The 288358-nt window shown below is 38.1% G+C and overlaps 1 protein-coding gene across 12 annotated transcripts; it reads right to left on the bottom strand.

Annotated features, from left to right (window-relative positions):
- Positions 1 to 57768: 57768 nt before the first annotated feature.
- Chl1 (cell adhesion molecule L1 like) lies at positions 57769 to 267812 on the bottom strand. 12 transcript variants are annotated; one of them, XM_021639370.2, is made up of 29 exons: positions 267382 to 267810; positions 218106 to 218166; positions 155832 to 155896; positions 151780 to 151898; positions 146279 to 146384; positions 145195 to 145382; positions 123684 to 123806; positions 122465 to 122635; positions 121430 to 121477; positions 118313 to 118433; positions 113005 to 113189; positions 107780 to 107911; positions 101934 to 102074; positions 101195 to 101306; positions 99726 to 99892; positions 98237 to 98402; positions 94457 to 94581; positions 90652 to 90753; positions 89277 to 89474; positions 87999 to 88069; positions 82804 to 83026; positions 80815 to 80930; positions 80445 to 80649; positions 80115 to 80237; positions 74426 to 74605; positions 71159 to 71320; positions 70406 to 70537; positions 68691 to 68763; positions 57769 to 61551 (listed from the first exon to the last, which is right to left on the bottom strand). In XM_021639370.2, exons 4-29 carry the CDS (start codon positions 151865 to 151867, stop codon positions 61335 to 61337), a joined length of 3675 nt encoding a protein of 1224 aa, XP_021495045.1. In that variant the 5' UTR covers positions 151868 to 151898; positions 155832 to 155896; positions 218106 to 218166; positions 267382 to 267810; the 3' UTR covers positions 57769 to 61334. The 12 variants fall into 12 exon arrangements, with proteins under 12 accessions (XP_021495045.1, XP_021495043.1, XP_060239844.1 ...); XM_021639368.2 differs by having other exon boundaries at positions 151780 to 151947; positions 267382 to 267809; XM_060383861.1 differs by lacking the exon at positions 267382 to 267810 and adding an exon at positions 267060 to 267170 and having other exon boundaries at positions 151780 to 151947.
- Positions 267813 to 288358: the final 20546 nt, after the last annotated feature.

The following is a 288358-nucleotide window of genomic DNA, read 5'->3' as shown; positions in this document are numbered from 1 at the left end:
GAATCACAGACTTGCTCAAGGAACTTAGGGAAGAATAATTTTGTTCATAAATGGAATTCTATAGTGAATAAACAAAGCAGGGGGCTTTGTATTCAAAAAGGTCATGCATGGAAATAGATAGGAATATGTTCACTCATTTCCAAGCCTCCAATTTTCTCATAAACTCTTGGTAATACCCTTACAATGCAGATAAAGTCACAACTTCTTGTTTCTTTTCCATAAACCATCTTCTCATGCTCTCCTACCTTCTCTGGGATGCTTTAGATATCACTATGGCACTGGATTACATTATGCGATCACAACTAGAAATCGGTGTCATGCTTATTCTAATTTAGAGATAATGGTTTAAAAAAATCTTTGATTTCAAATAAGACTCACTTAAAAAGGGAGTAGAGCATCAATATCTCAGGAAGACAAATGCCTCTCTTGTGTACGGATGAGTGGGAGACTTCTAGCAAGATGTGTGGGAGGTTGTTGTGGTCCTCACAGTACAGTGGCTCTTGGCTATTTCAACATCATCTCTGAAAAAGGGTAGACACAGGTATGTATCCTCATCACTAAGGAGGTTGAGAAAGGAGGATCTTGGATTTGAAGCTAAACTTAGTGGAAGATTAAGATCCATACTTCAAAGGGGAAAAAAGAAGGAAGAAAAGAAAAAAAACTGCATTTAACATGGACAATTAGAAAAAATGCTGAACATACCACTATCTCATATATATATATATATAATATATATGTAATATATCATATGTAGTATATACAATTTATCATATGTCATATGTCCTATATATACTATATATCTTATATATCATGTCATATATCACATAACATATCACCAAGCATATATATCATACACTATATCCTGGTAACAGTTTTCTCTCTTTTTATTCCTCCCAGATGCTTCCAACCTCATTCTCTCCTAGATCTGCTCTCCTTTCATCTCCACTTCAGAAAAGAGAAAGCCTCCAAAAGTTGACGGCCAAACAGAACAAAACATTATACAATAGGACAAGATAGGAGCTCTCATATTGAGGACAAACAAGGCAACCTTAATAGGATTAAGCAACTCCCAAGAACAGGCAAAAGAGTCAGAGATACACCCACTCCCACTTTTAAGAGTCCCACAAAAGCACCAAGCTGACAGCCATAACATGTACATCCAGAGGACCTGGTGTACACCCATGCAGCTCCCATGCTTGCTCATTAGTCTCCGGGAGCCAATGTGAACTCTGCTTAGTTGATTCCTTGGTCCGTGACCGCCTGTCATCCTCTACCCCTTCTGTCTCCTACACTCTTTCCTCTCCCTTTCCTTCAGGTTTCCCCTATCTCTGAGGAGAGGGGCCCAATGGAGACAAATGTAGATTCTCTGTGTAATGCCTGGCTGTGAGTGTCTGTACTCAGCTACTCTCATATGTTACCAGAGGGATCCTCTCTGAGCATGACTGGACAAGGTGTCAATCTATGAATATAGCAGAACATATTTAGGAAGTATTTCATTGATTTCTTTCTCAAGTCATGTTTAATTCTACCCTTGATCTCCAGGCTATCCAGTCTCTCTGGTTCCTGGCCATCCAGGCAGTGTTAAGCATGGGATTCTTCTCATGGCCTGGGCCTCGAGTTAAAGCAGACATTGGTTGGACACTCCCATAAGTTCTATACCACCATTGCCTGAGCGCATCTTTCAAAAAGGACAGATTATAGGCTGAAAGTTTTGTGGCTACATATTTTCGGTTATTCTACAGAGCTACACTGATAAAATGAGCATGATACACTGATAAAATGGCATAAAAACAGCACCATGCACTCTGCCCAACAGTTGCCCATCAGGCTCAGCATCTGCTTTGATAGTCTGAAGGGCAGAGGCTTTCAGAGGCCCTACTGGGAAATAGTAAGAGCTGGAGAGGACAGGGTCTCCACAAAGAGAGCAACAGAACAAGAAAATTTGAACACAGGGAACTTCCCAGAGACTCATACTCCAACCAAGGACTATTCATGGAGATAACCCAGAACCCCTGCACAGATGTAGCCCAGGGCAGTTCAGAGTCCAATTGGGTTACATAGTAATGTGAAGAGGGACTGCCTCTGACATAATCTGATTGGCCTGCTCTTTGATCACCTCCCCCTGAGGGGGGAGCAGCCTTATCAAGCCACAGAATAAGAGAATGCAGCCAGTCCTGATGAGACCTAACAGACTACAATCAGACTCTCTTCAGACAGAAAAGGGATCTTGGAACTACAGCCACCATTGTTACTACCATCTCATTGGCGGCTGTTGGAGCTACCACCAGGGCATTAGCCATGAGTCATACTGGGCAGACTGCTCAGACCCTGAATAATCATTTAGCCAATGTAGCTCATGCCTTAGTTGTACATAAAGGAATTAATGCTCAACTAAAAGGAAGCTTGATGGTGTTCAATCAGAGGATTGACCTCTTGCAGGAGCAAATTGATACCCTATGGCAAATCGCTCAACCTGGCTGTCAATGAAAGTATGCTGGACTTTGTGTCACTAGCATACAACATGAGAATTTTTCCTGTGCTGCAAATCTGTCTAAACAATTGTCGAGCTATATTTTAGGTAATTGGACTGGAGAATTCGATACTACGATGGAGCAGCTGAGAGTGGCCATTGTCACAGTAAATTCTACCAGAGTGGACGCAGGACTAGCCACAGGATTATCAACATGGATTGCTGCAGCCATGAATCATCTGAAGGAATGGGCGGGCATGGGAGCATTAGCAGGCCTTCTGGTGTTGGTCTCCTTGGTTTGCCTGTGGTATATATGCAAGATTAGAGTCTCACAACAGTGTGATGCAGCCATGATCATTCAGGCCTTTACAGCCATTGAAGCAGGACATTCTCCCCAAGCATGGTTGGATACCATAAAAGCTAAAATGATACCCTCAGGATGCGAGGGTAAGCACTGCACTCAGGGTCAGCCACTTTGGACCCAGAGAAGAGCATGTCTGATTGCATGCGGGTTGATGCCCCAGGTCCCGCCTCTGAGAAAAAGGTATCAGGCGGGTCTGATGCTCTTTGGGTGGATGACACCTAAATGAACATCGGTACAAAGTTCCAATTTATTTCTAATATCAGAGATCAGACCTCTACTCTTGCCGGATGCGTCTAAAACAAAAAGGGGGAACTGTAGAGAGCTGCGGAATGCTATGCCTTAAAGATGGAGCTGGTTTCTGCCTTCCACCTTCCCGATGGTGAGTGCTCTCTGTCACGAACAATTCCACATTTGGCTAAGGCTGAGGATCTGGCTTGCTTCCATGTATGTGGACCTATCTGCATTGCCCACGTGGCACGCCTGGGTTGGCTACCCAGAGGCTATTTAAGCTGTGGGCTGGCTTTCCCCAGGGTCCGAGGACTGTTCAAGGTTCCTGAATAAACTGCATTGAAAAAAAAAAAAAAGTTAAATAAAAAATTAAAAAAAAAATTTAAAAAAATAAATAATTAAATAAATAATGAATAAATATGCTTTTGATTTAAAAAAAAAAAAACAGCACCATGCAATAGAATCGAGGAGCTACAATAAGCCCATGCTCTTACAGCCACCTAATTTTATTTTTACATTGTTATCAGAAAATTTAAATACCCTCATGCTGATGCTTCAAAATCTGAATTTGAGTCTCATATTTGAATATGTATTGCTTCCTCACTAGCTTCATAGATGTAAGGTGGATTGTGTGGATTACAGTTGTGTGAATAACCAGTTCCAGTGTATCCTCCCACAAATAAGCAGATATTGGGCACGGTAATACATACAAGAACTGGCTACATTCAATCAGAAACTTTATCTAATAGGAACTCGAGTGTGCCGTGCTCACACATGGAAGATACACATGGGTATTGACAATTGTACAGATTAAGGTTAAAAGTATAGTTTTTATACATACATACATACATACATACAACATGAATATATAGTAAAAGAAGGAATATATTGTAAAGAAGGAAGCATGCTTCTAAGATGCAATGGGCTAGGACAGAGGAGAAGTTGAAGAAGAAAGAAGGAGAAGTGAAAATGACATTAATCCCATGCTCGTCTATGAAATTCTGCATGCAATCTTATGTAAGATGTGGGAAATAGCAAGACCTGGAGAGGACGGAAACCCCACAAGGAGAGCAACAGAACTAGAAAACCTGAACACAGGGGACTTCCCAGAAACTCATACTCTAACCAAGGACTATTCATGGAGATAACCTAGAACCCCTGCACAGACATAGCACATGACAATTCAGTATCCAAGTGGGTTCCATAGTAATGGGAAGAGGGACTGCCTCTGACATAATCTGATTGGCCTGCTCTTTGATCACCTCCCCCTGACGGGGGAGCAGCCTTACCAGGCCACAGAAGATGACAATGCAGCACTCCTGATGTGATCTTATAGACTAAGATCAGAAGGAAGGAGAAGAGGACCTCCCCTATCAGTGGACTTGGGGAGGGACATGTGTGAAGAGGGGGGAGAGAAGGTGGGATCAGGAGGGGAGGAGGGAGGAGCTTATGGGGGATAGAAAGTGAATAAAATGTAACTAATAAAAAAATAAAATTAAAAAAAATAAAATTTTAATGAAAAATGGAGGATTTTGTTTGGTTGTTTCTATATTTTGTTTCTAATATTTGAGCTAATAGATTTTTTTTCTAGATGTAGGTCCCAAACAAAGATACAGTGTTCTAAAACTTTATATCCGATTGCTGTAGTGATACAGAAAAAAAAATGATGAAAAAAAAAACCTCAATAAAACCTAGCTACATAGAGTAAACATCTTCAAAGCTTCAACAGAACTGTTAGGAAGTGAACATTCAGTCCTATTGGTTCTTTTACTATGGTGAGAAGCTAACTTCAAGCTCACTTCAAAAGGGAAGACGATAGTTGGGACAATAGTTTAGAGGCTCAGTGTCTCATGGTGTCAGTGGTGGCCTTCGTGTTGGCAGCACCTTGAAATGACACAGGTCATTTTATGACGGGTGATCAGGGATACATATGTCTCTCTGTCTAGTTGCTGGTTCTTCTTCATATAAAGCTGTCAAGGTTTAGTTATGGGACTCCTCTGTAAAAATCAAAGCCTAATCACACTGCCAGGCCTTGTCCCTAAATACTGGATGGATTTTTCCCCCATAAGTTTATTACCATTCACACATGCTTTGTGGGATTAAACTCCCGAATGAGTTAATTTGGTGAACTGGAAAGCCAGATTCCACAAATTATATTACATTGTTTAAAATGAACCCTTATATGAGAAAAAGTAATCAAATCACATTCTTCTTTAACTAAGGTAAATAGCTTATATTGGAGTTAATGGTAGCTGCTAATACTGTCATTTCAATATATAGTTTGAAGCCAGGTCCAGGTGGTTGGATATGGGATATGTTCACAGAGAAGAGATGGTCTAGAATGTAACACCCAAGCCATGGTAACATTAGTCTTCAGATTTTAATACTTAGAGTATTGTGGAGGCCAAAAGTTGCCAGGAAGAGATCATAAATCCTAACAGAAATAGTGCTTCTTTAACAAGCATCATGTCTGCAGTAGGTATATATTTATGCTATTTCTCCTTCCTTTGTGGTTATTGAGAGTGTAAATAGCTACAGATAATCTCAATAGTCATTAGATATGTTAAAGAACTTAGAGGATCAGACCAATATGAGAAAAGTATATAGCAGAACACCCATGGGACCAAATAATGAACCCTTGGCTTCCCATTAGATTGGATAACCCTATCTCAGAACAAATGTCAGCAGATACACTGTGAGATGGCTGCTTATCAGAACCACAAAAAAGGTATCATTCTGGTTTAAAGCCATGGCCTGTGGGTTGAGAGGATAGCTCACTAGATAAGAATCCTGGCTCTGCAATCATGAGGATTTGAGTTTAAATCCTCAGTGTCAATGTAAAAAGCCATATGTGGCTGTGAGTGCCTATAACCTAGGTTTGATGGGACTAAGATAGGCAGAAGTCTAGACCTTGCTGACTCCACTATGTTATCTGACAATTTGAACTTCTGTTTCAGTGTCAGTGCAGTAAGGCAGAGCGCAATAAAGAAAGACACACAGTGATAACAAATACACACCCACACAGGGCACATACAGATGTGTATGTGTACACACACAATATTATGATATGTGTGTTTGTGTATGTAAATATGTGAGGTACAGAGAGACAGACACAGAAACAGTAAAATCCTCAATGGCAGGAGGTGAGCAGAAACTGTATGAAGTCTGAACATGCTTAGTTCCGTTTAAGATGTTATTTTCACAACACTATTGAAATCAATTGTCATCATGGTCGTCTAGGCACTAGGAGATTTATCAATGGCCACTCTAGGCTCTATTTCCTCAAAGAGATTGCATATTATGCATTGCGGATATTTTATTGCCTATTATTGCAAGCCTAGACAGCCCAGAACTTGGTGATTTAATGCCATTACTGCTTGTTGACTTATAATTCCACAATTTGTGCCAAGCTGGGAGGGGATGGATCATCTCTGTGAATCATGGAACTGAATTAGGTGATGTCCTTTACCTGGAAAAGTGATGACGGTGGCTGAAACACATAAAGTTGTTGATAGTCTGCTCATACCTGGCTGAGGAGGCTCCTATAATCTTATTAGCTCTCTGTTCCTCCTTTGTCTCTTATTTTTTGTTTCCTTTTATTCTTCTCCCTCTCCTATTCCTCCCTCCCTTTCTGTCTATAACAAATCTCTGCACACCTCATGATGGCTGGATCCCAAGAAATTAAAACCTCAAGGTTGTTTAAAACCAATGATTGAACTGACCATCTCTTGTCACCAAAAAAGGCTTCTAGTATCAGGACTGGCTGCCTTTGACTGACTTGTTGTCCAAGGAGTTTCCATGGCAATGATTCCCCAAGCAATCAAGGCAGTTGCTTACACAATGAGTTTCTCTCCACAATTGGAACTGGGGTCCAACTGCAGAGGAAAGTACCCATACAACTTATAGAGAAGTTGAAGTGCCTACATGGAGCCTTCAGCCCTACATTTTAGTGTCTGATATAGGAAGGTACTCTGCAAGCTATGAAAAGGGAACTGTAAACTTCAACCCAGCCACAAAAGACTTGACCTACTATCTGTTTTGCTTGCAAGATATTCTAGGGCAATGGTTGCACAGAATTTGTGGTAGTAGCCAACCAATCTCTGATTTGACTCAAGGCCCACTCCATGAAACAGAATATAAGTTTGGTATTACCTGGGTGACCGATAACCAGAAACAAGATGGTTCAGAGTCCTAGGGAAAAACTCAACACTGCACTATTGGTGTAAAAAAAAAAGTATCAATAAAATAAAATGACTCCTAATCATATGCTGCTATACTCATAGATCAGTGCCTTATTCGTTCATCATCAGAGAAGCTTCCTTCTGTATAAGATAGGAATGGATGCCAGAGAAAGAGAGAGAGAGAGAGAGAGAGAGAGAGAGAGAGAGAGAGAGAGAGAGAGAGAGAGATTTATTTCTTGGAACACATAATTCTAAATGGGATGTCTTCATCAAATCCCTCATTTCAGATTCCAGTGAACCAATGGAAGAGGAAGCAGAAAGTGTATAAGAGCCAGTGGGAATTGAGGACATCAGAAGAACAAGGTCCTAGGAATCAAGTAAGAAAGGCTCACATGAACTCACAGAGACTCAGGCAGCAAGCACAGGGCCTAAACACCTGCAGCAAGTCCTTGACCTACATGTTATAGCTTTCAGATTGCTTTTTTTGTTTTGTTTAGGTTTTTGGTTTTGTTTTGTTTTGGTTTTGTTCTTTTGAGACCGAGTTTCTCTGTGTAACCTTGGTTGTGATGAACTCACTTTGTAGACCAGGCTGATCTTGAACTCAACTCACTAAGATCTGTCTGCCTCCCTGTTAGAATTACAGGTGTATGCAATCACCCCCGGCTCAGTTTGATATTTTTATGGGACTCCTGAGTATGCGAATATATGGGTTTCTGCTCTTGGAACTCTTTTCCTTCTATTGGGTTGATTTGTGCAACCTTGATGTGATGGTTTTTGTTTACCTTATATTTACTTTTTTCATGTTTGGTTGTTATCTTTTTTTTTTTCCTAATAAGAGACAAAAACGAATCTAGAGGGAAAGAGGAGGTAAAGAGGAACTAGGAGAAGTAGAGCGAGGGGAAACGGTAATCAGGATATATTATATGAAAAAGAATCTATTATAAATAAAAGGGAAATAAAACTATGCCTGTATTGCAAGCCCCACAGCACAACTAAAGCATCATTGTAATGGCCAAAGTAAATGCACAGATGTGAGGAATGAAAAACAGACCGCACCGCTTGATGGAGGAATGCTGGGACATTCAGGAATGAGAGGAAATGCTAGCAGCTATCTCTCCAAACAAACTAACACAGTGCACAGGACAGAAATGAATCTAAAATATATTGTGTAAAATAAAAGATGAAAGAAAACAAAACATATAGTATCTATTGGTACTCATTTTGTCTAGAAAATAACTCTACATCAGTGTTATATGAAATTCCAGGAAATAAAAATGATTCAGATATTAATAGAGTCTTTGTGAAGGAGCCCATGTTTCATACAGAGATAAAAAGATTTAGAGTTTAAACAGATGGGGGAAAGAGGAAGTTTATTCCAAACTAACAAATATAATAAAAAGTTAAATTGTAAACTTTTAGGAAGAAGCTTAAATAGTAGTGTAAAGGTATGCACATTCGTGTGTGTGCTGTTTTTATGTGCATGTATTAACATATGTGCATGCATATGTGTGTGTACATTCATGTGTATGTACTTGTTTAACAAGTGTTACATAAAGCAAAATCGTGCATCCAAGAGTTAGTCCTGAGAAATGTGGCTGGGGGAAAAAAAATGTGTAGAAGCTGATTACATTACCAATAGGCCTACATGACCAGTGATTATGACCAGAATTTTCTTATTTTCCTGGGGGGATAACTTTGTGCTAGCATCTTCATCATTGAGTCATCATCAGCAACTAGGGTTAATTTAATTTACTTAATTAAAGGAAGTACACCCAAGCTTCCATTAATGTCCTTTAACTTTAATCAGTGACGCTATGTTATTGGTAGGTGTGTAAAAGAACCCCTCATGTAGCGCCGTCAAAACCTTGGCCTGATCAACACTGACAGAGGCAATGAAGATTCAGACTCTGCCTTGGTGACACACTGCTGATCACTTGCTGAGGCACTGATGAGCTGCCTCCCTTGTGAATCAGCATCCTCTCCCACGGACTGTAACTCATTTCTGTGCCAAATGAGAGTACCTGAGGGGTTCCATAATTGGTCTAGTCATCCCCTAGAAGGCAACTTAATATGTCTAAATGCCTCCAGTCAGTGTTTGACAGGATACAGACATCATAAAGCACAGACAGAGATGCTTCAAATACAGAAATATTTCTGCAACTCACTGGCACCTGGGAAGGTGAACGCCGTTTTGGAAATCCTCTTTAAGGGTGTAAGTGGTTTGGCAGGGTGCTGCTCTACTGATCGCATCAAATGTGAAGATTCCTATCCCAGCTATCACATATAGCTGTTTCTGTCTTATATTAAGATAGAGTGGCGAAATAAAATAAAGGCACAGTACATTGGCTTGCCTGGACACAGTCTAGTGAGCCATTCCTGACCCAGCAGGAACAATTCAAGAGCAAACTTCCTAAACAAGGAAATTTATTGGAGATATCTGTATTACTTACCCTCCTTGGTACTATGACGAATACCTGACAAGGAGGAACTGGAAGGAAGGGCCTGTTTGGGCTCACAGTTCAAGGAGATTTAGTGGTAGAAAAGGCATGATGGCAGGAGCTTGAATGGGAAGATCACATAGCACCAACACTCAAAGGTGAAGAGAAAACAGATAGTGGGCTTTGCCGATCAAATCTCAGGGTTCATCCCTGGTGGCCCACTCCATCTAACAAGGCTCAGAGCATCTTTAAGCAGAATCAAAACAATGACGAACCAAGAATGTAAACACATAAGCCAATGTGGGACACCTCAGACTTAAACTCAACAATGTATTGGAAAACAGTGAAATCTGCTGGCTAGAGTATTGTCCTGGGTATTAAAAAACGAATGTACATTATATTTACCAGTTTAGGTTACAACCCCACGTTTTTGCAAAGGACAATTTTAGTTCAGTCTCTGCTTGTCTCAGAGGAACCACTCTGAGTTCAAACCTATGGTTATGTGTTTCTCTTTACATACTCTGTGTGGCATATCAACCTCCAGCTTAAAGACACTCTCCTTGAAGGAATCAGAGTGTACTTCTAAAATAAAATGGTACAGCAATAATTGGAAAAATTGGAAACATATGTTAGGTTTACCTAACATACTTCTTTGCTTAGTATTTTTATGAAATTTCATGTAGATTCACACAGAGAGGGAAATTGGAAATGAGAGAATTGAAAGCTAGGAAAGCTGAAGTTTGTTAATGGTTAGACATCATCTCCTAGTGCAATACTCATGTTTCATTTCTAAAACTATTACTGAATTTTGAAGTAACTTAAAACTAATTATGTCTAAAAATGACAACTTTAGCTATAGCACAGAAATATCTAAACTGTCTGTCATGTAGTTAAAAACTGATTATAACAAAATTTTTGAGTAGGTAAAAATGAGTTAATTCTGGCATTCAGTGATATCATCGGTGGCACTGTTTCTGTAATTCATTTGGGTTTTACCTTGGCCCATCTTCATACCTGCCATAGCTCCAGCATCATGTCATATCGTAACATTGAAAGATGAAACGTGGTGTTTCTGTCTTGCATCCTTCTTCAAGAATAAGGACAATATTCAAGTTCCACTCAGAGAATTTCCAGGTAACTTATTTGTCAGTATTATATCTAGTGTCTGGCTATTACCAGTAAATAGCAATAATATTTACAACACGGTTGTTGGCTTAAAACAATTAGCGTCTTTTTGATACTAGAGAGAACTCGGTAAAGCTAAAGTTACCTTTCTAAAGACCATTGCACTATTTTTCAATATTGGTAACAAGAAAGATAAAAGGAATAGTCATCAAATATGCAGCCAGTCATGTGGGGAGATAGTTCAGTTGGTGTCTAGTTAGGGTTTCTGATGCTGTGAAAAGACACCATGACCATGCCAACTCATACATAAAAACTTTTCATTGGGGCTGGCTTACAGTTCAGAAGTTTAGTCCATTAGCATAATCAAAAGAAACAAGGTGCCACACAGGCAGACATGGTGCTGGAGAGGTGGATGAGCATGCTACATCTGGAGCCACAGGTATCCAGGAAATAGCTGTGAGATTTAAGGCATGGTTTAAGCTTCTGAGACCTCAAAGCCTATCCCCTAGTGACTCACTAACTCCAACAAGGCCGTACCTCCTAACACTGCTACTCCCTATGGTCCCATGTGAGCTATTTTTATTCAGATCATCACAGTTGGTGATGTACTTGCTGTGAAAGCATGAGGACCTGAGTTTAGATCTCCAGCCCCCACTTAAAAGGTAGGCACAAAATCATGCTTCTGTAACACCAGCGCTGGGAGGGAGGTGTAAAGAGGGAGGTTCTTGGAGCTCTCTGCTCAGCCAGTGTAGCTAAGTTAGTGATCTTTAGGGTGAATGAGAGACTGTATCTCAGAAATAAGTTAGAGAGAAGTGAGAAGGCTCCTGATGTTGACTTCCGGTATCCAAACACTTTAGCATTCACATGCATGTGTGTATATGCACACACCTACACACACATGGGCATCGTCCACATACACACAGAAATAAAGGCAAGTAAGAATAAGAAACATACACTCTTTTTTGTAAGTGTAGTCAAGTAGAACTATTTTTTTATCAGCATAACAATACACGTGAAAACATAATAGATTAAAGCAGTAAGCATTTATCACTTGACACTGTGAGTCAGATATTTGAGCTGAACTCATATGGGTTATTTTTAGCTTGCCATGACAATCTTCACGTATATTATCAATCATGTTTTCATTATGTTGGGAAGTGATTAGTTTAGGAAATCCTGGGCTAGACAGATCTTTAGCTATAAGAGCTTTGTTCTACTCTGTTTTCCTTTTTATCTCCATGAAGGCTGGTAGAACCTGGTTGACAAGGTGGTGGAGCGGTTTCTTGAACTAAAGAAGTTAATTTCTAACATGCAAATACTTCCTACAATTATGTATTTATTGTATTTTTTAAGTGACCAAAGAAAGTGAAAAAAAAGACTTAATTTTCTTTATTTTTCAAATTTTTCCTGTGATTTCTTTGTTTCTCTCCATCTCTTTCTCTCTCTGTGTGTCTGTCTTTCTCTCAGTGACTATCTCTCTGTGTCTCTGTCTCTCTATGTATCTCTGAGTCTCTGTGTTTAGGTCAGAAGAAACCTTTGAATGTCAGCTCTCTCCTGCCTTGCCTTGGAGACAGGTTCTCCTGTTGTTTATCACTATGTGCCCCCAGACTAGTTGACCATCCAGCTTTCAGGAATTCTCCTGTCTCTGCCTCCTCTTTCATTCCAGGAATGCTGAAATTTCAGGTACATACTTACTTGTCCCACTTTATGTATATATTGGAGATCTGAACTCAAATCTTCACATTTATATAAAAGATACTTCACTGAGTGAGCTTCTCCCCAGCCCTGCATTCTACCTCTCAAGGAAAAGGCAATCAGTGTGACACTACAAATGCATAGTTTTGGTTGAAGAAGAAATTAGTGCTGTTAGTGCACAGATTTAATAGAAGCTATGATGCTGAGATAATTCCTGAATTTCTTAGAGTTTATCAACAATGGCAACAGTCAGAGGAATAATAGCTTTTGAACAACATTTCAAAGTTCCATGCATTATTCTAAATCTCTCTGCTCTCAATTTGTTATTTACTGTTACAAAAACTCTATGTCTATCAAAAAGCATTCAGGATATAGTATAAAGAATGTATTCTTGAAGTCAGAAAAATATATGCATAATCTGGCGTTTGCCTTTTATTTGCAATATGAAAGTAACCTAAGGAAAGTTAAGTTATTCAGTTTCTCTATCAACCAATTCCCAACCCTACAAAATGGGAAGATGTCAGGTTTTGCCCTTTAAGAACAGCTAGCATAGCATGGTCCAATGTCAAGGAAAGAGCAGCACAAGAAAAAGTGATGAAGGAAGAGTGTGCAGAACATTCCACAGGTCTGGCACTGTGAAAGGCAAAAAAGCTAACCCTTGACTTTCTTACTGATGGGTTGTGAGCATGCATACTCCCTGGCACGTGAGACAAATTACAGGCTTTCATTGTGCAGGCATTTATCTTCATTGTCAACTTAAATGGGTTGAGAATTACTTGAGTAACAAACATCTGGATATGTCTGTGAGGATATTTTCAGAGAAGTGTATCAGCTGAAGAAAGAAGACTGTACTTTGAATGTAAGTGACAGAACCCAATGATAGGGGTTTTTAGGGAAAACTAACAATGAAAGAGGGTGTAACACCAGCAAACATTTCTCTCTGCTTCCTGGCTCACGAGCTGCCTTAATCTCCTGCTCCCAAGACTTGTCCACCATGATAGGCTCTATCCTCAAGCCATGAATCATAGCAAATCCTTGCTTCCTTAACCTGCTTTCATCAAATATTTTCCTAGAACAATGAGAAACCTAGCTTAATATATATCCCAACTACGAAATGTACAACTTGACTCAAATTTCAGTACAAAAATCATGCCCAATACTGAACACAATATATATGCCGTACTGACTAGTTTTTATGTCAGTTCAGCACAAGCTAGAGTCACTCTGAAACAGGGAAACAAATTTGAGAAAATGCTTCCACCAGACTGTCCTGGGAAAGCCTAGGGTGCTTGTTCTTGATTGATAACTAATGTGGGAAGACCCATGTCAGCGTGAGTGGTGCTACCCTTCTGCGTGAAAAAAGCTGGACTTTTTTCATAGTGTTTATCACTGCAATAGAAACCCTAACTAAGACATATGCTTGGTACAATAGTGTTTCATATCTACCAGCTACAGTAAACATCTATTATCTTGTTAACAATTCCACTTCGCTGTCCCTATTGTGCTCTGTGGCCTGTCTCCTTTATACAGTGTTGGCACAGCTGAAGCAATCAGGTGTATATAATTCATTTCTACTGTATCAGATGCATTGTTTTCACTTGGAGTGGGCAGGTGACTCAAAATGACCTCATGACATCTCTTCCCTGGGCATTGAAACATGAAAAAAAAAAAAAAAAAGCCAATCCAGTAACTCTCCAGATGGTTAGAGTATTAACAGGAGAACTGAGGATGTTACCTTAAATATAGAATGTCAGACTATCAAAAGGAAGAAAAATGAGGCAAATTCAATTAAAAAAAAAAAGAAAACAGGGAGAAAGGATAAAATAATCAGTCCTTTTAGACTGAAGCCTTTTGTATGTCAAAAAAAATGCCTGACACATTCACCTGTTGCAAATAAATATATTGTATACCATATTTCAACTTACCGTCTTTAGATTGGATCATGGGCTTTGGTAAGTAAGTCTCCCAAGAGATATTTAAACGAATACAACTGTGGACTTAAAATTAAACATCAAAGTTCTCAGTCATTCTGGAGTTGTGGCCAAAACAGCAAATAATATAAATTAAAAAAGGAAGAGGGCATCTACCCAACAATCTTACTTGTGAACAAATAAATGCTTCCTAAACAGGAGTTCTTGCTGGCTTCCTAGTTACAATAAAAATATTAAACATACAAATTGAAAATACACTGGAAATATATTTAAACTATATGAAGAAAACAAATTGCTTGGAAAAGCTTACCAGAGTGTAATTATGAAAATGAATAGAAGGGTTTTAAACATGGGGAATTACTAAATAGAGAAACACAATTTGCAAGGCTATTTCTTCATAGCTTAGAATTCTTCAGTATTAAAAGACATTCATGAGGTGTTAGCAGAAATTACTTAATTGAAAGTATTTAAGTAGATGGTGGATGATGGTTCTCATGTGGGTATGCAAAAATTGATTCCATTCTGTACAGCAGACTGAACCAGATTCCAATTAACTCCATCAATTCTGATTTTAAAAATATCTTCCTTTATAATATTGTATATGAAGCATCAAAGAAACTGAAAAGATTCCAATTAACATAATATTGTATATGAAGCATCAAAGAAACTGAAAAGATTCCAATTAACATATTCTTCTCACAATAAAAAATGGACACTAGAACACTCAACTTGATAAGCTGAAAGTTAAAACATCTTATAATATGTAGCATTGGCAAGAATAGGTAAGATTAGTTCTCACACTCCACAAGAAGTTCTTTTCAATGTTCTTATGTTAATAAATATGCTTACACATGGAAACTGTTAATGTATGTACACCCCAATGTAATAATTCCAAATCTAGATTTATACATAATATTTTCATATGAAACAATAAACTGTGTGCACGTGTTAATTTATACTCGTTTTTACAAAATAGAATTGAAACAAACAGGCAAAGGCAATGGCTTAGTTGGGAAAATGCTTGCAGCATAGACATGCAGACGTGAGTTGAGATCCCCAAATAAAAATTGGGCTTAGTGACACTTGCCAGTAATTTCACCATTCCTACAGAAAGACGGGAGAATCCACAGAAGCTTGTGAGGCAGTAACCCTTGCCTGAAACAAGATGAAGATCAACACCCGAGATTGTGTTATGATCTCCATGTCACACTGTGCCATGCAAGTACCTTCCAAAGCAAATACACACAAAAATTTTGAATACAGTTAAGTCATTTCAATATCATCTATCATCAAATACGTGATATATGATACAGTCATAAAACTAAGTCCTAAGGTAGGAGATTCAGGTCAGTCGGAAGAGTTCTTTGTAACTAGCATGTGCAAAGCCCAAAGTTCTATCCCCAGCACTGAATAAGCTGTGTGTATCCTTTAATTCCGTCACTTTAGAGATAGACCCAGGAAGGTCTTAAGTTCAAGATTATCTTTGGCTATATTGCAGTTGGAGATCAGCCTAGGATACAGATATTCTTAGCTGAACACAAAGAAAGGAAGGGAGGGAGTTGGGGAAGAAGGCAGTAAAGTAGGCTGACTTCTAAATCCCACATAGCAATTCAAAAGAGACTTTTAGAGCTATACAAAACTAGTTAAGTAGCCAAATATTGTTTCAAAAATTATGTAAGTTGGTGTAGGAGTCATACACTCTGCGATCATTTCAGAATTTCTTTGTTTTGCCAGGTATAATTACCATGCATATATATGCGGGCAAGACTTATTAGTAGAAATGTGTGCATGGCAGGAACTAGGAAAGCAGCTAGGAAAAGCAGGAAAAGTCTCCAGTTACAAGGAGTAACTGGGTCAGAATTATTAGTCCTTTAAAAAATATATTTATTCACTTTACATTCCAATCCTAGCTCCCTTCCTCTTCTCCTCTCAGTCTCACCCTCCCTTCCACTTCTACCTGTCCTTCCTCCCCTGCCCCTTAGAAAAGAAGAGCCACCTCCAACCCACCTACCCCAATAAATCAGGACTGAGTTCATCCTCTTCCATGGTAGCCTGGCAAGGCAACCCTGCAGTAAAAAAGTGATCGAAAAGCAGGAAACAGAGTCTATGTTGGAGATAGCTCTTCTAAGTTGGGCTTTTGAAGGCTCTCTTTAAATATTTTACTAACTGGGGTCCTATTAAGGGGACCAGAGACATTCTCTGGCATGAATTTAGTGGCAGGCTCTCTGATCACCTCCCCCTGGGAGGTACAGCCTTGCCAGACCTGATAGGTAAGAGTCAGATAGAAGGGGAGGAGGTCCTCCCCTATCAGTGGACTAGGGAAGGAACATAGGGGAAGAAAAGGGAGGGAGGGTAGGTTTGGGAGGACAAGAGAGTAGGCCACAGTCAGGATAAAAATTGAATAAATTGTAATAAATGATAATAATAAAATATTAAGTGAGAAAAATAATAATTTTACTAGCAATATGAGTCATAAACACATGGATTTCAGCAACTGGTATTTATAAGAAATATAGAAGAAGCTGTGAAAAAGGAGGCTCAAGGAGACTGGAAAGGATTAACACCTGCAAAAGAATGTTTTCATTTTAATAATTTCATTTCATGCTATACCTTGCCACTACATTCCTTGGGACATAAACTGTCCAGTTTGGTGTCTTTATTGTCTTTTTGGAAAGGGAGCATTATTATATTTGTGTCAAACTCCAATGTAGCCAAGAATGATCTTGAAGTTTAGAAGTCCCTCTCTCTACCTTCAAAATGCTGGGATTAAAGGCTACATACAGTTTATGCAAATAGAGATGGGGATGTTGTATAATTGCTGGAGATGGAATTTAGAGCACAAATGTTTTTTACTAACCAAGCTAAGCCTCCAGCTCTAGACTTTAGTCTTATGACTGTATCATATTTTATATATACATCTATTGGTGAGTATATTATTTAAATATAAACACAATTGGTGTGTGTGCATTTGTGAGTGTGGGAAGTACATGCATGCCATTATGTATATGAGGAGATCAGCACACAGCTTCAAAAGGTAGAGATAGGATTCCTAGAGAACGGTGGCTAGCCAAACTAGGCAAATCAGTCAGTTCTGGGTTTGATTGACAGGCACTGTCTCAATGAAAGAGGTGAAAGAGTAATTGAGGATGATTTCCAAAATCAACTTAATGGTTCCATATACATTTTCACTCATATGCACATTCTCTCTCTCTCTCTCAAATTCATGTACACACATATACACACATGCAAATGCTCATACATGCATACAGACAGTTACATATAACAAGACCCACAAATGCACATCCAAAGGGCAAATAAATAAATAAATTATAACTTCGATTAAGAAATTTTTCCTTATTCTTTTTTAAATTATTTTTTTATTTTTTATTACAATTTTTTCACTTTGTATCCCAGCTGTAGGCCTACCCTCATCCCTGCCCAATCCTGCCTTCCCTCCCTCCCTAATCTCCTCCCACGCCCTTTCCCCAGTCCACTGATAGAGGAGGTTCTCCTCCCCCTTCATTTGACCCTAGCCTATCAGGGTCTCATCAGGACTGGCTGCATTGTCTTCCCCTGTGGTCTGGTAAGGCTCTCCCCTCCCTCGACACACTCAGAAGGAGGTGATTAGAGAGCCAGCCACTGAGTACATGCCAGAGACAGTCCCTGTTCCCCTTACTAGGGTACCCACTTGGAGACTGAGCTGTCATGGGCTACATTTGTCAGGGGTTCTAGGTTATCTCCATGTATGGCCCTTGGTTGGGGTATCAGTCTCAGAAAAGACCCCTGGGACCAGAGTTTTTGGTTGTGTTGTTCTCCTTGTGAAGCTCCAGACTCTTCCAGGTCTTTCTATCTCCCCCTTCTTTCTAAGGTTCTGCGAGTATATACAGTTTCACAACACACTATTGAAAAACTTAAATTCACCAACACAGACAAATTTTATTCCAATGTAAGGTCAATTTAAAATATGCAGTCAAAGGGTGGTTCAACATACAGAAATCCATCAATGTAATCCAAGACATAAACAAACTGAAGGAGAAAAAACCACATGATCATCTCCTTAGACGCCGAAAAAGCATTTGACAAAGTCCAACACCCATTCATGTTTAAAGTCTTGGAGAGATCAGGGATACAAGGCACATACCTAAACATAGTAAAGGCAATATATAGCAAGCCTATAGCTAACATCAAACTCAATGGAGAGAAACTTAAATCAATTCCACTGAAATCAGGGACAAGACAAGGCTGTCCATTGTCCCCATATCGCTTCAACATAGTACTTGAAGTCCTAGCCAGAGCAATAAGACAACTAAAGGAGATCAAGGGGATACAAATCGGAAAGGAAGAGGTCAAAGTGTCACTATTTGCAGATGATATGATAGTATACGTGAGCGACCCCAAAAATTCAACCAGAGAACTCCTTCAGCTGATAAACACCTTCAGCAAAGTGGCAGGATACAAAATCAACTCAAAAAAATCAGAAGCCCTCCTATATACCAAAGACAAAAAGGCTGAGAAAGAAATTAGGGAAACAACACCCTTCACAATAGCCACTAATAACATAAAGTACCTTGGTGTGACCCTAACCAAGCAAGTGAAAGACCTGTTTGAGAAAAACTTCAAATCTCTGAAGAAAGAAATTGAAGAAGATATCAGAAGATGGAAAGATCTCCCGTGCTCATGGATTGGTAGGATTAACATTGTGAAAATGGCCATACTGCCAAAAGCAATCTACAGATTCAATGCAATTCCCATCAAAATACCATCTCAATTCTTTACAGACCTTGAAAAAAAGATTCTCAGCTTCATATGGAGAAACAAAAAACCCAGAATCTCCAAAACGATCCTGTACAACAACAGATCATCTGGAGGTATCTCCATTCCTGATCTCAAGCTGTACTACAGGGCAACAGTAATAAAAACTGCATGGTACTGGCATAGAAACAGAAAGGAGGATCAATGGAACCGCATAGAAGACCCAGAAATAAATCCACACACCTATGAATACTCAATATTCGACAAAGAAGCCAATTCCATTCAATGGAAAAAAGACAGCATCTTCAACAAATGGTGCTGGACCAACTGGATGTCTACATGCAGAAAAATGAAAATAGATCCATATTTATCACCCTGCACAAAACTAAAGTCAAAGTGGATCAAGGACCTCAACATAAAACCAGATACCCTAAATCAATTGGAAAAAAAAGTGGGGAACAGCCTAGAACTCATTGGCACAGGAGACAACTTCCTGAACAGAACACCAACAGCACAGGCTCTAAGAGCAACAATCAATAAATGGGACCTCATGAAACTGAAAAGTTTCTGTAAAGCAAAGGATACCGTCATCAAAACAAAACGACTGCCTACAGATTGGGAAAGAATCTTCACTAACCCTTTATCTGACAGAGGACTAATATCCAGTATATACAAAGAACTAAAGAAGCTGAAAAGCAGCAATCCAAGTAATCCAATTAAAAAATGGGGAACAGAGCTAAACAGAGAATTCTCGACAGAGGAATATCGAATGGCAGAAAAACACTTAAAGAAATGCTCATCCTCATTAGCAATCAGGGTAATGCAAATCAAAACGACCCTGAGATATCACCTTACACCCATCAGAATGGCCAAGATGAAAAACTCAAGCGATAACACATGCTGGAGAGGTTGTGGAGAAAGGGGAACCCTGCTCCGCTGCTGGTGGGAATGTAAACTGGTACAACCACTCTGGAAAGCTATCTGGCGCTTTCTAAGACAAATAGGAATAGTGCTTCCTCCAGACCCAGCTATACCACTGCTAGGTATATACCCAAAGTTTGTTCAAGTACACAAAAAGGACACTTGCTCAACCATGTTTATAGCAGCTCTATTTGTAATAGCCAGAACCTGGAAACAACCCAGATGTCCATCAACGGTGGAATGGGTACAGAAATTGTGGTATTTTTATACAATGGAATACTACTCAGCAATCAAAAAGGAGGATATCATGAAATTTGCAGGCAAATGGTGGGATCTAGAAAAGATCATTCTGAGTGAAATATCCCAGAAGGAGAAAGACAAACATGGGATATACTCACTTATATAGACCTATAAGATATGATAAACATAATGAAATCTATACACCTAAAAAAGATAATCAATTGAGCGGACATGGGGTAAGATGATCAATCCTCATTTAGAAAGACAGATGGGATGTGCATTGAACGTATGACAGGAGTCTACTGAGCGCATCTGAAAGACTCTAACTAGCAGTGTTTTCAAAGCAAAGACTCATGACCAAACCTTTGGCAGAGTACAGGGAATCATAAGAAAGAAGGGGAGTTAGTCTGATGGGGAAAGGATAGGAGCTCCACAAGGACCAAATATATCTGGGCACAGGGTCTTTTCTGAGACTGACATTCAACCAAGGACCATGTATGGACATAACCTAGAACCTCCACTCAGATGTAGCCTATGGTAGCTCAGTAACCAATTGGTTTCCCAAAGTGAGGGGAACAGGGACTATTGCTAACAGGAACTCGATGACTGGCTCTTTGGTCTCCCCACCCCCGAAGGGAGGAGCAGTCCTGTTAGGCCACAGAGGAGGGCTTTGCAGCCAGTCCTGAAGATACCTGATAAAACAGGATCAGATGAATGGGGAGGAGGTCCCCCCCCGTCAGTGGACTTGGAAAGGGGCACGGTGGAGATGAGGGAGGGAGGGAGGGAGGGACTGGGAGGGAATGAGGGATCGGGACACGGCTGGGATACAGAGTTAATAAAATGTATAAAAAAATTAATAAATAAAATAAAAAAAATAAATAAAATATGCAGTCAATTACACAAACTTTCATTAATGTTCTTAATGTAATAATTTATAAATGTCAGATGTCTAGAAGCCACTAAAAAACTGAAACAAGCTCCTTTTTGCATCAAGTACAGTGTGAGATGCAGGGACAAGGGCAGAATAACGCTGCCAGATAAAAACATGTTTCGATCCCATGCAGATCACTAGTAACAAGAGATCATTGTGACACTTCCATCCAAAACACGTGTTGACATCTCTTGAGGAAACTGCTCTCCTCTACCAGCCACTTCTGTGAAATCCAGTGATTCGTGAATCAAATCACACTTCCAATCCCTCCATCCTCATCAGTTTCACAGAGCACAGTGCAGTCTATTATGTCACTTAATTTCATTCCACTTTAAGGCAGAGTGCAGTGCCGCATTCATGTAGTGATTACAAATACCAGCTCCCTTGATGAAGAACATTTGTTCTTTGAAGATTCCATAAGAGGGAATACTGAACTTAAGTGGTCTATTCTCCTGTGTGTTATTAATTGGCAGATAACAAGTAAATGAAATCAAGGGAATGGAGCAGACAGTCAACAGAGAGATGAATTTGTGAAATTCCAATTTTCAATCCTTCAGGAAGGATTTTACCAGAACCATAAATTTTCTTATATGATAGCCTTATGTACTAATGTCAATCATTTCACACATGGAAATTATTCTCCTCCATTTCTGAATGTCACTAATGTGAAAAATAACAGTAGAATTATGATTGGTATAGAGAAGGGTCCTTGTAATGCCCCTTTATCATTCTGCACTCATCTCTCTCCAACAACACGTATGTTGTTATTTTTTAAAATTATAATAAATCAAGAATACAAATTGATATAATTTATATTTAGGTGAAACTTGAGCAATTCCCACTGTGAAAAATATTCACCAAGAAATGCATATTTGAAATAGTATTGTTAGAAGTAGACATTTCAAAATGCCACCTGACACAGTAAAACACTAAATTAGCAGTAAAGAGGTTAAAACACATGATGTGATTACATTTTGATTGGTATTATTTTAGTTTTGCAATATTTCAAATGTCAATAGACTATTTCCACTTCACAACTTGCATAGAACTCATATGTGGAGCTGGAGATTATGGTGTAAATATGGGTAGGAGTAAACTACAGCATTTATGAACTAGATGGTTTGGTGGTAGAATTTATAGGTAATAAGGGTCCCAGTTTTGGGAAGATGATCATGTCAAATAATAAATTATGAACAGATGATAATTAAGACTTTCTTTAGTTCAGATAGGTTTATCATGATCTTTCCTTTTCATACAGCTAGAGTCACTGGCCTATCTGACTTTACGTGTGTATTACTTTCCATATTTGTGTTGTCTCATGAGCTCATTTTATAAACATTGTTAAGAACATGGGAATTTACATAGATTTTTTGTGTCATTTCACAAGCCATTTACATCTGATTGTGAAGCATCTGCTTTCTCATTTTTATCACACATAAATGTGTTTCAAACTAACCTAAGCTGAAAGAGAAAAAAACAACATTTAGAAATATGAAGAACATACATATATGCAGCCACACATTTAATATACATACGTATTCTTTTCTATTCAAACAAAGAGGGAACATCCCAGGATTACCATTCATTTCTGGGATGTACAATCTTTCAAATACAAGTCACATGTGTTAGCCATGTATTTGATGATTGCTGTGTTTAAGAAAGACAGCTGCTGTGTCAACACAATAATCACAACCTCATGTGGCTATTGAATTTATTTTTTTTTCATTAATTATTTTTTCATTGTTTCTAATACAGGTAGATACTACAAAAATACAATACTGAGAAAATAATGACCAGAAATGTTCAAGTGCAGTTCAGATACAATTAAAACTTAAATTTAAATGCAGACTCTTAGTTGTATTCAAGTTTTTTTATTTTAATTTTTATATTATTTACAGTTTATTTACTTTGTATCCCAGCTGTAACCTTCTCCATAATTTCCTCCCAATACCACCCTTTCTCCCTCATTTCCTCCCATGCCCCTCTCCAAGGGGAGGTCCTCCTCCCCTTCCATCTGACCCTAGCTTATCAGGTCTCATCAAGACTGGCTGCATTGTTTTCCTCCGTGACCTGGTAATGCTTCTCCCCACTCAGAGGAAGGTGATCAAAGAGCCAGACACTGAGTTCATGTCAGAGACAGTCCCTGTTCACCTTACTAGGGAACCCACTTGTATACTGAGCTGCCATGGGCTATATCTTTGCAGGGGTTCTAGCTTATCTCCATGCATGGACCTTGGTTGGAGTATTAGTCTCAGAAATCTGGAACCAGATTTCTTGGTTCTGTTGCTCTCCTTGTGGAGCTCCTGTCCCTTCCGGTTCTTTCTATCTCCCCATTCTTTCTCAACATTCCTTGTATTCTGCCCAATGTCCAGATGTAGCTTGCATAATACAGGTATAGAATAGATAAAGCAGTTATATACTCAATGAAAAATTACACAAAAGGGAAAAAGGCCTATAATAAACATTTCTACCACTATAGACTATTCTGGGAACTGGCCTTAGTATAAAGAAATCATATCCCACATTTCTAAAGAAATTAAGCCTCATGTGTGGCATATGCTTTAGTGTTTAGTAATTTTCCATTTTGAAAATTTGTGTTGTTCTCATTATAGAAATGGCTTCATTTGTTTCTCCAAGGCAGTGGGAAATAGAACTATCAGCAAATGGCTTTCCTAGAGAAAAAAAAATCAATGAGAAAGAGTTCAAAATAGCAGTGAGGAAAAGTATAGGCAGAAATATTCTTCTAGGTTCAAATAATGTGCCAGGTGTGGAGTTGCATGCCTGTCTTAGTGCTTAGGAAGCTTGCACAGGGAGACAGTTGTTAAATAAGGCCAGCCTGAGCTGGTGAGTGACAGGACAAGCAGGAGTCTACAAAAGGCACTATCTTCAACAAAATCACAGAAAACAAAAATAAACAATCTATAAAGGGTGAAGTGTTATGTAGATCTACTCCTTTACAAAATGTTGCCTAGTAAGTTACTTTTGACCTTTTTTCACCTGGTGAATTATGTCCTCATAAGCTGAAAGTCTCAGACAGAGCAAGAAGCTAAGGGAATAAATTAGATAACCAGTGGAGGGAGAATGTGTGCTCTTTGTCTTTCTGAGCCTGCGTTATCTCTCTCAATACATTTTCCAGTTCTGTTCTTTTGACTACAAATTTATACTAAGATTTTCATTTTTCTTTGTGGCAGAATAAAATTCCATCCATAAGTATGTACATATATATCACATTTTCATTATCCATCAACCAACTGATGGGCACTTAGGCTCATTACATTCCCCAGTGTGTATGAATATAACAAATTGAACACATTATCTGTGGTAGAATATACAGTCCTTTGTTTATAAGCGCTGGAGTGCTAGAGCTGGATCAGGAGATGGCTCTGTTTTGAGGATTTTGTTTGTTTTGTTTGAATGACTTCCACATGGATTCACAATTTACATTTCCAATAATATAAATAAAGGTTATCCTTTCCCCTCATTGTCAGCAGCATTTGTTGTAATTTGTTTTCTTCACGAGAGTCCTTCTGATTGACTGAGATAGAATCACAGGGCTCTGGGTGTGGTGGCACATGCCTTTAATCCCAGCACTCAGGGAGGCCGAGGCAGGTGGATTGCAGTGAGTTTGAGGCCAGCCTGGTCTACAAGACAATAAGCCAAGATTTATTAAAACAAAACAAACAAACGGAAAGAATCCAACGCAGTTTGAATTTGTATTTGTATTTGATGAGTAAGGATGCTGGAAACTTTACGGTATTTCTTGTCCATTTGTATTTTAAGTCTATTTGTATTTTTTTGTTGTTATTAAACACTAAAGTCTCTGTCATCACCGGTGACCATCACTAAAAAAGCATCTGTGAGCAAAGCTTACAGAATTATTATTCTATAGACATAAACATAGTTAGAAAGTAGTTTGACAGAGAAATCCTATGCAGTTAGCAAAGCACATTAGTAGCTTCCCCATGAGAGCATCTTTAGCCATGAGCTTTTGACTTGATTGACAGTACCTGACAAAAACACTCTCCCAAGGAATGTGGACATGAACTCCTATCAGAAAGCAGTTGATTACCTTGACAACAGACTTGCCATCATATACCAATGACTTCAACGTACCTGGCAAAGCAGTATTGTTCCACTATGGTACAGAACTGAGTTGATATCTGTTGGTAATTATCCTCCATCAGCCTACAGAGAACCTTCAGGCACAATGAAGGTTAGCCATTAGAGAGAATGTTTTCATCCCTGTTCCAGGTTCATTTTTCATTGTTTTCAACCAAGACAAGTAGCATCCTCAGCAACAGGCTCCTACCAACTATTTCAGGTACATAATCAGCTAACAGTGTTGGCAATGGCTCTATTGTTCAGGCAGCCTGGGGCCCTTTTGACCAAGAACCTATGTTTGGTATCCAGTCTTTGGAAAATCCATGTGATAAGAAAGTAGAAAAGGAGATTCTAGGTATGAACAGTCTAAGGTGAGAAGGAACAAGGGGATTAGGAGGGAGAGTGGAAAGGGAGTGTCAAGTACAACAGGGACAAAAACTAACAATGTATGAAATAATTAGCTCATGAAATAATAGCTCAAAATAAAATTATGCACTTTGCACTACAATCAGCCTGAGTTAATAATTGCTATTGCTGTGATGAAATGCTATGGTTAAAGAAACTTGGTGAGGAAAGGGTTTATTTTTCTCATAGTTCCACATAGCATTTCTTAATCAAAAGTTAATGGCAGGAACTTTAAGATAAGAGCTGATGAAGGGGCCATGGAGGGATGCTGCTACTTGCTTGCTCAACCTGTTTATTTTTTTAACATTTTTTTCATTTTATTTTATTTTTAATTACACTTTATTTACTTTGTATCCCCCCTCTAGTTCCCTCCCTCTTCCCCTCCCAAATCCTCCCCCCCCTTCTCCACACATGCCCCTCCCCAAGTCCACTGGTAGGGGAGGGTTTCTTTTTCTTTCTTCTGATTGTAGTCTGTTAGGTCTCATCAGGACTGGCTGCATTCTCTTATTCTGTGGCTTGATAAGGCTGCTCCCCCCTCAGGGGGAGGTGATGAAAGAGCAGGTCAATCATTTCATGTCAGAGACAGTCCCTGTTCCCGTTACTATGGAACCCACTTGGACACTGAACTGCCATGGGCTACATCTGTGCAGGGGTTCTAGGTTATCTCCATGCATGGTACTTGGTTGGAGTATGAGTCTCAAGAAAGATCCCTGTGTTCAATTTTTTTTGGTTCTGTTGCTCTTCTTGTGGACTTTCTGTCCTCTCCAGATCTTACTATTTCCCACTTCTTTCATAACAAGTTAGGAGCCTCCCACAGAGGGCCTCTGAAAGGCTCTGCCCTGCAGACTATTAGAGCAGATGTTGAGACTTATGGCCAAACATTGGGCAGAAAGAATGCAGGAAATCAACTGTTTCTTATAGAACCTAGGACCAAGGACAGCACCCTCCCAATGGCCTTGACCCTACTGCATTAAGGACTTTATTAAGGAAATGTCACCAAGTCCACTGATACAGGAGGGCCTCCTCCTCTTCACTCTAGCCCTAGCCTATCAAGTCTTATCAGGACTGGCTGCATTGTTTTCCTCTGTGGCCTGCTAAGGCTGCTTCCCCATTAGGGGAAGGTGATCAAAGAGCCAGCCCCTGAGTTCATGTCAGAGACAGTTCCTATTCCTATTAATATGTAACCCACTTGGACAGGGCTACAAGGCGTATACAGGAGGAACTGTAATTTATAAAAACATAAATAAATTTTAAAAAAGAAAAAATATCCTACAGGCTTGCCTAAGCCCAATCTTAAGGAAGCATTTTCTTAACTCAGGTTCCCTACTCTCAGATGACATTAGCTTGTGTCTTTTTGACAAGAAAACCATCCAGCTCACAATAAAAAAAATAAAATTAAATGAACTGTTTAAAAAAGTTTGAATGGTGGTATCCCTTGTGCATAAATGAGACTGCTTCCAGAAACCAAGTGTTAAGACATGATTTGTGTTTAAATATTTTTTCTTCATGTCCTCAAGCCTTAGATTCCTTTCATGTAAAGTATAACAAAAGTGTCATACTCAAAAATTTAATGTGAGAATTAAATTAGATAATGCTATTAAAACACATTGCAATATCTGAAAATTTCAAGCTTGATATGTGTTATAAAAATATATTTACAAAGATAAAATACATCTTTAGAACTCATCAACGAGCTTCAAAATTTATAGCCCTCAGTTGCCACTGGGAGCAATAGCATTCAGAACAAAAATTGGATAGATATAACTGTAGCTGGGCCAATGGCCAGCCATCTGGTAGTAGGGCCTAGCCAGGTCTTTCTCTGCAAAAGCTGGCACAACTACCCATCTAAGGTGCTCAGCTGCAATCAGCAGAGTGTGTGAACCTCCTGGCCCTCTCCCACAGGGAACCTGAGCAGGAGACATGCACAGAGCTTCAGCTGTCAAAGAGTCTGGCACATCTGGTCCTACTAAGCACCAATAGCTTACTACTGACAAGAAATTCATGATATTCAGTAGGGGTGGGGCAGAAGAGAAAAGGACATATAAGCTTCATTTGCCAAGTCTTATAAGTTACAAAAAAAATAAAAGGTGAATCTTCTTAACTCATTTCCTCTTTGATATAGAGTTATAATTACTTCTAATGCAATTCAGTAATACTTGCTCAATAAATGCTCAGTGAGCATTCATAGATATGGAATTAAAAATATCAACCTCAATAAAAATGTATACACTTTTATTTTAAAAGCATTTACTGGGTGCCTACAATATGCGAAACACTTGTATTTATAAGAGATGGATACATAAAAACTAGAAGCAAGAAAGTACTTATTACTATTTGTTCACATTAATGGAGTTATCATAACAGGAAAAGGAAATAACTAAACTGGAAGCAAGCAGACTCTAGTAACTATAACTGACTTAAATGTATGCAGGCTTGAATTCAAAAACCAGAAACTCATGATCATAATGTGTTAAACAAAGATAGTTTTTATTTTTTCTTCTGTCTGATTCTAGGTAGTTGCTTCACAGGTGTTTTTTGACTCAGATCTATGAAGCCCAATTTCTTCCCATTCTCTGATCTACTGTTCTCACATGGAAGCCTCATCTTTTGGGTCCAACGTGGATCTATAGCTACTGTCATATCCACAGTACAAGGGATAAAATAGTGTCGTGTGTCTCAGAAGTAAAACATACATTGTTCCCTTAAGCCCATTATCTGGAAATATACATAAAGAACAGGACACACTACTCAGGAAGCTAGGCATTACAGATTTTTTTTCCACTGAGCAAGCATACGTTCAGCAGTACTGTAAGTGAGAAAGCAAGAGAGAAGAATCTAGCAATTTTGACATAATATAGCAGTAAATTATGAAGAACGCAAATTGACAGATACATTAGTGCAGGTTGGGCAGCAAATTCACAGTGAGGTTTCAAGGCAAGCATTTCTAGTAATCTGAAATGTAAAGTCGTGTATCCTTGAGAAAAACCTAGCTATGCTAGTTATCTAAGCTGAGTAATATGTTACTACCACCATTTAGTGAACAATGCTGAACAATAATTATTCCATCCTAAACCTCCATGCCTGCATAGTTTCCTACCATTTAGATTTTACCCATTACTCTTTCTTTTAGTCATATCTTAGGTCCAGTTCATCTTCCTCCTGGTTCCAAGTCCTGTCCAGCCAATCTTTGCTCCCCTACCCTCTCCCACTTGCTTCCTTATCCTCCCCTCTCGGCCAGCATATCCCACCCTCTTCTCTCCTTTGATCAGCATTGTGACTGGTTGTTTTATTGACAATACAGAGAACAAATGGTGACATGTTTACACAAACTTGAGACAGGTGATGCTTAACAATGTCCCTATTGAAACCTGATAGTATGGTAGAGAAATCAACACTTGAATGAACAATGTATATATTACAAAAGAACATTATCCCAGCAATGATTGTAGTAAAAGTAGAGATACAAAGGAATTTAAATATGGTTGTTTAAACAAGGTTGGTCACTTTTGTTCCTAAACTCTGAACATCAGAACAGAAAGAAAAATTTAAAAAAAAGAGAGCTTAAAAAGAAATCATGAAAAGACAGGTGAGCTACAGTGACATAGTGCTGTCTGATTGTCAGATTTATTCTCCTTCCCCTCAAATCACAGAGGCAAGAGCAAGCTTGAGATAGAGGCTCATAGGAGTGAAAGATCAGGGAGGAAAGGAGTCACATTCTTTCTGCTTTAGTATCTGCCAAGAAAGGCATTGTGATTCTGTCTTCGGGTGAACTACGAAGAAAGAAATAAAACACAATTCCTTGATCAAATTTCTCCACTGAGTTCATCCCTAAAGTGAACTAAGTGAACTAACACAGGAGGCCTTAGCTTATCAATGACGTCTTCAACATCTTATCATTTTAAAGACTCCCCCTAACTTCTGTTTCGCATTGCAAATGAGAAGAGGTGGAGCAAAGAAAATGAAATAGGCTTTAAGTTAGAGACTCCCTAGCTTAAGGACAGAACACTTGGCAAGTTCACTGGATAATGCAGCTTGACTAAAACCAGTATTAACATTCTTATTCCTGTGAAAAATACTTTTCATCTTTAAAGAAAAATGTAGCATAGTGGCTTTATTGAGAAAATTATCTAAATTAAGCACTAAACTGTATTCCTTTCATTGCAGAAATATTAGCACATGCAAACACATACAAACTGGCATCTATGTGCTTATAGGTGCATGCATGTATATTCACACAGAGAGAAAGAGAGAGGGAGAGATGTGAACCCTTTCATCCCTCTGGTCAAGTCACAGATACACATTTGAGCGCTTCACAAATTAAACTCTCCCTCACATTCAGCATATTGCGACCTTAGCAGTTGTAGACACAGTCAGTTTATTATGTTGTTGTTTTTAATAAACTCTTCCATATTTACAATTTGCCCTGCAATCAGTGCCTTTAATTGCCATCAGGGAGATGATTGTGGCTTAACATTGTGAACATTTCTCTTTCACTGTAGACTAATTTTTATTTCCCCTTGGGAGTCATTTAGGATTTCAGAACCACAAAAAGCTGATGGTGTTTTATTGAGGTTGATCATACAGAACTAAAGGTCGGGAAACTTTTCCTGAAAAGTGCTTGACAGTAAACATTTTAAAGTCTGTGGGTTACACACTCTATCACAACTCCTCGAAACCAGTGTTAAAATATAAAAAATGACCAAAGACAGTAGCTTAACTGTTGTAGCTTTGTTTCACAAAACTTTATGAAAACAGCATGTATATGGGGGCTATCATTCTCACAGTGCTTATAAAAATCTGTAGATATTGGAAGCCTTAAGTATCTAGCCAGGCCTTCATTATTGTGACAATATATTACAAAGTGTAAATTTGCAGCAATATACAGTCAGCTTACGTTAAGTGCAGATTTTTTTCAATTTAATATGCCTTGTATTATACTATATTACTAAATTGATGGTAATGTGGCATAAACATGGAAATTTTAAAATTGCTTATTTTATGGTGGAAATAATGAAGAACGCATAATTCTGACTGCACTCTTTGTCTCCCCCCAAAACTAAATTCAATTATGAACTCAACTGCATAGACAGACATGTTAAGCACATCTGTTCAATAAGTACCATGTGCTAACCGATTGTGCCACTGGAGCATCTGCTGTTAAGCACATTCGTGAGGGTTATTATTTTCTCTAGCTGATAGCTGCCAAGCCTGATTCTTCAGGACAAGCCTCCAAGGCTGTGAGTGAGTTCTGAGTTAAGAAAGGCCCTTAAAGAACAAACATCTGGGAAAGGGGAAAGCCCTGGAAAGCAGAGTGACCTCATTATATTTGCTTTCTGAAACTAAGGTCATGTGTTGGTATAATGTTCTTTTAAAATGTATACACCTTACCCTTGTTCATTCAAATGCTGATTTCTCCCTCCTCCCACACACACTCTGGTTTCCATCTGGATATTGCTTTGTGATACTCATTCTAAGTATCCTGTCTCAACTCTTGTGCAAACAGGCCAAAATAAAGCAACTAGACACAATGTTGAGCTGGGAGGAGCCAGAGGACAGGAAAAAGGGGAGGAGCTAAAGGGCAGGAAAAGAGTGGGAGGAGAAGGGGCAAGAAGGGGAGAGAGAAGGGGCAAGAAGGGGAGAGAGGAGAGCTAGGAGAGAGAGCTGGAGGAGAGATCTTGGAAATACATGGAGAAATGGATTGGACCTAAGATATCACAAAAAGCAAGTATAATGTGGAAAATCTAAATGTTAGGAAACTATGAGGGCTTGGAGGGTTGGATGGAGTAGCTATTACCCAGCACTGTGTTCTAGGTTAACTAAATAATCCCAGTGTCTGTGTGGTGATTTGGTTATACAGCTGCTTAGAATTAACAGCAGCGTTACCAGAAGATAAATCAATTGTAAATATTAATCACGGCTTACAACAGTCATGTGAAATCTGAAGAGGCAGGAAAAAAACTATTCGCTACATAAAACTTCTGAGCCCAAAGGGACTAGGGTAATGATGGATACATCTAGAGCATTGACCAATCTCCTGAATCCTCCCTAAGTACCTAGATAAAGTAAAATATCACTGAAGGAAAGACCCACTCATCACTTGCTAATTGGCCAAATCTTCAACCTTCAACATCCACAACCATGCACTCACTAAATTGCAGTGAGGAGCAGACAGAACATAATGATGAGTAGCGACTGGCTAAGAAGATCTGATTAGGGCAAACATTAATGTGTCTTTTCTATCACAGATAATATAACAATTAGTATTTATTTTATTATCTCAAATATGAGAACAAAAGAGGCAACTGGCCCTGTCAAACTTTCCATGATATGAAAACGGAAGTCATGTGTAGGGCAGAGAGAGCCTCTTTTGTCTAATCCACAGTTTAAAGTCAGCTCCAATTTTCATTGCTTCGTCTATTTTATCTGGAATAAATATCATTTTTGTTTTCACAGAATTCTTCAGCTTAGCTACTTGACAGTCATTTTGACCTTCTCTGCCTTTACAGTTTGGGAATCACTTGACCAACTATTTTCATCTACATTTCTTTCTGCAGGCAGAAATGACTTCTAGCTCCAAGTTTGACCATGTACAACAAATGATTCTGTGAGTATATGGGTTTCATTGCTTGTTTACTTTTCATAAGTTGTCTTTCCATTGAGAATATATTTCCTTCTTTTGTTCTTCCTTCCCTTCCTCCTCCCTTCTTCATTTCTTTTTGTCTCTCTGTTTTTGTCTCTCTTTGTCTCTGTGTCTCTGTCTGTCTGTCTCTGACTCTTTGTCTGTCCATCTGTCTTTCTCCATTTCTTTAACAGTGTCTCAAACTGTAGTCCATGCAATCATCCTGCCTCAGCATCATGAATGCTTAAACTACAAGTGTGAGCCACTATGCCCAGCTAAATAGTATCTCTCACAAAGTAGGGAAAGTATTCTAAATGAGAAAGAAAGAATAATTGCTTCAGAGACTGCTGGATATTGATCCTTCAGGAACTGTTACCACATAGAAACAGAATTCTGTTACAGGAATGTAGATGAAACAGAATTATTCCTGAAATCCACAGGTACACAAAACATTCTGGAGTTTTTCACCCAGCTTCTGTCATGTGTAGATCCAAAAAAAGGAAGTTTACTAAAAGGTAAGAAGTAACCTGAACAGCCACCAATCATCTTTTTCATGTGAAATGAAAGCCACCAGTGCTTTCATCTCAGACTAACCAGACTCCAGAAGCATAGGAAATACTCCTCGATTGTTAAGTCACCCAGCCTGTGGCATTCAGTTATAGAAACCCTAGCCAATAAAGGCACTGTTTCATAGTATAAGAGGATGACAAGATAAAGATTACCCACCTTCTGTGTGTAGACACAGAAGTCCGTGCTATATTTTAAACACCAACTGCTCTGTGGGAACTTCAGCCTCTTTAGGTTTAATTTTCTGTATGTGAAAATTGTTCTGATCACAGTACCTGAAATGCTATGAAGCTGGGGAGATGAAAGAGTGTAGATGGGCAGCTCTGATGATGCTATGCATAAGCAGCTCTCTAAATTGAAATTACTATTTTGAAAGTATCTCTTACTGTCCAGAGGAGACGAGTAAATAAATTACTGTGGGTGCTGTCAAACATCAATATTACTGAATTGTAGAATTAAATAAAGTGGATGCCTTAAAGACTTTGGACAGTTCATAGTAGATTGTTTCTAAAGTGGAACCGTGTTTGATAAATAATATACATTAGCACGTAGCCGAGTTCACAATCCAAGTGATTCTTCATATCCTGGTAAAGGGACCAACTTATCGCAAGAACCATGGAAAAAGAAATGAGACCCATGGCCTCACCTTGGTTATCTATAACCTCGACCCTCCACATTTCCATTTTCTGCCCTGTGAATCACAGGCTGAGCTGCCCTGTCCCCGTTATTATGAAACAAAATGTTTCTTAGTCAAACTTGGTTCATTTTCTTGTGAGTGCAATCCACTGCCACAGTGGACACACAGCCCCTCTTCAGCAGTACTTCTAGGGTACTGAGTGAAATCAGAGGAAAACATGTTTTTCTACTCTCTGTAACCACCAAACCCTCATTCATCACACTTGAACACAACTGTGTATCTTTGTTTCCTTCCAAAAAAAAAAAAAAGTTTATCTAACCTTTCAGACAGTTTCTGTCAGCCAGCTCCTGATCACTATAGCAAACACATGAGATGGTTTAATAAAGGGCTTATTTGCCTTATTGTATTCAAGGTTACTTTCAGTGAGTCTTAGCTCCTCCTGCTTTATGTCTGTGGTAGGGCCAACTTCTAACGTCTGACATTCTGTCAGAGCAGAGCTGTTCACTTCCTGTATTCAAAGTGGGAAGGAGAAAGAGAAAGCCACTGCTGCCACCCTCCTTGAGGGCATGCTGTCAAGCCTGGAGCTCCTCATTAAGCTCCAACTCCCAATGGTACCACCATCTCTGATAGCACGAATTTACAGACTGCGGCTGCAACATGTGAACATTTGCAGGATTCTGAGGATGGGAATTGAAGCCCTTGCTGATCTTGTGTTCATCTCAGCCATCCCTTTTCATAATAGCTTTGAATAATATTTTTCTACCCAAGTCTAGATTCATTTGTAAGCCTACAAAGGAAACCTGAAAGAAGTATTTGTCACACGCCTCTGGGAGTCTTAGATTAATTGGCTGCTAGGATTGTTCACCTCTTTTCCCCATGACTGCCACTATGTCAGATATTCCTACTGTAATTGAAAATTGATGGGCAAAATAAAATAATACATAATCAAACCAGAGACATGTTACTGCTTTGCAGGAAGATTTTTCTCAAGGGTATTTTCTGTCTAATCCAATTTGAAGCATTCTAATAAAATTTCTTGTTATTCAGAATCTTTTGTACAACTGGAAACAGAACTATATTGCCAAATTAGTTTTAGGATGACATTAGAAGGTATCTATGAAAGTTAACTCATCTTTACTCTAGGGGGTCAGGGATTATGATTGCAGAGTCTCAGAGCTGTCTAATCAAAAGGTTCCCATATTAAAATGATGAGGGTTCTCACCAGAGATATATTTTGTGCTTAGAAGCTAGGTACCATTTTGGATATCCTGGAGAAAACTAATTTAGAGTCATGGAGTGGAGGACTGCTGCTTTGTTTTTCTTTTTTCTATATTATAACAGCTGGAAGACATACAATGCTAAGCGTTTCACCTAAACTCCAGGCAATGTAACTTTGCCTTGATGGTGAAAAGAGCTAAAGGTGGGCAAAGTTCTTACCTAACCAGGGTGAGCAGATACCATTAGTAATAACATCCATCCTCTGTCCCAGGAAACCAAATTCTCCATCCCACGTACTTCTACTCCCTCACAATGCATATCAGGCTCACAGAAGCCTGATAATTACCCATACTTTCACGGTTCTAGCACACTATTAGCCATCTGGTGCCCTCTGAAATTTTCAGATCAGAGTCAAACACCAGTCTACTGTGTCATCCCAAGGTCTGGGTACCCCTTTCAAAATTCTCTCCCCATCCCCATTGTGTATGTGTGTGTGTGTGTGTGTGTGTGTGTTTGAACCCAGAGTTTTGTACCTGCTAGCCACGGTCTGTATCCCTAAGCTACAACTCAGCAATTGAAATCCCTTTACAATTAATCATAAAGGTTTGTTGTTGTTTGTTTTAGAAGAAATGGATAACTTTTTCCAGCTCTTATCGTTGAGAAGGAAGAGGGGACAGGAGACGCATAAGTTTATGTTACAAACTTTCCCCATTTTTTTTTTTTTTTTTTTTTTTCAATGCAGTTTATTCAGGAACATTGAACAATCCTCGGACCCCGGGGAAAGCCAGCCCACAGCTTAAATAGCCTCTGGGTAGCCAACCCAGGCATGCCACGGGGGCAATGCAGATAGGTCCACATACATGGAAGCAAGCCAGATCCTCGGCCTTAGCCAAATGTGGAGTTGTTCCTGACAGAGAGCACTCACCATCGGGAAGGTGGAAGGCAGAAACCAGCTCCATCTTTAAGGCATAGCATTCTGCAGCTCTCTACAGTTCCCCCTTTTTGTTTTCAAGATTAGAGTCTCACAACAGTGTGATGCAGCCATGATCATTCAGGCCTTTACAGCCATTGAAGCAAGACATTCTCCCCAAGCATGGTTGGATACCATAAAAAGCTAAAATGATACGCTCAGGATGCGAGGCTAAGCACTGCACTCAGGGTCAGCCGCTTTGGACCCAGAGAAGAGCATGTCTGATTGCATGCGGGTTGATGCCCCAGGTCCCGCCTCTGAGAAAAAGGTATCGGACGGGTCCGATGCTCTTTGGGTGGATGACACCTAAATGAACATCTGTACAAAGTCCCAATTTATTTCTAATATCAGAGATCAGACCTCTACTCTTGCCTGATGCGTCTAAAACTTTCCCCATTTTTAACCCAATCTTAATGTGGTTGAGCTGCTTTTGAGGGCTTATGTCGGGGTTTTGGCTACCCCAAATCTGCAAGATGTTTTTTTACCGTATTGCTATTTATGTATGTGCTGGTGACTTCTTATTAACACCATGTTGAACTACTAATTATATTATTTATAACAATCAGTTTAAAAAAAAGGGAAGTAATAGTGATCAATGTTATCTTCACAATTAGCACTAACTCACCGATGCAAAGCATTGCTTCCCGTGACCTAAAGGTACCCAAAAGACCTATAATGGAAGGAAATATGTAGAAAGTAAAGGATACGTGTTTGTGTTCAACACAAATTTCAGAATTTTGGGCTCAAATGAAGTGACTCATGTCAGTTACAATGGAAATTTAAGCTTTCTTATCAAATAATATTTCCACTAGCTGAATAAATAAATAAATAAAAATAACAAGCAAGTAATGACAAAGACAAAACAACTATACTTTGGTCTTCTTTACTTAGAGGCATTGTCATAAACACCTTACTATTTATGATCTCACTTGCAGGTCAGAGCCCTTCATGGAATAAGGGCTGTTTGAAGCTCTTATTATGCTGAACAGCAAGATTCACAGAGAAGTGACACCCTCCAAGGCATAGAACACAATTCTAAAGCTTCCAGAGCCATAAAAATCCGTGCCACCAGGTAAATAGCAAACATTCAAAATGTCAGGGATGTTTCACTCAAACCTTAATATTCTGAACCAAAATGCATCTTAGGAAGTAAAATGCATTTAGTTCATCACCTATGGCCTCTTAATGTCTTAATGTTTCCATCATTATCTGAAAGCCTAAGTTCAAAGTCCAAAGTCAAAGACAAAGCAAAGTCTTATTTGCAAGCTACTGTAAAATAAAAAGACAACTTACATACCTCCGTGATATACACTGCATATACAGAGTTAGTGTGCCCGTTCCAAGGGAAAAAGAAAGAAAAATAGCAAGGAAGCACTGAATCAAAGAAATATTGGAGGCAAGACAATCAATCCTGTAGCTTCACTTGAGCATCTAAGGTGCAAGGAGTCATTCATGTATTTAAGTACTTGAGTACCCCTACCACTCTCTGGGGATGATTGTATTTTAATACATGTAGCTTTCCCTGCATGACAACCCGCGTTCTGAATCGTAACACCCTGAACTATCTATTTTGGAGGGGGTTTAACCTTCACATCTTCTCCTATCACCCTTTCAGAAACTATAACTCTATCACACATTGCCTGGCCTGCCAGACTTCCTTTTGAAAAGTGCTTGGAGGTCTCTATGATCCTAAATGTCCTGCATTGTACATGCATGCAAAATTGGCATTACGTGGACAAAGCCAAGGTATGCAGCCAACCTGAGTAGCAGCTGGGATTTTCTTGAACCATGACCAAATTATCTTCTGAATGCCTGGGTAGCTAAATACAGTGAAAAAAAATTCTGCAGAAACATCTTTGTAGGCAGCCCTACTGAGCAGAGATGCACTCTTTTATCCGAGGATAATATTTGAAATTAGTCTTAACTTTTTGTTAGTGTTGTTGTTTCTTTTATTTTATTTTTAAGACTGGGTTTTTCTCTTTATCTTTGGCTCTCCTGGACTTGCTTTGTAGACCAGGATAGCCTTGAACTCACAGAGATCTTCCCGCCTCTGCCTCCTTAGGTTCTAGGATTACAGGTGTGCACCACCTCACCTGGCTAGTCTTGATTTTTAAACCTGGGATCCTAAGATGGTTCTGCTCTGACTAGTGACTGTAATGCCCTTGAGGTATCTTGTCCTGCTGTAAAACACTTCTAGGATTGATTTTTAATGATGCTGATCTCTTCAGAAACATTGTCTTCCTTTGTCCAAGTTTGAAACATTTTCTACACTGACAAAGATGTGTATTTTAAAAACATATTTATAGTCTGCTCTCGTCTTTTAATTCTAACTGTAATCTTGTATAAAACAGGTAGTACTAACAGTGTCACAGCCAGAATGATAGCCTGCTGTGAAAATTTTCTCACTATTTTGACTAGGCTGTCACAAGTAAGACTTTCACAAAAATCTCAAGACTTTAATAAATGATAGCCGCAGTCATTCCAGAATGGAACTTGAATGGCCTCTTGTTCAATTTCCAATAAAGTCTTTCCGGCCATCTGAATCTTCCTTACTGTGTATGTTTATACTGATATCCTGTCTCTCTAAAACTCCACACTAATCTCTGATTACAGCTTTTAAGAACTGTATTTCCTGTGATCCAGCTCCAAAGACTGCTGAAGCACAAGGAGCCACAGCAATAAACCCACTTCAACTGAAAGCTTCCTGTTTGTGAGACTTTTATTGCCTTGACTAAATATTTGAGACAATGTGAAGTGGGAAGAATTTACTTTTCTTACATTTTGGAGGTTTTTAGTTGGTCAGAGAAGGAAGGTATGTATAGTGAGTCACATCATGACAAACACAAAGCAGAATGGAGTAGGCGTATGAAGGGATCAAGAGAGGTCATGGCTCTCAAGAACATGCTTCTAGTGATCTTTCCTACAACCAGAACCTACCTTCTTAAAATTCCACCATACCTCAAAGGTATGGCAACTGCTCAGTATCAGTTTTTCTACACATGATCTAATGGAAGACACATTTATATTCAAAGTATAACACTAAGGTATGTTGAAAACTTGACCAGTGTTAGTATTTCACACATGCCAGGATGGAATGTATAATATATTGATAAGCTGACATGAGCTGTTTGTGCTTACTGAGAAGTTGATACTGCAAGGAAGGTTGACCCTTCTCCATTTCAGACCTGAGGGCTTGATTGTCTCAGAGTGTCTTCCAAGGTCTCTGCCTGGGGAAATGGGTGGGATTGTCCCCCAACTCAATGACAGGGATATAGAACAAGAATACAGCACAAGAACTAAAGACATAATGTCCTTGAGAATATCTAGAAGATACTTATTTCCAACAGAAGCTACTTTCACTTATTCATAATATAAATGTGCCTGCAGGAAACAGCTAGAAGCTCAACCATAATGACAAGCCTCTTCTGGGCACAATCTTTGAGTGACTCAACTTCCCCAGCCAGTTTCTACCGGATGTTTTGAGCATCCAAGAAGATAATGTTTTGCTATCTTTCTGTCTGTCTCATGCTAAGTGCTCTTTTTCCTACCTGGCTTGCTATATACTTAGTAAACTCACTCATTCAAAATTGAGTATGTAGGTGTCATAGCTCATTATATAAATAGTACAAAGCATGAGAGAATAACTAATTGGTAGGAAGTACAAACACACAATATGCGTTCTTCAATTTGGCTTAATAACTAAAGTTTCCACATGATTCATCAAAGACACTAAGACATACTCTGGCTTTAAAAGTTTTTTTTTAACAGAAATAAAGGAATTTTTTGTTTGTTTTTGTTTTCATCTTTGAGGAAAAACAAAGAGCCACCCTTAAGTAAAGGGCCAGAGGTTGCATAATAAATGCTTTTAGATACCCAAACTAAAGTTCATCATTGATTGGCAGAGAAAGAGAGCAAACATCAAATTAAGAGGTAGAGAAGTGGCTATGATGATGATCAGTGTGCACCAAACTGCACACACCCACTGGCCCCACACACTTTCTGGGTGTGCAAGGAAGAAAACAGCAATTCTAAGACCAAGTACATTTGTAGAACAAGAGATTAACTAGACTTAAATCCTCTTCCTTTGAAGTCTTCCCGATACAATTGACATTCTAAGGAAAGACACTTTCAGTTCAGCTCCTCACTCCTTTCATCTCAGAAGTCTTTTGTTCCCTTATCTACTCAGTAGGCCAAAGGACCAGGTTCCCAAAGTGGAGTGCCATAGTCTGGGGAAAGAGTCTTTGAGAAATGGCCACAGGGCAGAAGTTACTGTTCTGATAAGTCTGTTTTAACTGTGTTTATTGGAAGGGAAAGAGCAAGGGTTGGGGGTGGGGTCTTCTCATCCACAGAAGAATCATCAAAGCGCGTGTCTGGAGAGAGGCAAAGCATCAGAGTCAGATGTTTGATCAGCGGGATTGCTGCATAATGAGGTTGCACATTCAACCCCCGATTCTGATGTGTGTAGCTGGAGACTGACGGTAAGGCTTTGGCTTCTTTTTGAAAAAATTTAGTGATAAATGTTTACTTTGGGGCATTGAAAGTTGCAATCTTTTTTTTTTCCTCCAATTTTTTTTAAGCTAATAATAGCTCCTCATCATGATAAGCACAAAATGTGTACTACAGACAACTTCCTCTGCCATCTGCAAAAGGAGCACACACAGTAGGGGGGCATGACCGCTACAATATGCCTCACCACTTAATAAAAAACCAGCTAAGAACAGCTGTTAGCGAGAGGAGTGCTCCAGTCCCTTCTAATTTATTTATTATTTTACATGCCAAAGTGTTATCGGAGTCCTATCATTTTTCACTTTATATTACAGGAATTTCACATAAGCTCTCCTGAGAGAAGCAAGCTCCTTGGGTTACCTTGCAAAAGAGCCCAATTAAGATCTCTTTCATAGAAGCTGGCTTTCCAGGATGCCGAGACTGAGTTGGCTCTTAGACCCTCCCATCACATGGCTGAGTGCAGCAAAACTGCTGTGGAGGTCAGGCACAGATTGACAGCTCAAAGGCCGAATGTGCCTGTGCTATTCACCTAATAAACCTACTCTCAACTCTCTCAACTCATTTGACCTCTCCTGGTCTTCCTAGATGGCTTCACCATCTCTGCTGTAATCAGCATCTTTTGAAACTGTTCTTAATTCTAGATGAAATTGGTTCCCAGAATGTCTTCAAAGAGTGGATTCATTACTTCCAAATCCAAAAGACTAGAAACACACTGAACATGTGCTCTAATTACAAAATACTTACTATACTCTGAAATAGGAAAAGGAACCAACAGCAACTGTTGTGTCTCCTCTTGAGGGTCCAGTCCATGGGTGAGGGTAGGGGGTGATCGAGGGGGTGAGCTGTGCTGAGTCACCACACAGACAGCAGGAGTCAAGAGAATGTAGCTCATGCCTTAGATGTACAAAAAGGAATTAATGCTCAACTAAAAGGAGGCTTGATGGTGTTCAATCAGAGGATTGACCTCGTGCAGGAGCAAATTGATACCCTATGGCAAATCGCTCAACTTGGCTGTCAATGAAAGTATGCTGGACTTTGAGCCACTAGCATACAACATGAGAATTTTCCCTGTGCTGCAAATCTGTCTAAACAATTGTCGAGCTATATTTTAGGTAATTGGACTGGAGAATTCGATACTACGATGGAGCAGCTGAGAGTGGCCATTGTCACAGTAAATTCTACCAGAGTGGACGCAGGACTAGCCACAGGATTATCATCATGGATTGCTGCAGCCATGAATCATCTGAAGAAATGGGCGGGCATGGGAGCATTAGCAGGCCTTCTGGTGTTGGTCTCCTTGGTTTGCCTGTGGTATATATGCAAGATTAGAGTCTCACAACAGCATAATGCAGCCATGATCATTCAGGCATTTACAGCCATTGAAGAAGGACATTCTCCCCAAGCATGGTTGGCTACCATAAAAAGCTAAAATGTTATGCTCAGGATGCGAGGCTAAGCACTGCACTCAGGGTCAGCCGCTTTCGACCCAGAGAAGAGCATGTCTGTTTGCATGCAGTTGATGCCTCTGAGAAAAAGGTATTGGACGGGTCTGATGCTCTTTGGGTGGATGACACCTAAATGAACATCAGTACAAAGTCCCAATTTATTTCTAATATCAGAGATCAGACCTCTACTCTTGCCTGATGCGTCTAAAACAAAAAGGGGGAACTGTAGAGAGCTGCGTAATGCCGCGCCTTAAAGATGGAGCTGGTTTCCGCCTTCCACCTTCCCGATGGTGAGTGCTCTCTGTCACAAACAACTCCATATTTGGCTAAGGCTGAGAATCTGGCTTGCTTCCTTGTATGTGGACCTATCTGCATTGCCCACGTGGCATGCTGGGGTTGGCTACCCAGAGGCTATTTAAGCTGTGGGCTGGCTTTCCCCAGGGTCAGATGATTGTTCAAGGTTCCTGAATAAACTGCATTGAAAAAAAAAAAAACTTATAGAAAGAATTAAAATAATTAAAAATAAAAATTGTAGCAGAAAAAATATTAAAAAGGAAGCACAAACATTTTCCATGTGCTCTTTTGTGCAATATTCACAGCTAACCCCCATAAACAATCTGCAGGATAGGAGAATAATAGTTCAATGAGAACCAAAGCTGAGATGTCGTTATTAACCCAAGTTCCTAGCTTTGTCTGAGGATATATTCTTGGTACTGTCATTTTTAAGGGCTTTTGACTTGTATAATGACCTGTACCCATTGTTATGGTAAGATGAAGAATAACTTTATTATTTAGCCTCCCCCCACTATTCCATCTCCCATCTCCCACACTATTCCATCTCCCATCCCCCCCCCACTATTCCATCTCCCATCTATTCATCTTTCTCAACTCTGGGAAACTGTGTAATGTATGTATCTATGCCTTTGTCTTTTCCAGAATAGTTAGGAGTTGCATTTTGTGTATCCTTTTTATTTTGGCTTCTTTGATGTGGTAGCATGAGCTTTAATGTTTTCCCAAAGCTTAACAGTTTATTTCTTCTCAGTGTTGAATAATATTTCATTGCTTGGACATCTTATAGTTTATTCATCTTCCTTCTAGAGGAATTCTTGGTTGCTGCCAAGCTTTGGTAATTATGAAGTACTATAACCATTTGTGCATAGTCTTTGTGTAGAAATAAATTCTCATTTTGTTTGGATAAAAGCTAACAAAGATGAAAAAAAAAAAAGAGAGAGAGAAAGCCAACTGAGGGTGAGCAGTGGCTACAGACTCCTTTATTCCAAAAGAGACAGCAAGTTACATGGCTTTGGGTGACCAATCAAGGACCTCCACACTATCTCCAAGCCTGCCATTGGTTGTTAGTCTCTCCAAGTCAGCTCATGTTGTAATTTCAGTCCTACTACTTCCATAGTCATTTCTGTGGAAGCTCCCGAGGCCATGAGCCCTAATAGCCCTTTCCCAGAAATGCCCAGAAGTGACTTTCTCAGGCATTTGGCTAATAGTGAATTACACTTTAAGGTTTCAGAAGTATTAAATAACATTAAATCATCTATATTCTTACCTGTGTAAAAATAATACCTTCTATTGTAGAAGTTGGGTTTGTCATTGTGATAAACTAGTGAGAGATGAGGTAATTAGTTTGAAGTCCAGGACTGTGTTTGGTTCAAGACAACTTAGCTTAAATGAAATAGCAGGTGAGCCTTTTGATATCAGGATGTTTCATAGTTTCACTATGCATTTCTTCATTCCAAAGCCACCTGCTTCAAAATTTATGTTTGTAGGCATTGATGTTTGGATCTGCTTGAAAGAAAAGATTTTTGGGGGAAGAATGTACAAGGGACTGCTATGGATTTCTTTTTTTATAATTTATTTATTTTATTTTATGTGCATTGGTCTTTTGTCTGCACATATGTCTGTGTGATGGTGTCAGACCCCCTAGAGCAGGAGTTACAGACAGTTGTAAGCTGCCATGTGGTGCTGAGAATTGAATACATGTACTCTGAAAGAGCAGCTAGTACTCTTAAACACTGAGCCATCTCTCCAGCCCCTTCTATGAATTCTTTTGTTGTTGCTTGTTTCTTCTGAGACAAGGTTTCTGTGTGTAACCCTGGCTGTCCTGGATTCTCTGTGTAGACCAGGCTGGCTTTGAACTCAGAGATATTTTTGCCTCTGCCTCTCTAAGCACTGGGATTAAAGGTGTGCACATACCACCACACCTGACTTGTTATGAATTCTTAATATTTCTATCAACAAACTACTTCTTTCAGAGGCCTTCCTATCCTGCTTCTCGTTTTCTCCTACGTCCTCTGAACTACTCTACATAGCAGTGTATCACAGCAGATGCTGAGACTCATGGGCAAACTTTGGGCAGAGTTCAGTGAATCATATGAAAAAAAAAGAGAGTTAGTAAGACCTGGAGGGAACAGGAGCTCCACAAGGACCAAATATATCTGGGCACAGGGGCCTCTCTGAGACTGATTCTCCAACCAGGGACCATGCATAGATATAACCTAGAACCCCTGCTCGGATGTAGCCCAAGGCAGCTCAGTATCCAAGTGGATACTATGCCTGCTACACCAGGAACATCCAGCCCAAGGCTGCCCACCAGAAGCTTGCTGCACTAGAAACATCTAGGTTCAGCCTGCTTTTCTATTACCGGCTCCACCAGAAACAGCCAGGGACAACCAGATGGCTAAAACCAAGCTTAAGTACTCAATCAACAGGAGCCAAAGTAATATGGCACCTTAAGAGCAAAGTCTATCATACCTCAACAAGCTCTGGATAACCTAACACAACCAAAGCACAAGAAAATGACCTAAAATCTAGTCTTATAAAGATGATAGAGGGCTTTAAAGAGGAAATTAATAAATCCCTTAAAGAAATACTGAAAAACACAATCAAACAGGCTTTAAAAAGAAACAATTAAAACATCCCTTAAAAATACAGAAAAATATAATTAAAGAGGTGAAGGAAATGAATAAAACTGTTCAAAACCTGAAAATGGAAGGAGAAGCATTAAAATAAAACACAAACTGGAAATCCTGGAGATGGGAAAACTTGGTAAAATAACAGGAACAAGAGACACAGGCAAAACGAACAGGATTCACACACAGTTAGTATCATGCTTCACTTTGTCTTGACTGGGTAGAGTGCCAAAGATCTGTTAAGAATTCTGTCTACTTCTCAACAAGGGCGTTTCTTGAAGAGTTTCATTTTGGAATTGGAGATAAAATGTTTACTAAAGTAAATTTCCCTCTCCCACATATGTGATTCTTATCCAAAGTGTTGAAGGCTTCAATAGATAGCATGGCCAAGTAAGGAAAGATTATTTATCAGACGGACCTTCTAGCTGAGCCTGCATCAGCCTGAGACTCACACTGTGTCTTTCACAGTTGGCTTCTCTGGTTTTCACAGTTTCAGATACAAATTATCACTATACAATTATTACTCCTGAGTCTTAGCTTGCTTACAGAAGATCTTAAACTTCTTGTTTCTATAATTACATTAGCAAATTGATGAATGCAAATTAAAGGTATAGCACAGGAAAATTGTGCATATGTATATATGTGACTTTCTGCATGTATATCCTATTTTCTCTGTTTTCTGTAGAGGAAGAAGATTAACGCAATAGTGATAATATCTTCTGCATCTTTCATTTCTTTTACAATGTTAATTCATCTTTTGTTAAAAGCCTGTATTATTTCTTGGCATTTTAATTGTAATTTTATCATTCCCTTCTCCTCACAAGCCTGAAACCTAGATATTATTGCAATAAATAACACTGTTTAAAATCTTGAGTAGTTCACTGGGCACTTGGTAATTGGGAGAGTCAGAGATTTGAATCTGACATACCAAATACATCATCAGATCAGCTATATTACCACCCACAGGGCCTAAGGAACATCATAGTAGAGGGAGAAGAGTGAATATAAGAGCCAGAGGATGGGAAAAGTGCTATGAAACAGGGCATGGTTGTTGCAGTCATAAACACACAGCAGCTATGGATACCTGCACACGATTGAGCTCTTCAGATTCCATCATGGATGAAGAGGGTCCTCACAAAGCTTCATCACTCCCCGAAGAACAATTGGGCATTAATGGTTGCTGTCAGGGGTATCGTTTTCTTTAGAGATGTAGTCACTGGTAAGTTGCTTATGCCCCAGGTAACATCTCCCTCTCCAGACTCACCCAAGAAGTCTTAATTCACTTCAGCGGGTTAAAGATTAAAAAAAGACAGGAAATTATAAGGAGACCCCGTTGAGAAGAAGTTCAGTGTTAAATTGTCAATAAATAACTAAGAAAAATTAGAGAATTCCTTTTGGCCTTCATCACTATATAAAAGAAATATGACCATGTCCAATTCCAACGAACCATGATGGTTCGTTCTTTAAAATAAAATAACAATAGTATGATAGTTTCAACCCTATTGTTCTAACAAGGATTCTCATTCCTCAACAGTAATAATAGAGTAAATGCAAAAAAATGAGATTTCAGGTTTCCAAACGGTAGAGAGACACCGTAGGATCTGCAGTTATTGTACAGAGTTATGAGACAGTATAGTGCCTTGGAAAACAAAATTGTTTCAGACCTTAGCTTCATAGATTGAATGCAGAATTGAATAGATAAGGCATTTATTTGTATGGTGAGCAAAATTGGCTTCAGTAAATTCCCAAGCCTTGGCTATTTGATGTAACAATACTCAAAGGGACACCTTTGAGAATCTCATAAAGGTTTTCATAGAAAATACACATATGCACATAAATGCAAGGTTTATACATAATGTCATAATATTGATTTATGTACTAACAAAAAACCATGGTCTTTTTTTCCCCTGACAGTTTATCACTATAAAAAAATGCCATCTCCAGAATAAGCCTTCCTTTAAAATAACTATGCAAAATGACATCATTATAATGTGTACTCATTCCTACGCTTTAACTTATAGGAAAAATGGAAAGTTCATAAAATGGAAAGTCTTCCTGGGTTTATCTTGAAAGTTATCACACACTGGGATTCCCATGGTCAAATGGCTTCCATTAGTCACTCCAGTTATTATTACAAGCAGGAGATATGGGCAATCAGGTGACTGTTCACTTACTGCTGCATTATCACTATTGTGCTCACATTCTATTAGTGCATTATTGCTATTGTGATGACTGACGTGTCTTCAATTTGAACTTAGCACATCTACAACCAGGACCACTTATTCAAATCATACAGCAAACCCTCGGAAGTAAGAAGGAGAAAGTACTAATGCAGGTACCTTTGTCTCAAGAACCACACTGTCTTGCACAGAGTTCTGCCCTGGCATACTCTTCCTGACAAGAGGTTGCCCGTTTCAGGGCGTGCACTAGGTGTCCCCATAGCTCCACACTTCCTACATTTCCGTACAACGGAGAGTGTGGAAGATCCTGGGGGAAAGTAATTTATGAGGGATTTATAGTAATCTGCTGTGGGCTTGCACTTTAAAAGCTGCAAGCAATATAGGAAATAGCAGACAGGTGTGACTTGGGGACCAAGCCAGGGTACTGGAGGACTGAGGAAAGTTCTATGTTGTTTCTTCTGGTTCAGTGGGACTCTCTTCTGGCCTTTGGAGGGAACCATAAGCAAAAATTAGCTTCCTCTGCTTCAAGCCTAAATGGATGCTGAGTGATTTTTAAACTACTGCACTGCTCCGCAGATATCCCAAGGCTATCTCTAGTGCATTGGCCAAAGATTAAAGGAATCAGCTAATGCAATAGATTAAATTTTTTTTTTTTTACCTATCATTTTGGGGAGGATAAAAACATAAAAAATAAATATCTAGCAAATATTGATAATTTCTGTTACTGTGGATTCTAAAGCACATGTTTGATTCCAGGACTTAGGGGTTGCTGAAAGTGCTCAGCTATCTTTAGGTAAGCATGGGACCCTGTCTCAGGAGAAAAAAAAAATGAAAATTGGCATCGTTCTTTGATAAGATGTTTACCCAAGAAATTATAAAATTATAAAACTTTCCTAAGTGTTTTTATTCTGAATGTTAACTTGATACTTCTTTTCCAAAAGAAAAAAAATTATCAAGGTATCAATGAAAGACCATTATACTTAATACTTATTCCCACTCTTTTGTAATTTTCTCAGCTTTAGCTGTTTTGTTGTTGTTGTTGTTATTTTTGTTTTGGTTTTTAGTTTGTTTGTTTGTTTTACACAGATGCATTTTCACTGGTTATTGAGTTCTCAGGTGTATTTTCCTGGTCAGTTGCAGCAGATAGAAGTTTATTACAATGCAACTCCTCATTATGTCCCTTAGTTCTTCACAGGGTACGGGACCCACAATGTATCTTAACGAGCTTCCTAGACAATAAGGCTGCTTGGTGCTGTTTCATAATGTTAAGACAGGTGGAAGCATTCACATAAAATTGTTTCATGTTTAGATATGGTAGTGACAGTTCAACTAGATTTTAAAAGCAAAGATTTATCTGTAACCCTGTTTCGCACTGGGTTCTCTAGAAGAACAGAACCCAGAAAGTGAACCCTTCTCGACCTCCCCACAAATACATACATCAGAATTTATTACGTGAGCTTTAAGATAGCAATAATGGCCAAATCTCCCCTGAGATGCTAAGAACTTGGTCGTTACTCAGTCCCCGAGGCTGGATTCCTCAACAATTGTAGTAGCCGAGTAGCTGTCTTTCATTAGGGCATCATGACCCCTAGTTACTCAATCCACAAGGCAGGTATCCTAGTAGTCCCAGTCTGGTGCCAGGAGCCCAGGAAGTAAGTTTCCCGCAAGCCTCCTGTCCCTATTGCATGACGGAAGCTTGAAAACACTGGTTCTCCTGTCAGTGACGGTATCAACAACTGCAGCAATAATGGGTAAATCCACTCCAGCTGCCAGAAGAAAAGGCAAGAGAGCAAAGAGCAGAATAAATGTCCTCCTTATAAGGCTGCTACCCAAAATTGATCTGGGCTTTCCCACATAAATCGTCAATGAAGAATATATTCCACAAGCTTCCCCACAGACTAACCTGTAGGGAGCACTTTCTTAATTGAGGTTCCTTCTTCCTAAATGATTCTAGCTCATGTAAAGTTGTCAAAATGCACATATTTCAGGTCAGATTTCGCCTAGTCACTTATTAAATTGCCCTATTCTTCAGTGTAGAATTAATAAAAATCACCAGTTTTGATATGCTCAGTTTGTAGCTTATGAAAATTTTTCTGAATTTCCCTTTATTTGTATAGGAGGCACCTACTGTTGGTATATGCCTTTCATCACCTTTCCAGAGTGGAGGGAAATATTTGAGATAAAAGGAAGAAGATGTTTACTTTAGGTCACCATTTCAGAAGCTTCAGTCCATCACAACGTGGATCCTTGCTTTTGGGCCTTTGCAAAGGTAGAACCTGATGAGGAGGAGGTTGCAGATGAGCCAGGCTACTTGTACCACATTAGTGGGCAGCGAAGAGGACAAGAGAAGTGAACCCATGGACCCTTTAAAGAAGCATTTCCAATAGTCTCCCCTTCTTTCACTACCCGTCAGTGAGGTGCTGTTAAAATTCTAAGGTCACCTCAGGACTACAACCAAGCTTTGAGTATATAGAGACACTTAACATCCAAAGAATAGGTGCTGGAGAGATGGCTCAGTGGTTAAGAGCACTTTTTACTCTTTCAGGGGATGGGAGTTTCATTCCCAGATTAAAACCACCTACAACTCCAGTTCCAAAGGATCCAGTGTCATCTTCTGGCCTCCATGGACAAGAGATACAAATGTGGTACAGAGAAATATGTGCAGGCAAAACACACATACAGGAGAAAAAAATAAAAGATTCAAATCATAACAGGATACCATGATTTTTAAAGTGTGCATCTGCACGTTGAAATTGTGTTATTACTGTATCTAAGTTATTTATGCATATTTAAAAGGACCTAAGACATCTCGGTTTGTTTAGAAAATTGTGGTAATTTTAATAATTCAGAATCACTTCTATATATTTCTATGGGAACTTAGAAAGGTAAATTGTGAGGCTTTTAATTCATGTCATTGATGTTAAGAAAATACAGTTTTATCACACTTTGTAACATTTAGAAAACACCTTTCAAGATTAGAAATGACCATAAAATTCCAAATTTGCATTGAATAAGGACCATTGTAATTACAGTGAGGAAATACTTTAGAAATGAAAGAAGAGTAAACAAACCCCACTACAAGAGAGGAAATAAACAACCACTGGCGATTGAGAGACTAAGTATACAGTCAGTTTTTATGCTTTGAAACACTCCCATCTAGTGGCTCCATCTCCTAACTACATCCTTTAATAAAATAATTTTTTTTTTTATTAGTGGGAGACTTTCATTGCTAAAAAAATCAACATGGGCATAAACTGTAAATTCTAAATTTCACTTAAAACAGTTGAATCCCATATCCTATGCAAGAATGTTTTGTGCTATGAACACTTTACCCATCAACTCACATCACATACTACAATATTACAGATCTGCAAGGATCACCCAGCTGTTCAACATGTTCTGCCGCTAACCTTGCTGTGGGAATCTTCGTGATACACTAATCCACAGATAACTGACTGTTGTAACTACAGTGACTAAGTTGTGCGTTACTGGGTCATCTCAGAAAATATTCAGCTTTCTCTCCACAGAGGATTTTTAAAAGACAAAATAAATGCCGTGAAAGTGCGTCATTGTCATGAACTCAGAAATGAAAACACCACACGGTTAGATTAAGGCGGCTGCCCACGCTCCAGTGAAGTGATTCTGTTAAATCTGACTTTGATTTTATTTTGTTTCTTTTTCATGTTGATGGATGTTTTGCTTGCATGCATGTCTGCACCACGTGTGTGCCTTGTGTCCTCAAAGCCCTGAAGACATCAAATCCCCTGGAACTGGAGTTACAGACAGTTGTAAGATGCCATGTGGTTTCTCTTCCTCTGGAAGAGATGACAGTGTTCTTAACTGCTGAACCATCTCTCCTACCCTTAAATGTACTTTTTTTTTTTTTTGAAAAAGGTAAAATACTAGAGACAAAAAGGCCATCCTTCTATGGTAATCAGACCTGCTTGCAATGACTGTAGGTTTGTGTTTGTGAATTGTACATGGTTTCTGATTGGAGACATTATAACCTAAACTACAGGAAAAACAAAAGAAAAACAACAACTACAACATGAGGCAACAGGTTTTGAAAAGATTATATTCTTCTTATTATTAATAGTTGTGCTTTTTTCTCATGATAACAAGAGTAACAGTTGTTGCTCTTAGGGAATTTAGTCTGTATTGAAAACAAGAAGAATAAAACCATATAAAAACTAAAAGAACTACAGTAATGGCTGCTGTCAAGAAATGAGATGGTCATGATGAGGATGAGGATGAGGAGGGGATTATTTTATCCTAGGGTCTGCCTGACAATCAAAAAGCTCTTTTATGAAAAATGACATTAAGAAATAAGTACCTTGACAGGAACTGATTGGCCTGATCTTTGATCACCTCCCCCTGAGGGGGTATCAGCCTTGCCAGGCCACAGAAGAAGACAATGCAGCCACTCCTGATGAGACCTGATAGACTAGGAGCAAAGGGAAGGGGAGGTGGACTTCCCTTATCAGTGGACTGGGAGAGGGACACGGGTGAGGAAGAGGGAGGGTGGGATTGGGAGGGGCGGAGGGAGGGAGGTACAGGGAGGATACAAAGGGAATAAACTGTAATTAATAAAAATTAAAAAATAAGTGTCAATAGATTAGTTAACACAAGGTTTGAAAATGTAATTTGAAACATTAAAAACAATAACTGCAAATAGAACAGTTTTGGAGAGTTAACAAAGAGCAGAGGAACACAAGCGTTGCTTCTGTACAGACCATCACAATGTTACCAGATGCCAACTTGTTTAGGGTCCTGTGGTTAGAATTCAGGTTTGGGGCCAAAAAAAAAAATAACTAAAATTATTCATAAGCCAGTCTTACACTCTGACTGTTTGCTGCTGACAGACATGGCTTTACATGCTGAAGAAGGTGATAAGGAAAAAAGCAAAATCACAGTGTCAGGGACGAAGTGATTGCCTTGACCTAAGGAGGACAGTAGCGTTGGCAGTAAAGAACGTTAACTGATTTAAAATACGTTTTGGGTGTGCGGCTGTGCAGAGCGATGGCGTGGAGGGATTACATGTAGGACAGAAAGTGAGAGTGTTCCAGGAAGAAAGAGTTTGTTTTAAATTTTTAATTTACTCCTTGAAATTTTTATGCACGTATGCATTGTATCTTAGCTGTATTCACCCATCACTCCCCCCCTTCAACTCCCACAAAATCACATCTTTCTCCCAACTTCACATCTTCTTGTTTATTTATTTACTAGTTTGTGACCCACTGATTCCCATTATTATGCCTATATGTACACGGAAGTATTGTCATCACCTGAAGCAAGGGACCTTAATTGTAGCTACATTCCTAAAGAAAGATGACTCAGTCTTCACCAGCAACCATGGACTGCCAACAGCTCCTCAGCTAGGGGTGGGATGTTGGGAGCTCCTCCTCTTTCTCTGCTGAAACTTTTAACTGGCTTGGTTTTATATAAGTCTGTGAAAAGTTGTTATGGGTTCATGTGTTCACCAGTTATGCCATTTCCAGAGACAAGCCTCACAGACAGACTAATCTTTCCCATCTTCTGGCCCTTACATTCTTAAATTTGTGTTGCCTGAGTCATATGACTTGAGTTCCTGGGTGAGAGATGGAATATTGCACATAGCTTGTGTCCATGCAACTATTTAAAATTCTCTCACATAGTTTGTAAGTATCACCTCTGCCTCTTCAGATTCCATTTAATCTACCAATCTATTAGTCTATTTATCTGGTATCTGGCTATCTATTTACTTATTTATTTGTTGTTTTTGAGACAGAGTTACTTTGTGTAGCCCTGGCTATCCTGGAACTCTCTTTGTAGACCAGGCTGGCATTGAACTCACAGATTTCTACCTGCTGCTGCCTCCTGGATGCTAGGGTTAAAGACATAAGCCACCCCTGCCTGGCTCAGACATGTTTTATTTAGCAGCTATTTAATGACTGTCCATCAAATAAGGAGCATTGTGCTAAATGGTGTTTCCAGTGAAAAGGAGGTGAAATTCCTGGCTCTGTGGAGCCTCTAAACTTACAAAAGAAAAATATCAGAGACAGTAATCAAATACTAATAAAACTAAAACTATGAAATGGTGAATGGTAAATAATGGAGGAATGTATATGCATGCCCTAAAATAATATTTGGCATCATTTTGAAAGTCTTAGAATTCTTCCCTAAAGAAATTATATTGAGCTTAAACACAAATTAGTGAATTTGTTGAAGGAAGATGTGAATAATCATGGTCTTTGGACAGGAACAATTTTGGTAGACTGATAAATGAATAAAGGTTTGCCCTGGGGTCCTAACAGCAGAACATGCAGCCACTGCTCCAGGAAATGCTTATTTGCTAGGGAGTGTGCACCTACACAACCAGCACGAGGAGGAAAGAGGGATGGGAAAGGCACAGATTCCCTTCCCCTCAAAAAGCTCATGACTGAGTTGGCCACCAGTAAGGACTATGTCCCTTTTCACAGTAGGTAAACGTATGTTCCATGAGGTATTAACATCTTCAAGTTCCTGGGCTGAGCATCAGTGGTCTTTGTTCAGCCTCACAGCATCTTCTGCCATCACACTGAAAAATAAAATAAAATAAAAAAATCCCCAGCAATGTAAGTCCTACACACTGTGCATCTGTGCATCTCAGTCTATTCACAGTTCCTTGCTTCAGTAAAGACTGATACAAGGTTGATGGAGGACTAGAGATTCCAAAGCAAAAATAAATGAATAAATAAATAAATAAATAAATAAATAAATAAAAGGAAGTGGTAGAATTTGATACAATTCTAACAACTAGAATGAAGAAAGCAAAGAAGATGGAAAAGATGGAACCTAAGAATTATGTTCAGACTTTGAAAGTTAATGGTAAGGCTGCTTCCCCCTCAGGGAGAGGTGATGAAAGAGCAGGCCAATCAGTTCATGTCAGAGACAGTCCCTGTTCCTATGACAATGGATCCCACTTGGATACTGAGCTGCCATGGGCTACATCTGTGCAGGAGTCTTAGGTTATCTCCATGCATAGTCCTTGGTTGGAATATCAGTCTCAGGATTACCGGGCCACAGAAGACAATGCAGCCACTCTTGATGATCCTAATTGACTAGGATCAGAAGGAAGGAAAAGAAGTCCTCCCCTACCAGTGGACTTGGGGAGGGGCATGCATGCAGAGGGTGTGGGAAGGGAGGGATTGGGACTGGAGGAGGGAGAGAACCACAGGGGGGACACAAAGTGAATAAAGTGTAATTAATAAAGAAAAAATGTAAAATAAAACATAAGACATATACAATAAAAAAGAAAGTTAATAGAATATTTCTTTTTATTTTTAAATAATAAATAGCCATTTTTCTTCCCTTATGTTCACAGTAGAGAAATTTTGTGAGTAGATTTGCACCTTTGAAATTATCACCTTCTGCCAGGCTATGGTGGCCTGCCTCTGTAATCTCAGCACTTGGGAGGCACAGGCAGGTAGATCTCTGTGAGATCAGGGCCAGCCTGCTCTACAGAGTGAGTTCCAGGGCAGCAAAGTTCTCTTACCCAAAGAAATTCTGTCTTGAAAAACCAATAAATAATAATAATAATGACAAAAAACAAAACAAAACAAAACAAAAAAAAAAAAAAAAACACAGTCTGAGCTGGAGAGAAGGTTCAGTGGCTAAGAATGCTTTCTGCTCTTCAGGAAGATTGACTTTGGTTCCCAGCACCCATGTTGGTAGCTCATAAATGTCTTTACATACAGCTCCAGGGGATCAAGCACCCTCTTATGATCCTATGAGCACCCAAACACATGTACCATTCCCTCACACAACCACCAACATCAATATACACATAAAAAAAAAGTCTTTAAACAAAAATTACTTTCTGTGGATGGTGGTCAGCAAGTAAGGAGGGGACCCAGAGTAGACACAAACATTTCATTAGCAAAGAATGGTCCAGGTAAGGTGATCAAGGTGTGGAGAAGGGTGAAGATGCGGGAGACGCATGGAGAAAACAGCAACAGAGCCTGGTGATGCATGTGTTGAGGGACAGCTTTCTGTGAGCTGTCATGTCAGAAGTTTTAGCTTGACAATATTCATCAAACAGTAGAGTGCAGTGTGAAATTTCTTTCCGATGGAAAAAGTCACAGCTAAAAACTTCACAATTCAAAAAGAGTGCAAGACAAAAAAGTAAGTTGAAATTATCTGTCTGCAAATGGTGATCAGACTTTTGGATAGACAAGGTATTTTTGGCAGACAAAAGAATGAGAAAAAAAAAAAACAACCTATGATTGAATCTGCAAAATAAATCTTGGATCCCATATGTTTGAAACTATGTTCCTTCAGCCATTCGCAATGTACAAAATTCATCAATTTTGTTATTTTTTATCTGCATTTCCAAAATATTTTTGATGAAATTATTTTCTACAGAATCAGTGATTTACGATTCTTTGTTTTATAATATATATTATAAATATGTATTTATTATATATATATATTTATATATATATATATTCACCATGTCAAACTTTAAATTTTTCATTCTGTTGTGCACAGGCTAACCAATAAACATTACACCCCCCTGTAAATGGACATTATATAATTTAATTGCAGTATAAACAAATAAAACATTATTTGTTTTCAAGTGTTTTTTTCGGGAAACATATTTGGGTTTTCTCAGCTTATGTGTGTCTTGCAAGGAGGATTCGATACTAAATGCACAGCAACATAGCAAACTGAATGTCCTTAAGACATTGTACTTCTGTGACTTAAATCCAGTCTGTCTTTGCCATAAGGGCTCTCTATAAATGGGATACCAACATGGATCCAACAACATTCTGTTTAACAATCTCTGTATGGTATTTTACAGGAAAGCAAGATGAGAATGACAGAGGAAGGAAGAGCCTCACTTGTTGAATTTGCTTCTAATAGGACAACACAGTATCAACTTAAAATACTCAGGAAGGCTACTGTGAAAGTCAGTCTTGGGAAGAGCTTCTGGTCTTTTTCGGTTTCTCAGAAGTGTCAGTGGAATCTGATATTTCTGGTTCTCTTATAAACAACTGGATTTGTGAATGCCCACTACTTCCTAGGATACCCACATTCACTTATTTGACAGAATAAAGTATTGGGATTTCCCCCTCTCTTCCAAGTCTTCACAAAACATTTAAAAACCAAGTCATTTGTCAGCACATTCAGTAGGGTCCCATTAAGTTCAACACACGTTTCTTCAGAATTTCTAAGAGAATTTAAAAGAAGGAGGCTATTAAAACACAGAGAAGTGTATAAAATCTAAGGTGTTTACAACCCAAATCACTCTAGGTGTAATCTCTTGGCCTGGATGACTCTGTAACATTAACTCACTTAACTAAATTCCTTGTTCTCTAATTATGCAAATTAAAGAAAGACATTTCCAGGTCAAAAGTGATAAAATATCCAAGGTATTTAGCAAATTATCTTAAAAATCAAATTATTTAGTAAATAAGGCATCTCATAATTAAAAGAACATGTGAAAATTATTTTCTAACCATTTTGAATGTATAGGATATTGTATATGTTATTAAAAGACACATTGATAAGGTTTATTTTTATGTTATTGCTCCAAGCACAGAGCTCCCTGCTCTGTTTTTTAAACTCTTACAAGGAGTTTATTTTTTTCTTTACATTTGTTTTATTAATTACGGTTTATTCACTTTGTATCCCAGCTGTCACTCCCTCTCTCATCCCTTCCCAATCCCACACTCCCTCCCTCATCTCCTCCCATATCCCTTCCCAAGTCCATTGATAGGGAAGGTCTTCCTCCCCTTTGCTCTGACTCTAGCCTATCAGGTCTCATCAGGAGTGGCTGCATTGTCTTCCTCTGTGGCCTGACAAGGCTGTTCCCCCTTCAGGGGAAGATGATCAAAGAGCCAGCCACTGAGTTCATGTCAGTTACAGCCTCTGATCCCATTATTAAGGAACTTACTGAGACTGAGCTGCCATGGGCTACATCTGAGCAGGGGCTCTAAGTTATATCCATGCATGGTCCTTGGTTGGAGTATCAGTCTCAGAAAAGACCCTTATGCCCAGATTTTTTTATTCCATTGCGCTCCTTGTGGAGCTCCTTTTTAACTCCCCTTCTTTCACAAGATTCTCTGTGCTCTGCCCAAAATTTTGCTATAATTCTCAGCATTTGCTTTGATACCTTGCTGGGTGGAGTCTTTCAGAGGCCCTCAAGATCCAGCTATAATATGCCTAGGCATATATCCAAAATATGCTCAAGTATACAACAAGGACATTGGCTCAACCATGTTTGTAGCAGCTTTATTCATAATAGCCAGAATCTAGAAACAACTTAGATGTCCCTCAATGGAGGAATGGATACAGAAATTGTGGTACATTTACACAATGGAATACTCCTCAACAATTAAAAACAAGGAAATCATGAAATTTGTAGGCAAATGGTGGGAACTAGAAAAGATCATCCTAGTGGGGTATCCCAGTAGCAGAAAGATACACAGGGTATATACTCACTCATAAGTGGGTATTAGACATATAATATAGGATAAACATACGAATCTGTACACCTAAAGAAGCTAAGCAAGAAGGAGGGCCCTGGGTAAGATGATCAATCCTCACTCAGAAAGGCAAATGGTATGGACATCTGAATTGGGAGAAAGCAGGGAACAGGACAGGAGCTACGGTTTATTTTTATTTATTATTTTTACTTTTTTTCTGAGAAGTAAGCCAGATGAAAATATATAAAGGTTACATTTGTATTTATTGTGACTGTGAACCTGATCAGTGTGTTTAATAGGCCTTGATGACATCAAATAGTCTGTAAACACAGTGACATGGATAAAATGTTTTACTTATACTGCTGCAAACTTAACTAATTTATGCTTCATGTATAGTTTCAGAAACAGCAGAAACCAAGATTAAGCTTGAAATGTAAATTCTGTTTTTAACTGGATAGAAAGGGACACGGACGTCTTTAGAGTACATGAAGTCAAACTTTTATTTGAAAGCTGAATTCCATGTGTAATGAAAATAGTTTTGAACCGTACATATCCATAGGCATAATACAAACACCATCTACAACACAAACACACTTGAATAAAGATCTACTATGAACATTAATCTAAGTGAAAACAGAAAAGCTAATCAGGTGAACCTGCTTTCCATACCTTTTTTTCCCCTCTTTGACGATGCAGTCAGTTTAATATACAAAACACAGTAAGCTTTGGCTCAACCCTATTTATCTCACTATAGGAACACTAGGATACATCTACCACAGATCACAAACCAGTCCTATTATAACCAATTTAAAGTTGTTACAAGAATTACGCCATCATGGCATGTAAACATATTTAGGGTTTCAATTGGCAAATATGTTTTAAATACTTAGAAAAGCAGCCAAACATCTCTCCTTATTGTCTTTTATCTCTTCCATGAGTATAAAATAGCATAAGTCCATTGTGCTCTACATTTTTTTTATAAACATGGGTACATCTAAAATATCAGATGCCTTTATACCAAGAGAATAAATGCACGGATTTCACATCTTATAAACACGCATGCAGAATTAGTGGAAAACGCTTTTTGTATAGCAAAGACCCTGCTTCATTTTTCTCCTGATTAATAATTTCCAATGGCATGTGCAAATTGTACTCCTCGGTTAACAGCAGATTTAGCTTATTTTCTGTAGATCTGTTTTGTATAAAAATATATTTATGTGCTTGGAGGGGAAAGAAGTTGAGTTGGCGTATGTGGGGGTGACTTTTCCATACGTAATTAGATTTCAGGTTGGGTGATGGAGTTAAAAGGCATCTTAGATTTCGTCACTTGTAAATTTTTCTTCGTACAAAAGAACACCCTGTGGCAGCGATCATTAGCACTTTGTAGCACAGTTTGACATGAAGCAGTTCGGCAACGTGTCTAAGGTTTCTCTTGAAAGTCAGCGCTGGATCCTGGAAGAGAACACGGATTTTTCCTGACCCTCGACCATCTCTCTCTGAAGCTATCCCCATTGACAATCCTTGAGATTATATACAATCACTTACATTAAAATCATATCGTCAGTAGACTACAGAATGTGACTGCAAAACCAACTAAGAACAAAGTCGTATGTGTTAGCAGCTGCCTTATGACTCAGTGGGCATTTTTTTTTCAAACAATTATTGCCCATTTGTAATTGGTATTGCACATCACAGAGTCTGCCAATCATTGTCTGAGGCAGAATAAGAATAAAATCCACTTCAACCTATTGGATATGTTTTCATTTGAACATATTGGATCGTAATAATTGTATAATAAAAGCAACGGAGTCCATGGACATTTTCTGCTTTGCTGAAGATTTACAACAGAATGAAACCAGATACTATATAAAAGTTCACAGAGGCTAGAAAAAGGTGTTATAAACCAATCTTACTTTCCAACAACTAATGAAAGAATGATGAAGTCCATTTTAAATTAATAAAAACATGTAAGTATTTGTGTCACCTTCGGACATAAAGATTATTAAATTCCTAATGCATCAATTCTAACTTTTTGGATATTATTTTCAACCTCTGAGGCCCTTTCAAAGCCACATTTTGACTGATGACAAAGAAGAGGAGGCAGAATAATAGCCCAATTACTGTCAGTCGCATCCTTTATTTTCTGTGGAGCTCAGTGCTCCAGGGAGAGGAGTAATACAGGTCCTCTGACAAAAATTTTCACGTGGTAATGGCTCTTCCATCATCAGTTTGCACAGCTGGGCTTGTGTATCCTTACAGTCACACAGGCCAGAGAACAACAATGTCTGCCCCCATTTTTATTTGGTACTTCTAGGAAAGTAGCCGAATATTGAGATTCATGATTAAAAACACAAAACAAGCTTTTCCTGCCTATGCGTTCTGGAAGATTCATTAGGTTAAAAAAGTATGCTGTATGTTCACTAGTGCATTGCCTATTTTACACGCCCACCATTTTAATCCCCAAGCAACATCATATCAACAAAACATGAAGAATGAAGAGTGTACACTAGTCATTGCACAAACTGAAGTTAGGTCTGTCAACCAGTGTCACTTAATAGTCAATAATTTCATGGAGAGGTTACAAAGTTTCCATTGAATGTAAAAGCAAACACTAATATTTTCTTATGTGTATGCAGAGTCCTCTAAGGCATTTCTGAAACATTCTAAACCTTCTGTGCTACTTTAGATGGACTGGTAACCCACATGCCAGAAACAAAATTTCCTGAATCTGTACCAATAACTTTAACAGAAGGAAAACATTTAAAACAATGATCATACCATTACAAGTACATTTACAATATGATATAATCTAACACGTATATAAGATTTTCTACAGTACATAATTTTCTTTTGGGGGTGCTGGGGTAGAAATCCACTCCTCCAAAACTTACTTTGAAAAATACTTAGTGCATTTCCCTCCATGGTTATGCAATATGTTATTTTGAGACCACGTGATTGAGACAAATATAAGAAGAGAGTCCAATTCTTCATGTAGTCTTGAATCTGGAATCCTGTGCAACTGTGTCTAGCCCCAGAAGAATAAAGATGGTATCTAACTATATATGCTCTAGCTGTACAAACATGCATATTAATGTTCTCTTTCTCACTTCAAAATAAAACACTATGCTTTAAACAGTGTAAATATTAACAAAATTTGTACAATGCATTCATGAAATATACTCAAGGTAACCAGTATATAAACATAAAGGCTGAACATACAAATGAAGATATAAAGTAGAAACAGCAAAGCTTTCGGCTCTTAAAATAACCTCTGACCAGCACTCCCTTTGAAGCTCCAGTTAGAACAAGTTTAAAAAAAAATAGAAAGCAAGAAACAAACAGAGAGAGAAATAAAGATGCAGAATTGCCATAACTGATAGAAAAGAAAGACAGTCATCCAGGCAATGAAAACACTAATTATATGAAAATGGCAGTTTCTGGACAAATAGTTAGGAGCTCAATAAATACGAGTTGTACGATCATCTTAGACTTTTGCTTCTAAAAATTTAAATAATAACTTTAGACTGTATAGATTCCATGAAGTGTTTAATGAGACATTCATATTCCTTTTTACATGTTAAATAACCAGCTTGCTTGCTTACAATCTTTTCAATCTTTTAACCTGTAGTGAATGGAAGTCACTAAAACAGTTCTTAAAGACTAAGTACAATTGTGCATCCAGAGAGAAACCCACACAGTTAGCAACATCAATGCACAAACCGCTCAACAGGCAGGTGTGGAATATGTGAAACAGGAACTTTGGATTAATTCAAAGTGGATCTACATACAGGATTTGTTTTGTGTTCTGCATTTTGAGCACCTGAAAACAACACCAAAAATGAAACACAGACCTGAAGTGCTTGGCATCTGATTTTTCTGATTTTTTTTTTTTTTTTTGGAAGGCAGTGCTACTTTTCTCAGTAAAATTGCAGAGTGTCAGCCTGTGGACATGTGTTTCCACTCCTGTGTAAAAGGCTTTGCTCTCTTGAAAAGAATGGGGAGGTCTGGGCTAGCCAGCCTTGGTGCATAACTATGCTGTGCTTACGCTCGGAGCGGGAACGTGGCTGTTGAACTCCCATTGCTTTCAACAGATCCTTTCTCCTTAGCTCCAGTGTAGGCGCCAATAAATGATCCATCCTCGTTGAATATGGAGTGGTCCCCCTCTCCGTACTCCACTAGACTGTCAGCGCTCTCTGTGGGCTGCATGTTCCTACCCAGAGACCGCAGGCTTCCCTTGAGAGGCTTTTCATCACTGTCACTGGAAAACAAAACAGAGCCGTTCCCCAGGAGCTCAGATTTACAATCACACACACCAAAGACTTCACAGGGTCTAATAGGTTTTATCATTTTCAGGTTATTTATAGTAACACAAATGACAGAGGCATACACCTGAAAAGACACATGCACAAATAAGTATTTTAAAAGCCATAACTGAGGAACACTTTTCAATTTTTTAAATTTTTACTGTTTTTCTACACTTTGGCTTGCTTTCCTTTTAAAACAGACATTCCTTTGGGGTACCAAGATGTAGCACGTTGATTATATTGAGACTGTTGGTTGGGCACCTGTGTGCCCCCTAAACTCACATGCTGAACTGCTAAACCTCACAATGATAGCATTGGGGGTGAGGGTCACTTGACATTACGACTCATAAAACATAGTATTTGTAAAATGGATTTGCTTTGGGGCACCAGAAAGCCACCTTGCTGTTTCCACAGAGTAAAGGGCACACCCACGTGAGACACTAACTCTCAGCACGTATTTCTTCCTGACCTGGGTCTCACTGCCCAGCCTACAGAATTGTGAGAGAAATGTCCTGGTTGTCTCTAAGAAAGACACTTAGTTATGACATTTATAACTGTTACTCAATGGCCAAAGACAGAAGATAAATGTTACTTTCCTTGCCTGTGCACCCTTCTTGCCTCTGGCCTCGTGTTTTAACTTTTATTTCTCATTTTGATCATATCAGTTCCCATATTCTTCCCAACTTTTTGGTCTTGTTCAGTGTAACCGACCAAATTCAATCTGTTGTAGGATTTTTCTTTGATTAAAATTGTTAAAGCACTCTGATTAAATATAGCAGGTGACATGTACACAGGCACAAGCACATACACACGTGTGTGTTTGCGTGACATAGCACATCTAAGTAGACAGAACACTTGTTAGGAAGACTAAGGGCATGGATCTCCAAGGAGAAGATGAGATAGATAATGAGGGGGTACGAACAAAGGAGTGTCTATATGCATGGACTTGTGAGACCTTGATATCAAAAAGACAGGCAAGATGGCGGCACTGGTCGCACACTGGGTCTGATCATTAGGGTAGCAGTGACTGCACATCGACCGACAGACCGAACTGTGGGGGCCAAAACACCAGTGACTGTGTTCCCCAGGTGAGAGGGAAGCCCACTGTGAGGGAAACAGTCAGGTCCTACCTCAGAGCACCCAGTTAACCCCCAGAAGAGTTTCCGGTTCCAGCAGGCACTTGGAATCCAGCACCTAGCCACATGCCTGTGTGCTGTGCTCACCTTCTCAGACTGAACTGTGAGCCACAAAATACCAGAGAATGGGTCTCCCAGTAATGAGGAAACCTCATGGATAGAGAAATAATCAGGTTCAACCTCAGGGTACCCAGCTAATCCCTAGATGTTCCTGGGTTCTTGCAGTCTCGGGGTCTCCAGACTCTAGCCACATGGCCATGTGCTATGCTCACTGGCCCGTGAATACCTTCTCGGTACTAGGGCACAGAGCTCCAACCTCAGATCTACAGATGCCTGGGAGCTATGGGAACAGCCCCAGACACTGCTCCAAAGCTTGACCTCTCTCTCTAAGGAGACCAGCCAAACCTCTGGGCTCACTGGTTCTTCAAAGGGGCTGCACCCAGCAAACATAGTGTCTGAGCACAGTGTCTGAGAAGCTGCAGTTCGTTAACTTCAGAGCAAGAAAGACAGTGGCAGGAAAGCTGTCTCTGGGACTTCCTCTGGTCAGAAGAGAGCCCCTGGGTTCCTTAGGGGTCCATTTAGTCCACAGAATCATTCCCTGAGGAAAGCTGTGGCAATTCCCTGAGAACCACTAGCCATTCAGAGACCAGACCCACCAATCTGAGGAAGGCTCCTGTGGGAACAATCAGCTTCCTGCACAGGGGATTTTCCAAACCACCTCTACCCCACAGGACTCCAGCAGATACCAGAAACTATCAGCCAATGCCTGAGACAACCTGATAGATGGGTAAAGGCCAGCATAAAAACACAATCAACAAAAGCCTAAGGAAAGTGGCATCTCCAGAACACAATTATCCAGGGGAAAGCAGCCCTAGATACCCTAACACAAGTAAAACTCAATAAAATGACCTTAAATCTATGCTTATGAAGGTGATAATGGAGGACATGAATAAAATTCATAAAGAATACAAGGATATACAGGCAAACATATTGTGGCCTTTAGAGAGAAAATAATTAAATCACTGAAAGAAATGAAAAAAAAAAAAAAGAGTAAAGTTCAAACAAACAGGTGAAGGAATAGAATGAAAGGCAGAAAAATATACAAACAGGTGAAAGAAATCAGTATAACGTGTCAAAATCTGAATATGGAAATGGACACATTAAAGAAAACATAAACTGAAGAAGGAAATCATGGGGAGGGGGAACTTGGGGAAGAAACCAGAAATTACAGAGGTAAGCACCTCCAACAAAATACAAGAGATGGAAGAAAGAATCTCAGGTGTAGAAGATAAAATGAAATAAATTGATACATCCATCAAAGAAAATGTTAAATCTAAAAAAATCCCACAACAAACCATCCTAGAAATCAAGGACACCAGGACAAGACAAACCCTGAGAATAATAAGAATAGAGGCAAAGGAAGATTCCTGTCTCCAAGGCCCAGAAAATATTTTCAACAAGATCAAAAAAGAAATTTCCTCAATTTAAAGAAAAAAAAAATGCCTATAAGCATACAAGAGGCCTACAGAACACATAATAGATTAGACCAGAAAAGAAAATCTTCCTGCTACATAATAATCAAAACACTAAATATAGAGAACAAGAAAAAAATACTAAAATATGTTGGGAAAAAAGGCTAAGTAACATATAAATGGAAAAACTATAGTCACACCTGACTTCAACAGAGACTAAGAAAGCTAGAAGGGCCTGGACAGATCTCATGCAGATCCTAAGAGAACACAGGTGTCAGCCCACAGTACTATACCCTGAAAAACTCTCAGTCTTCGTAGATGGAGAAAACAAGATATTCCACAACAAAACCAAATTTAAACAGTACGTACCCACATCTCCAGCCACACAAAAGATACTAGAAGGAAAGGAGCCCAAGAAGGCTAACTACTTGCAAGAAAACACAGAAAAAAAAAAACCTTCAATACAGCAAAACTAAAAGTAGACAAGCACACAAACACACTACCACAACCAACATCAAATAAAAGGAACTAACAGTCACTGGTCAGTAATCTCTCTCAGTATGGACTGTACTCTCCAATAAAAAGACACAGACTAACAGAATGGATGCTTACACAAGACCCAACATTATGCTGCATACAAGGAACACAACTCAGCCACAAAAGTTTTGTAGATGTCTGTTAGGTCCATTTGATTCATGACATCTTTTAGTATTATTGTTTCTCTGTTTAGTTTTTGTTTCATTGACCTGTCCTTTGGTGAGAGTGGGGTGTTGAAGTCTCGCACTATTCATGTCTGGAGATGTATGAGTGGTTTAAGCTTTATTAATACTTCTTTTACAAACATGGGTGCTCTTGTATTTGGGCTGTAGATTTTCAGAATTGAGATCTCTTTTTGGTAGAGTTTTCCTTTGATGAGTATGAAGTGTCCTTCCTTATTGCTTTTGATTAATTTTATTTGAAAGTCTATTTTATTAGCTATTAGAATGGCTACTTACTCCTGCTTTTTTGGATCCATTTGCAGGCAAATGGATGCAGCTAGAAAAGATTATACTGAGTGAGGTATCCAGGAGCAGAAAGACACGCATAGTATATACAAACTTATAAGTATATATTAGCCATGTAATATAGGATAAACATACTAAAATCTACAGATGTAAAGAAGCTAAACAACAAGGATGACCCTAGGGAGGATTCTTAATTCTCATTCAGAATGGAAAACAGGATAGACACCAGCAGAAGTGTAATAGAGGGAACAGGATGGGAGCCTACCATACATGTTATCTGAAAGGCTCCACCCAACAGAGGCTTGAAATAGACACAGAGACTCACAAGCCAAATGTTAGGCAGAGCGAAGGGTATCTTATGGTTGAAGGAGGAGAAATATAAACCTGGAGGGGACAGGAGCTCCACACAGAGACCAAAAAAGCCACATGGAGACTGAGTGGCATATGGGATACATCTGAGCAGGGGGGCTTGATCCTCTCCATGAATGGTCCTTGTTTGTTACATCAGTATCTGCAGGGCCCCCTTGGTCCACACTTTTTGACTTTGTTGGTCTTCTTGTGGAGCTTCTTTCTCTTCCAGGTCTTTCAATCTTGTTTTCCACTCTAAAAGAGAATTAAGTATCCTCCCTAGAATCCTCCTTGTTATTCAGCTTCGTTAGGGCCTGTTTGAACCAGCTCTAGGGTCCCAGCTCTGCCTGAAATCTCAAAGGGGTAGCTATCAGGAACTACCAGAGATGACAGTCATCATGGACTACCATGGACCTCCAAGCCTGAAAATACCAGTGACAACAACCACATGTCTAAAAGATAGCATAAGAACACATTTAACAAAATGAAGGACAATAAGGCACCGCCAGAACCCTGCTAGCCTACTACATCAAGTCCTGGATATCCTAACACACCTGAACCACAGGAAATCAACCTTAAATCTAATATTATAGAGAGGACAGAGGCTTTTAAACAAGAAATAAATAAATCCCTCAAAGAAATACAGGAAAATGCAATCAAATCAGTGAAGGAAATGAGTAAATATTTTAAAGAAACATAGGAAAATACTGTCTTCTGAGAGTCTTCATCCATCAGGGGATGGAAACAGATGCTGAGATCCACAGCCAAACAATAAGCAGAGATCAAGGAGTTTTGTGAAAGAGTTGGGAGAAAGACAGAGGGAGCCAAGGGATAAAGGACACCACAAGAAGACCTACAGAGTAAACCATCTTGGGCCCATGGGGACACACAGAGACTCAAGCATCAACCAAAGAGCATGCATGGCCTAGACCAAGACTCCCTACACATATCTAACAGATGTGCATCTTAGTCAACAGATGGGTCCCCTAACAAGGGGAGTAGAGCCTGTCTTTAACTCTGTTGCCTGTTTTGGATCCCTTTACCCTAGCTGGGATGCCCTCGATTGGAGAGGATGTCCTTAGTTCGGCTGTGATTGGAGGCTCAAGGGTGGGTTGCTGCCCCTTGGGAATCTCCCCTTCTCTGAGAAGAAGGAGAGAAGGTAATGAGGGGAGAGGACTTTGAGGGCACAACTGGGAGGAAAGGATGGAAGGGGCTGGGATCAGCCTGTAAAGTGAAATTTTTAAAAGAAACAAAAACAATGCTTGTGGACAGTTTTCCCAGGACTTTAGTGGTCCCTTCCAAATGAAATTTGAGATATTGTCTGATGCCCTCCCCTTAAATGTTTTGACCCTACTGATTCACCACAGCATAATCAATAAAATATGCTAGAGCAGTGAGATATAAGTTCTTAGATCGGCTCTCAGTCAACTAGAGCTTACAACGTGGGTAATGGCTTTGGTGTTTCTGCTCTGCCTGAAGTTAGGTGTTACAAAGCTAGGTGCACTGGAGACAGGTCCACGCGGTATGGGACTGAGGATGACTCTGGATTACCAAAATCAGAAGTTCTTACTGCACAGGTTTGAGTGGGACCAAGCTTCATCACCATCCATGTAAGGAAGCAGATTCTCTGTCAGCCAAGCTTCCAGGAGAGAGCATAGCGATGGTCAAAAGTCTGTCTCCCAAAGACCATAAGCCAGAGGCCCATCATTTCACATGGAGCTTTAAGATAATGCCCAATTATTTTCCTACATTTCAAGTTTCAGAGATAACTAGGAAGCAAATTCAAATCAGTACAACAGCACTGACTGTAATTTACAACTTTTCCAGGCCAATGTCCTTTTTCTTTTTACTTTCCCTTTTTATTCCCTTCTTCCCCCTCCCCCACCCTCTCTCTTCTTTCTTTCTTCCTTGGGGGTCCCACACATCTTTTGCTCCCTGGTTTTCTTGTTGATAATTATAAAAGCATAAAAGGAAAGCATCTACTCAGTGGAAAAAGAAGTGATGGGCACAGAGCAGAGGCATGGCAATGCTGAAATCTATACTGGTTACTCCAGATCTCAGTTACTCAGAGTACACCATGATCTGGATCATGCAGACAGATTCAGAAATGAACCAGTAAGGGGCAGCCAGATTCCTAATTTGATATGTATTCTTGTATCATATATATTAACATCAATATGAGTCTGAAATTTATAATAACTTTCTTGACCTCAATAGAGAGAGAGAATAGAGGCAATTTGACCAAGGCATGGTGTCAACAAAAGAGAGGAAAGCTAGGAAATGTAATGAAACACAGGGCATGGCAGAGATGTCTACCTGGAGACTTGGGAGTTGCAATCCCTCCTCGAGTGCTGCTTTTGTACTTGGCTTCTTGCTGTGCCTTCCACCCTTACCTGATGCCCATTTTCACACTCAGACATTGAGTCATGCTTTGCCAATCAGTCATCAGTGACTCTATGCTTTGAGTCTTAATTTATCTCATGGATGATGGTTTTCCCAGAATTCTTGTCATGCAGAAATAGTTGTTCATCTTTTAAAATCTTTAATTCTAACTGAATAATCATTTTTATTTTTAATCAAAGTTATTTGAACAGGGCAGGGTTTTGACTGTTTTGTTGTTGTTGTTTTGTTTCGAAGTCTGGGTTCATGTACAGAATTTGGTTTGGAACTTCTTTGCTTTTATAAATGCACATAGCAGAGTGGTTAACTTTAATCAGACCCATAATGTCAATTATTGATTTAAGACATTTTGACTACCTAGTTTAAGGGTCATCATTTATGACATGTGTTTTGCACAGAGCTTCTACTAAGGAATATTTATGTCCCCTGCTACCCAGACCGTGGTCCTCAACACACCACTAGCCATAACAATTCAATTCTTACAAAAATAGATAACAGCAGATGGAAAGTAAAAAAGTAAGAAAGAAAGCAAGAGAAGGAGGAAAGGAGGAAGGATGGAAGGAAGAAAGAAAGGAATGGTGACAGAGAAGTGAGAAGAAAACCTTTGTTAAATTCTCCTTTATAATCATTGTGATGTAGTTCCATTACTTCACGTATAAATATATCACTTTCTGTACTTGACAAAACTGATGAAAGTGTTCCAACTGATCACAAAATAAAAATTTACATTTACCTGTATTCACCAAAAGTTTCATCTTTTGCTGACTGAACTTCTGGATCTGGGTGTAAGTCTTCCTTTTCTTTTACTGAAACGAAAAGTTTGAAGTAGTGTAACATCATCCAAAGACATTATAAAGACCTGTCTGCATGGCTGCTGAATGGAGAATAGTCATAACACACTGCCTTAAACTTGTATGCCAGTGATACTAGTATCCTAAATGTTATGTATAAAATATCAGGTACTTTTCATTTAATCAGAAAAGATAAGGATATTTCTGGGTTCTGTTTTTTTTTTCTGCCATGGTAGAATTTCATGTCATTCCTTAATACAAATTGAGTACTTGCCTTACTGAAAGAGTCCAGCTTAGATCATTCTGTCCATGAACATAAAATACTCGATATTCATTTTTTTTCTCCAAACTATTGAAGATGTAATTGGCTCCTAATGACCTATGTCATGAAAACAGTTTACACCCTTCAAAATATTCTGCATCAATATTTTAATCAAAACTACCTCAATGATAAAAATAATCAGGGCTACCACAGCAGTATAAATATTTAATTATTTGAGGAATGGTGGGGATGGCTCAGTTGGATAAAGTGTATGTCAAGAAAGAGTAAGGACCTATGTTCTATCCTAGCACCCATGTGATAAAGCCAGATTTGATGACAACCAGTTGTAATCCTATCTCTGGGAAGGTGGAGAAACAAGGATCTCCCAGGCTTGCTTGCTAGCTAGTTTAGCCAAATTTGTAATTTTCAGAATCATTAAGAAACCCTGTGTTAAAAACAAACAACACCCCCCCCAAAAAAAACCTACAAAGGTGGGGATGATTGGGAAAGATAATAGATGCTGACCTCTGTCCTCCGCATGCATAAACACACAAGAAAATGTGTATATTCTGAGATTCATAACCAAACTTTGGGCAGAATGCAAGGAATCTTATAAAAGAAGGGGGAGATAGAAAGACCTGGAAGGGACAGGAGTGCCACAAAGAGAACAACAGAACCAAAATATCTGGACCCAGGGGTCTTTTCCGAGACTGATACTCCAACCAAGGACCATGCAGGGAGATAACCTTGAACCCCTGCACAGATGTAGCCAATGGCAGCTCAGTCTCCAAGTGGGTTCCCTAGCAATTGAAACAGGGGCTGTCTCTGACGCGAACTCAGTGGCTTGCTCTTTGATCACCTCCCCTGAGTGGTGAGTAGCCTTACCAGGCCACAGAGGAAGTCAGTGCAGCCAGTCCTGGTGAGAACTGAGGAGGACCTCCCCTGTCAGTAGACTAGGGGAAAGGCATAGGAGGAGAAGAAGGAAGGAAGGAGGGACTGAGAGAAGATGAGGGGGTGGGCCAATGCTGGGATAAAAAGTGAATAAATTGTAATAAATAATTTTTAAAAAGGAAAAGTAACATAAATTTATTTGAAAATGTGAGGCATGAGATGGTTTCTTGATTCTCTTACCTTTAAAAACTCAAGCAAACTAGTCCCCTTCAAGATGTTTTTCACCACTGCTTACTCTTAGCTGTCCTTTAATACGAAAGCTATTTTGCATTAAAGGGCATGAATTGAGAGGATGCTCCAGAACATGTATATTTCTTTTTAGTATATTTTGTAACTACTGTGCTATAAAGTTTTAACTGTATAACTTTTATAAAGTAGTTTCCGTAAAAAGGTCCCCAGTAACAAGACTCACAGTTTAAAAATCACATCAGCCCATGGTTTTACCTGAATACTTTCCACCTCTGTTCCTCTTCACAAAGCAAACAGTTAACAATACCAGTGTGAGAAGAGCAATCGCACACATCAGTCCAATAAACCAGCCTTGAGTGGAGATGTCATCATATAAGCCAGCGTACTCTGTTTTACAGAGAGAAGGCACAGTGTTGACCTCTAGAATCAGGCCATGATACTATGTAACACTGGAGAAAATCTGCTATAGCTTTCAAATAATAAATAAATAATCTTTCTTTTAAGCCCATGGGAAATAAAGTAACCTGAAGGGCATTTTGTTGGGAGACACTAGGAAATCATTCCTCCCTTCCTAAGGAAGAGACACTGTCCAGTTGCATTTAGCTTTGAAGATGGGAATCAGAAAGGATAGTGAAGTTAAATGCAGAAGCAGCAGCAAGCAAGCCACAGCACAAGCCGCCTGGGTTACAAGCAGGTCACCGTGGCGCCTCTGGGAGCTTTGCTTTGCATCGGGTTTTCTTTTAGATTCTGTTATTAACAGGTGTTAATTAGCAGGAAATGTTTTCAGGTGACTCTGGTATACTCAGTAAAGGAAACAGGGCATCATTGTGACATGATTTTCACTTTGGTAATTTTGAAAGGCTATGTATGCCAGTAAAAATTGAAATCATGACCTTTATATCTGGTGTAGTCTAAACTTTTGTCTTTCAATACAATATATATGTAAAATTAAGCCATAGGTCATGGTCAATTGGCTAAAACTACTGCCGATACAATCTCATTTCTCACCTCTCCCTCTTGTCTCAATTACATCTTGAAAAATGCTATCGTTATCACCCCAATTCTTAGTCATTAGGTGAACAATATGTTCCGCTCCGGGCACAAGTACCTCTACGGGGTGACTCTTTTGGGTAAGGTTTACTCCTTCTGTTATCTTCCTGATACCTTTACCTAAGAAAGGTACACAGTTAAATCATATGAATCTCAATTGCTGAAAAGCAGGAGAGAAATGTAAAAAAATATATAAATATCAGTTTTTGATATGAAGAAAAACAGTCATTTTGGCATTTTTATTTTAAAAGGCTCTTGAATTATCAGTGGATCAAGAAAATAACATTTCAAGATGTTTCTCTTAAAATGTTGAGAATGAATGAATGCAATGATGTCAGCTCATGGCCATTTATTGATAAAATGATACTATAAATCTGCCTTGTCATGTCAATGGCTCAGTACCAAACACAGACTCAAGGAATGACAACAACAAAAATTTCCACTAAAATTTTGTATTATTTTAAGTTTTACAAAGCTGAATATAGCTTCTTTGGCTTATGACTACAAATAGCATTAGGATTTTCACTAAATACATAAACATATTGTTTCCTTGGTCTCTTTTTGCTCAGGTAAGATGGCGTCACAATATATCCACATATATAGTACTTTAAGTTAGAATCTTCAGCTACATTAAGTGCAGGTTTATAGGTACATTTAAATGGAATCACTTCACTGAGATTTGAAACATGTGTGAAAAAATCAATTTTTTCAGAAGGAATTATCAATAATATGTTAAGAACTTAAGCATTGAACCTCAGAGTAACAGACGAAAGTGAGCTCAGTTTAATTAATATACATTAATTTCTGATATTGAAACTAAAAGTTTAAAACACTTTGGACATTGAATGAATAATTTTTCTAGGAATCAACTCAACAGAAAAATGTAAATTGGTAAATGTTCACAAATTACACATGGGATGAAATAAGGTCCCTAGCGAGAGTGTAATGGATGATGGATGGTGAAACTGTGCTAAGTGGGCATAGGACACAATATTTGGTTTTAACTTTTTAATCACAGAAAAAAAACTTAGTTGTAGGACTACTGAACAACAAGGGATTTCATTAAAAACAGTGAGATAGAAGAAATAAAGCCAGTTACACAGAGGAACGAAGCCTTCAGAATGAATTACCATAACAGAATGTAATTAATTATTAATTCAAAACCTAGAAATATTAGTATATCACTTAGTGCAAGCTTTTAGAAAACAGAAACGTAAGTGATTTATTCAGACCAGAAGTGACACAAAAGCATATTCTAACTCCATCCTTCTCCCTCTTTAATTAATGAGCTACCTTCATACTGGAGTTATAACCACAAAAAAGTATCAATATGAAATCTCAAACTTTCAATATCACACTATTAAAATGTGCTCCCTAATGAAAGGAAGAAGAAATATTTGCAGCAATAGATTCTAATATTAAGTTACTGTTTTTAGAGCTTATAGTGCAACTGAGGCATATTTCCTCTGTAGAACTGTATATAATATTCAAAGATTATGGTGAAGTTTAGTGGGAAAGCAATTATAATTCACAGTATGGCAAAATATGTCAATAGAAGAGAAATCAGTGTCAACAGGGGGAAAGGGCAGTAGCTGGAATACTGAAAATGCAGATCCCTGGAAAAGAACACAAACACCTTAGTAAGACATTTTTTAACAACCAACACAGGATTGTGAAGAAATTGGCCTTTACACATGGAAGCATGTTGTCTCTAACTTCACTATTCAAGGAAGATGTGGCATCCATTATGAAACCTCCCAGCAAGATTTACCTTCTCCGAAAAAGTTTGTAAAGCATGATTGCAAACAACCCTAGTTTTCCAGGGTATATATAGAATACAAAATAATAGCCTAGGCAATTCTGTTGGTTTTTTCTCATACTTCTGACTGCCAAGAACAGGGCTGATGTTTCTCCTTATTGTTAAGTAGTTTCTATCAATACATCTACCATCTCTATGGCTTGACATCTTGGATGAACAATATAGAATATAAGTATTTAGACCACTGATCTTTGCACTGCTGTGAATTGAACACTTGATGCTTTTTGAACCCTTGAAAAAGAACCTTCTTTAGTGACTAGACCAGTGTCATTATCTTGATGATGTCATCATCTTTTTTACTAGATTAATGAGTTCTTAATTTCGGTTGATGTTTGATTCATCCTTAACTCATGGTTTTGTGAGATATGCTATTTGAAAATGTTCTTCCTATGTAAGCAACTTTAAGGTAGAATAGAAAACACAGATCCAGTTTTGTAAATATGATGGGAACAATAACAGGGAGAAACTGGTAGTAAGGTTCAGTGTTTAAGCATTCTTAGCAGGAATACAATGAATTTTAGTGATTCACACATTTGAGTGAATTATAACTGTGTCATTAATAAATGATACACAATTTGTTTTTTTTTCTGACAGCTCTTCTATTTCCAGTATTTCTCCATCGATTTAATTGTATTCCCAATCAAAAGTTCAGAAAACCATTCAGAACAGAATTACATTTGTCACACACTCTTTGTGAATAAATAATTTTTTTCCTTATTGTCCTATTTCATTTACTCCTTTCTCTTCCCTTAAATTCTCCTGTTCCTGACCACTCTAAACCACACTCAAGTTCTTTTCTTAACTGTTAATGTAAACATCAGTTCTTGAATATAATTTGCTTTACTACTTTACTATTTTAATCTTGATTCACTATGGATATTATATACAGATTAGCAAGAAAAATCCAAAAATTGTCATTGGATATGTAATTTTGCAAGTGAAATTGTTATACAACAGTACTGCTTGTGAGATCACTGACTGATAGATTATTTTCAGTTGTTACTTATCTTGAACCACCAAACAGTAAAGTTAATTTTGACAAATGAATTAATGTACTATGAGTCAAGTCATGGAAGTGGTATATATTAGATTCTTTACTGTACAATATATATCAAAACAAAAGACAAATTTTTAGACAGAAATATTTTGCAAAGAAAAATATCCTTCTTTTAACCTCGTGAGAAACCTTGTGAGCCCATGTCCACTTATTTTAATTAAGTAGATGTATGTCCTTGACCTTTTATACACTAAGCTACCATTTAGTTTTCATTCAGAAATCCGTAATTGAACCAATATGAACTTTACAAATAAGATCAGTAAATTCTGTGTTTGTGTCAGTGGTCCAGAGAGTTGAACAGGTTTGGTCAGTCATTTCTAATTCCTGCACAAGAGCATCATGTACTTACTCCCTTCTCCTAGCGTGGCGCTTTCCTCACTTATTGGCTTCCCACAGCCTTTTGAGGTGCATGCCCTCAAGTAGAATTTATATTTGGTTGTTGCATTGAGGTTTGAGAGATGCCAGCTGGATTTCGATGGAGAGGTGACATTAATTTCATTTAATTCTCCAATTTCGTAGGTGTCGTTTACTGAAGGAATAAGCAAGAATATTAGTACTTTAAAATTCTTCACAAAGGAAGTTACAGTGTTTTGTATTTTTGTTTCTATTTACTGAAAAAGTTGCCATCATAACTCACCACTATTAAATCCTTTCAGGTACATAGAATGATTATCACTATGTCATCTAAGAGAAGAATGCATTATGGGAATAGTAAAACTCCTCCCAGAATGAGACTTGGTGACTTGTAAGCTAGGACTTATCTAAAGGATAGCCATTAGACTCTGAATCTCCACACAACAGTGCAGGCAACCACCTTCACAACTGGTGATTTATGTTAAACATTTTTCCATTGCTGAAAGTTCACTGTATCCTTGACAGAATGTTTTCATTTTTATTGCTGTTTGAGATAATAAACAATAGAACACAATGATTGTTTTATGTTTTCTAGGGTGTCTCATTTAAAATGTGGCTCCAAGTGAGCAAAGATGTTCCTAGATTGGTGAGAAAATTACTCCTCACCCTTAGTGCATTGTGGATATAAATAAAAGGACATTTAATATTCCAAGTCTCCCGAACAGATCTTAGCAATGCAATATGCTATGGAGGTTTGGTCGCTGATTCTCATTCTCATTTGATTGACTAGATGCTGTAATGTGCTGTCACTGCCAAGCCCCATCAGAAAGTATAGGACTGCATATGGGTATCCCAGGAAAAGATCAAACTAAAAAAGTGTGGGGTCTCATCACCAATACAGGCTCTTACCATTTCTCTTAGATGTACACCAGGAATTGTTGGTAAGATTCTATTGTTGAAGATATCACCAACTTTGGTCACAAAGCATGGAAAATAAAACAAGCTGGATGTGATCCAGAAGCTTACTCCCTGACAGTGAGCTTTCATAGTACCAGAAAGAACTATACCAGATGCTCGAGGAGAAAATTCATCAGTATTCTTACTAAGTTGTGAACCTTGAAAACTATAATAATGGGCTACCTATCGACATATACCATCGCTGCAATAATATTAAGAATATTGTGGCCTTCAGTTGAGGAATGGATGCACAAATTGTGGTAAATCTATACAATGGAATACTACTCAACAATAAAAAACAAAGATACGTGACATTTACAGGTAAATGGTGGGAATTGGAAAAGATCATCCCGAGTGAGCTATCCCAGAAGCAGAAAGACACACATGGTATATACTCACTCATATAGACATGTAATATAGGATAAACCTACTAAAAACTGTACACCTAAAGAAACTAATCAAGAGGGAGGACTCTGGCTAAAATGTTCAATCCCCATCCAGAAAGGCAAAGAGGATGGACATCAGAAGAAGGAGTAAACAGGCAACAGTACAGGAGCCTGCCATAGAGGGCCTCTGAAAGGCTGACCCTGAAGCATATCAAAGCAGATGTTGAGACATATGGCCAACCTTTGGGCAGAATGCAGGGAACCTTATGAAAGAAGTGGAAAACAGTAAGATCTGTAGAGGACAGGAGCTCTACAAGGAGAGCATCAGAACCAAAAAATCTGAGCACAGGGTTCTTCCCTGAGACTGATAATCTAACCAAATAGCATACATGGGGATAACCTAGAACCCTTGCACAGATGTAGCCCATGACAGTTCAGTCTCCAAGTAGGTTCCATAGTAATGGGAACAAGGACTGTCTCTGGCATGAACTGATTGACCTGCTCTTCGATCACCTCCCCCTGAGATGGGAGCACCCTTACCAGGCCACAGAGGAAGACAATGCAGCCACCCCTGATGAGACCTAATAGACTAGGATCAGAAGGAAGGAAAAGAAGACTTCCCCTACCAGTGGAATTGGGGAGGGGCATGCATGTAAAAGAGGGAGGAAAGGAGAGATTGGAAGGGGAGGAGGGAGGGAGCTACAGGGGGGATACAAAGTGAATAAAATGTAATTAATAAAAAAATTCAAAAAATATTGTGGAATAATCAACTTATTTTTTTTTAATTGAGGCCTACTCCACAGCTTTTTGTTGCAAACCTGGCCAAGAATTCTTTGTTATGGAGGGCATAGACCTTAGGGAAGAATGTACCAGTATTTTGCTAAATAAGCATGCTATCAAACTGTCTTCTAAATATTTATTTTTTACACCCATAGATTAGTACAGTTCTCAACCCTCATTAGAGATGATTCCTTTTGAATGGAAGGCTGTTAATACAGAACTCAAAACTAGTTAAAATGCAGAAAATGAGTGACTTTATAGTGATCAGTTTAAATGGAACATCAAATCATACTATCTCCTCAAAAAGAGTAAGTGAATTTTGGAGAAGAACTCTAACCCTATAAGCCAGAGGTTGAAGAAGACTGCTCTAAAATTGTGTTTTGTTGGATAATGTAACATGGTCCAGTGCATTGATGAACTCACTGGAGCAACCTTTACCTGCTCAGAATGGAAAGGAAGACTCATGTGTTCCCACTTCGCCTTGAGGGGATATTGACAGTCACTGGTGACTGGGAGAAGGAGGCATCTTTTACTTAAATGGTAAAAATCACAGGTAAGTTGCCCACTCTCTGCAAACAACTCTGTCCTCCTCCCACCCGCTCATGCTCATGCAAGAAACCTTAATTAAATGTAGTGATTCGTGCACACAAAAGAAGACATTGGAAGTCTTTCTATCTGCCCCTTTCTTCATAAGATTCCCTGCACTCTGCCCAGAGTTTGGCTATGAGTCTCAGCATTTGCTGTGATACCCTGCTGGGTAGAGTTTTTCAGAGGCCTTCTGTGGTAGGCTCCTGTCCTCTTCCCTGTTTTCTCCCCCTTCCTATGTCTGTCCCATTTGCTTTTCTGAATGAGGATTGATCATCTTACCCAGGGTCCTCCTTCTTGCTTAGCTTCTTTAGGTACACAGATTTTAGTATGTTTATCCTATATTATATGTCTAATATCCACTTAAAAGTGAGTATCGGGAGGGGACTGGAACTCCACAAGGAAAGCAAGAGAACCAAAAAATCTGGGCCCAGGGGTCTTTTCTGAGACTGATACTCCAACCAAGGACCGTGCATGGAGATAACCTAGAACCCTTGCGCAGATGTAGCCCATGGCGACTTAGTCTCCATGTAGGTTCCCTAATAAGAGAAACAGGGGCTGTCTCTGACATGAACTCAGTGGCTGGCTCTCTTATCACCACTCTTTGTTGGGGGAGCAGTCTTACTATGCCACAGAGGAAGACAATGCAGTCAGTCCAGATAAGATCTGATAGGCTAGGTCAGATGGAAGGGGAGGAGGACCTCCCCTATCAGTGGACTTGGGGAAGAGGATAGGAGGAGGCAGGGTGGGATTGGAAGGGGACCAGGGAGGGGGCTACAGCTAGGATACAAAGTGAATAAGTTGTAATTAATAAAAAATAAATAAATTATTTTAAAAAAGAAAAAAAGACATGGGAGGAAGTAGATTTGCTGGAAAGAAGAGATTCAGTGGAAGAAGAAAGGGGGATGACAAACGATAATGAGTGATATGGACTAAATGTTATTATAAACATACCCGAACTGATAAAAGTATAACAACACATTTAAAATTTTAAATTGTGCTGTTTACTGAATGTGCATCATGTTTGTATCCACATAACCTGCAGTTAATTCATGGACAGTCAGAGGCTCTTTGAGCTCAGCATATAGAGAATCAATGAAACACTGACCTGATGAATGAATTAAGAGTTTTAAAATATCCACTGTACCATGAACTCTGTGTAAAATTCAAAAAAGAAAAAGCTAAATGATGTAGAGACATATTTAAGGTCTGAAAATGCTAATGCCAAAGAAGCTACTAGAAAAAAAAATTCCTCTCTGCACTCATAAAAAAAACCCACATTTATTATTTACATAAAATACCTTTCTTGTTCTGAATAATACAATGACATCAAGAATCCAAGTGGCAATCTAAACACTGTAATGATGGAAATATATTGGTCAGCTCATCATCGTTAAACACTACAAAGTCAATTAAGATAATTGCTAACATCAATAGAAGGACTGGGGGAAGCATATACCAGTATAATAGCTACAAACAGCAGTTAATTACAATAGAGAAGAGTAGGGAAAAAAACACACTACATAAAATACACCCACCACTTAATAATAATAGGTAAATTAATAATTTAAATTTAGTGAATTTTTAAGTACAACTATTATAAATATTAATATTTCAACTACTCCTATGTTATGAGAAGTAGTTTTTAAATCAAATTTAAAACTTACAGACTAATCAAAAAATTGAATTCAAAGAAATTCATAGGTATGACTCAGCTTCACCAAACCAAATGAAAAATTAAAACTCCTAAACTATTTCAGTTCTGTCCACAGTTTTAAAAAGTGGTCCTTGGAAGAGCATGGCTTAAGAAGTCAGAATGTAGACATGTTTGACTTAAGTTTGCATCCTAACCAGGAACTTCACATTGTTGTAAAAATAGAAGTGAGAGTAGTCTACGTGTTTCAATCCCTTCATCCAAAAAAAAAAAAAAAAAAAAAAAAAAAAAAAAAAAACAGTACTGATATCCACTTTTTAATGTATTTACAGGTTGCATGCGACAACAAGAGAACGCTCTTACTACCAAGCAAACACCCAGAAAAACAATGAAAGACTACTTTTCTTGGACTTCATTTTTGTTTACTTAATCAGGGGTGCTCAGCAGGGGTCAATGGAACCTAAAGCTCCTATGTGACCCAGACATGACAGTTCAAGAGACATCAGAGTAATATGCCAGCGCCATGATGAGGTTGGGTTTTTTGAGAAGGGTAGAATGAAGTGCTATAGTCCTGGTTTATGGGCTACTTAACAATTAACCATAAAGTCCTTTCGTTGAGCTATGATTGAAGCTGCAATTTCTGACTTTGAAATGATGCTTATATTTGAAGACTGTTAACAGATAGGAGATGTAATGACTTTTAAAACATTCTAAATTTGTTTAACAGTTTTCAGTGCAATGACACAGAAGTATGCAGAGGAGATTATTCTGAGTCTCTAAACATGACCTGCCTGACAAGCAAGCTATGGACTGAAGGTTCTTCACAGATAAACATACTTTGGCTTGAGGTTGGAGTCATTCAGTCACCATGGAAAAGTCAGTCTTCTTAGAGAGCTACATGTGCTTTGAATTTCCATTACATTATTTACTAACTCTGCCCTCTGGCATGAATTGCCCTCAGCAATTCTCAAAGCTACTTACAGACACATGGTAAATACACACTCCTTGGAGTCCACTGTTTTAGTTACAAAATAGGGGTCCACAGACCTTTTGTAAATATAAATTGTGAACACTTAATATCAAGAGAAACATGAAGTCTCCACTACCCTAACTCACAGATATCGGTCATAAGTAAAAGGGTGGTCATAGCCATGTTCCAGTAAAATAAAAGTTTATTGTTGAAACACACAGAGGCTGCGGTTTATCTTCAAGACACTTTACTGATCCTTGTGCTGTGGGGAGTGTTCATTATGTAGCAAACTAATTCCTCAAACAAAAAATGAGTCATTGGTAGGTTAATGCCAGTCCAAGTCTGTACTTACTTATCTGGTACTGTAAGAGATAACCAGTTAAATTTCCATTCAGTTTCGGAGGAAGGCCCCAGGATAAAGTGGCGGTGTCCTTATCAACTTTGATGACCTTGAGAAAACTTGGCTGTTCAGGCACTAGAAAACACAAGATCGTAAGTGGACACTCGTAAGCTAACAGGTTTCTAGAGAAGCAAACAAAAGTTCCCCACGAGATCATACATTTACGGAAGCTGAGAGGTAAGCTCCTACGAGCTGCACATTAACTACCAAAAATGAAGGCAATGTTTAATATGGCCACTAGGTAATTTGCATACGTGGCACCTTCCCTACTTTTCCTCTCACCTCCTTCTGGTGTCTGAAATATATAAGGCTCGCTCTCTGGACCAGCACCTTTGGAATTATAGGCTAGCACTGTTAAGTGAAATTCACTAAAGGCATCGAGGGAAGGAACCATTCCAGAGTTTCGCTGTCCTGAAAATCTTAGAATGTTCACTTCTTTTGGATGAGTCCTTCCATCCAATAGACTTTTTGTTTTCCACCAATTTATCTGCAATGAAAATGAAAATCTTTTAACATGGCAACTGTAGTAGCAGTGGACCTCTTGAAATCTGTTTAAAATCTCAGGCAAAAAAACAAATTCTATGGCATCAATTAGGAAGTAAAAACATTACAAAAATTATTATTATTATTATTAAAATCAACTGGTACCAACCTGGTACCCTCTCAGAAGTCCGTGTACTGTTTCCTTTGGGATTGATGACCAGGTAACCTTAACTAATGTACTGTTCAAAACATCCACACGATGGATCACAGGAGCCGTACTAGGATCTGTAAAGCATTTAAGACTGATTAGCATCCAATGACTTGCACGCATGATTGACACAGTCTCTTTCCAAAAGTGATCTTCAGAATATTTAGCCTGGGGAAAGCACAAATGACACCAGCAGTTTGTTGTTGCAGAGGACTTTCTTGGCCCACAGGAATTACCGTATCCCATTGAGAAATGATGGCAGTGATAAGGACAAAAGCAAATGAAAAATTAAAGCCATATCCACTAGAATGTTCTTTGAGGAAAAGAAAAAAAGCTCCAGTAACATAATGAAATTATTTCAGAATTAGCTTAATATTAATAAAAACAGTTGTTCTGATCAGATGTTAGTTAATTAATTAATAAGTTAATTATTTTGGTCTACTTGACACAGGCCAGTGTCAGCAGGGTAAACTTCAAACTGAGAAAATATCTCCATTACATTGCCTTTATGCAAGTCTGTGGGACACGTTCTTGATCCATTTTTTGTTTGTGTGCTGGGAGGCAGGGCTAACCCACTGTGGGTGCTATCTTGCCTGTGTTGTACAAGGAAGCAGGCTGAGTGAGCCAAGAGAGCAAGCCAGTAGGCAACAATCCTCCATGGCCTCTACAAAAAATCCTGCCTCCAAGTTTTAGTCCTGAGGTCCTGCCTTGACATTCCTCAGTGATGATAGAGTTTGTGACATCAGAGTTTGTAAGCTGAAGTAAACCCTTTCTTACCCACTTTGCTTTTGGCCATAGTGTTTACCCACCAAAAGAAATAAAACTAAGAGAACAGCCAACATCAATTGAGCATGTGCTATGCTTCAGATATTTAGAAACTCTACAGATACCAACTCATCTAAACTTTATCAGCTCCTTTTTAGATCAGTATTGTCATTCTGATCTACAGAACTGAGATTGCTAAAAAGGAGCCATCAAGTCAAACTGTTCACGAATGATGTTGTTGTGTCTTTTTATTTGAGAGCAATAATTTGAAGACTGGTAGAATAAGAGATTCCTTATAATTCTTGACCTTGATTCAATACACGACTCCAGATGTCAGGAGAAAATAAGAACATTTCTTAATGTGCAGAGTTGATCAATGCAGCCTTTGATTTTTTTTGGAAGTATAACTTAGCAGTTATTATGTTATTAATATTTAATACTATGACCTAGTGACAGATCCTTTAAATTGAGCATATGGTTAGAATTCCATATTCAAATCTGAGTATTTATCTCATCTGTGTTTGGAAGTCTCCAGGCATGCAAGTGAGGCCCAAGGAACTGTAATAGGTTGTTACTAAGAAGACCGGAAAGGGTAAATCTAACAAAACCTTGAAAACCCCATGGCCATTATGTTCCTTTACTGAGTCTCCTGATGATGATTTTCAAAATGTGAAGAACTTTTAACAGGTTCTTGATAAAGCTGAAACTTTCAAGTTACTACTTTTGTTGTTAGGATTTGAGGTTGTTTTTTATTTCTTTTTTCCTTTTGTTTTTAAAACTTTAGTTTTTGACCCTGTTTCATGTGCCCCAGAGCCTCAGATTTGTTCTGTAGCTAAGGATGACCTTAGGTTTCTGATCCCCCAGCCCCCAGCCTTACCTTTTTAGTAGCAGAATGATAAGCATTTGCCATCACATCTAGTGTTGTGCCATGCTGATGCCTCAACACACAGCTTTGTGCATACCGGGCCAACACTCTATGAGCAAGCTACATTCCCAGCCAAAGTACATTGATAGCATTCTATCCTGACCAAGCTCAACCCTAACTGCCAGGCACACAAGTTTTTACTTTCCTGTCTCACAGGTAATACATTCTCCTTGCAAGCAGTAGGTACTCGACAGTGTCCACGTAAATGTGGTAACTTGAAAATATTCTTAATGTGTTGGATTTACGGATGAACCACTTACAGTCTTCCCCTGAATAGAGTGTCACTGTCTGAGGCTCAGGCCCAGAGCCGAGTTGATTGATGGCTTGGACTTGGACATCATAAGGAGCATAGACAGTAGGTGTCATCACGCGCAGTGTGTGGTTTGTAACTGTTTCTTCTTCCCACTCCTCAGGGGCACCCTGGGGCTTCCAGCTCACTCTGTACTCCAGTCCTGGTCCATTCTGCTCCATGGATTTCAAAGGCTAAAACAGAAATCAAAGCTCTTTTGATGTACTTGTAGATACACTGACCTAAAAACAGCAATGACTCACCATAAAGAGTGTAGGAGTAAATGAAAAAAAAATAAAATAAAAGGTTAGAGATCTTTATGATGCTCCTTTGAGTCAGAAATATTTTTTTTTTATTTTATTAGGTTAACTTTTACACTTAAGTCTTCCATCATCCCAATACATGGGATACCAATACTTTGGGAGCCCAAATTATACACATATGGTAAAATATAAATGTTTATGTGTAAACTAAATTACAAATAAATTGCAAATAGTGTTTTAGGTTTTCTCAGGCATCTGGTATATTGTACAATTTTTACGCCAAAGAAATGGAAACTACTTGGCCATGAACTCCTGGGCCATGGCTTCTTAGGCAAAACAGTTTCCTCTACAAGGTTCTATCCCATCACCCATGGAAAGAGAGAGATGGGGCCGTATTTAATTCTGGAAAATGTACATGTTTATTGAGAAGACCCAGAAGGTGTAATTCCTCTTTTTAATGAACATTTTACAGCTGCTGGACAGAAAATGCCAATTTCACTTTATTTTATTTTATTTGTATAGGAAGGTTTTGTGGAAGAGTTTTTGACTTTTTAATATTAGAAATTGGTTACTTTCACATTAGGTTTCACTTAAGGAAACTTTAAAGAAAAATAGTGTGGATATAAGGACCAATTTAATTTTACAAATGGATGTTTCATGTAAATGATGCAGCTATGTAGAAAATGTAGTTTTCATCCCAGATTATAAGTTCGTTTATATTAAGAGCAATTCTGTCTGTGTATGTGGGAGAGTAAATGTCATATAAAATGTTCTTGTAACATTTACTATGTTTCTTCATTCAGTACAACTGGCAAAAATACTTACTAGAAACATTGCCTGGAATTACACTAAAAACATCATGCTTTATAAACAAATAGTTTTAGTTTTATATTTATTCCAAAGTAACTACTTACAGTAACTAGGAGGAAAATATTCATGACGAAATATGACTCATAATTTCCAGAGCAAATATGTTTTTAGATTTGCTCATCCTAGAACGTGCCACTCAGAATATTTCAGTATAATATGGGTTTAAATCCTTAGATTCAATGGGGGCCTAAACATTATCCAAATAAATAAGAGTATGAGCACGGTTTAAAGATTTTTTTTTTACTTTTAATATATGTTTTCAGTATGTCTGTATGTGGGTATGTGTAAGTGGTTGAAGGTGCACATGAACTCCAAAGAAGGCATTGGGTTGGGTCAGTGCTGAGGTTACAGAAGGTCATGGGGCACCCATCAAGGATGCTGGGTAAAAAACTCTCAATCTTCTATAAAACAGTATGTGTCCTTAACCACCAAAACAACATTCTAGTCATTGACACAAGCTTTTAGCTACAAATTGCAATAAGAATTATATTTCAATCCTTGCTGACAATAAATATGTAAAATTAATATTATTCAATTTGCTCATATTTAGTTCAAAGAAAAAACATAAATTTAATGTTCTCCAACAAATTATAAACTATGCCAGTGTTAGGAAATTGCTTAGCTGTTTTGTCAAGTTTTTGGTTCCTGGGTCCCTGAAGAAATTTTGTATTTTGCTTTGAAGCAATGATTAATAAGAGTTCAATAATTCTCAAATAACATAACAAAAGCTCAGGCTCTGAAGAGCAAAGATGAATCTGATCTGGAGAGGCCACTAGCCTTCCCTTTCTCTGGCAACCCTGTCCCCAAGGAAGAGGTTGGCAGAAAGATGTTATAACGTTCAAAATCTAGGAATCCACAAATGTCCTTTGAAGCACTTGAGAAGCCTGTGATACTGTTAACAAGGTGTTTTATGTGTAACATTCTGGAAAAATTTGTCTATGCATCTGACATGTTTTCAGAGAGAGCTAAGAATGAGGCAAGGTTATATATATATATATAAAACCTTGCCTCATTCATATATATATATATATATATATATAACCATATATATATATATATATATATATATATATATCAATTTAGACACTTATGAGACTGCCACTGTGCCTTAATTATATTTTTAAAAACTATTAAACTTATTCATTAATTTTTTAAATTTTATTTTATATGCATTGGTGTGAGGGTGTCAGATCAGCTGGAACTGGAGTTACAGAGAGTTATGAGCTGCCATGTGGGTGCTGGGATTTGAACCTCTGTCCTTTGGAAGAGCAAACAGTGCTCTTAACCACTGAGCCATCTCTCCAGCCCTTATTTACTAACTTTAATGAGAGAAATTTTATGTACTTATTGTAGAGTACATGTAATTTTGAATATGTTTACATGGCAAAATATAAAAAGGTAAAAATCATGTAAATATATACTGTGTCATACATATGCATCTTTTTGTGGTGAGAATAATTAAAATTTACCCTTCTACCAATTTCTTTTTTTAGGTATGATTTTTATTTTTTTATTACAACATTTCAAAAATTAATTAGTTCATTAATTACAATTTATTTTCTTTGTATCCCAGGTGTAGCCCTCTCCCTCATTTCCTCTCAGTCCCACCCACCTTCCCTCTTCTCCCCCTATGCCCCTCCCCTAGTCCACTGATAAGTTAGGACCTCCTCCTCTTCCATCAGACCCTAGCTTACCAGGCCTCATGAAAGCTGGTTGCATCATCTTCCTCTGCAGCCTGACAAGGCTGCATCCCCGATCCCAGCCACTGAACAGGCCACTGAGTTCATGTCAGAGACAGCCCCTCTTCCCCTTACTAGGGAACCCATTTGGACACTGAGCAATTTATGGAAGAAGAGGGAGATAGACAGACCTGGAGAGGACAGGAACTCCACAGGGAGAACAACAGAGCCAAAATACCTGGGCCCAGGGGTCCCTCCTGAGACCCCCAAGGACCAAGCATGGAGAGGACCTACACCCCTTGCACAGAGAAAGCCCTTTTACCAATTTCTAAGAATACAGTTCATTTTCTAAACAATGTTCACTATGCTGTTTCCATAATTTTCCATTTAATCCTTCTCAGTTTCATTTTAAATGTAGATGGATTCTTTTTCTGGGGTAACATTCAATGCATATAATTAAACCTTAGCACTTAAGAGTTGAATGTCCAGGTTATTGCCATTTAAGATGGTAACTTAATAACTTTCTATTTCCCTACTTTAACTTGGTGTTTGGGTGAACTTATTAACTTGTCTGTTGTTTAGATGTTATTCATACATTTTCTTCGAAGTTAGTTATGTTATTGAAATCAATTTTTAAAATCATTTAAATCTTGGACAAGAGACAGAAACTATCAAGGACGAAGTATTTTTTAAGTCCTTAGACTTAGATTAGATTAAGACTAGATCTAAATCCACACTGTACTATGATAACTTTTTAAGTAAAATAGAATGACATTGTTTTTACTTTCTTCTCTCCATCCTCCCCTGTGGACTTCTACCTTGCTTCTTCTAAATGTCATAGCCTCTTTTTCTTTATTTGCTATTATTACGCACATGCACAGTGTGCATAAATATAGAAATACAAACTTCTCAGTCCATTTAGATCTACTTGTATGAATGGTTTCAGGACTGACCTCTGAGTATTAAAGAACAGCTTAGGGTTTTCATCCATGTGGAAGACTGTTTCTTCCACTCTCGGCATCCCTTAAGTACCTGTAGTCATTTGTCTAGGTGGAACCTAAGGCCCATTTAGCAGGAGAGAATCATGACTGGGACTGAAAATCTAGCCAGTCACTTGGGGCTAGTAAGTCATAGATCTTAGTGGAGAACCTACTACCACCAATTGATTAAACAAGAATAATTCCTATATTATCCTTGCATTCTTAATATCTATCCATACAGCTGTAAATAAGTGTGTCTCTCACCCTTTATCAAATAAACTTCTTTTTAATTTAATTAAATTAATTAATTTATTTATTTATTACAACTAATTCACTTTGTATCCCTGCTGAAGCCCTCTCCCTCATCTCCTCCCAGTCCTACCCACCCTCCATCTTCTCTCCCTATGCCCTTTCCCTAGTCCCCTGATAGGGGAGGACCTCCTCACCCTCTATCTGACCCTAGCTTATCAGGTTTTATCAAAGCTGGCTGCATTGTCTTCTTCTGTGGCCTGGCCAGAAGTGATCTGAGAGCCTGCCACTGAAAATAAACTTCTTCTTGCAACAGAAGAACATTTAAGAGAATGGCTACTAGCCAAAATGAAGAGAACAAACAGCTGGGGTGCCCAGGACCCATTAAAACACACCTCCTGGTTCCAGAAAAAAAATGTGGGAATTAGATAATGAAATAATAGAGTAATGGAAGTTATCTCAGCAGATGTAAACTGTTTTGCAAAGTTCAAAGAGTAGTTTATTTAGTGACATTTTCAGGTGATGTATTTCTATAGTGTGAGGAAGGGAAGAATCTCAGTGTCTGAGTCTAAAGCAGAGAAATTGTGAGGCTGCATCAGAATCACAAGTAAATGTCTATAAGACCTATGATCCCTATTTGGTGGAGTGGTATTTGTTTAATATTCATTATATATGATGACCTATATTGAGAGATTTTCTTTTACTATATTTTAATTGTGAAAGCACCTAAAATACTAGAAGTAAAATACTAGAAATTTGAAAATCCCTATAGCAGATTCCATCCAGATAAATTTGTTTACTTATCACTAAATAAATTTCCAGGATTAGATTCCATGCTATGCTCATTCTTTTTGTTGGTTTTCATTTCTTGGAATGGAGTTCAAGCTCTCATTCATTCTAGCCAAGGGACTCTACCAGAGAGCCAAACCTCTAACCCTATTTACAGCAAATCCAATCATTGTGGTCTTAAAACAATGACAATAACTCAAAATGTAGCATTATTCCCCAATCTTATTTCATTGTTCCTAAAAAACACTGTATGTATTAGAGTTATCAAGCCTACTTGAAGTGAATAAACAAATTGCAAAAAGAAGAAGATTAACTAACCCCTGAGGGAATACACACCTCCCATTTTATAATCATCTCCTTGGGTTGAGACGCTTGCACCCTGATGTTCTGTGGATTCTTGTCTGGAGCTGAGAAATGACAAGCATTAAAATTACCTTTTCATAATAACCAGCTAGTTAAACATCATATTAACTCTAGTTAAACATCATATTAACTCTACCTAACTCATCAAAAATCAAATAGCTAAATATGGCATATTTATTTAATTTCAATAAATCTAGTTTCTAAGAAGATTTAAGACAGTTTTGTGGAATACATCTTATTAAAAGGAGTAAAATAGCGTTTTGAGAGATCTACATTGGCTATGGAGTAGATACTACATGATTTCCTACATGTATCTTAAATTTAAGCCTGGTAGTTGACACTCTAAGCCTGCTTTAAAAAAAAAAAAAAACATGTTTTCATTTTCAAACTATACATTTCTGTCAGAATTATTGAAAACAATATATGCTGTGTATCTATGCCTCAAGCATAATGGAACTGATGTTCATGTATCAACATCAACAACTGACTTATCTAGATCTGGAGGGAGGGTAGGACTGGGAGGAGGCAAGGGAAGGGCTGCAGCAGGGATACAGAGTGATGCATGCATGGATCACATTCAGGCAGGCACATTTTATTAGACACATCCTAACAAGGATTTTTAACACTGAGTCCAGCATAAACTAAAATCATACAAGCCTCAGATTCAAGTTGTAATTCACCTTGCTTTTTCATTAGTCAAAAAAGTAGATTATATCCCAGCATGGCTGTGCTACTCAGGGAAAAACAAACACCATAATATGACCACAATACTACCCAGTGCCAAACCTGTAATATATATTGTTTCTGCACTGTTTCTATTGGTGGTTCATAAAATTAAGTATGGAAATACAAAAATGTTTAATGCATAAGACATCACAGTTTTATATTTTCAAAGGATTTTGTATGAGCTAAAATTATTTTCATGGCGTCCTTTATCTATTGAACATGATGAAATCTGCTTCAATCATGATATTGAAAGATGCTCAGAGTAGTATTTTCTCACACACCATGTCCCAATTCCAATTTCCTGCTCACTACCAAACAACTATAGAACTCAAAAATTAAAAAAAAATATATACATATATATATGCATCTAACACTGTATATTGTTAATTCATAAAATTTTTCAAATTATTTAGAGGAATCTAAAATTCTACATTACATGCTTGATCTTTGTTTAATGTGTTCAAAAACAAAAATTGAGCCCATGTAAAATATTCTGTTAGAACCCTGATGTTAGACGGCTCATACCTGCTGGTGGAGTTTCATGATGGTCCGAAGGCTGGCTGGGATGACTTCTCCCGACTTCGTTCACAGCTGTGACCCTGAACTGATAACTCACATATGGAGCCAATGATAGCACAACCTCTGTTTCTTCTCCTGGGACTCTGGTTAGCTCCTCCCACCTTCCAGGATCCTCTCTGTTCCCTTCAAATTCTACAATGTACTCTGAAGTAAGAACATGGACAAATGATTAGAGCCTACTGAATATGCTGAACACATGTTAGGATTTATTTGCAATATTAAAAGCTTGAAATAGAAAAGCAAACTATATTGGGGCTGGCAGAAGTACTCTGTACTGACGGAACACTGACACAAGTGTTTTTTTCTTGAAGGCTTGAAACCCTGGGTTCATTTCCCAGAACCTACGTAAAAAGCTGGTAGTATGCATTTGTAGTACTAGTACAAAAAAAGCTGGACACAAAAGAATTCCTAAGGTTCTTAGGCGGCTAGCGTAGTCTATTTGAAAAGTCAAGGAGACATCCTGTTGAAAAACAAACAATCAGACTAAAAGGTAGACACTGCTTAAAAAAAAATGACACTCAAGTTTGAAGCTGACTTCTTATGTATATACACCCGAAACACACACACACACACAGACACACACACACACACACACACACACACACGTGTTCACATGTACACACCCATATCTGTATACACAGCAACTTGTACACAGTAAAACATACAACAACAGCAAAGTTGAAGAATGAAGTCATGCCATTTTCAGGAAAATAAGTAAAACTGGAGAAAATCATCTTAAGTATATTAAGGCAATCCCAGGAAGACAAAATTATCTGTCCTTTTTCATTAGCGGTTCTCACATTTTATATAAACACATAAAATCACGCAAGTGTGTATTATATGGAAGTAGAGTTAAGACTGTCAAGCTGGATAGTTGGTAAAGTGCGCTAACAGGAGATGGGCAGTGGGAGGGAAGATAGAAAAGTATAAGAGGGGAGTATGTTCAAGGTACAGCACCTATTTGTGAAGACTTAAATATAGAACTAACTGAGTGCAGTGTGTAGGTGTTTTGAGATGGTTATTTCAGGGGCTGGGGAGATAGCACAATAGCTAAGAGCCCTTGCTGCTCTCGTGGAAACCCCAGGTGCAGTTTTCAGCACTCACACCGTAGCCCATAGCCATCTCTGACTCTAGTTCCAGGACATACAGTGTCCTCTTCTGGCCTCTACAGATACTGCATTCATGTGCTGTACAGATATACAAGCAGATAAACATATACACATAAAATAATAAGACATAAACCTAGCTTATTATGTAATCTACCAATGCTAAGTAAAATAGCTATATTATTAAAGATAAAGGTCACTTCACGCCTTCCTACCGCTGATATTGCTGTTGTGGTCGTCTCCAGCTTCCCAGGACAGTCGGACACTCCTGTTTTGTCTTTCTGACAAGAGAAGGTTTCCTGGAGGATCTGGAACACCTAATAAGTAATAAATGATAGCTGAAACGTGACAGTGAACAGCTGACAGGCGCATTAAGGATGTTGGGGCAAAGATGGTTCCATGTGACCATGTTTTTCAATGGATTTCAAGATCAAGTTCCGCTTCTTGCAATGAACTAATACTCAAAACTTTCAGTGTGTCTATAAATCCTCTTCTCTGAGGATGCAGGAGGCTGATGGCAATAATGGTCTTTTTATACACTTTTTATTCTTTAATGTTCACAAAGCACTTTTATCTGTGCTCTTTTACTTTGTGAGAGTGTTTACCTCTCCTGGGCACTGATTGAAAGGGAAACCAAGCCTTGGAAATCCTTGACTTTTGTCAGTGATGCATGAAAATAACAATAACAATAAAATATCCAGAAACTATCTGAGAATGTGTCTAAGCTCAGCTGTGCCAGCCCTATTTGCCACTGTGTTTCTTTCTAGATAAACATAATGGTAATACTCGGGTGAGAAGAAAAGTCAGCTGTAATGAAAGTGCAGGCTGAAGCTCAGAGACCTCTGCAGGTTCCCTTCCTTTTTCAGACCACTCTGAGCGGTACACATTTCAGCATCCCTAGAGCTTCTGTTTAAAATCCAGTCTTCTCTGCACCTATTTCCCTATTGGCCACAGCAGTTCTCAAAAGACCACGCTTGCCTGAGAGGGCATTAGAATTGTCTGGAGAACAGCATTGAACAATAAATGTCACCTGTTCCTCATCCCTGGTTTACTGAAGGGGCAATGCATAGAATGGACACTTGCAAACTTATTGCTGATTACACATGGTCAATTTTAGGAGGTATGATGGGTCTCTCATGGGTCCAGGATTTCTCCAGATTATCCTGAGCTATGTGCCAGGTTCTTCTACTCTGTGGGACGAAATTATTTTTAAGAGAAAGGATGTCTTACTAATATGTGAATTGTTCTTGGTGCCTTGCACATAAGTGTTTTGTGATTAAATGAGATAGTAAAAAAATATAGTCACTTCATTCATGCATATAATTGTTCTATTAAATCAATAAAAGTTATGTCCTATGGCTATAAATAAATAAGACGGGACCATGAGCTTTGCATGGGTCTTCTGCAATTGGCTTTAATTTTATTATAATTAGTGACAGTTCTACATACATTATCACAGCTTTCATAGAATGCTAGCCTGGTGTGTGCAAAATGTGGAAAATAATTTTGTCATAGCAGATGCATATCAGCAACTGGTAAATGTAACAGAACTTTGGAAATAAAAGGCAGTAACACCTACTTGAGTCTTAAGACACGTGGATATTTCTGGTAAAAAAAATGTGTACCTCTATATACATATGTACATACATATTGTAAATAGGTACATATGTATATAGTTGTACATATTTATATGTATATGTACATGTGTATGTATTTATGTACATATATGTGTATATACATATATATATGTATATATATATATATATACACATTTATACATATATAGGTGGAGAGAGAGAACACCATGATATAAAGGAAATTTTTTCCCAAGTAAACTTTACTTTCAAAATTTTCTCCAATATTCTTAAGTATTTAAGGACATTTGCTTAGCTTAGAGGAGACAATAAATACATTGTCCACGCTGGCCTTTAAGATTTCCCAAGTTTTTGTACGTGTTCATTGACAAAAGCACCGTTTACAGCTTAAGATGCAACATGCTTACTTTTAAAGTTTGGTATATGTTTGTTTTCACATGTCAGGGACTTAAAAAAGAAAGCATGTCCTCGGAGCTGGTGGTACGGTTTCATGATCAGACTGCTTGCCAGGTGTGCATAAAACCCAGTCAAGTCCTCTATCCCCACAAAATGAATTTCTTCAATAGCAGTCTATATTTCCAAGCTGGGAGAGTTTGCTTTACTCTTTGGGATTTACTAAGAATTTTCAAAGCCCATCCCAGTCACCATGCTTCCTTTGAGATGAAAATCTGTTTTTCTGGAACATGATCACATGGAACCAGAAGAACACAGAAAGGCTCAATATATATATATATATATATATATATATATATATATATATATAATGTCAGACTTCTGGTAATAACTTCTGAGCAAATTTGTTTACATCTAAGCTTTTAAACTATTGTTTTCTAGGATAAAATATTTTTACAAACTGCATGTGTTGGTTCAAAATCATTTCATGGCCAATTATTGATAGGTTTTAATCAGATAATAAAAATAAAAAAAATAGATAATTTAAAATGAAGGAAGCAGTTTTAAAAATTTATCCTATCTTATCTAACATTCTCCAAACATTACTAAATATTTTAGCAGATTAACATGTATATAAATGTTATGTATGAGCACAGCCACTGTTTATTTAAACTTACCGAAATGTCATGGTGCTAAGAAAAAATGAAAGCCTAATCAGAAGGGTGAGTTTTAATTTTTCAAGGAAATACAGAAGGAGAGTGCCAAAGAGCAAAAGGCAAATCTTTTGTTGCTGCCATCACTCAAAATACTGAGGGAGAAAGCCCGTGTGTCCCAGTGCTGCCTGAGATGCAGCCTAGCTTTCCTGATGTTCAGCTTCTTTGTGTGGCAAATGCCGCTGGAATAGTTAGTAGAGGATTAGATAGTTCCACTTGCAGAGTGCAGAAGAAGCTCCCTTACCTAGAGATAAACATCTCTCCCCATTTAGACAAGTTTATGCCTGTACAAGGTAGGATGTACTTGGCTGAACTCCACTTGGTAGCTATTGGCTTCATATGACGGACTCCAACACAGCTTGCTTACTTCCTATAGGTGGAAATTGTTAGGATCTGTGTCGTGGGTGAGATCTCAGAAAGAGTTTAGCCCACTACATTAGGAAATATCAATAGATATCAGCAGGAGCCCCTCCTTGAATGCATGTGGGAAGTGTCCAGAGTCTGCCTTTGCAGTTGACCTAAAACGCTAGTGGTAGGTGAATACCTTCAAACAGAATTGCGGAATTGCGTAGGAAACAGCTTCCTGGAGGAGGTGTGACTTTGGCAGGGGATTCAGCAAGCCTACATACAGGGAGAGGAGGCGTGTGAACACTGTCCACAGTTCTCAGGATGCTATATCGGCAGCATCAGCTGAAAGTTATAGTTTACACAGTTTACTGGTGTTTTCCTTACAGGCTGTAGGCTCGCGGCGGGTCAATAGAGAGAAAGAGAGAGAATTGGAAAACAGCCAGCAGGTGGTCTGAGACTTATAAAAAGTGATAACTTCAGGGCCAATTGAGATAACTTCAGAGTGAAGTACACAGTGTGAAGAATACTTGATGTAAACGCTCAACTTCATGGGGCCATCAGAGCTCAGACAAGTTTCTGGTGTAAAACACGAACTCCAAGCATCTGCAACTGCATACCCCCATTCCCCAGAACCCCACAGAACCCACTTTTATTCTCAGCCCTACTTCTCTGAACAGTAGGGATGGGTGGGATTGGGACTTTAGTTTTCCTCCACTGCCCTCATCGTTTATCGCCTGTTGCTACTGGCAAACTTCCCATGGAGGGAAAATGAATTAAGCATTAATGTGAAAAGAGTAGAAATAATTGGAAAGCGATGTTTCACCAAAACAGCAGCAACAACAGCAAACACTTAACTTTCACTACGTAAGCAGAGGCTCAAGTAATCCTTGACTTTAATACCTAAAGCCAAGAGAAGTCAAGCACCTACAGGAAGCAGAGGCAGAGATTTCTATCTGTTTACTGTCACTTACCAAGGACTGTGACTTGAGTTTTCTCAGAAGTGCTATCAAGAGCAGTTTGAGCAGAACAGGAGTAAATGCCCTGATCCTCCACTGAGATGTTCGATATGGTCAGATTCGCTCCATCAATCACTATTCTGTTTGGGGGTGCGGGTGGGGAGGCAAACACAAAGTACGTGATGAGGGTAAGAGCAGTTGCAACAGCAGAAACAGTCTATTAACAACCAGTGATGCAATCTCCTTCCTCGAAAATGATTCAAGGGAGTGATGAGACCCGTTCATCAATGCAAATGTTAAAAGAGAAGGCAACAGATGAACACTGGGAGTAAAGTCTTACAGTATACACACATGACTGCACAGTATTAAATTGGATCGCAATTTCACAAATTACAAAATCCAACCCATCTGTGACCCATGGGTTGAGACAGAACTCTGGGCTGGCTGCCACATCTAAGAAGCAGACTAACAGAGCGAGGACGTGTTTACAGAATTCTGACGATATTATAAGCAGGCAGCCTTACACAGAATCAAGGAGGGTGCTGCTGGAAGAAAGAGATTCTAGAATCCCACCCAATTCCACAGGACCGTAATATTACAAGGGAATCTGACAAGATCTTTTCTTGATATTTCCTTTTCCTCTAAGAGTTAGCTTCCAAGATGAAATAATTACAGCGTTTAATGTGTATGAACACTAGGTGGCAGACCTGTACTTCTTTCTGAAAATTATTTCAATTACTTTTTAAAATTCAGTTCTTTTTTTTTTTTAGTTCAGTATTCTTTTTTTTATTATTTTTTTTATTACATTTGTTTTTTTTTATCAGTTACATTTTATTAACTCTGTATCCCAGCCGTGTCCCGATCCCTCATTCCCTCCCAGTCCCTCCCTCCCTCCCTCCCTCCCTCTCTCCCTCCCTCCCTCCCTCATCTCCACCATGCCCCTTTCCAAGTCCACTGATGGGGGGACCTCCTCCCCATTCATCTGATCCTGTTTTATCAGGTATCTTCAGGACTGGCTGCAAAGCCCTCCTCTGTGGCCTAACAGGACTGCTCCTCCCTTCGGGGGTGGGGAGACCAAAGAGCCAGTCATTGAGTTCCTGTTAGAAATAGTCCCTGTTCCCCTCACTTTGGGAAACCAATTGGTTACTGAGCTACCACAGGCTACATCTGAGTGGAGGTTCTAGGTTATATCCATACATGGTCCTTGGTTGAATGTCAGTCTCAGAAAAGACCCTGTGCCCAGATATATTTGGTCCTTGTGGAGCTCCTATCCTTTCCCCATCAGACTAACTCCCCTTCTTTCTTATGATTCCCTGTACTCTGCCAAAGGTTTGGTCATGAGTCTTTGCTTTGAACACACTGCTAGTTAATAGTGGACTTGGAGATAGGCTTGGGAGAAGATGAGGGAGGGAGGGTGAAATTCGGAGGGAATGAGGGAGAGGGCTACAGCTGTGATACAAAGTGAATAAATTGTAATTAATATAAAAATAAAAATTTAATTAAAAAATCAGTTCTATATATTTTGCCACTTTGCAATAGTTTGCCACACAAAACTCACTTCTTTATCAATTTTATCTTCAACTCTATACTTATATACATATTATCAACACAAATTCTCACATTTTTTACATAAAGTTCCATTAGATTTAAAATATATTCACTGTAATAGCTATTTGGGTGAAAAATATTGCAAGCAATGCCTTCTTTGTGGAAAGTCTTACATATTCAAAATTTTGAAGCTAGGTTAATAAGCTGAAAAAATTTAAGAACAGAAAACAAGGCTCAATCATATGTGACTGCCTTTTGACTGGAGGTAGTGTTCCTCACTTTTTTCAAGAGTGATTGACTGACTGATTTAATGTATGAGTAAGCTATTTGAATGTACCCTCCATGCCAGAAGAGGGCATCGGATCACATTGTTGATGGCTGTGAGCCACCACATAGTTTCTGGGAATTGAACTCAGAACCTCTGGAAAAGCAGACAGTGCTCTTAACTGCAAGCCATCTCTCCAGCCTGTGCTGCTCACTCTTACATCCATTTTTATAATGAAAATTTGTCAGCCAGTACTACTAGTTGTTGATGGGCAAATCACAGTATAATAACCTAGGGGCCTCAGCTGAGACTAATACCTTTGCATGAGAAGTGGCTTATGTATACATACATAGACATTAACAATGAGGCCCATGAAATAACAGTCATGAAAGGGACCGACTAGAGATATGATGACTGAATGATGCAAAAAAAAAAAATAGTGATCAATGATTTGTTAATTGTATTTTCTAAGATCATCTGATCATAATTCACAATAACCTTATGCTCCAGCTTTTTTTTCTCCTTTTCATCAGGCCATGTTATAAAAAGTGGAGGAAGAGAAACATCAAGCAGATGGTGTGAGAGTACCAGTCTGTTGAGTGCCAACATTTGGGATTTGAGCATTGCTGAGTTTGAGTTTATTCTTTTAACCAAGGCTTTGCTGTGGGCTCATCTAAGGAGAGTGTGTGCCATCTCCAGACCTTCAGAGATACTGTGTAATTTCAGGTGAGATTTGACTTCAGAATGATATCTCTCTAGCTCTCAATCAAAGACAATATATATTTAAAAAAAAAGCAGGCTTTCTGACTCTTTTGATTCTACTGGTTTCTGTTGATCCTTTCTCTTTTTGATACACTTAAACACCAGTGATTCCCAAACCTCACTCAAACTTCCTTATTTCTTCTATCATATGCATTTCTCCTGTTTGGAATACTCAGAAATGCATCTTCAACCTTTGTCTACATAAGTATCACATTCACAGATTCAACTGATTGTGGATGGACAGTGTCTTATCAACTTGCATCTGAACAGGTACTGGACAGGTACATTTTTTTTCTTTTCATTTCCCCCTGAATCACACTGTATAATGGCTATTTCCTGTGTTAGGTATTAAGAATACCTAACATATAACCTATTAGGTAATAAGAATGGCTATTCAGACTGTATTGAGTATTAATAATAATGTAAATGTAACTTACATTATAAATAAAAGCATGAGATTTAGATAGAACATCCTCTTGTAGAATACACATAACTACACAGATTTAGGTATCTGTCGAGGATTCTGCAAGCTACTCTTAGAGACAGAAGGACCAGCTATTGCTGGCAATACTTTGTAACATGATGACTAGCATGTATGATTAGGGGCTTATGGGTGGGAAGGACTTATGTGAGATTTGCAGGTAGAAGAAGGGAATGGACACTGCCTTTATAAAAGGAGTGTGAACTGTGGTTCTGCCAGCCAGGGTACCAGCAGCTGGTCTCTCCTGTAGTGTCATGAAAGCATGGTGTCTGAGGAGTAAGCAGTAGTTTGCAGATACCTGTGTCACACAGACCCATGAGAAAGAGCCCAAAACAACAGTTAGCAATAGCATTTACATCTTGCTCTTCTGCTCTTCCCAATGGCTCAGGAGACTCCTAAGCCTATACAGTTAATATGTATCTCACACCTGTCTTCTGTTTCCTGCACTGAGGGGGACAAACATGTCTTACAGAAAATAAAGGGCAAAACCAAGAAGGAAAACCTATAAAAGAAACAGAACTAGTATGTCAAGGCCTTCTGACTATTGACTTGAAGAATCAAACACACGAATAAGTTGTATGTGTGTGTGTATGTGTGTGTGTGTGTGTGTGTGTGTGTGTGTGTATTTTATGAATAATTTTAGGACTATTTTTTTCTAATGTGTGGTGTTAAACACATACGTGCACACGCACACACGGATGCACACACAGAAAGTATCCTTTTATTACAGTGTACTTACCTGCCATCTTCGGTGCCATTAATTTCAAAAACCTTTCCGTTTTTACTCCAGGACAGTTTCAAACTGTGCTTCAAATGTGAGTCACATTGGCTTTCACAGTGTAGCTCAAGGACATGTGATTTAGGAATGCGAGGATTCTTGGGAGACACTTTGAGCTTTGTAGCATCTATATGTTTGTCAGTCAAACAATGATGTTAGTCAGAACTACAGAGCACATCTCTCTTTTTTATTAAATGCTGCAACCTAAGCAGCCAAAATTGTCATGATACTATCACATTTACATGCAATGTATCCTATGATAATTTTCTAACACTGAAACTGAGAATATTTAGATGCAAGCATCAATTAATAAGTTAGCAAATTTTCTTACTAGTCTTTGCTAAAGTAAACAAGAGTGTGAGCTAATGAATGTCTCTAGAAGTCAAAAATAATATAATTTCTCATTCTCTAGTGCCCAGTTTTATAATCATGTTATAAGAAAAACTGGCAAGGTAGTTGATTTCCTAATCACACACTTATTAAGTTAGAAATCTGAAATGGTGAGGCCCTGGCATAAATGTACTGTCCACATTAACATGGGGAACTCGAGAGTAAGCCCTGCAAAAGGGAGGCCTGCACCTCTTTTCTTACTCAGGAATATCACCAGAGCTTAGGAGGAATGACAATGTAAACATTTTATATTCATTTGTAGAGTTTCTTGCTGAAAGAATCAGAGCATAATGATTCAAGACAAAAGCAATTGCTGCTATCAGAATCATGAAGCTCAAAAACAAACACATACTAAAATAAGTGTTAGTGAAGCCTGCATCTATCAGCAACATTCTAGGATTTCACTGAAGAGGGAAGGCTGTTTGAAAGAGGCGATTCTGGTTTAAGGAGAACAAAAAAAGCCCATCCAAGCTGTCAAGCTGCTTTTGTTCTGAGATCAGATTTCTATGATTTTTGTTAAATGATCAGACAGAAACTGATACTTGGTAATACCTCAAGTTTTCTACTGGAATAAAACACAAATCCAAATATACACCAAGACAGATCTTTCTTAAAATATTTATGGCCCGACTGTCTGCCATCTTCCTGGCAGCCTGCGCATTACATCTGGAAGTACAATGGCTTTGAGAAGTGCCACAAAAACAATGTCTGTGCACCTGTCCCCCTGCTTCAGGGATTACAGATGGGAGGCACTGTCACCGTGGGAGAGTGCAGGCCTTTGAGCAAGACCTTGCCAGTCAACGAACCAAGGTCACCAAGGCTGCTGGCACCAAGACACACTTTCAGAAGTTCTGAGGAGACTCTGGCCTACTCCTTAGAACAAATAAAGTTATTTTCCATCTTAAAAAGAAAAGAAAGAAGAAAAGACATTTATGGCCATCTACCACTAATGACACACATCCACCTGCTAAGATGGCTCAAATCCATGCAGTGTTTCATCTGAGAAAACAAGCAGAACCCAGTGTGAGAAGTCATGAGAGCAAAAGCAAAATAACAATACTTCTGATATCCAAGTTGGCTGTGATGACGGCTTTCCCCATTGCGTTGTCTACCCAACAGGAGTAAGATCCGGCGTCTTCCTCGGTAGTTCTGTAGATCTCCAGTGTGCCATTTTCGTAGGTATGGTACCGACTACCTTCAAGGGGATGGGCTTCATCAGCCACCTCCCTGTGGAGATGTAGACATGAGTCATTTTGGATTGGGACACAATTTTTTTTTTTATTCTTCAGATGTTGTTTGTTGATATCATTCAGACTTATATCTTCTTTGTGTGCTTAGAAGACCTTCTGAAATACTCTTGTGGAGACCAGTTTCTCTCTTAGAACTGTCCAGGGTGCATATCAGAGCTGACCAACAGACTATAGTTAAAGGAATCCTAATTCCCTCCTTGTACTATTGCCTCCGTCTGCCTCATGGCTGTTATACTGGTTTACATGTGTCCTCCAAGCTTAATAAATATTTTCTGGCTTATTTATGGTGAACTCTTTAGTTAATGATTGCTCCAGGCTGGCAAATGGGAAATCCAGTAATTGAAACAGATAATGAACCTTCCCAGTCTCCTGCTGTCCTAGGAGAACATTGGTCATTCAGAAATATGATAAGCCAGGAAGTCCTGCCTGTCCGGTGGACATGCATTACACTTACCCTATCAACCTCAAGCTCATTTTCTCCCACATTCATCCATTCTCCAACCATTTCTTGTCACAGCCTGATTAACCCCGTACATTTTATAGTAAGTGATTGCTTGTGCTTAGTTTCAGAGGACAAATGGGCCGCTGGCACAGGCTTCTACAAAGTGGGGACTAGGCTGAGAAAGGCATGGGGCTTTCCTGAGATGCAAAATTTGAAAGCATTTCAGAAATCAAGATAAACAGCATTTTAATCCAGCATATTTAAAGGTCAAAATCAAAACCACACAAAGGACAAAACCTCACCATTTGATTAGACTAGTGACTTTGAACTTTCATGGCCTGACCTCATTGTTTTTCTCCCTGCTCCAAGCCTGTGGAGCAACAGCACAATGATGTCAGAGTAAACTAACCAAATGTTATCGTCAACTGACACAGGATATGCTTATGGTGTTGTGTTTAGATTCAAACAGTAAAATTATTAAAATCAAAACGAAACTTGGCAAAGTCTTAAGTGTGTTTGCTGTATGATAAACAGCTCAGAAAGAATAACAAACCTTAGATAGACTCATCAGACAGAACAGCGCAATCTTAAAAGCTGTCTCAGTAACCGTTTTAATTCTTCCTTTTCTTTATGAACACAAAAGGCTCTGCAAAATCCTTCATGTGAAAAAAAATGCCCCAGAATTCTGACCGATGTTTTCAGGAAAAAGAGTAATTAAATTTCTTTCCTTATTTCTCAGAGGTGTTGGCTCTCGGTAGAAACACGAAGCACAGGCTGCCAAGCGATGACTCAAGAATCCTCCAATCTATTCCCTTAAGGGAAGAGAAAGCATCTTACCAGCTCACTGTGGCCTTGGGTGAAGCGAAGTACTCGCAATGTAAAAAAGCACTGTATCCAACCACCGTTGCATAATTTTCTTCATTCTTGGTTTTTATCAGTGGGACAACATCTAGTCAAAGATAATACAAGTTTAACGCTTTCTGCAAGCATTTGGTACAAAGGACATGTTTTTAGAAGACTGCTGAACATTTCAGTACATATTCCTGAATTTGACTATTATCCAAAATCAGCATATTCTGAAAGCACAATTTCAGTAAGAGATCCAATGCCTATACATAAAGTGAATGATGCTTTGATATTTTTTTTCCTGATGTTTTATGTGTCAAATATTCAGTTGGTACTTTGGACTGGAGAGCGAGCTCAGTGAAGAATTTTATATACAAGCATCACTTTATTCCCCAAACCCTGTGGGGAAAGAAAATGGCACAATCTTTTAACCCAGCCAATGGGGATTAACAGACACGTAGATCCCCGGGGCTCACTGGCAAGCAATCCCAGGCCACTTGATACGGTCCCGACCTGTGAGAGACACTCTCTCAAAAATGAAGGTACACTGCCCTTGAGGAATTCTACCCAAAGTTTTCCTCGGCCCTCTGCATAAACAGAAACACGTGCATTCCAACACTGGATCTGACATCCACTTCCCTATTCTCCTGAAAGCAAGTACTTTTGACTAGAACTTCAAGCATGTTCCTTCAGAGAACAGCAGGAGAGGCTCGGACCCAGGTCTGCTCACCTACAACATCAATATTGGCGTTGGCAAGGATGGTTCCGTGACTATTTGACGCTTCGCACTGGTATACAGCAGAATGGTTGGGTTGTAGGTTTGTAAAACTGATTTCCCTGGGGAACATAACGTCACCAGGAAATGGATGATCTGAAAGAGAAGAGAAAATGCCAGTATGATAAAGAACAGAATATAAAATATTTATGAACCATTTATTAAATGTGTCACACAGTATCTATATTTTAAGACCAATTTAGGGTGAAAAATAGTTCACCGAAGTCAAGTCTTTGTGCTTTGCTCAGATCAACACGGCTGCTTTTCCAGATGCTTTTGCATTTGCGACATCTTTTCTAATTAGGCTATGAAATAAATATCAGGGAAACCCATGTTGCCCTACTACTCACTGCCTCTCTGTATCCCTTTTCCTGATAAGGTCAGAGGTGACCTGATTGACATCTGAGTGCTACTCTCAGTTGACTTACCATCTGCATGTAGATGTTAACCAGTGGGTAGCAACACAATAGATCCTATCAGGCCCTGATTTCTCTTTCTTCAGCTTTTTTTCCTGACTCAATTTCCCCCCTTTCTATTATTTTTTGGATTTATGCCATTATTTTGTGTGCTTTACATTATCATTTAGCAATTTCAAATATATGACTCACAAGACTTGATCCTTCTCTTTCTGTCTCTCTTGTTTCTCTTTTTATTCCTTCATTCCTTCCTCTCCCCTCCTTATCCTTGTCCTCCTCCTGCTTCTTTAGAGTAATTGTCAAGTTTTTGACATTTTAACAATAAAATCTAGCTTATTTTCTATAATGATCTCCTTTTCACCCTATGGTGTCTGAAATTACCCCAGGGTATTTTTATACACATCTAAAGATTTGGAACTAGCAACTGCAGATGAGAGAGAACACACGCGGTTTGTCTTTCTATGTCTGGGTTACTTCACTAAATATTTTTTTCCTAGTTACGTCTATCTACCCACAAATCTCATATTTGAATTTCACTTAAAGATGGATAGTATTCCAGGGTACGTATGCATATGCATCGCATTTACACCGTTCCTTTGTCAGCTGAAGCACGTTTAGCTTGTTTCCATTTCCTACCCTATTTAGGACTAGAGGTCAATCCTAGAAACATTTCCATGCATGGAACACTGAATAGATTCCACAGCTTGTACTCAAGTGCTTAGTGTGTGTGTTTGTGTGTGAGACTCTGTGTGAGTGTGTGTGTCACACTAGTGTGTAACACTAGTGACTAAAGTACACTAATGGATAAAACAGCTATGAATTCACAAGTGGGAGTCCAACAAATAATTATAGGGAAATTATGTAATTATGTTTTAAATATTTTTATAATATTTAAAATACTATTGTTGATACTGGAATTATCTTTTGGAAATTAGAGCATCTAAAAATTTTGTGCACTTATTAGAAGCCAGCGAATTCCACTGGGTACGGTCCACACATTTATCATTAACTCTGACCATGACTTGCTAGATCAGCATTAACAAGGCTGATTATACATAAGTTTCAAAGAAAGAGAATATCCTACAGTGTCTGGCTCTAAATCCCAAACTACTCCCATGACACAACCAAAAGGCAGTAGAAAAAAAAAATGGGGCTAGAATTATTGACTGGAGGACAGTGATTCAAGAAATTTTAGTTTACATGATATCAATAATATATTTTCTTTACCCTCATATTTCCATTATACAAAATAACAATTACATTAAACTTTGTGTTTCAGAAAAGATACTACATGTTGGGAGACCTTTTGTGCATTCTTTTTTTTCTCACTAGAACCATAATGTGCGCATTCCTTCACTCAGCTGTGATGTCTTTTTCTGGACAGATGTGTACTGTGTTTTCAGCTTCTAAAAAACCAGGCATCACCAAAGAGTGAGTAAATATTTGTGAAAACATCGGAAATAAGTCCAATGGATGATGTTTTATTCATGAATATTCCCTGTCAGTAGGCAGAAAAATAGGTTCTGATGCTCACCCAACAAAACTATGACTATGAGCCTCACCTAGGAAAGAAACCACCCAGATGTGGATAAGCCTCAAGACTTTGAGATAAAGAAACTATGTTGTCATCTAGCTTGGCCCCATGTAACTACACTTTTTCTTGAAAATCAGAAATTATTTTTCTGGTTATAGAAACAGAAAAGTGTGACTATGAGAAATCGTCCATTGCTACAATGATATCACTTTTAAATATGGAGGAAGAGGGTCATGGGCGAAGAATGTGGGCAGCCTGTAATATCTGAAAAGATCGTGGAGAAGAAATAAAAGAGAAGGGTAAAGAGGGAGAGGGAAAGTGAAAGAATTACTTTGATTTCCTTCCAGTGAGTCTTGCGTTGACCTTCCAACTTACGGAATTATAAAACAGTGAAATTGAATAGGCTCAAGCCACCAAATTTCTGATAATTTGTTATAACAACATCAGAAAGCTAATATGAATCTTGGAGATAATTTATCAGCTATCTTTTAAGGATTAGACAAAAGAATAGTCCTTGAAAAGTTCTCTATGCAAGAAATTGTAAAGGACATTATGAGGGACTGAGTCACTGATATCATCATTTATTCCTCTGCTATTGGACAGATGCATAAGGTTGGCAGAGTTAGCCTTGTCATCCCTGTGCTTCAACTTGTACCACAGGCTGCAAGAGAAGCTTTGACTCAACACAGCATTGCAGAAGAAGAATTAAGACCATGTTTAGATGAAAGCAACTAACCCTTACTCAGCTCTCCTTCTTGGAAAGGGGAATGGAAATTGCACAATGTATTACATACTGTCAAAGGTAATTTTTCTAAAGTCTCAAGAAAAAACAACTTTTAATAGTATCTACCAAAAGACACTTGTCCTGACATAATTCCAAAATTTTTTCTATATGTTTTCCTTTTATAAGATCAATGAGAATAAGACAATTTGGTCAGAGAACACTCTACTTAAATTTGCTTTTTTTAAGGTTCCATTCTAGTGATGAATTTACGTGTGTTGTGTCCTCAAGTAAACACTGTAATTCCAGAGAGCCCCTGTCATTGCATCTGAAAAGTGATGAATAAAAAGATTTGTTTTCCAAGGACCTCTCAGAAATACTGGATGCCATCTCTGTGAAAAAAATTTATATGGATAATCTACCACTGTATTAACTTTGGCTTAATTTTGAAATAAGATTCATGAAGAACAGGATTTTCTAAAAAGATAAGTCCAAAGAGTTTTCTAATCCTCTGTCAGCTAAACTCTCAGTCAACACACTGTGGCCTTGTTGCAAGTAAGAAAAAAAAGCTGCGCTCAAGAGCTGTGCAAACAGCAGGGCTTGTTCTCCACCAGCCTGTCTGGTTTCAGTCCTTCCTACAGCACCTGTGAGCATAGCTATGCCTATATCATCCTCCACCAAACGGTTGGCTCTACTTTGGAAATATCCATTACCTGAGCCCGTTGACATGCCTAAATGGAGACCTCAGTGTCTTTCAGTCACCCTTTTGCAGCCATACAGTTAAAGGTCACATTCAAGGAGCAGATATTTTCTTTAACATATAAATATAAAGGGCTAGGGATATATCTCAGTAGGAAAGCACTTGCCTGGCATGTGGGAAGAACCTCAGTTCAAACTTTAGTACTTTGCAAACAAACAAACAAACAAACAAAGTGTAACATGTCTAACTCATGTTCTCCCATAAAAACCATTTATGACTGCCCATCTATCATCAATAAAATCCCCAAACCTTAATCGTGCCTTGTCAGTTTCTATGCGATGATACCTTAATCTACTGAATAATTCCACCAGCTACCCGCCCCTTCCTCATATCTTGAGCTTAAGCCACACTGGATTGTTTTCTTCTCCTTCTCTAGAGGCACATGCATGGAGAGTCTTTTCAGTTCCTCTCCTCTCCACCCCAGAAGCACTCACAGACAGCCTACGGCAGCTGACTTCCTTACTGTCTCCATCTCTCGTACTGTGTACTTTCATAACCACAAAGTTGAAACTTAACACTGTCCACAGGATCTAACTACTGCCTATGCACAAATTTCTCAACAACACTACCCCTTCCAACTTTATGTCTTGGTGGGAGCTATCCACCGGAGCACCGACAACCTACCACTGGCCATCCACCAAAGGAAAAATGTCATCTCTTCTTCAGTACCCATCAAATACCAGTGACTCCTCAGCTAGGGGTGGTGCCTCATGAATTCCTCTCACCCACCAATCTGGAGTTTTGACAGACAGAGCTTATGCAGTTAAAATATCGTGCTGGGAGTTCAAGGATGTGATGGCCACTTCATGTCCATTAGATGACATTTCTTAACACCCCTCACCATCCCCAGCTCTTACATTACTTCAGCTCCTTCTTCTGTAATATTTGCTGAAACTCAGAGGAGTATATAGATGTCCCATTTTACAGCTGAGGACTCACTGTCAATTATTCCCAGTATTCTGTTTATGTATAAGTCTCTATATTAGCCACCCTCTACTACAAACGAAACTTCTGTGACCAAGCCAGATAGCAGCCCTAATCTAGAGCTTTCATAAGCTGGTTGCCGGGGCTCACCCTTAAGGCTCTTTTGTAACAGCTCAGGCATCCAGGCAGCAAGGACTGAACTCTTCACCCTCCTGTATCTACCCTCCAGGGTTCATGTTTTGTGACAGATATTGGGCAAAACATAATTTGAATGGTGTTTTCTTCAAGCCACTGAACATATCCACAAGTCACTCCTATTTTCCTCTCTGTTTTTCTTCTGAGGAAGCAGGTTTTAAGAGGGTCGGTCACATTTTCAGTCACACAGCTAGTAAATGTTAGGATGGAAATGTAAACACAGGCAGTGTGGCTCCAGAGCCCATAAACCATCAGAGAACGCTACAGATGAATCATGGCTTTAGGTGGCTGACTAATTTATCTCATTCAAACTGTGCCAACTAGCACTGCTTCCATTCTGTAGCTTGAGAAACCGAAGCTTAGGGGATTCCGTGGCCAGCTCAAGGCCACAGAGCCGAGAAAAGTCACATCCCAGAGAAGACTTTGGCCTGTGAACCACAAGAAAGCCTGTCTAATGTGGGGAATCAGGACAAAGGACTAATTGGGAGCCACATTCCAGTACTTAATATTCATGTTCTCCATGGAGCTACTTACCCAGCACATAACACATAACTCATAACATAGGTTCTGTCCTCTTGCCTGAACAAATACCTTTAGGATAGCCTCAGCTCTCTGTCCAAATAAAAGCTTAGGGGTTTGGAGACTGGGGCAGTGAGGATATTGGCCCTCAGTCCTGGTCCGTTTCTGTCTTTCCATGGCCACCCAATGTGGACAAAACTCAAGAGGATTTTCTTGTGTTGTCAACAGCAGCCTGGGTGCTCTTGTGTCATGTAGAGTTCCAACTTCACATATCTCCTGACCACAACATAGAGGTAATGTGTGACCGACAGTGATTCATGGCAGAGGCAGAGTCCAGGATCCGTGGATGTTGCATGGGTACAATAAGTTTTAACTTTCAACTGATGCTTTCATCTACTAGGCTATTACACTTGTTCTCATGGACAGAATCAAGGGTTGTTTGTATTAATCCTTTTGCTAATTCAGTCATTAGGTCATTATTTACTGCATTAAATAATGAAGTGTATGTAATATAATATTATACATATGTGATTAAGTTAGTAGATGCAAAATTACTATCCGTGGCTTGTCATCAATCAATTTGCCCAGAAAGAAGCACTTGTTGATTTCCTGGCACTGTATTATGCTACTACATCCCAACTAGTCTGCTTCATATATCACCAACCTGTCTGATCACATACTATCCCATTCAATTGCTGTCAGGTTTTTCTTGTTCATTTGTGTTCAACTCACTTTCAATTGGCAAGCCATTGACTCTCCATTTGATCGTGGGTTGAGGTTCTCCTTCTGCCTCACACAACAAGATGCCATTGCTACCCGTGCTGTACACGGCACTCTGAGGCTTCTTTTTCCAGCTCGGAGGCTCTGGAAACAAAACAAAGACATTTTCAGAAAGTGTCTTCCATAAGCAAAAGATTCAACCACTGTAACAAGACTGCATTTCTACCACACACCAGCAGAGGGCAGACAATACAAAGTATTCCGTATGGTCAGGTTCTACACAGGAAGGTGGGTATATTAAGGGTGTGTGGGGTGTGTGTGTGTGTGTGTGTGTGTGTGTGTGTGTGTGTGTGTGTGTGTGTGTGTGCTTACATTACACTCAGAACATGTATATAAATCAACATACTAAAAATATACAGCTGCTTTAGCTACTAAAGTATACATTTCACTAGCAGAAACATGAGGAGGGACCAAGCAGATGGTAACTCCTGTTGTGCTGGCTACTGTTTCTACTCAAGCTGCAAGGAAGTAGCTGCAATGTGGATATGCAAGAGATAGACTCGGAGAGCTTTTTAAATATCAGTAAAATTTGCAAAAACTTGTTCTTTGATTATTGAATATAGGGTTTAAACATCATATCTGTAACAAATTGCGTAAGTTATCAACTTGGGAAATGTAATTTGCTAGCGATGTTCTCGCTGTAAAGGGGAAGAAAAAGAAGCTGAGATCATTTGATTTTTTTTTTTTTTTTTTTTTTTTTTTGCTTTTGAATCAAAGCAGGGTAAAAAACAGAAATAAATTATCTTCAACTTTTGATGCATATCTCTTCAAATGTGTGACTCTAATTGGAGTCTCACAACAAAAGAAGGGTCTTCAGTTCAAGAAGTACTGTCATATTTTGTTACTGCCGGGGTAGCACTGTACCAACACTGAATACAGGACTACAAGTGTGCATGGATACTATAACTATTATTATTGTTGTTGTTGTTGATGATGATGCTTTGGCTGCATGTATGGCTATGTGACACTTTCTTGGATGCCTGGTACCTATAGATTCCACAAGAAGGTGTCAGACCCCTAGATTGGAGGTACAGACAGTTGTGAGCTACCCTGTGGATGCAGTAACCAAGTCAGGGCCCTCTGAAAGAGCAGCCAGTGCTTTCAATCACTGAGCCATTTTTCCAGAGCCGCTGCATGGCTGATGATTAATCTCAGAAATGGCTTAATAAAGCCTTAAAGTAGTAATTACCATCAACTTTAGCTTGGACATTTCCTCCCCCCGCCCCCACCCAAGAACTATGGACTTCGGTCTTGATTCAAAAAGGAAACTTTTAAAAGATATGAACTTGCACAAAGTGACAATATCTTTTAAATCATTCTAGAAAAGGAAGAAAAGGGAATTACACTGGAAAAACCAAGCCCACCAAAGAAAAATAAGTATATACAAGTTGTTCTTGTAAATCTGTGCGAGCAAGAGGCATGCCTGTGTCTTTAGAATCTCCCGATGGGGTGTGACTCAATTGTTAATTTTCATGTTAAACGCCCACGTTCAGAATAGATTAGTCTAAAACTATAGACAACTTTACCATACATTAAAGTTCAATGGACTAAATCAGAGATTGTGGATCACTTTCCGAAGTGAAAGGTGCCCTTATGGCATTGTTTTTTAAAAGTTTATTTTTATTTGTGTGTGGGGTATTCTATGTATCCGTAGGTGCCTATTCAACATGTGTGTTGGGAACCAAGCTCTGGTCCCCTGGAAGAAGGTCACATGCGCCTAAACATGGAAATACCTCTCTATGCCCTTTCCTTTTAAATTATTTTCTTGGTCTTGTTATATAACCACAAAAAAAATCAACATGTGCAAGTTAGAGGGGAAAGGCAATGAACGTGTTCATAGTAGAAACTGTGACTGTTCCTTTCCAAGTATGTAAAGATAAAAATCCTGCAATGAAAACATTCTTTCATTTCTCCTGTGTAATAAATACAATTTTCCAATCACTACCCCCAGTCTAAGAATTTAATTAACATTCGTTAGGAGTATATCTTTGCTCCTGTATATTAAAGATGTATTCCTGTTAGGATCAAATGAAAAGGTGAGGTATCATTTCATCTAACCTTTGACCTTATTGAAATAATACTGAGCTTTGGAGAATTCATCTACTTTTTTCAGGATCCTCACTGAAAGAATCCTCCTTCCCTGTCCTTGCCGCTCCATGGATCTCAGAAGAGAGAGGAAATGACAGGGAGATGCAAAGCTGTGGAGCCAGTTCCTCATCCACTGCCATCTTATGCATGAAAACTGGGAATCAAGGTCAGGGCAGCTGTCCAGTGGAGAGCTTAAATTTCTACCTAACCCACTTGTCAACTGACTCAAGAAGTTTCAAACATTTTGTAGTTGATAGGTATCATCCCTATAAATTAGCTTGGCCCTTCTTCCTAAGTTTTAAAAGCACCTCTGAATTCATGTAGATGTTTCCCTCCTTTTTTTTTTTTTTTTTTCACTTACACCTCTGGTCTTGAACAGATGTAGACATTGTCACGAAATGATAGAGAGACTTAAAACCTGGCTCTAACTGTATGAAATGCAGCCCCGGCTGAGATTCCCACTGTTGACTTCACTAGCTGAATATTCAGTAGTTCAATATTGACATCAGCACTGAGAGTCCATAGATTAGTGATTTCTAGAGAGCCAGGGCTGAAGCCCACTGTCCTGTTTCTCCATAATTTGGCACAATGTCTGGCTCAAAAGAGACCTACATACAGGGCAGGCCTTTAAGTAGAACCTAATAACTATCCAAAGACTTCAGTGGACTAGACATACGAGTAAAAACCTAAAGCACCATGAAAGGGAAGTAATCCTTGCTGTATAGTGACTCGCTTTCCTACTACATAGATTTAATGAGAATAGTATTTGACTGCTACTTGGGTCGTAAAAGATACTGTGGTGAGCCTGATTACAAATTTAGGCTGTTATAGTTTAATGTGGAAAGTTCATGAAATTTGAATTTCAGAACAGGAAAGAAAAATGACAGACAGACTAGGATGCACACAGGATATTTTCGCAATGGACTAATATCTCAAGATATATGACAGTGCTGCTTTGTCCTCACATGGCAGTCCTTATTTAATTTGGGTTTCTAAATAAAAGGATGAAAATAAAGAGGAAGATACAAGGAGACAAAAAAATGTAATAAAGACCAACTCTTGTCTTCTGATGATTAGTAAAGTTTATAGCTGCTGCTTTCTCCCTTTAAGAAAGAGAATGTTTCTTGAAGACAGTCAACTGTTCCCATGCAGGTTTGAGGAGAAGCTGAAACATACTTCTGAATGTATGTTTAGTATGTTCTCACAAAAGCAAAACGACTCAGTATTCTTCATACGAACACTATTTATATCTCAGCAACAGTAATAACTGTCTTACGAATAGTGAAGATAATTTGTTCAGGGAACCTATATCCCTTTGGAATCCTACAGTCAACATTTTAAGTTGCATAATTAATTTTACTTGTATAATATTTTTTGCAACATTTGCAATTCTTTTGAAAGCTTTGGTCTTAATAGTCAAGAAAACCCAGGCCAGATTGTTAAAATATTCAGCTACCGTAGCAACGCGGCAGCCATCTGGAAGGATTCCCAATAGTCAGCAACTTGGAGTAGAAGCAGCTAATAATTATGTATGTTCGCTTGTGTGTGTGTGTGTGTGTGTGTGTGTGTATGTGTGTGTGTGTCTGTGTGCTTGAAAGGTGTAAGGACTAGGGACAGTACCCCCATTATAGGAAAGTGTCAAACAATGTCTAAAATAATAGACACGACTTTCAAACTTCTTCTCTGAATGTCTTTTTGAATAATTTATTGTCAGAGGAATATATTATTATTGCCAGATGCTGATGTTAATGTCTGACATTTTGTTCTCTCCTATACAGGTTTTGCTTTGGTGATCCAATGAAAATGAATTCTCCTATTTTTATTTTCCTGTTCTCTACTCAAATAAGAGAACAGAATAGAAGTGTTGTAGTTGTTATTCCAAACAGGGACACAGATAAGTCAATTACTGTAATATTTACTTTTGAGTGAAATTTGTTTCTGGGTCTCTTTTCTTTTCCACTAATTAAAACAAAAAGGCTGTTGGTGAAGTGCTCCTTGCACAAACTGAAGCTTTAAAGGTGAACTTTATCAAAATATTAACAGAGACCTTCCAGGTCTTTTTCGTGAAGCCACAGCCTGGGAGAGATGATTCTCTTTCACAGTTTAGCCAATGCAGCACTGACTAAGCACAAAGGTACAAGGTAGCAACCACTCCATTCATCTGACTGATACAGTTTAAGTAAACCACAGAGAGAAAGCCTAAGTGTTACCTGACCATCAGAAACAGACTGTCAATCAAATTCACAGCAAGATCAGGCAACCTCCACTCCTGAACCACAGCCACAGCCCGGATATCTAATATCTGTGGCTGCTATTTCATGAGAGTAATGTCACGATCACCCACTTTCTCATTTAAAAAGAAAAAGGCAGAAAATCTCAGTTGATCAAAAAAGTTAAGTTTTTGTGGCAGAAGATGAAAGTAATGTCTTTTGGTACTTTTGATGAAAAAATTTAATATTTGCACCATAGGTCTCTTCGTATTTCACTGTGAGCAATATGTTGAACACCAGGTACAGAACACAAAATGTTGGAATGAGGATAAAGTAAGAGTATTTCTCCGACTCTCTCATTTCTTACACACACACACACACACACACACAAAAAAAAAAAAAAAACCCAAAAAACAAAAACAAAAGAACAACTAAAGAATAGAAAAATGAAGCTGAGCGCTATAGACAGAGCAGCTGAGTGACAAACACTTCAAATCTCCTTCCAGGGTCTTTGCATAGTGCTTGATTTCATAATCATGACCACATTTATGAGAGTCACGTGTGCATTATAATTAAAATCATGTCATGCAATAAAACCTTACGGGAGGGTAGGTTTACTGACCATTTAAACTTACCCTCGAAGTGGTATATGTTCAGTCCCTGACATGAGCGCTCTTCCTGACATTTGTGCCTTCCATATGGCTTGGGGAGCTTAATTAGAAGCCTGATTAATTTAGTGTTGCTCAGTGCCCACACTATAACTGAAACCCCAAATTAATGATCAGCTTTGACATACACACTGTTGAGTCAAGGGACTGTGAACTGTATGCACTTGTCTTACTCTCTGAAGTAGAAACTTAAGTCCTAGTGGGGACATACCTTCTACTGTCACATGAAAATCATGACTGGTTTTTCCTAACGAGTTGTTGGCTATACAACGATAATTTCCTTTGTCGTGGTAGGAGATGTTCTCTATCTTCAATGCGTTTTTACATTTTTCTTCTGTTTCACTTGACTTTGGTAATTCACTACCCAATTTTCTCCACTCAACCTGTGGGGTTGGTCTGCAAGAAATATAATGAATCATAAATAAGTAAATATCAATTATAAATACTCTCTCATGGCACACCTATTACCATGTTGACTTTTATATACACCGAGTTTCATCGTCCTTACCAATGGACATACCATCATGGGAAGGATCGGAGTTGAACAAGCATGTTTCATCATAAGCTGCTCTAATGGTCTATTCCCTAGGCATCTTGTTCCCTCTATTCAATGAGCTAACTCTACATGAGTGCTGAATCAATGAAGCTGTATACAAGATGAATAATTGAAGTCCAGAGAAATAACATTACAAGGCATTTGTCAAGTGTGAAATTCTCCTGTGGCCAGAGATCAACAGCTCATATCCCTGTGTGACTTTCAACAACATGGCACAGTAGGCTCCCCAGACCAGCAGGGGTAAGCAACAATTTCCTGTTGCATCCTAATGAGGGAGGCCAATTTTGGCTAAAGTGGCTGCGGACTGGAGCCAAGTGAACGGGCTGCATGTAGGAGCAGCTCTTTCGTTCTGGGTCAGCTTGGTGCCCCCAACACTGACCCTGCTTTCCTGCTCTGTGGGGAACAGAAGGAAAGAGACAAGAACCTGGAATCTCCCCTAATTCTGGAGCATTGGGGGGATGGGCTCACCAGATCAAAACAAACGCAAAACCAAAGGCAGGGAAAACCTCGCCATGTGCCATGTGTGTTACAATGAAGGGAAATCAGGAGTGAGGGCCAAGACAAACAGTTGGATGAAAAATCCCTTCCCATAAAAATGAGGGTGGAAAAGTGACAACTTATGACTACTGTGATAAACAACTTTAAGTTGGGGGCAACTTGGTTGTTTCCTCCTACAAGACTGGAAAACACATGTATTTTATTTACCATATTACTGGTTACTTAATGCTCCAAGAAGCTAAGTAGATTACACTTATCAGACTCAAAACTTACTGTTTTTTTTTTTTCTTAGTGGGTTCTATTTGATTCTGCTTTACATAAGAAACTAGTGTCCTAGCTGTATGGTCTTATGCTTCTGGTCAAACTTTCCATTAGGCACCAAGTAAATATTAATTTTTTGAAATTTATTTATGATTGTGTTATACTTATGAGCGTTTGGTCTGCATTTACATATGTGCACCACATGTTTATGTGATGACTATGGGGTCCAGAAGAGGGCTTCAGATCCCCTAGAACTGGAGTTCCAAATGGCTGTGTACCACCATGTGGGTGCTTGAAATTGAATCAGGTCAACTGGAAGAGCAGCATGTGCTCTGTCCAGCCCCAGTAATTAAATTATTGTCTCAAGCCGTTACACTTATTTCAAATTAATTTGTTACTACTGAAATTAGATAGAATAGCACCATTATTAGGAAACAATTATATTGGAGGCAAAGGTGAAGTTCTTTTTATAAACATTTTTTTCTCTCAAGTCCAAAAGAATTAACTGCACAGATTTGTAATGGCAAACTGCTTTTTGACCAAGCACAGCTCACACAGCAGATGTCCTCAGGAAATGGTCACTGAAGACAGACACACACATGTGGGAGTGTGATGATTAGCTGTTGCATTCTAGGGAACATGCCACCAAGCAGTACCCGGAGTCCCAATCTCCTACCTGCTTGCTTTTTATGCCTTCTGTCAAAGTGGCAATCTGCCAAGTGACAGGCTGCCCTGGACTTCAGTTCCTCCCAAGCAGATTTTCAGGAGTCTGTACTTTAGCAATGCAAGCATCTTACTATCCCCAAATTCATCTTTTACTTCTGTTCTTGAAAGTAATCATTTGGCTAACTCTCCTTACTTCTTATAATCAAATGACATGACTCAAGTCAGATTAACATGACGTCACATGTAGGCATGGTTTATTAAGGGAGGCTGATTTCCATTCTATCCTGGTCAGTTCTGTTTTGTTTGCTTGCTTACTTTATTTTTAAGGAGCACTTGCTTATACAATATGCAATGACGGGTTGAGGATAAAAGTGTTGTTTAGTGTTTTGTTTTTGTTTTGAACATATACACATTATTTCATAACTTCTAATATTAATTCCAGTTCTTATGTGGGTAATTTTCTTATGATTCTTGGTTAAAAATGTAGGATCCAAAGAAAGCATACATCCTTAAATTCATGATGAGTCTGCTTTCATTTCACACAATGGGAGTGTGGATTATTAAAACAGCATGTTCTCACTGACACTAAGATGGCAGCAATAAACACCTTTCTCTCCTATTAAGAGTCAAAATATCATTTAACTCTCCTCCATCTCCAGGGAATCTATAAACTCTAAGCTTTGCAACATGTGTGTCTCTCTGGAAGCTTCCCTAGCTTAATTAATATTATGAATGTTAGTGTGTGTGTGTGTGTGTGTGTGTGTGTGTATATATGTGTGTGTGTGTGTTGTATATGCCAGTACACATGCCTATACATAAAATCACAGGCCAGAGGAGCACTTCTGGTGTCTTGCTCTCTCACTTGTCACCTTATCTACCTTCCCCCACTGCTAGGGTAACATGGTTGCAGGCATGCCTGCCTTTTTAGGTGAATGCTGAGAACTCGAACTCAGAAATGTACATTTTAACCAGCAGCCCAGACATTTTTTTTTTTTTTACTATCATTATTTACTTAAAGGTGTAATTTATGTAACTACCTCAGAGAAGACACAGTGCTGCTCACTGTTTTCCCTGTTTAAGCCGAAAGGGTTCCTTTGGTTAAAGAGATATATTGATGTGAGTCACACTTGGATGAACTTAAGGTTTGGGGACAAATACGGTTGAATGAACTTCAGGTTCCATTCACCCTGGAAAAGTGCTTTGGCTTCAGTGTAAGCTCTGTGGGCTGTATTTGTCTAACCTGCAAGTGGGAAAAATTAAGCCAGGGAATGTTGGGAGGCAACATGAGTTAAGGTTGTAGAGGACAAAATACCACTATGATGGTTAGTGATTGTTACTTTTTTTGTTACTCTAGAAGGCCTGTGATTTTAAACTTCCTTGATATATATGAAAAGTCTTTTCAAAATTCTTTTTGATAGTATTGTCTCCACTCAAAGGAAGACCAGACAGATCAAAAAGCTCAACTCAAACCAATTATGAAGGGATAAAATGCTTCTTCTGACAGAGCATCAGGAATATTCCTGTTACAAAGAAAAACAACTCTCATGGATATACATTTTCTTTTTCCTGTGTGCTTTCCCAACATCCCAGTCTCTACAAGGCACACCGGGGGAATTTCTGCAAGTGGAGGACAATTCTGAACAGATGCCAATCACTTCAGGAAGTAAATGATAGCATTGGCAGGAAATGAGGAGAGAAAGTCCCTAAAAGGTTTGGCTGACTCAAAGAGTTAACCTGAACAACGACAAAGCCTGGAAGACTTTGACTTCCATTGCTATAAATACACGCTAACACCAGGTGGTTAGCCATGAGTTACAGCAGATGGCAAGGCTTCTTCGATCTTCTCACAAGGCTAGAGAGAAGGCTTAGCAGGTAAGAGCTCTAGTTATTTCGGCAGATGACCCGTCCAATTTCCAGCATCCTTGTAGTGGCTCAAAATCCTCTGAAATTCTATTTCCTCCTCCTGCCTCTGTGATCACTACAGACATGTAGCACACAGACATACTAGCAGTCAAAATACTCAAGTACATAAAAATAGAATGAATCTTAAAAAATAACACAGACACCACACTATCTTCATAGAGGTCATATGCCAAAATATTGAAATAATTTATCACTGAACATCAGTGACTTCAGGCCAATAAGCAACCTGGCTGAAAAAAGAAATGTGCAAACTATAGAAGTTGCGCAATAATTTAAAGTCATTCACTTTCTTCTCTACCTAATTTAAAGCAAGTCATTTAAACTTTTCACTGAATTATGAACAAGAGTGGATTTTATTTCTTATTTCTACTCTTAATTACTATTTAATGTAACGCAGTTTAATTCATTTCAAATCCTAGCTGAGGGTTCCATTATTTGCAAAATGATTTCATCTCAAATCCATAAACTGGAAGATGGAGTGCCTTTCTCCACCCCATTTCTGATGGGAAACTGTCAAGTCAGTGGGGATACTTGTAGAAACAGGTGAGCTCCTATGACCACAGCCCCGGGTACATAAATGTACAGTAGGCACTCGGCTAAGGCTGGAATTTTAGAGGATGACAAATGTCAACCCTTAAGGCTTTGGTGGAAGAAACGAAACATTGCTGTAGGAGATGTCCCTGGATCAGCTTGTGAAGTGTTTTCCCTAAAGGTCATGATTGGAACCCATTTTTGCACAAAACACAGGAAGGGTAATAAAAAATAAGTAAAAGGCTTTTGGAAATTAAAAAGAGAATCTAAAATGGTGATCAGGACACTGAAACCCCAAATAAAAGGAAATTTATTCAGGAACCTCATGTTGGGAAGATAAGAGGCCATTCAGAGGGGAATTGTGTCCCCTGGAAAGAGATTTCACAAAGTTCTAACAACTCTTTGTACCATCTAATAAGATGATAATGAAATTTGGACAAGATTGGTGAAGCAACGGTAATGTAGGAACACACATTGCTGGAATTCCTTCAATGTGCACATTCTTGGACCTCCACTTAAAATTTAATCTCACTTCAGTGCTGAAAGACAGACCTGAGGAGGGGTCTCGAGTTCTTTTTATCCCTCTGCCCAAATATGGGCATATTGAACATTTTTTTGCCTGTTTGTTTGTTTTCCTTTATTAATTTGACTCTTTTAATTGGCTTATTGATAATAGGTGGTTGGACATGGCTTGGGGCACAGGTCATGACCTTCTATTGTATAACAGTGGCAATAGCTCCTTATAAACTAGGGTTGAAAATTAGAATAGAGAGAAAAAAAGTATGGCTTTACAAAAGCAAATGCACATGCACAAAAGGACAGCATTAGACCGTCTTAATTCACTAAGGCTTGCTTTGATCCCTGCATTTCTGATAGCTCAATAAAGACAGGTACCTATAAGTTAGTTTCAGTTGTAGCCCTAATTACATGTAAGGAAGCACAAATATGTCTCTCCAGAGTAGCATGAACAGAGATTATACTTTTAAAAATGGTAACTTAAGAGCGTGTATTCAGCAAAGTTTTGATTTCTCAGTATATGAAACATTAGATGGGAAAAGGGATGAGCAGAGGCCAGGGTACTCACAGGCCCTCTGCAAAGCACTCCAGTATCAGGGTTTCCCCCTTGAGGACAGTTATTTCGGTTGAACTGCCACTTTGAGCAGGAGGCAACAGAAGTTTGGGTTTCCTTTGCTTGATGGAATTTGCTGGAAAAGAAAAAAAGAAGAGTCAATAACGTCCCAGTAAAGACTATAAAATTTCTGTGGTACCAGATCATTCTTACAGCATGACTTCACATCCTTTTATGTATACATTTGGCTGTGCTTCTTCTTAAACAGACTTCTCTCATCCTAAGAAGTGGGTGCTTTTCTGTTTCTTTACCAACTTTTACAAATGTCACAGTGCATACTACTTGTCCCCTTTCATAAAGTGAAGCCTTATTCAAGACAACTTCTTGAAGACACCCAGCCCTATATTTGACAATCTGACTTTGTATTTTATAGGTGTGACCAGACCTTTGTATTTTGATGATTACATATATCTATTTAGCTTATTGATCTAAGTACTCTATAAGATTCCTTCTGGGGAGGGAGACACAGCTTCCTGGGGTACTTCATGGAGAATTCAGACTAAAGAAGCTTACAGTAGACTGCAGGCATCCATACATTTATTTAGCTCTTCAGTAAATTCCTTCTAGTCTCAGATCCTCAAGGATACAAACTGTTTAGAAAATGATTGATTAGTCTCCCCACTAACTACAGAGTAGAAAGGCTCATTTCTTCTTTTCTTTGTAATTTTAAAATATAATAGGAAATTAAGACACTTTATTCACACTACAATTTGATTTCATTTCCAAGGGTGAACATAATTTTTTTCTTGTTTTTTAAATTTTTTAATTATTACAATTTGTTCAATTTGTATCCCAGCTGTACCCCTTCCTCATCCCTTCCAATCCCGACCTCCTTCCCTCTTCTCCTCCCATGACACTCTCCCAAGTCCAAACACAGGGAGGTTCTCCTCCCTTACCATCTGATCCTAGTCTATCAGGCCTCATCAGGACTGGCTGCACTGCCTTCCTCTGTGGCCTGGTAAGGCTCCCCCCCACACACACCTTAGGGGGAGGTGACCAAAGAGCAGCCGCCTTAGAGCAATAAGGCAATTAAAGGAGATTAGGGGAATTCAAATTGGAAAGGAAGAAGTGAAAGTATCACTCTTTGCAGATGATATGATAGTATAAATGAATGAGCCCAAAAGTTCTACCAGGGAATTCTTACAGCTGATAAATACTTTCAGCAAAATGGCTGGAAGTATTTATTAACAAAATTAACTCAAAAAATCAGTAGCTCTCCTGTATACAAAAGGCAAATGGGCTGAGAAAGAAATTAAGAAACCAATACCCTTCATAGTAGTCACAAAAGACATAAAGTACATTGATGCAACTCTTATCCAAGTATGTCAAAGCATTGTATGAAAAAATCTTCAAGTCTCTGAAAAAAGAAATTGAAAAAGATGGAAAGATCTCCCATGCTCATGGCTTGGCAGGATTAACATAGCAAAAATGGCCATCTTACTAAAAGCAATCTATAGATTCAATGTAGTTCCCATCAAATTACCAACACAATTCTTTACATAGCTTGAAGGAAAAATTTTCATCTTCATATGCAATAACAAGAAACCCAGAATAGCTACAACAATCCTCTACAATAAAATATCTTCTGAAGGTATCTCCATCCCTGATCTCAAGCTGTACTATACAGTAACAGTAATAAAAACTGCATGGTACTGGCATAGAAACAGACTGGTGGATAAATGGAACCGAACAGAGGACCCAGAATCAAACCCACACACCTATGGACACCTGATTTTTTTACAAAGAGGCCAAAACAATACAATGGGAAAAAAGATAACATCTTCAATAAATGGTGCTGGTCTAACTAGATGTCTACATGTAAAAAATGCAAATAGATCCATACTTATCACTCTGTATAAAACTAAAGTCCAAGTGGATTAAAGACTTCAACATAACACTAGACACACTAAACATTTTAGAAGAAAACTGTGAGGAAGAGCCTTGAACCCATAAATTGCTTTTTCACATCCAATGCCAATGTGACTTTATCTTTGGTGGAAAGAAAATAAATAGCTGACCTTCTACTATCTGAAGAGAAGGTTGTAAACTAAAGGAAGCCATGTGCAGTCTGCTTTGCATTTTCTTTAATGTATTTATATGTTAGAAATGGCTTTTGAATATATACTATATGCAAGATTTTTGTATGTGAAGATGTATAGGTAGATAATAACCTTAAAGAAAATGATGTTGGGGATGAGTCAGCTTACATGAAATGGTATCCCAAGAGGAACCCTCATGTGCTTCTGGGGACCTCCCCTGTATATTTGAACTGACCACATATTATGTTTGATATTTATTTCATTCATGTATATAGCTTGAAATATAGAAAATAAGTCCACTATATAATTCAGATTATAACTAAAGAATCTTAGATAAAATACAAGTTGTAATAGATGTTTTGCAAAAAAGTGAATAAAATTTCAAAAGTCAAAAAAAATTGGAATTATATTGAAATGAAAACTGCATAGTAATTTATCAACTGTTCTGACAAGTCTTGTAAGTAAAAATGACTCACTTAACTTTCTTAAAGCCAGTGTTGCTCTACTTTTCTTGATATTAACCACTTATTTTCTCTTACCTTTTGTTAGGCTATTAACCTTCTGTCATTTGTGTGAGCTATTAGAAAAGTCAGAGTAATACACCATTACATAAGAACCCTTATAGCTATACCTAAAACCACAGTTATATTTTATATGTTAATTATATGTTACCTGTATATATGTTAACTACATAATATTATATAATATGTAAAGATTACCACAAATTTTTGTGTAGGTATGTAATAGTATATATATATATATATATATATATATATATATATATAAAAGCAATCTATAGATTCAATGTATATATATATATACATATATATATATATATATATATATATCCCTTTGTATATATTTTAAAGGATTGTGATCATAGAACCTTCTAGGATAAAAGGTTAATTGACAGAAATCTTGGCATTCTTTCTAATAAAATCTTCGACTAAATCAAAGAAAGATTCAAACAGAGATGACAATGAGTGACTAAAGGTAAATACACATGCCCAAAGTCTATATATGGCCAACTTACCCTTGGAACTAATTTCTGTGGATGAACTTGAATCATTAGCATGCTTTACTGAAATAAAAAAGATGGAAGAAACTAATACAAACATAATGGTAGATGCTGACATCAGTAAAGTATGAAAGTCATGTGTTTATTTGAGGAAAATTACAAAATGAAGTACAGCCATGCCCATTTCCGTACTGTCTATGGGAATACAGTTTTACATTATATACATGTGTGTTATACATGTATAATATACATGTATATAATCTGTAATGTATGGACATATATAATATACATATGTATGTATATATGGAGCTTAAATTTGAAGTTGTAAAGAAACAAGGATTAACTTTAATACAAAGATTTCAAGCTACTGAAAGGCTTCATAGAGAAGACACCACACATCATATGAACAGAAAATGGAACAATCATGGACCAAATTAGACAATGAAATGGTCATGCCAACTTTCTGCTCTACTAGGGCCAATTATTCAACCAGAAAGCTGCTGGGATTATCCTTTGCTTTTGAATCTTACCACTTTGCCTCTCACTAATTATTTCTTCCCTTTTGGGAACTCAGACATGAATTACCGAATCAAGTAGGAAACAGAAAATCAATTCAGATAACTTTGACAATTTGGAAGGACAAAGAAAAAGCTTGATGTGATAAAAAAATTATATATATATATATATAGTGATTTTTCTTTTGATTCTATTTTTGTCTCCTTCATTTTCAGCCTGCTGATTTATCCAAGGTCACGATGAGCTTGTGCCCGAGATGTGCTTTATTAAGCTCACTGAAAATGAGAAGATCCTGCAGACATCAAATGAAACACATTTGTATTGTGAATTGAGATTTGATTTTCTGGCTGCCAGAGACAGAGCTACTGCGAATCTGCAGCTGCAGATGTCTAGATCATCTGTATGAAGTCTCTAGAGTTAAACAAAACAATGACAGAAATAGCAACCGGCTTTAAGTGGCTTCAGCAAGAAGAATGAAATTATGCATATTTGCATTCAGTGTGAGTGAAGAAAGAATAAATTATTTGGACTTACAACTGTTCACAGTTAGTTTCATTGGCATTTTTTGTACAATCGTCCTTAATTTTGGAAATGCAGCGAAGCAACAGTAATCATTGCGACTGTCTTTTTCTTCCACATTTGCAAAGTACAGATCTCCCTTTTGACTCATGTACACCCTTTCATCTTGTTTAATGTGTTCTAATTCTGCAAGGAGAAAAAAAAAAGCAACTTGTCACTGAAATGGGCTGCCACTCCTCACGATGTTGCATTAAACCTTGACATTGCTATTTCTTTCATATGATTTGTATTGTGATGTTTTTTGTCTGCTCTTCCTACTTTTTGACAGTCTGCTCTTAATACAAGAGCAGCGAGAAGGCAAACAGTGAAAAGTAAGCAACTATGAAATCTTGGAAGGCTGAGCATCTCACAGACAGACTCAGTCTGGGTGTCCCATCTCTCCTCACCTGTTGACCTTTACCTTTTCTTTGGCTTATCTAAAAACTGTTCAGTTCAAATGACAATCAGTTATCACCCTTATTTTCGAGAGAGGCTATTTCTCTGACACTGTGATCCTCAAAAGTGATGTCTGCACCATTAATCATCAGGCACTGGGTGCAGCTGTATAATTCTAGGATGAGTGAAAGCTACATATTTTGGCCGCAGCTAAGAGCAGCTTCACCCATTCTCCTCTCGTTGCAGTACAAGTAAGAATTTTTCTATGTCATGCAACGAGGAAAACACCCAGCGGGCAGCGAGAAAGCATGAGGCAGAACAGGGTTTGCAGGAAGAGGGTTTGTGTCAGGAATCACCAAAGCATTTTGGAAGAGTAAACACAAACGTTGATACTGAATAATTTGTTGGTGATTGTTTTTAGCAGGTAGAACTAAGCTGAAACAGTAATACTGGACCAACAATGCAATGCAAGTCACTGCAACTCTGGGCTATGCTCCAAAGAGAAGGACTGTGGGGCAGGTTTTTCACAGGAGGCATGTCCTATCTTATGAATACTACTTGCCCATTTCAAATATAATAAAATCAAGAGACATAATGATTTTCTAGTACCTTCACCTACACACTGTAGTTTACACTTAGGAGTAAAAATGGAATTCCTAATGTATCTAATCTTGAAATTTATTTGGTTCTAAGGATAGTCAGCCACATATGGAGGATTGCTCTCATTGGCTTTGTTGTGTTATATACATAGTTCATGGAATTAAAGTGACCTCAGTTGCTGGAACAGAACACCACTTACCAATATTCATCCAGTAGATGTGCAAAGGTGGGAGGCCTTTGGGAGGGTTGCAGGGCAGGACAATGGAATCCCCTTCTTCTACATCCATGGGTTCAATTTTTTCCTTTGGAAATTTTGGAACACCTGATAAAATGATCACCATGAACCATTTACTTTTAGTGTAATTTAATATTTTCTATGTTATTCATCACCAATGACATTCTTCTTGCTATATAAAAAAGAAAAACTAGGAAATTCAGTGCCCAATCCTTGTTCTCATATTTACCACACAGAGGTAAATATTCAGCATCTGGTGTGATGAGGCTGCCTGCAGACCTTTTCTTCTCTCCCTGTTTCTCCAGTGCCAATACCCAGTTCTACAGCAGAACACCCTCCTTAGCTTCACATTACAAAGTCAAAAGAAGGTAAGCACACACACACATATACCCTCTCAATAGCAATAGTTTTAGTTTCCTAATAAAAAGACAGAGATGAGCAGAATAGATGTAAAAACAGGATCTGTCCTTCTGCTGCATCCAAGAAACACACCTCAACATCAAGGATAGCGCTAACCTCAGGAGAAAGGGTTTGAAAAATTATTCCAAGCAAACAGGCCTAAGGAGCAGGCTTTTACAGTCATTTCAATATCTAGCAAAATAAACTTCAAAACAAAACTAATCAAAAGAGATAGGGAATGATAGTACATAGTCATCAAAGGAAAAATGCACTGGGATGGCTTTTTTTTTTTCTTTTTGCTTTTCAGTTCATAACAACTATGCCCTGAACACAAGGGAAAAGCAAAACAAAAACAAAAAACTCAAATGAACAAACAAACAAAACACTACTACAATTTAAATCACGTGCCAACTTTCAGACACTGATAGTGGGAGACATCAATACCCAACTCTCATCAATGGGCAGGTCACACAGATAAAACTAAACAGGAAAATGCTGAACCTAAACATGCCTCATAAACCAAATGGAACTAACAGATAGTTATAGAATATTTCATTCAATGATTTAAAAAAAGATACCTTCTTTTATGCATCTCATGGAACTTTCACAAAAGTTGACCACATAATTAGATTCAAAGTAAGTCTTAACAGATACAATAAAATTGAAATAACTTCCTACAGCCTATCAGACCATCAAGAATTAAAGCTGTATATCAACAACAAAAAAAGAAGCAACAGAAAGCTTACAAACTCACAGAAACTGAACATCTCTCTCACGAATGAACAGTAGGTCAAGACAGAAACAATAAAGAAATGAAAGACTTCCTAGAATTTGATAGAAAAAGAATATGCAGAATTCAGGAGCAAATTGATACCCTATGGCAAATCGCCCAACTTGGCTGTCAATGAAAGTATGCTGGACTTTGTGTCACTAGCATACAACATGAGAATTTTTCCTGTGCTGCAAATCTGTCTAAACAATTGTCTAGCTATATTTTAGGTAATTGGACTGGAGAATTCGATACTACGCTGGAGCAGCTGAGAGTGGCCATTATCACGGTAAATTCTACCAGAGTGGATGCAGGACTAGCCACAGGATTATCAACATGGATTGCTGCAGCCATGAATCATCTGAAGGAATGGGCGGGCATGGGAGCATTAGCAGGCCTTCTGGTGTTGGTCTCCTTGGTTTGCCTGTGGTGTATATGCAAGATTAGAGTCTCACAACAGCGTAATGCAGCCATGACCATTCAGGCCTTTACAGCCATTGAAGCAGGACAGTTTCCCCAAGCATGGTTGGCTACCATAAAAAGCTAAAATGTTACGCTCAGGATGCGAGGCTAAGCACTGCACTCAGGGTCAGCCGCTTTCAACCCAGAGAAGAGCAAGTCTGATTAAATGCGGGTTGATGCCCCAGGTCCCGCCTCTGAGAAAAAGGTATTGGATGGGTCTGATGCTCTTTGGGTGGATGACACCTAAATGAACATCGGTACAAAGTCCCAACTTATTTCTTTTTTTTTTTTTTTTTTTGTATTTTTTTTTATTTTTTTTTTATCAGTTACATTTTATTAACTCTGTATCCCAGCCGTGTCCCGATCCCTCATTCCCTCCCAGTCCCTCCCTCCCTCCCTCCCTCATCTCCACCGTGCCCCTTTCCAAGTCCACTGATAGGGGGGACCTCCTCCCCATTCATCTGATCCTGTTTTATCAGGTATCTTCAGGACTGGCTGCAAAGCCCTCCTCTGTGGCCTAACAGGACTGCTCCTCCCTTCGGGGGTGGGGAGACCAAAGAGCCAGTCATCGAGTTCCTGTTAGAAATAGTCCCTGTTCCCCTCACTTTGGGAAACCAATTGGTTACTGAGCTACCACAGGCTACATCTGAGTGGAGGTTCTAGGTTATATCCATACATGGTCCTTGGTTGAATGTCAGTCTCAGAAAAGACCCTGTGCCCAGATATATTTGGTCCTTGTGGAGCTCCTATCCTTTCCCCATCAGACTAACTCCCCTTCTTTCTTATGATTCCCTGTACTCTGCCAAAGGTTTGGTCATGAGTCTTTGCTTTGAAAACACTGCTAGTTAGAGTCTTTCAGATGCGCTCAGTAGACTCCTGTCATACATTCAATGCATATCCCATCTGTCTTTCTATACGAGGATTGATCATCTTACCCCATGTCCGCTCAATTGATTATCTTTTTTAGGTGTATAGATTTCATTCAGAATGGCCAAGATGAAAAACTCAAGCGATAACACATGCTGGAGAGGTTGTGGAGAAAGGGGAACCCTGCTCCACTGCTGGTGGGAATGTAAACTGGTACAACCACTCTGGAAAGCTATCTGGCGCTTTCTAAGACAAATAGGAATAGTGCTTCCTCCAGACCCAGCTATACCACTGCTAGGTATATACCCAAAGTTTGTTCAAGTACACAAAAAGGACACTTGCTCAACCATGTTTATAGCAGCTCTATTTGTAATAGCCAGAACCTGGAAACAACCCAGATGTCCATCAACGGTGGAATGGGTACAGAAATTGTGGTATTTTTATACAATGGAATACTACTCAGCAATCAAAAAGGAGGAAATCATGAAATTTGCAGGCAAATGGTGGGATCTAGAAAAGATCATTCTGAGTGAAATATCCCAGAAGGAGAAAGACAAACATGGGATATACTCACTTATATAGACCTATAAGATATGATAAACTTATTTCTAATATCAGAGATCAGACCTCTACTCTTGCCTGATGCGTCTAAAACAAAAAGGGGGAACTGTAGAGAGCTGCGTAATGCCGCGCCTTAAAGATGGAGCTGGTTTCCGCCTTCCACCTTCCCGATGGTAAGTGCTCTCTGTCACAAACAACTCCACATTTGGCTAAGGCTGAGGATCTGGCTTGCTTCCATGTATGTGGACCTATCTGCATTGCCCACGTGGCACCCTGGGGTTGGCTACCCAGAGGCTATTTAAGCTGTGGGCTGGCTTTCCCCAGGGTCAGATGATTGTTCAAGGTTCCTGAATAAACTGCATTGAAAAAAAAAAAAGAAAAGAAATATAATTAAGTGGACTGGGAAAGGGGCACAGGAGAAAGAGAGGGAGGGAAGGTGAGATTGGGATGGGATGAGGGAGGGGGCTATCGCTGCTCTGATACAAAGTGAATAAACTGTAATAAATAAATAAATAAATAAATAAATTTTAAAGACAACAAAAAATAATGATTATTATTACTTCAATATCATTGCTTATTATAGACTTATTAAGGTTATTTCTACCCACTTAACTTCACTTTTGTATGTTTCAAATTTCTAAAAATGTATCTATTTTTATATTTAAAAAATAAAAGAAATATAGTGAAATCAGTAGTAAGAGGAAAGTTCGTAGCTCTAAGTGCCCAAAAGCAAACAAAGAAATGAAAAAACACAACTGGAAAGATCTCACACTAGTAACTTACCAGTGCGCGTGAAAGCTCTAGGACAAAAGAAGTTAGAAGATTCAGTAGAAATATCAAACTGAAGGCTAAAATCAATTAAATAGATACAATGAGAACCATACAAAGAATCAATGAAACAAAGTTTTCTTTTTGAGAAAATCAACAAAATAATCAAACCCATATTCAAGCTTATTAACAGCACAGCACAGAAAGCAAATAAATTAACAAAATCAGAAAGAGACAACTAAACCAAATAAGAGATGAGAGAGATAACACAGACATCAAGGAAATCCAGAGAATCGTAAGGACATAATCTAAAAACTTAAACTCCACCAAATTTAAAAATAAAATCTAAAAGAAATGTAATTTTTCTGGATTTTTTTTGAAAGGTACCACTTTCAAAGGTTAAATCAGGATCAGACAAGCAATTAACTAGAAGTACAACTGCTAGTGAAATAGAAGTAGTTATTAAAAAGTCTTCAACCAAAAAAAAAAAAAAACAAAAACAAAAAAAAATTCCAGGACCAGATAATTTTAGTGCAGAATTCTTCCAGCTTTTCAAAAAAGAGTTAATGAAAATACTCTTCAAATTATTCCACAAAAAAGAAACAGAGGAATATTACCCAATTCCTTTTAAGAGACCACAGTTCCCTTGATACCCAAATCACATAAAGAAAGGCCCAGCAAAAAAGAATTATGGACTAATTTTACTGGGGAACATAGATGTAAAAAATACTCAATAAAATACTTGCAGACCAAATCCAAGAACACATCAAAAAGATCATTCACCATGATCAAGTAGACTTAATCCCAGAGATACAGGGATATTCAACACACAAATGCCAGTAAATGTAATTAACCATATAAATGAACTGAAAGAAAAACACATACCATCTCATTAGCTTCAGAAAAATCATTTGACAAAATCCAATACCATTAATGATAAAAGTTTTGAGGAGATTAGGGATACGTGAGACGTAACTAAGAATGGTAAAATAGTTTACAGCAAGCTTATAGAAAACATCAAATTAAATGGAAAGAAATTCAAACCAATTCTACTAAAATTATTTCTAAGTCTATACCTATTCAATACACTGCTTGAAATCTTAGCTTGAGCAATAAGACAACTGACACAGATCAAGAGTATATAAATTAGAAAGAATTAAAAGTATTATTATTTACAGATGGTATGAAAATATACATAAGTGAACCTAAAAATTCCACTGGGGAACTCCTACAGCTGATAAACACCTTCAGCAAAGTTGCTGAGTGCAATATTAATTCACAATAATCAGCCCTATGAAACCAGGGAAACAACACTTTCACAATAGCTTCAAGTAATACAAAATAACTTGGGACTCTATAACCAAGAAAGTTAAAGACTTGATAATAAAAACTTCAAGTCTTTGAAGAAAGAAACTGAAGAAGATACAAGAATATGGAAAGATCTCCCATGCTCATGGATTGTTAGGATTAACATAGTAAAAATGGTCATCCTACCCAAAGGCAATCAACAGATTCAATGTAGTCCCCATGAAAATTCTAACTAAATACTTTACAGACCTTGAAAGGACAATTTTCAACTTCATATCAGAAAAACAAAAAGCCCAGGATAGCTAACACAACCCTGAATAGTACAAGAAGTGCTGGGGGTTATGTTCTAGAGGTACAATAGTAAAAACTGCGTTGTATTTACACATAACTGACACATTGATCAATGAAATTGGATTGAAGGTGAAGACACAAATCAACATACCTATGGGCACCTGATTTTTAATAACAATGGCAGAAATACTCCGTGGAACAAAGTCAGCATTTTTGACAAATGGTTATGGTCAAACAGGATGTCAACCTGTGGAAAAATGCTAATTGAACCATACTTCTCACCCTGTACCAAACATATATATATATATATACATACACATATGTATATAGAGAGATTTATATATATACAAACAGGTCAAGAAAAAGAAGAGGAAAGGCTCAAAAGTCTGAGTTCAGAGCACCTAGCTTATGCTCAGATATATATAAATTATGTATATATACATATATATATACATTATATATATATATATATTTCCCTCAAGAAACTAGATATAGAAAACCAAACAACCCAACTAAAAATGGGCTAAAGATCTAAATTGAGAATTCTCAATAGAGGAAACTCAAATGACTGAGAAGCACTTAAAGAAATGTTCAGTATTCTTATACATCAAAGAACAACAAATCAAAATTCCTTTGAGATTTCATCTTACACCTGTCATAATGGCTAAGATCAAAACCACAAGTGACAGCTCATGCTGGCAAAGATATTGAGCAAGGAGAACACTCCTCCACTCCTGGTGGGAATGCAAACTTGTACAACCACTGTAGAAATCAATATGGCAGTTCCTCAGAAAATTGGAAATCAATCTACCTCGAAATCCAGCTCTATCACTCTCTGGCATATATCCAAAGGATGCTCCATCCTACCCCAGGAACACATGCTCAACCATATTCGTTGCAGCTTTATTCATAATGGCCAGAAATGGGAAACAGACTAGATGTTTCTCAACTGAAGAGTGAATAAAGAAAATGTGGTACATTTACAGAATGGAGTATTAATCAGCTGATGAAAAATAACGTCATGAAATGTGTAGGCAAATAGATAAAACTAGGAAAAAAAACCCAGACCTAGAAAGATAAATACAGTCTGTATTAACTTATAAGGGAATATTTGTTATTAACCCAATGATAACTAAGCTATAATCTATAAGAAACAGAAAGGTTAGTTGAGGAGGAGGAGGACTCTAGGAAAGATGCAAGGATCAACATGGGAGAGGAAATGGAATAGGTTTTATGGGAAAACTGAAAGTGGGTGGGGACTGGAATAGAGGAGCAGGTTGGACAGGAGCTTGGGTGGAGGGAGATAGTGTGGGGAGAGATGGCTGGGATTGGTGGGGGGCCATTTGGGAGGTGGAATGCAATCCTAGTGTACCAGAAACCTCCTAGAATCCATGAAGGTAATCTTAATAAAGACTCTTAGAAATGGCAGATGCAGTCTCAACTGACCATTTCTTGTAGCCAGGCAAGGCTTCCAGTGGTGGGATCGGTTGCTTTGAGTTGTTGGACAAGTGGTTACCATGAAAACCCAAACGACCCAGGATGTTATTAAAATAAAATGTTGCTATCAAAAAAAAAAAAAATGACAGTGAGGCCCCATTGCCAAGAACAACACTCACACAATTCAATTAACTTGGAAAAGATGAGCTGGTGCCTACATGGAAAGCTCACACCTATGTGCTAGTCTCTTGGATGTGAGAAGGTACTCTGCAGGCTACCAAGAGAGAAGTATGGTCACCAACCAAGAGACGAAACCTTTGACCTATACAAAGGTTTTGTATACAGAATACACTAGAGCAATAGTGGCACAGAACTTGTAAGAAAAACAAAAAGCCAAACAATGTCTGATTTTATCAAAGGCTCCCTCCTGAAGAAGGAATCCACATCCAATTACTTGGGTGAGAAACTGGACAGCCTAGAGTTCTTTTGTAAAAACAAACAATGCTGATCTAAATAAAATTTACCAAAAAAAAAAAAGATTTCTAATGATTCAAATGATATTCTGCTATACTCATAGATCAATACCCCTTCCAGTCATTAATAGAAAGGCTTCTTCCACCAGGAGATGGGAACAGATGTAGGGACCCCTAGCTGAAAAATATCTGGAGAGAACATCTTAATGGGAGGTCCCCATCAAATCCCTCCCCTCAGAGATTGTGGAATCCTGTGGAAGAGGAGGCAGAAAAATTGGAAGGGCCAGAGGGGATGGAGAACACCTGGAGAACAGGGTCCCCTGAATCAACTAACCAATGTAAATATGAGCTCAAAGAGACTTCAGCAGGAAGCACAGGTCCTGCATGGGTCTGACATGGTCCTCTGTACATACACAAACACAAACACACACACATACAATAGCTATTAGCTTAGTATTTTTACGAGACTCCTGACTGTGAGATGATTGGATTTCTGACTCTTGTGCCTGCTCAATGGACTCTTTCTCCTACTGTATTGCTGTGTCCAATGTCAGTATGGTAGTTTTTCCTTCGTCTTATTATATGTAATTTTCTTATGTTTGGTTGTTATCTCTTAGTAGCCTGTTCTTTTCTAATGAGAGACAGAAAGAGAGTGGACCCGGAAGGGAAGGGAATTTGGAGAAGAACTGGGAGGAGTAGAAGGAGATGAAACTGTCATCAGGATGTACTGTATGAAAAAAGGATCTGTTTTCAATGAAAGGAAAAACTAAATCTGGTATGAGTTTTTGTATACTTTCAAGATATTTCGTGGATGCCACTAGATGTTTCATTGGGTAAGCCTGAGAACCTGAGTTCATTCCCCGGAGCACATCAGGTAGAAGGAGAAACTGAATCCTCAAGGTGTCCTATGACCTCCAGATATGAGCTCTGAATCAGCCACACACGTGTGCACACACACACACACACACACACACACACACTCAAATACAGGTAAAAAACATAACATTGAAAGATACTCCTGCACAGCAAAATTCTGAAACAAAATATTTTGCTGTGTACTTTGAATCAGCCATGAAAACACTTTTTCTTAGATGCAGTGGAAACCACAGGATTTACCCATTTTAGTTCCCATAAACATGGAATCATCTTTCTCCAAACACTGCTCTTTTTTCTGTCAGTTTTATGTTGCCTATCTCTGGCTTTATTGCAAAGTCAGTAAACATGATTGGCAAACGCCATTTTCAGGTCACTAGCTATACTAAACAAACAAAAAATCAAAAGCACACAAGGCAATGGGAAACAGACAATTAACAAACTCGATCATTCTAAGCTGCAAAGAGCGAGCCATCCACCATAAGATCACTCCATTCGGTACAATATTAAATGAAATGGAAATGATGTTTCCAATATTTCATTCTAGTATTTCTTTCTTGTGCTGGAATCAAGATTCCAAAGAGCAAGTATAGAAAGAATGCAAGTCAGAACTGCATAGGACAGGAAGCCAATGCCAACACTCCAAGTTCATGTAAAATATTTGCACATATATAACTATTTAAAATATATTCTTTTGTGAGAGTCTCTGCAGTCTGCCCAAAGTTTGGCTGAGTCTCAGCATCTGCTTCAATACCCTGCTGGGAAGAGTCTTTCACAGGCCCTTCTGTCCTGTTCCCTGTTTTCTCCCTCTTCCGATGTCCATCCCATTTGCCTTTCCGAATGATGGTTGATCATCTTACCCAGGCTCCTCCTTCTTGCTTAGCTTCTTTAGGTGTACAGATTTTAGTATGTTTATCCTATATTATATGTATAATATCCACTTGTGAGTATATACCATGTGTGTCTTTCTGCTTCTGGGATAACTCACTAGGATGATGTTTTTTAGTTCCCACCATTTGCCTGCAATTTCATGATTTCTTTGCTTTTAATTGCTAAATAATATTACATTGTGTAAATGTACCACACTTTTTTTCTGTATGCATTCCTAAGTTGAGGGACATCTAGGTTGTTTCCAGGTTCTTGCTATTACGAATAAAGCTGCTACAAATGTGGTTGAGCCAATCTCCTTGTTGTATACTTGAGCATATTTTGGATAAATGCCTAGAAATGGTACACTTGGATCTTGAGGTAGTACTATTCCTAATTTTCTGAGAAAGCACTAGATTGATTTCCAAAGTGGCTGTACAAGTTTTTACATTCCCACCCGCAATGAAGGAGAGTTCTCTTTTCTCCACATCCTCTCCAGCATTTATTGTCACTTAAGTTTTGATCTTACTCATTCTGATGGGTGTAATATGAAATCTCAGTGTTGTTTTGATTTGCATTTCCCTGATGAATAAGGATGTTGAACATTTCTCTAAGTGTTTCTCTGCCATTCAATATTTCTTTATTGAGAATTCTCTGTTTAGCTCTGTACCCCATTTTTTAATTGGATTACTTGATTTGTTATGAAAGAACGAGGAGATAGAAAGACCTCAAGGGGACAGGAGCTCCACAAGGAGAGCAACAGAACCAAAAAATTTGGGCCCAGGGGGCTTTTCTGAGACTGATATTCCAACCAAGGACCATGCATGGAGATAACCTAGAACCCCTGCACAGATGTAGCCCATGGCAGCTCAGTCTCCTAGTGGGTTCCATAGTAAAGGGAACAGGAACTGTCTCTGACATGAACTCAGTGGCTGGCTCTTTGATCACCTCCCCCTGAGGGAGCAGCCTTACCAGTCCACAGAGGAAGACAATGTAGCCAGTCCTGATGAGACCTAATAGGCTGAGGTTAGATGGAAGAGGAGGCAGACCTCCTCTATCAGTGGACTGGGGGAGAGGCATGTGATGAGAAAAGGCAAGGAGGGTGAGATTGGGAGGGGATGAGGGAGGAGGCTACAGCTGGGATACAACGTGAATAAACTATAATAAATAAAAAAATAAAAATTTAAAAATAAAATGAAATGTATTCTTCCTGAATACTATGTAGCTACCTTCCAATTTTGCTGAGAAATTTGTAAATTTGCACTGTGGAATCACACAGGCTCTGATGCAGGATGATGGTTATAGGAAGACATCTACAAACATTCCTGGCCTGATAGGATTTTTTAGTGTGTTTTCTATAACTGTATGCTTCTTTTTTAAATCTCCGTTTTGTACATCTAGCCAGTCCCTACAAAATGTATCTTGAGAACTTCTGTCCATTTCCTCTGTATTTATCATGTATCCCTTTGGAAACCATCCCACCCTCAGTTGTCTGGGCACTTTGCTGCTGTTTTGTGTGTCCAGGTAGGAGCTCTTCACAATGAATTGCTTTTTGTCTAAATTCTAGGACTTTCCCAAACTGAGCATTGAACCTGTTATAGCACCATGGCAACATGGGTAATGAAGTTTCAATGCCCTTACATATTCATCCATGTATGGTGTTTCCCTCTTGGTCATCATGTTTATGCCAGATTTTTCTTGTGGATCTTGGCCAGATATGTGACTTATAGTCATTCTTGTACCATGCATGTGCTATAGGTACCATGAAATTCTTCCTAAAGATAGGAAGGTTGTTCAGCTCCTTCACTGTAAGCATGGCAAGGGTAAAATAACATGCCAGGCAATGTCTTGGCATGATTTACAGTAACACACCTTACTCATATACAGAATTAATAAATGTATTAAATACTCAAACATTCAAATTGAATCTATTCTTTTCATTTTACATACTGTGGTCTAATATACATTGGTATGGAAGTTAGCGGTAGAGTTGGGGTTTGATGAATCCGTTTACAATCAGAACCAAAGAAAAGCATGGAAAGAGAAATACACATATGAGAAATGAAGTGATATATGATTCTCTGTCTAATATTCATACAATCCAGTGCTTAGCATTGGCTTGCTGGAAAGTAGAAAATTAATAAGATATATGAATCACTAGTTGGAAATCTGCTCCCTCAAAGTATGCAGAAATGTCTAATGATTCGACAGATAAAGCAGCCAGTGAACTACTGGCATCCTTACATTGATTAAGTTCAGATTATGAGATTCCAGTTCACAAATTGTAAACATGTGGTTAATTCAGTGGGCATCTAATCCATCCACTATAAGCAGGAAGAGAAAAGACAATTTATAAGTCTACCAAAACAGTTTTTTAACGGAAAATGAAATTAGTATCAAGAAATAGAGAAGAAAACATATTCCTAATTTAAGGTCTCAGAAGAAATATTAGAGGAGAAATGAATTAATCTGGACTCTTTCATTACTATTTGCTGACCTTGAAACGTCTAGTCTTCACTAGGGGAGATCAAGAACATTTTACATTTACAGTAAATGCTGCCTTTTGCTTTATGTTGCTGTGATAAACAGCATGAACTAAAGCAAATTCGGGAGGAGAGGGTTTATTAGGCTTTATTGGATTGCAGGTCACAATCAAATATAGCTAACCTTCAAACACAAACTCTCTTGCTGCCTTACAACTTTTGATGTATCAGTAAGGTTAGAAACACATCAATTTCCTCAATATTCAGAAAAAAAAAAAACCTCTTTTTACTTAGTAGAGTATTGCCAGGTAAGCAAATACTTAGTAAGTAAGCAAAAAATTGTATGTCTAGAGCAGTGGGTCTCAACCTGTGGGTCCAGGAGTGTTATATATCAGATATTTCTGTTATAATTCATAGCAGTAGCAAAACTTGAGTTATGAAGTAGCAACAAACGTTTTATGGTTGGAGGTCACCATAGCATGAAGAACTCTATGAAAGGGTTGCATTGTTAGGACAGTTGACAACCGTCGGTCTAAAGGTCCTCTAGGATAAAGTGGGGAATATTGGAATTATTTTAATATTAGACTAAGATTTATTTTTTACTTAAAATAACTGAAAGATATTTAAATTATAGCCTAAAAACTCAAAAGAAAACAGAGCAGAAAATTTAGTGATGTCTAGGATGAATCAGGAAAGCAAATGCTGAAAGTTGATCTGAAATCTGAAGTGTTTGGTATTAGAAAGCCAAAGTGTAGGCATTTATATCATCCATTTAAACTTCAATGATGAAAAAAAGAAAAGAGTTTCCATCTCAACAAAGACCCTAGACCCAGCCACAGGCTGTTCTTGTTTCTCTATGGTATACCAAATCACTCAAGCTAAGGTGCTTAGGTAAGTATCACCAAAATGCCAAAGTATTCAATGGTGAGTCTCCATGGACTCTACAGAAAGATGCCAGAACTTTTTGACAGGTAAGGCCTAGTGTAAATCATCAGGTTATTGGGAAAGTGATCTTGAAGTGAAATGTGGAACTGTGGTCCTTGCTCTTTTTCTTTGCTTTCTAAATCACAAAGTGGGCAGAATTTACTCTGGCACATGCTCCCATCACAATGTGCTTCCATAATTCTAGCCCACGGCAATAATGTCAACCCATCATGGCCTGGACAGCACCAAATTAACATTTTTCCTCTTTATAAATTTATTATCTCGGGGTGGGGGGGTTGTTATAGTGGTGGAAAGCTGAGGAATACAACTACGAAAATAGCTAGCACAGGTAGAAGGCCTAATAATGACTTGTTGGCTATTTCCCTCACTAACCAAGACTCTATGCCATCAATATTCCACTTAGCTAGCGGGTTTGTCATGCATGTGTCACTGATGCAATCATTCTATCTGTAGGATTTTTTTTCTCCTATCCGTTCCCAACCAAACTCAACTACAATGGTATAAAACTACAAATCTAAGCAGTGTTCTAAACAACAACTTGATAACCAAGAGATTAAAAAAAACTCTAAAACTAGAATCACCAACTTTCCATCAATACAAAAATAAAAACAATTCTCTGCAGTCTAAGAGAAAATCCATGAGAAAGCTTGAAATGGTCTTAATCATGAACTTGAGTGGATCAGAGTGGAGGTCAGGTGATGAAGTATTTTCAGGAGAGCTTGGAAACGATGTATAAGAAATCTAATTCATTTTACTCCTTTCTCCAGCAGCCCAGAAAGAGAGCAATTACTTTTTTTAAAGCCCTGATCTTTGATCCACTGCCCCTTAACAGCAACACTGTCATATTCTGGCCAGAATTATCCTCATAGCAACATCATCCCACTGATAACGCTTAGGTAATGAGAGAATATATTTTAAAATCCTGTTAATTGCTGTATCTTATAGGCAACTGCCCCACTTCTTTCCCTGCAGTGGGTCTAGCTACTGCCTTTTCCTTTGTTTCCATAGCAACCACTTGATTTCAGGTTAAGGACCACCCCTACACCTTGTCTTTTACAATGTGCACTTAATCTCTCTTTCATCCTGTGTTTTATAACCTCATTTCAGTTAAAAATATGCATAGTAGAGACATAGATATGTGAAAACACACAGCAGTCATTAGGCAATGAAATATCAGTATATTGGAAAAATGCAAATGTAAATTTTAATTCCAAATAAATTCTGTCTGAGGTTTGCTGTATCCTTCGAAGGAGAAGCCAATATTAGAGGAGGGTGACTATACATTAGGTGGTTTCGTGACTCTCAGTCACAATGTTGAGGGCAATACTTTCTGGTCCAAAACTGACAGACAACTCTAGCTGAATGTCATTCCAAATTTTAACACCTAAATACAGTTTCAAAGTCTAGACATCCAGCTCTGCCCAGCACTTTTACTAGATTGTCTCCAACCAGGGTATCCAGGTCAGTGGGATAGCCATGACATATGCAGACTTGTTTTGAATATATAAAGAGGCGATTAATGAAACTCAGATGTCGCAAAGGAAGACAAAAACACATTGGAAACCCTTTTACACTCTGTCCACCCCAACACGACTTTACTGTCTTCCACCTGATACTGACCCCAGCTCCTCCCTTCTCCCGTATGGTAATTAGTATCCTAAATATTATGTTTAATAGTCTATTGTTTTTCATTAAAATTTTCCTAAGTAAAATTATATTCTTAGTCAATATTTCATGTGGGTTTTACAAACTTTAAACTGAAATAAAATCGAACCATACACATAAGATTTGCTTTTGTAACTCTAAGTATTCTTGATTGGCTATACTACTGAAAAAATATTTTCTGCATGATTATGTGACTATTTATTTATGTTACACACCGAATCTTACCCTCAAAAAAAGTTAAGCTTGTGTTAAAGATTCTACAAGTGCTGAACATCACACTAACTCGACCTTCAGTTAATTTGGAGAGTGGAGAATTTGCGAGTCTAGAACTAAATCAGCTTTAGCCTCCTTAGTAGCCACTCATTGACCAACTCTGTGTTTCTTCTAGCACCTTGTGACTATTTAGAAACTTCTTGTAAGATATACAAGAAGGTTCTTATCACTCTTCAAACCAGACTATGAATGCCATCAGACAGCTTTGCCCGTAGCAGAGATTTCCTCACTGCACTGTATCCTAACTGCCAGATGTGCCCACCACTCCATTTAAATTTTGATTTTACTCGTGACCTTCTTTTTTCGATGACTATAAAAAATGTCATGAGTTTTGCCAGACTAGAATGTGGAAATTGGGGAAATCTGGTTATGTTTTGTCAGGCCACTTGCTCTAAAACAAATGATCTCTCCCTGTGATGTGAAAGCCAAGTCTTTGCAACGCTATATTCCACTATAAGTGAATTGTTAAATTTTCCATGTAAGCACGTTTCTCATGTGCATAAATAAGTAAACGCATTTGAAGAAAACATACAAATGCTGGTGCTCCCAAATACCCATTGTGTGGGGGGAAAAAGTGCAAGAAAATAAAACAATAATGTGGGATGTTAGGTGAATATATCTTTAAGGAAGAGGGGAAAAACATCCAAAGGTAAAGGACTAAAATATTCCCCTGAGGTACCTATATCTTATGATGAAACTCTAACAAGAAATAGAAAACACTAAAAAGAGACACTTGTACCCTTCGCTTTGGCTGTTACACTACTGTCTTTTTCCACTTGTAAACTTACTGTGCTGTTGAACAGGAAAACAGAACTCTGAACTGAAGCTAAACACGATAAAAATAAATGAAGAGAAGAGAAGGATGGAAGGAAAGAAGGCAGAAAGAAAGAATGAAAGAAACAAGCAAAAAGGAAGGAAGGAAGCTATGTCATTCTATACACTTATTACAGCAATGAAGTTGGAAACAGAGGTATTTTTATACGATTTTATTTATTTATTTTTATTATTAGTTACATTTTATTAACTCTGTATCCCAGCTGTATCCCACTCCCTCCTTCCATCCCAGTCCCTCCCTCCCTCCCTCCCTCATCTCCTCCCTGTCCCTTTCCAAGTCCACTGATTGGGGAGAACCTCCTCCCCTTTCATCTGACCCTGTTTTATCAGGTGTCTTCAGGACTGACTACAAAGTCCTCCTCTGAGGCCTAGCAGGACTCCTCCTCCCTTGGGGGGTGGGGAGGTCAATGAGCCTGCCATTGAGTTCCTGTAGGAAATAGTCCCTGTTCCCCTCACTATGGAAATTCAATTGGTTACTGAAACAGAGATCTTAGCCAGACACAGAATGGTAGATGCTTTTCTCCACAAAACTAAGTCATTTTATTTTCTCTTAAAAAATTGGGCAGCTTGAAAACCTAGGTGTCATTATCTCAGACTGAATAAAAGTTATTGATAAAAGTTCTGAATAAATTGCAACAAGATCCTTACTAAAGTAATCATTACACGACACCTCCTAATTTCTAAAATTTCTTTCTCATTTTAGAAAATATTAAGATATTTTCTTTTTTATTGATTACAGTTTATTTACTTTGTATCCCAGTTGTAGACACCACCACACCCATTCCCTCCAAATCCCACCCTCTCTCCCTTGTCTCCTCTCTGCCCCTCTCTAGGCCCACTGGTAGGGGAGATCCTCCTCCCCTTCCATCTGACCCTAGCTTATCAGGTCTTACCAGGACTGTAATTAATTTTTAAAAAAGCATATAAAAAGACACACTCAAGAGAGAAGTATTCCCCAATTCTTGAATGTATATGTATATACTAAATTGAGTTAAATTCTCAATTGTCTAGCAACTATGTGAATCTACAAAGATATTCCAAGTGAAATAATTCAGGAAAAGTATTGATTCACATAACATATTTCTGAAGCATCACATAATATAGTTTCTAAGAATCACATATTCCTCCCATGTGCTATTCTTAAAAGAAAGCTAGTAAGTAAATAATTAATGTGAGAAAGGTGTTAAAATAATAGTAGGAAAGGTTATATATTTTGAAAAGTTAATTTTAGGAATGAGCTGTATAATAAATACAAAAAGTTATAGATTTTCTTTATTTTCAAGTACTGGATAATAAACTCAAGACCTTTATATTGAAAGAAAAAAAGATATTTTCGCCATTACTGGTTAAATCATGAGTGCACCTTGAACACTTAGAGTGAGTTAAGTTACACAATAAGGAAGAATGCCAAAAGTAGTTAGTACTGCAGTGAGGATGGGAGGAAGAAAGGGAAGGAGAGGGAAAGGAGGATGAGAACAAGGGAAAACAAAGGGGTGGAGGAAGGAATGGACAGAAGAAATAGGGGAAGGGAGGGAGATAGAGAAAGAAAGAAGAGAGAAGAGTGATGGAGGAGTGAGGGTAAAACTTAGGCAGAAACTCAACTTCTCCCTCATTGCTTTCACTTGTGTAAGTAGGATTTGTCTCTGGGCTTAGAAGACTTTCATATGGTCATTTCAGCTTGTCTAACCCTATATGGAACCACACTAATCCAATTATTCATGTATAGGTTGAGGCTTGATATCCAATAAGCCAAGTCTTTACCGTATTTCAGCGTTTAGAATTTTCAGATTGTGCTTTCTAGTCTGTCTATTTCTCATTCATCTGGTCATATTCCATAAACATAAAAGCAAATAAAACTCATGTGATAATACATGCTGGAGAGGATGTGGAGAAAGGGAAACCCTCCTCCATTACTTGTGGGAATGAAAACTTGTACAACCACTTTGGAAATCAATCTGGAGCTTTCTCAAATAATTAGGAATAGTGTTTCCTCAAGATCCAGCTATACCACTCCTAGGCACATATCCAAATGATGCTTAAGTATTCAACAAGGACAGTTGCTTAACCATGTTTATAGCAGTTTTATTCATAATAACCAGAATCTGGAAACAACCCAGATGTCCCCCAGTTGAAGAATGGATACAGAAATATTACACAATGGAATGCTACTCAGCAATTAAAAACAAGGAAATCATGAAATTTGCAGGCAAATGGTGGGACCTAGAATCAATCATTCTGAGTGAGGTATCCCAAAAGCAGAAAGACACACATGGTATATACTCACTTATATAGACCTATAAGACAGGATAAACATACTGAAATCAAAACACCTAAGGAAGATAAACAAGAAAGAGGACTCTGGGTAAGATGACCAATCCTCACTTAGAAAGACACATGGGATGGACATTAGATGTAGAAGAAAACAAGTAACAGGACAGGAGCCTACCACAGAGGGCCTCTGAAAGATTTTACCTAGCAATGTATCAAAGCAGATACTAAGACTCATAACCAAACCTCCGGCAGAGTGCAGGGAATCATATGAAAGAAGCGGGAATTAGTAAGACCTGGAGAGGACAGGAGCTCCACAAGGACCAAATATATCAGGGCACAGGGGTCTTTCATGAGACTGTTTCTCCAACCAAGGACCATGTATGGATATAACCTAGAACCCCTGGTCGGATATAGCCAATGGTAGTTCAGTATCCAAATGGATTCTCTAATAAGGGAAACAGGGACTATTTCTGACATGAACTCAATGGTGAGCTCTCCAGGTCCCCCTGCCCCCCGAGGGAGGACCATCCTTGCTAGGCCACAGAAGAGGACATTGCAGCCAGTCATGAAGAGTCCTGATAAGCTAGGGTCAGATGGAAGGGGAGGAGGTCCTCCCCTATTAGTAGACTTGGGAAGGGGCAAGGAGAAGATGAGGGAGGGAGGGTGCTACTGGGAGGGAATGAGGGAGGGGTTTACAGCTGGGATACAAAGCAAATAACCTATGATTAATATAAAAAAATAAATAAATTAAAAAAAGAAAAAGAAAAGAATTCAGATTATAATTACTCTCTGTCACTAACGACGAATAGACTTTTAAAATCTGTTGAATTGTCTGACCCACAAAAATTGTTTATTTGGTTTCTGTTTATCTAGACCATTTCACAAGTTTTGTGCATCTGTGTGTGTGTGTGTGTGTGTGTGTGTGCCAAAGATTATTAAATGCTATTAAGTGTCTTCCTTAATTTCTTTCCACTATGCTTTTGGAAGCAGGCTGTATCCCTGAACTAGAGTGGCTGGCCCATGAGCTCCAGGGATCTGTCTTGTCTTTTCCTCCCAGCTATAACACTGACATTACAGGCCCTAGGCACTGTGATGGTAGTTTTCTATATGCTGAGGCTCAAACATAAGTTCTCATATTTTCATGACAAGCATTTACTGACTGAGCCATTTCTTCAGCCCCTCTTTTTATCCTCCTTGATTAAACATTTATTCTCTCATACATTAATACATTACATCTGGACCTCAGTATCCTTTCTTTCCACTCCTCCCAGAAAGCCTACAATTAACTTCTCCTAGAGAGAGAGAGAAAGAGAGAGAGATAGAGAGAGAGAGAGAGAAAGAGAGAGAGAGAGCAGTCTTCCCAGGGATAACCCCAGAACGTGGCCTAACAAAATATAATAAGACTGGGCACAAGTATCTTGGGATTATGGATGGAAGGTAGCCCACATAGGAATGATTAAGATGGATTGCACTGGGTGGGGGCTGGGAGATGGATGGTGAGGTTATTGAGATAGCATAGGTAGAAATATCTACCCAGTCCAAGGCAATAAGGCAATTATAAAATTTAACAGTTGTCTGTGTCTTATTATTTGTGATAGCAGGTTAAATAATAATTTAGGGCTAATAATAAATAACATTATTTAGCACAACAGTCCATTTTATTTACAACAACACTTCCCACATACATGAGATTATTCATTCCACAGTTTAGGTATGATATTCAATAACGTTCACTAGCCGCAGCTTATACTTGGGTGACTCAAGTCTTCTGTATCGTAGGTAATGCTCTTTCCTGCTCCAGTTACCACATGATGATATTATTATGACATGTTTATCTATTCCTCTTTGCAGGTCTATAATTATTTTTTCTGTCATCTATTATTATTCTTTCAAATTCATATACTATCAAGTACCTAATTTATAGAAAATTAAAGGGAGTTTTGACTGTAGTTAACCCACGTTCAATCAAAAACTTATCTGTGATAGTTCTTCAGCTTTTTGTGTTGTTTAACAACTTAGAGGTTTTATGGTTTATATATTTTATCGCATCATAAAACTACTCATTTTATTTACTTTTATCTATAACTTGGGATGTATTTAGATTTAGTTTTCTCATTTATGCTGTCTTACTTCACTTCTTCTTTTCCATATCTTTCCTTTCTCACTGTTTCTTTTTCCGCATGCCACACAGTCTGATAACTATTAATTTCAGATGTACTTTCAATGTTGTTATAAATTAAAATGTCCATAACTTAATTATAGGAGTCCAAATTTGCTCACTATTTACTGTCCTAGAATTTTATAATGAACAAACAACAACTTATACAAAACTTACATACAGTACTCTCTCAACTTTCATGAAAAATAACGTTTCTTTAACATTTGTGTATATTCTGTCCCTCCTTTTAGTTTTAGGAAGGCTGCATATTCTACCAAGTGTAAGACATCCCTTGAATTCCTCATATTTATAATATTCTACAATAAGAAATTGTCCAATAGAGGCTGACTGATATTTTTACATGTAATAATGTACCCTATAAAGTTTTGGATTAGAGCTGTGTGAAATTAAAAACCATAGAACAGGTTTAAAAAATGAATGGATATTTAACGCATATAGGTAAACTATGTTAAATGATTATATAATCAGAAACCGGTGATAATTTCAGAAAATGACAGTCTTAACTTCAAAGGGTTCACAGTGTGTCACAATTTCAAATTATTGTCTACACTGCAGGTGGCTGGTTCTAACCTCCTTCAGGGAAATGACTTTGTTTAACTGGAATGATCCAGCAAGCTAGCTATCATTTCTCTATGTGGCAGTAGGTGAAGAAATTACCCAGATACTCTTTCTCAAGGCATGTAAGGACCTATACACAAAAATGTTCACTGTCATAGACTCTTTGATTGAAGTGGCCTATTTTATCATCCTGGAGACACAGAAGGTTACATGAAGAACACAGGTATGAAAAGCTGGCAAAATTGGACTAAACTGAACTTTCAAGAAGAGTTTGTGTTGCTGTAGATATGTTGAGATCATCTGTTACTGAGACTGAGCTAAATTTAGCTAATACAAGATTTAATCGTCATCACATATGGAACCTAATTACACTTCCCCAGGTTAGACAGAAAGCTACTGAAACACAACATGATTCCGCTGCCTTCTCACAAAATATAACTGTAATTATCAAGACTCTAAAGAGAATTTTCCTAAAGAAATGAAATATACATCTTATACTGATTAAATTCATAGCGATTTCTTTCTTTAGATGCCACCATGTCTACTTAACACTTCACTTAGACCAACTATCTTTTTTTTATTATTATTATTATTTTTATCAGTTACATTTTATTAACTCTGTATCCCAGCCATGTCCTGATCCCTCATTCCCTCCCAGTCCCTCCCTCCCTCCCTCCCTCCCTCCGTCCCTCCCTCCCTCCCTCCCTCCCTCATCTCCACCGTGCCCCTTTCCAAGTCCACTGATAGGGGGGACCTCCTCCCCATTCATCTGATCCTGTTTTATCAGGTATCTTTAGGACTGGCTACAAAGCCCTCCTCTGTGGCCTAACAGTACTGCTCCTCCCTTTGGGAGTGGGGAGAACAAAGAGCCAGTCTTTGAGTTCCTGTTAGAAATAGTCCTGTTTCCCCTCACTTTGGGAAACCAATTGGTTACTGAGCTACCACAGGCTACATCTGAGTGGAGGTTCTAGGTTATATCCATACGTGGTCCTTGGTTGAATGTCAGTCTCAGAAAAGACCCTGTGCCCAGATATATTTGGTCCTTGTGGAGCTCCTATCCTTTCCCCATCAGACTAACTCCCCTTCTTTCTTATGATTCTCTGTACTCTGCCAAAGGTTTGGTCATGAGTCTTTGCTTTGAAAACACTGCTAGTAGACCAACTATCAATGAAATCTCTACCGGAATACTTACTTGGAACTATGAACTCTATTTCTTCTGATATCGCAGTTCCAAGTCTGTTAGATGCAAAACAGCGGTATTTTCCTTGAAAGTGAGAGATATGTCCCTCATTAGGGATTTTGAATGTGCCTGAATTGTTAGATACGATTATCCGAGGGTCAGAGAGATCAAAAGGCTTGTCATCTTTAGTCCATGAAAATCTAGAAGATAAAGTAAGGTTCACCCTGAGTATTGGTGACATTTCTTATTTTTAAAAAGGTTTTGATAAACAAATGTTCAAATGATAAAAACCAAGACAGTTTATGAGCTTTAAATATACACAGAAGATATTAACAGTGTATGGAGAGAAACTCAAGTATCTTAGAAGCAAGGAAAATATAGTGAAAAGTGAGAGAAGAGACTGAAGGCAGTTCTATTATCTTTTAAATTGAAGTTATTTTAAAAATGTTTCCCACTAGAGATACCATTCTGGACCTTTGGTATATTTTAGCATATTAAGTAAATAAATAATGTGCTTCTCTGTGTGTACGTCTCTGTGTAGAAAAAAAAATAAAAACACACCAAAGTACACACTCACCCCCCCCACACACACATACAAGCAAATCCCATTCATCTCTCTTCAAGTGATTTCAAGTTGATTGATATATTTGTACATGTAAAATGAATATTTTTTTCCAGTTAAAGATGGTCAGTTTTATTATAGCATTGGTGTGATAAGAAACTCTATAGATTTTCCCTTTGGTGAATTTATCTTCCATTATATTCATAGAGCAATACTTAATAAACAATGAGAGTAGATTAGCAGGGGTATATGGTTATAGATATATGGTTTTAGAAAATATTCTATAATTGTATTCAAGGAAAAGTTCACAGGTAAGTTCTACTAAAGTATGAATAGTTGCATAGATAATAATGTAAACAGGCTTGTATGAGAGTACACAAAATAAATAAACTTTAATTTTGTAGACTTAACTCTCATTTACTTAGAAATTCAGTGCTTAAGTCATGTGTAGATTTGCATTTTACATTACCATCATCATACTAAAATAGGATATAATCAATACTATCCAATTTATATTTACTAATATGTACTTACTTTGGTTCTGGGTTTCCTTTAGCTTCACATTCAATTTGAAAATACTCATCAAAGGGAAAAGCAACTTGCACATATGACTGCTTTATGATTGTTGGAACCTGTTGAACTGAATCAAAAAGCAATATACTTGAAGAATGAGGTTTTCAAACAGGGGCAAGATTAAACAATGTAGAACAACGTGTGTTCCGTATCGTTAAGTGAGATGGTTTGATGGTTTATCTCCAGTGTCAACTTGACGGCATTTGGGTTCACCTGGGAGAAGACACATGACAGAGTACAGCTCTCTGAGTGTTTCCAAAAAGGTTTAACGTAGAAGGGGAGAGCCATCATAAATGCGAAATGTGAACACCACCATCCAATGGAGTGGAGATCTGGATGGACGAATATTGAGAAAGCAATTGAACACCATTCGTCCCTCTTTACTTCCTGACTATGGATGATGAGAACTGATCAGCTATATCAGTCTCTCATTACCTCCCCTGTCACCATGGAACTCATCCCATCAAACCATGAACCAGAACAAATCCTCCTTTACATAGGTGCTTTTATATATATATATATATATATATATATATATATATATATATATATATACATAATCTTAATTTTATTGATTTATTGTTTCAAAATCATCTTACAGAGTAATGGGTTTTCCTACAGCACTTTTTTTTATGTTTTATTTATTTTTTTATTTTATTTTTTTTATCAGTTACATTTTATTAACTCTGTATCCCAGCCATGTCCCGATCCCTCATTCCCTCCCAGTCCCTCCCTCCCTCCCTCCCTCATCTCCACCGTGCCCCTTTCCAAGTCCACTGATGGGGGGGACCTCCTCCCCATTCATCTGATCCTGTTTTATCAGGTATCTTCAGGACTGGCTGCAAAGCCCTCCTCTGTGGCCTAACAGGACTGCTCCTCCCTTCGGGGGTGGGGAGACCAAAGAGCCAGTCATCAAGTTCCTGTTAGAAATAGTCCCTGTTCCCCTCACTTTGGGAAACCAATTGGTTACTGAGCTACCACAGGCTACATCTGAGTGGAGGTTCTAGGTTCGAGGCCAGCCTGGGCTACACAGCACTTTTTTTTATGTATGCTTTGTTTTGGTTGCTCCTCTTTCTCTTTTCCTGGCTCTATGATCCCCCAGCACCGTCTGTCTTTCCACTTTAGTAGCCCATGACCTTAACTATTTGGCCACTCATCCACAGGAAAATCTTCTCTCCCTTCCTCTGTAACATCTCCGGTGTTCTCTACTATCCTCTACAGAGTCCTTGAGCTTTAAAGCCTCCCCCTTCTCCCCAGGCTCCACTCTAGTTTCTGGGCCTTTATTCACGCTTACTCCCACCTGAATACACATATATAACAATTAGATCTAAGATCCACCTGAAAATAGAATGTGTGGTATTTGTCTTACTGCACCTGTGTTACCTTGAGATGACGCAGTGGTTAAGAGCACTGGCTGCTCTTCTGGAAGAACTAGGTTCAATGCCCAGCACCCACCACACAGTCTGAAACTCCAGTCCCAAAAGGTCCAATGCCCTCTTCTGACTTCCTTGGACAATGCACAGACATACATGCAGGCAAAAGCAATATCCTTTTACGTCTAGAGAAAATGCTTCCTTGCCATTACTTTATATTACACCACATATAACTGACATACAAATTATACACCTTTCAATTAGCCACAGAAATATGTGACATATTTTAAAACTGAGGAAAAGCATCTTATTGAAACCTTAAAACATCTATGTTAAAAGCAATATTGGCAGTCCATTTATGCTGGCATGTGTACCCATTTTTACATATTTCTGTCATTGGGAAAGTTTTCTTTGTCTTTCTTCCTGTTTCTATTTATCAATCACAATTAACTAACTTAGCATTTCTCATCTTACTGACATCCCGTGTCTTTTTTGACAGTTCTTCTATTATAGGACATGTTTGTTTTCCATCTCTCTTTCCACTTAATATGAATTTCATTAGATATCCTAGGCATTACTGGATTCTCAATGTATGATAAGTTTACTGATATGGAGATAATGGAGCTGACTCTGGGAGAAAATGCCAAAACCATTTCACAAACAATGCTTCATTAGAGTGGTCTTCATAGCCTGAGACCATGATTAATGACTCATTAGAAACTGCTAAAAATATCCATATTTATTGCAAAACGTTTTTCTTTATTTGATTTCTATTTACTGTTTTTGTCGATAAAAAAACCTTTCTATAATGTTCTTTGGGATTTGATACTCCTCATTTATGAATGTATTTTTATGTAACTTCCCTGCTTGAATTGTTAGTCCCCCTTCTAAAGTCAGTTTCAAGTAAGAGTACAAAACAATGCATGGATGCCGAAGACAGAAACTTGGGTTACATTTTGAAATAGGCCACAGATAACAATGTACATAGTGCTATACTGCAGGGGAGTTGAGACAGTCTTTAGTACAACCTGGCAACCATTAATTTATATTATTGATCTATATGAAAATACAAAGGAGTAAGTAGTAGGAACTGACTTTGGCATATGTATTTTTGAGAAATGCAATTTGTAGTGAAGCAACTGATTACTGAGTATTACACAACAGGGAAGGTACAGATAGGACCTTCCACCCTGTGACACTAGGCCAAGTCTTGACTTCTTTGCCTTTTTTTTTCCTGTAATTTTAATTTTTTCTTCACAATTTCTTCATTGTATATCCTGATTCAAACCCCCTCCCTCAACTCCCCTAGTCCCACCCTCCATCCTTCTTCCCATCCTCCCCTTCCCTTCTCACTGAAAGGGGGAGCTTTCCATTGCGAGGTACCAAAGTGCTCCTGTTCAACTAAATTATAAGTAATGAGGCTGACTACATCAAAAGTTAAAACTGAACATGTTTCCTTATAAATTCTTTAAAATTAATTCCATAATATGTTAAAATAAACATCATTTTATGAAAAACACTGAGTATCAGGAGAAGACTTGCATTATTTTACATGACCACACATCCATATCTTTAAAGAGATGGCAATGGGATGCTCATGTTTGTGTCTGCATTCTTTCTATTATAATGGACTGATATGACAAAATATGTACAAATTCAGTTTCCCATAAACATGGAAATAAAAATAAAAGAAATATTCCAGTCGGATGATTCGGGTAATTTTTTTCTTAAATATCTATTACAATATGAAATCTAAAACTTAATATGTTTCTTGTTTCTTCTTATTTTATCACTGTACAGATTTGCCTAATTGCTTTACCCATGAGTGATGCTTTGGACCAACCCACAGTAGTCTTTAGCAAAAGTATGGGTTTGCTGAGCTATGTAGATATGACAAACATTTGTACCTTTTGTAATAGTCTATGAAATTCTCTACTTAACCTCACTGACTTAATAGGGAATGTCACTGACATTTGAAAGCTTTTGGGCTCAGGCTTATGGTAGTGTACACACGTCTTCTACGAATCTACTTTTTGCTTGAACACTCAAATTTGATTGTTGGCAGTTACCATTTATATGGCCAGTTTATCTTGACGTGTGAGAATGATTGGGCTCATTTTGAGGGGAAAGATCTGCCTATAAATATCTGACCAACCATAATTTGTCTGGCAATCACGCTCTCAAAAGTTGCGCATGTGCAGAAGCAATGATCTAAATGAAAAGTAAGAGAAACCTTTTGCTTTGGTGCAGCAGAATTATTCTATGTCTTTATTACAGTGCATCTCTGTGGTGTTTAGAGGTAGACAGTTAGCAAATTAATATTATTCCATGGGTTTAACAATTTTAATCTCAGGCCGAACTGTTTTGGATTAGGAGTACATGGACATAAGTGCATGACTCTGAAATACAGCTTGTCTGTTGGACAGCTCAGTGCTCATGCCATCATTCATGTTAGGGAAACAGGAATTTTCCTACTACAGATGCCAAAAAATCAGTACAGATGAAAATGACACCAGAAAGACACATGTACTGGGGAATTATGTTCAAAATACTTGGATCTCAAAGACCACTTAAATGTATCATTGAGATCCTCGACACCACAAACCATCATTTAATCATAAAGACCCAGCTTAGACTTGATAACCCAAAACCATTCTCAGTTTTGAAATAACATTCATTTTCATTTTTTTCTAATGAATGAACTAAGTCACTGTCACCATGTTGCACATAATGACTTAAATTCAGGCTTTATCTAGTGGATGCAGATTATCGCTTTAGTATTTCCTAAAAGCATCCATGTACTCTTGGCAGTGGTCTCATTTCCGATTAATACAATTTCTAGGCAGAATGGGTATTGAGCTTCTTGCAAGTCGATCCTGTTTCAATTCTATTGCAGTTACAAATGGTGAGAGAGACACACAACAGCAGCAGTCTCAAAGATATCAGCTAATACCTTAAGAACAACTTGTTTATTACAACATTATTCTTTCTTAAATTTGCTAAGGTTGTAAAGGCTCTGTAATAACTAATTATTCAGGGAAAGGAGCTAATAACCTTTGGGTGTTTGTATGAATATATATATTCCATATTACAAATCCTTTCCTCTATAATTAGGCCAATTACAGAGACACCAGACTCGTTGACATTCAAATTGGATACCTGCCTTGGTTGCATTTACTAGTGAGTGCTCTAGAGTGCCAAAATAAATGGGCAATATTCACTTGCTCTGAAAACATGCTATTAATATTTTATGACAATTGTCTGAGGACATTACAGCATGAGCACTTATAAGTAACTGAGACTATCAGAGTAATAATAAGTGACATGAGCTAATACAGCATTTCACATCTGTCATTACTGAAGAATAAGTGAAAAATAAGTAAATTCAGAAATTTGAATCTGGAATACCACATGCATCCTTGCTCCCCTTTACTTGGCCCTGCACCACTCCTACGGACACACACATACACACACACACACACACACCACACACACACACACACAGTGAGAGAGAGAGGAGCTGGAGAGTTGACTCAGCAACACCACATTCAGGCTTGAAATGTTAATTTTCAATGTTGATATCCTAATAAGCAGCACATGCGTCTTACATCATTCAACCAAATACACAATAAAAACAAGAAATTCCAGTAGAAACACACATTAAAAATATCTGAATCACATCTCAAATATTTTATAGCTAGAAAAATTCCCTAATTGTCTACATTACACCCTTTATAAACCATCACATAAAGTATGCTAGTAATTTCTAAATCATAATTATCATTAAAATAAGCATATGAAAGTAAAAGCTTCGTGTAATATTCCCGGTAATCCCTGACATATTACAAATATCATCTGATGTGTTGGTTATAGTTCTTGTAATAAACCAAAGTTGTATAAAAAGCAAAACAACTAAGTTAAAAAGTCATGAGAGCAGCTAAATATCCTAACCCAAGCTTAAAAACTATGGTCATGAATTGCATGATTATTCAGAAATAGGATGGAAAAGTTACCTGCTCAATGCACATTTGGTCTACTTAAAACACAGACATAAACTTCCATAGCAGGGATCAGACTCTGTGCTTTTACCTGAGAGTGGTATTTCAGCTGTTGACAATCTTAAGAGAACAAGAATCAGACTCAGGATCAGTCCTCTTCCACATAATGGCAAGCCCATAGCTCTTCCGAAAGGAGACAGCACACAAAGACTGAAAAAAAAAAAGTCTCCAGTAGTTTCTGTTCACAAATGTTTGGAACCTGGAAAAGACCCCCAGACAAACAGTATATTAGTTAATTGAGTTTAAATGTGAATACAGCAAAAGGTAAACACATTTTGGTATTAACAAGAAGTGAATGAACCTATTATCTAATAACACTACAAAATGAGTTTTCCTCTTTATATTCAAGACAAAAGATAGTTAATATATGGTATATTTTAAACCACGAGCCATTCTGATGAATCCTATTTCTAAGTCAGAGTAAGATTTACATGGAGAGCTGTTTTTATAGCTGTCATGAGTCTGAGGCTATGAGTATAATTTCATCAGTTTTATTTAGAAAGTAGTGATTTCTCAATCAGTTCCATATTCTTGGACTCTTCTTATAAGGTACATTTCATCTTCAAATTTCACAACATAAAATGTTTTGTCTCTGTCACGAACAATTCCACATTTGGCTAAGGCTGAGGATCTGGCTTGCTTCCATGTATGTGGACCTATCTGCATTGCCCACATGGCACGCCTGGGTTGACTACCCAGAGGCTATTTAAGCTGTGGGCTGGCTTTCCCCAGGGTCCCAGGATTGTTCAAGGTTTCTGAATAAACTGCATTGAAAAAAAAAAAAAAGAAAAAAAATGTTTTGTTTTTTTTTAAGAAAAAAAAACAGAAAAAATAAGGAAATAATGGAGTGGGTCAGGGAGGTGCCATCTGTCAGGGAAGCAGTAATCATGCAAGCATGAAGGTTTGAGTTCGAAACTCAAGATGCTAAGCAAAAAGCCAGGTGTGGCTGGGCCTGGCTACAAAACCAATTGGGGAGGCAGATACAGGAGGATCCCTGGAACGCTTTTACTAGCTAATCCTGATGATTAGCCACCTATGGGTTCTATGAGAGACTCCTTCTTGAAAAGTAACAAGATTGGGAACATCCCGATGGGGTGAAAAGATGGCAACTCATTGTATTCATGCATCAAAGTCTCAAAGCGCGAAAAGTAAAATTATAACAGTAGAGAGTGATGAAGGAAGACGTCCAGTGTTGATCCTTGGGCTTACATACGCACACACACACATGCATTCACTCGTGAACATGTACAAACTTCCACCTCCACAGATGCACACACACGCACATGCATGCACACATACAATGGAGAAAAGCAATATATATTTAAGTAAAATTTACAAATATGTTTTTTCAAGAAGAATAAAAGCCATCAGTTGATTTTAATTTTAATATAAACTGATTAATTTTTGTCTCTCCTTCCTTCTGTTACTCAATTTTTCTTCCTGAAATGTTATGGTACCATCTTTACATTATTCATAATGTATTCCTAGGATGGTAACACAACAGTTTTCTCCAGAATGTTATTCTTTTCAAGAATATATTCCTCTAAAAATCAATTACTTTATTTGTTCATTAACTATTACCGAAACAGACAGATCATTACATTTAAATTTACTTCCAAGTATGTAGGCTTCTGAGTTTCACTTCAAAATGCAACTTAAGAGAGTATAGGAGCAGAGCAGAAAGCTCAGTGGTAGGTCCTTGAATTCAATTGTCAGCACTGCAAAACCAAAAGAAAGTAAGAGGAGGCAGAGCCTACAGGATCAGGTCCTTTTCCTGCTGCTATGGTGTAAATACTGTAACAACTTAAGGGATAAAATGTTTATTTTAGCTCAGATTTCAAGGTACAGTCTGTTTTGATGGGGAAATCAAGGCAGCAAGAGCTTGAAGAACTTGGTGACTTGCTTTCAAATCCAGAAACTAACATGAATGCATATCTGTGATTGTTCTTTTCCCTTTTATACATATAGCGTCCGAGATCCTAGCCAGGGATTGGGGCCATCCACAATAGATGGGCTTTCCCACCTCAACTAGAACAGTCAAGGCAACACCCCAAAACGCTGGACATAGACCTATTTCCTAAGAGATTCAGATTCTGTCAAGTTGACAATACTAACATCACACGTATCTTCCATAGACATGCATGAGTAGGTCATGTTTAAAGTAAGAACAAGAAACAAGCAAACCAAAACAGCAAACAATAACAATAAATTTTGATTCTGTTTTTTAAGATTTGAGGAATATTCATTGACAATTTCTTTTGTATTTTGATCTTGAGAAATTTTACAATGATTATGAAGGACAGGACTCCCTTCTATTACACTCCCCTCAGAAGATATGAATTATGAAAACATTTTATTTTATGCGTTATCTTGCTCTGTCCTTATGGGAATTTAAAAACCAAAGTTATCCTAGCTTTCTTAAGAATATTTACAAGTATAATTACTTATAGAACTAATTTAATCTATTTTCATCACTTGGATGATTGACAGCTCATTTTCTTTTTAAAATTACTTATTCTAATCAACAAAAGAAAATGCATAAGAACATCTTTATCAGAAAAACATCTGGATTCTACACATTAGCATAAAGTTGCAAGACACTCCATCTACTTCAAAAATGAAATGTCCAAAGAAAATATTAACATCTTCACTTTGAATTTTCATTTCCTCTTTCTTTTAGACAGTGGATAATAATCATCTGAATTTACTACCTATAATGACATGCCATTCCTAGACTATATTGTTTAATATTCATTACATTAATATTTAATACTGATGGCTTCAATGGCATCTCACATGTGTTGCTAATGAATTGGTCTGTATTTGTAAGGAGTAGAGCCTTTTAAACCATGATGGTAAGAGGCCACATTTCCAGATTAGTATCTAACATATCATCTTAGCCCAAAATGAGGACAGCCAACTAAGTCAGAACTCCTTTATTAATTCTCCTGATTTAGACTAATGAATAAAATGGTTTCTAATTGTCATAGTAGAGTAGCTCATAAAAGCCTGTTGCTTAAGTGACATCCACCTGACTTAGAATTTTAATGGTTTTACTTCCAAGTAAAAGCATGGTCAACCACAACATCCCATGCCACAATAGAACATGGAAGAGTTATGGTAGTATATACTTGTAATCCTGGATTCTGGAGGTAGAGGCAGGAGGATCATAGTCCAATTTTGTATGCATAGTAAGTTCCAGCGCAGCCAAGCCTACATAGACACCATCACAAAACAAACAAACATGGTATTACAATGACTCCCAGCCTTACAATAAAGGTACATGTTTAAATACATATAAAATTCCAGAATATGTCACTTTTCTTAGAAATAACCATCCATTTACTTGAAATTTGCATACTCCCAAGGTTTGACATTAAATTATTAAAAGGTAACAAATGAGACCACTTCTAAGCAAGCCTCCAAAACCAGACAGAAGCACTGAATAGCTCCCAGACTGAGAAAGAAAGTAAGTGTTAATTTCATTGTTGCAAACATAAAGGGTGCATTGTTAGGTAAGTCTACTATGAAACAGAAAATGGCAATAAAATTATAATCCTATTTATATTTCTCAAAAGAATTTGAATTTCATGACTCATGCCAGAGCTCAAAGATAAAAGCAATTATTGGAGCACAGGATAAAGCTGACTCATAAGACAATTGTAGGATGTACAAAGGTGTTTGGAGATCCAGTTACAGCGAGACAGTTTCTTAGCTTTATGGCATTGAATATAATGCAAGAAAAAAAAAATCAATTCAATTTTATGAGTCTCAAATCCGGATAAAACTCTGTTATTATTTTAGGACATTGTTGCATTGTTGTAAATAGATGCATTTCTGTTATATGACAGATTAGAAGAAAACAGACATCTAGATGCATCATCCATTTGGCCCTTGCAGTTGGCTAAGATGCTCGGGAACAGTTAGTTGCATAAGAATTGATAACAGGTTAATTTAGAGGCATTAGCTGAAACTAGAACAAACAGACACTCGTCAAAGTGCTTCTTCCAATGAACCAACTACTTGGCTTGAAGTTGGTGAATCCATTTCTAGTCCAGACCTTTGAGGTGGGAAGACACATACCTTTGATATGTTTTCTAAGGCAGGAAGACACACCTTTAATCTGAGCCACACTTTCTGCTGGAAACCTGTATAAGGACATTGAAGACATAAGTTTTTGCCCTTTGCCTGCTTCCCCTCACCTTATTAGCATATCCATTCCTTCACTGGCATTGGAACCTACTTTTTATGGATTCCCACATACACTGAAGACCAGCTCAGACATCCAGCCTTGTTGAACAATTAGTTACTGGATTCTTGGGTTTTTCATTCACAGCCAGCTATTATTGGACCAGCTGGTCTGCAGTCTCTGAGTCATCCAATAAATCCCCCTTTTATAGATGGAAAATCAATCTATAAATTCTTTTTCTCTAAATAACCCTGATTAATACATTAGCCAACACCCAGTCAACTAGTAAGAGGAAAGCCAGACCTAGAGCAGCCAGGTCTAAATCACTGACCAAATGAACACATATTTGAGAAAGAGCTCTGTAATTATCAGTTATGTCAACCAAAGGACAGGGGAGTCTTCTAAAGAAACAGTAGACTATGAATCAATAGGATACTATTCTTTTTTAATTTTAATTTTTTATATTAATTATAGTTTATTCACTTTGTACCCTAGCAGTAGCCTCCTCCTTCATTCCCTCTTAATCCCAACCTCCCTCTCCCACCCCCTCCCTTGTCCCTCTCCAAGTCCACTAATAAGGGAGGTCCTCCTCCCCTTCTATCTGACCCTACCCTATCAGGTCTCATGAGGACAGGCTGCATTGTCTTCCTCTGTGGCCTGATAAAGCTGCTCTCCTCTCAGGGGGAGGTGATCAAAGAGCCCCCCCTACTGAGTTCATGCCAGAGACAGTACCTGTTCCCCTTACTAGGTATTCCCACTTGAGACTGAGCTGCCATAGGCTAAATCTGTGCAGGGGTTCTAGGTTATCTCCACGAATTGGAGATACTGATACTCTTAGTTGGAGTATCAGTCTCAGAAAAGAACCCTGGGCCCAGATTTCTTGGTTCTGTTGCTCTCCTTGTGGAGCTCCTGTCCCCTCCAGGTCTTTCTATCTCCCCCTTCTTTCATAAGATTCCCTGCACTCTGCTATTCGTGAAGATAACCCAGTTGTTTTTAGGCTGGCTTACCATGTAGCAATAGCTATCACATCTTATCCAGATTAAAAAAAAAAAAAAACAGAAAAGATTTGGTCTTTTAGGGTATGCATTGGTTTTCTGTAACAAAGACATTTTTATTGTTTCTGGGTTTGATTAACAATGATCATTTCTGGCCCAAGATCGTGGCTTGCACCTTTAATCCCAGCATTCAGGGAGGTAGAGGCAGGCAGATGTGTGTGAGTTTGAGGCTAGCCTTGTTTACACAGTGAGTCCAGGACAGCTAAGGCTAAATAGAGATACCCTGTCTCAAAAACCAACAAAAAATAACATAAAATAAAAAAAAAAAATGATCATCTCCCAACATTCACTCATTCCTTGCATATTCAAAACTAGACTGAAATATTTCAGCAGTAGTAAGTCAATATTCTTAGATACAAGGTAGCCAAATTTGTTATTCTGAAGGCCTAGTGACCTTATTTAAAAAACAAGAAGAAGAAGAGGGAGAGGAAGGGGAAGGGGAAGAGGAAGGGGAAAGAGAAGAAGGAGAAGGAGAAGGAGAAGGAGAAGGAGAAGGAGAAGGAGAAGGAGAAGGAGAAGGAGAAGGAGAAGGAGAAGGAGAAGGAGAAGGAGAAGGAGAAGGAGAAGGAGAAGAAACCAAAAAGCAGAAAGACAGGTTGCTGAGTCTGGCATGAAATACACCTCTTATTTAGTCCCTTTGGACGTCAAGGTACACATTTGGTATCATCTATGAAACCAGTAAATACTATGATTCAATGAATATTTTTATTGGTTTTTGATGTTGGAAAGCCACAGAGTAAATAAAAATAAGTTCAATTCACAGTCATTTAATCCCTGACAGCTTTGAATATACTCAGGTTCCACATTCATCTTTATTTTGTATAAAATTAATGATGAGTCATTAATTCACAAATGTTTGCTATTAGAGATTGCTCTAAGTTCTATAACAAAATATAAACAGGCAAAGATGAGCTTAAAGAGTTAAGACTTTTCACTTTGCACAAACACACACGTTTTAGCCTTATAAATTGAGCATAAGAAAAAAGCATTTCCGAATTAGCTCAGTCTTTGGCTTTGATGTATTCTGAATAATGACCATTCGCAAATTGTCATTGTTTTTCTACACTTAACAATAACAGTGTCATGTTTACTAAGCACCCTTGACCTGATGGTTCACTAATGCTCCTCATGAATTGTAAATACATTCATTTTCCACTTAGAAAATAGAAGCTATTAAAATTTGTAAGCTGGAATTTAAAAGACAAGAGGTTTCTGCTTCTTCATGAAGAGGGCAGAAATCTGAACAGTACCGAGAAGAAAAACCAGCAGCCGTAGAAAGGAAGCAAGTCTGTGACAATACATTTTGCCTCGGTGATACTTTATTTATGTCCTTGGCATTATCTATTTGCAATTATTCACAAACCTATTCAGAACAAATTTCTAAAGAGAGAATAGAATAAGGCATATCAAAAGAAATAAAAAACTATTATGATTACTCTTTGAAAAAGAGATGTGTGGCTACTGCTAAAAGGGCTGGAACACAAAGCAGAAATGTTAAAGACACTCCATCTGCCCTTTAACTCAAAGACACTAATATATACAACCAAAAGGAAAAGAAAAAGAAAAAAGAAAAAAAGACTATGTGACATTCCTTTCCTCCAAGGACCAGTGGAAAGTTATCGAAGCCAGTATGAATTCCAGAGACTGGAAATGATTTTGTATATTCTAAATCATTAAATATTTTTCTACTCAGGGTGTTTAAAATACAACACATTTTTTTTCAAACAGAAACCCACACAATATGGCACTGATATCCAAGTACAGAACACAATGGAATTGCATAACACTGTGAGCCACTGCTAGAACTTGAAATTGGTGAATTTCTCTCCCCTGCACAGGAAAAGGGCTTAAAATTCACCACGTTGTATCCAGCACGGTTTTTTCTACAAAACCATTTGACACTTTCATGATAGGAGGGACATCACCTTCACTTCCCTCTGACCTCAAACGCGCCCTTATGAAATTCCTTTTTATGCAACTGTCAGTCTACAGTAAAAGATTCCACTGATTTGAAATTAGGTCATAGTTGGGGTAGGAGGTCCGGTAATTTCCATAAGCCTGACGTGTGATTGGAATCATTCAACACCTTGAAAGTGAGGAAGGATAAACACACAGAAAATTAAAAGGTTTTTGTTCAATCACCTGCTTGGCTCATATCATGAATCAATTTACACATGCCATAAACTGAAATAATCCAGAAATAACTGTTAATGGCTTTTCACTCTGAAGACAAAGGAAATACTGTACATTATAGCCATCTCCTTTTAGACCGTGTTTCATGTCACTGAAGTGACAAGACAAAAGAATTGCCTGAAGTGTTAATTCCTCCTTCCAGCAGAAGTGGCATATTTTCATACAATGGATCAAAGAAATGAAGGTTATATTACAAACCAATTGATTTTTATTGAGAAAATGTCAGTTTTAGTTAATAATTTTTGTGGGATCCATTAATATCTTTTCTTTAAGTAGCAAAATAATGTGGTTTAGCATTTATAGGCATACTGCAGAATATAATATACAAAACCCAATACACACAAGTTTCCCTCTTTGTTAGACTATTCATCTAACAAAGAGTGTTCTGTAAAGCTGCTTAATTGTATTTTATTTGATGGGGTATTGGAAAGAAAACTACCCAAAGCCAAAGTCATACAGGAAGAGAGAAAATCATTTTACTTCCCAACATGAAACTTAACTTCTGAGTATTTTTTCACAAAATATTTTGTGTAGAGTTGATAATTGTCTACAGGATATTTTTAATATGCAAGCAAAGCTGCATAGAATTTAACTGTGCAGCTAGTAAATGTTTCCATACGTGCAAACCTAGGTAACGTCTCATATCTCCTAGTTAAAGCATTCCATTACCTCTCTTATTAGCAGAATCCAGGTGGACCTCATCCCATAGCAGAGTCTACAAGAGGATAAAGCACTCATTGTTCCCCAGTCTTGTCTTACTGGATCCCAAACAAGATAGTGTCGCTGTTTCCAGTTGATATTTGTTTTACATATGGACCATTTTAACACCCACCAGGACTAGAGTGTTCTATTGCTATTTAGCGAGCAAGAACTATGGATCTTAGTAATTTTACAGTGTGTAGCACCTGCAAATTGATCACTGCAATGTCAAACACACTAGTGCTCTAATTTCCTTGGTTACATAGTTGTGAAGTAAATAATGATGTTGTATTGAATTGCTGCTGAAATATGTATTTTGGAAGACATTTAGGGATTCCTACAAAACTCAAATCTGACTAAACAATCTAGACTTTGGACTCCTTAATTTGCACTAAAGAAGATTGAAAACATCAAACCTACATAAAGCCCTGTACATGCATGTTTACAGCAGCCTTATGCATAAAACTTGTTACGAGGAAGCAATTGGCATAGCAATCTGACAATAGATGTTCTAAGTTGTTTTATGTTACTGTAACAAATAACATGATGAAAAGCAATTCAGAAAAAACCGGTTTTGTTGTGGATGTAAACACGTTTTTGTTTTGATCCCAGGTATCGGATATGGAACTGATTCAGACTGTCCAGTGCAGCAAACTAGTTGCCTGGTGCAGGCTCTGAAAGGGGCCCCTTGCTAGCTGTGGATAGTTTAAATCTGAGGACTCTGAGAGGGAATAAATGCCAGAGTCCAGAGAGTGCGGAGGCTCAAAGAAAGAACAAAGCTACTCCTGATTCTCTCTTGTTGCTCCTGATTGCTGTTGTCAGACAAGAAGTTGGAGATCTCCTGAAAGGGGATTAGACTGGCTCTAAGTCCCAAGGACCCTAACCAGCTGGAAGAAGCTAAGAAAGAAGTCCACCCCCTCCCACTAACCCTTTGTTTCTCCTACCAGGTGTTGGGATGTTGGAAGGGATTGGGGTGAAGGGAGAAAAAGATAAATAAGAGTTTTAAAAACTAATGCCAACAGAGCTTATTTAACATACAAGTCTTAATTAAGTTGACAATTAAGTCTTAACAGTTGATAATTAAGGAATATCAGGGCAGGAACTGAAGCAGGACTAAAGGTAGGAACTATGGACAAAAGCTGCTCAATAGCTTGCTCTTCATGCTCCCTCTGCTTGTTTTTGTGTTTAGTGTTTTGTTTGTTTGTTTGTTTGTTTTAAATATGACCAGGACTATCAGCCCAGAAGTGGCACATTGGGTTGTCCCACATCAATCACTAACAAAAAAACTATCCACAGAACTGTCGTAGACCAATCAGATTGAAGCATTTTTTTTTTCTCAATCCAAGGTGACTAGATGACTGCAGCTTCTGTGAAGTTGTCAAAGGCTAATCAGTGCAGTAAATAGACACATAAATGCACTGGGGTGCGCCCATGTGTATAATATTGTTGCTATAAGGAAATACATGAGCACGCTGTGAGAAATAGCAACATATGAAAAAAAAAACTTAAGGGCATTTTGTTTAGTGAATGAAGCTAATTTGAGGTGAAGGGTCTCGTTAATTGTGGGAAACTCTGGAAGAGAGTCACGCCATCATTGATGGCAGAGACTAGGAGTTAAAGAGGCAAAAGAAGGGCAGAGAAAAGGCTCTCTGTGAGGCATGGTGGTGAACACGTGCCGAGGACACCGAGAGCACAGCTCACGCCTGTGTATGGGGTTCAGTTATGATGGTTAAGGTAAGCTCTTCAACCATAACACGTGTATTACTCTGGTAGGGCAACTAATAACTTGGTGCTATGCATGTGTGGACACCAGTAATTTTCATTCTACCTCTTGTTCAATTCTGCTATGAATTCAAAAGCTTCTCTAAAGGGAGATACGTTTCAAATTCTCTGTGACACATAGGAAAAGGCAATCATGACAATAACATCATATTTCTAACATGTCACATATAAGTATACTTTAGGAAATATTTTTTTATGTTTTATATTTTTTTCAAATTAAATTTTTATTTTTTATATTAATTACAGTTTATTCGCTTTGTATCCCAGCTGTAGTCCCCTCCCTTCTTCCCTCCCAATCCCACTTTCCCTCCCTCATCTCTAGTGTATCAAAGCAGATGCTGAGACTCATAACCAAACTTTGGGCAGAGTTCAGGGAATCATATGAAAGAAAAGGGAGACAGTAAGAGCTGGAGAGGACAGGAGTTACACAAGAAGAGCAACAGAACCAAAATATCTGGGCACAGGGGTCTTTTATGAGACTGATAATCCAACCAAGGACCATGCATGGAGATAACCTAGAGCCCCTGCTCAGATGTTACCCATGGCAGTTCAGTATCTAAGTGGGTACCCTAGTAAGGGGAACAGGGACTGTCTCTAGTATGAACTCAGTGGGGGGCTGTTTGACCACTCCCCCACGAAGGGGAGAGCAGCCTTACTAGGCCACAGAGCAGGACAACACAGCCAGTCCTGATGAGACTTGATAAGCTAGGGTCAGATAGAAGGGGAAGAGGACCTCCCTATTAGTGGTCTTGGGGAGGGGCATGGGAGGAGAAAAAATTTAAATTACAGAAACCATCCTTACAACCTCTCCTTCGGTGTTCTATATTTCAGTTCATACCAAAATGAAGAAATCACAGAAAACTTGAATGAATTCTTAACACAGAAATATTGGTGCTCATCTGGTAGTTCAAAATTTCTTCATGTTTAATTTTTTTTAATGTTCTCATCATCTAGTCTTTTCTACCCTTTCTCTATTTTATTTCCCCCTCCTTCCTTATTTTTGAACTTTGCATGGCATCATGCAAGAAACTTAATAAAATACTGCTATATAAGATGAAAACTGTTTTCATTATTGATAAACATTTCAATATTTTATTGCGTCTAAAAATTAATGATGCAAAACTAAGCACAAACAAGAAATGTGAAAGTTGAAAAGTATAAATTACATAAAATGATTGGTTGTAACTTAGTATTGCATATAATTGGAAAGTTATTAGAGAAAAAAATGCATTTAAATTATGAACAGTTTTAATGTGTTTCCGTGTCCCTGCATTAGCCAAATATTTATAGTAAATACACAGGACTCGTAAAACTAAAATTTAGATGAAAATGTAGCTCACCGAGAGAATTCTGGCCTACTTTGTGCAATGTTCTGAGACAATTCCTAACACTACAAAAAGATGAATAAAAACATTCAACTTAAACAATTTCTGAAGGATATATTTGCATGTAATTAATTCACACATTTGTTAAAAACAGTACATTTTCTGAGGCTGGTGTCATGTTCTACCCATCATTATTGGACCTGATAAGGTGTGACATTTAGTAGATCTTTCAGAAAAAATTAAATAGATTTAGTACACATTTCACATATTCTACATTCAGAACATCAATTAAATTTTAAGTATTTTTTTCTGCACTCACACAAAGATAACTTAAAAATCGTATTTCCTAAAATACCTGTTAAAGTAAATACGGCTTTGAATATTTAAAACATTTGAGCTACGCATTGCTTGGTTTGCAGCAATAATTTTATAAAGGCTACCAGAAATAGATGCTTCAGTGAATCTCATTAATTTTATCAGTATCTAGTTAAGGTTAACTATATTCATAGAATTTAGTGGTTCTGACAAGTGCCAACAAACTCAAAGTATTAAATTTTCATAGGTTTGCTTTCAAATGCTTAATCACAGATGAAGTTTTTATGAGGGTGCCACTGTATTTTAATCTACCTCATAAGTAGGATGATATAAAATCTAAAAGGAATAAGTTAAAACTTTTATAATCTTTCAATTATATCAAAATCAGCTATTATATTTATTTTAGGTAGCTGATTTATTTTTAAAAGTATGGGTGGCTGGTTAGTTATCATAATTAGTATTAGAAGAGGGTTTCAGAGTAGAATAAAAATGTTTAATATATATAGAACCACAAAAAAATGAGTATACAGATTGAATAGAATTTAGTTCTATTGATGATAGTCAGTCCATCAGTGAATACTTCATTTTCTGACTCTGATTAGTAAGTAGTTGATCAAAGCCATTATCTGGTCTACTTCTAAGGAAATGGTCTTGCAAAGGCCTGACACAATGTCACAAAGATTTAACAGCTGGTATCCACTGAGTTACAGGATATACAGTTTGATGGGCATATGTGTCTCCCAAGCACATATGCACATATGATGGCTAATACATGTTTCTTTGTCTGGAAAACCTTAAGGGTAGCCACGCAAAACCTGGTAGACAGCTGATAAGATAAATTAACATCATTCTTAAGACACAGGAATGACTAACCTGCAAAAAGATGACTAACCCAAGCAAAAAGAACTTAAGTGCAAAAATAAAAAGTCATATTAGGTCAAGATACACACATGAAGAAATCATGATGTTCTATGATATCTGTATGAAAGAATCAGTTATCAAACAAACCCAAAACATATAAGCCTGCAAAAACTATACAACATTGTCTTACTTACTTCCCTATTGCAATGAAAAGACACCATGAACAAGGCAACTTACAGAAGAGAGAGTTTATTAGAACTTAGAAATTCAGAGAGTGAGTTCATGAACATCATGGCATGATGCTTGGCAGCAGGCAGGCATGGAGCTGAAGTAGTAGCAGAAAGCTTATCTGTGTGTGTGTGTGTGTGTGTGTGTGTGTGTGTGTGTGTGTGTAAGAGAGAAAAAGACAGGGAACTAATGAGGATGGTGTAGTTTTTTGAAAGCGTAAACTACAGGCTTCCTCCAACCTAGAGACATTATAAACCCTTCTCAAACTGTTCCACAAAATGCAGACCAAGGTTTTAAGTATAAGCCTATGAAGAGTAGTTTCATTCAAACCATTACAACTATTAATCCTAACCTAAGGCCATCCACAAAGTTTTAATGAGCAATTTTAAACCTAGATAAGAGAATTTATTTGTTTAAATATATATAATTGAAAGGTACTTATGGATCATTCAGTGACCAGAGAGGACATAATTATCAACTGCTAAACTGCTAGAGAACGTTAAGCACTACAAAGTAATGTTAGTACATTTGGGTGAGCATTACAATAATATCACATGGTTGGGTATCTCTAACTTCTGTTTACTTATGTCTATGAGTTTTTATAGCCAGAGTGCTGTTGAAATCACTTTTGTTTTGAATTCACATTTTTTTTATTTTGCTTTCCCCAAAGCAAAAGTAAGAAGAGCAATTTATTGTCTTAAAACTCTGGCATCCACATGACAATATGAAACCTTTTATTTTCCCTTATAACTGACAGTTCATGAATCTGACAATCCAAAGATGTAAAATAAGTTGAATAAGGAAGTATGAATGATAACCAGGAAGTAAAATATGTTGATACCAGTAATAACCAGGAAGATGAGATCAAAACCACAGGAGGTATTTGTGAAATATTTTTCTCATACCAGTCAGAGTGCTATTATGAAAAACAAAACAAAACAAAACAAAACAACAAAGAATAAAACTGTGGTAAGAATTTAGAGAAAGGAAACTCTTAGTTTCCTTATTTATTTTCCTCTTAGTTTCCTTATTTATTTTCCTCTTAGTTTCCTTATATTAAAGGGTGATTGTAATTAGCAGTGCTGTATCATAAACATAAAAAATAAACAAAAGAACAATTTTCAATGTTTGCATTACAATAAGATACCAAATGATAATTGTTGGAGCTGATGGCAGACTTCAGTTGATCATCATGCTATATAACATATCACTATATACTCCACAAATATGGAGAGTTGCTACTTACCAGTTAAACATAAGTTAATTAAAATTTAAAAGTTATAATCTATAAATATATTCCTCTTGTCAATTCAGAACCTTCAGAATACTCATGGTGAAGTAAATCAACTGTGATCAAGTCGATTAGGGCACACTACATAAAGAACATTTATGAATAACCACATGCCAGAGGTGTCTGAATACGATTCATTTATGCAAATTAATACAGAAGCTGTAAGTTTTTGTTTCAAATACTTTATTCATTGTTCAAACGCTACAATTTTTTTCTAGTAACTTTAATCCTGTCATTCTACAAATGGTAAAGGATTGTCCATCCTGCCCAAGCCACATGCTACAAAGTATTATTTTCAGGCACTTATGAGAAATTTATAAGGACCTTATGATTCCTGTTGGCTCATCTTCTTCTCAGTTGATGACACTAGAGATGACAAATTAATAGATCATCCTGAGGTACTTTATGAGAAGAATTAATGCAGAATCCTGGGCAAATGACCTAGATCCTCAAACCATCTATATCTTGAGCTTACTTCCCATGAATAAGAAATAAGAATGGGAAAGCAATATCAGCTCATACATCTTAATATCAACACCTTCTTTTGTTTGAGTGACAATAATACAAGATCCAGGCCTAGAACTACAGCGTTTCTGTAACTGTTTATTTCTAGAGATCACTGACTTTTGATTCTAATACTAATATATTGCTTTTATATCGTACGCAATTTTAATCTGTTTTTTTAAAAACATTAAAATTTTTAAAAGCAGAATATTGTAAAAAATATGTTAAAAGAAGTTATAAAACAAGAAAGTGAAATAAAACATATCTTTGCTCTTCCTATTTCTAAAAGGAAATATGTAAAGAGTGACAAACACTAATATTTATTTAGTGTATATATTATATAATGTGTAGTATATTCTATAGTAAATTATATATATACATATATATACGTATCTATCTATCTATCTAGATATAGATATCTATATATGTAGATATATATATATATATATATATATATATATATATATATATACACATATGGTCTTTAAGTGAGAAAAGCCAGCTGTGGATACAGAACAAGCAGATAATGATTGAGGGGCTTTTCTTAGGAAATTCATAGTTATGTTTGAAAAAGAGAAAAACGCTGTCAAGAATCTTAGCTGTATCGTTATATAGCTTCTACATTTAAAACATAATTAATGCAGTGGTCACCGAAATGCTGCAATTTCTCTTAAGTTTATCTACATTTGCCAACATAATTCATTCACTCATTTGATGTTTATGAACAAAGAGCAATCAACCTTATTGTTGGGGGATTTCTCTTTTATCTTTGTGAATCGGAGGAGAATATTATAGCCACTGAACTATCCTCTGAGATTAGATAGTGACAGCGCACAAAGAGCTCCAGAAATCTTTTGATGAGACCTGCAGTGAACTGAAATAACTTGTACCCAGGTAATTCTGTCTCTGAAATTGGGATCTTCCCCTTGAATGCAACAATTCAAATTATCATTCTTTGCTACTAACATACCATTAGCACTAATAAATTATAGTACTAGAGAGCTGATGTGTCCATGAGTATTGTGGTGTGTCATGTAATTTAAATTCAATGAAGCTAACACAGTCAAAAAAGAAAGAAAGAAATTTTATCCATGACCACACAAGACTAAGGTATAATTTACTAAGGGATAAGTGACAAAAGAAAAGCTCTTGGGCACTTAAAGCATAACTTCTGTTTGAAAGAGGAGATATAGATTGGGGGGGCGGTTTCCTTATATTTAATTGCACAATAGCAACAACCATGCCACGACTGAGCACCTTCTTTTGAAGAAGTGACTCTCCCAGTAAGAATTCCACACTTGTCCTCATGCTTTCAGCCAGACAGTGCAGAATCTCAGCAAGAAGGAACGTAATTGTAAAAGGAATTTGTTTTCTCAACAACCAAAAGTCACTTTCACTGATGGGTTCATTTATTAAATAAAGGCTAACGTTGTTAGAACAGGAGCTGCTGACTAAAGCAAATCTCCGTTGGTTGTCTGGGGCTTTGCAATGAATTACATTAAGCAGAAAAGAATGGTGGGCTTTTGTTGTTGTTGTTTTCCACTATATTGATTTTTTTTTCTTCATTGTGGCCAGAGATATCTAGTTGACCCCCCTCCCCACACACACAGAGATGTGTTAGCTACCATTTTAAGTTTTAAGTGTCCTAAAATTGTGTCTGTAGACTATGTTTCTTTGCCTGAAGAAACTATTAAGGAAAAGGCTGGTGAGGGTCAGTCTATTGTTATCCAGACCCCCATGGAGGTGATGGATCCTTTTTTACTTTTCACAAATTCATTTACTACTCCATTTCTGGGCTGTTACCATGTACATAAAGATCTGGTTAAATAATCGTTTTAAAATAACAATGTACATTTGGGCAGAGTGCAGGGAATCCTATGAAAGAATGGGGAGATAGTGGAACCTGGAGAGCGCCACAAGGAGGGCAAAAGAAACAAAATATCTGGGCACAAGAGTCTTTTCTGAGACTGATACTCCAACCAAGGACCATTCATGAAGATAACCTAGAACCCCTGCTCACATGTAGCCCATGGAGGCTCAGTATCCAAGTTTGTTCCCTAGTAAGGGGAACAGGGATTGTCTCTGACATGAACCCAGTGGCTGACTCTTTGATCCCCCCCCCGAGTGGGGAGCAGCCTTGCCAGGCCACAGAGGATGACAATGCAGCCACTCCTGATGAGACCTGATAAGCTAGGGTCAGATGGAATGGGAGGGGGACCTCCCCTCTCAGTGGACTTGGAGAGGGGCATGAGAGAAGATGTAGAAGGGAGGGTGGGATTAGGAGGAATTGAGGGAGAGGGCTACCACTGGGATACAAAGCAAATAAGCTGTAATTAATATAAAAAATAAAAATTTAATTAAAATATAACACTGTCCAACATCATCCCATTTCTAATAAGAACATCCATCAGAATTCTTACTGCGCTCCAGAAGTTCAGAGAACACATCTCTAACTTCCTTATCCCATACCCGGGAGCTCCAACTGCACATCCAAGCAACGTGCTGTCATATGCCTTGTCCCATCATTTCTGTGACCCTCTGTCTAGTGACAACTTGATAATAACTCCTTATCCTTTAGGTCTCTACTTGGCTCCACTTCTTTGCACTGTCTATCAACCTCAGCATGCTTTCCACCTAAAAGAAGACTTGCCTTGTGTGAGCAATTGCCTGCAGTGGGCATTATAAATGCCTTAATACCTACCCATCTTTCTTTTTGAACTATACACCCATGAGAGCAAGTGCTAGTTAGATGCCCCTTACCCCAGTATGTACTCATGACGATGGCCATGAGTACATACCTAATCAATGTGTGAACTGAACAACAGTTTAGTATCCCTTACAGAGAAACCATGAATATTTCAGGATTCAATGATTTTAGACACTGACTTAATGTCACAAGTAAAAAATTCCACACCTGACCTCAGTTGAAGTTTTGTAAACTATAAACACATCAAAGTAGCTCAAGATTATGAATAAAAGATGGAAACAAAGAAGAAAGTATTTTTTTTAATTAGAATGAGTGTGAAAAGTATGCTACCATGTGTATGATATTTCAAAATTGGGAAAATTTAAAATCTGCAGGCAGAGCATGGAAAGTGTTAGCATCCCTGCACATACCCAGCATCTATGTGAGAAGAATGTGTTTAAAGAGTAACGGAGACACTTGAAAAGCATTGTGTCCTATGTCCTTGTAAAGTCCTTGTTATTTAGCATGGTCTCCAACCCAGATTCATAAAATTAACTAGTCCCAAATCCATGTCTTTTGTCCAAAACTCCACGGAATCAGATGAATCCTTGTCTGCTTACCTGCTAAACTAATCTGAAAATAAACATCAGCAGTCAAGCCCTTTAACTCAGAAGGACCAAGATTATGTTAGCGTTTCCTCCTGTGTTGGTTCCCCAGTTTATAGTCTCACTCACTATCTGTCCTAGGGATCCCAGAGCAAAGCTCCAGTGTTCATTAAATAAGCAAAGCAGAGGGCTTGCTAGTACAGTATTACACTGGAGTCTCTCCCATAACACAAGCCTGTTATTTTATCTATAAATCATTAGGTATTTTATTATAGTAATGGAAAACTAACACAAATCCAGCATCCATATGCTGACATACTATCACTTTCCTGAGGACAGCATGGAGCAGAATGAGTATTTGCTGTTTATACTGAGGTGGGAGTGGCAGTCTGCTTGGAAGTACATCAGCACAGTCTGTACACTCTAGCCCTGGACCTGACAGGCACACAAAACTTACGCAATTGTTTGGCTATAGGCAGTCTAATACATTTCTGTAATCACTTGCCCACTGAGATGGCCCAGATAACATTCCCCGTATCAGAGTAAAGAATTCACAATATTAAAATCAATTTGGCTTCCTGTTGTTAACCAAGGGTCTGTTTCTTCAGTCCCACAGAGAGGAGGCAGAAAACGGAGCTCTCTTTGAAGTTAACAAAAGCTTAAGGTCAGATCATCTCCATGGGATACAAAGCAAACCCAGGCAGAAGTAGCGGCTAAATAGTATTTGAAGTGCTGGAGCGGAGAAGCACTTCTGTAGTCCACAATGTTCATTCATTATTCGATAGAGCTTTGTTCTGTCCACCGTGCTTGAAGCACTGTATGATTATGAAACATAATATGTTCCTTCTGCCATTGATTAGAATAGCACTATTGTTTGAGAATTGTTATTCTATTGGCTCAGACCGTACAGAAAGCCATTTTAAGCCAGGCATCCATTTTACCCATGACTTTCATTATACCTGATGGCTCCTAATAATTCTCAACTATCCTAACTGTTCAGAAAGATTGAATGCAAAGATAACAATATTGGCACTTTTATTTTCTCTTATGTTAAAAACTTCCACATTTTGGTCCATATTTTTCCCTATTCTTTTATCTGTATTGATTATCACCCTTTGTCATAATATCTTTGTCTCTTTCCATGTGTGCTTCTGTGTGAGTGTGCGCGCGCATGTGTGTGTATGTATGTGTTCATGTGTCTGGATTGTTACAGGGATTTGAGTTTCATCATGCTAGGCTAGTGTTCTTCCTTTGGACTGCACCTCAAGTCACTTTCATATAGGACTCTCTATCTCCTACTTTGTAGGAGATATGGTAGATATTATCTACCATATCTCTCTATCTCCTACTTTGTAGGAGATATGGTAGATATTATCTACCATATCTCTCTATCTCCTACTTTGTAGGAGATATGGTAGATATTATCTGTATTATCCTCAAATACTAACTTCACAAATTCTCCACACCATCTCTTTTCCTGACATTTATTGCTCACCATTCCTATACCTTATCCATATCATCCTGATTTCCCTATGTACCTTGCTAACCCAATTATGTAGTCACATATTTAAAAAAAAAAACTAAAAGCATATAATTACCAGTTATCTGGTCTTCAATTTAAACAGATATTTCTCTGTTATTTTGTTTATACATATGTAGACAATGATACAATGTATAACTGCTTCTTCTCTCATCCCCTCCTCCACCCTCTTTCATTTTCTTTCTTTCTCTCTAACTTCCTTTCTTCTTATTCCCATGTACTTTATTCCAGATATAGGTTTATGATTCAAGTTATGTATTCCTTATGTCTTTGCTTTACTGGAAACTCTGATGAGTTTAACAGATGAGCCTGTGGCCCTAATGGACAGTCACAGTCACTCTCTGAGAATTTTCAAAGCCTCTTTTCCTCTGTTTTTAAGAAATTATAAAATCATGAGTCAGAAATTTGCAATATCTCTGACTCTAACTCCTGGAACAGTAGGTGAAGAATAGGCTGATGCAGACACAAAGAAAAACAAAGAAATATGAGAGAATAAGGGAATAAGGGAGGGAGAGAGGGAGGGAAAGAGAGAGAGGAAGAGAGCAATGGGGAGAGAGAGAGAGATGAAATGCAGGCAACATATTTTAACAGCATCTTTAAAGCTAGAAATACACACGGTTTACACAATTTTCGTGTAAGAAATGGTATATCCTATTTTATTAAACAAGTTGATTTACCTTATGTCACTTAAAATCAAAGTCTTCACTTTATAAAAGATACAAAACTAAGTATATTACACTGAAGTAAAGATAGAAGACTAATTACATACTAGGACAGGAAGAAATATCAATTAAGAATCAACTAATTAATAAGCAAGTCCATCATAGGATGAGGGAACAGTTAAGGCACAAATTACCCCCAAGCAGCACCTTGGTGCCATGAACATGGTACATGAATCACAACTCTTATTAAGGAGCCTGAAGTCCTCTCACATACTTTAGAACATTAATGGATAAGTAGTTAAGGTGGAAGTTACAAGAATATCATTTTGAGAAGGAATTGTAGTTTTTAACTTTATTTATTTATTTACTTTGTTTCTCCACTGTAGCCCCCTCCCTCATCTCCTCCCAGTCTCACCCACCCTCCCTATTCTCCCCCTATGCCCTTTCTCCATGAATGGTCCTTGGTTGGAGTATCTGTCCTTGCAGGCCCCCCTGGGTCCTGGGCCCAGGTTTTTGGCTCTGTTATTCTCCTTCTAGAGTTCCTGTCCACTCCATGTCTTTCTGTCTCCATCTTCTTCCATTAGATTCCATGTACTCTGCTCAAAGTTTTGGCTATGAGTCTCGGCATCTCCTTCAATACCCTGGTGGGTAGAGTCTTTCAGAGGCCCTCTGTGGCAAGTTCATGTTCGGTTCCTTGTCTTCTCCTACTTCTAATGTCTATCCTTTTGCCTTTCAGAATGAGTTTTCAGCCTCTTCCCTAGGGTCCTCTTGTTCTTTTGCTCTTTTAAGACTATATATTTTAGTATATTTATCCTATACGGTATGGCTAATATCCATTGATAAGTTAGTATATGCCATATGTGTCTTTCTGCTCCTGGGTTACCTCACTCAAGATGACCTTTTCTAGTTCCTACCATTTTTCCTGCAAATTTCATGATTCCCTTGTTTTTAACAGCTGAGTTGTAGTCCATTGTGTAAATATACGACAATTTCTGTAGCCATTCCTCCATTGAGGGACATCAAGGTTGTTTGCAGATTCTGATTATAATAAATAAAGCTACATAGGAGAAGAGGGAGGGAGGGTGGGATTGAGAGGAGATGGGGAGGGTGCTACAGCTGGGATAAAAAGTGAATAAACTGTAATTAATAAAAAAATAAAAATTAAAAAAACTAGTAAAGTTGTTATGAACATAGTTGAGAAAATGTCCTTATTGAATGGTAGCCCACTTTTTGGGTATATGCCTAGGAGTGCTATAGCTGGATCTTGAAGTAATACTATTCCTAATTTTCTGAGAAAGCACCAGATTAATTTCCAAAGTGGTTGTACAAGGTTACATTCCCACCAGCAATGGAGGAGGGTTCCTCCTTTCTCCACAACCTCTCCAGAATGCATCATCCCCTGAGTTTGATCTTAGCCATTCTGATGGATTGTATTATGGCTCCGCAGTCTTCCAAAATCTGACTCCTAAACACAAACAAAATGTCATAGATATAGTCTGAATGCTTTACAGTATAGATGCACAGAAAAGCATCATCCTGGACTGTGTAAACTGCAGCATCACACTTTCCTACAAAAGCACCAACCAACCAGGGTGAGGAGCAAAGAATTAATAAAAAATGAAGTACAGAAGAAAAGTGAGTTTTGTTTGACTTCCTCAGCCTTTTTCTTCTTTGAAAATAATGTTTAATTCACACCTTGGTGCTTAAGATTCGAAATATCCAAAAGCACAGAGTTGACCTTTCAGCATTTCAGTGGTGATACCACTTGCTTTTATGTATATTCCTTAGGGCAACTATGTTAAAGATTGACGATTATGCCCTAATGTGAACTGCTTACAACGAATAAAACATTACCAGTTTTGCATCTAAGACCTCTTCCTTAACATAACTCCTTCCTTCTTTTTAATGTACACTTCGTGGTAGTTTCTCTAATAACGGTTTGGCTTTCATTTACGTATTACACTTTAATCTCCGTTTGTCTTCCCAGTCAGTGTTTTTACCCATTAGTTAAAGGGCAAGCCGTGTTTAAGCAGCTGTTCCTTCTGTGCCACGGGGACACATAGTTAAATATTGCATGCTCTCCAGCTCGGTGCTCAGCTTTGGGGTAATGGGGACTATTTAAGAAACACAATCTTGTATAGACCTTCACTCCTTCATCGTTTCTTTCTCAAGAACTGCCAGGTCAGCTCCCTTCCTATACCCTGTTGGATTTGAGGTGCATGAATTGAAGGGGGTAGGATTAGAAGACAAAGCATGTCTTTTAAACTTACACAAGTGGTGGAAACATACTTGCTACTCTGCAAGTAGTAGCAAGCTCCGTCTTGGGATGAGAATGAGTCAAAGTCAGCAGTTATGCTGCCTATTTCATTTTCATCTTGCTCACATACATATCATAGCCAACAGACTTATTTATTTATTTTACTATACAGAGAGGATGGTGGCTAGGGAGATGGTTCAGAGGATGAAGTGCTCTCTGTACAAGCACAAGAAGGTCACTGGACATCCTCAGCACCTGTGTCAGTGTCACGTGCAAAGGCACATATTAATAACTATAGCTCCGGGGAGACAGACAGAAGGAGAATCCCTGGACTTGGACAGCCCAGTCAGGTTCAAAGGTGCCAGAGATACAGTGAAAAACTCCAATCTCAAAAATAGATAGATAGATAGATAGATAGATAGATAGATAGATAGATAAGGTAGAGAACAACAGAAGAAAATATCTTATGCCTTACAGACAGACCCACACGTACTGACATACAAGAACATGTGCAGGGAAACACGCCACACATGCATAAACATGTGCTTTCACACACACAAAAAAAAAGAAAAGAAACTAAAAACAACACTTGACACAAGATAGAGTAATCTAAGAAGAGGGAAAGTGTGCTGAAGAGAACTCCTCCATCAGACTGGCCTGTAGGCAACTATGTTGACTAATGATTGATGTGGGAGGGTGCAGGCCACTGTAGATCATGCTACTGCTGGGTAGTGTATAAAAACTAAAACTAAAACTGAAAAAAAAAAGGCAAACTGAGAAGCATCCCAGTAAGCAACACTCTCCCACAGCCTCTGCTTCTATTTCTGCCTCCCCGTTCCTACGTTGAGATCCTGACTGATTTTCCTTCAACAAATGCTGTGAAATGCAAGGTAAAATAAGCTCTTTTCTCGTCAGTTTGCTTTTAGTTGTGGTGTTTAGTACAGCAATAGAATCTAGTGCTAGATCTAAATAAAAGTAAAACTTACAGGAGGGAATAGAAAATTGCCCATGTGCTAACTATACATTTTGCTCCTTGATTTTTTTTTTAATACAGAATATCCATTACTTGCACAGAATTTTCAATGTTCCAGATAGCGTGAGGAACTTAGACATTGTTAACATTATAGAAAATGGGGATAGATTGAATGTAAATGCTTTGCCATTGTATAAGTGTTTTGTTTATTCATGGGTGCCTGAAACAAATCTTATATGGATAGTAAAGGAATGACTATATTTTCAATATGATTTAGTACATGTCTACCTTCTACAACTAGTAAAACTGGTGAATATGAAAATAGGGTAGAAAAATTCATTGTGATTAATTTGAGAATCAGAGTCACAATGTAATTAGAGTAGTTTTTAAAGCTCACATAATTAAACACTGCCATCCCTCATATATCTATTGGGAATTGGTTCCAAGACCCCAATGAATTTCTTATGCAAATTTACATAATGCATCTATATAACCTCTGTGTTTCCTCCTCTATTGCAAGGTCTCTCTTTATTACTTATAATCCACAATGTAATGTAAATGCTGCACAGTTACTAATCATACTTTATATTCTATATATCTAAGAAATAACATAAAACAGTATTGCATGAGGTTTTTCAATCCTGTAAAAAAAATTCCTTAGAAAACATCTCAGAGGAGGTAGAATTATTTCGACACAGTGTATCAGCAGTCACAATCCACGATGGCAAAAAGACACAGCGGAGTACAGTAACTCATTGCAGCACTTTTAATCAAAACAGTAAAGGTTCACTGTCACAAATCATTCACTAACATTATGGAGCACAATATACTATACAATACATATTCATTAATATCTCCAAGTTCTAGTGGCTCAGAATCCTCATGTGTATTCTCTGATAGGAAAAGAGAAATGAAGGTAACAGATATTGGACAGAAGCTCAACAAACTAGCATTTATAAAACTGGTTCTTTGATTTATGAGTGCATATTCCAATGTATTTTTGTTTGCTATTATTTTCATAAAACAGAAAATTCATATAGTCTTGAATTCAAGGCATTCATCTTCCAACTAAAAAAGTTTTATTAGCTTGTAAGAGCATCTTGAAACTTTAATATGTGCATAAAACCATCATTATTTTATAAAACACTATTCATTGTACTACCTAACCATAAATACTGATACATCTATGCATATATCCAAACAACCAATCAATAGACATTTATTGAATTTTACTGCAAACCCATGTGTCAGGTTGATTAAAAATTATTGGCAATAAGCACTGAAATTTAACTTGGGTAAAACATCAATTCTCTCTCCCAATCATCAATTCTACCTCCCAGGATGTGGTGAATCAAATTTACTGATTGTGTGTTACATGTTAATTTCTTATAAACACTATTTCTGATAAAATATTCTTTATTATAACAAAATTATTTATTTTTAGGGAGACTTAATGAATGCCTGACCCTCATTTTTTCACAAATAAAACAGCATCAAGCAAATATATGGCAAAGCCAAGCAGAACTTCTTGATTAAATAAAAAACAGATACTGTATATAGCCCCTCAGTGCCTACAAAGATCAACCCTCATTCAAGCAAGGATCCCTCCTTTGCAGTAACAACACAGGTGCTGACAGTCCTGACTTAAGTATCTTTAATGGAAACCATGTATCTGTCACTTGGGTATTTTTACAGGATTTAAAACCAAGAGTCAGCATTTCTAGAGTGTCAGTTTGTCAGTAGCACTTTTATGATTTCCAGAGCATGTGCACAGGCAGAAAATGCAATAAAGTATGAGACAGAAATAATAGACATTTCTAACTCTTGAAAAAGTGAAAGATGAATCATTTTTGCCTTATCTTTTTCTTGCTCAGCAGTGGGACCAAAATGATCATTTGGATTCAAGGATGAACTTAAGCCCTATCTCAGAAAGGGCATTTCCAAAAACGCAAAGGTTACATTTACAGGATGAGCTGAAAGAGACAGTTTTCCAGCTGTGAATCTCTGATGAACCAGCCAAGTCAGCAAGATGCTTAAAAAATCCTCCTGCAAGAAAATGACCCAAAATATCCCAGACTGGTTCAAGCCTCATTACATCCACTGACAATCATTTTGAAAAGCTACAGACCACATACTTCTCTAAGGGACAGTTCAAGTATGTACCAGCTAAGATTTGCTTTAAAAAGAGAGCAGAAAATAAGACCTCTATACTACTTTATTTGTAAAGCAACACTGATTTTAACTTAAAGTATTAGAACGCAGAAATTTTCATTACTTTTACGTTGAAGGTAAACTAACTGTGTCATTTGGATGGTTAAGTCAACGGTATTTAAAATATTGTCATGACGAAGCTAAGTGTATATTTACATGGACAAATTTTATTTCTGCTAAATATTTTATTTACTCTTTAGTAAGAAAAGATGACGCTAAAACTAAAACCAACACAAGGGATCCAGGGACTTTATTTATGCACTTTGTCTTCTAGATGACCACAACAATAAAACATAAGTAAAATATTTTATAATAGTAAGAAAAGTACATACATCCAATGTATGTAAAAACATTTTGTGTATACATTGTGGATTCCTAGGTATTACTACTAAATTTTTCAATTTAATAATTACAAAACTAATAACAATTTATTGTGATAACCCATCTCTTCCTCATACCCTTGAATTTAAAAAAAAGTGCTATTTTATTATTTATATTTAAATACACACATAAACACATATATACAATGAATGTGCACACATATGCACACACATTTATATATACATCTATGTAGACATGCAAACACAGATATGCATACACACACTCATTTTGTAGTAACAAGGTCTATATTAATCTGTTAAGCTCTAGAGAGTCATTCATAATGTCAGTTATATTAGTAATAATCACTAAAGGCACCATCAGAGTTCCTTACATGTGATTACAGCTATGTTCATTTTTGTGGCAGCTGATATTCACGACAATTTTAAAAACTAACAGTTGAGTGAAAAGCTTACTCACTCCCTTGCAAAAGCCTTTAACCCAATGCTTACTCCAGGAACAGAATGAGAGGTAAGAAATGGAGAAAGATGAAGACATGACCCTTTCCTAAATTAGACTAGTCAGGCATAACTAATTAGAATTTGTCACTCAATTAAACAAATAAGAAGCCAAGACATGAAAGGAAATGCAAAACCAAGGTCATCCATTGGCTTCCTGAGTGACATCAGGAGTATGTTTCCTTTTTCCCAACCTGAAATGCAGAGAGAGAGAGGGTCCTCATTATTAACAGGTTATTTACAGACCTTGAAAGAACAAATCTCAAATTCATATGGAAAAACAAAACAAAACAAAACAAAAAAACCTAGAATAGCTAAAAATAATCCTGTACAATAACAGATCTTCTGGAGGTATCTCCATCCCTGATCTCAAGCTGTACTATACAGCAACAGTAACAAAAACTACATGGTACTGGCATAGAAACAAACTGGTGGATTAACATGTTCCCTAAAACAAAATGTTTACAGTCATTTCCAGATACCTACAGTGTCAAAACTTTACGTTGTGTAAGAAACATCTCTCATCTCTCATAAGGTTGAAGAAGACTATGATTGCTTCTCATTCCAGCTCTTGGACTGTAAGCAATTGCCTTTGAACAGTCTATTCAGTTTATTTATAAATTTTATGTTTTTTCTTGGTGATTGCACTATCTTTGATTACCTCTCCCTGAGGGAGGGGGCAGCCTTACCAGGCAACAGAGGAAGACAATGCAGCCAGTCCTGATGAGACCTGATAGGCTAAGGTCAGATGGAAGAGGAGGAGGACCTCCCCTATCAGTGGACTGTCAGAGGGGCTTGGGAGGAGAACAAGGAGGAAAGGAAGGATTAGGAAGGCATGAGAGAGAGGGCTAAGGCTGGGATACAAAGTGAATAAATTGTAATAAATTAAAAATATATTTAAAAAATTAATTGACATTTACTAGTGTTGTGTTGGAGCGCCACTGTTCCTGAGAAGGCTGTGCTATGCTGATCTAGACAGTTTTAGTGTATATGAGTATCGTGCTATTGAAAAAAAGAATTTTTCTAAAAGAATGTTTCATTATACAGAAACATATAAAGCATAACTAATATTTGTGTTGATCACGTGATAAAAGAGAAACATGAAGTTCCTAGGAAGCGGCCTCCATGTTCCACGCAGGAGCAACCTTCTGTTCCCAAATTCAGTGTTTGCTCCTGATGTTAGAAAACACTACTGTGAATAATGAAACATGACAAAAGCTTGTGCTTTTGTTTTCATCAATATTTCACATTTCCCCTTAATAATGAATCAGAATAAAAATCACTTATTATAATCTACAAGAGGGATGAGGAATGGGGATTTGAAAGAAACTATTTCAAAGTAATGCTAAAATGAAAAAAAATGTCAAGTTTAATGTCTCTAAAGTTAAAGAAAATACACAAAAGTTTTAGTTAGCACTTTGTAGCAACTCCATTTGTAACTCTATTTGGAAACAACCTAGATGTCCCTCAGTGGAAGAATGGATACAGAAATTGTCCTACATTTATACAATAAAGTACTACTCAGCTATTAAAAACAAGGAAATCATGAAATTTGCAGGCAAATGGTGGGAACTAGAAAAGATATCTTGAGTGAGGCAACCCAGAAGCAGAAAGACACACACGGTATATACTCACTTATAAGTGGTTATTAGACATATAATACAGGATAAATGTACTAAAATCTATACTCCTGAAGAAGCTAAACAACAAGGAAGACCCTAGGGAAGATGTTTAATCCACATTCCGAAGGGCAAACATGATGGACATCAGAAGCAAAAGAAGACAGAACAGGACAACAGCCTACCACAGAAGGTCTCTGAAAGACTACTGATCAAGGTATTGAAGCAGAGGCTGAGACTCATAGCTAAACTTTGGGCAGAATTCATGAAATTTTATGAAGGAAGGGGGAGATAGAAGGACCTGGGGAAGACAGGAGGTCCAAAAGGAAACCAACTGAACCAAAAAATTCTGGGCTCAAGTGTCCTTTCTGAGACTGATACTCCAAACAAGGACCATGCATAGAGATAACTTAGAACCCCTGCACAGATGTAGCTGAGTAGTACTTTATTGTATAAATGTAGGACAATTTCTGTATCCATTCTTCCACTGAGGGACATCTAGGTTGTTTCCAATTCTGTGTAATAGAGCTGCTTCTTTATATAAGACATGTAAAGATGAGTGCTCTGTTTCTGTGGGTTTGTATCTTTTACTGTGAACCTTTGTGGACAAAACCTGACACACAGAGTGTAAAGACAGATTGCACTCCTCATGTATGACTTGTCAGGAAAATGCTGAGCCTTAACTAATAGACTGGAGTTTGGCAACAAAGCACTTTTTTTTGGTTGTTATTTGTTGTTGTTTTTAATTCTTTTAAAATTATTATTATTATTTACAATTAATTTTTTTATATCCCAATTGTAGTGCCCTCCCTCACCTCCTCCTGGCTCACTCTCCCTTCTTTTTCCTCCTCTATTGTATACTTGTACAATGCTGTGACAAACAGCATTTGAGAAATAGCAACCGAGAGGTCCAGGGAGAAACAGAAGCAATGGATCTGAGCCAAAAAACAGACTCAGTGGAACAGTAAATCTGTAACCTTGACCTCATTAGCAGCAAACTGTAACCAATTGCTAATTACCTTATGGCAACACTATAAATTGCATGTGTGTATGTAAATTCTGCATGTGTGCGTGCAAAGTCTTTAGTTGTTTGGCACCTGAATTTTGCAACAATTTTATGCAATGTTGAGAGTTATGGACAGTATAGTCTAGAATGCATAACCTCTAATAGAAAATAAAGATAAAAACCTTAACATAATATCCACAAGGTACCCTTCGGTTGGCTTTTATTCTTTTATGACATGCATTCACTGTTATTTAAATCAATTCCCCGTAGATTGTTGAAGAGTGTAAGCTCAATGCTACACCCACTACCAGAAAAAGCATAAGCTTTCTCTTTAAAGGAGGAGTTCTCAAACAATGGGTTGTGACCATTTTGGGGGTGTCAAATGACCCTTTCATAGGTGTTGACTAAGACTGTTATAAAACACAGATATGTACATTATAATTCACAACAGTAGCAAATTAAGTAGCAACAGAAATAGTTTTTATGGTTTGGGGAGTCACCACAACATGAAGAACTGTACTAAATGTCCCCACTGTTAAACACTGGAGATGAGATGGAAGACACACATGCAAGATTTTTTATTTTTTGTCAAATGAATACTGACAGCGAGAAGATTATCACAAGGTGGGTCTGCATATCTACCTGTGCTAGTGTCTATATCCATGGTGATGAACTTGGCATACACCAGCACTGACCCACTGGAATTTTCCAATGTGATGATGGAAAGAAAATAAGTAAATAAAACAACTACTGGTTGTGAAGAATGCCAAGCATCAGACAAACTGTGAACTGCTGTCTAGAGCAGGGTTCACAAGTGTATCTCAGCCAGGGGCTAAGCCAAAGATATACTTTAGGAGGACATATGTAAGTTGAATCAGGATTATGGACATTGAAGAATGCACTTCAATGTATTTTAGTATTAATGACAACAGTTTATTCCTCACTAGTATAATGTATAGTAATGAGAGGGGAAGTTGGCCAGAGAGAAGCATGATGCAGAAAATTGAATAAATCATCATAATACTAGAAACATCCCTCTCCTTTTCTTTTAATTTTCAAGTGCCAGGTTACACACCCAAGTTGTTCATCATTAGCAGTGACAACACAAATAAGAAAATCCTGGATTTTTTATGTAAAATACCTTCTAGGATAAGTAATCATTTTTAAATAAAGATGTTATTATATTGATTATTGGCCTTGCTGAGCTCATTTTCTTAAACATATTATTATTACCATTTTATAAATGAGTAAACAGAATCAGCATGTAAATCATTTACTCCAAGTCAAAAAGCTGCAGAGCAATCCATTTTCTGTCCAGAACACAAAGAGAGTTGTGAATCTTGACTCTTCGAATTCCTATAAACAATACTAAGGAAAACTGGAAACTGTTATCTACTCTTAGCTTCCTTTTATCCCTTTAATCACCATTTGAATTCAGTGTACTGGATTTTGTACTCAGTTATTTAAATGCAGTTTTAAAGTATACGTTGGCTTCTCTCTGGTGATACAACATTTACTACTACTGCTACTATTATTATTATTTACAATTTATTTGCTTTGTACTCCAGTTGTAGTCTCCTCCCTCATCTCTTCCCAGTCCCACTCTCCTTCCCTTTTCCTACCCTTTCTCTCTCTTCTAGTCCACTGACAGGGGAAGACCTCCTCCCCTACTATCTGACACTAGCCTATCAGGTCCCAACAGGATTGCCTGGATCCTCTTATGTGGGCTGGCTAGGTTGCCCCATCAGAGAGAAGTGATCAAGGAGCAGGCAACCAAGTTCATGCCAAAGACTGTCTCTTCTCCCATTACAAGGGGATCCGTATGGAAACTGAGGTGTTTCTGGGCTACATCTGAGCAGGGTGTGTAGGTCCTCTCTATGCATGGTCTTTGGTTGATGCATCAGTCTCTGCAGTCCCCCCTGGGCCCTGTTTTTTTGCTTTGTTGGTCTCCATGTGGGGCTGCTGTCCCCTCTGGGTCCTTCTATATCCCATTTCTTCCTTAAGACTCCCTGTACTCTGTCCAAATTTTGGCTGCGAGTCTCTGTATCTGCTTTGATTGCCTGCTGATCGGAGTCTGTTAAATGACACCTGTGGTAGGCTCCCATTCTGCTCCCTCTCTTCTATCACTTCCAGTGTCTATCCTCTTTATCCTTCTGAACAGTATTTGCAGAGAAAAGGGTGGAAGGACTTCCCCATATCTAATTAAAACACCCAGTCACTCAACTATCACACTGCCTTCCTTAAGAATAAACTGTCTCCAGTTCCCAGCATCTGTCCCAATTCAGGGCTCTCTGGAGCCTCCCAGACTACAATCAAGTTAGGCTCCTGTCTGCAAGCGCAATAAAGTATCATCATTAGTGTCAGAGGCTGTCTCTAGACTGTGGAGTGGGTCTCAGATTGGGCCAATTTTTGGTTGGACTTTCCCTCAATCTTTGTTGCCTCATTATCCTTGCACTTCTTGTGGGCAGGGTAATTTTTGGATCACAGGTTTTGACAGTGGGTTGTTGTTCTCATCCTTCCATAAGTCCTGCCTGGTTAGGAAGTGGTCACTTCAGTTTTCATGTCTCCCCCTGTTAGGAGTCTCAGCTAGAGTCACACCCATGCCCTTCCAGAAGCCTACCCTGTTGCAGGTCTCCAGCTTGACAAAGAGATAGCCTCTCTCAGTTTCCTTTTCAGTCCCTAGCCCTCTCACATCCACCGTATTCTCCCCACATCTAATGCCCACCTTTGTTTCCCTCCCTATTCTATGTCCTGTCCAGACCAACAGAGGCAACTAATCCAGTCCCATGGGGGCTTTCAGTGACTGAGACATCAACTAAGAAGCATAGATGATCTGGACCTAGGTCACCTGTGCACATTTGGCAGATGGACTGCTTGGTCTTCATATGGGTTGCCTGACCAGTAAAGGAGGGGTCAAGGATGTTTCTAAAATGGACTCTATCACCTGCTTTTGGATGACTTTCCCTTGACAGAGATGCCTTGCCTGTCCTCGATGAATTAAGATATGCTCAGTCCTGATCTGATATGATGTGCTAGGGAAGTTTGGTATGGATGTGGGGGAGGACTCTAATTTTCTTAGGGAGGGATAGGGGAAGGGAGATGATGGAATGGGGGGCTGGGATGAGAGGAGGAAGGGAAACCCTTGAAGTGTAAAGTAATAATAATAATAATAGTAAATTTTTAAAAAGAATGAGCTATGTGATTTCTTAAAATCCTTCTCCTCATTGAGATGGTTGGCTTCCAACTCCAGTTTTGATTTTTTCCATCATGTACCATAAAAGGTGAAGCTGTATTCAGTCCATTATTTGCGTTAATATTTCAATCATGATTCAAACAGCCTCTTATTTTCAAAAGGTAAAACTGCTTTGAAAAGACCATAAAGAGGTTCTTTATTTACACTAGAAATATTCCCAAACATAAAAATCTGTAATGCTTTATTTGATTAATCAAAAAAAGGACAGAAGGGATACTGTGGTGCTGTACACTTAATGCTATTAACTATTTCAAATCAGATTTTAAATGAGTAGAGTACTCAAAAGATTTTAGTTTTCTATTTCTACAGCATGTAATCATCTAAGATACAATCCAGTTCACTCAGCCTTGACATGCTGAAAGAGAATCTTGCCCCAATTTAAATTATTGAGAAATTGAGGCATCCTGAGCGATGTCCCTGCATCCACTGTGACTGGAAAAGAAAATAAAGACAAACATTGCTACTCTGTCTTCTTCCAATTCATCAGGCTAGAGTTGTTCTAAGAGTTTTCTCTAGTCACTGTCATTTCTCCAAATGACATACATTGCCGTGAAAACTGAAATCGTGTTTACCTTGTCCTCTGAACACCTCCTCTACCCTGTCATAGAAGATTCCTTAAGTCAAACATATTTCATATTTGATTTTTGGGGATTTCTCAGATTTTGTCCCTGGTCCAGGGACCTATATGCTGTAAAGATCCCAGAGCCTCACTGCAAAGGTTAGTTAGACTTCTTAATGAACAAGTGTTGTCAACACAATACTGTGGTGTTTTTTCAAAAGCTTAGGTACACAGTAAGTTGATATACTGTGAGACCCTCTCTGCACACTTAATATGAATTGTTTGCATTCCATAAAAAGTAAGTCAATATGAGTGAATAATTCATTCCCAACTCTGCTTTGCTATTATTATTCAGCTCTCAGGTTAATGTCATAGTAAGGTAGAAAGGTACCTTTTCCCTCTGAACTCTACTTAGTTATGAACAAAACAATAAAAAAATTTATTGTTACTCATTCACTTTCTTTCTATTTTCAACAAAGCTAAGTGGGCTTCATGGAAGCAGAAACATTGCAGCAATATTTTTCCACTAAGAAGAAAACAGTGCATAAAAGATGAGCAATGATATTTGTGTAATGAAATGATAAAAAAGTCAGTATGAAATGTCTAAAAAATACAGTCACTCATTTAATAAGCTGCCCCATTGTTAATTATTGTTATATAGAGATCTGAGCGTGACACATTATGGAGACAAAGAAGGAGAGAATAGCCTGTTTCAATGGATGACTCCAGGCAGAAGATGCTCAGGACAACGCTGAAAAAAAAAAAGTAACCTACAGTAAAAGAAACATAAGAAACAAAATGATATGCTGAAAAATATCTAGTGAAGATTCCGTCCCCCTGAACTGTAACAGAAAATCATAGAAACAAGCACATTCAGGACTAAGCAGCTCAATTCCAGATATCAAACCTTCCACAACGATAGGAACACTAAACAACTTTGCTTCATCATCTATAAGAATTCACAACAGTTCTGTGAATGACAGTTCAACATGAACATTAAAGACTGAAGGCAAAGCACAATGAAAAGAGGAAGCAAGAATAAAGACCCAAAGACCTGGATATCAAGCTTCTTCCTACTATGTTCTTGAGCCATGGGGACATCCAACCTCACAGCAGGTGAAGGAAGAATGATTCTGAAATACTACATAATTATTAGAGAAACTAAGTAATTTAACACAATTGCAAGATTTCTCAACCTGAACACTGAGAATTCTACACTGGATAATTATTGCACAATAATTCTTACTGTGTAAATATTTTAATATATATACATGCACAAATTTCAATTAATTAAAATGAAATTGCACTGTAACATGGTAGCAACTATCTTATGAGGTACCACAGGCTAATAAAGAAAGAAAGCCCAGTGCCCGGAATGGAATACAGTTATGAAGCTGTTGATCAGTGAAATGCCAGTGACCCTCAAACATTATAGTCTATTGTCATTTCTCTGGGCTGCACACCATAACTTTGCTGTAAAACCCTGCAAATGAAGACACCATGTGTTTTTGTCATAAAACATGGTGGTATAAAGCTGATGCTCACCTAGAAGATCATAAAGAAAGGAAACTTGGGAGGTTTTCAAAAGCTTCTCCAAGCTCTACAGAAGCACCAAGAGGCTGCTGCACAGGAGCCTGAGCATCTCAGGCACCAAAAGGTAATGTCTAGGATCTGTTAAGTTGTCTGTAAGATATACAGAGTTCCAAAATAACCAGCCTCCACAAATCCTCACTAAGTTGGGAAGGGCTTCATGTGATGTTCACATCACTCCTGCTTCCACAAATAATGTCTAATCTATACTCCTGTGAGCAACCGCCAATAAAACTTACTAGTTCACCATTGGGCTTTGGTGCAGTTATTACGTTGGTGTGTATAGAGTTCCACTTCTGAGGAAAGTAGAAGTCTGTGTTATATCTCTCCAACCAAAGTCGTTCAAACAACTGTCATCACCTTTGTTGGCATTCAAGTAAATGTCTTCAGTCTACCAAGAACATTTTGAAATGTTTTATATTACCAAATATATTAAAGGGCCTTATTCCAAAATACAGACAAGAGATAGAATTCTTACAGTCCTGTTTTTTATTTGTTTTCCTTTCCTTGACATTTTGGCTCATTAAAAAAATCAGATTTTGTTCCACACATAACCATAATCAGTAGTTAAAAATAAATACTGAATTTTTTTAAAAAAATAAGAGATATGTATTTTTTATGCAGTGATTTTACACCCAGACTAGAAGAATAAAAAGAGCTTGGAAAGTTAAAGGCATTAACACATTTTCAAGTAACTTCTCAAGTGTGATTTTATTTTTCCTTGGCTCAGCATTTCATTTTTATAGCTTCTATTAATCAAAGCTGAGCAGGCTTTAAGTCTCCAGTTCCTACTTCAAATTTTCCAACAATGGCTGTCCACCTCCCTCACGGTCCCTGGTGCTATCTCTCCTGGTCTTCATTGTTTTAACTTAGCTTTCTTTCCACCCTATTCCTTCAATCATCACAACTCCACTCTCCTTTGAGAGCAGTGGTCATCAATTTCTGAAACCACAAAACAAGGACAAATGTTCAGACTTCCCCAGGGAATTCATTGAATAATAAAGACCATTTAAGAAATGCCAGGAGAAATTGATTACTCCACAAGTCAGAACAACCAGCTCAGATCAGAGAAGAACAACACCATTTAGTCATAGAATGGGTGAAAGAAAAGAGAGAAAAGACAACTACATTCATCTTGCATTGTTTTTGGACATCAGAATTCCCAGAAACTAAGAAATATTTAAGAAGAGACTAGCTGTTAAAAAATAACTCTCCCTTCAATTGAAATAAATATTTTAGGATGTTAAATAAATGCAAAAAGATATAAAAATCAATATAGGAATGTAAAGACATAGTCATTCTGTCTATTGATAAGTCACTTGACCAAAAATTATTATAGCACTGAGATAGAAAGCTGAGACTACAAGGCTTTTTTTCTGTTTTGTGATTAAAGGTTTCTGCTAAGTGGATAAGGATTTAAAATTTTCTGTACTCTACCTTTCTCATGTTTGTATTTATATATGAGTGTCATGGTCTTATAAATCACCCTTTTAATTTATCCTATATTAATACTAAGTTATAAGAATGAGAAAAAAAAAGAAATTGGATGATGGTCGCTGTTTCTTGAAACCATTGAAAGTTCAGCACAAATTAGTACATGAATCTCAAACTCCCTGCCTCTTTCTTCTGTGGGGCTCAAAAAATATATACTTTTTTTCTTTTTTAAAAATTTATTTATTTTTATTAACTTTATTAACCATTTAATCACTTTGTATCCCAGCTGTAGCCCCATCCCTCATCCCCTCCAAATCTGACTCTCCCTCCCTCTTCTCCTCCCATTCCCCTCCCCAAGTCCACTGACAGGGGAGGTCTTCCTCCCCTTCCATCTGACTCCAAAGCATGGCACAGAGGAGAATATTTGTAATCTCAGCATGATGAATGCCAGCGCATGATAATCAGATGAAGGCCAGCTTTGGCTATTAAGTAAGTTCAAGGCCAGCCAGGGTACATGAGATACTGTCTCAGAAAAAAACAATGTCCATATTTTCTTGATTTGTTCTAATTTTGACAGAGTTCATACATGAAAACATTACTTTCTGTATAATATCTGCAGATAGCCATTAAGATGGCCATTAAGATGCATATAAACTACCATTTTTTAGTGTGTATCCTGTAGACACATACATAATCCTAGCACACCAAATCTACCAGGATACTTTTAATTTTCATAAACTTGCAAATGTAATTTCTTTTCATTCAGTTCATGGATAATACTGAAAAGCAGCGAATCAAAGGCAAGAAAAAAAAAGGTTAATTTTATGTCAATCATGAAACTTGCTGACAGGTGTCACCATATGTTACTACAAGATCTCCTAACCATGGGTCATTGCTTTGAAAGGAACTAAAGGATGTTTGCGGGACTGTGACACAGCAAAAGTTCCCCTGGGATCTCACGCGGTATCTTCTGACAGGTACAGAATTAACTCACGGCATCATCGTATTTTCCAAACATGACAGCTCCCAGACCCATTACCACTTAACACAGTGGGGCGTGGGGAGAAGAATCAGGACACATAGTTAGTAAATTCAGTGCAGTCTTATATGAGTCCTAAGGAGAAGTGTACTCAAAGAGAATACCTAAATGGTTAAAAATCACAGAAAGCGAGTGGCCAGATACATAGACACTAAGGAAAGGAGAGTAATTCTTTTTTTGAGGGAGGGAAACATGAAATTCTAATTTGCTTCCTAGTCTAATTTCCTTAGAGCCAGTGAATGAAGTATTCAGCATGGTATGTTGAAGAGTGCTTTATTTCTTCTTGAACTGGAACAAGAGTTTCAGTCAGCAGCTGAGGAAGCAGTTAGGATTCCCACGTCCTTCTCCCGACACACACACAGACACAAGCACTCACTCATATTCCATGACTCTGCCTAGCATAATGAGACATACATGCTCAAGTGCTAAGCTTTAGAGTTACATCACATGCACAGGTGTGCACTCTATAAACTGTTATCATTGCACCACTCACTGCAGAAAGGAAGATGTTAGCAGATGAAAGCAGAGCATTTACACCACAGCGTGGGATAAATAAGGTCTCACAAGTTTTTTATAGTAGTTCTGAGTTAATTCTCTGCACTTCAAATCCAGTGTCATGACAAACATGACAGAGGGGATCAAAAACTATGGAAAAAGTAGAGTAAGTGAACTTGTCGGGGAAAAGTTAAATAAAACAAGTATTTCTAGCCTTTGAAACCAAATATAAAAGAAGTTCTAAATGCCACCTTTAAAACATTTCCCAGCATGAGGAAAGCAAAATAAGTCATAAATACAATATGATAATTTGAAAATAAAAGCAGTTTAGGGTTGTGAAAAACATAAAGTTAGCACAAGAAAATAAATGCAGTAGAGTTGAGAATGAAAACACACCAAACACCATACTATGCTATTCAGTCTAGAACAAAATTAGATGCTCCAAAGCTTGTGTGTACATGCAGACAGACACCAAAGAGTGGACTGTAGCCTTACGATGTGATACCTCCTTTCTCAATCCTGATCCTTCACTGTGTTTTTTTAAGATACAAATTTATTCATTTATATTCTGCATGAGAATTCATTCATGCTCCCAGGATCTACTCATTTATATGGACACTATTCAATGATGTCACATGGCCTGCCTTAATATTTTATGTAATAATATTCTCCCATTCCCAAGAATACGTACAAATCTAAAGATCTATATGCATTTAGTATGTATAAGTTATGTCCTAGACTTAATAAGAAAGAATTTATGGCTTATACTATGAGTCAGATGCTACTACAAGAGCTTCATAAGCAATCAATTTAATCTTACTAATAATTATTCAGTGAGGTAGATACTATGGTTACCTGATATTTTCATAAATGACCACGTGAATTCACAAAGTCATTTCGACCAGCTGAGAGAAGAATTGTCTTGAAGTACACCCTGATAATCTGGCCTACGGCCCACACTCAGATCTTCCATACCCAGATAACACAGGGCTCTCTTTTCCAGGTCGGCATACGCACAGGCACACACAGGCACACACACACACACACCAGTCCTGAAACTTTTCTTGGGATTTCATTTCTCGCCACTGTCCCTTATGGAAGCCTCATGAACAAAGACGTGGAGCCACAGTGCTGCTGCTGACTTAGTAAACCACCGACTGTCATCCCAGCAAGCTCCAGGAGCCCTTCCCTCTCCCTTGCTCCACACAAAGTCTGTGAAGGAAGACTAGTAGAGCTTAGCATTTTTACTCTCCCAGCCTTTAGAAGCCAAGATGATTCTGCCTGTATGTCTCATTGACTGTCTGCAATACGTGCATTATCATCTATATTGTGTCATATAACATAATGGAAAGTTAAAGGAGTCATGATGGCTTGCTGTTGTCAGAGCATCTGAACAGGTATGAGAACCATGAAACCAGTGATGACTGGACACATTTATTTTAAAATAATTTTATGAGAAAAGCAGAAACAGTGATTCAGACTTAGAATCCAGCATGTTTAACCTAGCTCCCTCCATTATTTGTTTTTAAACATGGTTATTAAAAACAAAATGCTCACAGTCTGAGCTTCCACCTGTTAAATGGAGTTTGGAGATTAACTGGGATAAAATATTAAATTCTTAGCAAATAATTTGGCATATGATATACATTCGAGTAATAGTATGAATAGAGTAAAGTTTAAGTTATTCATATTGCCTTTCAGTTAAGGCTATTTTACATAGCTTTTTTAAAAGTAAGAATTCTTTTGACTCATAATAATGGCTCCCATTTAATCTCGGCAACTAAAGATTTCTCATTGTAGAAAATTAACACGTTTATGAAATTCTCCATCCAACATCCTCTATGAGTCTACGTATGTCTTGAAATTCATCTGCTGCTACTTGTACCGCCACAGTGATATTTTGTTACACAGGACATGATTACGTCATTTCATGTAACAACTGAAACACTGCATGGATATTTTTTTTTTAACAGAGAGGAGAAAAACCTAGACAAAATACTTCCACTGATACCAATTGATAAAAGCAAGAATATATACTGTGGAAATTAGAAAGCATCTGCATTCAACAGTCATACAAGCAGAATATTTGCTTCTGTCCTACAAATTACTAATTTGTTTTATCAGCCTGATGGAAATCTGGTAAAGAATTGGAAGTTTTAAATAAGTAACTTTAACATAGAAAATGCTTTACTAAAATGTTAGCTAAATGTTATATAAGGACACTCAGAATGATGAAGAGCTTACCATGAAACAACTGTGTGAATTTAAGCAATCATTATGTACTCCCTAAAAGGAGAAGTTTCATCATTAGTAAATAGGTAGACTAATATTAACCCTCGGGCTACTGTAAGAATTAAGTACCACATTAGGAATGGAAAATACAGATATGGTGCTGGGAAGAGAAGTGATCCATACTAAGAGAATGACCTGCCTACATTGCTTAGTTACAAAATGGAAACATTGCTTCTTCCATTATGAAATTACTGAGGACGTGTCATAAGATCCACTGCAATGAGAAATGAAGATGTCACCAAAGTCACAGCAGAATATGAAGAAAGGAAGAGGAAAGCGCCCATGTTTCTTGCATATTACAAGGTGGGTAAATGAGCATGCAAATGAATTGGAGATTTATTTTTTTGTTTCAACAGGCAAGGCTGTATGTTATAAGTTATCGTAGGAGATGTCCCAATTTATTATGACTGGCATGCTCCCAGAAATGGCCAAATACTTGTTTTATATCTTGAGCAACAAATTAGAATGCTCAGAAGAGAAATGTGCTGATTGTAATGAAAAGAAGTGATTGGCTGCTAGTTACTAGCTTCACTGGAGTAAAAGCAATGAGATAATCAATGAAAACACTAGAAAACTGCACAACTAAATCTAGAATATTATGTGTTAATGACCTTGAAAAGCAATTCTTCCCTCATTTAACTAATCTGAATATTAGGCATATTTATCCTGCTTATCTAAAGATAGCTTTAGTCAGCTTAATGGTTTTGAATACATTAATTTTTGTATGGTTTTCCTTAGTCAAGTAGATCTAAATTAAAACAGTAAGATTTCAAATATCACTGAGAGAAAGAAAAAAGAGAGAAAGAGAGAGAGGGAGACAGAGACAGTGGTAGTGATAGAGGCAGAGACAAAGGTGTTCAGAGTGAAGAGAAATCTTGTTTTTCTCTTGCTCTGTTTTGAACTGTCTACCCAGAGGTGGCAAGTCTGGAGAACTAATCAAGGAGCTCAGATATGGGAGGATGAATTGGCCAGTTAAGTTTAAGTAAGAAGAAAATGTGGTGAAGCCCATGGTTAGGCACAGGTGGAAGGGTTACCCTCAGAAGACCAGGAAGGACATACTGCTGTAACAAGATCTATAAATGGGAAGCTAACATAGCAAAAGATAATTTTTCCAGAGCCAACAAGTTATTGGGTACAATTCGGTAATTCTTTTGGTAATGAGTAAGAAAATTTCCTTTACCAAAGAGATACGGAGGGTCTTCACATTTTAAGCAGAATGGTACTGTGGTTATATTTGTATTTCAGAAGGTACTCTCTAGGCACAGGGTGGAAAATAACCAGACTGGGAAAGGGACATATCTATACCACAGCTAAATTTGTTGACTGCATATTGCCCATCCACTCTCTTATTTAAGTAAAGCTAAGGATATCATACTTTGACAATAAGAGGCATTAGATAGTATTCTGACTGTAATGTAAAATATCTCTCACAGGAACATGTATTTGAACACCTGAACCCCAGATGGTTATTCTGGACTGGGAAGTTGTAGGGGACCTGGGACTGGTGCCTACCTAGTAGAAGTGGGTCACTAAGAGGGTCTCTAAAAAGTTATATTTACTTCAATGTCCAGCTTAAATTCTCTACTTCTTAGTTCATCATGTCAATGGGAGCAGATGCTTCCTACTCCTGCCGACACAGACTGAACTGATCATGCCACTGAACATGTTTCCACATCAGCATTCATGTTGCTCATGATTTCATGACACTTTTACTTTTGAGCTTACACAAGGGGACAGACCAAGAAAAGTGTGGATATACTAAATTCAGCTGCAAGCAAATATTGATGAGACTTAATGGTAAAGCAATAAAAGTCTTTAGAAACCAGGTAATGAATAAGATTAAAGGAGATAACGCAGAGACTAAGAGGAAAATGATTACACTTGGGAGTGACAATTATGGCTACAGAATTAAAGAGCTTAAGTATTTATGAGGGGGAAAAGGACAGCTAAGCTGAGCTATATTGATCTAGGTATTTGGATGAGGAACCTTCTCTTGGCCTGGAATAGGTATTTTCAGAGGATGTAGTAAAATGGTAAGGAGTGGGCCAAATCATTCTGGCCCTGGAACCAATACTTATAGCTATGTGATACACTTGCTTAGCAATGAGAATGAGGCTGGAAACTGTACCTTAAATTCACATGGAACTTAGTTTATTCCCAGTTCCCACCATTCCTGACACAGTGCTGTATTCTTGAACTCCCTGGTTTTTGTTGGTCTTTCTTCACTGGGACACCTCTGTCCCAGACACTACAGAGCTGTACCCACTTCCCATCCATAGTCTGAAGAGAGCACATCAGATGGCTTTTTCTGGGCCATCTCACCTGCAGCCGTTTCATCCAAAAGGAACAGAAACATTCTCTCCAGGAAAGAGAACGAAGGCTCACCAGTTTCAGGAAGGAAACAAACTAAGGAGAGCGTGAAAGCTGAAACTTACAGGACTCATAGGGCCCTCCCTCAACTGTCAGGAGGAACTAACTGTGAGGGAAGTGTAGTTTCTCCAACCTGTGCATCTGCCTGCAAGTCCTGCATTGCGAAACAGGATTGCGGCTTCCACATATGACTCAGAGCAGAGTGAACGTTCAGTGGTCTAGAGTCACTGTGACTCTCCCCTCGGCCCTGCTGCTATAAGCAATGCTAAAAGTTCTTTGTGGTGTGCCAAGCTTCACTTCGCTGGGGTCAGTATTTAGGTCTGTCTTCATTGCCTTATCTGGGGTGAGGAGGCATTTGTTCCCACCGCTCCAGGAAAATTCAAGAAACATCATCCAACCGGAAAGAGTCAATACCCTGGGTTACTTTATTTACTAAAAGATACTGGCATTTGATGCTTTCTTATCTTTTCACTGAACTCTCCTCCATTATAATTACACGGAACTTCAGTGAAGGAAGAACTTGCTCATTTTCACTCTATACCCTCTGAACCAAACGCCTGGAAATCATTGAAGTTAAGAGTGTAGTGGGAAAGCAAGATAGATTGAATGAATATTGTTAAGAGTAAGTACAGGTCAAACTGTCATTGTTATTTTTAATGTTTTATGATTATCATTTATTCAATTTGTATCCTGGCTGTGGCCCCTTCTGTCATCTCATCCTAATCCCACCCTCCCTCCCTCTTCTTCCCCTATACTCCTCCCCCAGTCCACTGATAGGGGAGGTCCTCCTCCCCTTTTATTTTACCCTAGCCTATCAGGTCTCATCAAGTCTGGTTGAATTGTCTTCCTCTGTGGCCTGCACCCCCAGGGAGAGGTGATCAGAGAGCCTGCCACTGAGGTCATGCCAGAGAAAGCCACTGCTCCCCTTAATGTTCTTTAGGGTTTCAGTTGGAGCTCTTATTACAACATGTGAAGACCACTATTTTGAATGCTGTGCACATCAACTCCTCCCTGATGTTGACACTTCTTTGGTATCTTATAATAGCTTCATAGCATTGATATTATTTTTGCTTTAGTCTCCTTCCCACTCAAAGTGTCTTAGCTAGTACATTAACTTACTGCACAAATAACTGCAGGCAGACACTAAGTCTAATTTTTCTTCTTATTTTTATAGTATCAAAATAGAGAATAGATGGTAGAGAGTTGATTTTTATTCTTGGAGAATATCTAAGACATAAAGATAAATGTTAAATAAAATCAAGCTTGAAAGTTATGAAGTTGAAATACATTTTTAGTGTTAAATATACATACATACATATATATACTGTAAGGGCCAGAAAGATAGCTTATTGTGGAAACTGATTACTATCAATCTGAGGACCTAAGTTTGACCCCTAAAACCCATGTACTCTAAGGAGAGAATCAACTGTCAACAGCTTGTGCACTGACTTGCAAACAGGCACCCATGCCCCTCACTGCAGAAAGATCAGACAAACAAACGAATAAATAAACACAGTAAAAATATTTTAAAGTAACATATCTATATTGCCAAATCTACAACATGGAAAAAAGCTCTTTGGTCTATGGAAACATGGCATAAAATTTGCACTATAATACAGATCAACATAAACAGACAATGTGAAGATGTTTGACACTATAGTTAAAAGCTGGAAGAAGAGAACAGGGTCCAGACCTATAACAAAGAACAAGACAATGATAAAAGTTAAACCACTGTACCAAGGCCCATTAACCCTCAGGAGTTTAAATTTAAAATGCCCCACTATTTTCTGCATTGACATATGTGTTTGTACAAATGTTGTGCTTTTAATCACAAAGCTAATACGACAGTAAAGCACACAGTAACCATGTACATAGTTTAATTATTAATTAAATGGTTTGTATTTGTAATATTAGTAGCATCGTTAATGTGATGTTCAGAAATAAAAAATTTCTGAATGTCGAAACCCAGGACACTGTGGGAAACAAGTATTCCCATGACTTCTGAGTCTGCACGCATCAAAACACTGTTTTATCACAATGTGTCTTTTAATAGACAGAAATATGACTACCATAGAAATGTAGTCTAGAAATGTCACAAAAACATGATCTCCTCTCAACATGAAAGATGACTTTTCATAAGAGTGCTCCAGACACAGCACACACATTAAGTGGAAGAATGCCAGTGCTTCCCCGGCACACAGTCATCCTGCCCACATTATCAAGGTTCGCTTTGATTTCCCATTCCTCTCTGCAGCCTCTATGAAGCTATTTTTGAGATAACCGCATCACACATTTCCTGATTTCCAAAGCTTAGCATAAAAATATCCTCATTCTCAACTCTGTGTCCCTAGCTTTCCACTGGTTCCAATGTCCATTCCCATTTACAAGCTCCTGGCAGTTTTTCTCCAACTCAACAAACAACTCTCAAAATGCAATCCCTTTCATTTTCTCTTGTGAAACTCTCTATGTATGTAGGCTAAGGGTTAGCTGTAAGAATAGTCCTTGAAAAAGTCTTTGGGGAAGTATTTTTCCACACAAGATTACAAGTGAGCCCTTTTCTCAAAGGGCTTAATTGGAATGAAATATTACATAAATCTTTAATACACAATTGCTACTGTTATTTATTAGCGATGAATCCTAGGAGCTACTAAATGCTCTTCATTCCCCATCACATTTAGAGCCTCAGTAATAAAATAAAGCATACATACATGCTGTCATTTTATAGGAGAAACTGAAATCAAGGTAAAAATGACTTGCCCAAATTCAGGAGTGGCATTTTGGGGTTGTGGGAAATAGACTTTACTTTTCCACATTCCTTTCCAGATCTTTAAAAACTGATAGTTATGTCCAAATACGAGTTATTTTGATTAGACTAGAAGGGTAGTCCTGGCTTTTCAGAGTGTGGCACATTTAAAACATGTTCACAGACTCTTTTACATCTTCTACCAAAGAGATTATGTTTATGTCTCAATTCTACCATGCAATGATGGCCTTGGTGATGAAAATAATTAATGATGATGGTGATGATAATGATGAAGATCATTATTATAAAATAATAATATAATTTGAAAATGAGTAAGTGGGGTATGGGACAAATTTGAAAGAGAAAACAGGATGGAAATGATGTACTTATATTTTGATTAAAGTAAAAGGTATTAAGAAAAAGGAGGTGTGATGGAATGTCACCTCCTTCTAGTTCTCTTATAGGGCTTTTTCTATTTATTTGAGACCACATAGTGAAGAATGAAATTTGAATGTCCTGAGATTTCATTATCTCAAGATACTATATAGGATGTTGGTCTCTAGATTCTCCCTTCCACATCCTCATCTTATAACTGGCTTGAAAATTAATTGAACATGAGGATCTTAATTCTATTCTTAATAAAATAGAAAGCCTTTAGAATTATCCAATCTGTCAGTAGCGACACATGAGCCTTATGGTGTTTACCTTTCCACACTTTTTTTTTGTATAATTCTCTTTCCCCATCTCTCTACAGTATCTCATTATTCCTGAAGTCTAATGCTACAACCTACCAGTAAAACTCAATCTGATCTAAAATATGCTCCTTGCTCATTTTTGACCAGGTCTGTAACTGGGATGAAATGAAGTAAGGAAAAGAGCTCTTATTTCTGCAATGGAGGATTAATCATCACACAAGCTCTCCCAGCCCTAACTCCTGCTCCTCCTCTTGCTAATTCTGTCCCTTGTTACCATTACACTGTAGCGTGTTTGGGCCCCTTTGGCTCAAATATCAGCCGACCAGTTCTTACTCAGCTACATAATATGAAACGTGTGTGATCTCAAGAACATGGTTGTAGCCTTAACTAGTACAATTTTTTAAGTGAATCTGGCCCCCCCCCCCTTACCTCTGGTTCTGCAGTGTGTTCTTATCTGTCCAACACTGCTACAAAAATAAGTGGGTAAGTTCACTGTTAATGTGGGTAGCCTAAACGTGCACACATGTCTCTCGCTTTCAATGGCTGTCTGTAAATCTGGTAAGTTTTCCCCCATAGCACCTAACTTTTAGATGTCAAAGGCATGGACAGCTCCGTGAGGGGAATTCTCCCTTGAGAGAATTATGAATGGTTCACAATCTCCAGGCTAAAGCTTTTCAAGTGACTCCTCTCCCCAGTTTTACTTCTTATCTTGCAAGGCACGAGATGGGTGACTATGAGCACACCTTAGAAAACTGAAAATTTTTCACTTCTTAAGAAGCACCTAGAGATAAATTCTAGCTTTGTTTTAGTGTTTTTATTCCCCTATGTAATAAATACATGCCTCTAGTTAATAATTGAAAAACAAAAACAGCAGCTATAACATACAAAGCCCCTTTCAACATCCTGTTCCCATATCTTTCCGATTGTCAAAAGATGTAGGCTAATATTTTGGCTACCATCTTAATCAATTCTCTGTCTCTACACCTTTTATTCTGGAATACTGGAATAGGGGAAGAACGCTGTATTTATTAAACCCATCTCTTAATATGTAGCAAGTTAGTTGACGACTAACTGAAAAATTCCAAATATTTCTATTTTTATGTGTGCCCATAGGACTATAAGACATATAGATACCTCAAAAGTCTTATTATTAAATTTGAAAGATATATTTAAAGGCTTCATGATAATCTTTAAATAATGAAAAAATCTATATTAATAGCATTATGGAATCTAATCCAAGTATCTTCTGATAGAATAATGAGTATCCACTTACTACATTTTCCTTTTAATTGTTAATACTTCTAGAATACGTCATATTATTCTGAATTATTTTACTCACATTTTAATGCAAACAAACAGAAAATATAAAAAGTTCGAGAAATTTATAACCATTTTCATGCAAAGAGTTATATCTACCAACATGTTTGGAGTAAAACTATAAAGAATATGTGATGCTGACAATAAACTTGAATTCAGTATCCTATCAAATTGGGCCAAAACCCCAAACTACCAAGAGTGATGTAACACCAAAGCAACATTTTATATGAAAAACAACACCAGTTAGAACTGACAGAAAGACAGATCAAGCCTGATACTTAAAGTGACAAGATTGACGTACATAAAGTTGCATGAGCTTTTTAATCAAGAAGTCTGGTGAGACTGCTCAGTGGTTAAGAGCACTGTCGCTCTTTCAGAGAACCTGAGTTAAGTTCCCAGAACTCATGCCGGTTGCTCTTAACTTCTGATAGCTCTAGTTCCAAAAGGTACCAACACCTGTGGTCTCTAAACCTGTGCACCCCCCCACCACACACCACACAGACCACAACACACACACATCATTTTAAATTATTTTTTTAAAAAGTAAAAGAAAAGAAAATGTAGGTATGGGCTACATTGATGACATCACCAGGAAAAGCACTTGTTTCACTGACATGGCGAGCTGACTAAATGAACCCACAGTATGTAAAAAGCCACATGTGAAAAAGTGCATGCTATCTCAGAGCTGTGAGAGGCAGAGGCAGGAGGATCACAGGGCTTGTTGGCTGCTGACCTAGATCCAAATATCAAAGGAATAAGACAGAATGTGATAGGTAATTACTGGCTTCTGCATGATCAGCTGCATACACATATGCCCTTTACACACATAGACAGACACACACACACACAAACACACACACACACACAGTGGGGGAGAGGGCCAATGTAGCATGAGCTTTTCTTTTTCTTGAGGAATGTTTAATATAATGAACCCATTTTCTTCAGAAAAAACCTTAAGGGGAATATTTGTTGTTGGATACTTAATATTTTCTTCTTCTTTTTTTTTTTTACAACAATATAATAGTATAAATTAATGGGAAAATAGCTTTACCTCTGAGATACACACAATACTTTAATTATGCATTGATGTTAAAATCAATAAGGATAATGACATAATATACAAAGCAATTTTACATATTAGAAGAAGGAAATTCCACAAATGTTTTAACTTTAATTTTTAGCTTCTAGTAGAATAAATCAAACACAATAATAGTTTTAAGATAATAGTGACTAGAAACTTCACAGTGTTAAAATTTCTGATGAAGTATTGAGAATATAAAGAAGGAAAATATGAACATAAAATAGAAGAAATTAATAATCCCAGTGCCCCCAAGGCCTAAACCACCTCTTATTCATTAATTAGAACCTTATGCAAAATAGTTACCAGTAGAGCAAGAAAGGAATTCTCATTAAATTATGTGCCTGGGAGTCACTAAGGGAAGATTGTTAGCATAATTCCGAACAGAGCTCTTGCTACCCAGGAACACTGCCTTAACAAAAACGGTATCACCTGTTTGTTTAATTATTCAGTAGACATTTATTAAAATCCTACTGTGTAGTGTAAAAGCATGCACTGCAAATACAGCAGAGGATTCTCCCTTCCCTCTGTGAAAATGTATTCTGGAAATAACAAATGGATACAAGGAACCAGGTATACCAACCCAAACAGCAATGGGGACAAACTACAGAGATGAGTGATGCACAGTTGCTGGCCCATGCATAACAGAAGCCACTATGCCTAACACTTCAAGAGTAGGGCAGTAAAGATGACTTCCGGGTCCTCAGATGATCAAGACATAGTATAATTACTATAATATGAAACGTAAAGGTGTTCTGTAGTGTCCTGATGTGGTAGAAAGTTCTGCCTTGCTGACTTAGGGCACATCAATTTATCCATCCACAGCATGGCATCATTGCTCAAAAGCTCTACCAGACTTCTATTGTTTTATCTGTCAAAAGCTCAGTTCTAATCTCATCCTGAACCTTTTGAATCAACACAACCAGTCATAATCAAGTTGCTACATACCAAGGTTCTATGTTGATGTTACTGGCACCAAGTCTAGACCTTTATACTTCTGTAGGATTTTAAGGACAGCCACGGTACCAACTCATCTCATACAGAAAACTATAAAGGAACATGACTTCTTTTATACTTTCCACCAACTCCAAAGAAATGTATATTCTAGGTAATAACAGAAGTCCTACTATGAAGACAGATAGAGTTCCAAATCGATAGCCACTTGCTGTCATTGAAAACTCCCCGACTCTGAGAATTGTTACAAAGTTGTGTCTTCATTTGTCACTCACTAGAATTATTTCTATCAGCCCTAATCATTGCCAAGCTAAGACTACCATAGCAATTGCTTCTATCAGCCCTAATCACTGCTAAGCTAAGACCACCACAGCTATGGAGGCAAGTCCACATTATGTCAAATAATTCTTCATGGTACAAAAGAGAAAGATCTTCTCTCTCAGTGTAAGTTTATGCTTCACAGAGAAGAATGTAAACAAAGATGACTTCCATGCTCATCTCTGAGAGATAGCCACAAGGACACCACTGAGCAAGCTGCACAAACACCACCATAAAAAACAAAAACAAAAACCCACAAGTGTCCTGTTTCTTTGTCGCCTCCTCATGGAATAGTTGCTATGTTATTTCTTTTCTTAGAAGGCATGCTATTTTGCCCAATCTTGAAGTTTCTTGAAGTGTTTTGAACATTGAAAATCTCTACTATCATAGACTAGTAGGTAGTTTATTCCAATTTGTTACCTCCTTCCCAGAATTGTTTACCTTCCCCAGAATCCATCAAGTTTAAAAACCCTTAAAATACAAACTCATTTATGTCCCTGCTTCACTATGAAAACTGTAGAAACTGACTTCCCATCACTACATCTCCGACACTGTATTTGCACCTAGAATGTGTAGAATTCTATAGGCATATCAGGTGCAAACTGTCTGTCTTCCTTTACTGGGACTTTAAGGCCACAGAAAGTAAAACTTGCATTTCCCCTGAAATCTTCAGTCATAGTCTAGTGAAGAACTAGGTATGAGCCCCATTTAGTCATCTAAAGGAAGAGTTCTTTAATTAGTAGTGATCAGTAAACCACAGAGCGTATGCTAATCGAATGACATCTTAGAAATGTCAAAGGAAATTTAACTGAACACTTACTACATTTTCTAAACACCCAAATGTCATCACCTGGCTTAAGAACATTAACAGTCTATCAGGCAAGCATCCCTGTGGTCTCTGTTTCATAAGAAAGCTATTTAAAGCACAGAGATGTTAGACTCTTTGGCCAAGTTCGCAGAGCTGGCAGGTGATGAGAGATGTAGCAGGAACCTCAGCTACTTGTCCTCTATGCCTAGTCTCTTACCACCTGTGAAGCACCGGCTCTTAATTTAATAATTTGCATTATGCAAACAGAAGATAGACAGGACTTGGTACCCAGGAGATCTCACTTGTAAACCGTAGTCATGTTAGTAACACTACTAATGCTGGAGGCATAACTATTAAACAGTCTAATGACCCTGATTCATAATGGGTCTGATTATTAGTAAATCTCCAAAAGAAGTACTTCCTTATGTGGAGCACTGTAACTATCTGTAGCCCCTTCCTGAAGTTTAAACTAAAAGGTTTTCAGTGCTTCCCTGATCACTGACAAGGAAGCAGTGACTGGAAAGGCATGTTTACACAATGTGGTGGATGTCTCATTCACTAAGCACTCTGCTCTTTTATGCAAAACATCTACTGTGAAAAGGGACAGAAGGTCTTTGTTTTCCAAAATGACACATTTCTCCAACTACCCAAAGAAGACTACTTATTAATCAGAATGCCCTTTGTTAAAAGGCCAAGGATCATCCATTCTGATTTAGATTATGAAGATGGTCCTCTAGCTTTCCAAATATCCCCAGACTGTGAGGATGGCAAAAATAAGGAGTGGGGGTAGGGGCAGATTTTCTTGGCTTCTACCATCTCTGTTTGAAACACATTAGGCCTAATTATATACGTATGCTAAGCATAAGTGATTTAGAACAAGGACATTTTGTGTGTTGGTCCTATTATTTCCTAAGGAAGACAGTTCTCAACAAAAGTATTCTCATGGTGTTTACCGTGTGGCTTTCAAAACTGCTTTGTTTGACATGTTTATTACGAAAACCGTGAGACACCCTTACTGAAGAATTCTTCTACTGCAAATGCAAAATAAGAGACTTACAAGTTCCTCTGTAAATTATACTCTGCCATAGTAAAGAGAGAAATGAAAGCTATAGTTATGAAGGGGTATCCTTTATTGCGTGGGTTTGTTTTAAAAATGGTACATAAAGAAATTGTTTATTCTATTCATGTGGCAATGCCTTTAGTGTCATTCGAACAGTGCACATAAAAAGATTCACTCAAGTCATTTAACTACTAATTGCGAATGCCTACAGTAAAGTCTGAATGGCCCAGACAGAGCACAACATCCCTTGGAAAACAGAATCCAGGACTGCAGGGCATTTTTGCATATGCAGAGACAGTGCGTTTTGTTAGGACGATCCATCTTAGCCAAACAGCACAACCAAAGGGTATTTTTGTTTTTAAATCGATGATGATACTTTACTACACAGAACATGGATATAGTAAAATTTTCCAGCTCAGACAAATGCTTGATGCTAAAAATGTCCAAAATATGTTATGCCATTCAAATAATTCCAGTGTGCATTAGGCCAAATACAGATGTAGTGACTATTTCTTATGTTAAAAGAATTTGTAAAGAGCTGGCAGTAGGAAGGACAGAAGCAAATGCATGCATAAATCAAAGAAATAATATGATTTGTGGCACCAAAGAAAGGGACTTGGTACATCAATTATGTGAACAACTCATGAATAAGGCTGCAGATGTCTAGATGCTTGAATGAGGTGGTACAGTGAGAAATGCAAGTGGAGGAAAGGGACTGTATGGATAGTTATTTAGCACAACCTCATTGTTAAGTTCCAGCTACAAATAAATGTTTCCTGCCCCTGACATGGGATTTTCAATAAAAAAAAAAAATCAAAAGAAGAAGCATGGCATAGGAGTACAAAGAAGTAGAAAACTCAGAGCCATCACACTGTAAATGAAACACTATCAGTGAGATGTTAGCCTAGCCAGTTGGCTTTGGATTGCTTGTTTCCCCCAAATATTCCATAAGATATAACCATTTTAAGGCACCAATAACACTCTAAGGTTGAGATTGAATTAGGTCTGTCAGACAGCCTAACATTCATATCCCATATTTTCAGTGGGCTCAGGGAATAGGAGAGGACAGAAGGTTAGTAAGGCTCTGGAGCTTCATGTGAGGGCAACTGAATCAAAGTTGGGTCCAACTCGTCTAGCAGAGAGATCTTTAAAGTAGTTTATTCTCCAAATTACACCTGCTTGGCACAGCATTTAGACAGGTGTTCAGATTTCAAAATCATTGGGAATTGTTCAGGTAAAGTGTCTTTATCTTAAACAAGGTCATTAGAAAGCTGCAATCAAGAATGGACAATGTAGAGTAGTCCTACTTGTTAAATGAAATGAGGATGTTCTTACAGGTAGGTTTCATTCAGTTTGCCTAATGACATCTTTGAGGCTTCAGTTGGCTTCCATTTCTCAAACATTAGGTGTTACAGCATTAAAGCTCTTATTTCTTTACAAATGAAGCAAGTGACTAGAATGGTCTTATGGTGGGACAGAGCAGTGATCTTCCAGAACTGAGCAGAGGTATCTGTATGAGAGCAATTATTTTCTCCAGTACTCCAATCCCCAGTGCTTTTAACAATTCATGAGGCCTGCTCATTAACATTGAACGCTCTGCACCCTAACATAGTCTGTGTAGACATACACTGTAAGCAAACTCATGCTACTAAATTATCAATCTCAAGAAGCTATTAATATATATATTATTCAACTTCCATTAAAATGTTGAAGACAGAATTATGACCAAGTCATACCTGGACTCTACAATTGCTACCTTTTCATTCACAGTTCATTTATTCTGACATTACTGGTTTAGCTCTTCTGCAACTGCTTTTAAACATTGTAGCTTATATTTTTAAATTCAAGTGCCCTATTTTGTGCCTCAAATCTGGCAGACACATTATAAGTAACAAAGTCCTATGAGTTTCATGGTTGGAATGTTTTGTTTTTGTTGTTTTTTTTTTATCATCTTCCTTCCTTGATTCATACATTTTTACAACATCTTAACTAAATAAACTTGTCACTTTAGAGATCACACAGTTGGTGAATAAAATTTATTTTAGAATAGAATTTTAATTTGGGGCTTAATTTTGGTAGCAGCTGACCAGATGTGTTTGAGGATGCTCTGTGGGGAAATAATAATGTTTTCTGCTCTCTCTTATTTCTCTGTTTCTCAATCACTCTTCCTTTCTAAATGTCATTTTCACCTTCTTTTTCTTTCCTTTTCTTCTTTTCTTTTTGCCTTCCTCTCTGAATAGCTTATCTGATAATTTAAATTATTCTCATTTTCCCTGGAGGAAAAAAAAACACAATGGAAATCACAAATAAATGGGACAGACAGTGGGTTTTCAAACTGTCAAAATAAAAACATGATAATTTATGGCAATCTGATAGCCACAGAACTGTGAATGTCTTCTGCAAAGGTCTGAAGAAAATAATTTCCTTTAAAAACCATTTTGGATTCCCTAATCGTTTTTGTTTCTTACTGTTCTTCCCACTTATTTTATTAGTAATGAAGTTTATAGGAAAATAAAAGTTTTCCTTCCAGTCAAAGCCTATGTATACCCTTTTATTTCCATTATTATTACTGAGGTCTACCTCTTGAATCATTTATACAATTGCTCCCAGATATGTCAATTAGGTATTACTGTTTAAAGATTTATCTGGGTATGATATGATAAGCTATAGTATTCTACACGGACCCTCAAACTGTGTTTTTGCTGTCACACTGGCCTAAGACATAAGAGCTAATTCTCAAGTCTAGTACTATTGTCCAAACAGGATCTGATGACAGGTTTTTTTGTTTTGTTTTGTTTTGTTTTGTTTGTTTTTTGTTTTGTTTTGTTTTGTTTTTTTGCCATTAATCCTGTCTTCAAATATCTCAAACTCACAGAAAAAAAAAAAAAAAGATTAACGTTTTCATGGTTTCAAATGGTAGAAATGTTACAAAATTGAAAAAAAAAAATCTTGGAAGAAAGATTTGAAAACTTATAAACAGAAGTCTAGCTTTCGTGTGATATAAATACAGTCTTGGAAACGTGAGAAAGAAGACCCCTTATTAAACCCTGTGAAAGTTTGTGACAGTAGCCAGTGTAGAGAGTAACAGGGTCAGCCTTCCATCACCAAAAAAAAAGCCCCTGAGATAAGTCCATTATGAAGGCAATGTTATGGTCCATAGTTGTAGAGGTTATGACGGTTTAGTCCCGTTGCTGTATATCTGTGCTGGACACCTTTTGGAAGGCAGTACACCAAGGCAGAAATGGTTGGTAGAGTAAGTTCCTAACCTCATAGCCTGGAAGTGAAAAGCAGAAAAGCCAACTGCTGACATCCTGCTCTTTCTTCAAAAACAGACATCCAATGACTTGAAGGCCTCCTAAGCAGCAGTGTCACGGCAGGGTACAAGCCTCTACACACTGATCTGTGTGGGATAACAGAGTCCTCCACATCAAAGTGGGTGGTAACTGAAAGGCCTTCGAAACCCAAAGGAGTGGTTGTATTGATTGCCCTGGTCTCGCTGACTATGAGTCATAATTCTGTGACTCATGGTGGTATGACTGATGTCCACATGAAACAATACTTTTTCTTATTATCTGAGGCCCTTATAGCAGACATCCTGTGAGGGGCTGCTGAGACAGAACTCCACATGAGAAAGAGTGAAGGTTTCAAGTTGATGTCATTGACCTGTAAAATGACACTTTATATCTCTTCCTGTTTTCTACTGATGGGGCTTGTGTTTTCTAGTACTGAGTGGAGCCCGCTAGACACAACTCCACATATTGGCTCTTTAGGGATCATTCATCCAGATGCATTCTATAGCTGCATCAGAATGAGACAGCAGAGTAATAAAATTTTTCACAACTCACTTAAATGGCACAGACCTGTTTTTTGTTTTTGTTTTTTCAGATCATTATGTTACTTGGATTTACTTTTAATTGGGTTAGATTTATATTTAAATTGAAGTTTCTTAAGATGAACATGTATGCTCTAACTACCACAATTGAGAAATCAGCCAGGCCTCACATAAGAATGCATCAAACGCAAAACAGTATGGGGTTTTTTGTTTTTTTTTTTTCAATGCAGTTTATTCAGGAACCTTGAACAATCATCTGACCCTGGGGAAAGCCAGCCCACAGCTTAAATAACCTCTGGGTAGCCAACCCCAGCATGCCACGTGGGCAATGCAGATAGGTCCACATACATGGAAGCAAGCCAGATCCTTAGCCTTAGCCAAATGTGGAGTTGTTCGTGACAGAGAGCACTCACCATCGGGAAGGTGGAAGGCGGAAACCAGCTAAAATTCAGTCATTGGCCCATTGAATTTCTAGTGTGTCTATCTAGTCTCTCTTGAAAAGAACACTGTAAAAACTTAAGATATAGCTCAGCTGATAGAGCAGTTGCATAGCATGTACAGAGCTCCTGGTAGAACTGTCAGTGAAACACAACTCTAGGACTGGTAGGACATAGCTATAATTTCAACACTGTAATCTCAAGAGGAGGAAATAAGAACATCAGAAGTTCAAGTTTCCATTTGGTAGCACAGTGAGTTCAAAGCCAACCTGGGCCACATGAGACTCTGTCTAAATAGAAGAAACAAAACTGATATTGGCAAAATTGAAATGAAAACTTTTAGTATTTAGACTTTTTTATATAATTTGTTTTGTTTTGTTTTTATGACAGCATTTCTCTGTGTAGCATTGGCTGTCCTGGACTTGGTTAGTAGACTGGGCTCAAACTTACATTGATTCACCTGCTTCTGCCTCCCTGAGTGCTGGGATTACAGATGTGAGGCACCATGACGAGCTTCTTTATAAATTTTATTACTATCGTATGTGTGTTTGTATACAATAAGTGTACAAGTTTACCAATACCTGGGTTCAAAGAAGAAAGTCAGAGGAAGTCTTTTTGAAGTCAGTGTTCTCCTTTCACCTTCATGCTGAAAAATCTCAGTACCCCAAATATTTAGACATTGTATAATTACTAATACAGTATAATTTAGTATCTGAGTGTATATTCATACAAATATTATCAGTAATAAAATTAAAAGTAGTAGCCCTCTAATCTTTTCTGTGACGAAGTTATCAAATTCTTACAATTACTTGAATGATTAATATTAATAAGCATATATAACTATAAACCCAAATTGCTTATGGAGAGGGTTTGTAGACATATGATATTCTAAGAAAAATTTATATTTCTTTTAAATTGTAGAAACTGAAGCTCTCTTCATTTCATTGCTTAAGACAGGAGAGGGTTTTTTGTTTTTGTTTTTGTTTTTTTTGTTTGTTTGTTTGTTTGTTTTTTTTGGTGTTGTTTAAACTAAACTACATTCAGTTGACTCACTGAGCAAAACAATCTTTGCCTAAAAAATAATGGCTTTCTTTCAGATTAAAATTCTAGTAGGAGTCAATGAAATTACCAAGAATGAAAAGATCTACAAATAGCATTCTGTGAATATTACTGCTTAAAATGTTTAAATCAAGAATGATTTCATAAGATAGAAATGGGCTCCAAAGGGCAGGACTATTGCACTTAAAGGTGGATTAAACAAGTCCTGATATAAAGAGGGGAGCAAACGGTGGAAAAATCACTTTTAGCTTCTTCATGTATTCCAAACATTTACTTGGACCCTGTCCAAAACCCAGGTGTTAAAACATAATGAATAGTCTAATAATGTTAAGTGCTGTGGGCTTGGAAAGGTAATTAAATCAGGGTTCCTCCTTTAGGAATGAGATGAGAGTCCCTATTCAAGAGCTTCAAGTAGGCTCTGGCTTAGATGCCCCTGCACTTCCACCATGAGAGGAATGGCTGCTTCCTATTCTGTAAAACAAAATAAAGTATTAAAAGTAAATAAATATTATATATGCTCTAATATATGTATATATATATGTATATATATATATATATATATATATATATGCTCTTTTATTTCTTCTTTAATCATGGAAAACCCAGAGCTCTAAGACATAAGTAACTGTCAAAAGCCACACATTATTAGTTAGTTGTGATAGTCAAACTTGAGCCTTCTGCAGACACATCTCCAGTAACCATATGCTTGTGACCATCAGACAATTAGGCCTTGCTAATGTTGATTTCTATGTATTTATATTATGGTAACCATAATTATTTCATTACCTTAATTAATGGATGCTAATCAGTTTCCCACCCAACAGGAAGGCAAGTTAATTGGACATTTGCAAATGAAAAGTGCATCCAGACAGAGGTTGACAACATGGAATATTTTACAAGGGAAAAAAATGAAAGGGTAGTTCAACATAAAATATCATTTAATGTTGTAATGAGTGAAACAGTCAGAGAATAATTGGCCCTTTTAAGCAAGGCTAATTCATGTTAGGGTCTGTGTGCCTCAATTCAGGTGTGGGTCTGCGTTGTGCTAGAAAGCCTGACATGGACTGAGATCTAATTCTTACTTAATAAGCACAGTTGATTTTTAGTAAGTGAACTTATTCTTTATCTAACCCATAATTAGGAGTAATAGCACAGGGGCTTCCTACTGAATGTGTTTAATTTGTGTTCCCAAAGTGTGAAGCAAGAAGTTTTAACATACATATCATGTAGATTTTAAAGGTGAAGTTTACAAATATGAAACATAGAAAACATGCAAAAGAGAAAAAACATGCATCTAGGATCCTTTCTTCATCTGTGTCGTTGACATGATAACCAGAAGTTTTCAACCTTGTAGGGTCAAAGATCTCAGTAAAATTATTGTGATGTGTACAATGGCGCCCTCCTGCAGAGAAATGCACACAACATCCTCTGCTAGACACAGACTTCCCAGAGGAAGCATAACTGTGTCCACCAAGTTACTGCCTCTTCTACTGTCTGCTTTTGTGAAAAAAAAAAAAAAGCATTTTTTTTAAGGAAAGCATTAAATGCAAATGATACTTCTTACCATAGGTGAAATTTTAAAAAAAGGCTTATTAAAATTTTCAGCTTGATATTTTAAGTTGAGAAATTGAATTCATTTTATGCTAGGCCACAAAAATGTGACAATTAAAAAAGAATGGTCTAAGAAACCACCATGGAATATTGGAACATCCCACTGAAATTCTAGTGGCTTTCTTGTTGAAGAAATGTATGCTCTAAAATGTGAACAAAGGCAACAGAAATTACTAAATGGTACATCAAGGAAATGTAAGTATAGTCAGTGTAAAGTGGAATGCTCTATTCTGCTCTGTTTTCCTAAAACAACGCTTTTCCTGACCTCATGCCTGTCACAGTGTTTGCTCGGTAACTGCCAGCTTGGAAAATAATTGGGAATCAGAAAGGGGAGTGCTCTTGAAATCATTTAAATCTATGCCTCCGCTTTGTAGAAATAGGCAGTTTAAGTTCTAAGGGTTAAAACAGATTTACCCTTAACCACACTGCAAGTCAATGGAAATATGGAGAGGAAGATTCTGACTTGCAGCAGCATGCAGTCGATCAGTGCTCTGAGACACAGAGGACTATAGTCCCCTTCTGAGAGATCAGGAGCTTGTGTGTCAGAGAGGTTCACTGATGTGCTCAAAAGCCAGAGAGAATTTGCCTGGTTAGAGATGCATCTCGTAGTGTTTCTGCATCTAAAAGACCAGTCTTTTAATAACGTCTCTGAAATAGTGTTCCCTATATTGTAAGTACATTGATTTTCCACGAACACATGCACAAAAGACTATGCCAAAGAAAGACAAAATAGCAAGGCTTCTGATGTGGTCTCTCTACCACACATTCTCAAATGCTTGTAGAAACTGGGGTGGGGGAGGAGAGCTACTACGGTGATAGTGTACATGTGGGCACATGGGAGTGTGCGTGTCTGTTGAGCTTAGAGGTTGGTGCAAGCTGTCTTTCCTCCACAGCTCTCTGCCTTGACTTTTTCTTCTCCATGATAGGTTTTTTTTTTTTAAATCATTCATTACAATTAATTTAATTTGTATCCTGGCTGTAGCCCCTCTCTACCTCTCTAGTCTCTTCCCAATCCCACTCTCCATCCTTCTTCTCCTCCTATGCCCCTCTCCTAGTCCACTGATAGGGAGGTCCTCCTCTCCTTCTATTTGACCCTAGCCTATCAGGTCTCATCAGGACTGGCTGCATTGTCTTCCTCTGTGGCCTGGCAAGGCTGCATCCCTCAGAGGGAAGTGTTCAGAGAGTCTGTCACTGAGTTCTTGCCAGAGAAAAGCCTCTGCTCCCCTTACTAGGGACTCCACTTGGAGAGTGCGTCTATGGGCTATAATAAACATTTCAGTGATGCTGAAACTAGTCAGTTCCTCTAGAGCAATGTGCTTTAGGGATCTACCTGTCTCTGCTACATCCATCAAGGTTGGGACTGTAGCAAACTGAGGCCACTTGCTGTACCAGGCTTGTTACAGCAGTTCTTGGAAGCAGAACTCAGGCTCCCATACTTGAACTTCAAGAGTTTTAGGGACTGAGCAACCTTTTCAGCCCCCACTTGCTTTCTTTTCATATTTTATTATTAGCAGTCAGGTGTTGATGCCTCAAAAACAGCATTTCCTGAGCACAGCAGGTCAAATTTCCATATAACTCCCAGTTCCAGAGTGCAATGGAGCTTTCTACTTGTCTGCTTGACAGTATAAGTAATGTATGTCTGCCCTAAGAGAGTAAATCTTTCTAATGGTAAGAGCTGTGCCTATTTTTCCTGAGGACTGCATTGTTAGCTAAAAGGTACTTTATAGTCAAAATAATTATTGAATGAATAAGTAAATGCATCTAAAATGTTTAATTCATAAAAATAATCTAATCCTCTATTTTCAGACAAGAAAGAAATCTAATAACATTTTCACCACTTTTGTCGTTACAGGTTCAAATTGGAACAACATAAGACAACATGGCATTAGAATACAGTGTATAGAAATTCAGAAAGGCCAGAATATGTCACCCCAAATATACGATTTATTTTGATGGGTTGCAGAGGTGACTCAGGAGTTAAGTGGGGATTCTGTTCTTGCACATGACCTGGATTCTTTCCCCCATCACCTTCATCAGTCAGCTCATAACCTCCTGTAGCTCCAGCTCCAGGTGACCCAAGGCCACAGGCCTCCACAGGTACTAAAACTCGTGTGCACATGCCCCCAACGAGACACAGACACACAGTGGAAAATAAACAATGTACTAAAAAATTGCTTTTTAAACAGAAAGTAGTTGTAAACCAGTAAATCCAGAAAAAGCCATTTGTCCTCCATGCATCTTGCTCAGAGCTGTATATAAAGTTCCCCTTTGGGTCCCCTTCCCCTCGCCCCACAGACAGAAGGCAGGCGCGCTGATGAGTCTACACAAACAATCCTTTAAAAATATCCTTATCTTCACCTAGCACCTCACACATATTTGCCCTCCCACAACGTACTCTGTATGCAAGCCCATTGTTCTTGGTTCTGTCACTTCCACGCAATGTGTCTTTTTTCTTTCTTTCTTTCTTTCTTTCTTTCTTTCTTTCTTTCTTTCTTTCTTTCTTTCAAAAATGGTGTAGACATCTGGAGTCTAACTGCTGTTTTGGATTTCCATATATTTTCTATGATATTCTCTGTGCATTTGAAAAGTAAATCATTAATATCAAATAAAGTGTGCATGCCCCTTTTCCAGGTAATTCTCAGATTGTTGTTTGATTTTCAAAAACAGGCACAGATAACAGGTGAATAACAGGGAAAGCATATTTCCGTTCCTGACAAACGTTTAGACACAGCTAATAAGTGAGCTTACTCAGTTTACACAGAAAATGACAAAAGAATTGTACGAGATTTGAAATAGCTGGTTTCTAAAAGAGGGACAATTATCATGTCAGCATGGACTAGAGTCTCTGATTCAGTAGAAAGTCAAGTAATAGCATCTCAGGTAGAATATTGTGTATCTGTTGTTTTCAGCTGTGAAAAGACCCTGACTGTGTGCAAGCGAGGACTACAGAGTAACATTGCTGTAGTGACAAGCCGCACATACTGTGTATCTGCAAACAAATGACCCAAACGGCAGTACCAACTTCTCACAAGTTCAAAAGCGGGACGCAAGCACACTGTAAAAATCATCTCCCCTTTTCCAATTTTGTATAATGTCCTTAAGAAAGGGAGATTATATCACACTGTGTTCTTACAGAGCTTTGATGTATGGCTTCTTTCACCGCCTTCTCTCTGCATCCCCCTCCCCTCCCCACAGGGCAGGGGTGCCGTGTTATATGCGCAGAGCCTAATCTTTTGATCTTTGCACATGAGGCTTCTTTCCACTGCAGGATCATTTATGACAGGCTAAATTAGTCTTTGATCAGAGACTTTGATTTACTTCTTAATGCCCTACTTCATCACACTAGGCTCTCATATATGTCTGCTCCCTTCCTGCCTAGTTCAGTGGTGATAGCCATGATGTATTTTATTGGTGTGCTTTCTTCCCAAGGCCTCCAATATTCACACATGTGTGCAATCCAATAAAACCTGTTGTTTGAGGAAGATCCCTATGATTTGTGTCTATGTTATACATGGTCTTTTTTTCCTCCAACATGATTGCCTTAGGGCAAAAACAGCATTTTGGTGGAGGAAACACAATTTTCTCCTTCAATTTGATTTTGCTTGAAGTCATTTATTTGGTGGTAGTATGTGTTTTCATGGGTATTTTATTTATTCAAGGCATTTCTTTGATCTTTAAATAATTCATTTAAATATCAATGTAAGATCAAAAGACTTTTCTTATTAAAATGATCATCCATGTTTTGCTGTATTCTAGTGTCTTTTTAAAGGTCATGTTATTCATTTCTTTCTCTGCAATGTAATAGCATCCATTTTTGCTTTTGTAGACAGATTATTTTTTCTGAACTTGGAAAAAATAAAAAAAATCAATGAAACCTAAAAAATGTTTATGAAGGAAGAATCTAAGTCTATTAAAATGTTAAAACTAGAAAAACAAAGAAGCCCAGAGGTAATTGCGGGGGATAATCAATATGTCCATTATCTTGATTGTTGGTGGTATCACAAATATTTGCATAAATACAAACACTAAAATTTTAAACATAAACATATAGATATTCATATTCCCAAATGTGTTCCAGCAATGGGATTAAAAAAAAAAAACATAGATTAACAGTGCCTACAAAAAGGAAAGCATTGCAATATGGTCATGTATATAAAGCTTTGCAATGCAATTCTTCACATAGTACTCACTCTGTAATCTTTTGATTTTGGAGTTCCAATTTCCTAGGGACATAAAATCTACTTGTAGCATCTTAACAGTATATTTGTGTATCTCAGCTTCCCTTCGGAGCCCTTGCTGAATTTTCATGGCCTGGAAATCACATTTATTTGTGTGTATGTGATTTGAGTAAAACCAACTTCAATAAAACTCCAGTTGAAACAAATAATTTTTTTGGCATCTCAAAACTAGAATTACGAACGCAAATTGGAGGTAATCCAAGGAACAGCCTAGAGAATACCGAAGGAAACAGAGTGCTAGGCTATGGAAGAAATGCAAGGCTTCGCTGCATGCCCCTGGAGAGGGTAAATAACAATAAAGCAAGATAACAGCTCATAAATATTTAAAAGGTATAAACATCAAATATGGATAGAAGTGATTAATTCTATGACAAGGGCATGGTGCTCTTCTGACGCATTCACATCACTGGAAAGGAAAAGGATTCTGTTTACTGTCAGCAACATGAAATATGACACATTAATTATTTATGCACAACATTCTAGCACTGATGGAATCCTCTATCTCTTCTGCTTGCCCCATCTCAAGACATGCTGAAAAACCACACTTAATTATCCAGCAGAGGGGAATTTCTTTCCAAGGAGACCCATTTTGCTTGGCTTCCACACAGAACTTCTTGAAAGGAGATTTGGCTTTGCATAATATGCATGGACAGGAACTTATACTTTCATTTTCTAATAGTCCTAAAGGGAATGGGCTAGAGCCAATGCCAGTAACAAGAGCAGTGGCCACTTGGCTGGATGGGGCTTTCAGGGCCTGATGAATTAAAAAGCATTAAAACTCATCACAGCCCATGTTGAAATGGAATTGGAAACCTTTAGCAAGATTGCCAACACAATTACAGGATCCTGAGAATCAGTCCAGGATCCACCTAGCACAGGTGTCCAAAGGGCCATCTGTTATGAGAGCCTTTTCAGTCACTGTTCCTCACAGTCCCTCCTTCTCCTCCTACTCTCAACTTTTATAGACTGTGCTGTGTGCCAGGTTCTATTCTAAGTAATAATTATGGAAGTTAGATGGAAACAGGATCAAACAAGCTACATGTATGCATTACTTGGAGCTTGCTGTACTGAAAAACTTCTACAATAGAGAGGCTGTTCTATTTTCTTATCCTTAGAGGACATGAGCCAATCTCATGCAAGTGTGTCAGTAATTTGTGCCAGTAGACTTAGGAAATCAGTGTAAAACAATCACTACCTCTTAGTATAATGTTCTTTGAAATGTATGCACCTTACCCTTGTTCATTCAAATGCTGATTTCTCTTCCCCACTCTCTGGTTTCAATCAGGACATTGCATTGTGAGACTTATTCTAAGCATCACCTCTCTCAACTTTGACTAAACATGACAAAATAAAACAACCAGCCACAATGTTGAGCAATAGAGAAGAAGGAGTAGAAGGGAGGGGGGAGAAGCCAGAAGACAGGAAGTTGGGAGGCAGAGGAGGAGAGAGGGCAGAGGCTGGGAGAGCAAAGGAGGAGGAGAGGTCTTGGAATGATGTGGAGAATGAACTGGACCTAAGATTTCACGAAAAGCAAGTATAATGGGTGAATCTAAATGTTAGGAAACTATGAGGGCTTGGAGGTTTAGGATGGAGTAACTATTGCCCAGCATTGTGTTCTAGTTTAATTAAGTAAATCCCAGTCTCTGTGTGGGGATTTGGGTATACAGCTGTTTAGGATTAACAGCAGCTTTAACAGAAGATATATCAATAGTAAATATTAATCATCACATACAGCAGCTACCTTTATAAAAACTTTATAGACCAGCAAGAGAAGATAGCTAAATTCTTCTTTCAGAAGATAGCACAATACTAAGCTTAACTAAAAATATTAGCCTGTCTTCTGCACTCTCAGAATTTGGAGCTGAGGCTTTGATATAAAAGAACACATCAAAATCCATAAATCAGTAAGAAGAGCAGTGGAGAGAGATAAGCACCATCAGTCAGTCTGGGTGTGTGCCCCAAGGTGACCTTCTGTTCCATGTATTATCATGAACTCCTACAACAAAATTATCTTCTCTGACATTCATCTACTTAAGCTGCCTGTTAAGATGAGTGGGCAATACTCTTTTAGATGAATTAGATGGCTATGGCAATGAATGACATGTTTAGAGTAAACATGCATGCATTTCATAGGCACAGATTCAAACTCAAAAAAAAAAGTCTAACACTTAAATTTGTTTTGAAAAAGGAAGAGAACAATTAGTATTCATTTCTGCCAGAAAATTGTTGATTATGTTTTCCTATTAAAAAACTGTTTTTGAAGTGGCTCTGTAATAAGGGAGAAATTGCAACAGAAAAAAATTACAAAAAGAAAATTAAGGTGTGTGTGTGTGTGTGCGGTGTTTATTCCATAACCATAATCTTGCAAAGCTTTCCTGGAAGCTACAAGGCTAATTTCTTAAGTATCACAATGAATATTGAAAAAAGAAAACATATTTTATACAATTAAATAATAATTTGATTAATCATCAAAACACAAGAAAAATATAATTCAACAAAACAGACAAAGGGATAGCCAGTAATGAATGAGCAGTAGTGTATTTCACTTATTCGTGTCCATTTCATGATGTCAACAGGTTTATTTATTAATTATATATCATTCTGAGACAATGACAACGAGGCTTTCCTTTTTGCTGCTGAACATTTGATAATTTACTAGGAGGTTTTATTTTTTTATTTTGGGAATTGTGTTGTTTAACTGGGATGTGTTTTTGTTGCTGTTGTTCTGAACTGAAGGCATTGTGCATTCTAGGCATCTGCTTTCCTACTGAATTGTGCATCCTGCCCCGTGAGTATTATATTTGATCCTTTAATTTCTAAGAATACTTACCTAGGTATCTGACAAACTAGAAATTTATTACATGTAATATCATAAAATGGCTTTAACAGAATAAATGCACCCTTTATAAAAATCTATCATCAAAAGACCCAAGTAATCAGATTTCCAGAGGAGTTTTCCCTCGGGATATTTGAATATATCACACATGGTTTATGATCTTCTAATAGACATGCAGATTAACTGGACTTAACATTCCTGTGCAGAGTTTCAAATGGAAGACACAATTACATGAAGGGAACACCACTGCACTAAGAGACAAAGAGGCCACATTATTTTCAAAGCACATATACAGTGTCCTCAAATGTTTATTCCTGCACTATCCCTGACTTCATTCAGAAGGCTTCTAGAGGTTAAAAGAAGGTAAATAATGCTATAAGTAACTCAAAGTTAAGGGACCATGTCTGTTTTCATGATGTATTTTTTTTAATCACATTTATAATTTATGTAGCAAAATGTTCTGCATGTATCAAATGATATCATAATTGTTCAAGTATCATATTCTGTTACTGACAAAATGAGATCTTAAAGTATTAGAAACATTTTATATTAAGAATGAATCTTTCAAATCACTTTGTGCTGAAAACCAAGAATGACACTAATTCTTGCTATTTTTTTAAAAGAACACAATATTACAGACCAAGTATAACATTGATAAGCATGAGTACAATTCTGATTTATGATATATATGTATGCTGTATATAATATAGAATATTTACAATGTGATCACAACCCACATACTGTATCTCTATGTAATTACAGACTTTTTCCCTAGTAATAAGAATTAGAAAGTAAAGGTTTAAACACACATAGTTTCCTTGGAGAAACATCACTGTGTTTGTATGTAAGCTTTAAAAACCAGGTCAAATTTCAGATTAATTCAAATCCCAGGGACAGTTCAAACTCCAGCCAGACCCTGAAGGGTCAAGCTCTGTGTGACCCCTGAAAATATGTTTTTTTTCCCACTTTAAACATCAAGCCTCCTAGAAAGCTAACCTTCTCAGAAGTCAGGAGCCAAATTCATTTTTCCATTAAAAATGACATTTAGATAAATATGGTCAAGATGTCATTTTCAAATATGCCAAGAGGTCAGCCAAAAAGAAAAATAACTTCAAGGAGAGATGTTTCTTCTTAAAAAAAAAAAAAAAAAAGACAGCATTTTAATGTAACACACATACATACATGCATGCAAAGTCACATGAGCACAGGCACAATACATACACACATACATGCTCACACAGACACATATGCATTCGTGCACACATATACTCACACAGATACACCTGCACATACAAACATAAACTCTCACATATACACACATACATATACACACACTATTACGTGTCTGGTTTATAGAGGCTCTTAAGACTAGTGAATAGCTATTTTCTGTGACATATTCTTATCCCTTGTTATTTCCTCTGGCTGTACTTGTGCATTGCATAATGTGATAATTAAACACAGTATAAATGCATGAAGAGATCGATTAAGGCAAATATTCTTACCAGGAAATTCCACAGTGGTCTGCCTGGTGTATCAAAGCAGGATCATTGCAGTTTACAGCACCTAAGGACATACCAAAAGCTACAGTTTTAGAGATAATACACAGCTGCAAAGAAACTTTTAAATCAACTTTTGTTATTAGTCTATCAAATATACTCTAATTCATCCTCCCACTTGCATGAAAAACCAACCAATGTGTAGATAACTAATAGCATTGCTCTGTTGCTCAGAATTCTGGGCCCTTCTATCTCAGAACATTAGAAGCCAAAAGAGTAGATGTGGAGAAACAGTTATGTAATCACACTTCACAGAGAAAGCATTATTGATGTGCCTGCATTCACAGATTAAGGTGTTTGGGGATAGACCAAAATTTGTCAGAGTTCATCCCTGGCAGTCTTCCACAAACAGTTATGCACGAGAGGCAATTGCTTTCAACTGATGCTGTGACCAATGCATCTAAACAAAACAATGTCACTAAAATGAGGAGAGTTCAATTTAAAAAGCACTCCAAAAACAGACCCCCATCAATTATAGATAGTCAACATAGCCTTCAGTTCAAGAGGCCATTTCCCACCCATAGAGGTTCAAGCTAACATCTTTTAACAAATCAAAATGTAAAATGAAGGATGTATTTCAATCAATATACAAAGCCTTTTATTGTTGATTCTCAGATCGTCTGAGGCTTGGCACTCAGACTCCAAGAAAGCATCCATAAGCTTGTTTTCTAATTCAGACCCATGAGCACACTTCTGATGAGCTTAGCTTTTCTTTTAGGCACCAAACAGTAAATGCAAGTCAAGGGGATTTTTGTATGTCAAAATTTAATGAGCATCATTCATACTGGCAAAGTCTCATGTACTAATCCTAAAGCTATCCAGTAGAAATTTCTAATTAAGGAGATTTATAAAATTATAATGTCTTTGGCACTAAAGGAAAGATTGTTTTTTAAAAAATACATGCAAGTAACCTTCTTCTATTGCAAGCATTTACAGGCAATCGCTTTGGCCTTGATCCAATAGTCGTTGCCAAGAAGTTCTAAACAGATTGTGATGCCTCTGGAGAGAACCTCACACTGGTACAGTGGGAAGAAAAATTCCATGCTAGCAATAAAAGAAAGTCCCTACAGCCGTGCAATTGACCAAGAGACACGGTACACAGACTGTGCCCTCTGCACTTTTGTTTAGTCACTTCCTTTCAATCCCATTAGGCTTGTTTCTGAAGCCATTATTTTTTGCTTGATTATAACAAATAGAATTGCTTATGGGCAGCTAACAATGCACAAAACAGCACTTTATGTGGCTCCCAAGCTGTGGGTGAGTGGTACGCACCACTTGAGAACCCTGAGCTTTATTGGCTTCTGGAGGCAAAATGACAATGTTTACCTAACTAGAGAAATACACAGGCTGACGTCATTGTGTGCTGTTCAGCATCCTAAGGGTTACAAATAACCTTTCAGTCAGGGAAGGGAGGGGAGAGGAGATACCGTTTTGTTTTTTTGTTTTGTTTTTGTTTTTGTTTTTGTTTTTTTGCACAGATTGATTCTGAGCTAGGCTTTCTGATTGACAGGTTCCCTATTCAACGCTGAAGTTAAATCATGTAAGATTCAATAACACTGTTATTGTTCAAGTGCTAAGGATGCTAGATAGTGTATCACAGAGTTTCGGTCCAACTTTTGCTATTCCAGTATTCAGTGTTTTCGAGACAACTTCTCAAACCCCATTCATGGCATGCATCCAGCCTTACATGGGTGCCAACAGGTTCCAGTTTCTCACCACTGTCAAGAACACCCATGACAATAGAGATCAGATTCTGGGCTGACATTCTTACTTGGGTTTTTCAGTGTTGTTTAACAGCAATTGGGGAGGCAGTAGCTGCTGATCAGACATGTTTGTATGCTCACAGAGGCTACCTGGGCCTGCTGAACCTTCATCGGCTTCTTTCAACTTTGGCTGAGGAAGCATTTTCATTAACTGCAGATATCAATTCTTGGCTAATTCTCTCCCTTTCCCTCAACCTCTTCCTCTTCTCCCTCTCCTTTTTCCTATCTCTCTCTGTGTGTTTATGATTAGTTGCTCATACATATGAAGAATAATGTTTGAACTATCAGTTTTCCTTTCATTCTTTCATAATCCAGATGTATGACCTCCTAAAAGGGGTGTATAAACAATCCTTTAGACTATAAGTAATATAAAAACATGTTAATACACATATGCTTATTTTTATCTTACATAAACAAAATTATTTCTTCTCTATCATCTTTCCTTAGGATAAATGCTAGAACCAGTGAAATTTAATGTGTGTGTGTGTGTGTGTGTGTGTGTGTGTACAAGTGTGTGTGTCTACACATATTGGATGTATAGTGTCCATCAGTATCATGATGCAGGCACACATACATGTGGATGGTACCATTGTAGTCTAATAAAATACCTTCCCAACTTTGTTGCTATTCCATTTTAACTGTCTAAATTAACTTTTTAGTTAATTGACTCTAGAGATATTTACCCCCTCACTCACTACTGCTGTTACTTGGCATTAACATCTTTTTTTTTTTATTCTTACTGAAAAAAAGATCTTTTTTCAACATCCCTCAGATTTTTCTTATTAAGAGATATGAGTAATTATAGCCACCAAATTTAACAGGAAAATTGACAGGGATACTGGGTACTGACTGCGAGTAATCAAGAAGTATAAGAAAACATAGATAATTTGTTACTTCTTTACAAAATAAGAAACTGTAAGGCAGGTACAACAATCTAGTTAAACTTTAATCAACTGAAGAAAAAATCACACACACAAAAAGAGAATTTATACTGGAGAGGGAAATAGAACAAAGGTAGTAGGAAGCAGATATGATGGGTCACTTTGGAAATAACATATCAGCAGAAATGTAAGCTCTGTATTAGGTTGTATCTGGCCAGGGCAACATCATGCTCGGAGCATCTTGCAGATGTGAACATTGTATTTTTCACACAACGAAGTAAGCAAGCCTGTGAGGTTTTTATGTGCACAGCAAGATCTTTCTTGGTGTTGGAGCGAAAGCTGGCTATGGAAGAAATCCTTAGAGATCTATCACTTTTCAACATACTGTCTTCCTAAAATATTTTCAAAAGTGAGTTTATCCTCATGTCCTATGTTACAGCAAAACCATATAAATGTCAATCCTGTCCTTGACAAAGGAAAAGACAGGGCAGCAGCAGCTATTGCTGTTAGGCTCTACTTTAATCACTTAACAAAATGGCATGCCTTGACGATTGCAGCAATTCAGTGTCATTGCATGGCTAAATACAGCCTGGGTGAATTTATAACTGAATGCATGCAATCTACACATGTAATTAATGGCGAGTGACACTCCATAGTTTCTTAAATTGACAAGCCCAGGTGTGAGTGTCATACTCAGACAGAGCAGGAAGGAGCACATTTTAATAGGATCTATCAAGAGAGGCAAAAACAACAGAAATAACACGAGTGCTAAAATTATAGCCAGTGTGTACATTCTGACTGTGTGAACTTAAACTGGTGGCCCAGGCTTTTAGAACTCCAATTATCTCATTGGCAAACAGGGAACCATAGAAACATCCTTGAAGCATAGATAGAAAGAGTTCCACTTACATTTTAAGATGCTTAGCACAGCAGGGGTATAGAAGTCACTCAATGAATTGAAAGGACTACAGTAGCAGCACTCTATATCCTTTCAGTCCCTCATGTCAGCATCTCTAGTGTCCTGCATGAAAAGCTCCTGTACTCAAATTTAACCAACAAGAAGAAACAACATGGTATGCGAGGGGACAACAGCATTTGAGTCTTGAGAAATCCAGGGTAAGTCACGTGTCTCAGTAGCTACATGCATTTATTCCTCAAGGGGAGAAAGGAGCTTCTTTACAATACTGTAGGTATGTTTATGAGTTCCTTAAGACCAAGGAGAAAGAATTTCCTCAGTAATTTCTGGGTCAGAGGCTATCAAACTGTCAGATATCCATTTCTTAACACATGTATACCAAATAAAAAAAAAATGCCCCTTCTAAATGTGTGTGCTTGTAGTGGAGGATCCTTCTTCTTCTTTTTTTTTTTTTCCTTTTTGATAAAAATCTGCTTAATATCAATTGGCCTGTAACACTGTGGATGTTCTGTTCTGGTGATTTAAAATATAATCATTAGAAAAAGCTGACACATCTCAGCTTTGTCAATATTGGGTCGATAAACTTAAGACGTTAGAATTGAAAACATCTCTTTTTCTATCATCAGTAGACATTTACCTGGCAGGAATGAGCTCTTCTGTACTCAAACTCTGTGTCAGATGTTCAATATGTGTTTGTTGAGTGACTCTATATTTTAAAAAGTGAAATGATAAAGGATGTATATAATAGGCCCTGGAACATGAGTTAGCAAATGAACTAAAATGAGTAAACAGCAGAAACTGGTTGATAACATTTGCAAAAAAAAAAAGATGCACAGCAAAGTACAAATCAAAAGGGTGAGAAATCAACAATAAATGTTTGTTTTACATATATATTTTAGGACCAACTTTCTCTGAACAATATAAAGATGTTTATTGTCTTTTCTAAATATGACCCTGAAACAGGACCCAAAAGAATAGTTCCTACTTCTCATTACTATTTGAAAATTTGTTCACTAAAATTTAACTTTCACGTGTGTCAACTTAAGATACACTACATGCTCTCTTTGTTAGGTTTCTATTGGTGTGATAAAACACCATGACTGAAAACTTACTTCACCTAATAGCTGACTGTCCTTCCTAGAAGAAAGTCAAGGCAGGAACCTGAAAGCAGAAACTAGAGAAAAGCCCATGTAGGTGATGAAGACAGTTGCTTATTGTCTTGCTTTTCTGGATTAGATAAGCTTGCTTTCTTATACACCCATGACCACCTTCCCAGAGGTACTACCACCTACAGTAGGCCGGACCTTCCCACATCTATTATCAATCAAAAAAATGTCCCACAGAGTAGTCTAAAGGCAATCTGATGGAGGCATTTTCTCAATTAGGGTTCCTCTTCAGAGATAACTCTAGTTTGTGTCAAGTTAACAAAAAAAAAGACAGGAAAAAAAAAAGAATAGTGTTGGACACTGTACTCAGCAATTAATAAATCATTTTACCTAATGTAACTTTTTCCCAAACTAGATAACACTAACCAAGATTCTATAGACAATCCAAGGAGTTCATAAACAAGTCGCCATGGATGAGTATCAAGGACTGACATGGGACCCAGTGCAGAACACTCCGAAGCCTCTGCCTTTACTGCTCTACATTCTCTACCAATACTGCATCATTCCTACAAAATATCTCAATCTTTCCTAGAAAAGAACCTTGTCACAACTGCCCTCCATCTCAGTATTTTTTAAAGACATTCATTCAATAGTCTTCAAGAGGCCAACACCATTATATAGACAAGTCAGCAAACATGGTCAGGTCCTGAGTTCTATTGAGCTTGGTTCCTAGTTCTGAAAAAACACTGCCTCTACATGGCTTTTTAAAACAAACAAACAAACAAACAAACAAAAACACAATACTGCCTTCAGAGTCTTTATCCAAGGAGGATTTTACTTGAAAGAGTTTTATGGTTTTGTTATTTTTGTTGTGTTTTATTTTTCTGTGTGTTTGGTTTTGCCCTAAATGGTATGTAATAGGTTTTCTCCGCTGATGAAATGAGTCCGTTCAAGTAAGATTAAAACAAAAGTCAGGTTTATTGGATGCAGCCCTTGGGTGGGTTCACTAGTCCCAGGGAAGTCGCTACAGGGAGGGAGACAGACAGAAAAAAAGAAGAAACAATTGGTACAGGGAAAGAGAACATGTGGAGAGGAGGAGGGAAGCAAAATGTCCGTATTATAAAGAAAAGACCAGACCCTGGTCTGGAAAAGTTCAGGGTATAGGGTGGAGCATGCCAGGGATGCCCTGTAGCAGGTAGGGACTGAGGGATGCTGGGAGATTCAGAGGACCAGGGACACTTTGATATGTTGAATATGTACCTGAGCCTTTTGTCCAGGGTCTCAAGGTCTGAAACCCAACACTATGAAATAGAGGGAAAACGGTCTCTGTTAACTGAAGTGAAAAAGGCAGCAAGGAACAATTAAACTCTTCAAGATGTACAAAGTTTGGTAGTTTATGGGCCTTTCAGTGATAAATCTCACAGAGGTCTGTGGAGACGGTTAAAAACATTAGGAAGTTTTACTATAGAAGGATGAATGCTCAGAATTAAGGCAGAATTTGCAAATAGAAGTTTGCTTGCATAACTTGAAAGAGGAATCTTTAGAGGCAAAACTGGAAACAAAACCATATACAACATAATTCTTGTTCTATCACTGTAATAGGCTTCAGAAACAAGAGGTCCCAGAGACACTGACACGTGCTCCTGCCCGATGCGTTCATATTATATTCAATGAAAGAATTGCATGTGTGTATTTCCTCTCTACTTCTCAAACCTATTCTGGGGACCAAAGGGATTTTCTCAAACCTATGGGTATACAAATAGACATCAGCCTGAAAGGTACTAAGTGGGACGAGTGGGATCAGTAACATTTAGGTATGTAGGGGTTTGGACCAACTCCCCCATGCAAAACACAGTCAGTAACTAAGCTCAATCTCTATTTGTATCACCTTGGAAATTGCCCCTATCCTCACTTTCTCTTTAATCATATAGACATGGTAAAGCTCCCTAGAAAAGCAGGAGTTCACCACTGTGAAGCATTGCTGTTTTAGAGCAGACTCTGGGGCTGCAGGCTTCAATGGAACATTGAGAGTCACTGTTGAACACTGGATGTGTTGTGGGTTCAGGAATAGCCACACATTGACCTCTTGTATACCAGACTCAGATTGATGGAAGTTTACTGAACTCTGAAAAGAAAATGGACCATAATCTGGACTCAAGAGCCAGACTATGAGGCTGGTCTGTTTCTTTTTTTGTTAAGTTAATTTATTTTTTTATTAATTACAGTTTATTCACCTTGTAACCCACCTGTAGCACTCTCCCTCTTCTCCTCCCAATCCCATCTTCCTTCCCTCTTCTCCTCCTATGCCCCTTCCCCAGTCCACTGATGGGGAGAGGCTGGTCTGTTTCTAAGGAAGGCTTTTTTTTTTATATGAAAAAAGGCATAACATGTAACAATCAGGTAACCAGATGTAGAAGCAAAGGGGGCAGCAGCATTACATCATTTGATTAGCTAAATATAATTGGTTTTGTTCCAAGTGTATTGTCTTCTATCTAGGTAGCTAGACAAAGCACTTAAAGCTGATGGTCTACAGGATCATCAGGGTAGGAGAGCCCTTAGCGCTTTCCAACTTTTTGTGAGTAAGGAGCATGGCAGGATGTAGCAATCCTACCTCTAACAGAACATACATTTATGTTTAATTCAAGCAGAACATGCATTTATCATCTATTGCTTTATTCTAAGCAGCAAGCATCGAACCATTGAAATATATCCCATTATTCTCAGGCACACAGAGCCTGAGAACTTGAACTTAATTTTACCTCATATTCAAGATGAAGACTGGGAGGTACAATGGCTTCTGATATGCTAAGCTTCTGATATACAAAAAAAAAAAAAAAAAAAAGACAGCAAGCAAAGGAGCCATAGTTATGCTAAGAACTGAAGTAAGTCTCAACTGAGGAACTAGAGTTTAATTAGGTTACAACAGGTAGTCTTCCAAAACTCTTGTTGACAACATTCAATCATATTATACACTCAAACCACGGAATTCCCAAGATGAAAGCGGATACTTGTGCTTTTCAAAATCAGGTATCATCAAAGTCCACTTCCCAGAGGCCACTTCCCTTCTGCCAGTTTCCTGTTGACCTCTATGAAAGAACAAAATACCCTATCCCACAGTAACTCTAAGAAACTTCAGATGTCAGCAGACTCAGGATTAGCTCTGAAATAACAAACTAATGTTTTCTAAAATAAAAATCAGGTATAAAGAGAATTTATTGTCTTAGTAGGCGTTCTGTTGCTATGAAAAGACACAAGGACCAAGGCTACTCTTACAAATTAAAGCATTTAATTTAGGACTTGCTTACAGTTTCAGAGGTTTGAACCATTATCACCATGGCTGGGTGCATGGTGACATGAAGGCAGGCACTAAAGCAGTAGCTGAGAGCTACTTCCTCATCCACAGATAGATGGAGAGAGATGCTCTGAGCTTGGCATGGGCTTTTGAAACTGCAGTCATCACTCCCAATTAGCTTCCTCCAACAAAGCTAATTTTTCTAATTCTTTTAAATAGTGTCACTCTTTGGTTACTAAACATTCAAAAATATGAGCCTATGGGCACAGTGCTTATTCAAACAATCACAATTATTGTCAAGGAAAATTAAATTTGTTAAAATAAAACAGTTACCATTCAGCCCCTTCTATCTGACTCTACTTTCCCCCTGATAAGATTTAGTCAAAAGAAGAAAGGGGGTTGTGTGACTGCCTCAGCAGAGATGGCAGTGGGGGTGACATTATCTGACCTGTTCCTGCTGGGTGTGCCCTTCTCCCTCAGTAGTCCATAGCCTGATGCTCCCACCTTCCTCTAAGAAGCCCATAGCCCCAGCTATTCCCTCATTATCACCACAGCCATATATGTACCCATTTGGTTTCCAAAGCATTACCATATCTATATTCAAACATTTGCTTTTTACCCCTATTGTCTCTTTATTTATAGGTTTTAAAAGGAGCACCAGAATGAAAACACTAAATTAGGAATATCCCTACATCATCATGGGATCTGATAACAGAAGTAGTCTGTCTTCTCATAACTACTAAAGATAACATAGATATCAAAGGAAATTATGTTTGAAATAACGTCTGAAAGCAGCATGAAAAAGGTCAATGTTCAATTTAAAAATAAATCAAAGAGATAACCTTGTAGGTCTTGGCTTGACTTAGCTCTGATATGCCATTATTTTCTGAGTAAATTGGAGACCACTTCCCCAGTAGTAAAATGACCATTAAAAACTGTGCCCTGGCAGTTCTGAAACTAGTTTATACAGAAGCATTATGTTTTATATACACAACTGTAACATGTGCATTAACTTTTAATATTGTGTAGTGAGACTTTTTAGCTAAGGCTAGTCAAACCAGATGGTCTATGGAAAGTGAAGATAAGTGTAAGTGTCAGCTTCCATTTTTTATTAAATAAAAAAGAGAGAGAGGACATGTTAATGCAGTGCTAACTATCTGCCAGGAATCTTCTTTTTATGAACTCCTTATTTTAAAATGGAAATAAAACAAACAAACAAAAACCCCTAAGCATAAATAAAATATCTATTGCTTAAGGTTATGTAGTCATTTCTCCAGAAACATTGCAAAAGGTAATATTGAAGTTTCCTATGCACTTTTAAGATAGACTATTGTTCTTCCTGACCACAGGCTTAGCGACAAACATTTTCAAAAATGATTAAATACTAGAATTACAGTTCATTAAAAGTGTACATATAAAAAAATCACATGAAAGCTACGTAGAAGTCTCTCAGTTATATTTAGGTATGCAAAGGAATTACCATGGCTAATATGAAGACTTTCTGTCCTTGAGGCATTCACAATACAAGGGACTCCTTGTTTATTCATTCAAGTCTGTGCTATTGAGTATTCTGTGTCTGGAATAACACTTGGGATCACCCCTAAATGTGAGGCCCTGTGTCCTCAAAATAGGAACTTTTCTAAAGAAATCCTGATCTCGAGATAATAGACTTCATTTCCTGTTTGAGCCCCAGCACCTACTGCTGTGGTCTAAATAGTTACATAGGAGCCTTTAAGCCTCTCGCCACTCTCCACAATCTTTATATTAGTGATACGGGGACATGAGAATCTGGGGGTTTATCAGTTCTCCCCAAATAAAACAAGAGCTACATCCTCTATTCTGCTTTGAGATATGACTGAGTTTCACAGCTCTGTGACTGCCCACCAAACAGCATCAACACTGCCCTTTATTTAAATTTTGTTAATTACTTAAGGTCTTTCACCCCAGCAAACCATAGAATGCAGTGAGGAATTCCTTTGTGGTTTCACTATTCCATCAATGAGAAACTCACTTTCTATGCAGGAAGTCATTCAGAAAGCATTTGGAGAAGGCAATTGGTTAAAGTATGTAAGCATGGGGCGTTTGTCATATTACTAAAGTAATGAATATTCATTACACAGATTTCGCAAAATAAACGTTTATATATGTGCAGTATGTATATATACATGTTTACACAATAAAATGAAAATTGTCAAAAGTGTTAACCAGTCATGAGACTGTAGTTTTCTAAGAAAATGCCTTTTCTTAAACTTTGGTATATTACATCATAGTGTGTTTTCTCATTTACAGTCATGAAACAGGATTACAAGTTGTAAAAACATAAAAACAAAAAAGAAAGGTCAGTGGAGTCCTTACTGTAAGCAAATCACAAAGCAGTGAAACACGAGTCCTAATCTTGTTTGTGAGAGTGTCAGAATGTTATATCCTTACAGCACAGAAAAAAAAGTAACGTTGATCTTAAAGGTCATAAAGCCTTTGGCTGTAAGTGTGTTCAGTTGGCTTTCCAGCATTATTTGAAGCAGCTCTCCTGGAAAAGAATGCTGTCTCTAGGTAGGCAGTCATCACAGTGAATTTTGTTTGTTGTTGAAATTCCTGACTTTCATCTGGCATGAGACTAGTGAAGAGAGTGAGGAGCACTTTCACTTGTCCAGTGCCCTGCCGTGACGCCTTTCTTCTACTTCTTTCTATCCTGCCTCATTACCTGAATGATCTGCTTTTATTTTTAATGTTCATAAGCTTGAATCCATATGTACATACAAACTAAGTTGAGGTAAAACATTAATATATGTTCAAACATCAAAGTAAAAAAAGATGCTTACTAACATCTTTTTTAATTTTTTTATTTTTGATATTACAGTCTATTCACTTTGTATCCCAGCTGTAGTCCCCTCCCTCATTCGCTCCCAATCCCACCATTCCTCCCTCATCTCCTCCAATGCCTCTCTTCAAGTCCACTGTCCCCTTCCATTTGACCCTAACCTATCAAGTTTCATCAGGACTGGCTGCATTGTCTTGCTCTGTGGCCTGGCAAGGCTGCTCCCCAATGAGGGGGAGGTGATCAAAGAGCCAGCCACTGAGTTCATGTCAGAGACAGTTCCTGTTCCCCTTACTAGGGACCTCACTTGAATACCGAGCTGCCATGGGCTACATCTGAGCAGGGGTTCTAGGTTATCTCCGTGCATGGTCTTGGTTGGAATACCAGTCTCATGAAAGACCCCTGGGCCTAGATTTTTTTTGGTTCTGTTACTCTCTTTGTGGAGTTACTGTCCCCTCTAGGTCTTTTATCTTTCCCTTCTTTGATAAGATTCCCTGCCCTCTGCCCAAAGTTTGGTTATGAGGCTCAGCATTTGCTTTGACACCCTGCTGGACAGAGTCTTTCAGAGGTTCTCTGTGTTAGGCTCCTGTCCTGTTTCCTGTTTTCTCCTTCTTCCAATGTCTGTCCCATTTGCCTTTCCAAGTGAGGATTGATCATCTTACCCAGGGCCCTCCTTCTTGCTTAGCTTCTCAGCTTGCTTAGTTTAAGTTTAGATGAAACATTGATATATGTTCAGACACCAATGTTTGAATATAGAGAAATTTTGAAATAGAGAAATTTTGGCAATAACTTAGATATTCAAAAATAATACAAGTGTTAGGTATTCCAAATGTATTTTCTCTTTTTTTTTTTTGAAGTGTATTTTCAAAGAAAATTGAGTACTAAGAGAAACATAATAATGATATTAAAGATGAAATAAAACACCACAAATTTGGTGTAGAATACAAGCAAATCTTTTGCAAAGAAAGAATTCTAAGTACCTGAATTTACTCAGGACATAACACTGGAAGAAATGCATCAACTGACAAGTATTATTCCTTATGGGAGGAAATGGAAAAGGAGGAATAGATTGATTTTAGTAAGTATATCTTTAGAAATCATGAATTATTTTTACATGCAACTAAATTTTAATAAATAAAAACACTCCTTCACCACCATACATTCTTTGGTTAGGTAGTAATAGTGAAATTTATGAAACTAAAGTGAAAGTCACGGACTTCCAGTTTGAGAGCTGGAGTTGGTCTTGGAAGTCAAGAGATACAGCTCAGAATCATACAAGAATAGGGAACTGTGAAGAAGATATATGGAGTATGAGAGGCTGTCGAGTTATATGAGGGCAGGGAGTAGATAATAAAGAGAGATGCAGCTGATTAGGTGGGCTGGGATGACAGTGAACAAAGCCCTGGGTGTCATCCTTAAGTAATTAGCCTTCATCTTCTAAAAGAAGGTCACTGTAGGTGTTAGTAGAAAATGACAAGATCAGATTTATATATCAGGGAAATAACTCTAGTTTGACAACTTTATAGGCTCAGAATCAATTAAAGTTTCAATGACATTGGATGTCCTGATTTACTAAGAATGAAAGAAAAAGGCCTGGGGTGATAGCTCATTGGTTAAATTTTTGCCTTGCAAGTATGAGGACCTGTGTTCATTATCCCAGAACTTACGTTAAAAAGCTTGGCATGGTGGCCTACAACTGTAATCTCCAGCTCTGGAGAGAGAAACAGGTAGAAAATCCTTGAGCTCACTAATAGCCAACCTGCCTTCCTTGGCATGTCCCAGACCAATGAGAAACTGTGCCTTAAACAAATCATAAATGATACTTAAGGTATGACATTCAAGGTCGTATTCAGGTCTCCACATACATATTTACATCTGTGCACACACAAACATATACTCCTATAGATACACAGGTACACACACACACACACACACAAACACACACACACAGAAAGAGAAACAGACAGACAGAGAAAAACAAAGGGAGAAATACAAAGAGAGAGAGAATGAATAAATGGCAAAAGGAAGGAAAACAGGCACTCAACTGGTTTGGGAATGGCTTAATTTCAAGGATTACGGGAAGAAAAGTTCCTTGATTCCTTTCAGCAAAGTCTCCTTAATTGGAAGGGAGTGGAGAGCCAGATAAATTTCTGACAGTCATGAAACTGTCAATGATCCAAAAAGGCACCCATTCTGGCACTTACTAGCCGCATCCCTTCAGGACTGTCACAATCTGTCTGAACTGTTCCTCATCTTTCCTTTGTAAAGGGAGCTAACAAACACCTCCCAGATCCACTTCCCTCCCGAGGACAGCTTATGAGAGAAAAGCTGTATAACTTAGTGAACACCTAATGTAAGGGCAGTGATTATGCACATGTCCAATGGCCCTTGGAAACTGGTGGTAAGAAATAGCTCATGGGTAAACACCTAACTTAGAAAACTGTGAAACTAAGTAGCGAATCATTTACTCATGAATAACATATGTCTAAAGCTGCTGTGAAGAGCTGCAGTGAGGCATTCAAAAGTGAAGTAGGCTGTGACTGCCAGGATTATCTAAATAGTACCAATTATTCAGTGTCTAAGTCAGTATAATAAAATGCTTATTGATATTAACTATTACATAACATGTATACTAATTCAATGATAACTCTCAAAATACTTTAGTGGTGATCATCCCAAATCATAATACTTTAGAACAAAGATCAAAGAAATAGGTAAAATTGCAGCTCATTAGTATGGTATTTGTCTAGTATGTATGAAGCCTTGCATTTGATTCATAGCACCACAGGAAAATGAAATACAGCTCTCCACTAGAAAGCATACAGCAGAATAGTGTGCATAGAGGGTGTTGTCACTCACCTAGTAATTTGCAAAAAGTTGCTGATGTGGAGACTGAAGTGTCAACTCCAGCATCTCCTTTTATTGTGCCCAGTGCCAGGCATACACACATATTCCCTCTATTAAAGAGAGGGTTGTGTCAATGCTAAGTCTAAGTACATCCGTCAACAGCTGCCACTCTTCTACTTGGCTGCTTCTACTCCTGCCTAATCCTGATCTAACACATTAGTCAAAAATGTAGGGAAACCTGGAGATTTTTTTTTAACACAGGAGTAAAAACTTCATTAAGGATGCTATGAAAATATTCATTAAAAGAAGGTTATCTTGGGATATGAGCACTGAGAATATGGTTGAGGAATGTAACACATTTGTGATGAGTTTCACTTGGAATGACAAAAATCTACACATCTATATCCAAATGAATAATTCAGCTGGCATAAATTTCTTTAGATATTGAAGTTGACATTTAATAGGAACTAGATCTATATTTAATTCAAACCCAATTTGCAAATTTTGAAACTAATTTCGCTTTTGAGCCAGGCTCTCTCTTCTCTCTTTAACATTGCACACCTTTAAAGAAGTGGAGGAGGTGACATTCTTAGCTGTGGTGCCAATGTTGAAAGAAAGAAAGAAAGAAAGAAAGAAAGAAAGAAAGAAAGAAAGAAAGAAAGAAAGAAAGAGAAAGAGGCTCCTTAATTATGGGAAATAAAACCCTGAGGAAGTTTTAACCTTATAATAAATGCAAAGAAAGTTATCAGATCTCTGTACTCTTTTCTCCCATCTCCCCCCTGTGTGTGTGTGTTTTATGAGTATATGGTGCATGTAGTATAATGAGTGGTATGAGCCCATGTGTGTTAGCAGGCACATTCGAAACGCTAGAGGAGCATTCCAGGTTTCCTGCACTGTTACTCTTCATCTTATTCCCCTTGAGACAAGATCTTTCACTAAACCCAGAGATCATCAATTCTTGTCTACGTTAGTTAAGCCAGCAAGTTTCAAAGACCTGTGTCTGGGATTGGTGGAACATGCAGCCACACACCGCTTTTGACATGAGTGTGAGGGATATAAACTCAAGTCCTCATGCTTGAGCAAAGTGTTCTTCTCACCCAATCTTACCCCATGAGAAATTTTCTCAAGTTATCCACTCTGTATTTTTTTTTAACTTTGGTTCTAAGAATTGTTTATGTTAGGAGATAAATATTCTACAGCACAGAAATACAGTAGTCTGTTGGTCTCCTTTTTTTTGGAGACCAGCAGAGCCAAAAGAAACTGATCCCTGGGGGCCCTGCAGAGACTAATACCCCAACCAAGGACAATGCATGGAAAGGACCTAAAACCCCCAGCTCAGACGTAGCCCATAAATTCAGTCCCTAAGTGGGTTCCTAAACAATGGGAGCAGGAGCTTTCTCTGGCACAAACTCAGTGATAAGGTCTCTGAAAAACTCCCCCTGGTGGGTGCAGCCTTACCAGGCCACAGAGGAAGATAATGCAGCCAGTCCTCATGAGACCTGATAGACTAGGGTCAAATAGAAAGGGAGGAAGATCACACCCATCAGTGGATTAGGGGAGGGAGGGTGGGGTTGGGAGATGAGGGAGGGCACCACAGCCAAGATACAAATTGAATAAATTGTAATAAATGATATAATAAAAATATATTAAAAGGAAAACAATTAGCATACTAGTTAATATTAACATATATTTAATATACCAAAATGTGCCCTCCTGGTGTCTACACTCTAAAGGTAGACAGCGCAACTAATGTGAGAGGGAACTTTGTTGTAGTCGACTGGTTAAGAAGTTCCTACCTCTGTTGATATCACAAATACACTTGAGACCTCCAGTGGCTCTCCAACACCATGCAAATGTCCTCATGCAAACAACTCAATGAACACAGTAAAGACATTGGCCTATTCAAAGTATTTAGGACAGTGTTCAGCTGTAAAAGCAGAATGTCCACAAAACTGAAATCTATGGCCATCGCTTGAGTTTCATTGTAATATATTCCCAATGAAAGAACGTTTCACAACTGATAGCATTCTAACAAAGGCTTCTTTAATCCCTCAAAGAGCTGTGTGTTTACTTTACTAGGACACTTTTAAAATAAGGAAATCGAAATCCAGAAGGCTGAATTAACTCTTTAATGTCACAAATAAGATATGGCAAGCTAAGACAGTTGAAGACAGAATCTATGTACTGTGATTTCAATTCATAAATTGTAAACCCAAATGTCCATTTTCTGCAAGGAAAGTGATTTGTATTTATAAAGGTGGCCCATTTACAATGATACAAAACACTCTTAGTCTTTACTATGAAAGGAACACTCCCCCCTCGCACCCCCAAATCATCATCTGGTAGTTTGTTACAAAGAAGCAAGCAAGCTGTGGACCCACATCTTTTTTGTTCAGGATGGTGTCGATTATAAGCCTTCACTTTCATCTATTCCTGTTTAAAGAGAATGACACAAAAGCCAGCGTGCTACCACTTCCTTACCCTCTCCACATAATCCAGGCATGATATAAGAGCTCAAAGGACTTCTTATTTTTCCTTCATTACATCTTCGCTGCTCAGAATTTATTATACAAGGGGCCCTTTGATGATGCAGAAATGAGCTCTTTTTGAATCTCTGGCAATGAAGTGTTGAAGAGAGCTCTTGCCTGGATAGTTCGTCACTCTGCATACATGCTAAGTACTCATTTGGCACAAGGTTTTTGGTTTATTATTATTTTTAATTGGACTTTCAAGGAAGACACTAACTCACAGGAAATATGGGGGAAGAGGAAGAAGAGACAGAACCTACCCCTCCCCCCCACACACAAAGTGATTTTTTTTTTCTAAAGGATGGTGCTGTAATGGAAGGAGGGAATTTTTGTCTCATGAAGCAGAGTCTGAAATATGAGAGAAGGATTTGGGGCAAGAGCGGGTGAGTTATTTTCTTAAGGTTAAGTTGTAAGTATGAAGTATTGAATATGTATTTATATTCAATTTAATATGTGAAGATTAAGTTAAACTCAAATAAAACAACCAGCATAATTTTTTTCCCAAATCATACAAGATGATAAAGTTTACTGTGATTCCAACCATAATGATATTATTAAAATCCCAATCCCAGTGGGCATTTCATTGGCCCATAGACAGGATAAAGTACAGTGGCTGAGTGCTAGCCTAATTATCTAGAAATTTCCAGGGAAAAAAAAAGTATTTAATCCTTCTAAATCCACAAATATTTCCCTTGTCTTTACTCAGGTTAAGTTTAAAAGCTAAATTTGCTGGAGTTTTGTGAAGGTAAGATTGCATTAAGACATCCATAGGAAGTAGACTTGGTTCAGAATAGCTCAAGTCCTTTGTGGCTGGAGAAGTACAAAACTCCTGAGCTCTTCCTTACATCAATGGTTCAGTTAGTTCATACCTCCAGTGAGAACAACTGAATTTGCTTCTTTATGCAAAAGCTTGCGGGAACACAGAGACACAGAGAAGCTAGCTGGTCAGGGAACCTTTTGTCACGCCACCATTTTCTCTTGCCATGGTTTTACACTTCAGTGACCAAAATTAATGAAGCTTCGGAAGGGCATAACCATTAGGGACAAAAAAAGAGATAATGAACGATTTATAATAAATTGTATTGGTCTTAAAACATGTTGTCCGAAATCATAACTAGTAAGAAGTAAAATATTGAAACACCACCTTCAAATAGAAAGCAGGATTCCCTTTGAAATAACACATGGGGCTAATACAGAAATCAATGTTCACTGTGCTGGTCACTTGCAAAATTACACAATTAATCCTGTGTAAACTAACCTATCAGTGATGCACACTACAGGGTTGCTGACGACTGCTAGATGGAGGAGTGTATTAAAGAGAGAGAACTTTAATGAGATCCCAGGAGACTCTAAGGATTCAGATCACTTTTTTTTCTGTTGTAAAAAAAAAAAAAATTATTCTATGTAATGGACGTTGTTCTTCATACCTTATAAACATATGTTTAAATCTATGATTAAAGCAACCACCAGAAGCTGGAAGACAGTCTAGGGTAAGTCTAAGATATGTTACTGAGCTGCTCTCGATGTATTTTAGGGCTTAGAGATCCACACAAAATGCCACCTTGTCCTCATCATTGAGTGGCTCACGCATAATCTATTGCCATTATGTTTTCCTGGGCTCTCAGAGGCTAATGAGGCTTTGGAAAATCAGTACGTTAACATACTACATACACCAAATGAAGATACACAGTCCTGTGTGCATTTGACATTTGATAGTCTGTTTTATTTCATAGATGGAAAAATACAAATAAACTGACTTCTTAGATGCTGTTGCTAAAACGAAACAAAGCAAAACAAAACAAAATCTATTTCTCCTGTTACCAGAGCAAATTTGAGTGCAAATATATGTGTCTACATACTTTTGCAACTATCTCACTAAATGTTTAACCATCCAAGCAGAAATTTGTGCACAGATTAAAAAGAAAATGTATTTTTTCTGCTGATTGGGAGATATTTTTGAAACATTTTCTCAACACTTGGAATAACTATAATCTTATCCAAAAACATTCCACCTGGATAGAGGCTAAATGATTCTTCAAATACTTCCATGTTTTCATTATACAGTTAACTGAGTTGAAATTTTTCTGAAAACCAAAGCATATTATTGTTAAAATATACATTCCAACAGCACCATCACATTTGTTCTTAACTTCCTCTGTGACCTGATTCTTCAGTCATAACTTCAGTCTAGGAACAGATCAAATTCACGAAGAGATTGGTTTCCTCCATTGAAAAGCTGTGGGTCACAATAAATAGATTGCTAGTGGATGGATGGGTAGATGGATGGATCAACAAATATGTGGGCAGTTGGGTAGACAGATAAATGTGAGAATTAATGTAAGTCAGAACACAGTCATCACCTTTTTGCAGGCTGCCCTGACAGGAGCTCGTTTGTTTCCTCTGCTCCGACTCCTTCTTGGAAGCTCACACACAGCAAGCAACAGTGCAGACACTGTAACACAACAACTACTCATCCAGGTGCTGAAAGCAATGAATTCAAGGAAATAAAGGAGCAAAGAAAATGGAGAAAAGAGGTGATAAGGAGGAAAGCAAAGCTATGTGGAGAAAAAAAAGATAAGATGCACATGTGCTAGAGTCTGCTAGCTGGGCAGGGAGCCTTGCTTCTGTGATACATTAGCATTCAAAGAGAGCCAACATGCATCGCTGTCTGCAGACAGCAGACATTTCCCTTCATGGCTCGATTTCCATCCCATGCCTTTTGAAAGCATTCTCCACACACATAACTCATACTGTCTATCAGAACAAGATGAATCTCTTAGTCATGATTTTTGTGTGACAAAAACAGAGGGTTTTTGAAAACCAGTAAAAAATTGTGCTTGTGTGTTTGTGGTTATCTTTCCTCTCCAGCAGAAAGGAACAGAACCTGCTAGAAGCTGGCTCTAGAAACTCAGAACATCGTTAGAGCTTGTGCACAGAAAGAGTGTTATCCTTGATTTCAGAGACAAGTCTACCTTGAGTGAATAACTTCTCCTTATGCCTCTCCCCATATGGCTTTTCTACTAAGAAGATTTTAAAAATAGAAACAGTCAGAGAAAAGAAAGTATGACGTACAAATCCCTTCCATTAAAAAAATTGATATCATAGCTTGAATTTATTAATGCAAAAATAAAACATGTATTGGACAGAGAGGAAGGGCATAACTAAGGAGGCAAATAGCAGTCTTTCTCCTTTCAAACCTTGACAGTGCTTACACCTGCTACGATTATACACAGTGTAAACATTAATTTTACCTAGAAAGACTCCTGGTGAAATTATTTACCTGAAATAATATGTATGAATTAACCTGCCATGCATTTTAGCTTTTGCCAAAGTTTTTCCCTGTTCCCAACAAGAAAATATTTTGACAAAGCCTAAGACACACTTCTCATGCTGCTTTCAAAATTCTCCCATATGAAGTCTATTCAGAAAAAGAATGCTTCATTTTCTGAACTGCCTGCTATGCATTGTACGACGGTGACATACCACGGAGAGTAATAGGAAAGAGAAAACTTGAAACTCATGGAACTAGCAAGCAAGATATTTCAGGGGGTAAAATGTTTGCCACACTAGTATGAGAACTTGAATTGAGATCTCTAGCTCCATGAAAAAGGTCATGTCCAGAGAAAACGAATAATCCTAGCACAGGAGAGAAAGAGACAGGAGAATCCTATGGTCTTACAGGTTAGCCAGTATGCTAGATTGAATGAGCTCTGGGTGGAGATCAATTGAGAAACACATCAGTTTGTCAGCATTTGGTCTACACACACACACACACACACACACACACACCCTACAATTACTGTAGAACAAAACATTTTTTTTCTAAAAAAACCCAAAAAACAACATTAATGTGTTTTTACATTAAAAGATCTGGACACAGGGTGTCTTTTCTGAGACTGATACTCCAACCAAGGACCATGCATGGAGATAAACTAGAACCCCTACTCAGATGTAGCTCATGGCAGCTCAGTGTCCAAGTGAGTTCCCTAGTAAGGGGAACAGGGACTTCTCTGACATGAACTCAGTTTCTGGATCTCTGATCATCTCCCCTTGAGGGGGGAGCAGCCTTACCATGCCACACAGGAGGACAATGCAGCCAGTCCTAATGATACCTGATAAGCTAGGGTCAGATGGAAGGGGAAGAGGACCTCCCCTAACAGTAGACTTAGAGAGAGGCATGAGAGGAGATGAGGGAGTGTGGGATTGGGAGGGAATAAGGGAGGAGGCAATAGCTGGGATACAAAGTGAATAGACTGTAATTAATATAAAAAAATAAAAATTTAGTTTAAAAAAAGGAAAAAAAAAGATAGCAGATACTCAGTAGTCTCTCTTTGCTCAAAATCCCCTGTCTTGAATTAGGAGATTTTAGTGCAGCAGAAGCATTGCCTAATTATGTGGGTGTATGGTGTATGTGTGTGTGTGGGGGGAGGATGAATGTGTGTCACTCTGTGTGTATATTTGAATTATGTTGTTTGAGTTATCTTTAATATTTGTTTTTTGAGCTATTTTCTAAGAAGATGCACTCCAAGAATTGAGGTTTATTTGATAGCTCTCTAGTTTATATTCATTTTCAAGCTTCAAAGATGCAAACTTTGTATAGAACTCTATATACCAAACAAACAGTGGTCGGTATCCACTGCAGTACATGCTCTTCACTTTTTAATCATCTACTGTTTTTGCAAACTACATGCTCTGTAAGGGTAGGGAATGCTTAAATTTTCTCATGATTGGCCTTGAACTTAGCAGAAGAATTTGTATTTATGCAGTGGTCAGTAAATCTGTACCGAATGACCTCTTTACCACTGAATTCTTAAAGTTTTAAAGCTCAAAGAGTTTAAGAAATGAACATGGATCCAACAATACCAGAAATTTTAGCAAACACAAATTTAGCAAATGCTTTGTCATAGTCACTGTTCTACTGTTTTAAAAATAGTTCATGTATGAATTGGGACAGTGTTCTAAGATTAGCCCTATTGTTTATACCTTTTATAATAACAGTAGTTACTGTAAAACCTGGCTATACTATGAATAGAGAATTGCTTTCAGAAGGAATGGCATAACTACCTACACAAGTTATTTTAGCTCTATGAGTCAACATTTAAAGCACACTGGTCTTCTAATATACACTTCTAGTTCAGCTATGTGTCCAAGTAACAATTCAGTTAGGTAACAGTTTTTGAAATGAGAAGTGAAAAGGGAGTCCACAACCCTTTCACCAAAATGCTGCTGGATCATATACATGTCACAAGTTGAAAAGACTTTAAAGAGTGGCATGCTTGAATGAAACAATGACCATCAAAATGTTCACATCTCTTTTCTCATAATGAAGTCTATACACCTAAAAGAGATAAACAAGAAAGTAGACAGGAGGTAAGATGATCAATCCTCACTAAGAAAGACAAATGGGATGTGCATTGGACATATGACAGGAGTCTACCTCAGAAGGCATCTGAAAGACCCTACCAAGCAGTGTCTCAAAACAGATACTAAGACTCATAACCAACCTTCGGCAGAAGGGGAGTTAGTATGACAGGGAAAGGATAGGAGCCCCACAAGGACCAAATATATCTGGGCACAGGGTTTTTTTCTGAAACTGTTTCTCCAACCAAGGACCATGTATGGATGTAACCTAGAACCTTTACTCGGACAAAGCTCATGGTGGTTCAACAACCAATTGGTTTCCCATAGTAAGGGGAATAGGGACTATCTCTGACAGGAACTCAATGGCAGGCTCTTTGACTCCCCACCCCCCAAGGGAGGAGCAGTTCTGCTAGGCCACAGAGGAGGGCTTCGCAGCCAGCCCTGAAGATACCTGATAAAACAGGATCGGATGAATGGGGAGGAGGTCCTCCCCAATCCGTGGACTTGGAAAGGGGCATGGAGAAGCTGAGGGAGGGAGGGTGGGATTGGGAGGGAATAAGGGAGCGGAATACTGCTGGGATACAGAGTTAATAAAATGTAACTAATAATGATAAACAATAAAAAAAAAAGAAAGGTGCTATTTGCCTGGCATTGAAATGAAGGAAGATGCCACAACTAAGGCATGCAAGCAACCTCTATATACTAAAATAGAAATCGAAACAGTCTCTGCAGAGTAGCGAAAGGAACACAAATGTCAACCCCACAGACAGCTTGATATTTGGTGATCTGACCTCCACAGTGCTAAGAGAACAAATTATGCAGTTTTTAAGACATTCACTTTGTAGTAATTGGTTACTGAAACAACGAAAACAAATACAAGACATTTAATAAAGCTGTTTTTAGCAATTTACATTTGACTTTTGGATGACAATTTTATAAATCTTTTGAGTTCATACAAGATGCATGCTGCCTTCATTCTAACTACCTTGCAAGAAGATGAAGAAATAGTGTATTCTTAAATCTAAATTAAAATTATGTTGCCTCTTATAGAAACCTAAGTGCTGAAACTCAGATTTATTTTACAAAGGCAGTTATATTTTTTTCAATACAAAAATCGAGTCAACAAATATTAAGGTAGATTGTACAATATAGCAATCATGTGTTCACATTAATTTAATATTAAACAAATAATTTAAGCTATCTCTTCCACAGCATGTTTGTCAATATTGCAGTGGGATGAGCATGTGATGAAAACACTGGTAGGATTACTCACCATCCTAAACACCATGACATACAAGTCTCTGCATGCTAACTACTGGAGGGCGAAGAGTGAGTTCACTGACTATGGGTGAATATGAAACTGAGTTGATATTTCTCTACCGTTTCATAAAGACCATGTGTTCAGTCTTTATCTTACAGAAAATATTCCATGTAGGAATAAAGCCAGCAAGACACAGAAAGTGCATCCTGCAGGAAAGTCCTCTTAAAAATCAGGACAACAACCCGAAAACTTCAGGAAGTCTCTGAAATTGACAAGGTATACTCAGTTCCTCCCTCCTTCTCACTCATATATAAGAAGTCAGATCTGTGGAGAAACAGCATCAGACAAGCAGAGCTGCCTAGAGAAACACTTTGTGGACCTGTTAAACTCTTGAAGTGTGCTGCAGGTTTCCAAATTTCAAGAGCTGTCACTACTGCCGAGGTTGGCTTTTGCTGATTCAATTGTCTGTGAGTCATTTCTGCTCCTGTAAGTAACCTGTCACCCACATGCTTATAAATAACCATGATAAAACACACTGGTTCACCAATTTAAACTTTGGTAATACCCTTACTTTGTTGTGTAATGGGTTTGATCTGTAGGGCAAATAGTTCACATCTTTCCTGGACTAGTTTCATACAATAGCAGTGTGTTTAAAATGGGAAGCATGAGGACAGGGTTTCTCTGTAGGCCCCAATAATCTACTTGTCTTAGCCCTCCATAGCACTGCAGCTAAAGACATGGAAATCCAGGCTAGGATTTTTGTTGTTGTTGTTGTCTTATTATTATTATTTTGTTTTACAAAGGTTCTGGGAATCCAAACTCAGGCCTTCATGCTTGCACAAGAGCTTTTATCCACTGATGTATATGCCCAGCCCAGAACTCAAGATTTTAATTTAATAAAATACGACAGCTTTCTAAAATTTACTTCCTACATCTTGTATTTCCTTTACTCCCAGCAAAAAAATCAGTATGATTTAGCTTATGACAAGTTCATTTTTATACTTTCAATAAAGATTATGGAGTTATGTGAGCTTCACTAAATTTATACAATAAGCACCATCTACAAATAGCAATCTGAAACTTGTTATTTATGTAAAGTCTTTGAATATCTTTGACTTCTACATTTATACACTTTCATCAGAAGTCAAATTATGTATTTCATGGGTTTATCTATTATTCATGTTAAGTTATAAATTAATACATTTTGTGTTAAAATATTCAATCTTTATATACAGTTATATTTCAAACTTTTTCTTCTGTTCTTGATAGGCGTTCTTATATTCTTATTTCTGTTTTTTTTTCCTTAAAATACTTGCATGGAAAACATTTGCATATTTCTGCTAAACACACATGTAAACATTTCTTTTGATTGATCTTCTGAGACAGAATATCTGGAGCATCATAGGGCACAAACACTTCCACTTTACTAGCTCTTTTATTAATTTTTAATTTTTTCTCCATTAATTTATTTATCTATTCACTTTACATCCTGACCAGAGCGCCCTTCTCTTCCAAGTCACCTCCCACTCCTACCCCCATTTCCCCCTTTCCTTCTCCTTAGAGAAAAGGGACTTCCCCCATGGGTGCCAACCCACCCTGGAACATTAAGTCACTGCATTGTGTTTTTCCAATTTTCACTCACTTCACCAGAACATGAGCCTTCATCCCCAATTCCTGATGTCTTTACAACATGCTGCAGCATGTATGGTCTTTGTGACAGCCCTATAAGTGGTAAGTAGTTGCCTACTATTTTTTACTTAAAGTATTGGGATAAGATTTCCCTATCATACAGGTAATCAGTATTAAAAAGTAAAACCCAGACTCCGGTGGGTTTAGTGGCTCTTGTTTTAGTGGCCAGTGTGCATCCATTAAGTAACATATGCAATGGAGGAAGTTCAAGGCCAGCCTGGAATACACGAGACCCTGTTTCTAAGCAAGTAAGCAAGCAAGCAAACAAACAACTCCAACTAAAAAACCTAATACAGTTTATACAAACATACTTTTATAAAAGCATACCACAATTAGTAGTCTCCTATCATCTGCCAGTCCTAGCCACTAAGGGTTTTGTTTGGCTTCCTTCAATCTTGGCTTTATTAGAAAGTTACATTCATGAGTTCATACAACATTTAACCTTTTACTTGGCCTGCTTCGGTTTTTTTTTTTTTTTTTTTTCATGGCTTTTCATAGATGTATACATTTCTGGAATGTATACTGATTACATAGACTAGTGAATATTCTAGTATGTTGTTGACCTTTAAAATCTGTTTTATCTGAAATCTCTGTCCCTTCATTTATTTTTCTATTATGTTATGTTTCTGTTTATCAGTTTGAACAGAAACTATTTCTTTGGGCAATTCCTTTGTTCTCTGTGAGTTATTTTTATAAACAAGTCATGATGCTGTCATTTTAAAGTTAATATTCAAAGCGTGAATTTTATTTCTCCTAAAATACAGATTTCACAAAATTTAATGTACTAATAAAACAGGATAAAGTTAGGGATTTGGGCTGACATCAACATAATTTATTTTTTAATCAATCAGCCTTCAAATCTTCAAGTGGAAAGGGGGCTGTAGATACTCTTTTTCTAATGATTTTAGAGAAGCATGATACATATGAATATACAAGAAGAACTAAGGGATATAACATCCATTTTATGTGGCCAGTGTCTCATTTTTATCAGCACATGTGCTTGTAACCAACAGATTAAAAATGTCATTCATCTTCTGCATCTAACTTACAGCTTCTGTAAGAATTAGAGTCCATTTTCCTTGTTCAGAATGAGTGTAACCACTCCCTCCATTTCTGCAAGAGTTTATTCTCATGCACAGCAGAGAGTCACTAAATATTATCCAGAACAACTCTGGGCCCTCTGGGAGGTTACTCACTCATTATGCAAGCCAGCAGTTGAAAAACAGATACCAAAGCTCTGTCATTGCACAAGTCCCTCTTTAGTCTTTATTTCTTATGGAGGTTTCCTGTATCCAGGGGCTATGAGTTACAACTTACAACCCTTATTGAGTCTGCCTTATTTTAATATAAGCACACTAAATAAAATTGCAACAGCTTTGCTTACAAATATTTCTTTATGACACTCTAGCTCAGTTCTTAGCCTTTTTTGTCTCCACTGTAGAATACCAATTGATCTCCATCGTTAGCACTGCAATCTGCTCCTTGTAGAAAGTGTTTCTTGTAAATTTGCTGTTGCTTAAACATAAAGTACATTGATTTGTTTGACTTCCTAGATTTCTCTGAAGTTTCTACAGAATATTTAATCTACATTGGCATAAATGAAGAATGTGGCCTTCAACATTTGCTCTGAATTTACCTACTGCTGGCCAGTGGATTCTACACTCATTGCTTGACAGGTTCTAGCTTTATGTCAACTCTAAAGGCCAAGTCATGTCCTCTAGACAAACACACACACACACACACAATTTCACTCTCTGTCACCGTCTCTCTTCAGTTCTGGCTCTATTCCTGCTTGCTTTCTCTTCTTTCTGGCTCAGCTTAAAAGGTACCTTTTCAGGGAATCCTTTTGACTACTCTCTTACATTTTTTTTTCTTTTGTGAGCCTTTGTTTCTTTCCTGGAATGATTTTTTTTTATGTCTTTACTTATTTATTGACTAACATTCTTAGTGAAGGCAACTGCGGAAGGACAGGAGATTTATCTTCGTCACAATGTTAGCACACTGTCCGGGATTTAGTCTCAGTTCCACAAATATTTGATGAATAAAAGAATGAACAAACCAATGAACGAATAAATGAATGAATGAGTGAATGAATGAATGAATGAATGAATGAATATCAAGCTACATACACACACATACACGTTTCACTTGAGGGCACTAATTCTTCTTTCCCCAGCCTCTGTGTAAGAGCACAGTTATATTCTCGTAGGTAAATTTTTTTTCAGTGTGTGATAATGTTGTTTCCCAGCAGGAATCTGCTTGAACCAAATTAGTCAGGAGTTGCACAGAAGGCAATGCCTTCCCAATGAACACAGGGCTAAAGGCGAGGGGGAGGCTCAAGCTACTAAAATTTGCTTCTTATGCAGAGTTTAAAATTGCTAATCAGCACAAACAGCTTGTAGCAGATTGAGCACAAAAGGTTGCCGAAATGCACGGACACTAACTCTGGGTGACTTAAGATCATATGTCAGTCTAGTGAAAATATTGACAAAGAAGAAGACTGTGATTTGGTTTCTTTCTGCGTTGCTGAGTTTCATGCTAGCTTCAGAGCTTTTGTTAGACATTCCTATAAATCAACACTAAGCAAGAATACTGGGTTTAGCATCTGCAAAACGCTGCCAAAAGTGGCCAGATTTACTTTCCCTTACCCAAAAATATATGTCTGTTTTCATCAGTGATGCCCAGTGTTTATGGAAGATAAGTCTACCAGACGGGTTGCCTATGCCATGGACAGATGGCATTAGCAGAGAATTTGGAAAATGAAGTCCTTCTGATAAGGCAGTGTGCTCTTAAAGATATACAGGAGAACAAGCCTTTTTACAATATTTTTTTTAAAAAAATCTTAATTTTCATGTTTCTGTCTGTGTGTATGTGCATGTGTATGCATACATGGGTGCCAGTGTGTGTAAAGGACAGAAGAGGACCTCAGATCCTCTGGAGCTGAGGGTACAGGTAACAAGCATTCTCGGGACTAAACTCTCGTCTTCTACAAGGGCAGCAAGTGCTATTAACTACTGATCCATCTCTCTGGTTTCTCTCTCATGTTTTCACAAAGAAAACTTTGGACAAAGATGAAACTCTGATTTTGCCTATGTTGTTCCAAAAATCAACTCTCTTTACGAAAGATGCATTCATGTTACATCTCCTGATGTAACAAAAATCAACTCTCTTTACGATCATAGCAAAAAAGAATACACAAACTTACACAGATTTTTGCCTTTGCTTAAATTTACAACTGTATCAGATATATTCAAAGGTAGAATTTCACGGTTTTGCTTTGAGTTCTTTGTTTATTTTTCTGCATAATGAGGATGAAAGACAGGGCCTTCCACATGTGGCCAAGGTTCTACAACTAAGCTTCATCCACAGATCCACAGAACTAAGCTTCATCTTCAGGGGAAATGCCTTGCACCTTGACCCAGGTTTTAAAAGAAGCCAATAGGTATACCAGGCTGGCATATAATTGCCAATCCTCCTAATATAGCCATCACAGTGCTACAGGCATGCCATTTTTATGCCTGTCAACAATTTCTTTTTAATAAGTAAACACTCTAAATATCACTGAGAATGTTTTCTCCATATTATTAAAATTGTCCCTTTGAGATATCAGGGCTTTTTGTCTGTTTCTGTTTGTTTGTTTGTTTTTGGAGACAATGTCTTTTGTATAGCCCAAACCAACCAATGTAACCTCATGTAGTTAGACACATTTTCCTGCCTCTTCTTCCCAAATGCCAAGATGACAGGCATGTGCCAGCAGACTCTGAAAACCATCAGATATTAAAGCTATCTCATTAGTTTTATTTCTCTAAATTACAGTACCATTTCCCATAGCCTTTTGCTTGCATTTTCTGTTACTCTTTAGTGAATAAGATTCAGGCCTATGTTCTTAACCATTCCTAAAAGTACCTAGTGTCACTAAGAATGTTCACTTCATCAATTTCCAAAAGATGAATAAACTGACTAATTTGTGGAACCAATAAACAAAACTTTGGTGAAAAACGAGATAAAAATATCCAAAACGAAAGAAAGAAAGAAAGAAAGAAAGAAAGAAAGAAAGCCAATTCTGAAGTCCTGAGACAGCAAATAAATGAATCACTTGACAGAGCACTCTACACCCTTTCAAATGTCAAGCGATAAGCCTATGACAGAGATGCTTCAGTGCACAGAATCATCCTGTAATTAATCACCTAGCGTGTGGCCAAAAAAAAAGTCATTTTTTTGCTCCTAGTAAATATACACTAAGTGCCTGACAATTTTGACGAGATTTTTCACTTTGCTGATGAGACTTTTAGGAGAAAGCACAGCCTAAGTGATAGTACTCAGCACAGGGAAAGCAGAGGCTCTGTGTGTGTGTGTGTGTGTGTGTGTGTGTGTGTGTGTGTGTGTGTGTAAACTATGTGCTCAGATGCTCAGATTCTCAACTTCATGGTCTTTAAATGATACCTTTATTTAATAATTGTCTTACTGGCTCCACATAATTCATTTTTCAAGGCATCATTCCAGAAGACAATGAATAGTTCACTTACATGTAACAATTGATTTCATAAAGGAATAACACAAGTACTTCCTTCCTGTAAGTCTGGAAGAAGTACCATAGTCTTAATAGTATTAATATTAGTATTATTAGTCTTAATATATTAATAGGTATAAATGAAAAAAATACACAGTACTCATAGAAAGAGATATATCACTCACTCAAAATGCTACCAAAAGCAAAGGGTTCTATTATTAATCAATATTATAGGCACTACATTCACTTTATTTCTAAGAAAATAAAATGAAAAAATTCAAAGTTGTACATTTTGTTAAAATGAAATATATAAAAGATTCAACCTTTTTTATCTGTTTCCTTGCTCAATAAGAAAATATTTGTAATCCATTATACAGCATAAAGAAAATTTTTTAAAAAATATCCTAAATAATTTTACTTCAAACTTATAGAAAAATTTATACATACACAAACAGAAGTTAGGAGTCTCTTGACATAACATAGAGCATATAGAAACCACATTGTTTGGTTTTTCACATCGCATCAATAATGAGTCTCAGTAAAACCCACACCATACTCTTCACCATCCTTGTATGAGCTTCCAGCTCTGAAAACTAGACCTTGAAAGTAGCCAGAGTCCCTGCTTAATGATATTTCTAAATGTAAAGAAGAAATTAACCTAAGGGAAACAAAAGACTGATGTTGTGGGGTTTTGTTGTTTGTTTATCTGTGAAGAGGTGATTACAGAATCATCTCAGAACTGAGGTGAACTTCAGTAAGATGTTGGAACCGGCGATCTGGGATGGAATGAATATCCCTGCATTCAGCCTCTTATCAGCTGAGCAAACAAGCATGAGCCTAACATGCATGCTTTAGTAGAAGCCATCTTCCATCTATATTTGGGTTTTCTCTGACCTGACTCCAAAGTAGAAAGTCTCTGGCTTTACATAAGAGGAGTAAAACCTTTCAGAACTTGAAAATTTATGTCTCATTTTGACATATCAGAAAATTTTATCAAAGGATATTAGATTACAAGGTGATAAACACTGTTAAAAACTAGATTTTGGTTAAAAAAAAGGCTGATCACGACTGAATTCTTTCTTTGCTTTTAAAATGTGAATCTCTTCTCCAGTCCTTTTATCTCACACAATTAACTATTCTCTAGTTTGCACAGTCTGTGTAATGTTGTCTGAATATTCATATTTCATTTTGATACTTGGTTCTGTTCACCAGATCTTTAGCTCTTTCATTAAACTCAAGCTTCAGGAAGAGGCTGGACTCAGGAAAAAGGCAACAATACTCATACTGATATGTCCTGGGCATATATTTAGGGGTGACTATAAGTCTCTTGAGATCATCAGGTGGATAGAAATCACCCTGGAATACATGTATCCGCACAGCAGTTATCACATATCAGCAGCATCAGAGATTTTCATTTAATGATTAAGTATGAGAGCAAATTAAGAAAGAGAAGTGTGAAAATTGGCTCCTAGGGGGTTGTCATAGTTGTTCTTTCTGTTGCTGACATACACTGTCTTGATAAAAGCAACTTAGGGAGGGGAATTTATTCTGGCTCACAAGAAACAGTTTATCATGGTGGGGAACTGAGTCAGCAGAAGCCTGAAGCAGGTGGGACATCACACCATGGTTAGGGAGAGAGAGCAAATGAACAAACTCCTCTGCTCAGTTTCCTTTGTTTTCTAGTTATATTCTCCAGGACCCCAAATAGAATGTAGTTTCTCCCAGTGTGGGTATCTTTCCACTCTAACTAATGTAATCAACACATATACACAAACATTCACACATACACACACACACACACACACACACACATTATGGCCAGAGGACCACCTCCTAGATGACTATAGGTTCTGTCAAGCTGACAATTAACTGGAAGCATCACTGGGCTGTTTTGGCTCTTCTTGTGTTGTTATGTGTCTCTGCCTGTAGTATCACAGGTCCCGTGATAATAGCATGTGCTTCGTGCAGGACATCAGTGAGTTCATCACAGGAATGGCAATCCCCGTAAATCCTCCCTCCATCTCGTGAACTACAAAGGGCTCCAGGTCTCAGGCAGGAGTTAATCTGTCATCATCAGCATGCAAATTTTACAAACCTCCTGAGTTTTAAAGAAAGAGAAGAGAAAAGCAGGAGCATTTAGAAGATGGCAGTATATAATGAGAACATGGTGAGTTTCAGCTGCTTTCACCCTACTAATCTTTATAGTTATTTTTCATTGTTGGTCGCTGCACGTTGACTAGTGAAAAAAATCTGCATTTAAATATGTGTGTGTGTGTGTGTGTATACGTACATATATGCACACACACACACATATATTTAATGAGCAGGTTAAAAGTTTTAGTGAACTATAGGGGGTGGCACTAGGATGCAACACAAAGATTTTGGGGGAGCGTGTCTTAGAGAACAAGTCTCCAGCTACTGGTTACTTCAGAAGAAAGGATAGCACAAAGCCATGTGAGAACACAAAGCTGGGGGCTGTTGTGCTAGGGGGTCTCTAAGGATACAGGGATACAGAGGAGAATAATGAAGCCCAGTGCCACTTAATGTGGAAAGCAAGTGTGACAGTTACTTGGCCAACAACGTCAAGGGAGATTTTCAGGAAGTAAGCGAAGTCCGGTCAAAGTGACAAGCGAGAAAGGAGATTTGAACAGTGACATTTAGGTCTTCCTGGAGAGGAGAGGCTACACAATGCAGAAATCCAGTGAGACATGCAGTGTTCTTGTGATTTGAAGACAGATAGAAGAATTTTTCAGAATAGCTGAGGGGGGAAATAAATCTGTGGGTCAAGGAAAAATTAGAAGCGGGTTTTCTGGTTATTTCAAAGGGCAGAAAATGCCACACTGATACAGAAAAAAAAAAGGAAAAAAAGATCTGTGCTATAGCAAAATTACTGCACTTTATCAAAAAAAAAAGGGGGAAAAGAAAGAAAGAAAAAACCACCTCTTGAGAATTAACACCTCTTTTAGAGTATATACACTTAGTAGACAGCAAGCTTCAAATAGCATTAGAATCCTATAGGAGAGATTTCCCAGCTTTGTTGCAATATGTCTACATACTTTCCTTACCAATGCATTTAGCAAATACATTGATCCAAGCGTTTGTTTGTTTATGAACTCTCCAGCGGAATGTTTTATTAACAGTAATCTGAATCTTTGTATCTGAGTTACAGTCACTCAAAACTATCACTTATTCCCTTTGGGGCAAGAGGTGTTTTGTCAGTTGACACTCCAAGGGAGCCCAGATGAACTGTCATGGGAATAAGGCAAAAATCTGATTTCCTGTCACTTCCTGGTCTAGCCACACACGTGCTTGTGTGTTCTACTTGAGTTCTTGCCCACAAAATTATCAAAAGCATAAGTTAAAAGCTTCCATTCCAAATGAATTTAATCGCCAATGCAAAATTCCATTCACAATAGCATAGTATTTTTGCTGCCTGTGTCATTAAGATACGTTATGGGATAAGAAAAATACACTCTGATATTCTACAAATGTTTTTACCGAGGCGATGAGTGCCTGCCATGTATTGTTGTATTTATTCCAGGTGAGTCAGAGCTTCAGCAGAACAAGAATGGCACTCCACACACTTTGTAATAACTGAGAAGAAACAGAGACACATACTAGGAAGGCGGTGGCAACAAGACACAGGGAGACAATAGAGTGTAGGCTGTGAGTACACAGATGAAGCTCTACCAGGCATGACTGCAGTTTATTTTTTATTATCAAACAGCACTGTAGGGGAAAGGAGGATTCCGATGAAGCTGCCCCAGCTCTCTATCCTGGACCCACTTCAGGTTCTGTGATTCCACATTACTGCAGTAGATGTAAGAACTGTAGTTGTGCTCCACACATCAGCCCCCTTTCCATTATAGCTGTGTAAGCTACAGGTCAGTGATGCCTACAGTCAAATCCATCAGCATCATTTTACAGCAAAATGCCTACTTCGCTTTCCACTGTGGCTTATGTGGCTATAGAAGGAAAAGAGAAATTGCTCTCTACTCTCTCCCACATGGAGAGAGGCAACCCTGGGCAATCTAAACAGCAGGTCTCTCTGTTCCGAGCATGTGAAATTCACTGTGAATGGACCTTTGGAATATGTTAAAGTGATTTCCTTATTCTCAAAAATTCAAGGCATTTCCAAGAGAATTGAAAAAGATTGGAGGATGAAGCTAAACAAATGTGCGGGAAAGAATCAGAGCATTTGCCCCAACCCAAGAGTCTTAGTCCAAAGTATTCACGGCTAACACAGGGCTCCTTTCCCTCATCTTACTGTTGGCCCCTCTAGACAAAAACCAGAGGATCTCAGAGCACTCATTGCTGCACAGTAGAAAAGTGTGCTGAGTACACATGAAGCCCTAAGTTAAAACAAAATAACAACAACAAAGTCTCACACACACACACACACCTGAAAATACAATCAGAAATGGAGCATTAAAAGAAATACTGTACTCCTTTACAACAGATGTTTGTGGGTTTTTTTTTTTGTAATTGACCATGTGGTGAATAAATGGTATAGCAAAAGAGATAATGTTTGTCAGTTTATTGTAAATATGACAAAATAGCTAAGATGAAAAGCTATAGGAGATGAGCTCATTTGGTTTACAATTTCAGAGGTTCTACAGCACGGGTGATTGGCCTTTTCACAATAAACCTCTGTAGAGTGAGCACTATGTGGCAATGTAAAATGGTTTTCTTGATGGCCATCAGGCAAAGAATAGAGGAAGGGGGGAGGTCAAATGTCCTTTTTCCTTTGAAACCCGTATTCTGAAAGACCCAAGGACCTCTAACTTGTACCCACTTCTGAAAGGTTTTACCACTTTATTGTAGATCTCTCTACCTTGAGGACATAGTAGCTGGTTCTATAACTTTGTTCATGAACATTTCCATTTTGCTATTTTTCCCTATTTCCTCTACTAGAATCTGCCAATAAGAGGCTTAGATGGCACTTTCATTGACTCTTGATTTTTGTTTTCAAAACTAATATTTTGGAGAATAGTATAGATTGTAAAGTGGAATTTTAGGATCCTAAGGCATAGAAGGAACAACAACCTAGCTAAAAAGTCCAGTAGAGAGCCCCTAAAGCAACAAGAAAAGCAGACAGGGTAACATAGGCTCCACGTGGCCTTCCTTGCCACAGCACCCTACAGAAAGAAGGCATCATGGATTACCCAACCATCCAGGCAACTCCAGGGCACACTACAGGATCTCAGTTTTTGTCCTGTAGTGACCCAACTGAGTTCTCCCTGAATCCCTTACCTAAATTTTCATGATATATCATGGTTTTATTGTTTGGCATTATGGGATAGTTTGCCACATATCTACAGGTAAGAGGAAAACTTTCCTGTCACGTCTTACATAACTGCCTAAATGACCATGCTTGAGAATCATCTTTTAATATCTCCCCTCTTAACTATTGTTATAATGGCAAATTCTCTGTTGTCATTTTAACTGTATCTGGAATTAACAAGAGTCCAAGCAGCTGGGTATCTATTTTTTCATATATAAATTAAATCGGTTCAAATATGAAAACCCACCTTTAAACCAGATCTTTTGAGGTGGGAAGATACACCTTTAGTCAATAACTTTTTTTTCTTTCTTTTTGACGTGGGAAGATCCATCTTTAATCTAGACCATATGTTTTGCCGGTAGCCTATATAAAGAACATAGAGGAAGGAATCCTGCTTTCTCTTGCTCTCACTGGAAAGTCTATTATTTCACTGGCATTAGAGCCTATTTCCTTAAGACTCAAGTGTACACTGAACACCAGCTGAGCTATCCATCCTCTTGCACTGAACAGTGACTGGATTCTTGGATCTTGTGTTGGTAGATGGCAAAGTTGGACTAGCTGGACCAAAGCACAAAAGACATTCTACTAAATCATATGTGTGTGTGTGTGTGTGTGTGTGTGTGTGTGTGTATGTGGTTATATATGTATGTTTATATATGTGTCTATACAATATATATTCTATATGTTTTATGTTTCTAGGGGACCCTGACTATTACAACCATACATAAGCTAGTAGCTATTTTTCTTCTCAATGACAAACTGTTTGTGCACTTCCCAAATGATACCCTAACAATCATATATGCAAAGTGTATATTTGTTAGCAACGATCATGCCATTTTATAAAGTTTCTCCAATTTTGTTGAACTGTTTCAATTCCAGTAACTACAGTCTTTTGCATTTCCAGAAGTAAGGTAGCTTGCTTGTCTAGATTTTTGTCTTCCCTATCCTATCAATCCCCAGTAATGGCCAACTAATCACGTTAAATAAACACTCATTGAGTTTCCCTATCAGTGGTCAACTGGAGACCAAAAAGGAGACATTTTAATAAGCCCCCCCCTTTATTCCTGTGAACACTATAAGAAGGATCACACAATCCCCACTCTAACAAGGAAACCCTATCTCTCCTCAGACTTGCAGCCATTCTGCTGTCTATACTTTCAATATAATACACTACTAAAAAAAAAAAAAAAAAAAAAAAAAGACAATCCATCTCAGTGTCCCCATTGTTCTCCAGACTCAAAAACCTTTTAATGCCTCCTGAATTTTAAATTATCTCAAGTCGTATGGTGAATTCTTTATGTGCAGTTTCAAGGAAAAGATGGAAATAGAGTAAGTCTGACTTCAGAAGTCAGTTGTATGGGGATAGTATCTACACAGCATTGTCTTCTTGTGCAAAATCAATTTTAAAATACGTGCCATGGCTCACCTGCAATGAGCAGTCCAAAACCCCGCCTGTGACCAATAGCACCTGCTTTGGATACTTACTAATGCACTGACTCTAAAATGAACTCCTTGAAAAAGTTTCATGCTCCGTTGGGTACTTAGTCTTCTTTAAGCATCAAGAGTACTGGGAAAGAGCTGTTTCACCTAACTTTCAGATAAATGAGCTGCACTCCAAGAGGTAATGTACCACAATGAACTTCACTCATCCTGAACTATTTTGTAACTTCAGGATCGTTATCTATACGACTTTTGAGTTATCCTATTCTTTAGTTTGAAGCTCTCCTTCTTGATGGAAAGACACTTGGGTGTAACTCCTTTCTTCTGTGAACAAGCCTGTAAGATTGATTCATCACCTACTAAATATGGCAGTACTATCATCTACAAAAATCAAGCAGACAATTGTGTTCATTCAATTTTTTTCTAAAATAAAAGCAAATACTGACTGAGGAAGTTTTTTTTCCATAATAAAATGTTGTGCTGTACAGTATTTTTTCTCGAAAAACTATTTTCATTTAACAATAAGGCCTTTTCCATTCAAATTTTAGGATGGTTGAAAAAAATGCAAAGAACCTGGTGGCCTTGGGCAGGCATCAATACAGTCATGATTTATCTCATATTTTTATTCTTTTTATTACTTATTACAATTTGTTCACTTTGTGTCCCAGCTATATCACCCTCCCTCATCCCTCATCTCCTCCCAGTCTCCCCCTCCCTCCCTCTTCTCCTCCTCTGCCCTTCCCCTAGTCTGCTGATAGGAGAGGTTCTCCTCCCCTGCTATCTGACCCTAGCCTATCAGGTATCATTAGGACTGGCTGCATTGTCATCCTCTGTGGCTTGGCAAGGTTGCCCTCCCCACAGAAGGAGGTGATCAAAGAGCCTGCCACTAAGTCCATGTCAGAGATAGTCCCTGCTCCCCTTACTAGGATATTCACATTGAGACTGAGTTGCCTATGGGCTGCATCTCAGCAGGGGGCCTAGATCTTTTCCATGCATGATCCTTGGTTGGAGCATCAGTCTCTGCAGGCCCCCCCTGGGCCCAGATTTTTTGGCTCTGTTGGTCTCCTTCTAGAGCTCCTGTCCCCTCCAGGTCTTTCTATCTCCCCCTTCTTCCATAACATTTCCTGCACTTTGCCCAAGGTTTGTCTATGACTCTCAGCACCTGCTTCGATACCCTGCTGGGTAAATTTTATGTATTTTAAATCTTATTTGCTATAGTAAAATAACTTTTTTTAAAAAGCGAGTATTCTTTAGGAAATATGTGAGAAGTAGTTAAATTACTCAACATGATTCTGTAATTTAGAACATGTATGGAGATTAAAATAAATGTGGATTGGGATTTAATACCATATGTTAGCTATAGTAACATACTCATTTAAGAAATTAGTCTAAGCTGGGTACGGTGGCACCCTGCAGTCCTAGCACTCAGAGAGGCAGAGACAGGTGGATCTCTGTGAGTTCAAGGGCAGTCTAGTCTACAAAACAAGTCCAGTACAGCTAAAGCAACACTGAAAACGCAGTGTCAAACAAACAAAAAACCCAAAACAATAGAATAAATTAGTCTGTGCAATCCAAGTACTTCAATATTATTTTTTAAATATTTGTGAACTTGGAGTAGACGCATAATTATTTCAGTTTTCAACTGCAATCTTAGTAATGAGTTGTAAATACTGCACACCAATTCTCCTTCATGCATAAACATATCGATAACCACCCATGAGTCCATTTCATTTTGATTATCTGTGCCAAGCAATGAAAAGACAGTAGAATTCAACCTTCAAAGATAATAAACTACAATATACATGCAGATGGGTGAAAAGCCCAGAAGTTAATGATCCATTCCTTTTATAAACCACAAAAACAAAGGTGCAGCCCAACTTGTTTCTCAGGGAGGACAGAGCTTGGCTTTCTCTAGAGACAGGCAAAAGTCCAAGCTCACTACTTAGATGAGCTTAGGAAATGACAGGACACAATTTTCTGTCCTTTCTCTCTGGCTCTTTATTTGGAGGGGCAAAAGGATCAGAATGTATGCTTAATTGAGGCAGTAAATACTAGGTTGTAGCAGATTGTTTTACTGTTAAATACAGTAATGGGTTTTTAATGGCTGCTGTCCAAAATTACAGTGGAGAAAAATGGTTTATTAGTAATAATAATAGCGGACACCTTTATCTTCAAAGCACTTTACAAATATTAGCTCATTAATCCTCCAACTGCCACTGTAGGGGACAGCAAATGCTGTTCCTATCCCCAGTTTACAACTGGTAAAACAGGAAAATAGATAGCTTTCAAAAGGTTTTATGTATAGATGTCAATTTCCAATTTAAACCATTCATATTGATTTTAAAATGTGAATGAAAGGTATTCTCTCTGATGGTAGCCCCTACTCACCATACATTTTTCTTTATTAAAAGGGACAGTGTTTAAGGTCAAATCCTATTTATTTGACCTTGAGTTGCACCTGAACTCCTTAGTCCTTTAATATCATTTCAAGTGCATCTATTGTGTACAAAATCTATTCATTCTAAATCAATTGCAGACAGAAACGTGCATGCATAAAAACTAGTCTGTTGAGATCCTTTGAAATCTATCTCCTCTGAAAATTTCCAGAGGTTATAAAAGCAAAATGGAAACAAAGATCAATTTTAAAACGGTTAGTTTGCTTTCTACTTTTATCTATTCATTTGATCTCTACGGAAAACAGTATATCACTGAAAAATAACAAATAACAGCGAGTATTCAATTAATTATTCATAGAGATATAGGTTGTAGGCTGAAGATGCCTTAAATTATTATTTTTGCTTCCTTGCTTGTCTCCATGTCAATGCTCTGAAATTCTTGTCATTGTACATTCTATGAAGTATTCTTTATACCATCACATTTTAAGCTAGTGTATAAGCTCTGTGATAACAGACACATTTGAATAGAGCAAGTTAAGAAAATCTTTATATTCACAACACAGGGATAAACATGCTTTCTTGAGAAATCAAGACCATAAAGAAGCAGGCAGGTGTTAAAAAAAATGCCAAAACAGCACAACAATGGAAAGAGATGGGATCTCCAATCTACACAAAAGTTTGTTTGTCCTTAAGTTTGTCAGGGAACTTAGTTACATCAGAAATGTAACTAAGATAATTGCTCATCCCAGCTCCGCCCCCAAGTTTCCCTCTCAGTAGCTGGTCCTCACTGTGACTCCAATGCAAGAAAGATTTTAAAACCTCTTTTTAAATAGCACCCTAACTAGGATAGGTAGAAAGAATCCCTCTTTATCTACTTTTCTAATGTTTACCTTGAATACCTGGATACATAGCAAGAAAGTTTGAATAGATAACAGGTAATAATGCTAATCTATAGTGAAAATCAGAGTTGACATTTAAAGACATTGATAGACGCTATACATTTTGGGAATGAACAGTCTGAGAAGAGGAAAGATGCTGATATGGCATATTGGGCTGAATACGGCACAGAGTAGGAGTGCAGAGCTTGGGGAAAGGAACTAGACATGTCTCCCTGAGTGAAGTCATTTTCACTTGCTAGCTCTATGGTATCATTTTGAACAAGGCCTTTCTTTCACTATACTACCTGGCTTTAAATGGGTATCATGACATTGATACTTTCCTCAAATTACTGACACAGATATTGCAAAACAGAGTGTGAACATTTGAAAATGTTAGATGGAATTATCTTTTAATTCTATCTTTTTTATTATTTAATTATTATTATTTTTATTTTTATTAATGACAGTTTATTTACTTTGTATCCCCCCTGTACCTCCCTTCTCCTTTCACAATCCTACCCTCCCTCTTCCCCACCCCGTCCTCTCCCAGTCCCCTGATAAGGGCAATCCTTCTCCCCTTCCCTCTGAACCTAGTTTATCAGGTCTCATCAGGAGTGTCTGTATTGTCTTCTTCTGTGGCCTGCTAAGGCTGCTTCCCCCTCAGGGGGAGGAAATCAAAGAGCAGGCCAATCAGTTCATGTCAAAGACAGTCCCTGTCCTCATTACTATGGAGCCCACTTGGATAATAAACTACCATAAGCTACCTCTGTGCAGGGGTTTCCAGGCCATCTCCATGAGTGGTCCTTGGCTGGAGTATCAGTCTCAGAAAAGACCCCTGTGTCCGGACTTTTTGGATTTGTTGCTTTCTTTGTGGAGCTCCTGTCTTCTCCAGGACTTACTATCTCCCACTTCTTTCATAAGATTCCCTGCACTCTGCCCAAAGTTTTGCTATGAGTCTCAGTGTCTGCCTCGATACCCTATAGGGTAAAGCCTTTCAGAGAACGTCTGTGGTAGGCTCCTGCCCTGTTAATCCATGTTTGTAGCAGCTTTATTTGTAACAGCCAGAAGCGGAAAACAGCCCAGATAGATGCCCCTCAGTTGAGGAATGGATACAGAAATTTTGGTACATCTACACAATGAAATACTACTCAGCAATAAAAAAACAAGGAAATCATAAGATTTGTAGGTAAATGGAGGGAACTGGAAAAGATCATCCTGAGTGAGCTATCACAGAAGCAGAAAGACACACAGGGTATATACTCACTCATAAGTGGATATTAGATATATAATATAAGATAAACATACTAAAATCTGTATACCTAAGAAAGTTAATCAAGAAGGAGGACTCTGGCTAAGATGCTCAATCCCCAATCAGAAAGGCAAAGAGGATGGACATCGGAGGAGGGAGAAAACCAGGTGGAATTATTTAGGTAGCTTCTGCTTCAGCTTTTCTCTGACAAGTAGCACAAAGTGATTATTTCATAAATGCCTAATTGGCAGATGGGAATTCATATAATGCCCAGGCTGATCTTGAACTCATAATCACTCTGCTTCAGTCTGGCTTGGACTGCAACTGTGTACGACCACACTCAGTTAAGTAAATAAGGCTTTTTAAATGACAGATTATGTTTTCTCCCTCTTCTGATTTCTACCACAGAGGGCCTTTGAAAGACTCTACCCAGCAGTGTATCAAAGCAGATGCTGAGGCTCATAACCAAACATTGGGCAGAGTTCAGGGAACCTTATGAAATAAGGGGGAGATAGAAAGACCTGGAGGGGACAGGAGCTCCACAAGTAGACCAACAGAACCATGAAATTTGGGCACAGGGGTCTTTTCTGAGGCTGATACTCCAACCAAAGACCATGCATGGAGATAAACTAGAACCCCTGCAAAGATGTAGCCCAGGGCAGCTCAATGTCCCAGTGTGTTCCCTAGTAAGGGAAACAGAGATTCTCTCTGACATGAACTCAGTGACTGACTCTTTGACCCCCTCCTCCAAGGGAGCAACCTTGCCAGGTCACAGAGAAGGATAATGCAGTCAGTCCTGAGGAGACCTGATAGACTAAGGTCAGATGGAAGGGGAGGAGGACCTCCCCTATCAGTGGACTTGGAGTGGGTCACGGGAGGAGATGAGGGAGGGAGGGTAGGATTGGGAGAGAATGAGGGAATGGACCACAGCTGGGATACAAAGTGAATAAACTGTAATTAATATAAAAAAGAAAAAGAAAAAAAAATTACAGATCATTTCCACTGTTTCATGAGACAGCCTCTGACCCCACTTCCCTACAAAAACATACAAATAAGTCTTACAAGATTGAAGAACCTCCATAAAAATACACTCCCTATTTTGCCCAGGACTGAATTCAACCCTGAGAATGGAAATGGTGACATCTCTAGTGGGTACCTATATTCATTACAGCCCTCAGTAGTTTACATAGTGTCTCTGGATTTAAAGGAAAAGGTTGCCACTGTTTGAATGTTTCACCATAGGTTTCAAATAAGGAAACAAGTAAAAAGTATGAAGGCAACAGAGCAAACATTTGGTTGGTACACATAAGGCTATCTGAGCTTTCATTCTTTTGTTGTTGTTGTTGTTAAATCCTACTGCCTGGCTGGCTATTTGATGTTGAGTTAACGTTTTAACATTAAATGGGCTACTGGCTTTGCCTCCTATGTTCACCACATTTTTGTAAAAGTCAAGAAGGGTATGAGAACGTTCTCTAAAAAGCATATAGTGCTTGCATTATACAAGATATTAAAGTTTAAATTGTCATTTCATCAGTAAGTTTATGAATTGATTGAAAAGCAATGTTCAGTGAGACAATTCCTGAAAATGTCTGTATTTCTTTTCTTCCAAGTTTGTTTGCAGATGATATGATTTATTTCTTTTGGATCCATTACCACGTAAGATGGCTCATAATGAACAGATATTGCCACTTTAAATTCTTTAGCAGAGGTCTTCTGTACAGTAGTACACTCTGTTCACAATCAATTCCAATACACCACCAAAAAATATTGCATTCTCCTTTCCTACTTATATTCTATTGTCACAGAGAATGCCCTGTCCTTAGCTTCAGAAACACAAATTGGCCAGCAATGTACCCTTGATCTGTTTCTTCATTCTTTCCTTGTGCATATAACTCTGCTAACGACAGGGATGCCCTGCAAAGATCCAGATGTTCAGGTGACACTTGGTGCTCCATTGCCACTATTACTTGAGCCTCCACTTTCCATTCAGGGCGATCATAGTCTCCAACTTGCAGGGAAGCTTTTCTTGGGGGAGGACCTCTGCTCAGAGAGCAGATCTAATTACATAGAAGCTGTCTTTGGCATTCTCCTCACTACTGTATCAGCTCTAGTCCTGGCAAGTAGAGAAAATCCAGGGGAATGGACAATTTGTTCTGAAGGTTGAGGGCCACAGTTGAACACTCTTTTTATGTACTTTGATCATAGGCGATATGAGCATGCCCAACTGGGGTGATAAAAATGGAGGAAAGAAAAACAAAAGAAAGTGGCTAAAGATGACCTTGAATGCAATTTTAATGAGGCTTCTTTGTGGCAATTCAAGCTCTTTTGTGGCAATTACTCACATTCTACAAATTGGAAGTATCCAAAGTATACTGAGTTTCCTTGCAAACCTATCAAATCCCATCTATCAAGGACCCTTATCCACCTTGTTCTGTTCTGAGATAGCTGGCCTCTACAGATACAGGTTCCTTTAACTTCTGATTTTGCACCAATTTTGCTACTCTGCAGAAGGAACAGCAGCTGTTGGAGCAGGAAGATAACGTCTTAACAGAGGAGTTATATGCCTCTCTCAAAAGGCACAGGTTCAACACAGCTTTTCTCCTAGTGACTTCTGTTTCAACTTTAAGATGAAGGCCAGTAACATCCTGAAGGGTATTGAACAAACTTGCTGATTTTCCTTAACCCTGTTAAAAAAGATGCAGACCCATATTTTTGTTTGTTTGTTTGTTTGTTTTTTGAGACAGGAATTTCCTGTGTAGCCTTGGCTGTCCTAGAATTGCCTTGTAGATCAGGCTGCAGACCCCAATTTAAAATCACTTTAGCTGGTACTTTGGAATATAAAAATGTCTGAGAGAGAAAGAGAGACAGAGAGAGAGACAGAGAGAGAGACAGAGACAGAGACATAGCGGCAGAGACACAGAGGCACAGAGAGAGACACAGAAAGAGAAAGTTTTACCAAGACCTGACAAAATCTATGAGTCTTTTAATACCCCCCCCAAAGGAATGTGCCATTCAGCCACTCAATTCAGACCAATGGCATTCTCTAACCTACAAAATCTCAGGTCAAGTTATATAATTTCTTTTCCCAAATAAGACAAATATAGAAATCTTAGAATCTCCAATTTTTATGTATTGTATAAAATTTTTAATTAGAAATTTCTTAGGGCCAGTCAGACCAAATACACATTCATATTATATTCAATCCAGAGGGCATTATTCTGAATCTTAAATAGAACACAGAATGCCCTTTTATTTGACACTGCACAAGAAGTTTTTAAGCAGAAATTCACCTATAAGGTAATTGTTTTCAAAGCTAATTACATTACCTTCCCGCCTTGTTTGAATTCATACAGTAAGACACATCTGCATTCAAACCTCAAAAGATCCAGGTTTCTTGATATTTAAGCCTGTTCCAAATCTGTGAACTTGGTGTGGTCATTTAAATTCAGTGTGCCTTACTCCATTCACACACAAAATTTTAATAATGGCTTCTTTTCTACCAGCTTCAATAGAGATATCTTGTTGAAAAATGCAATCGTACTCAGTAAATGAAAAGATCATTTAGGATTTTTTTTTTCAATTCATTTAAAGTGCTGTTGGAGTGAAAGAGTTCAGTAAGAAAAATTTCAGAGAACAGACAAAGGTGTTTTCTTTTCCAGTGAAGCTTTATCACAACAGGGCAACTGTGGGTTGTAACTGTGCAGCCTGCAACATCTCTGGGAAGGCATAGGCAAACCTGAGGCAGTCATGGCAAGACACAGGAATTGCACTGCAAGCCCCACAGATTCTGACTGGATGGGTGTAGGGTAGTAATTTAAGCAGCCTTCTAGGTACTTCTCATTTCAGCCACAAGTAGGAACTACTACTCAAGCTCTATGAAACACCTGACATACTCGCTACTCATAGATGTGCATATAACTAACACAAGTCAAACTTGATGGTACCATGGCTACCATTTGTTCATATGCAAAGGGCTACAGAGGCACATCTTTATCTCTCTTTGTTCATTTACACTAAGAATGGAATAAAAAAATGACAATGAAATTAAAAAGCTGAGAACTTATTATGGGCAGCTAATGAGTGCTACTGAGCTCTGTATAGACAGAGTGTCGTGTCATGGCCACAATAACAAACATTAGCTAGGTGTGTAAGCCAGTTTTACAAGTGAAGTCAATCTGAACTCAAAATGACTTAGCTACAGCACCTGTGAGTTGGCCACTGCAATTTTGAGCCCTGGTAGCCTGACTACAGAGCCTTTGCATTTAACCATAACAACAATGTGCCTTCTACCATGCCAGGGACTATAAGGGTTTATGAGGTGCATAAAATGGAACACAGGCCCTCAGAGAATTTACAGTCTGAGAATGGAATTGTGATTCACACTAAAATTCATAGGCTGTAGGGGAAAACAGTATGATTGTCGTTCTTAGAGAAAGAAAAAAAAGGAGATCACAGGAGGGGAAACAGTAGCTGTGTGAATTTCCTATTTTTGTAATCACTGAAAAGATGAGATACAAGCAAACATCATACAAAAAAAATGTGGCAAAATATAGTCAAAGCACATGTGTATTGATATATTTTCCAAATTCAGTGCGTTTATTATTGTCATCACTATCTGCCAGAGTCATTTGATCTGGATGTTTATATCTACCTTAAATTTACTCAATTGTCAGTTCAACTGATGAACCATGAATTCACATCATAGCTTAAAGGATCCATCTCACCTCAAATCACTTTACCTCAAGCTCTCTGCTTGATTCTTAATTATTTTCATGAACACACCTATGCACAGACCTACTGATTTGACTTTCAGAAGAGATGTACAATTTGTGTTTATTTTGGCAAAATAACTTGTGTGAAAAATGAAACAAACATTGTTTAGTGAAAATTCTGGAATACCATAACAGAGTACACGTTTTATATTTTTATTGTCTAAACACAATGGAAAGGTAAGCAGGATCATTTCAGAATCTGCGATACATAAAATCGCAATTAGTTATGGTATATTTGTGCACCCACTAAAAACATTTGTTAACAAAACAGAATTTTCTAGTTTAATGGATAAATATACCAGAAGAAATTGCAGAATAATATTGGGTTGCCAAGCAACCACAGCTCCTCTCTCTCTCTCTCTCTCTCTCTCTCTCTCTCTCTCTCTCTCTCACTTGTGATCAATCCGACTCATTCATCAAGCTTCCTAACGTACTGCTGGAGAATTCCAACTAATTTGATTTTCTTGGGAAAATTATAGTGACTTTTGGTAACACAATAACACTTTCATTCTCAGAAGATAAACATAGATGTTCTTTTGATCAAAGGGATGTGTTAATTCATTATTCTCTACATGGTGCTAATGAGAAAGCTATAATTAACTAACCACACTATTGCAACACACATATAATAAACTGCAGCAATTAGTAATGTTTAAAGTGTTAACCAGCCTCCAAAATTAGAAAATGCAGACTCTTTCCTCTAATAAATATATTCAGAAAAGAGAAAGCACCATATCTAATTAAATTGAGAATTGTTTCCCTGTCCCTCCCAAGGGAGAAGAAAGACACGTGATCTCCAAAATGTGAGAGATTTCACTTTAATAGCAGAGAAAATGGCTCAGTGCCAAGTCTACTTGTAGGTAGGCTCAAAGTGCTGGTGAATAATGTAATCTTTTCTTTCAAAGAATGCTTAGCACAATATTTTTCCAGGAATGAATAGAAAGAATATTATGCTTTCACTCATTAGCTTTGTTAACTTAGCATATTGTATGTAAATCACCATAATAATTGCATTCTCTTCAGACTGAATTAGTTAGGATGAAGCTGTAATCAAAATGTTCATAATTGAAAATACAGTATTCTCAGAGTTAGCTTGAAAAAAAAAGAGAGCATAGAACACTGATTGAATCAGAAAATATAGTTCATCACTGCAAGCAACCTCAGTAGGAGACAAGTTCATCCTCTTGATTACACCTTGACACGTTAATTAGTTCCCCAAATTCAGGGTTCAACACCTTCCAATCTGTCACATTTTATGCTGCCTCCCTTTGTCTGGTGTGTAATAAGGCTTTTCTGAGTGCATGGGTGCTTAGATTTTTTTTTTAAAGGATAATAGAAAATGGTGAAAAGTGAAATTTGTGTTTCCAGAGCAGATGACATTCTATCACAGTGTTGGCTGTCATCAATCAAAGGGCAAAATAATTTCCAATAAATAGAACATTCGGTGCCAGAGCTCCTGGGAAACAGTATGTAAATGATCACGTGGATTTCAGACAAGCTGTCACACTAATTCCTCAAGGTCCCTTTTAAAGATGACATAGCAACTGTGGAGGTGACTGTAATGCTTACTGTAAAGCATCAGTAGGCACTGCCTGAGCCGATGCGATGCTCACAGCATTTCTTGTACAATCATCCCTTCCTATGTGACATCAGGCTAAATTAATTACCTCAACAAAGCAAGTTGAAGTCTAACATATCTCCTATCTTCAAATATTTCAGAAGTAAATAAATAGAAAGTCAGGCCTCTACGCAGGTGATGCTTTTCTCAGTGAGAAATATTTCAATAAAAAAATTTCATGAAAATGTTTGAGATAGTAGTATCTGCCTGTCCTAAGTGTCTAAACCTACCAAAATACACATATGTTTTAGTAAAAAATTTAAAAAAAAAGTTCTTTAAAAATTTATTTAAAACTAGTTGCCTAATTGGGAGTGGGAGGTCTTAACATAAAGATACCAGCACATTGTCCATGATGTGAACTCCTGTTGCACAATGCCACATAAGCAAAACTTGTACAACCATGACACAACTTGCAAGGTAGGAAGGATCTAGTGAGTGAATACCCAAGAGCCACCTGAGAAAACATGTATTAATCTTCATAGTCCTGTGCATCTATGTTGAGGTGGGAACTAGCATTTCCTGAAAGGGATTCTAGTCCCCATTGCCAGGGTCCACACCTCCCTAGTAATGTCACTTATCTCTACGTATTAGGTGACAGCTTTCAGGAGAATTCAAGTAATGACAACAGGACACACTTTGCCATCATTAGGAGAGGTGAACCTGTGGGAGCACCGAAGACCATTGGAGGGAAGATCCAGGTATGTATCTGACTCTATAGACAAGCTGAATCAGAAAGAGACTGAAACCTAGACAAGCCCAGCTGCAGCATTAGCGGGTGAGAGATGGAATTCAAACCCTAGATACAAAATTATTGAAGAATCTGGGTTTTCTTGTGACCAGTCCTTTGTACCCTCTGTCCAGCACTGGCCTCCAGAGCCAACCAGCAAACAACAGCTCGGTTTTTCTCTCTCAACCGGCAGCAGACAAGATTTACGAGTTGAACTGAGTGTTAATAAATTTAATAAATGTGGTTTTCTAAAAATTAGAAAATACAGAGTTCTGCCCTCAGTAAAAGTGCCAAAAAACAACAATCTACCACATCTAATTAATTTGAGGACTAATTGTAACAGTGAGACCATCGACCATGGCTAACTTCTGAACGATTGCCACCCATCGGAGAAAGCAGGTAAATTGTCCACTTGGATAATCTCATTCCAGTCTTCGAACTCAAAATGGCATGCACTGATACTTATTATTATTATTATTATTTAAAAAGGAAAACTGAGGCGCGGAGTAAAAGACGCCCCCAAGTCACACATCCCAGAGGAGGCAGAGCTGGAATGCAGAGAGACTTGGGCTCTCCAGGACTCTACCTCGATGTACCTAGCTTAGGACCCCTGAGCAAATCCCCCACCCACCCCCACCTCCCCCGGGTTCCAGCGGGAGCGCGCTGCAGTGCACCCGCCTTCAGCTGGCTGCTCCCAGCTCTCGCGCACTTCACAGTTCTGGCCAGTAGGGCGGTATCGATCTCTTTCTCCCCAGGCTGAGTCAGAGGCTCCCTCCCCGCCCAGCCGCTCAGAGCCACACACACCTGCTGGTGCTCGGTGGCTGCTCTGCACTCCCCGCCCACCCTCTCCGCCCGACCTCAGACCACCCACCCAGCTACCCCTCTGTGAGCTTCGGGCTCCAATACCTGGACTGTGATGCCGCTGCTCTTCCCGCCCCAGATTTTTCGCAAGAATTCCTCAGCCTTGCCCCCGGATGAGAAAGTGTGGGTTTTCGCAGCCTTTGGAGACAGCGATGTTTCCCCAGCCTCACGGCTCGAGAGCCCTATTCTCCAAATTAATCACTTGCTCCCTGCTCCCTCCCTACACACACTTTCACTCAAGGGAGGAAAAAAAAAATAGGGAGACACAGAGAGAGAGAGGACGAGGAGAGGCACAAAGAGGAAAATGGGACTGTCTGTGACTTGCTTCCCCAGCTCCCGCGGTTGGGCTACCAGGGAGCCATGGCAACCAGGGCCCCCGGTCTGCCCTTTAGCCCCCACGCTGTTCCGTGGAGGTGGAGCGCCTCTGTCTTTCCCCTAACGTGGCAGTTCACAGATCGCTCCTTCCAGGCTGGATGCATTTGGGAAACGCCACTGCAACCAAGAAATATCTCTAGAGACTAACAGCTAGATGGGGGCTTTGGAGTTGGGGTGGGGAAATATAGACCCCCCAGACCCAAGGCAGTGGAAAGAAGTGTGGGACTTGTCCCCACCCTATGACTCCTACAGTCTATGGGGGGCTTGCATCCTCTCCCGAGGGTAAGAAGGGGGGCGGTGGCTAGGTTGTAAGAAAGACAGGTCAGCCTACCGAAGGTCTGGAGCTTGAAGGTGCAGGGGTCCTCGAAGCCTGTGTTCCATCCACTGACCAGGAGCTGTCAAAAATCAAGCCTCAGCCACCTGAGGCAGTGCTAGGAAAGGCGGCGCCTCTTCTCAGGTTAGATGAGGGACCTGGAGCCACTCCCATTTTTGGGCAAGGATGGAGTCCAGGCTCGTGCACCATTTCCCTTTCATAAAGAGTTGCTCTTTTCCCTGGAGGAATACCTCAAATCCCCTCCACTGGCTCAAAGAGTTAGCTAAAGGGCAGATTGAGGGAGCTCCATCCTTAGCACTGCACACGCAGATAGACTCACCTGAACCGCCTCTGACAACCGATCTGTCGGGGTGTCTTCCCTTGGGGAAACTTCTCCTTCAGCTGGCTCACAGGGGCAAAAGGCACCAAGGAGGTCCAGCTCCTCTGGGCGAATCCTGGCGAGTTTCTAGTTGGGCGCTCCCCGCTGCTCCACACCCCGATCTGTCCACAGAGATCCTGTCTGTCCCCTCCTGCTGTTGGCACAGGTCTCCAGAAGGCTGGACCTGTTCGAGCTTGCATTGGTATCCACGCCCTCCCGCCGGAGACTGGCTCGCGTCTCTTCTCCGCCGCCGTCCCCCGATCTGCTCTGCCACCCCTCACCCACGCGGTTTCTTTACACACTCTCCCTTGGGACAAGAGGCAGTTACAGTCCTTAGGCTTTGGTTTTATGAAAAAGCAGGGGACAAAGACAAAACTTTGCTTGTCGTTTTCAACATCTCCAAAAGAGTCAGGATCTATGGCGGGTTCACTTGGCCACCCAGAAACCTAAAACGAAACCCCTCCCCTCTTTTCCCTCTCCCACCCTTTTCCTTTCAGATTCCACGCACAGGCTTCCAGTTTGTTTTACCCTTCCCTGCATGGAGGGGTGTGGTGCCTTATACCTCTTAAAAAAAAATTCTTGCTTGATTTCCTTCTTCATTTAGGGGGTGATGGGACTCGAAATTTAATTTACAAAAGAGCCATCTCCATTAGCTGTCAAATGAGTGCAGACGTAAATTCCAAAAGCTCTTCTACTGTTATCTAATGAACAATTTGTGCTCCACTACCATCTGTACTTCTCCAGATTAGTCAGCGATAGTTTCCTATTTACTCTCTATTAACTCAGCGCTATAGAATAAAAGCTCTTTTTGCTCAGTCCCAGGGCAAAATTCCTGATGCTTTATATGTCTTTTACCAACAAACAGGGTGTTTGTTTTAGAGATGCAGTAGAGAGAAATTACAAACTTCGGCACTCTAACTGATGAGCATTCTCCTTCATTTTTCTTCCGCACATCGATTATCTTTTCCAAAATGTACACATAATATTGTTTTGAAAAAAAAAATCATGTTGCTTGCTCTTTGATGGTAACGGAATTACTGACTTCTAACTTTTACTCCACTGAGGCTTCCAGATTGATCTTACAGTCTTGTTTTGTTCTCATCTAGTGCACTAAACAATGAGGACATTTATTGCTGTGAGCTACCCTCAGAGTTGGATGCCACTACTGGGATCAACAAGAAGGAAGGAGACTCAAGATGCTGCCTCAGAAGCACTCACATCAAATATTTTGAAATGAATAAATGGGTTTTTCCATGTTCATAATTGCTAACCTTGAGGCCTCCATGCTGTTAGTTTGTGTGTGGGCACAATTCCTACTGACTGTGCTGGCATATTACAAATGCAAGTGAGGGCAGGATGTGTCCTACGTTTAAATTGTGCTGCTGGAGTGATTCTCTGCCTGAGGCATCATTATTCATTGAGCATGTTTTCTAAAGTAGAAACAAAGAAAACTGAAATAAATTCCAACAAGAAAAATACTGAGCCTGTAGGAAACTATTTCCAAGATTTAGCAGCCCCAAGGGAGACACAAAGCCAAGTTGGTCTCAAATTTACCACCTTCTGAGATGGCATTTCCTGGGGAAAAAAAAAAAAACAATCCTGAAAACTCTATAACTCTATTTTGGCCAGAGTAGCAGAGAACTTTTAAAGACTCAGCTTTTCCTTCCTTCACTGCTAATTGTTTGATGAACAAATTAAAATCATTACATGGACAAGGCAGATTATAGGTAAATAGGTGATAGACAGGTAGGTAGGCAAGTAGGTAGGCAAATAGATTGATATAGACAGATACATAGATAGATGGAAATATAGGTACAGAGATTTGAAGAAAGGGGAAAGAAGGGAAGAGATAGAAATTTCCAGTTTGCATTGTGATAGTAAACATTTGAGAAACTCAATAAAGAAGATCACATCTTTCTTTTGAAGTTAAATATCCTAAACTATATTAGGCATAACTGGAAAAAAATAAAGTGTCAGTCTTTCATAAGGGTTCTCATTACACACACACACACACACACACACACACACACACACTCAAACACACTTCTGAGCCTCTGATGTCACATAAAGCTGCATAGAGAAAATTGAAAACATCAATAGTTGTCTCTGGTCAACTAGCTACAGTAATTAAGTCAGCATATAGCAACTCATTTTCCCCTAGGTGACCAAACTTTTAGAAAGAAAAGAGGAAGGAAAAAAATGCTTACAGGAAGGGAGAGAGGAAAGGGGAGGTAGGAGAGGAGGAAGGGTGGGGAAATGGTGAACCAAGACAAAAAGACTACTTTTTCAGAGGTCTGCTCTGTAGAAGCAGATACCTTTAAATATGTGCATCCAAGAAGTACCTCATAGCAATGATCCCCATGTGTGAGCCCATATTTTTTTATACAGTAGCAAATGCAGGAAATACAGCTATGCTTGCTGGCCAAAGCAGCAGCTTCCAGCAAGTCTGGAACCACAAGACAGCCTTCAGGCAGAATGAAAGGCTGTGAAAGATACCTTCTGCTGCTGTTTTGGTCCTCTCTCCACTGTCTGACACATCCCCACTCAGCACACCCCCCCCCCAATCTATAAGAGACGTAAGGTAAACACTACCTTCTCACCAGTCATGCAGAAATCTGATCACAAGAGCTTCAAAAGGTGTGAATTTTCTCCCTTGTGATGAATGAAGACCCTGCCAATAGAAAACACTACTACTGGACCACAAAGGAAGGGGGGATGGGTTTTCTCATAAATAGAAGCAGAAGGTGAGAGAGATAGGCCAGTGGACTGGAAAAACATAAAAGATCTCAAAAGCTGGGACATTTTTTTTTTCTGCTTTTCCTGCTGATTTACTGCCTATCCTCTGCCTGAGGCGTCATTTGGTATCTTTCCCAGGGCTGGGGCTATTGCAAGAGTACTGCCTTTTGGCATAGCCAAGTAGCTAGTGATAATGGCATCATTCCTAGAAAAATTGTTTAGTGGATGAGCTGTAGTGTTGGAAATGGGATTGTGGTCTAGCAGTCTCCAATAGTCGCAGACTGACTGGGATTTTCTGGCCAACTGCTGTAATAAAAGGAAGGCAGGATGTTCCTCTGAGGAAAAGATCCTTCAAAGGCAACCTTGGAAACACAAAGAGGCCTCCTTCAGCTTAGAAGCTAACAAAGCTAAAGAACAGAACAGTGACTCGGCAAAACCACAGACAGCCCTTATTCCTTTAACTTGTCCTTTCATTTAAGAACAAAAGGACATGCATTAAAAATCAAAGGACAATGATTCTGGGACAAATAAGGTAAACCTCCTGTTTCATGCCCTGATCATTAACATATATGATTTGGCCCTAGGAGCTCATGGAATCAGATATATTTAATTGGTTATTAAGGGGCCATCCCATTGTATGACCATTAAAAACCTTATTCTCTAGAACTAAGTCAGTAGTAGGTGCTATCAAATCTCATGCTTTAGGAAACCATTGAATATTTCTGCAAATCAGTAAGATGTCCATCCCTCCAATCAGAGAGGTCTGACATGCCTAAGCTACTGTCCTATTGGTGGTTTTCTCCAAAGTCCCATGTCATCAGAATACATCTCAAAGACTCACAAACTGCATTATACTAGAAATTCTTAGTTGTTGTGGAGAAGTTCTGGTATTTTCAAAAGATAAAAAAAAAATGTATCTACTTACCTTTATTTCCAATATAATATGAAAACATTTTAGTCTGGTAAAATATTCACCTATAGCTTCTTTTTATGTTTGTGAACAGTACAGTTTAGATTTTTTTAAAGTTGTACAACTTTGAAAAAAAAATCTTCCAATTTATGATTCCGATTCCCTGCCATTTTAGAATATAGCGAAACACTTTGCAGACGACATCATGCCTCATTTCTGCTGTATGGAACAAGACAGAGATAGAGAGAGAGGAGGGGATGAAATATCATAATAGGGATATACAGGCTGAGCTCAGCAGAGACAAAATAAAGATTCTTCTTTACTGTTTTTTTTTTTTTATTTTGTATTACTGATTTTGAAAATAGGTTGGAGAAAAAGTAGATACCATGTAAATTTGACTAACATAAAGTTTGTAGAAGGCATTGACTATTCCTCAAAATGCTGTTAGTAGATTCTTGGTTACATGAATGGGTGACCTAATTTGGTTCTATGTCTAAATGCTTCCTAATGAGATATGAATAGAAATAGATTATTTCATGTCACCCACCTAAGGATAACACAGACCTACTCATTTGGTTCTAGTTAGTATTGGAAGCCTTATGCTGAGGATGGCAAAAGAACCCTCATTGCCCTAAATTTCCACACGTCTATGGATTAGAGTACACTTGCTAATATGAAAATTTAAACATCTCTTCTTCAACTCAGATTTTCAGGGTCCCTTTTATGTAGTAGTATAAAGTTTAATTAAGACAACTATAATTTCTATCATCAGAACAATCTTAGAAGTAAATCAAGAATGGCCTAGGGTGAGTATCTGTTTGTTTTACTTGCCTAGTGCATTTGCATTTCTTTAATTTAACCAACTGTAGGAAAACATAGCGCCCATGTTTACATGGCTGAGCTAAGTCTGTCTCAAATGTTCGCTTTCTACTTACGATCCAAGTGTACAAAACAGGCTTCGTTCATTAGTATCATCAGCCGTTTGTGTGCATGGGAGATAGCAAAGAAAGGCTACAGAGCCAATATAAACCCATGAACGGCTGCTGCAGTTTGGCTATTGTATGTGTGGGCCTATGTGTTAAAGTCTAGTGTCAAAAGTGTCCTTATTGGATGCTAGTAGAACTTTTAGAAGTGGACACTAGCTGCAGGTCTTTAGATCACATAAAGAATATTAAAAGAACTGTGGTTCTCTAATCCTTTCAATGCCATCTTTGTTCCCTGATTTGTGTTGTAAGCTCTTTTTTGTTTTTTCTTGCCCGTAGTATGTCATACCATACTGCCATAAGCTAAGTGATTCGGTGAAACAATTATGGACAAAAGTCTACCAAATGATTTATTGAAATAAACACCACATTTAGCTATAGTGACAGGAATCAGACTAACAGAGATTTAATTTGGAATTCTGACTACACTAACAGGATAAAACTAAAGATTACTCAGCAAGTCTGGAGTAAGCCAGAAAAGATGGATATTTGCAATCCTTCTATCTAAAACTCAAGTGAGCTTAGTCAAAAAAGGAGAGACAGATAACTGACAATCTAATTCGTAGATCCAGATCTCCAAGCAAGCTGGCAGCTTACTGTTTGCTGAAAGCTTAAACTGGAGTAAAATTTGGTTTAATGGTAAATGAAATCAACATCATCTGTCTTATTACTGAAGACACCAGACCCTTGGATTGCAGGACATGGAGAAGTCAAGCAGAATCTTACCCATAAATTTCCTCCTTGTTGGCGATCATAGGGCTGAAAGGTGCTATGAAAGCTCTTGGAGAAAAAAAAAATCATAATTTTTCCAACACAGCTGTGGAATGCATGAGCTACAATAATGTCCTGCCTAGCAAGACACGTGTGCCGATGAAATAGTGGCATGACTATTATGGGAGATGCCAAAGACAATTTGATTGGATTTTTTTGAGTACCTGCATTCATTTCTCTTTGTTTTCTAATTGTGGATGCAATGTGATCTGTCCTGCTTCTGCTAGCAAACCTTGCCATGGCAGATTCTAACATTTCTTTCTTTATATTTTTTTGTCCTTTTAACTTTTTTTTCACAATTTATTCATTATGTATCCCAGTTGAAGCCTCCTCCCTCAACTTCTCCCAGTCCCATCCTCCCTCCCTCTTCTCCCCATCCCCTTCCCTCTAGTACACTAAAAGGGGGAGTTATTCTCCTCTGCCATCTACCCATAGCTTATCAAGTTTCATCAGGACTGCCTGGATTTTCTTCCTCTGTTGCCTGACAAGACTGCATTGCCAGGGGCAAGTTAACAAAGAGCAGACAACCGAATTCATAACAGAGGCAGCCCCTGCTCCCCTTACTCAGGAATTCCACATCAAGACTGAGCTGCCAATTGGCCACATCTGAGCATGGGGGTCTAGGTCCTCTCCGTGTATGGTTCTTGGTTGGTGCATCAGTCTCTGCAGGAACCCCTGAGCTCAATTTGTTTTAGCTTTGTTGGTTTCCTTCTGGAGCCTCTGTCCCCTCCATGTCCTTCTGTCCCCCACCTTTCTTCCATAAGACTCCCTACACTCTGCCCAAAGTTTGGCTGTGAGTCTCAGCATCTGTTTCAATTCCCTGTTGAGTGGAGCCTATCAGAGGTCCCTCTCTAGTAGGTTCCCATTCTGTTTTCCCTCTTCCACCATTTCTGGTGTCTATCCTGTTTGCCATTCTGAATGAGATTTAAGCATCCTGCTAGGCTTCTCCTTAGTGTTGATCTTCTTTAGATCTGTAGATTTTAATATGGTTATCCTGTGTTATATGGCTAATACTCACTAATAAATGAGTGTATACCATGCCTGCCTTTCTGTTTCTGGGTTTCCTTACTAAGGATAAACTTTTCTAGTTCCATCCATTTGCCTTTCAAATTTCATGATTTCCTTGTTTTTAAAAGCTGAGTAGTATTCCGTTGTGCAAATATATCACAATTTCAGCATCTATTCCTCCACTGAGGGACATCTAGGTTGTTTCCAGATTCTGGCTATTACAAATGAATCTCTATGGACATAGTTGGACAAATGTCCTTGTTGAATAGTGGGGCATCTTTTGGGTATATATGCAGGAGTGGCATAGCTGGATCTTAAGGTAGTGCTATTCCCAATTTTTTGAGAAGGCACCAGATTGATTTCCAAAGTGGTTGTACAAATTTGCACTCCCACCAGCGATGGAGGAGGATTCTGCTTTCTACACAGCATCTCCAGAATGTGTTGTCACATTGAGTTTTTGATCTTAACCATCTGTGGTTGATCTGGTTTGATCTTTGGAGAATGGAATATCAGAGATGTCTGAATTTGCATTTTCCAGATAACTAAAGACATTGAGCATTTCTTTAAGTGCTTTCAGGCCATTTGATATTCCTCTGTTGAGAATTCTCTCTTTAGCTCTGTACCACATTTTTTAATTGGATTATTTGTTTTATTGGTGTCTAATTTCTTAAACTATGAGACAAAAATAAAGCCACATCTTTAAGCTCCTATGTGTCACATATTTAGTCATAGCAGTAAGAGTAACCAATACAAGCAGTATGCTCAATTTAACAGGGAATTTATACCTTATACTGTAAACCTAGTCAAACACCAATGGCTGGTGTATGGAGATAAGAATCTCCCATCATTGTTTTGCTAAATAGACATGGAATCCAAATACCTTTTAAAAACTAAATTCACATCAATAAGTTAATGCTACTCTCTGCCTTCATCAGAGACGTTTCTCTTTTTCCAGGGGCCCTCAATTAACATAACGGATTACATCAGGTCACAGTATGGAGATAAGTGAGTGCAAAGTATACAGTCCTCAGTTATATCTATATAACCCCCTCCAAAGTGCTGTGAACATTACAGAAGTGACATAATGAAAGACTGTACCCAGCAGGGTATCAAAGCAGATGCTCAGACTGATAGCCAAACTTTGGGCAGAGTACAGGAAATCTTATGAAATAAGGAGGAGATGGAAAGACCTGGAGGGGACAGGAGCTCTACAAGTAGAGCAACAGAACCAAGAAATCTGGGCACAGGGGTCTTTTCTGAGACTAATACTCCAACCAAGAACCATGCATGGAGATCACCTAGAACCCCTGCACAGATGTAGCCTATGGAAGCTCAATCTCCAAGTGGGTTCCATAGTTCACTGTCATGAATTCAGTGACTGGATCTTTAATCACCTCCCCCTGATGGGGAGCAGCTTTACCAGGACACAGAGGAAGACAATACAGTCAGTCCTGATGAGACCTGATAGGCTAGGGTCAGAGCGAAAGGGAGGAGGACCTCCACTAACATTGGATTTGGGAAGGGGCATGGGAGAAGATAAGGGAAGGAGGGTAGGATTGGGAGGGGATAAGGAGGGGTCTACAGCTGGGGTACAAAGTGAATAAATTGTAATTAATAAAAAATAAATAACAGTTCAAAAACCAATCATAAATTATACCTCTCCACAGAATGATTAGGATATAGAATTCACTCTTTTCCTTTCAAAATGAGCTGATGAGAGACATGTTCATTTTGGGGGATGCAGCGAGAATTACACAGACCCTTTTTATATATTCCTAAACTCGGGTCATCAGGCTCACACAGTAAGCAGTTTATATACCGATGCTTCCTGCTCCCATTTTAGTTTTGTTGCTGTTGCTTTGAGACAGGGTTTTCTGTGGCCTTCAGTTCCCCTGGTTCTCTTTACTCGCCGATTTTGGACTACAGACCCTCCTCACCCTACTCACACCTTCCTTCCTTAAATTGCTGAAAGCAGTTTGTCATGTGTTCATTTTCCTTCTAGCTGTTTTCACATATTCCTTTTTACTTTTCTCATGGAATTTTCATTATTATGCATATATTGATCTTTCTGAAACTTTGCTGAGGTCCTTACATTTACACCTATGCCAATTTCACACACACACACGTACACATTCTTGTCAGTCTTGTTTCTATTATCGTTTTCAGGAATCTGCTTTTACATATATAATATATTATATATATATAATTTTTTATTATATTGAGACTCTGTTCATTTTTTTCTTTCCCAATTTTTCCCCTAATTTTTAAGTTAAAAAATCTTTTTCTATATCGATCTGCTGTTAACTGGAAATTTTCATTTTAGATAATTTATTTCCATTTAGAATAATTCTTTATTTAAAAGATTTGACTTCATTACATTTTCTCCGTTTTAGATGCATTTGAACAATGCTTTCTTTTGTTTCTTTAGGTGTAGTTATAGATATGCTTTAAATTCATTTTTGCTGAATCCTATGTTTTGATCCTCTCCACTCTGCATATTAAATACAGAATACGTTATTCTGTTTCGTCCATATGTTGAGCCATTTTGAATTATTTTGGGGTAATGAAGATATTCTGGTCTCGGACTCACTAATTAGTTTATGGTAATTTTGATCTCATAACAAATCTACTGCCTCAGTCTCCTATGTGGTGAGAATCCACGCCTATGCCACCACACATTTATCTTAGGGGTGTGTTCTTAGATCACAAACTGCTAGTATGTGATATACTAAATTAACACAAGCAACTCTGTTTTCAGCAGCGGATGCGCTGTGTTTCTCTTCCTTAAAAGGATAAACAAGATTTTTGGACTTGGTTTTAGGTTGGTTTGCAGAATATCATAAACAGACAATTCCACTGAAGCACTCAAAGCTGTTTGCCACACTGCGAGACTGCTACCAAAACGGCAGACACAGCAGTGTGCTCCTGTGATCCCAGTGCTCCTGTGGGAAAACGTAAGGTGAGGACAGGGTCTGGTCCTGAAGCCAGCAGGTCAGCCTGCTTCGAGCAGCAGACAAGATAGGCCTTGGGTAGAAAATGGGAAGGAAAAAAACACACCTGAAAGTTTGCTCTGAGGTCAATATGTATGCCATGGCACCCACACACCTGCAGCCACACACCAACTATCACACACCTGCACTCAAACACCTGCGTCCACATACCTGAACTCACACACGTACAGTTGCACATGTGCATAACACACACATGCACACATACATATACACATGCAACTGCACTCACACACACACACACACATATACACACACACACAGAATATGTGTAAACAACCACAAGAAAATCTCAAAGACTTGTGTCTATTCATAACCCTTTGTCTAGAGAAACTATTCAAATATGTAAGCAAAGTAAACCATTTTACTCTTAGACCAAACCGAAATTGTTACCACCAGAACTGCAGTATAAAACATAGTTAAAGTGGTTTTTAAAGCTAAAGGAAATGATGCCATATGGAAACTCAATTTCTTTTAGAGGCGAACAGACTATTGGCAATGGTAAATATGCTGGTAAATATAAAAGGCTATTTTTCTTTCAGTTTACGTATATAATATATGACTGTTGAAGCCAAAAAGGCTTAGCTCCTGCTTTCGATAAAACTAAGATAATTTCCAAATATCACTGGAAACGAGTTCTCACATCCACATAAAATATTGTTTCATATATGAAGATTTATTACAATCATCTCTATCTCCTAAATAAATATGCATCATCTCCACAATGCTAATTTCATCTAGTGTTTTATTATGAGCACAGCTACAGAAGCCTGCAGATATTTTCCAGAAAGATCAGCCCAATTAAATACAAGAAAAATATCTTCTTTTCAGATCTAAATTTTACATCACTTCTCTAGGAAGAAAGAGATCATTAAATTATGCTTTAGTCACTGGGATCTTTGCTGATGAGAATACAAAGCACTTGAGCATTTGCATTTGAAAACAAAATGGAACAAATATAGCTGGTGCACTTCAAAATAAAAGGACTTACATTTGTCTAAATGTGAGTAAATTGCTTCAGGAGTACAGACCAAGTTTCAAAGTTTCAACCAACTACAATGTGGGTGTTTTCCCCCCCGCTATTATTCTTGGAAAATGATTTGCCATAGAACTGCTAGCATGGATTGATTAACTGATAAATATCTTCTAATGTAATTAACCATAATCTTGTACATCACTCATACTTTATTTATTTTATCTAATGGAAGGATATGTTTGGATGACAGTTCATTTCTGTCCTCAAAATGGCACAGAAAATCAAAGTTAACATTATTTGGTTAAAGACTTCTAAAGAACCAGATATAATTACAGTGAATAATGACAGAGAATATTTGTCTTATGGCATTTTATCCAATGTTATATCAGTTCTTTCAAGTAAACATCAAATATCATGGGCAGAAAACAATGTTAGTTTTTTTATGAGTACATATGCAAAACGGAAGAATAAAAATATACACAAGATATCACAATATAGTGCAGGTGTGGTGTTACTTGCCTGAGCCTAAAGTAGGAAGATCATGAGTTGGAAGCCAGCCTAGACTATACAGTGAGACCTTGTCTCGAAATAAAACATGGAAAAGAAAAGAAAAGAGAAGAAATGAAAGAAATGAAATGGAATAAAATGATTAAATGTATGTAGCGTGGTCCAAAAACCAGTAATAATGAAAAAAAACTGGACGAAGAACATACTATATACTGATAAGTCTTCATTTAAAATATATTTATGCAATTTTTCTATATTCCTTGAGAAATAGACTTAGCAGTAAAATAGAGAAAATACAAGTTTTCATTAAATGCTATTCAATTTAAATAAAAGGCAACTTGATATTTTTCCTTTATTTTAACACTACCTAGAAACCTAGTTTTGCTTTAATTAGTGTAGGTCCTATACAATTCAAAAATAGTGAAAATATAAAATGTCTTTCCCAAAATATGTCACGGAGCATAAACAGCAGTATGTTAAAATACCAAAAAAAATCTTTTGAAATAATTTTGACTTGCTAATATGATATTTTCAAAGCTTTACTTAGTAAGTCTTCCTCAAATGGTTCAAACAGAAAGATTGGGTGATTATAAGCATTTAAACATAAAGGGCATCGCCAATTGCGATAGTTTTTGAAGGTGGTAGTGGGCAATTAACTTCTCTGAAAGTTTGTGAATAAAGCATGGCATATGTCCCAGAGTTGACGAATTACACACATCCATTATAAGATCTTGAAAAGAAAGGATTCCCATGCCAACCTTCAAACCCTCAACAAGAATTTATTCCAGCCATAACTTCACACCGATGACAGAGCAAACCAACATAAAATGGGAACTCCACCAAAGGGACTGTTGAAGGAAGGGTCAGAGAAGTTTTCCTGTAAAATGCTGTGAGACGCCTCAGGGTTTTGTTCCGTTTTACATTTAAGCCAATAAACTCCTATCCTTTAAGTTACAGGGTTTTCTCACCACCATGTGATCAAAGATGGAAGGTAAAACAGCCCCCTTTAGAATTATCACAAAGAGCGAAAAGTACAATATCAGCCCTGGAATAATGACTGTGGTTTTGTTCACATCCTTTAGCGAGTGAAGTTGCCTCCTTGGGAATTGGTGGTTAAATGGAATTCCAGTGGAGGGGAACATCACCAATTGTGTACTTACTACTGTCAGTAATAGTTGTGTATATTTGTCAAAGATGGATGGCTTTGTTTTTGCTCTTGATTCCCAAGAGACTGGTCTTTAGTAAAAGGATATCTTAAACAAAACAAAACAAAACAAATTAAGAAAACAAAACATAAAATATCCCAAAACTGTGTGGTTCATTAGAGCAACTATGGTGCATATCTAATTAAGAAAATAACAAGAGACAACAGTGGCTTTCTCAAACTAGATAAAAGGAATGCAGACAGAAAAATAAAAGGAACAGCATGATTCAGAATAAACACCTAATTTGGAAAACAAAGATTTTATCTTTACTTCACATTTCTTGAGATATCACCATGTCATTAAGACCTACACTATGTTGGGGTGAAATGTTAATGTAAATTTACATGAAAAGGATCTTTGAGAATTTAAAATGAAATGGGAAAATAAAGCCAGGCACACAGCAAACAACTGACAACTGTGTATCCTGTGGAACTAAGGCTCTGCAAGAATTTGCTGAATGCACAACTGAAGGCTGAGGTGAAATTTATTAATTATTTCAGTGCTTTTGTAAAGAGGAAAGAGAGAGAGCCTGCAACACCATCTGAATCATCATGAACCCAAATGCACACACATGCATTCACGCACACACATGTACATTTGTTAAACAGACTGCTAGCCCTCAAAAGACATTGACTATCTTCTAAATGTCTGAGATAAACCGATGATTAACATATCTCAGTTTCCTCTGCCATTAAAGCAGTTAGGCTGGAAAGACGCAGAGCCCATCTTGAATGCATTCAAGAAACAATATTTCTTCACTTATCCGGAGTTGGAGAGAGTCACTGCCTCTTAACAGCCCAATCCGAACCAAGTGGTGTCCTGCAGAGATTTTCAGTTTGGGCCATAATAGAAATCCTTTTCATCTCAAATGTAGCTCAGATAGCAGTACTGTGTGAAGGCCCATTCAGGCCGTGAAGGAAAGTGGAGTATCGGCTCTGAGTGGGATGGCACAGAAAGGATGCGCTGCTAGCTTGCCTTGCCAAATGAGCGCTTCAGGATAAAAGAAAAAAAGCCTTCCATTTGCAGGTATGTATCACTCTCCCTAGGTAAAACGCTTTTCCTAAGGGTATCTTTACCCTCTTAACACATCAGTGTAGCAGTCTGATTCTTCTAAATAGCCATTCACATTGAGTACCTTTATAAATACAGGCTTGACAGCATGGTTGATCATGTTACAAGCAAAACTCATTTTATTCAGAGAAGCAAACTGTTATGGATTTATGGAAGGCTCCTTAGCCTTCATAGTTATAACACACATCTATCTTAAGAACATCAGAGAAGATGTTTCCATTTCAATTACTTCTTCTTTCACGAGAGAAAGCGGTAGTGTTGTTTGCACCTAAGTAGAAACCAGTAATAGAATCAGTCCTTTTTTTAAGGATAATAATAAAAGTATAAAAAAATAAGATAAAACAAAAACTACCACATGAGGGTTGAAGAAGACAAGTCGAAGGAAAATAGCCCAAGAGAAGGTATAAAAATCAGAGACCCACTTTCCTACACCCTCAGGAATCCAGTAAAAACACTTGACTGGAAACCATAATATGCACAGGACCTGGTGTAGGGCCTATGAATGCTGCCTCAGTTCTATAAGTTCATAGAAGCTTTGCTCATGTTGCTTTAGAGGACCTAGTTTTCTTGGTGTCCTCCATTCCCTCTGGCTCTTAAGCTTTTTCTGGCTCCTCTTCCCTTGGGTTCCCTGAACCCTGAGGGAAAGGATTTGATTGAGACATCCCATTTAGGGCTGAGTGTTCCAAGATTTCAACTCTGCAGAATGTCTGGCTGAGGGCCTCTGCACTTGTTCCCATCTGCTGCAGGAGGAAGCTAGCTACTCTGGTGGTAGCTGAGCAAAGTACAGTGTAGGAGAAATGTCTTTAGGAAAAAAAAAAAATTACTGCTGCTTTTTTTTTTTTCTTTAGAACAGCAGTATTTGATTTTACCGTAGGTTCCTGAGCTAACTAGTTATCCAAGCAATATTGGATATGGCTTCTATCTTGTGTAGTGGGTCTTAACTATATTGATTACTCTAACAAGTTTTGTGGCACCTGGGGGAGGTGTTCTAGACCCAGAAGGACAAATATGGCATGAAGTCACTTATATAAAAACATTAACTGTTAAGTCAATGATAACTACGCTACAATCCTTAGAACACAGACTTTAGGTATATAGTAAGGAACTGGAAGATACAAATAGATACCCTTAGGAAAGTGAATATTTAGATATGGGTGGATAGGAGGTACCGTGACAGAAGGATCAGGTGGGGAGGGGAAGGGGAACAAGGGAGGGAATACAGAAAGAGACAGATCAAATGAAGGGGCAATTGAGGAGTAGTATGGAAACCTAATTCTGTGTAAGTTTCCTAAAAGTGGCCTAAATGAGATTATGAAATAATGGGAGACTCAGAGTCCAATCTGGACATTTAATCACCAAAAGAATTCTGTACTCAGAATTATAACCAGTTGATTTTTCACCTCATAGCAGTAGAGATGACATGGCAGCTACTGTCTGTAGCATTGTCTTGTAACAAAGTACCATAAGCATCTTAGTAAATAAATAAAATAGATGCTGTCTCACCTTACCAGGAAATAAAAATGACAAAATAAATTTATTTTCCCCAAGATGATATAATCCATAAATTTTTGTCATACTCAAAGAAGTTGTATTTCAATAATGCCTATTTGAAGAATGTCTCCCATAAGTCAAAACTAAACATAAAACAAGGCATTGTTCCTCCATATATGGCAATGCAGTTCATAAGAGGAAGTTATATAATGGACCTGAATAGTGGTCTGACAGAGAATGCATAAAGCAATTAGAGGATCATTATATGATTTTATGCCATTCTAAGATTAATTCTATTATATTATTCTGTTACTCAAAAATCTAAGTCACAGCATTGTAAACAGGAGGACAACTCTGTCTCCTGGCTTGTTATTAGAGGCCATCATGGTCACTGCTAAGGAGCCACACGTGACACCAGTGGGAGAGACACAGCTTACTCCAGCTTCTCTTTACCATCATGCTCCAGATGGCCTGATTTTGTATAACCTTTAAGTAGCAAGGTTCTTTTCGTTTTTTGCAAATGATATTCATGGTAGTAGCAATATTAATGGCTGAGTTCTATGGAGTTTGTTGTGTATTTGTTGTAGTGCTACATTATTCTCTCCTGCTAGGCAAAAGCCAATGCTTGCAAGATAAAAAGGCTTTGCCTATGTTAAGTATGCTCAACTCTTCTGCCCTCACCTCATCAATCCTCACAGAACATCTATTAAATATGCATAAAACAAATAAATCAGGAAAGGTTAAGCCATCAATTTGTGTTAAGAAAGGTGTATTAAAGAGCTGGAGAACCAGGCATGATGGCTCATTGTTATAATCCCAGTACTAGAAAATGAGAAGCATTAGGCTCAGTGATGAGTTCCAGGCCAACCTAAACTACACAGTGAATTCCAAGCTGGGCTAGGACACAATGTGAGACTATGCTAGCTGGCTTTTTTGTTTATTTGTTTGTTTTAATTTTTATTTATTTTGTCAACTTGACACAAGCTAGGGGCACCTGGAAAAAGAGAGAAACTCAGTTAAGAATATGCCTTCACCACATTGGCCTGCAGGCAAATTTGTGACGCATTTTCTAGACTGATGTAAGAATAGCCAAGTCAGAACGGACAGTGAGATCTCTGAGCCAGTGGTGGTAGGTTGCAAAAGAGAACAAAATAAGTGAAGCAGAGAGAACAAAGCAGCAAACAGCATTCCTCCTATGCTACAGTTCCTACCTTAGGTTTCTGCCTGGAGTTCCCACTTTGACCTCTCCCTATCTTCTCTCAGTGATGAAGTGTGAACAGAAAATTGTAAGCTCAAATAAAATCTTTCCTTTTCTCATTGTGTATGGCCATGGTTTTATCAAAGCAAAAGAATACTGTCTAAACAATGCAAAACAACTACATAAACATATATCTACTACCAGGTCCAATTTGGTGAACCAATGAGTTTTATTAGGATTATTTACAGGATTATGGATGGAGTGTTACTTATAGGACCAGAAATGGCTCAAAGATAGCTGCATAACCAAGCCCACCCTAGCATCCAACATCACAAAGCTAGGAATATGTAGCATATTAGACAAGACTGCAGGCAGCTCAAGAGTTTGAAGTGTGTCTTTTCCAGTTACATCAGTAGGTCTAAACCAAGCAGCTTGCCTGGTTTCTGCTTCTTCCAGGCATCTGATCTAGAAGCTGGCCTGTTCTGAGAGTCTTTTTTGCACTTCAACTCTACTTCATCTGGGGGAAACTCTTAGCTTACTACTTACTCTGGCAGGAATGGGGCCTACTGAATCTAATCGGGTTTAGGGACTTCCTGAAACTATATGAGTTGTTTGCCTTCCTGCTTAATCAGCTTCCTGCAGGACAAAATCTTTTGAACTCAAAGGAAAAAAATATTTTCTTTATTCAACAAAGATACCATAAATAAAAGTGGAAGAGAAGAATGTTAAGATGACATGGTGGGGAGAAAGTGCTTAACTCTATAAATAGAGGTATAAATGGTTTTGCACACTGAGAAGTCACTTTTGAATGATACAAACATTAACAGTTCTGGGACCTAGAAATACCATTATATTGAGGATGAAATTTCTGAAAAAAGTAAATTATTAGTAAGTAACAATTGAGCTCTTAATAATCCCCAAACAGGGACTAGTAGTCTACACAGAGTGAACCATTTGATCTACACAAAGAGCAAACTTCTTTTTTTTTCATCAATTACACTTTATTCATTCTGCATCCCCCCATAAGCCCCTCCCTCCTCCCCTCCCGATCCCACCCTCCCTCCTCCCTCTGCATGCATGCCACTCCCCAAGTCCACTGATAGGGGAGGTTCTCCTCTCCTTTCTGATCTTAGTCTGTCAGTTCACATCAAAAGTGGCTGCATTGTCCTCTACTATGGCCTGGTAAGGCTGCTCCCCCCCAGGGGGAGATGATCAAAGAGCAGGCCAATCAGATTATGTCAGAGCAGTCCCTCTTCCCATTACTATGTGACCCTCTTAGACACTAAACTGCCATGGACTACATCTGTGCAGGGGTTCTAGGTTATCTCCATGCCTGGTACTTGGTTGGAGTATGAGTCTCTGGGAAGTTCCCTGTGTTCAAATTTTCTTGTTCTGTTGCTCTCCTTGTGGAGACCCTGGAGAGGACAAGAGCAAACTTCTGAATTTGTTACTATATTTAGTGTGTGTATATGTTTGTGTTTGCATTTGTATGTATGTGTGGTATATGTGTGTGTGATATACGTGTGTGTGAACATATGATAACACAGGTTACTGCACACATGTGTAGAACAAGAAGCAAGACATTGAATGTCTTTGTCCATTGCTCTCCTCTGTATTGCATTAGCACTGACCTGGAAGGTTATTGTTTAGAATATGCTCTCAGGTCAGCAAGCTGTAGAGATCCACCCCACTGAAACTCTTCTCCGATGCTGGGGTCACAGGCACACACAGCCATGGCTAACTTTTTACATGGGTGTTGAGGATTCAAACTAAGGTACAAAACCTAAAACAATCTCCATCCATTTAGTGAAAAAAAAATTCTTACCTTCTGTTCTAGGCTTTCCAAAGTATGACAGGTACTTATTATTAAATCTACAAATCCAAGCAGTCTTCTTAGCTTTATGAAAACATGCCTTACCTCAAATTAGCTATCTCTTCCATCTTCTCTATTGTGTATAACTTGCACACTGAGAGTCTGGTGAGCAGTGATTTGGAGATTACCAGTGTAATCAATATTCCATTCTCTTCTTGTTCCTGGGCACAAGGCTAGAGTAGCCTTGCATAGGTGCTTTGTGTCTGATAGAATGTGTTGTGCCTGACTTCTGACTAACAGTATGGAAGAAAGAAATATGTGATGTTTAAGACTAGCCATTTAAAACAAAAACAAAACAAAACAAAAACTTCCAACAATGTCTCTCTCCATACATGTTAGAATCAAAGGAGAAAACAGCATGATGGCAACAGAAAACACAGGAAGCTCCCTAGCTTGAAGAGCTAGTCTGGCTAGGAATGTAGCCCAACTGATAACAGTGTTTGTTATGCAAGCATGGAAACATGGGTTGGTTAACCAAAATCCAGATTAAAAAGCTGACTGTGGTAAAGACTTATACCTATAATCTTAGTGCTTGGGAAGCAGAGAGAGGAGAAGCTGTGGGATTCACTCAGCAGCCAACCTGGCCTACTTAGTGGCTTTAGACCAATGGAAAGACCCAATCTCAAAAAAAAAAAAAAAAAAAGGAAGACACCTGAACAACACCTCTTCACACATGTGCACACAAACAAAAGTTCATTTTCACATATGTTCCTGCACAACACATACCTACAGAAAACATATACAACTCTGAATAGCCACACACACACACAATTAAATTTCTAAAAATCTATTTTGTAATGTTCTTGGGCTTTGGAGAAGAGGTTAGATTTTTGTTTATATAAGTTACCATTAATTACTTTGACTAATAAAATACCCAAGTTATGTGAGCTTTTCCAAATAAAATGACAGCTTTACATTTCAGCATTTCCAGTGTTAAGATCAGGTCATTAAGAGAAATAATCATTTCCCTTTGGAAAGTCAGATCCATCTTAGTGTGCATCTACTTATGCTAATTTAGCATTTATTCAGGCATTCTCTGGTTCTGTTTTCACCGTTTCTGTGAAAGTCAGCATACTGCTTTTTTTAGGATTTTCATGACAAAACATCACAGAGCAGGGGGCTTACTAAACAGAAATTCATCATCTCACAGTCCTGGGGGCTCACATCTGCAATCAAGGTGTGTGCCAGGTGAGCTACCCTTGAGGCCCTACTCCTTGGCTTAGATATATCCTTTCTGTGTCTTCATAATGATCTCCCTTCTGTGCTTTCATATAAGATTCTTTCTTTATACAGATATAGGATTAGGATTCAAACTGAGGGCCACATTTTAACTAATATTCCTTCTTTAAGACGCTATTTCCAAAGACAGTAACGTTTGGTGATACTGCAGTTCCACTGTCTCAATGTGGCAATTAGACATCCAAGTTGAAAACATTTAACCATATCAAGAACAGAGAATCAGTTAGTATTTTCATTTCTATCCCTTCACCCCCTCTGCCAGATTTAAGGCCACCTAATCTGCAGATATTCTGGAAGGAGGGGTGAAGAGATTTTAATTACCATCTTCTAGATTTTTTTGTATGTCTGCTTTCTTCCACCTCCAAAGCACAGTACTAACTACTCAAAAAATCCACACTCATTTTTGAGCTGCCCAGCAGAATAAAGGTCATAATTTTATACATGTTGTGCCCAAAGTTCAAACACCGCAATTCACCTTATTCTTTCTTTTTTGAGACATGTTCCTCATGGCACAGAATGACCCCTGCCTCAGAGTCCCAAGTGTTTCCAGTGGTGCCACCACATCTAACCTGTGCTTTCAATGTTATATTTTAGCACCTGCTTGCATTCAAATGTGACAACAACCTGGTGTGGCAGTACAGTCTTGTGATATCAGGACCTGGAGGGGGGAGAGGGAATAAGGAAGTAGGATTTTGAAAAGCAAATGCCAGCTAGGATTACATACAAAACCTTCTCTCGAAACAATAACTACAACAACAAACAATAAGTAAAGTCATTCCTCTAACCACACAGCTGTTTTCCTGACCCTCAGCTTTCACTTTCTCTTGTCCTTGCTTCTGAAAGCAAGTGCTGCTGTCACTGGTCCACAGAATTCCATTGCCTTCCCTCAGAACCTCTGCCAGGATTCATTTACAATAGTTGTTCCCAGCATGTTGTAACTATAATAATAATCACTATATAATTATCGCAATCATCATTTCAATTATCTTCACATTTTTTTTTCTTAATCCCTACAACTTCCTTCTCTAGTTTCAGATGGAGGTAAATGCATCTTTGAGAACTGGGGCATCTTACTCCAGGTCACACACCCAAAAAGCAACAGAACACACTTGAATTTGATTCTGTCTTCTCTGATTCAAGTGTTTTAAAACATATTCTGCACATTCATGCATCACCTGTTTATCTGAGAACATGTCACCCACAAGCTTTGAAGGATGTAATCCACGCTATGCTGCAAACAGGAACATGCCATATCATCAGCTTATAGCACATGTGTATGCCATCTGGGTCATTTTAGCCTCTTTTATTATGGGGGAGGGGGAAGCTGCTCACGTCACTTGAAGTTAGCCATGTATTAGCTTTTCAACATGTACAGTAAGGTCTACTGTATTAAGTGGATGACTCACAAAGTACATGCAAATTAAGGTGAAATTGACAACAGTTATCAGTGTCACATCATAAATAGACCATATCTTTATTATGACAGATTACCACTTATTTGAAAAAACAATAATAGAAAATAAAGCTTTTGCTCTAGATTCACTCATTATTTCTTCTATCTTATAGCATCAGAATTACATGGGTTTCAAACACCTCTTCTTGTATCATTTTTGCAATATGACCAGATTAAAGAACTTAATGTTATCAATTATGTAAATGACCTATTTGTGATTTATTAATTTTCAACATGAACCTGTATCAAATTTAAAACTGATATTATCTAAAAATTCATTTGTGGAACATTTTGCTGATCCTACTCTAAAAATCTTAACCATTCATTTCAGCTCCAGTGCGGCTATCAGTGAACCACTAAGGTAGTCATCTAGATAGCACTGTCACTTTTACTACAGTACATTCAAACAATGGTTTTGTATGTGTTCTTCTGTTAATTGGCTGTACTGGGAACTACACTGTTGAAGAAAGAGCAGGGTTGATAAATCAATATTACTATTAAAGCTGCAT

The sequence above is a fragment of the Meriones unguiculatus genome, chromosome 5 (assembly GCF_030254825.1).
Source record: "Meriones unguiculatus strain TT.TT164.6M chromosome 5, Bangor_MerUng_6.1, whole genome shotgun sequence".
NCBI classification, from domain to species: Eukaryota; Metazoa; Chordata; class Mammalia; order Rodentia; family Muridae; genus Meriones; species Meriones unguiculatus.
The sequence above is the reverse complement of the archived record's forward strand: the minus strand, read 5'-3'. Positions and strand labels throughout refer to the sequence as shown.

Excerpts from the sequence above, each read along its gene's own strand:
- Chl1 (XM_021639370.2), bottom strand. The coding sequence starts at position 151,867 with ATGGGCTTGCCATTATGTGGAAGAGGACTGATCCTGAGTCTGATTCTT. Across the intron at positions 88,070-89,276 it reads TCATGAAACTCCACCAGCAG|CTCCAGACAAGAATCCACAG; the intron begins GTATGAGCCGTC and ends GTCATTTCTCAG. Across the intron at positions 80,238-80,444 it reads ATTTCAGACACCAGAAGGAG|TGCCTGAACAGCCAAGTTTT; the intron begins GTGAGAGGAAAA and ends TGTGTTTTCTAG.